Below are 244,623 nucleotides of genomic sequence, written 5' to 3'. Positions count from 1 at the left end.
AACGTGTCTATACTAAAAGTTTTGAGTATTTATTGTTCAATAATGAGAGATTACTGAGACAGGTTTATAACTAAAAGCAGAATTATTAGTGCAGAATATGAAGGCATGATAAATGAGGACTCCTTAAATCGAACAGAAATTTATATAAGATTATCGCAAAAGTGTTTTTGGGCAAGATTTATTATGGTACAAATTAACAAGTTAAAAAACAATTAAGATTAAAAAATATATTATTGTTTGAATAAGTATATATTAATATGATTATTGTTTTCGATCGATAATACTCGATATATGGAGTACGGTGAGTCATATTACATCAATTAAGAGTGATGATAATAGGTCTATTGTCCATGCTACATCAACAAATTATTTAAGTAGAATACTCCCTCGGTAAAGACAGTGCTGTCAGACTGAATGAGATAAGGAGTATTGTATAATCCTTAGACCAAAATAGATAACTCAAATCAATTTCATATAATTAGATCGATAATTAAGATATTAGATTATGTGACATTATTTAATTAGATAAGATATATTATAGATATTATTGGATTCTAATTATAGTTATTGATAAATAGAAAAGAAGTTTATTTTTAAATAGAATTGTTTAGGAGATAATTCAGTTCTCTTTGCAAATTAATATTTTAGTTTCCACGATGCAGATAAGATTTATTATTCTAAACAACAATGAAAATATACATATCTTAATATTGTTAAATCTAATTTTATTTGATTTTAATACTGACATAAAAATTTTTCAGCTGATTGTATAATTACAGATTTTATGCTAACATAAGATTAATCATATAAAATTCATAATATCGATAAAAGATAAAATGAAATATTATCATTTAAAATATCATAAAAAATCAGAATTATAACTAAAATATCATTAAAATTTTATTTAAAACATCATAAAAAGGTTTGTGGACATTGAAATTAAAATATATAAATTAAGTATAATTTATGGTACAAAAGAGACAGATGAATATATACAAAGATTAAACCAAATACTCTTAATTTGACCCCATTTTTGCCTCGTACAAAGTTCGACAAACGAAAAGAATTCATATGACTAATCTCGGACGTTACAACTTGTCATGGCTTCTCAATAACCGTAGGGTTTAAAATATTTTTCAGAATATTTTTTAAAGCTTAAATTTGTAGCAAAATTATAATTGACTAGAGTTTGACTGAGCCCATTCTTAATCAAGTTTGATTTGATATGAACCTATGGTAAATAAATTATACATCAAAATCAATACCTTATATGAATGTTTCAACCAAACACGTTTAACCTTCTATCAAAGAGAAAAAAAGAGCATAAACTTAACAAACAAAAATTAATTGGTGAATTACTTTTAAAATTTTTTGGTAGAGCATCTCTACTTTAAATTTTTTTTAAATAATCTCCTTGATCATGGAAAAATATCATTTTATCACTTTTTTCGTTAAACTCATCGTTGCCTCTATCGTCCCACCACTACTCACGTTCATTACCTAAGAGCCCGTGGTTGCTCGTAATATTTTTCCACTTGCAATCTTGATATGAGAGTTGGTCGCTCCTATGTTCTTATAGTTCATATTCAAGCGTTGGTTACCTCTTTTCGCCATCTACAATATCGTTCCTCTTAGTTTAAAACTATTGTGAAAGGATTAGTTATCTAGGATGAGCATTATCGTTGTAGGTGGGTTGAGTAAAGACGAAATGAAGATATAGAATTGTTATTTAAAAAAAATATATTATTTTGAAAATTTTCAAAGTATGAATGTATTAGAAAATTTTAAAAATAATTTTTTTAATGAATTCACCTAAAATTAATTATGAAAATTCTATTTATAATAAAATAACATCGAAGCCTTGAATTGACAAAAAAAAAAAGGGTAATATTGGAGGAATTTTTAGGAAAATCACCTCAGTTAAATTGCAGTCTAATTTAAGCTTGACTTTTGCTGCCTCATTTACGACTTGTCTCTCTCATGTACCTAACGAGTTTTGAGTCAGCAACAGGAGCAGGTCCCACGCTGGCCCCAGACTTTGCCACGATTCATGATCTGGTACGTGAACGAGTGCTTGTGCCGAAGAAAAACAATACTTTTACGACTCTGTCGGTTACGCGCTCACTTTTCCTACCATCAGGGATGAGGAGCATTATGTGGGGCCTATCGGTGGACCCACTGCTCTATGCAGTTAAACAAAAGGTGAAAATAGAGTTCATTTTCGAAGTGTAACGAGTATTTTGCGTTTCGAAGCCTATACCGTCCCCAAGTTTCCTGCCCGGAAACCCTTGCTCTCTTTGAGACGACGCTCACGTGTGGGCTCCGCTTTGTGTGGGCGCCACGGTTGAGGTCCTGTGAGAGGGCAATGCACGAGGTAAAATTTCTCGTGATAGGACCTTGGGGCCGTATTTTTCCATCATATTTTGTTTGTGTATCCCCGTAACAACCGGTACACTGGTCTCCTCATTCCCCTACCCCTCTCTCTCTCTCTCTCTCTCTCTCTGCTTCCGTCTCTCTTCCTCCTCTTCGCGGCCTCTTCGCTTGCCCCGCGCCCTGGTTAAAGAAACCCTAAACCTAGAACCAATTGATCCATCCTGTGGTATTTTGCTTAATCTATCGGATCCCTTCCCTCTCGGAGCTGGATCCGATAACACCTCCCGATCGTTCCTCCGGGAGGTAACTCGCTGTACTTGTTGTTTTCCTGATCCTGGATGTGTGTTGTGGTACTGATTGGCGCTGAGGACTCGCCTCGTTCGATTTGCGTGTTATGGTGGTGGGTTGGGTCGGATCTCCGAATGTTTAATCGTTGTGATTGCGTCTCTATTTCTTTCCGATGTGGAGGGTGATTGATTCAGTCTCGGACGAATTGATTTGTCTGTTTGTAGTTTCGTTTTCGTAATCCATCGCGTAGTTTGCCATCTGAGTCTTATTACGTTGGTATCGGTACATTTGAGTAAAGCTTGGGCTGTCTACATAGTTTGTTATCTGCATTCCCTGCTTACTTGTTTTGGCACTTGGACGCGTAGTTGGGATTCTTTTGTGGTGGCTGACCAATGGCCATGTCAGTATATAGGTGACCAGAAACCACTTTGGCAAAGAGAGTGTCTTCATGCTAGAATGTTTTGTTATTCTGATGGTTGCATCGTGCTCCTATGGATAGCAGAAAAATAACTTTAAACTCATACGGATTCTGAGCATTGTATGTTTCGGGAGATCAACCAGTAAAAACAGACACCATTTACCTAGCTTTAATTTATAACTGTGGAAGAATGCTTTTTTAATGCATTTGGATTGCTAAACATTGTGTCATTTAACGGGTCAAATTGTAAAAAAATGTAGACACTGCTTTACCTAGTTTTAATTTCCAACTGTCTCTTTTTTGCATGAGAGACTGCTTTGATGAGTTATATATACTGAGCACGAGCATTCAAGCAGATGATAAAAAATTGCATAGTTTAAGCTGATTTACTCCAAGAACGTTCAGAAGTAATTTTTTTAATTTCCACATTGATATTTGTATTTTAAGAGTTTAATATTATCATTTCTTGATTTTTGTTACTTTCTGAATTGATCTTTAGCGATCTGTCTGTCACATACCTCAGCAATTGAAACTAGAGATTTATATTCCGAGAAGATTCTTTTCTTTATTGATCTAGAAGTATAGTATTCATTTTAATGGGATTCCGGACCGAGAGAAGGTAAGCTTCTGAAAAAGTTTCCTGAATCCATATGGTGATCAAGCATATGATGGTGGCTTGTCGCCTTGATATTGGTCACAGTAAGCAGTTTGTGAGGGTAGACAAATCCTGTAGATTGTTACAGGGGGGAAAACAAGAGATTATCTTTTCTATAATCTATAGAGCCTCTCATTAATACAGTCTAGCTTATAAATTTGTCTTATGTATTTGTCCATCGTAAAATTTATTCTTAAGACTATCAATTGATCATTCTTATGTATTAATCCTTCATAAGATTTATTCTTAGACTATCAATTGATTACCATATGATGCTTCTTCTCACTGGATACAGCAATGACTTTAGTACTTAAACAGACGAATTCATAAAGGTTTTGTTCATTCTACATTCTACATAGTGAACATGCAATGGTGATTTTGTGCTAGTCTATATCATGTAGAAAGAATAAAAAGTTTGGGTCATGCACTGTTCTGGTAAGTAAAGTAGTAAAAATCATTATAAAGTTCGATATTTTTAATCTGGGATATATTTTGATGTAATCAGACAGCTTATGCTCCTATGCTTATAGGATCCATCATGATTTCTTACAACTTGAAAATAAAAAAAAATGGTATGCTGGTTATTCTTCTCTTTCAATTGTACAAAGTTTTTGTAAATTACAAATACTGCGAGAACATCGCCAGTTCTAAGTTTCTTCCAGAAATTCGGGTGATAGATATGCAAGGTTTTGGGCACTATCCAGAATGCAAATTGGGTTGCTCCAATCTCTAGTCAGCAACTAATTGCACTTTGGGAAAGTACATGCTAGCTTCATTTCTGCATCTGCAGTTATTTTCACCCTCTTTTTTCCATGTTTTACACATTCATTCTCTGTTGATGGCATGTAATTAAAACCTAAAAATACATAGACCCTTTGTTCGGGTAAAACAAAATGCTAGGTTTTAAGACAAAAGACTTGTTGATATTCTTGTTATTGGAATCAGGGACCAGGCATAGCGTTGTTACAGGTAAAACATTTGGTATTGACAATAATGTGTAATTTATTTGATCTGCTGTTGAACTTGTTTTAAGGAAACATAAAATATTGATCTGCACATAACAGAAGCAGTTTCGATTGGATATGGTAGACCAGGCCAACAAAATGCTAATCAGGTTGTTCCTTGAAACAGAAAATCTTGAAGTCTGTATTTAGTTTCTTCATGACTCCATGTAAATTCTTGGATTTAATAGTCCTATGTACAAAATAACAATGTTTTGTGTCCTAAATTTTCTTCGTGTAAAAGGGTTTGTCAAAACAACTCACAAGTTTGCAATCTCTGATGGAATTATGTCTAAATTTTGTCATATCTAACAGACTAATAAAAGTTATACATACAATACGGTACCCCCTTATAGCAATTGTCATTATTACAGAAATAATTATCTTTGTTGAATTCTGTTCAGTATATCATGTAAAGATCATGAACTACCCTGGGAGACCTCGTTAAAAAAGTTAAGTTCATACTGCAGTGCTGGTATTGATGATGATCAGAATGGACTTGAATATAACCTAATATGACTTCTACTGTGAAGATGAAATTCTATGATTGACCAATGCTTAAGAAATTTTCCATGTGCTGTAATATCTCTTCCTTTTTTTTCCCCATCAAATTTGTTCTATGACCTCAGATTATGCTGTCAAACAAATTTGCCCCTTTGATATTATGCAGGCGTAATTGTTTTTATCATTTAAGACATTATATTGCACTAGGGTGCAGTTGTGATGTTCATTTTTGATGCATGTCATTGGAGGCTACTGTTCCTAGGGTTCCTTTACTTTTTACAGCTTGGACCTTTATCGACAATCATTGCTCTCTTGATATGACATGCTGGTCAGATGCTTGCCTTTGATGAAGTCTAGGCCTTTTACTGCATCAATATTTCTTCCTGATGAGGTATTTGAGTTACGTTTTTTCTTACTATTGTGCAGGTTTTTGCCATCTTCTGCAATGGTGCACCAAATTAACCTATTTGTTGATGTATGGTTATGATTGGATCTTCACAATGCAGTTGGTATCTAATGATTGTCAAGAAATATCAGATACTGAGCCCATTCTTCCAAAGCTGACTGCTGCAGGCAGTTCCCAGGAGTTGACATCTTCAAGTGAAATTAGACCTGTGCTCAGCGATTGTGATCAAAATGTTGATGATGATATTGACGATGAGCGTCGCAATCTGGTCAATCAAGATCCTCCACAATGCCGGATTTGCCTTGATATCGGAGGTCTCTACTAATCATAATCGGTACACTAAGATTCACAAGGAAGTTATATTGTTATGGAGCATGTAAATTTGACAGAATTACTGATACAAATCTAGGATATAGTAGCATAAATATAAAAATATGTTAAATTGACTGTGTTATGCTGCATAATAGTATTAATTCATTTTTTTATTGACGATATCTTAGATTTTCCTACAGGTGACGACTTGATTGCACCTTGCTATTGCAGGGGTACACAGAAGTATGTGCATCGGTCCTGTCTTGATAACTGGAGATCAACTAAGGTACAACTATATAAGTTGATATCAAATTTTCACTCAAATTTTAGCCATATTCAGTTTACCTAATGATCAATTACTGTTGGGTAAATTATTTTTCTACGGGCAAAACTGTGCAATACTTTATTTTCAACTTGTTGGTTGTTTTCATATTCTTTCCTCTTTGATAAAGGCAAGTTTATCACCTATCTGCTTTCTTCTAACAGGAGGGCTTTGCATTTGCACACTGTACAGAGTGCAGGGCAGTTTTCTTATTGCGAGCAAATGTGCCTCCGGATCGCTGGTGGCTTAGATTGAAGTTTCAGCTCCTTGTAGCTAGGGACCATGTCCTTATATTTGTTATTGTGCAATTGGTAAAATGTACATCTTTTTTTCTTTCAATAGATTTGCCCAACAAAATTGAATGTCTTTTAGAACTTACATGTCTTTTACTGTCTTTAGTCTCGATTGATCTTACCATCTGCTAGAAAGTTGCATTTTGGATCTAGGAATGGCAAATGATTATACAATGTCTGCTTGCTGCTATATTTTTCTCTAAACATTGCTATCCAAAATTATTTAAATATGGATACGGTTATGTGGCTAGTTCCATTGAATTCTGATATCCAAATACTGGATATATCTGAAGTATTTAAATGTGTTATTTCATATTTGATTCTTTTTTATATATTGTATCCTCTTTTTTCCCTTTTCTTTTCACATTTGTTTTTTATTTTTTATTTTCCTATGGAATGTAGTTTATTGTTTTCAGTAAGTGCTTTAATTATTTGTTTGTCATATGTCCAATTTATGTAATTTGCATATATATCCACCTTAAATCTGATCTAAATTTGTGTCAGTCATCAGGCATCTGAGTATCATCTATTCTATTTCATATATGGTTACATATTTTAGTGCTCTTTCAATATCAATATCTGATCTTTCCACTGATTAAAAATATATATCGATATGGTCTTTCCCAAGGTTTGCGATTTTGAATTGTACCGCCCGTGAACCAGTAGCGGGCAGTCCGCTCGATATAGTGGCCTGGCTGTGGCGAGGCTGAGGGAGAAGCGTCGAAGAAGGAAGAAGAAGGAGTGGACGTTCGAAGAAGAGGGAGAATCGGGAGAACCTCGGCTTGAACTTGTTTCCACGCCCTTTCTTGATCCGGATCCGGCGTTGCCCTCCCTCGTCGATCCCGATCTAGGAGGTAACAACGAGGAGAGTTGTAAAGAGGAGGATCTGGAGGCGTGGGGATCAGCGAAGGTGGTGGCTAGAGCAACGGAAGAGGCGGTCTCCTTCATCGCCTCGTCTATGACTTTGCGGCCTTCTTCTTCGTCGAAGGCCGGAGATGTCTACGGCCTTCGATGAAGAATGATATATATATATGTATATGTATATATACATACAAATATACATATACATATATATATAGGCATATCGCTCGGTACAACGTATCGTACCGTACCGAGCAAAGCTCGATACACTAGTACGGTACGAAATTTCAAACCTTGGTCTTTCCAACATCTCTTCTGCATCTGATCCATTTTGGCCCTATTGATAGTTATCTAATTTAAACTTCTTGAATAGTTATCTATTTTACCATATCCATTTTAGCCGTACTGGAAATGTCAGCTGTCTTTCACCCCAGGTACTGGCAACTATCACTGTTATTATCAGAAGCCTTCTTAATATATATGAATTAAAATGAAAAGTAGAATGTTTTAATCTGCATGAATAAGGCTTCATAACATTCGCAGCCCCTGCTCAATATATCAACAACTGTAAAGTTTTCATAAAAGAACACACATTGTTGGTTCTTAACCTTTAAGAAATATGAAGAATCATGAGTTTTCTTGTCCACAATCTTTGGGGACTAAGATGATGATCTTGATCTTTTAGTTCCTAAAGTAGAATTAAATTTGGTTGTAGAATTGACTTTTCAAGTAGTAGCTGAAATTTCTACTTAAAAGTCATGTGTGCCTCAGCCTTGAGCACATACTACTAGATCCACTTGAGTACTCTCAACATGATTATTCCATGTAAAACAATGCTTACAACTTCTAGTGCCATAGAAAGAAACAGGATTTGTTCTTTCTAACCAAGCAAAATACAGCATGTCCTTTCTGTATTTTGGTCATTTTGATCTTGTTTTGGTTCAACAGTGCAAATGCCACATGTGCTAGATGAATTTATTTAAGAACTACAAGAGTTGCAGTGTGATTTTTTAGTCTGTTGAAATAGAACTCTTATTTGTAGACTGTTGTAGCTTGTGGATAATGTCCATTCCTATTGCCTGCAGTCAGAAAATAAATCTTTGCAAATGGTTTTTAGGTGATGCAGTTCTAGTAAGAATCAAATAGGGTCTAAATGGTCTTTAAGATATTTCAGATTGTTTGGTTAAAATATCTTCTGAGTTCAGATTCCAATATAAAGCTAGCTTTTTATAGAAAGGTTTCTCTTGCACTAGCACAGAAAACTAGTTAATTTATCATGATGCATCATAGTTTTCCCTTTGGGTATTATCTTTTTTCTGTGATCATCACTGAAATTGTTCATCAATACATGTTAACTTTAGAAGCTGAAGCATAACTATATAAATGGTGTGGCCTTTCCATACAAGTATAAATCATTTGCACTCTTTAAGAAATTGCTGAAGTTTTATCGTGTTTTTGGTTTCATGAATTTTCTTGAAATGCATTTGACAGGTTGTGGCTTTCTTGGGTATGCTGGTCTACAGATTCTACGGTGAAGAACTGAGAGAAATGTTTGGTTATGAAGAACATCCTTATGGATTCTATACAATGGCCAGTAAGTTCCCTTTTGCCAACTCTGTTTAATTTCTTGGCTTCATGATAACTCTTGTACAGGCATTATGCAGATTTCAAGTTTAATGTCATGGAAGTCGTCATTGTGTTAGTGGACACAAAAACCTTGGCCCACTTGAATCTGTATCTATTGACAAGTTCTGATTTAGGCTCTTATGCTGTTAATGGACGCCAAGGTGTTTTCTGAATTAACTCATCTGGGTGTTGGTTATTGAGCTTTGATTCTAAGTTGCACGGATGATCTGATAAGAAATTGTTTTACCAGCTACTAGCTTAATGTTAATTCTCAAAGAGGTAGTACAGAATTATCATTGTCAAACCACTAGCTAGTAACATTACAGTGGAATTATCAAACAAGCTTAGATTAGGAGTGAACGTCCACACCAACCTATGAGCTAGTAACTTTACAGTGGATCCTGCCAATATGGCACAAACATTTAAATTTTAAGCCATTGTTAACATTGTTAAACCACTCAAGTTCATCAGTTATATATGCAAATGAATTTATTATTCTGTTATATCTTTATTCAAGATTGTTGGTATCATAATCTTACATGGTCATATCCTTAAGGACTTTTGTGGGGCCCACTAAATGCATAACATACCTGTGGGAAATATGAGGTTCTCAAATAATTGCAAGCCGTCATGCTTTTTATGATCCTGGTGCCTTTTCCTTCCATTGTGTTGGAGACTCATTGTGATCTGTAATTGGTCCAGTAGCAACCCACTGATCACATTATCTAATCACTTCTCTTGAAACATGGTGCAACTTCCCCAACAACCATTATGGAGTGGGACTTCCCTAACATGGTCTTACCTGGTGCTCAGTCAGTAGTTTTATAGCATGCAAAATCAAATGCACATGTCAATTCTTTCTTCCCTTGTATGGAGGCATAATGACCTTCCCACTTGATCTCTGGCATGCTCAACATAACTTTTCATGGAATACAGAATTCTCTAGATTCCAGTGAGTGGCAATTAGATACCCTGCTGCCACACTATTGTTTGTATGCTTGTTGATCTGACTCCCCTTTTCTGATTAAGAAACCATAATATGGAAACGTGTCAGCTCACATGGAAGAGCTTATAGAACTGCTTTAGCACCACTTTGCCATGACCCAAGGGACCTACTGGTGTGGTGCTAATATGCTTTAGACCAAACTACTTATAGCATATCACTCGAGAATTGAGATTATGTATACCAAATTTATTATTTTCCATATAATATGCCACCGTTATGATATGGGAGGTTGGCTTTGAAGCTAATGTCTATTGAGTTGTAGAGCATCTATGTTTCAGTCGTGTTTTAATCTGATGCAACCAGATTAATCCTCTAGATATGATAATATATAGAGAAAATTTCATTTTATTTAAATTAAGAACCAAAACATTCTCAACGGTTGATCAAGCATGCTTAGAGCTGGATAGGCTTGTTAAACACAGTCCAACGATCAATCCATTAACATCTCCCTCGAAAAACATACTGATATTTTATTTTTGTATTTTTCTTCTGGGTCATCTTTTATTTCTGTATTTCAAGAAAACATTTCTGGAGGGTCTAATGCAGTCCCTAGTTTCTTTGCTTGATGTAGAGATTTGTGAACAACTTAGGTGCCTTATGTTTTGCTGATGCATTGCTTCATGATTCAGTATTGGCCGTTATTCTGGTGGGCTTGCTATATGGTTTCTTCATTGCTATAATCTGTGGACAGAGAATTAATGAGCGGCATTATCATGTTCTTGCAAAGCAGGAGCTGACAAAGGTTAGTAATGATGTGTACTTCCTAGATTCCAGGTACCTATCTAGTTCCTTTTCTGTTTTATTTTAGATGTTTCCTGCAGCTGTGGAAGTGCTATAGATTCAGTTTAATACTCCCATTCATATTTCTACTTCAAATGGATTATCCCAGACTTGTAGTCCTAGTTAAAATGATTTATTTCACTGTAGATTTCACTAAATATAATCCATTCATACTGAAACCACAAGCTGCAGCTTTAGGTGTGTTTTGTGATTTGAATTTTGTTTTCTTGTAGGGCTTGTTTATGCTTGAATATATACTCTGTCCCTTGGGAACCAAAGTAGTGTTTTTATTGGGCCCATAAAGAGATGACAACTGGGTTATAGCTTTGTGAGTTGCACAAGACTAAAGTATATTGCATTTGCAAAAATTAAATGCGTGATGGGAAGATATAATTGTCCCATTCTGTGTGTTACCCCTTCATCTTTTATAAGAACCATTTCATTCATCTGCGCAAAGGCATGTTCAGAATTAAGCCTCCTTGCGAACTATCCGACCTAGGATTTTATTTTCTTTTAACTATTTAACTATTAATAGCTTTTGGTCTTTATTCAAGTTCACAAAGATTTAAATTGATACCATCTAACTAGTCTAATTGCAGGAGTACGTGGTTGAAAATCGAGATGAAAATAAAAACTTGCCAGAGCTTGATCCTAGTCATGTTACAGAGTTGAGAATGCTGGGTCTTTATTGAGCTGATGTAGATTTGCAATGATCTGGTTATCTGGTAAGAAGACATGAACTCGCAAAGCTATATTTTTGCTTCATCATATAGAGACTATTAATAAATTTTGTTTCCAGCATTTTCATGTCAATATGCTGTATTTCTCTAAGCATTTGGTATTAATTCTTTTAATTACCTTGTAGGCAAGGTCAGATACCAGCCCTTTCCCCATTTTGGTTTACTTTTTGTTCATGTGTATTAAATTTATTCCAAGAAACAACATTTGAATCAGTTATGTTTCTTGGGTCTTGGACCTTAAAGCTGTATTTTGTTAATCATGATTTAGATTTTAAGCTGCTTCTTTCATTGTTACTGAGGTTCTTATATGATACTGCTATTATTAAAATTTTAGCTACATCATTGTCACTGAGGTTCTTATATGATACTGGTATTACTGAAATTTTAGCTACATCTTTCCCAGGTTATGGAATGATGCTTCCTTGTTTAGTTGACCATGTGATACCAGAAGAAACAAGCATGGATTATACCTGAACTAGAGCTGGAGATTTTTGCTTCATTGTACCATCTTCAGTGGGCATCTGGAGTTCGCTTTACACCTCCCTGAAATTGAAGGCAAATTTAAGAATTCTTTTGCTTTATCTTCGTGCAAATGTTTAGAGATGTGTCGTATACTATTCTTTATGTACACTAGTTAAACTTCTGCACGCCACTGCTTGTTCCATCCATCATGTAACCCAGAACACTTCTATTCTATGATTTCTTCTATTTGGTTATGTACCTGAATATACCTTCAAGGGTACAATTGTAATCCCTGACATGGTCAATTTTACCGATGGAAGAATAGGCTTGTTCAACATAAATCGTTTTTTTGTCGGTGTTTATAGCCTATGCTATGATGCAACTAAACATGCAGAATTTGGTTTTGGTTGGGATTCTCTTCTGTCATATTACCTGATGTCATGTTGATGAGTCTTCTTAATGACCCGGTGGTTTGATGAAAATTGATGCGTATGTTTTAACTGTTCTTTCAGTTTAAATATAATAAACTAAATTTTGTTGACATTTAATGTGACACTAGAACAAGTTTTAGTGCAGCCAGAAATGCAACAACGGTCTTTGTGATCTTCCTGACATTTAGTTTGTTGCTTGATGATTAGGATTTTTCAAAGAAACTTCATTCAGGAATTATGAAGATCATACGATTTGATAAGTGGTTGACATTTTGATAGAACTTCTAATATCTTTGGCATAAATCACCCTGCAGAAAAAAGCCAATTCAAGAAACAAAGAGTACATCCAGGATGAGTGCATGGTTATTGGCAGCCACTGGCTTCTCACCTTGCAATGCTGAAAGTGCATCATGAGTCCAGGTTAAAAGCTCATCAACTGAATCCTGGATTTCATACCTTGACTTGGTGTGCCTTGTCCCTTTGTTGGATGATTTAGGGATGTTATGGCCTCATGATATGGATGAACGCACAACGGACAATCCTCCCCACCCACATTGATGCCTAAGTGAGGGGAAGGGAGGAGATGAAGGGGGACCAATCATCATAACCTTTGTCCTCATCAAGGAGGAGGGGTTTAAACCTTCAGTTTGGAGAAAAGTAATCTCATTTCAGTCATCTACTGCTCTTCTCTTAGGCTATTCAGTATAAATTTTAACCTCTCCTCTTCAATCACATCCCATTCTCATGTCCTTCTGTTCCAAATGAGGAGCTTTCTCTGTCACAACTTTCTGCCGCAGTACATTGAATTCAACCCTGGTCTCTTTGAGCACAGTCCAAGCTCATGGTGTCCTTTTGTGTTTGAAGAGCTATCGTCTGTTCTGACCGCTACTGCTGAATTCAGCTCTGTTCTCAATGAGCCGCTTCATTCTTCTGGAACGCCAATCCTGACCTTATCACCTTCCACGCCACTAGACTTGAACTCTTGAGGTCCGTGGTGTGGACACATCGCACCATGTCGTTCTAATGTCCATTTTGGATTATGTTTTGGCATGGTTCCAAAGGGACGATCCACTATCTATTTACTATGAAGCTTCCCCAAACCAAACAAAATCTTATCTGATCATCTTTTTTCTGTGGCCATGAGCTCTGTGTTGTCCTAATTGTCATCAAACAAAGTGGATAAACTATCAAGTGTTTCATTTTGGAAACTGCATTTTAGAAACGTGGCTGAGACATTAGTATAGTTATTTTATGATGGAATGTGAAGATGAACATATCATCATAATCAGTTGTGTGCTCAACGGAATTAAAATTATGCAAATGTGTCACTGAACAATGTAGAATTTTTACATGGTTTGATCCCCTATTCTTCAGTTGCCAAAGTTCTATATTTTGGGTTGGATGAGTGTGGCACTCAACCATTATAGGAAGTTCAGAGCTGGTCAGGGAGGTGGAGAACTGAGCTTGATTGCTTTTATAGGAGCTAAGACCCAGTTAGGAGCTGAGCTCTCCTGCTGGGGACTGAAATCTAACATTTGTAGGACTGTCTTCCTGTAAATGTCAATTTGAAAAGCACAAGCTGGACTGAACAAGGGACTGTTTGCAGATGAATCAGCATCTCTAGGTTCTCTACATCTGCAAAATTAAGTAAATCTTATACCATTTTGTCCAAAGTTGGTGTCCAATTTTTCTAATGTGATGACTATAGAAGCACGGAAATTTGATACTATTTCAGGTATCGGTCTCTTATAACCATTATTTGAATTAACTGCATATACTCCTGTTCTTCACAAATCTAGCAAGTTATCTCTGGTTGTTATGCTCATTGACTCTCTTTACTGTTAAGTATGTCTTTATGTACTGTCCTACTTTCATTTTACTAGGAAACCAGTTGATTCATTGTTTCTGAATCTGAATGATATATTCTTTACTTTCTTGTTGACTAAACTATGAGTGATGGCTTTTTTCCTAGACTTGGAATGTCAGGTCTGATATGATGTAGCTTTCTTCTCGTTACCTTTTCACTTGGAAATCACTTAACTCATTGTCTGAATGTAGATGACATGGACTGTATGTATCCATTCTCATAGAGTAATCTCTGAGGGGACGAGTGACTTTTGCCAATGACTGGATTGATAAGTTGATTATGGCATTTGGCCACGCAGGTGAGTCCACACAATGTTCATGGACTTCATAATCTTCCAACTTATCAAGTGTTTTAGTTGCTTTTGACATCTAGACAACCAGTATCTTTATCTCTGAAGCTAAATGATGTGGCATAAATATTAAATTTCTTATAGATTAAGAGTCTAAAGTGATGGCTTTCTCTAATGGCTGAAGTGATCAGTTACTTGTTGCATTTGAATTCCCCAGCTGTGGAACACATTGGAAAGGCCCCCCTCTTGTCATGTATAATATTTTAACTATGGCAGAATTTAAATGAACACCTGTTCTGTGACCACTGGTGACACAGCAAAGTTATTTTACTCTCCTGTAACCCTGATATCATGTGGCCAGATAGATTTGTCTAAAGAGAACTGTGTGTGTCAGTAGAATCTCATTCATTGGCATTAGCCTTTGTCAGACCATCTCCACTTACAAGTGTGAAGTTTTTAGGTTTCAAGTGTCTTGACTGATGATTGATAGTTACAGAGAGGTGTTTTCAGCTAATTAATTACTTCTCATGTCTGTTCATGGAAACAATATTGATTTTGGATCCATTCCTTGGGGGAATAATGCATGACAAGATGATTACTACATATGCTTCATGGTCTATGATGTTCATACATACAACAGTGATTTAAACAATAACATTGTTTTTAATTTCGAATTAAGGTGTAATAATTTGTGCAATTGTTTCTTGTATCCAAATGTTTTTTGTCACAGTGTTTCCTTTGCATAGCATCCATCTAGATCTTACAACTGGTACTAAAAGCCTTTCCCTCGGAACATTTAGCATTAAATAGCAGTAAATGCTATTTAATGTGAAGAGATAAGGAACTAAGTGTCTAATAAAATGTCAGAAGCACATGTAATGTGCATCCAGAACAGAACCACACAGGATCAGTAGACAAACTTGATCAGCAAATTAGAATTCAAGGACAAGAACATGCAGAAGAGAAGGGAAAACAAAGTCACCACCAAGCTACAGAGTTCACCAGTCTGCTTCCATGGAGTTCTTAGATTTGTTCCGCATCGACAACGAATCTGCTGCTAAAATTGCCATCAAATCTAGATTTTAGTTGGCTAGCAACAAGTAGCAGACAGCTAGAGAGGTAAAGAATCGAAGAGCATGGAGATAGTTAACTAAAACCTTGCACTTCCGAACCTTGAGCAGCGGATGAAACAGGTGCTCCCTCTCTCGATATCTCTCTCTCTGTCTCTATTGATGGAGATGAGAGGACACTTGATCGTCGAAATCCTTTGCATTGCCATTAGAGTCTTCTGTAAACCTCCCCAACCTGAAGTGCTTCAGCTCCACTCCATCTGCCGCCCCATCGATGGCCAACTCCGCCAGGGTCCTCCCCACCACCGGTCCCATCTTGAACCCATGTCCTGAAAACCCTCCGGCCACCACCACGTCCTTGCCGAGCTCGCCGCCGAGGAAGTCGATCACGAAGTCCTCGTCAGGGGTCATGGAGTACATGCATGACTGGATGATCACAGGCTTGTCGGTCTCGACCTTGCCCGGAAGCATCTGCTCGATCCAGGAGCCGACGGTGTCCACCAGCATGCCGGAGTTCGATGTCCAGTCCCTCCTGTCGGGGTCGCACGGACGGCCGCCGTGCAGCCCGATCTTTATCAGTCCCGGGAACTCCATCGACGGCGTCCCGTAGACGTAGATTTCGCCGTAGCTGGCGAAGGTGGGGAACCCTCCCTCCGGCGTCATCTCGTGCTCGTGCCCTTCCTTGATCTTCCAGTAGCAGATGGTGGTGTGGAGAGGTTGGATGGGCAAGACATGGCCGCTGACTGCTTTCACCAGCTTGCTCGACCAAGGTCCCACCGTGACCACGCACTTCTTCCCCAGGAAGCTGTCGCCGGTGGCGGTGGACACCCGTACGCCTCTGTCTTCCTCGTCCTTCTTGATCCCTGTCACCTCCATGTGATCCTTTAGAACAGCCCCTCGTCGTATGGCCAGGGCCTGAAACATGGCCACCGCCTTGGTCGGCTTGATGACACCTCCGGCGTCGCTTCGGACCCCGATCCACCCCTCGGGCAGCCGGAACGTGCCGGAGAACATCTCGTCGACCGCGGCTCGATCGAGAAGGCGCACGTTGACCGAGCTCTGCCGCTCGCAGCTGGCGATAGCAGACCGGAGGCTCCTGTTATCGGCAGGGCCCATATCGAAGTGGGGGGTCCTGGTGAGCACCCGGTAGCCCGCCTCCGACTGCGCCGCCTCCCACAAGCGGTGCGCCTCGAGGACCATCGGCGGGTAGTACTCCTCCGGGTAGGTGGCGCGGATGGTGCGCGACTCGCCATGCGAGGAGCCCAGCTGGTGGAGGAAGTCGAACTGTTCCAGGAGCAGCACGCTGCAGCCGCGCTTGGCCGCCTCGTAGGCCGCGCAGCTTCCCATGATCCCCGCGCCGACGACGACGACATCGAACTGATCACCGCAGGATTCCATGGCCGCTGCCTCCTCTCTGCACACCTCTCTCTCAGCAGCAGCAGGGTGGTTTCCACTGGTATTTGAGCAGTAGATGCGTTGAAGCAGAAGGTGTTTGATATGAAGATTCTGCTTTCATCAGAACAGAGGAACATTGTAATCCCCGATGATTTTATCTCTTTTAATGTAAATTAATATCACCAAATAAATAATATATTATTCTATTTAAATTATTAATTTCTTTATTAAGGAAATAATTAAAATTAATTCCTTAATCATATGAATAAGTTAGGAATTTTGCTCACCAATGAAACTATTAATTGATTTATTTCCTAATGAATGATATGAATTTTAGAAAGTAAATAATTTAAATTTATTTTATGTGTGAATCATAAAAAAATAATATTATAAATCTATTTTTGTGTGTGAAATAAGATAAAAATAAAATAAAATTATTACTTACCTTTAATGGTAGGATTGAGAAGAAGATATCTCGAGGATCCTTTATTTTTTTTGTAATTTTTATTTATATTTTAAAATATTTGATATTAGATTTATTATAATTTATATGATGCACAATAATATTTTAAATTTATAAATTTATAATTAATAAATTATGATCATTGAATTATGATGTTAGAATTATTAATTAACTTAATAATAATTCTAATTCATTTAATTAGATATATTTATATTTAAAAATTTATGTGTAAATTTTTATGATTTAATTAGCTTTAAATTTGAAATCATGAATCTAAATTAGTTTGTTTATAAAAAATGAATTTGAGATTAATTATTATTTTTATAATTTTAAAAATATTTTTAAAGTAATAAAATCTAATTTAATAAGAATGATCAAATTGGGTCTAACATAAGTTCGATTGATCAGATCAGCTCATGTGGGTAGGCATCACCTAGCCTACGTGGTTAAGTATGATTCAACTCTATGGCTTAGCTTATGTGGTCAAATACGTTTCAACCCATGTGGCTAGATATAGTTCAATCAATGTGACCAAGTATATTATAGCTTAGATGGTTAAGTATAATTCAGCCCATGTAGTTACGCATGACCCAGCCTATGTGACTAGGTACAGCTCAGCTTATATGGGTAAGCATGACCTACCCTATGTGGTTAGATATGATTTAACTTACGTGATTAGGCGTGACCCAACCTATGTACTTAGTTATAATCTAACCCATATTGTTAGGTATGACTCAACTCGTATGAATAAATATGACCTAACTCATATGACCAAGTACGACTCAACCAAGCATGACCCAATGCACGTAGTTGCACATGATTAAAATTGTAATCAAGCATGACCCAACATATGTGATTAGGTATAACTCAACCAACGAACCAAGAGTGGCCCAATTCAATAGTAATGCTTAATTAAATTCATGAGTAAGGCTCAATCCAACTCATGAAGCTAGGCCGACATAGCTATGCAAGTAGCACTAGACATATTATCATCCCTCTATCTAGTCTAGTGTACCTTAACCTAACATATTACCTAAGACATGTGTGGCACATGTGATACGTTTAAGACTCAAGGTAGATCGATTTGATTTGGACTAGCATTATATAATATAATCTAATTTTTTCTTCATTAATTGGTTTGAGTTTGTTAGTTGACTAAATCAGATAGGTTTAATCAATTCAAGATGGCTCTAGGTGATTCCTGACCAACTTGAACGGTTCAAGCCCACTTGACATAATTGAAATCAATTAAATTTAAATTAGACTAGTTTAAGATGATTCCAGGTCGATTCTATAACGATTTGAGATTAGTTTCATTATGTTATAATTGAATTGAAATTGGTTTAAGTCAATTAAATTATTTTAATTATGATTCATGGAAGACTATTAAAAGATTAATGCCTATCTTTATGATATGATAAACTAATATTTTATATAAAGATATTACTTAAAAATAATTATTGATTTTCTTATATTTTTAGATTAAATTGATAATATTGATGTGATCATTACCATATAGTATATCGTAGTTTATGTGACTATACTAAGTGGTTATTGGAAATATAATTTATGAAAAGAACTATGAGCTATCATAGTACTACCAGACCACTAATGGATATAAGTTAGTAGTTCATATATCAAACGATTATACGGTTTCTCCATCCGTTATTGAAGGAATTCATCCCATAAAATATGTTTTTTCATCTGTTGTTGGAAAAGTACATCATCAGATGTGATGTATGTCTTTGTTATTTAATTATTATCTATATGATTGAGATGTGCTGATGTGTTATTTTATTTATTACATAAGAATTAACTTTATTTTTTAATATATGGATTGATATGTTATTATTTTATATTAAATTATTAATATTTATATATGTTTCATGAGTATTAAATATTAATTTATTTTTTTTTATGATTATTGATATATTTTTATCTTATATTTTTTTTAGAGTAATCTATTATTTTGTAATAAATCTGAACCATGTGGATAAGACTTTTTCTATCCTATTAAGAAGATATAATTTTTTAATTAAAATATCGTAAAGATAAAGATTTGAATTCAAAGATAACAAAGATCTTTTATAAATTAAGAACTACGAATGATAGTTTTTTTTATTTTTTTATTAAATCTAGCACGTGATAAACACTCTACTTCATCCAAACAAGAGATTCCGTATGCTGTAAGGGATTTGTTTAGCAATGTCTAAAGCTGGACTTGTTATTATCCAAGTCTCTTTTGGGCCACCTCTGCTGGCAGGCTAATCTAGAAAGCAAGGTGGTGTGAGGTGTTGTCCGTCGTCATCTTTGTTCACCATAAAGCAGTTCTATATCTTGTCTATTACTTGGGATTCTCTGCATGGTAAAGGTGGGCAGCGGTTTCTAAGCAGGAGAACAGGAGATTGCTCTAAAGATGATGATTCCTGGTGGTTCTTGGAATCTGATACACGTGCTTGGACCAACAATGGGTTGTAAAGCTTACAGATCTAATATTCTTGCATGAATACTCTTCAAAACAGAGATTAAAGAAGAAAGGAAAGAAGTCTCTGACCTGATTGAGTCTCTGTGGATCCCCGAGAACCAGTTACTTCGGTGGTTCCACCACTGACTGCACACGAGAGAGAGCGAGAGAGATGTTAATACAAGGCATGTGAAGATAGAATCCAACAAAACCAGAACATATAAGCAGCAGCAGGAGGAGGAGAAAGGAGGAGGAGGATACCAAACAGTGAAGAGCAATCCAAATAAGACGTATAGGTGTTAGGAAACATCCACAGGAAAGCAATGACGGAGTGCATCATCCATCGGTGGGGATAGGAGAAGGCTAAGTTGACGACAAGAGGGTTGACGCCATGACCAAGACTGTAACTCTACCGTTGCTGCACCGCATACAGACTCCGGAGCATACGCTTGTCTTGTAGTTTTGATAGGTCTGGGACTCGTCTTAGTAGCAGTAAATGAAATTAAATTGGCATGTGGAGGAGAATGAGCTTCGCAGATGGTAAACAGTCAACGTTGACTGACCAACTGATGAAAGCTACAAGAACAAGAACAAGATTCTGGCACGACATGGTTTACTTGACTTGGCACTTTGGAAAAATCAACAAGGTTTACAATTTGGAGCACCTGGACACTGATCGGATTGATACAGTACTATTTCGTATCAGCATACTAACATGCTAAAGAGGGTTATTGACAGTAATCATACCTGAATGACTCGGATTGATGCTTCGAACTGCAAGTTAACAATAATACACCCGACTGATCGACGGATCATGCGATAAATTGATGATGTGCAAAGATTTCAGACCAAGTTCTCTGGTTCCTCTGACTAACAGTCTGTCTTCTCACATCATAATGTTGATGGTGGTAACTTGATATTATCTGAAGCAACCCAGTTTGACGGTCACAAAACTTCCAAGTCTCCTTCCACAATGAGAATATCTTCCTAGAAGAAGCATCACAATATATGCCTTCAAAGAACAGTGTCCAAACTCCAAGCAAAAACCTAATGTATATGCCTCCAAATAAGTACATTAAACGAGAACAGCATAGCAGAACATATTTCGGTGAGAAGCAACAATCAACATGCAAATAGGATGCATCATTTTGGCATTTGGAGAAACTGAAGACTATAGTTCAGGATGATTCTTGGGCAGTAGAGGATAATGAAGGGTCGCTGGACTGTAGTCTGCACTCCCTTGCTCTTCGTCATATTTGGGCATGGTGCCCAACAAACTGACCTTGGTTTTTTATTTCTTTGCTCTACAAATCATATGCATCAAATGAATCGATAAGTTTTCTTATTTCAATCAGCTGAACTGGAGGAAAAAACATACTAACTAACCCATAGCTTTCTCCTCACTGTCACTGCCTGATGCAGAACAGACTAGCTCCTTCGTAACTTCTGTTATAGAATTTGGTCTTCCGTGGATGGGGATGGAGAAGGGGCAGAAACATGGCGTCTGTTAAGGGAGATAAAGGGCCAACTTTAGAACACACAAGAGACTAGCACATATAGCAACTTCTAAATGTCGGTGTGTCCAGTTTAGCAAATTCTTTCTTGGCTCAATCAAATAAAGTTATCGAGGGAGAGAGATAACATATAATTGAAGAATATATGATATGAGTCCGATAATTGTAGCAATATGAAGAAAACATGTATGCTGGGGCATGCTTTGGATCCTGTCGTATCTATGAGAGGAAATGGCAAAATGCCACCAAAACTAACCAAGTCTTCTTTCTGTGATACTCCGAGACCTCTTTCACATATTTTATCTCGACCGGCGGATAAGTTGTTGGGCAGTGCAAAGGAGCAGAAATCATGGTGCTAAAATTAGGATCCCACTCAAATTGAGTACGGCATCCCAGCTTAGTTCCAATCTATTAACTTAGCATGTGGTCGAAAGTTCTTTACTTGTCGGCAGTGCAACCGAAATATTGTTGTTTAGATATATGTTCTCTCAGCCTAAGAAGACTCACTCTGTTACAGCTTGAGATAATGAGGTCAAATTAAATAATTCATCTATTAGCATGTCTCTCAAGGAATAAACAAAATGCTTTCCATTTCAGAGGCAACTTTGTTTGGAAGTAATTACACTGGGAGGAGCCCTTAGTGTATAGTGGATCATGGAGAGTTTACTGAATTTGATGCATCTCTCCAATTATTTTGTTGGCAGCATCAATATCAATGTGAGTGGCAGAGGGCAATACAGGAATTGTCAGAGAAAATGCCTTCAGCCATTCTGGTCTTTTGCCGTTTAAGAATGGTCTTTTCTAATGTCAAGCTTGTTTACAAAATATCAGAAATGGATAGCATTTTTAAGTTGTGTTCAAAAGGAATACACAGAAATCAAATCCCAGCAAGCATGTTAGTTGTCAAATAAATATTTGATTTTAGAACACCTCTGAAAAGAAGAAAGGCTAACTAACTTGATGGATACGGGTCAAAAAATGGTCAAAGAAAGAGATGAGAACATAAAACCAACAAAGAGTTCTCCTCATCTCTATATTTAATGTAGTAACTTATTCACTTTTCATTCTTGCACCAACTTACTGAGATAGACCTATCAAGAATGATGAAAGGAAAAGTTTTTACATATTGCAGTATGTTGGGTAGATTGATGCACATATAAGTGGTTGAACACTAACCTTAGGATGAAGTAGGAAGCTTCCATCCTTCTTTATTTTAAGAATCTTCTCACCAAATTATTCGTACAGCCAATATCAATTATCCACTATGATTAAGGAAGATTGTAAAACATCATGCACATCAGTAACCCAAAGATTCCGAACAAGAAATCAACCTACAAAATCAGATCGAAATGTAAGAAATGCAATATCGATATATTTCATCAGATTTGTAAATGTAGTAACCAAATCTCTAGTGGTTTTAAAAGGTAATGAAAATGTGTATCAATTATCTTTTGCTCAAGAATGGAGGCAATCACTGAGTTTCTCAGTGCAGAAATTGTCTACTAACCTAAAGCCAACTTCTTTCGACATTTTTTGTCCCCATATTTAAATAAAATTACCTTTATCAGATTTAACTTACAACTTATATATCAAGTGCAAACATAGAATCTCAGACACTAATTGATGCAAGTGCATTGATGGTGTACCTTGGCAACTATGACTTTTCCTTCCACATTTCACAATCAAGATTAAATTGGACATGGATATGCTGAAGGTGATTATTTTAAAGAATAACTGAAGGTGATCATTTTAAAGTCTAAAATGAATATATCCAAATTTTAAATCTTTCTCTCCAACTAATTTTCTTAAGAATAACACAATTAAACTGAAGAACTTTGTGTTGACAATTGCTATCCAAAACTAAGCACGAAAAACATGTTGATCCTTAGCGACCTAGGAGATGATAGTTCAAGTCATGGAAACATCTAACATTAAAGTTGCTCCTTTGCGACCTGAGAGACAAGTCGCAAAGGATATTTTTATTTTCTAAATATTTAAAGCATAGAGTCTTAAAAACAAGGTTCAAATCATGGAAACAACTTAAATATTTAAAGGTAAGGTTGTCAAGACCTCGCATTGGATATATTCATTTTTTAAAATGAATATATATAAAAAAAAGACAACTTTTTATTTTTAAAAAATCTAGCGTTAAATACCCATGTAACTAAGCGATCTGAAAAATCAAAGAGGAAAAAGATATTTTCTGAATTGCTAAAGCTAGATAAAGAGGAGGGATTTAGATAAATTTAGTTGCATAAGGGATGAAGATAAAAATATACTTGTTAACGATACCGAGATTAATTAAAAATTGAGAAATTATTTTTTTCTAAATTATCTATTGAACATTGTACATAACTTAGCTTCTAAACTAGTGCAAATATAGTAAAAGAAACATGGTAAGAATATTGGTCATGATGATATCCTAATTAAGAATAAAAGAGATGTCCAAAGTTGTTATAATTATAGAGAAATCAAGAAAATGCTTCATACAATAAAACTTTGGAAAAAAAATGATCGAAGATTAGAATAAGAAGCCAAATAAGTAATTCCAAGAATCAATTTTGGTTTTGTGCTTAGTAGACCAACCATAAAGGCTATTTATTTATTAAGGCTATAAATTGAAAAGAATACAAAGAAAAAGAAAGATTTTCATATAGTTTTTAGTGACTTATAAAGCATCTATAATAGAGTCCCAAGAGAATTACTACCGACTATATTGATACCATAAAATATACGTATGATCATATAATCACTAGTGCTAAAACTACAAGTAGTGTGTCTAATGTGTTTCCTATCATATTGCATCAAGGTTTTTGTTCAAGTCTTACAATTTTTTATATTGATAAGGGATAAACATACTAGTCATATATCTGATAGGCCTTATGGTGTATGCTTCTTGTAGATAATGTTATTTAAATTGATGAAAATCTAAATGAGATTATGTTTAACCTTGAGTTAAGGAACCAAAGGTTTAAATAAAGTAGGACTAAGATTGAATACATAAGATGTAATTTTAGGAGTACTAGAAAAATTAATTGAGGATGTAGTTAAAACGGAAAAACAAAAAATTCCATCAAGTAAAACTGTAGAAGTGTATATATCTTGACTCGATTACTCAAAATGTCAGAGAGACTGAGAAAGATTTTGTCCATACTCCATAGAGTAAAAGCTGGTTGGTTACAGTTGAGAAGAACATTAAGAGTTTTGTGTCATCCATGAATGTCCTCTAGATTTAAAAATTTGTAAGACAACTGTTAGATCAGCCATGCTTTATGGATTTGCGTACATAGTAGCTAAAAAGCAACAGCTTTAAAAGGTGTGCTGCCAAGATGAGAATATTAAGGCAACATTTAATTTTTTATTGCTTAGAATAAGATGTTTTTTCATTTGTAAATAGTTCAACATAACTCCAATAAAAGAAAAAACGAGGAATAATTATTTAAAATGATATAGATATGTTTAAAGGAGATATTTAGATAATCGATGTGAATATTAATTGAGGTGAGACAATTAGTATTAGTGGGGTGAAGAGAGATAAAAGACAATAGCTTAGTAGTGGTAAAAGATACATGTAGCCGAACCAGACATCAGGACATAACAACTTATTTTTGTTGTTGAGCTTCCTGCTAGTCATAGGTGCCCAGCAAGCCAATCACGTGAGTGATGGCACGTGTGACTTGATACAGAATCTTTTTGCTTATTATATTTTGGCGTATATCACTTTATAACTATTGCATAAATGCATATATATTGTGATGTCCTTGGATTTGTGCAATGGGAATCGGATCGTGATGAGATCACGATAATGAGATCGATTCACCTTTAAACACATATCCTAAATAATCCCGGTCATAGGTTACTCGAGAGGGACATCGTGATAACCGGATAGACTGGTGTGTTGTATACCCGTCCATATGATGGATGCAGCTGGTCTCATAGCTGCTCGTGTAGGGACACTAGGGATACAGTACAGGTGCTCATTGGAGAATGAGTTCACTGATTGATCCGCTTACGGAATGCTGGATGGTTGATGATGCCTTATTGTCAGACAGCGATTCCGTAGTCCTAGTGGTGTATCTGGTCCTTAGACTTGAGACACCAAGGATGTCCTGTATGAGTGCTCCACTCTTTGATACCAGACTTATAGGTTTGGCTGTCCCCAAATCTAGTACAGCTGGTCATTGGGAGTGGTAGTCGACCTTACGAGGGCTATTGAGTGTCAATAGAGGATCATCCACTCTCGGCATAATGAGAGGAATATCCCATGTGTTCTTGCTCAGACAAATCCCTGGCCAGGGTCATTCGGGTTGAGAGAGAAAGAGTTCTCCGGGAGAATCCGATTAGAGCGAGACTCGAGTAGAAACTGTATGGGTCTGACAGCACCATGCTCGATATACGGTCTCTGGGATATTAGATGGATGAGGGACTATAGGTACATGGTAACTGAGGACAGACAGGTCCAATGGATTGGATTCCCCTGTATCGTCTGGGGACTACGGCGTAGTGGCCTAGTACTTCCGTAGTCGATGAGTCGAGTGAATTATTACAGAGATAATAATTCACTGAGTTAGAAGGAGTTCTGACAGGTATGACTCACGGCCAGCTCGATATTGGGCCTAGAGGGTCACACACATATGGTAGGCATTGCGATGAGTAGAGGTTCGGATATGAGATATCCGACGGAGCCCTTGTCTTATTGGATGCAGATCCAATACCCACTAGGGAAAGGACCCATTAGGGTTTTGACACGGGATCTCTATAAATAGGAGGGATTCACAGCCTCATAGGCTAGAGTCTTTGCTTGCCCTTCCTATTCTCCTCTCCCTCTCCACCTCAGAGTAGGCCTGGAGTTTTGAGGAGCGTCGTCGCAACCCTGCTGTGTGGATCACCGCTAGAGAGGAGGACGCTTGACCTCCTTCACCCTCTCCTAAGGATCTGCAAGGAAACAGGGATATACGATCTCCCTAGGTAACACAATCTCTATACGCAGTTTTGTGTTTTTTGCGGATTTTGCGCACCAATCTTCGCACGACGATGAACATCTTTTTGGGAATCGGGGATTTTTGTTTTCTTGTTCTTCCGCTGCGTATATGATGTCGCCCCCTATGATTTCCCAACAGTGGTATCAGAGCCAGGTTGTTCGTGCGAATGATTGGTTTTGAACTGCGTGTGTTGTGTTTAGGAAGAATATTGACGTCAAAATCGTTGACGCAAAAGCGAGGAAGGGCAGCAACAGTTGCTGCCCTCGATCTGCATACCTGCAGCCACCTGCAGCGGCAGCCGCAGCTGCAGCCGCAGCCAGGCAGCACAGCGCCGGCGCATGCGCAAGCGCTGTGCCTGCAGCAGCCGGCCGGCGGTCTGCTTGCAGCAGGCTTGCTGCTGGCGGGGCTGGCAACCCACGGGCAGAGGCGCCGCAGGGCAGCGGCGCCTGCCGCCGAAAGGAAGCGGCGCCTGCCGCCGCTGCTCCCGCGGGCGAAACCCCCCACAGGGGTGGCCGCCCGGCGGTACAGCACCGTCTGCGGAGGCAGCGGCGCCCGAAGGGGGCGCCCACCCGCAGCGGCATCGCCGCCAGCGGGCGTGCCGCCTGCAGGCGAGGGCAGTGCCCTCGCCCCGCCGCACAGGCCGCCGCCGGCAGGGTGGCGGCGGCGGCAGCAGCAGCAGCAAAAAGGGCAAAGGGTATTAGGGTTTTCTGGGCAAAAGACAGTTTTGCCCCTCGGAATTTGAGAAATTCCAGTTTCTGTCTTTTGTCCAAATTACGAAAATACCCTTAGGAATTGAGAAATTCCCTATATATCCCTGATTTCAGAAAATATTAATTAATTAAAAGGTTTAGTTGATTATTATTTTTATTATTATCTAGTAGTCCTACATGATGATGATTATTTATACATGTGATGTATGATGTGTGGACGGATGATCATGGACCGTGTGATGTGTGTACTTGTGATTATTATTATTGAGGTCTGCGAACCTCCATTATATTTCTCGTTTATTGTCGGGCCTGCGTGCCTATGATTAAGTTGTAATCACATGAGGAGGCGCAGCGGGAGCGTGGATGCCATAGCGGGACCCACGAGACGGACGATCGTGATGCATGGAGATGCATCAAGATGTCGACGGAACCGACGAGGACGAGATGGACGATCACAAGGCATGGAGATGCACTGTTGCACACATAGATCTTGATGTGAGTGATTAGGCCTACTGGCTCGGGCCTAATCATATTAGGTTGTGGTCCATGATCATCTGGTGTGATTGCTTATACACATACTAGATATGTATATATATTTGCATGCGATGTAGATATATATTAAATATGCATATGTGTGACATGTCATATTAGGAGACCAAATCATAGAAACATCTCTCGATAATATTAAGTCGGTAAACGTGAGGCAATTAGATTGACCCACGTGGCCTTCCATCGTTATGAGTAGGAACCGAATCCCGGTGTAGGTTGAGTTGGTCGAGTCCCTCGAGACTCACCTATATCGCGATTCGCTATCTTGCTTACGACATAGAGATGTCACCGGTGACCTGAGGGCATGATATGCTTGGTCGAGTCCCTCGAGGGTATATCATCAAATCAGACTCATCTTGTAACGAAGGTGTTGACTTAACCGAGCATCATGGTTGGTCGAGTCCCTCGAGGCCATGGTGATTCGGAGGCCGAACAGGACGGGAATCACAAGGAGTTGTGATCGGCAAGAGTTGTCTACCTTTTAGGCTTAGTGTGATTGGTCGAGTCCCTCGAGGTTACACTAAGACGCTGATTGGATCCTGATCCCCACTAGAAGTCTGCCGGAGACTTCCGTTTCACGTGCTGAGGGTGTCGCGTGACTCGTTAGTAAAATAGTGGGAGCATATTAAGATAGAAGTCCATATCTTGATAGTTTATTTCTTGCAAAATCTGCATGTTATTCATTTTTGCTACATCTTTATTTTCAGAAAATGTCGTTTTCAAATCCCTTACGTGGCATACTTGATGTCAACCGCCTCACTGGTCCAAATTATACAGATTGGCTCCGTAACTTGAGAATTGTTCTCACAGCGGAGAAAATCGTGTACGTCCTTGATACAGTGATGCCTACGCCCGAAGAAGGGGCAAGCGAGGATGAGATCGCTCGCTACGTGAAGTACATTGATGACTCCACTCTTGCTCAGTGCTATATGTTGGGCTCTATGACTCCAGAGTTACAGAGACAACATGAAAAGATGGATGCCAGATCCATTCTCCTACATGTCCGTAAATTGTTTGAGGAACAGGGAAGGACTCAACGATATGAGATATCCAAGAGCCTTTTCCGCGCTAGGATGACTGAGGGGACACCGGTTCAGAACCATGTCCTAAAGATGATTGAGTGGATAGAGAAACTCACAGGTCTAGGAATGGTCCTAGAGGATAACTTGTGTGTGGACATTGTGCTTCAGTCCCTACCAGATTCCTTTTCACAGTTCATAATGAATTTTAATATGAACAAGCTTGAGGTGACTCTCCCAGAGCTCCTCAATATGTTGAGGGAGGCAGAGAGTATTATTAAGAAAGAGAAGCCAGTTCTCTACACTGGTGAGACCAGAAAGAAAAGGAAAACAGAAAGGTCCCTTAAGAAGGGAAAGGGCAAGGGCAAACAAGGTAAAGCAAAGGTTGCTAAGAAAGACCCAACAAAGGACAAAGGCCAGTGCTTCCACTGTGGTAAAGATGGGCACTGGAAGAGAAACTGCAAAGAGTACCTTGCAGAAAGGGCGAAACAAAAGCTTGATGAAGCTTCAGGTACATTCATGATCAGTCTCCATTTGTCAGACTCTTATGATAACACATGGGTATTAGATACCGGTAGTGCTTATCATATATGTAATTCGTTGCAGGTTCTGGCAAAGCCTAGGAGATTAGAGAGAGGCGAGATGGACCTCAAGATGGGTAATGGAGCAAAAGTTGCTGTATTAGCTGTTGGCGAGGTCGCCCTACATCTGCCTAGTGGAGCTTTTATTGCATTAGATGCATGTTATTTTGTTCCTTCTATTATCAAAAACATTATCTCCATTTCATGTTTAACAGTTAGTGGATATAAATTTGTTTTTGAGAACAATGGTTGTTCGATATTATTAGATGATAAGATCATCACGAAAGGAACATTGCATAATGGTTTATTTATGTTAGACACCACTCCACATATCATGAATATAAATGTGTCCAAAAGGAAACGAGATGAGTTGAACAGTGCATACCTGTGGCATTGTAGGCTAGGTCACATCCATGAAAGAAGGATTCAAAAGTTGCTAAATGATGGATATCTAGATCCATTCGACTATGTGTCATATGCAACTTGTGAGCCTTGCATTCGTGGAAAACTGACCAACTCTCCATTTAGTGGAACTGGAGAGAGAGCCACTGAGTTGTTGGAACTCATACATAGTGATGTATGTGGACCCATGTCAACTCATGCCATTGGAGGTTACTCCTACTTCATTACATTTACTGATGATTTCTCAAGGTATGGATATGTGTACTTAATGAAGTACAAGTCCGAGGCCTTTGAGAAATTCAGAGAGTATAAGAATGAGGTGGAGAACCAGACTGGAAAGAGTATCAAAACTCTTCGATCAGATCGAGGAGGTGAGTACTTAAGTACAGAGTTTACTCACTTCCTCAAGGACCATGGGATATTATCCCAATGGACACCTCCTTATACACCTCAGCTCAATGGTGTCTCTGAAAGGAGAAATCGTACATTATTAGATATGGTACGGTCCATGATGAGTTTCGCTGACCTACCCATCTCATTCTGGGGATATGCCCTAGAAACCGCAGCTTACCTTCTGAACAGAGTTCCAACTAAGTCGGTGGTGTCTACACCATATGAGATATGGAAAGGGAAGAAGCCTGATCTTAAAGTAGTTAAGATTTGGGGCTGCTCTGCCCATGTTAAAAGACACAACCCCGATAAGTTAGAATCAAGGACAGGGCGATGTAAATTTGTGGGATACCCCAAGGAAACTTGTGGGTATTACTTCTATCATCTCGAGGACCAAAAGATCTTTGTAGCTAAGAGAGCAGTGTTCCTTGAGAAGGAACACATTCTTGACGGAGACAGTGGGAGAATGATAGAATTGAGCGAGGTTGGAGAACCAAGCTCAAGCACCACTTTACAGCCCGAGTCTGTTCAGGTATCTAATACACAAGTTTCAACTTTACGCAGGTCTGATAGAGTATCCCATCCTCCTGAGAGATATGTGGGACATATTAGAGCAGAGGATGTAGAGGATATTGATCCTCAGACCTACGAGGAGGCTATTATGAGTATAGACTCCGGGAAGTGGAAAGAAGCCATGAATTCTGAGATGGATTCTATGTACTCCAATAAGGTTTGGAACCTAGTTGATGCACCCGAAGGTATTGTACCCATCGGTTGCAAGTGGATCTTTAAGAAAAAGATCGGAGTAGATGGAAAGGTAGAGACCTATAAAGCAAGGCTAGTGGCTAAGGGGTATCGTCAAAGGCAAGGTGTTGACTACGACGAAACTTTCTCACCCGTAGCAATGCTAAAATCCATCAGAATTCTATTGGCTATTGCAGCACACTATGATTATGAGATCTGGCAGATGGATGTGAAAACCGCATTCCTCAACGGGAACCTGGAGGAGGAGGTGTATATGATGCAACCTGAGGGATTCGTGTCCAAGAACTGCCCAGATAAGGTGTGTAGGTTGCTTAGATCCATTTATGGACTAAAGCAAGCTTCCCGAAGTTGGAACATAAGATTTGATGAGGCAATCAGATCTTATGACTTCGTTAAGAACGAAGATGAGCCTTGTGTATACAGAAAGGTAAGTGGGAGCGCTATTAGCTTTTTGGTGTTATATGTGGATGACATCCTCATCATTGGGAATGACATAGGAATGCTATCCACAATAAAGGCTTGGTTATCTAGACACTTCTCCATGAAGGACTTAGGAGAAGCATCTTATATCTTGGGGATTAGAATCTATAGAGATAGATCCAAAAGGATGCTTGGCTTGTCCCAGTCCAGGTACATAGAAACTATTGTCAAAAGGTTTGGCATGGAAAATTCCAAAAGAGGTCTCATACCGATGAGACATGGGATATCGCTTTCTACGAGTATGTCCCCAAAGACTCCAGAAGAAAGGGCGAACATGGATATGATACCTTATGCCTCAGCAATAGGGTCTATCATGTATGCCATGCTATGTACTAGGCCTGATATAGCGCATGCTCTGAGTGTCACGAGCAGGGATCAGGCGGATCCAGGCTTGGAGCACTGGAAAGCAGTAAAGTGTATCCTTAAGTACTTGAGAAGGACTAAGGATCTTTTACTAGTATATGGAGGTAATAGCCTTAAGGTTGAAGGCTACACTGACTCAAGTTTTCAGTCTGATGTCGATGATAGCAAGTCGAATTCAGGGTATGTGTACACCTTGAATGGAGGAGCAGTGTGCTGGAAGAGTTCCAAGCAAGATACCACTGCTGACTCGACCACAGAGGCGGAGTACATTGCTGCATCAGATGCAGCAAAGGAGGGAGTCTGGTTGAAGAAGTTCATCACAGATTTGGGAGTCGTGCCGGATAGTGAGGAGCCGATTTCCCTATATTGCGACAACAACGGGGCAATTGCTCAAGCGAAGGAACCTAGGTCTCATCAGAAATCTAAGCATGTTCTGAGGAGGTTCCACCTTATCAGAGAGATCGTGACCCGAGGAGATGTAGTAGTGGAAAGAGTTCCATCCGAAGATAACATTGCAGATCCACTGACAAAGCCGTTGTCTCAGATTGTCTATGAGCGTCACAGGAGTCTGATGGGGATCAGACACATAAGTGATTGGCTTTAGGTCAAGTGGGAGATTGCTAGTCATAGGTGCCCAGCAAGCCAATCACGTGAGTGATGGCACGTGTGACTTGATACAGAATCTTTTTGCTTATTATATTTTGGCGTATATCACTTTATAACTATTGCATAAATGCATATATATTGTGATGTCCTTGGATTTGTGCAATGGGAATCGGATCGTGATGAGATCACGATAATGAGATCGATTCACCTTTAAACACATATCCTAAATAATCCCGGTCATAGGTTACTCGAGAGGGACATCGTGATAACCGGATAGACTGGTGTGTTGTATACCCGTCCATATGATGGATGCAGCTGGTCTCATAGCTGCTCGTGTAGGGACACTAGGGATACAGTACAGGTGCTCATTGGAGAATGAGTTCACTGATTGATCCGCTTACGGAATGCTGGATGGTTGATGATGCCTTATTGTCAGACAGCGATTCCGTAGTCCTAGTGGTGTATCTGGTCCTTAGACTTGAGACACCAAGGATGTCCTGTATGAGTGCTCCACTCTTTGATACCAGACTTATAGGTTTGGCTGTCCCCAAATCTAGTACAGCTGGTCATTGGGAGTGGTAGTCGACCTTACGAGGGCTATTGAGTGTCAATAGAGGATCATCCACTCTCGGCATAATGAGAGGAATATCCCATGTGTTCTTGCTCAGACAAATCCCTGGCCAGGGTCATTCGGGTTGAGAGAGAAAGAGTTCTCCGGGAGAATCCGATTAGAGCGAGACTCGAGTAGAAACTGTATGGGTCTGACAGCACCATGCTCGATATACGGTCTCTGGGATATTAGATGGATGAGGGACTATAGGTACATGGTAACTGAGGACAGACAGGTCCAATGGATTGGATTCCCCTGTATCGTCTGGGGACTACGGCGTAGTGGCCTAGTACTTCCGTAGTCGATGAGTCGAGTGAATTATTACAGAGATAATAATTCACTGAGTTAGAAGGAGTTCTGACAGGTATGACTCACGGCCAGCTCGATATTGGGCCTAGAGGGTCACACACATATGGTAGGCATTGCGATGAGTAGAGGTTCGGATATGAGATATCCGACGGAGCCCTTGTCTTATTGGATGCAGATCCAATACCCACTAGGGAAAGGACCCATTAGGGTTTTGACACGGGATCTCTATAAATAGGAGGGATTCACAGCCTCATAGGCTAGAGTCTTTGCTTGCCCTTCCTATTCTCCTCTCCCTCTCCACCTCAGAGTAGGCCTGGAGTTTTGAGGAGCGTCGTCGCAACCCTGCTGTGTGGATCACCGCTAGAGAGGAGGACGCTTGACCTCCTTCACCCTCTCCTAAGGATCTGCAAGGAAACAGGGATATACGATCTCCCTAGGTAACACAATCTCTATACGCAGTTTTGTGTTTTTTGCGGATTTTGCGCACCAATCTTCGCACGACGATGAACATCTTTTTGGGAATCGGGGATTTTTGTTTTCTTGTTCTTCCGCTGCGTATATGATGTCGCCCCCTATGATTTCCCAACAGTGGTATCAGAGCCAGGTTGTTCGTGCGAATGATTGGTTTTGAACTGCGTGTGTTGTGTTTAGGAAGAATATTGACGTCAAAATCGTTGACGCAAAAGCGAGGAAGGGCAGCAACAGTTGCTGCCCTCGATCTGCATACCTGCAGCCACCTGCAGCGGCAGCCGCAGCTGCAGCCGCAGCCAGGCAGCACAGCGCCGGCGCATGCGCAAGCGCTGTGCCTGCAGCAGCCGGCCGGCGGTCTGCTTGCAGCAGGCTTGCTGCTGGCGGGGCTGGCAACCCACGGGCAGAGGCGCCGCAGGGCAGCGGCGCCTGCCGCCGAAAGGAAGCGGCGCCTGCCGCCGCTGCTCCCGCGGGCGAAACCCCCCACAGGGGTGGCCGCCCGGCGGTACAGCACCGTTTGCGGAGGCAGCGGCGCCCGAAGGGGGCGCCCACCCGCAGCGGCATCGCCGCCAGCGGGCGTGCCGCCTGCAGGCGAGGGCAGTGCCCTCGCCCCGCCGCACAGGCCGCCGCCGGCAGGGTGGCGGCGGCGGCAGCAGCAGCAGCAAAAAGGGCAAAGGGTATTAGGGTTTTCTGGGCAAAAGACAGTTTTGCCCCTCGGAATTTGAGAAATTCCAGTTTCTGTCTTTTGTCCAAATTACGAAAATACCCTTAGGAATTGAGAAATTCCCTATATATCCCTGATTTCAGAAAATATTAATTAATTAAAAGGTTTAGTTGATTATTATTTTTATTATTATCTAGTAGTCCTACATGATGATGATTATTTATACATGTGATGTATGATGTGTGGACGGATGATCATGGACCGTGTGATGTGTGTACTTGTGATTATTATTATTGAGGTCTGCGAACCTCCATTATATTTCTCGTTTATTGTCGGGCCTGCGTGCCTATGATTAAGTTGTAATCACATGAGGAGGCGCAGCGGGAGCGTGGATGCCATAGCGGGACCCACGAGACGGACGATCGTGATGCATGGAGATGCATCAAGATGTCGACGGAACCGACGAGGACGAGATGGACGATCACAAGGCATGGAGATGCACTGTTGCACACATAGATCTTGATGTGAGTGATTAGGCCTACTGGCTCGGGCCTAATCATATTAGGTTGTGGTCCATGATCATCTGGTGTGATTGCTTATACACATACTAGATATGTATATATATTTGCATGCGATGTAGATATATATTAAATATGCATATGTGTGACATGTCATATTAGGAGACCAAATCATAGAAACATCTCTCGATAATATTAAGTCGGTAAACGTGAGGCAATTAGATTGACCCACGTGGCCTTCCATCGTTATGAGTAGGAACCGAATCCCGGTGTAGGTTGAGTTGGTCGAGTCCCTCGAGACTCACCTATATCGCGATTCGCTATCTTGCTTACGACATAGAGATGTCACCGGTGACCTGAGGGCATGATATGCTTGGTCGAGTCCCTCGAGGGTATATCATCAAATCAGACTCATCTTGTAACGAAGGTGTTGACTTAACCGAGCATCATGGTTGGTCGAGTCCCTCGAGGCCATGGTGATTCGGAGGCCGAACAGGACGGGAATCACAAGGAGTTGTGATCGGCAAGAGTTGTCTACCTTTTAGGCTTAGTGTGATTGGTCGAGTCCCTCGAGGTTACACTAAAACGCTGATTGGATCCTGATCCCCACTAGAAGTCTGCCGGAGACTTTCGTTTCACGTGCTGAGGGTGTCGCGTGACTCGTTAGTAAAATAGTGGGAGCATATTAAGATAGAAGTCCATATCTTGATAGTTTATTTCTTGCAAAATCTGCATGTTATTCATTTTTGCTACATCTTTATTTTCAGAAAATGTCGTTTTCAAATCCCTTACGTGGCATACTTGATGTCAACCGCCTCACTGGTCCAAATTATACAGATTGGCTCCGTAACTTGAGAATTGTTCTCACAGCGGAGAAAATCGTGTACGTCCTTGATACAGTGATGCCTACGCCCGAAGAAGGGGCAAGCGAGGATGAGATCGCTCGCTACGTGAAGTACATTGATGACTCCACTCTTGCTCAGTGCTATATGTTGGGCTCTATGACTCCAGAGTTACAGAGACAACATGAAAAGATGGATGCCAGATCCATTCTCCTACATGTCCGTAAATTGTTTGAGGAACAGGGAAGGACTCAACGATATGAGATATCCAAGAGCCTTTTCCGCGCTAGGATGACTGAGGGGACACCGGTTCAGAACCATGTCCTAAAGATGATTGAGTGGATAGAGAAACTCACAGGTCTAGGAATGGTCCTAGAGGATAACTTGTGTGTGGACATTGTGCTTCAGTCCCTACCAGATTCCTTTTCACAGTTCATAATGAATTTTAATATGAACAAGCTTGAGGTGACTCTCCCAGAGCTCCTCAATATGTTGAGGGAGGCAGAGAGTATTATTAAGAAAGAGAAGCCAGTTCTCTACACTGGTGAGACCAGAAAGAAAAGGAAAACAGAAAGGTCCCTTAAGAAGGGAAAGGGCAAGGGCAAACAAGGTAAAGCAAAGGTTGCTAAGAAAGACCCAACAAAGGACAAAGGCCAGTGCTTCCACTGTGGTAAAGATGGGCACTGGAAGAGAAACTGCAAAGAGTACCTTGCAGAAAGGGCGAAACAAAAGCTTGATGAAGCTTCAGGTACATTCATGATCAGTCTCCATTTGTCAGACTCTTATGATAACACATGGGTATTAGATACCGGTAGTGCTTATCATATATGTAATTCGTTGCAGGTTCTGGCAAAGCCTAGGAGATTAGAGAGAGGCGAGATGGACCTCAAGATGGGTAATGGAGCAAAAGTTGCTGTATTAGCTGTTGGCGAGGTCGCCCTACATCTGCCTAGTGGAGCTTTTATTGCATTAGATGCATGTTATTTTGTTCCTTCTATTATCAAAAACATTATCTCCATTTCATGTTTAACAGTTAGTGGATATAAATTTGTTTTTGAGAACAATGGTTGTTCGATATTATTAGATGATAAGATCATCACGAAAGGAACATTGCATAATGGTTTATTTATGTTAGACACCACTCCACATATCATGAATATAAATGTGTCCAAAAGGAAACGAGATGAGTTGAACAGTGCATACCTGTGGCATTGTAGGCTAGGTCACATCCATGAAAGAAGGATTCAAAAGTTGCTAAATGATGGATATCTAGATCCATTCGACTATGTGTCATATGCAACTTGTGAGCCTTGCATTCGTGGAAAACTGACCAACTCTCCATTTAGTGGAACTGGAGAGAGAGCCACTGAGTTGTTGGAACTCATACATAGTGATGTATGTGGACCCATGTCAACTCATGCCATTGGAGGTTACTCCTACTTCATTACATTTACTGATGATTTCTCAAGGTATGGATATGTGTACTTAATGAAGTACAAGTCCGAGGCCTTTGAGAAATTCAGAGAGTATAAGAATGAGGTGGAGAACCAGACTGGAAAGAGTATCAAAACTCTTCGATCAGATCGAGGAGGTGAGTACTTAAGTACAGAGTTTACTCACTTCCTCAAGGACCATGGGATATTATCCCAATGGACACCTCCTTATACACCTCAGCTCAATGGTGTCTCTGAAAGGAGAAATCGTACATTATTAGATATGGTACGGTCCATGATGAGTTTCGCTGACCTACCCATCTCATTCTGGGGATATGCCCTAGAAACCGCAGCTTACCTTCTGAACAGAGTTCCAACTAAGTCGGTGGTGTCTACACCATATGAGATATGGAAAGGGAAGAAGCCTGATCTTAAAGTAGTTAAGATTTGGGGCTGCTCTGCCCATGTTAAAAGACACAACCCCGATAAGTTAGAATCAAGGACAGGGCGATGTAAATTTGTGGGATACCCCAAGGAAACTTGTGGGTATTACTTCTATCATCTCGAGGACCAAAAGATCTTTGTAGCTAAGAGAGCAGTGTTCCTTGAGAAGGAACACATTCTTGACGGAGACAGTGGGAGAATGATAGAATTGAGCGAGGTTGGAGAACCAAGCTCAAGCACCACTTTACAGCCCGAGTCTGTTCAGGTATCTAATACACAAGTTTCAACTTTACGCAGGTCTGATAGAGTATCCCATCCTCCTGAGAGATATGTGGGACATATTAGAGCAGAGGATGTAGAGGATATTGATCCTCAGACCTACGAGGAGGCTATTATGAGTATAGACTCCGGGAAGTGGAAAGAAGCCATGAATTCTGAGATGGATTCTATGTACTCCAATAAGGTTTGGAACCTAGTTGATGCACCCGAAGGTATTGTACCCATCGGTTGCAAGTGGATCTTTAAGAAAAAGATCGGAGTAGATGGAAAGGTAGAGACCTATAAAGCAAGGCTAGTGGCTAAGGGGTATCGTCAAAGGCAAGGTGTTGACTACGACGAAACTTTCTCACCCGTAGCAATGCTAAAATCCATCAGAATTCTATTGGCTATTGCAGCACACTATGATTATGAGATCTGGCAGATGGATGTGAAAACCGCATTCCTCAACGGGAACCTGGAGGAGGAGGTGTATATGATGCAACCTGAGGGATTCGTGTCCAAGAACTGCCCAGATAAGGTGTGTAGGTTGCTTAGATCCATTTATGGACTAAAGCAAGCTTCCCGAAGTTGGAACATAAGATTTGATGAGGCAATCAGATCTTATGACTTCGTTAAGAACGAAGATGAGCCTTGTGTATACAGAAAGGTAAGTGGGAGCGCTATTAGCTTTTTGGTGTTATATGTGGATGACATCCTCATCATTGGGAATGACATAGGAATGCTATCCACAATAAAGGCTTGGTTATCTAGACACTTCTCCATGAAGGACTTAGGAGAAGCATCTTATATCTTGGGGATTAGAATCTATAGAGATAGATCCAAAAGGATGCTTGGCTTGTCCCAGTCCAGGTACATAGAAACTATTGTCAAAAGGTTTGGCATGGAAAATTCCAAAAGAGGTCTCATACCGATGAGACATGGGATATCGCTTTCTACGAGTATGTCCCCAAAGACTCCAGAAGAAAGGGCGAACATGGATATGATACCTTATGCCTCAGCAATAGGGTCTATCATGTATGCCATGCTATGTACTAGGCCTGATATAGCGCATGCTCTGAGTGTCACGAGCAGGGATCAGGCGGATCCAGGCTTGGAGCACTGGAAAGCAGTAAAGTGTATCCTTAAGTACTTGAGAAGGACTAAGGATCTTTTACTAGTATATGGAGGTAATAGCCTTAAGGTTGAAGGCTACACTGACTCAAGTTTTCAGTCTGATGTCGATGATAGCAAGTCGAATTCAGGGTATGTGTACACCTTGAATGGAGGAGCAGTGTGCTGGAAGAGTTCCAAGCAAGATACCACTGCTGACTCGACCACAGAGGCGGAGTACATTGCTGCATCAGATGCAGCAAAGGAGGGAGTCTGGTTGAAGAAGTTCATCACAGATTTGGGAGTCGTGCCGGATAGTGAGGAGCCGATTTCCCTATATTGCGACAACAACGGGGCAATTGCTCAAGCGAAGGAACCTAGGTCTCATCAGAAATCTAAGCATGTTCTGAGGAGGTTCCACCTTATCAGAGAGATCGTGACCCGAGGAGATGTAGTAGTGGAAAGAGTTCCATCCGAAGATAACATTGCAGATCCACTGACAAAGCCGTTGTCTCAGATTGTCTATGAGCGTCACAGGAGTCTGATGGGGATCAGACACATAAGTGATTGGCTTTAGGTCAAGTGGGAGATTGCTAGTCATAGGTGCCCAGCAAGCCAATCACGTGAGTGATGGCACGTGTGACTTGATACAGAATCTTTTTGCTTATTATATTTTGGCGTATATCACTTTATAACTATTGCATAAATGCATATATATTGTGATGTCCTTGGATTTGTGCAATGGGAATCGGATCGTGATGAGATCACGATAATGAGATCGATTCACCTTTAAACACATATCCTAAATAATCCCGGTCATAGGTTACTCGAGAGGGACATCGTGATAACCGGATAGACTGGTGTGTTGTATACCCGTCCATATGATGGATGCAGCTGGTCTCATAGCTGCTCGTGTAGGGACACTAGGGATACAGTACAGGTGCTCATTGGAGAATGAGTTCACTGATTGATCCGCTTACGGAATGCTGGATGGTTGATGATGCCTTATTGTCAGACAGCGATTCCGTAGTCCTAGTGGTGTATCTGGTCCTTAGACTTGAGACACCAAGGATGTCCTGTATGAGTGCTCCACTCTTTGATACCAGACTTATAGGTTTGGCTGTCCCCAAATCTAGTACAGCTGGTCATTGGGAGTGGTAGTCGACCTTACGAGGGCTATTGAGTGTCAATAGAGGATCATCCACTCTCGGCATAATGAGAGGAATATCCCATGTGTTCTTGCTCAGACAAATCCCTGGCCAGGGTCATTCGGGTTGAGAGAGAAAGAGTTCTCCGGGAGAATCCGATTAGAGCGAGACTCGAGTAGAAACTGTATGGGTCTGACAGCACCATGCTCGATATACGGTCTCTGGGATATTAGATGGATGAGGGACTATAGGTACATGGTAACTGAGGACAGACAGGTCCAATGGATTGGATTCCCCTGTATCGTCTGGGGACTACGGCGTAGTGGCCTAGTACTTCCGTAGTCGATGAGTCGAGTGAATTATTACAGAGATAATAATTCACTGAGTTAGAAGGAGTTCTGACAGGTATGACTCACGGCCAGCTCGATATTGGGCCTAGAGGGTCACACACATATGGTAGGCATTGCGATGAGTAGAGGTTCGGATATGAGATATCCGACGGAGCCCTTGTCTTATTGGATGCAGATCCAATACCCACTAGGGAAAGGACCCATTAGGGTTTTGACACGGGATCTCTATAAATAGGAGGGATTCACAGCCTCATAGGCTAGAGTCTTTGCTTGCCCTTCCTATTCTCCTCTCCCTCTCCACCTCAGAGTAGGCCTGGAGTTTTGAGGAGCGTCGTCGCAACCCTGCTGTGTGGATCACCGCTAGAGAGGAGGACGCTTGACCTCCTTCACCCTCTCCTAAGGATCTGCAAGGAAACAGGGATATACGATCTCCCTAGGTAACACAATCTCTATACGCAGTTTTGTGTTTTTTGCGGATTTTGCGCACCAATCTTCGCACGACGATGAACATCTTTTTGGGAATCGGGGATTTTTGTTTTCTTGTTCTTCCGCTGCGCATATGATGTCGCCCCCTATGATTTCCCAACACTTCCATCTAGGTGCTCTTGGAAACAACTTCCATTGTGCTCATCCAATTTATCACTATGAAGGTAAAATTAGTTGCTTGCCCTATAGTAACTTGCTTGAAAGTTTTTCAATCTCTACTTACTATTCCATGAGGGTAGCAGAATATGAAACAGATTTGTCAAACTTTAGATTACAAACTTAGTTTGGTGCCATGTCACAATTCACGTCATTTGGAAAGATTACAAGGAATGAAATACAATGAAAAGAGAACAAGAAAAGCTCCCATCATCATATCTTCTTTAAAATAATTTGCTTGAAAGTTAGAAAAACTCTACCTGCTATTCCATAAGAATAGCAAAAATATGAAACGAATTTGTCAACCTTTAGATTTCAACTCAATTTGGTGACATGTCACAATTTACATAGAATTGGAAAGATCGCAAGGAATGAAATACAATTAAAGAGGCAAGAGAAGCTTAAATGGTCAAATGTTCAATAAATACTGGACATCTCCCACCAAATGATCACCACAAGTGATAAGCATAAAAGGAATCGGAACCTCAAAAATACAGAAAAGTGTTCCAGATATGTAGGACAAAATAATTATAAATCAAATACAAAATTAAAACAGATCAACAAATTGATAATTCAAACTCTGCAGAAAATTTAGCAATCGGTAATACACTGATTGGAACTTGTAAACTTACAGATGATGATTGTATAAGATACAGAAAAAATTTCCTGCAGAATTTCCTTTAAGTCTTCCATGATGTCACTTATATAAAAGCTTGACACCTCAGATGGTGATGCTGTGAAGGAGATGCCTCATCAGGAATGCTAACCTACAATAATGGGCCAAACAAGAAGAGTTTCTTCCTTTGGACAAGCTCACATTTATTATTTGTTAATGTTTGAGGTGTTCCGTAGCAGGAACTTAACAGAATTCTTCTCTGTGGATACTAAAAGAAACCCACAAAGTGTATCTTTTAGCTGAGGATCTTGAATCTGCCCATTGAAATCCAAAATAGACCAGTCCTTAAAAGTTAAGCCCGTCCAAGTGCTATGATTTCTGCAAGCCAGATTCTTCGGATTTTTTCCTATTCCTCAAACGAGTCAATGCATATTTTTTCAAGAAGCAAGGACCAATCGCCCCCAAGTTGCTGTGGATTTAGCTCCATTGCTACCCTAAAATCCTTCAAATGTAACATATGTGTGCCTATCAAAGGTCCAACACTACCTTGCCTTTGGATGTTACTTCTTGCCCAAACACCATTAATGGGCTTTGCATAAGGCAGAAGACTGGGAACTGCCCGTTTTGTTGATACATGCTCTGTTCCTGCTCCTACTAGATCAACGCATGATTTAATCAACCTCTTCAAATAAGCATCTAACCCATTGTTCAGCAAGTTGGCACAGTCCATTGTTACTCCTTCTAAGCCCTGTGCTTGAGCCATTTTATCCATTCGTTTCTTCAATACCTCAGTATGGTACAGTTCGCTACAATCATAATTCCTGCAAAAGCCATCGTTGATACTGGTACCAGCAGAGAGAAGTGTCCTTCTTGCCTTGCCAATGCTCGTCAAAGAGAAAGGAATTCCAAGTGGAGCCCGAAGCGGATGTCTATGGGAGTCTAAACTACCCTTACAGTCCACATCCTCCACATGTTCTAGGAGAACTGCTTCAGAAAGAACCTTGTTATGTACAGAGCCCTGGTCATGCAGTGATGGTTCCTCGATCCTTGTTCTCTTTGTTGGCAGCTTGCAAGGTCCATCCTGCTGTCGCTGCAATGGTCTCTTCAAATTACATGAGTTCATGACACCATTCTCACGGAAACCAACCTCCACCTTCCCATTTGGTCGAAGAGGACCAGGGTGGTCATAGATACTGTGATTATCAATACCACTCTTAAACTTGCACGGTGACCGTGGCAAGATATCCCCATTGGACCAATTTCCTGACTGTGTCCGGGCTTGTGAAAAATCAAGTCCATCATCTACTTGAGGAGATGTCTTTGACATAATAACAGTTGACGTTTGTGCAAATTTGCCATAATTGACTGGAGGAGCCTTTTCTTGACAGGCATTTTGAAGGATCGACCGGATCAGCTGATTGTGCAAGGGAAGATTCTCATGACCGAGTGTCAAAATGCAAAGCTTGTTGAACTCACGGTTGCTTAGCTTCTGTGACAGTAAACCATTCAGATAGCTGAAGTAGTTATTTGCTCGCTCATGGCCCAGCCGCTTTGCTATCTGTGATTTTAAGTCACTAAGGTGGGTACGGGAATGCTTCGTCACCGGTGGCTGTGGCTGCAACATCGGTGGTGGCAGCGATGGTTGCCGCTGCAGCATCGGTGGCGGCGGCAACTCTCAACAAACAGTAGCCATATAAATCACCATGAAAGCAAACGATTATAAGAGCTTCCTCCACTCCTATTATATCTCTGGGTTTTAGCCAATATCAGCGTTTGCACCTTCTCTTACAGAGAGAGCAAGCTATGCACGATTCCCCCCTCAGAGACACCAATGCAGGCAGAAATCTTATCTTCCACAGAAGAACCCCACAAGCAACACAAGATCAGGAATCTGTGCCCACAGAGATGGAAACCTGAAACCGGAATTTTCTCACACAGAGATCGAAAACCCTAAAATCCGAGAAACAACCAGAATCAAGTCCCATTTAGCAGCGGCCAGCTCGGGAAGCTCTCATTGCAACCCGGAACCGCACCAAAGAAGCAGGCGACGATCTGCTCCCCGGTCCGCGATCGGAGAACCCACAATTAAGCGAAGTGGGCCTCAATTGCCTCCGCGGGCGGATCAAGGCGAGAGAAGCAGAGAAAGACGGATAACACGAATAGGAAAGAGAACCCAATCCTGGGGGGGAACGAGAACGCATGCAGAAGAAGAGGGGAGGGGGGATTCGAGATGACCTCACCGCAAACTCGCAGCAGCCGGATCCACCGCCTCGATTCTACTCCGAGGCGCCTTCGCCGGCGGCGAGCGGAGCTCCGATTGTTCTCTCCCTCGGTTGTTTGAGCGCTTCTTCTCTTTGCTTCGCGCTTCCCCCTCTTCTTCTTCTTCCTCCTCCTCCTCCACCCCTTCTCTCTCCACTTCGCGCTGAGTCGGGATTAGATCGAGCAGAAACAGTCGTCTTTTCGTTCTCTGACTCACCTCTCTCTCTCTCTCGCAGCTCTTTTTTTCTTCACCTTTTTTAATTGATTTTTAATATATATTTGGACTAAAACACGCGTATTATTTGGTTTATTAGATTTTAGGACAGTACTAATTACCGTTACTCTCGGAACGCGCGTATATACTCGGCTTTGATTGGGAATACTGTGGGCTCCAGTGAAAATATGGGTGGTGGGTGCGTGGGTAAGAACAACTATTGATTCGTCTTGTGGGCTGAGTTACGATTAGTGTAAGAAGCAATGTTGTAGGATTGGGCGTGAGCTCGATTGAGTTGCGTTGGACTCGTTACCAGTGAGTTGCAGTGACATGGAGGTGGTGCTTTTGGCGGTGGGATGATCTACGTTTCGGATTGGAGAGCAACCGTAGGCGTTTGACCTTGAAAGCCAAAACAAAGTCAACGGAGAGCCGGGAGCTTCTTGTCGGAGACGAAGTCAACGCCTCGTCGTGTGCTGCATGAGTTGAGAAGCAAAAGAAGGTGCAATAGGTTTGACTTCACGAGTCACGAGTCACAAGTCAATGAATGTTTGATTTCTTGATTTCATTGAAATTAAATTGCAACGAAACAAAAGATCCAAATAAAAGTCACATAAAAAATCTTAGCAAAAATAGCTTTAAAGAGCATATCAATATATGTCTTGCATTCTTTGTGCATATTCTTCTTTTGAAGTCACCTTCGGTATATAATGTTAATATTTAAGAATGTACATATATATCAAAACTAGAAATAATGACGAATATAATATTCACAAATTAAAACATAAATTCCATTATGAACTAATTCATCTACTATATGCTCATCTAGTCCTATAAACTAACTCAAATTTTGAATCACTTCTAATTTACGACTACAGCCGATATCACATTAAAACTGTTAAACTTATAGCATGTTCTTGATCTGTCGGAATTGCAAAATTTCAGGCATGGACCTTGGGATGAAGTTGCTATTTCATGTTAAGTGATCAAAGACCAGTTTATTTACCAGAAAAATGGTTCACATGCCCTAAAATTCATACTCATGCAGATAGAAAAATGTTTGCTATGTAGAAACTTGCACAACTTCCACTATTGAAGGGTTGCATGATTTGAGTAAAAAGTATCCCTTACAGATCATGTGTCGAGGCTTACGAGCATGTGGTTGATCGATCACTCTAAAGTGAGAGAGTGAGGCTGCTTTATTAGTTTGGACTAATCAATTAGCTGAACAGCTGCAATTGAAGCTATTTTTTCTCTTAATTTCTGCGTTAGAGCTACGCGGACTGTCATTACCCCAGCTGCAGGTCCACTTAATCGAACTTTTACGATGAAGTCATTAATTTGAACAAGCTCCAGCAAGCCACCGCCAGTGCCAGCAAGATATGGTCTTATCTCTGCAAGAACCTGAAAGATCAAATGGAATTGCATCAGTTTTTCATCAGGTAATTGGTGTCTTTACTTAATTCTTTTAATCATGGAAGACAATTAGCTCACTGGAGCCACAGTAAAAATCTTCAAAAGTTCTGAGTGACTTCCAGTTGCTGTCAAATTGTCGGTTTCTACTAGGGACAGCTAGATATTAACTATAAACTTGATAATCATTTTTGAGAATTGAACTGCAAAATTTGTCAAAGTGGAGGTAGAAATCACTGAAGTTTAAGAATAGGAACATATCCATCATCCTATTCATTATTGATTAATTTATTGTAACCAATATTCCTCAAGGTCCCGTAGATAAACCACATCAAGCCAAATTGTCCATTGGACCTAGGTTTTACCAAATCGTGCCAGAGAATTTTAGTAGCACACTTGCCCCAGTTATAAATTCTATATCGACGTACTCTGTTACATACCAATCAATGAATTTCTCATGCGCTATCATGGCCCAAGAAGCGTGTGCTGAACGAAGTAAGAAAATGTGCAACTGTGGTTTCAACATCACTAACTACACTACTTATTGTTTCTAAAAGGTCATATTTCCATTTGAACAATTCATGCAAAGCTAGAACCTGAAGTTACAATAGGTCATGGACAAATATGTTGAGCATAATATTTTCAAGATAATATACTTGGTGAAGGATTGAATCTGCAGTGATGACAGCCAAAATGTTCAAGCAGTATTATGGATTGAACATCCATAGATTATCAAGAAGGCAATCTCAATGAGCTTTGCAACACACGATCCATCAATTATTGACTGTTCTCAGAAGTCATCAAGTTGTTTTACTGAAGTGTGACAATGCTGCTGTCTTCATTTCAGATGTTTCAGGATCCACTAATGCAATGCCCTTTTCAGTAGTTATTTGGATAATTAAGGTCATTATATATCTCATGGAAATTAGATTAACTGAGATATCATACATAATGATATCTTAAAAGCTTAACATGTTGAGGTGTGTATTATTTACACTACAGGAAGCTAAGAACAAGATTAAGTTTGGTTATGAATTCAGAGAGGAAAACTGTCGGTAAAAAAAAAAAGAGAGAAAAGGAACACTGTTACTCTTGAGTTGTTTGGTAGATGTGTCTCAACAAATAAATGCACTCATTATTATCTCCTCGGATGAAAATGGCAAGTTTATTGATAAATCAGACATCACATATATCCACTGATACTGTAAAAAAGATGTTTCTTGTTAACTTGCCTATGCATTTAAATAATTCTGAAGCATCAAACTTTTTGATACAGTAAAGATAGAAAGCATCGTAGATACCGTATAATCTATACATTGAGGAGTGAATGGGTGATCGTATTAGCAAGTAGAATCCGTTAAAATGTATCAACCTTGCAGGAAAAAAATGGTGAGTGCCATATTCTAAGGCATTAGGCCAGAAGGATCATGTTACCTTCTCAACATTCTCCTCATTGAGCTCTAGTCCAGTCTCAGTATCTAGGATCTGCTCGACTGCTTCAATCTCTGGGATTTTATCCCTCAGCCGTGTCTCTATCCCCATCTTCAATGTCATCGTTGAGCTTGGGCATGAACCGCATGCCCCTTGCAGCTTCAACACCACGACAAGGCCATCGATCTCATGCAGGGCCACATTCCCTCCATCGGCCATTAAACTCGGCCTCACCTCATCCAAAACCAGCTCGACGTTCTCCTCGGTCAATGGCAGAACACAGACTGGCTTAACTACCACATGATGTCAAGAGCCACCACTAAGCCATATCCGCAAACAACATATGTGCATCATGCTCAAATTACAACGTTACCTGCTCGGCGTCTCCTTCCACGAACCGAAACCAATCGGAAGGAACGGCGTGAATCCAGTTGTCCTCTGCAGAAGGAACTCTGTCTTGATGACAGCAATGGCGAATTCAGAGAAAGATTACTGACAAGCGTATTTCTGCTTTCGTTCAAGTACAAGTAGAAGCCTGGAAGAAAGCACTTTACGACATAAAGGGAATTGCAGCTATATGAGATCAGTACCTTACAGAAGGATAACTGGGAAGTTGATAGGAGTTCAGATGAGGAGGTGAATGGTCTGACTGCTGCTGCAGCCTTTGCTACTGAGCCAAAGCCTTGAGGATGGGCATAGAGCATCCCCATCTAAATCTTCTAATTACTACTTCTTCCACTTCCACTTCCTCTTCCTCCTCCTCTTCCTCCTCTTCTGATCACTGTTTGGGAGTACCCATGGCAGACGGTTTGGAGAGGGTGAGGTGGGGTTTCTCAGAACTCTCCGGTAGATCTCAAAATCTAGCTTGCTTTTGTGGATAGAATGCCTCTTCTGACCGGGGGACTGGATATGGCCACGTAAACCTGCTCACGGTTGTACCAACATGCATGTTTCCTTTTCTTGCTGGATTCCCACCATCCTTTTATACACTTCGTTGTCAAACAATAATTTTGATTTATTTTTATTTTATATTTAAAATATATAAAAATAAAAAAAAAATTATATTGAATATATTTTTTTATAAAATTTATATATATGAAAAATTAAATAAGTGCATGACATTAAATAAATTAAAAATTTTAAGTTAGTTTTTGAGAACTAAATGTTGATTAGAAATCAATCAAAATCTTTTTCCGACTGTAATCTCTGTTAAATATTAACTCATCTAATTATATGAGTATCGAATATTATAAAATTATATTTATAATATTCTAAATAAATACCTTTTTGATGGTTAAGTTAATCTCAAGGGTTTAAATAATTCAAAATAAATTCTCAAGTTATATAGTTATGTAGTGAACTTCTAAAGTTGTTACTCTCGCGATTGATATAGGAGCAATTGTGTATTGCTTTCAAGATTAATTATGATCGTGATATTATAGTTCACTGAATTCAGAACATAATAATAATACGATCCATTTGACTATAAGTCATCGTGATATCATCTTCAATAATGTTGGCTACATATTGGTTATATATACCCATGATATCATATATGTGTTGAATAGGTAGCTCTAAGATATATTGTATGGTATTAAGGCATCGGTCACGTAATGTTAAAGTATCTGCTAGTCTCTGTTCTCACATAAAGTGTAAAAAAGAGAATTAATTTGAGAAAATTATAGATAAAATCCCACCTCTCAATCTCTCCTCTTTTCTTTGTATCATTTATCAGAAAAATGTACAAAATTTCTTCTAAGATTGTAGCTAGTTTGTGCATTGATAGGTAAAGGACAATGCATTGATGATGCATGAATGAATGTTGCAACCAGATCATAAAATCCATTGTTGATATTATAGTGCAGAAATGGAGCCCATCATTTTAGGATAATTAGATTTCGGTGAAGGTTTAACATATAATAGACTGAAGCAACAGTAAACTAAGCCATTACAGACTAACACAGCACCTTAAATTATGATCTAAAAGCATGACAGATATGAAGATTTCCCATGCAAAACTAGCAAACATTTCACATCCAAATGCTCTAATTGTGTACTGGTGGATGGCGGCGCGGCCTGTTATGGGAGTCCCTGTTCAGCATCTTGAAGATTTCAGTAGTGGCCTCTCGGAGGTTTTGTTTCCGAGTGCTCTGAAATGAATCATGTGGCCAAGTGGGAGCAGAAAGCTTTGATCCTGCTGAAGAACCCAAGCTTGCATGGCCAGATGAGGCCTCGAATGCTTTGGGTTTGCCCTGTGAATCACTTGCTTCATTTTTGCAGTTGGGGGTGACATCGATGCTGGTTTCCTGAGACATACAGAAGGCAACAAGCTATGAGCTTCTTATGAGAACAATGAAACGACAAACCCAATGGTTTGTGTTGGTGAGACATTGAAATTTCTGCAAACTAATCACCAATCTGAACAGGTTCAGCAAGGCATGAACATGTACCTCTGTGATTGATGATTCGAGTGATTCACTCGAGGAGGTCTTTGCATTCCCTGCACAGAGAAAAAACAAGTGTTCAAGTGGAATAATGTCTACTTTTCCGCAAGGTCAATCATGCTGGCTGTCTCAGATTGAAACCTATGTTTTGAATCACGCAGAACATGTAGAGTAATCTCATATGGAATTTGTAGATCCATTAAACATCAGACATGCAGCATACAAACTGTGTCTCCCTCTTATCACTTAACAGCTATAGATGATAGAGATTTAAATGGCTTAAAAGCCTTTGCCTCAGTTGTTCTTTGGAGGGTGTTTCCTTGGTGCACTGTAATCAGAACTGAAAGGCACAAGACCAGCATAGTGAACCCTAACAGGGCGAGATCGATGTTTCAAGCCACACCCTGATCTCATGATCCCATCTCCTCCATTCCCACATTGACTAACGAGGTGATCTACACCTGTGTTTGCTGTGCTTCTTGCTGCCTTCACCTCCTCCACCACCATCATTCTTCCTCTGAGCCATTTCTTTCTACTGGTACCAACAATAGTTGTGGTTTCGCCACCAAGTTCCTGGTAACATTGTCAACTCTTAAAGCAGCTCCATAAAGAAAAAGAATGCTCGTTACAAGGTGCAAATGGTGTCTACCTCATAACTCTTGCCATAAGCTGCAATATCTGCAATGGAGGAATTGAGTGTCGAAAGATGAGCGCTACTACAGGCATATATATATATATATATATATATATATATGTCTAAACCACAGAGAGGATAAGTATCAACCTCTTCGAGCAAGGGCAGCATAGTCCTCCAAAGCAATCAGAGACAGCAAAAGCACAATGGCAGCTCTTGTAGACCTCAAGTGCACCATGACTTTTTCCAGACCAGAATATCTGTCATGCAAACAGAAAGGGAGGAGAAAACAATTCACAGGTTAGGCTTTATAAGTAAGGATTATACTTAACTGATAGGTCAAAGATAGGGTTCCAACATGTCCATTGCAGTCACTTGTGAGATGGCCTCTTGCTTTTATTCATCTCGTTTACTGGTGTACTTGGAAGGACTCAAAGCTTGTTCTTGTGATCAGAGAAGAAAAGACAGAGGTGCTCGAATCTTTAGAGTCGAGTAGGGTGGAAGACACAGGTGTTTGGTGTCTGTCTGCCGCCATGCATGCATCGACGCAGGTAATCAAGCTTTGGCAGCAGTGGTTTTGCCAACCAAACAAACCCAAGGATCTTGGTGTACTAATTTATGCCATGATAAGATCCTGGTCCCAAAATGAGCACCAATCCAGATCATGGTCCAACGCTTTCCTTTTTCCTAAAGCTTTTGCTGCTGATCTCCTTCGAGTGTGACTGGAGGTGTTGAGATTCTTTCGACAGTAGTGGAAGACAGTCTTAAGCTTCTGCACCAAGGTTTGAGAGGGAAGAAGACAGAGGCATGGATATTTCTTATTACGATTTATAAGCATCAAATCTTGAAAGAATTCTTGAGATTAGAGATATGTATGCTCTCCACATCCAGTTAGGGATCATCTTAAATATGTGAAACAAGTTCCCTAAATATGTTACAGTGTCAGTGAGGAGTGGGAGTTTTCTGTGCTGGTCGCAGCCCATAGGATTAATGAAGTTTAGAATGCATCTAAGCAGATCTACAGGAAGTTTTCTTGGAGTGAGTTGTAGACTGAAAGGCCATTTGGGAGTCACCAGTCTCATGCTACCTTCGATGAAGTTGTTGTTCTTGATTTCATCACTCCACGGCAAAGGTCTGTTGACCAAACTATGTGATCCTCATGTATGTGTGCCATGGATGCATGCATGGACACTGCTGTGTCCCTTCTGCTCGGAGAAGAAGTTTGAAGGTGCAGAAAGTGGGCAAGTGACTGCAGCACCCACGATGGCAAGATCAGAAATCGATCACAGGGTTCGTGGGTTCACCATCAGACAGGCTGCTACGAAGAAAGAGGGGGGAGATGGAGGTGGCCTGAAACACGAGGTCGCGCCACCCATCGAACTCGACCTTCTTTATCGGGGGCGGTCATCGATGGTGGGTGAGAGAAGTCTCAGTGGAGGGCATGTGGCGGTACGTTCTACCAAGGAAGAGGGACCGCCATTGTTTCTTGGTGCAGGAGCTGCAGCACGGTTCTCCACAGCGGTCCGTACAAGTCCTGATGCGACTTGGGAGGAAATAGATCGGGGACTGGAGCATGCTTGGGCTGCACTTTCTTTCACCTCTAGCTTCCATGGTGATGTGCTTGCTCGTTTCTTGTTCCTTGTTTGAACCATCATATCTCACTGCCCACAGAACTCTGAAACAGAACAGGCTACCGAAAGCAGTGACTTCTACCGCTGGAGGGGTTGGGAATGATGATAATGTGATGAGGTCTAAGATTTTATATGCATGATTATGTTTCGATCACTGCATAGATGAGCACAAAGCTGAGGACCCAAAATAATGCACAAGGATGAACACAAACAATATTTGTCAATCAAGACTCAGCCAAACCCAAATTACAAAACAAATACTTAAATTTGCAAATCCAAGTCTCAAGTAGGCATATCATGAAGAGATGCAGATTGTAGTTTCTTTATATCATGAAGTAATGCAGATTGCAGTTTGTTTTCCAACAAAGAAACATATTTATCAAGCATCGATATTCGATACAACAGCCTCAAACTCAGTAACCTGCTGGTCTATCTTCTCAATTTGCTGGGCGTACTCAAGAGTCTTAAACCGGATGCAACATCTCCGTAGCCATCGTATTCCTCAGCTACTCTCTGGTTCATTGTCTCCAGAAGCAAGAGTTGATTATTTGTACCCTGAAACAGGAAAATCCCCATCACAATGAGAGAAGAACAAAAGAGAAAAACTCAGATGGCAAGCATTAAGCAGAAATAGGGCACTGGGATGGCTTCGGCTTGCATCACTTAGCACATAGATCTACGTAAGCATATAATTCTAATACTATCAGTAAAGTAATTAGATATATGTTGATTAATTACACTGAAATAATCATCATAGTACAACAACAGCAAACAATTACATCCTAACTATTTAGGATCAGTTATTGAGATTTGTGTAAAGTTAAGAACATTCAAAGTATTCTTGTTTAAACTTTTTCAGGTCTCCATCTATCTTTCCTCGCATTGCTAATCTTAAGAAACTCATTTTGTCTACCTACAAAAGCTATATATTTTCTTTGAACATGCTCATACAATTTTAGTTGATTCCTTTCTGTATTATCCTATATTGAAGCTACACATAATTGTTCATAAGGGAACATGATTTATAAATGAAATCAAATTCATCATGAGTCAGGTGTGCAAGTTTTTTCCTTTTTTCGGTGGATAAAAGAAATGCACAAATTCAAGATGTCTAGCATGTCATCTCACTTTGCAAATGCATGCCTCTTAGGGTGCATCATTAACAAAATGCTGCTATGTGTACTACACGAACATGAGAATAGCACTTATGCAAACTGTAATGAAAAGTATAATAACATTTACTTTCTTTCAAAAGTCTGCTGCATGTTTCTTATATATCATAATACAGTAAGCATCTTACAGGCACTTCCTATGTATGTATACCCTAATGAAATATAGCTGGAAAAGAACCTATTTCTCCAGCACCAAACAATTATCTATCAGGATATTCTTCAAGAATTTCCCATTCTAAGCCTGCTGGTTAAGGAATCAGTCCGGAACAGATGTGTAACCAAAAAAGATGAAATATTTCTCCATACTTGGCATTCCAATATCGTTAATGTTAGAACCATATTTCAAGTACATACATGAGCAGTACCTTCTTGGTCAATTCTGCATTGCTGTGAAAAGATAGGGGTTTTTCCCTCATAAAAAGGCATCAATTAACCTAACATGATTGTCATACCACTTGATGCTACCCGGGCATCACGGGCACAGATAAGTGCCAATATTGACAAAAGCATTTTACTCATCGATTCTTTTGCATTCACAAATGCAATGGACAACATACTTGAATCATGTCTTTAGATCTAATAGCTACAAAGAAGTGGAGCCTTAAAAGTCCTTCAAATCCTAACTATTCGTGTCTAAATTAATCCTGTCCCAGAAATCAACTCCACAAAGGGTCATTTCCTCCTCCGAATCCTGTTTTGTCGAGTTAGTGGACAAAACTTTTGATGCACTACATTGTGTTTATTGCCAATACCAAAATGATCTCATATGATGTTTCCTATGTTATTCCCAGGAAGTGTTACCTCCATCTTGCACTCAATGCAGTCAGTCTCTCTTCTGTAATCTTTAAAAGTATGCTCTACATGAATGGAAGATAGAAATGAAACTAGGACATTTATGCACATGAATTCGCAACAGTCGAACACAACAACACGCAGAACATCCTTCTGTCAGGGTAAACCAGATTCCCAAACTACTAAATCGCAAGGAAAATTCAAAATTTATGGAAGTAACACACAACAATCCGACGATTTAGGATAAAATTGATTCAAAACAGGCTGATTCTGTAACCAGACAAACACATGTGACGTCGTGGAAAGGAATCGAATAGACTACTAAGCAGGGGACCTGAAGCTCGCTCTTGATCATGGTGGAGACGTTAATGAAGACATCCTCTAACGACTGTGCGAGTTCGTCTCTCCCCGTCTTCCCCTTCTCCTCCGCCATCGCCTCCTCCGATCGGTCGTCTCCGAAATCCCCTTTTACGTCCTCCCGAGTCGGAAGAGATCCCACGTGGACCCTTGCTGGCGTTAAAAAGATATCTATTATTAATATTTTAGTAATAGTAATAAAAAATACAAAAAATATTATTATAAATTAGAGGTTTTCAAATATAAGCTTGGATATTTTAATGGAGTGCATAACCCTCCAAGTAAGTCGATATTAAGTGTATATATAACCTTATATTTAGAGAAATAAATATATAAGGTTTGGCAAAAAAAAATTTAAAAACCTAAGTTTTTATTTTTTTTTTCCCGCACGGAGTGCCTCTTTTTATTGTAATCTATTAGAGTATTTTTTATTTTTTAAAAGATAAAATTATTTTTTACCTACGTTTATACGATTCTTTCACGTAAAGCCTAACCTCGCATATATAAAGCCAACATGGGATGACGCGAGAGGGCGAGATATGGCTTTCGTTTTATCGTCGTTCGTGAAGCTCGTAGTCCCCACTTTATCCCCTCCTGCTATCTTATCCCTTTTCTCCTTGTCATTTGTGCTTGAAAGTGAGATGAGAAAGATAGTTAACACAAAGGACAATAGCAACTTAGGGCATACATAGAGAATCCTTGTAGATGAACATGACGATAATAAAGGCGATGAGATTTTATATGAGTCATTGTTACCTCCAAGATGAAGATAAGATCTAAAGGTAGTCACGGTGGAATGACAAGATGAAGTCAATCACAACGGGACGAAGACGATGATAGACGAGATAAATGTCAAGGGTTAACTCATATTTAAAAAAAAAAGTGCTATACGATTTTTTTTATTTACCTTATAATTTATGTAAAAACTAATTAATTATTAAGAAAATATTTTTGTTTGATTTACTACATCGATCTTGGTCAACCATTTGGTCAACCCAAGCGACTTGGCTGACTGCAACCATGGAACAGGCCAAAAGTCAACCGCGATAGTCATAAAAGAGAAGAAAGCATGTACGCCACTGCCGATGACCTTCGTTACCTTCCATCCCCACCTTCTCTCCAAGCGCTCCTCGCTCTCTCCAAGGTCTCTCCTCAAATGCCTCGCCTACGTCGCTTCCTTCTCCACCACTCCCCTCGGTCCACGTCCCCTCGCCAAGATGACCTTCTACCATGTATTCCAGCAATGCTCCAAGCACCACGATGGCGACACCGGCGGCCAAGCCCATGCCCGAATGCTCGTCTCCGGCTTTGTCCCCACCACCTTCGTCGCCAACTGCTTGATCTACATGTACATCACATGCTCCAACTTGGACTACGCTCATCAGGTGTTCGTCCGTATGCCCCAAAGGGATACCGTCTCTTGGAACGCCATGATCGCCGGATACGCGCGGAATGGGTCGGTGGATGTCGCCAAGTCCCTATTCGATAGAATGCCCGAACGAGATGTGATCTCGTGGAATTCGCTGATGTCCGGGTGCTTGCAAAATGGGGGGTTATACGAGCCCATAAATCTCTTCATCCAGATGCTGTGGAATGGGATCGATCCGGATCGAACTACGTTCGCCGTCATTCTCAAATCCTGCGCTGCATTGGAGGAACTCAACATGGGAATCCAGATTCATGGCGCGGTCGTTAAGATGGGTTTGCATTTTGATGTGGTTACCGGGAGTGCTCTTGTGGACATGTATGCCAAGTGCAAAAGCCTGGACGAGTCAATTTGCTTGTTCAGTGAAATGCCAGAGAGGAACTGGGTTTCTTGGAGTGCTGTGATTGCAGGTTGTGTTCAGAATGAACATTATGCCACGGGGTTCGAAATGTTCATAGAGATGCAACGAGCTGGTGTTGGGCAGAGTCAGTCAGCTTACGCAAGTGTTTTCAGATCCTGTGCTGCATTATCCTCTGTGAAATTAGGCAGACAGTTTCATGGGCATGCTTTCAAGAACAATTATAGTTCTGATGTCATTGTTGGAACTGCCATTATGGATATGTATGCAAAAGGTGATAGTTTGGATGATGCTAGGAGAGTGTTTCAATGGCTGCCAACCCGCTCCCTGCAATCTTGGAATGCCATTATCGTTGGATTTGTGCGCAATGATCAAGGGCATGAGGCCATCGAGCTATTTAAACTCATGAATCACTCTGGTGTTGGCTTTGATGAGATCAGCTTATCTGCTGTTCCGAGTGCCTGTGCAGAGGTCAAAGGGTATCTGCAGGGTCTGCAAGTTCATTGCTTGGCTCTAAAGTCTGGAGTTATTTCTGATGTCTGTGTTGCAAATGCAGTTTTGGATATGTATGGAAAATGTAAAGCTCTGGAAGAAGCTTGTGATATTTTTAAGGAGATGGATTGGAGAGATTCAGTATCTTGGAATGCAGTTATTACAGCATTCGAGCAGAATGGACAATATGAAGAGACATTGTTGCACTTTCATCAGATGTTGCATTGTGGCTTGGAACCTGATGAGTTCACTTACGGAAGTGTTCTCAAAGCTTGTGCAGGACTGCAATCTTTGGATTGTGGAGTTAAAGTTCATAATAAGATGATCAAATCTGGGCTTAGTTTGGATTCTTTTGTGGGAAGTGCTCTTGTTGACATGTACTGTAAATGTGGAATGATGGGAGAATCACAGAAACTCCATGACAGAATAGATAAGCAGACATTGGTATCTGCAAATGCAATAATATCGGGGTTCTCACTCCAGAAACAAAGTGAGGAAGCACAGAGCTTCTTCTCCCAGATGCTAGATAACGGCCTAGAGCCTGATAATTTTACTTATGCAACTGTTCTCGATACTTGTGCAGATCTAGCTACAATTGAACTAGGGAAGCAAATCCATGCTCAGATAATGAAGCTAGATTTAGACAAGGATGTCTTCATATCGAGCACCCTTGTTGACATGTATGCCAAGTGTGGAAACATGAATGACTCTCTGCTGACATTTGAAAAGATGCTTAATCGCGATTTAGTATCATGGAATGCCATGATATGTGGATATGCTTATCATGGACTTGGACTAGATGCACTGAGAATGTTTGAGAGGATGCAACTAGAAAAGGTCAGACCAAACCATACAACATTTGTAGCGGTTCTTCGGGCCTGTGGGCATGTTGGTTTGTTTGATGAGGGCATGTCCTACTTTCATCTGATGACCAATCACTACAAGTTGGAGCCACAATTAGAGCACTATTCTTGCATGGTGGATATAGTAGGCCGCTCGAAAGGGATCATTGAAGCCTTGGAGCTCATTGATAAAATGCCATTTGAAGCTGATGCTGTTATATGGAGAACTCTTCTGAGTGTGTGCAAGATTCAAGGGAATGTGGAGGTCGCAGAAGTTGCGGCAAATAGCCTACTGGTGTTGGATCCTGAGGATTCATCCTCTTGTGTTCTTCTATCAAACATATATGCGGATGCTGGAAGATGGGGAGAGGTGTCAAAGATGAGAAGGTTAATGAGGCAGAGTAAGCTTAAAAAGGAACCTGGTTGCAGCTGGATAGAGATAAAGAATGAATTGCACACTTTTCTTGTGGGAGACAAGGCTCATCCTAGATGCAGTGAGATATATGAAAGGTTGGATGAACTAGTTGCTGAGATGAAGTGGGTAGAGTGTCCACCTAACCTGGATTCATTTATTGAGGATGAGGAAGAGGATCAGCAAGAACATCTTGCAATGGGTAATGGATGAGCCACTCAAACGAGAACGATGTATTAAGCTTTTTTGCACCAAAAAGGAAATAGATGCTCTAAATTATTCTTTCTTAAGCAACAGCCTAAAAATGGGTTAGGAAGTGTATACCAATTGGTCATATGTTTCTTTGAATGGTTGACAGGCCATCAGTCCCTGGTTAAGATGGGTCACTCAAATAAAGGGGGTCAAATCAAAGATGACAGACTTGAGGTTTAATGTTTTTGTCTCCAAGTTCTCAAGTTCCTTTTGAGCTCCAACTGACATCTTTACCAATCTACTTGCCTAGAGAGTTGCAACATCGTGAACTTCTGATTCTGTTTTGAAGGTATAATTTGAACTCTTTTCTTCCCTATTCAGCTGGTTTCGTGTTAAAATTTTGTTCTAAAGTTACTTGCAAAATTCAGAGAATCATTCGCAATGGTATGAGAAACAAGCATGGTGATGGTTCCTGTCGTACGGAAATTCAGCTGATGAATGAATCTCATGCTGTTGTATCTGATACCATCTTTGTTTGATGGTTCAATGCTTTTGCCAGGTCAAGGGATACTTCCAGAGTTTCCTAATGCATTGCTTGACTTTTGAAATTAGTCTCGGATATTTCGTCTGTCCTGGATCGAGTTTGAATGAAAACAGATAGCTGTGGTACGGGATCTGCATGTTTTCTAATGGCCCTGGAGGAGGGATTGTTGCATCCTTATCAGAAGCATTGTGGCATGAAACCATGTGATCGGCTCGAAGCACTCTTGAGATGCCATGTTGAGTTAGCTCAGTCAGGATTTAGATGCTGGCAGCAGTGATGATACTGTATTATGTGCGTGTAATTTGATAGAAACATTTGAACTTTCGGAAATAGAATTCTAGTTTTAAATCTTCAATTTAGCTTTGTATGCAAGCTATACTGTCCCTTTTTTAATCATCATTTCTTCAATGCTTAATGATGTTGAAGCATCGACCTACTCCACTCTTGAATGTTTGATTGTTACTGTCTGATTGTATTGTTCGAGTAGGAAATCTTAAGAACTTTACTCACCAAGATGATGACTAATGTTTCCACTGTAATTGAACAACAATACAGGGTTGCTTGTTAATGCCAAAACAGTAGAATAGAACAGAAACTTCATTCAACGATCATATCTCATATCATTCTTGTTGAGTGCTCAAAAGAAAAGCATACCAAAATCACATTTACAGACAGTTACCACAAAGACTAAAAGAGGGATTTGTATTAAAACTACCACCTCAGATATAGGCTGTTGATAAATACAACAAAGCTTTCCACATAAACGCAGCTTACAGTAGAATACAAAGTCTAATTCACAAACCAATCTGTTGTCTTTTAGGGTGAGTATTTTGTTATGAGCTTGTCAACATGAATGATAATATCGTCAATGTTCGGCCGCGCTGCAGGTTGGGGCTGTAACATCCACACCACGAACTGGTGGAGACTCTCAGGATAAGGAGGGTTCAGCCCAGATGGCCATTTTACCTGTGCATTCATGACAGCTAACTGTAAGCTCCCTCCTGATTCGCCGAGCACGTACTCAAAAGGTGATGTGCCGTACCTGCCAAGAACCAAACAGATGATAACAGGTGAGCTATTGTAATTAATAATACCATAATAAGGAAAAATTGTAATAATAGTTCACTTGTAATGAAGGTTTTTCCATGCCTGTAGTGACAACATTTGGTTTTTTTTTTTTTTAATGTCTCAAACATGCCATAATATAATTAATAATTCAGTAATTCTTTAAGGTCGGTGTTCTATAAGTGGTAAAAAGTAAGAAAAAAGCTAGAACTGAAGAAAATATCATTTCAACTGTGTAAAATTAGATTCAAGCAACATATCCATTGATCATTGTCATCTTTGCTAGAATTAAACTGAGACTCGAATTGGCCTTATCAACCACATACATCGATAGTCCTATTGGTCAATGCAATATTATTTTTGTGATTTGCTGTTGATCTTCTCAAGTAAATGACATTATTCGGTCAATTTGTATAGAGAAAAGTCTGAAGTTTGAAGCACAACAAAATAAGTCATGTAAATCGCATCATAAAAAGAAAATGGTATGTAACACGAGCAAAGGAGCAGCAGAACATAATAATCAACAAGAGAATTGCATAGAGTCCAAACACAAAAAAGGTACATGAAATTCTCACATTATCGCATATAGGGTACATCCGAGAGACCAGATATCTGTCCTCTCATCGATATCAACATGGCTTGGACAGTCCCACAATTCAGGAGCTCGAAAAGGTGCAGAACAGTGCTCACTAGCCCATTCCTATGAATAAATACATCAAATAAGTGAAAATATGTTAAGACTGCATCAGCTTGTTGAACAGCAGCATTTTTCCTGTTAATCAAGTCAATTTAATAGAAGCAGGAAGTAGATGATGTGACTGTCAAAAGGGGTTGGTAAATACCTAAAGTATATTGAAGCTATATTACCAAAATTTCGGGTAAAACTCAGTCAGAGAACTACCATGGCATCAAAACATAAGAACTTGTGATTTTGAAACTGTATTATTTACAATACTTCATTTTTTTTTTTGGATATTTCAGTGACAGTTTCAACTTTCAAGTTAGCTCTTCAAGCAAAAATGATAAATCCCTGTAAAAGAATCACCTTGAAATAAGTCTAGTGTCTTGTGATCTTGCTGATTTGTAACTTTTGAGGATATCATGATTAGAACAATGATAACATATACAATATTTACAACCAAAATCCTTCTCTAAAATTGATTCATACCTGCAACTGTAATGCCTCTGACCTTGAACAAATTTCTTTTCTTGCTGGACGTGCACTACCAAAATCCATTAAAATAGCAAGAGGAGGCTGTCCCTTCCTGTGAGTAATGAGAACATTACCAGGTTTCACATCATTATGAGCATATGGAGGATCAAAACTGTGCATGTGCTTCAGACCACCACAAACCTGTATGTAAACAGAAGGCAACATGTTAGTCTAGTACCTGTATATGACTAGATTGGTAAATTACTATAAAAATACATACTGACAGGTGAAGAACTGGAGAATAGGAAAACAATGCAGACAAGTTCAAGTGACAGCAAACTTAGGACCCAAACATAAAGCTTCATGTAAACCCAGATCAGTATTCCACTGGAATACAAACTACAAAGTCGTACTTTTGCAAAGACAAATCAAATAATATGTCTTCCCATCAATCTCTTGTGTATATTTGCAAAAATGACACTCTTCACTGCTTCTAGCAGCTTAAAGTATCTTCAGACAGACTAAGTGATTACAATTTTATGCAGTAGATACTGCAATAATTTGACAGGAATAACACTCGGCAATCTTTCTCCACTTAACACATAATTAGGATGAAAAAAAATGCTACATTAATGTAGAAATATTAAGTATCCATTTTTTCTCATCCAACCACAGTATCAGGATCAGGTGGGTTTGGAAACACTAGATATTTAGTTACAGTGATGCAACTAGATTATAAGTAGAAAGCACAAAGTTTAGAGAAAACTTCCAAAGATTGCAAGCCAACCTATCCACTTTAACAACCACTGAATGCTTTTGCACAATATATAAGAAATACAAAAATTTGAAAAGCAGCTTTTAGAAAAAGTTAGGTAGTGTTGGCGGATGAAAATAACTTGAATCTCAATCAGAGCAACACAGCATCTAAGACAAGTTATTTTCAGAGACCACTTCCTTCCAAGCTGATGATTATATTTTAATAGTTTCCAACTATTAAAAATATAATTAGTTAATTATAACTCTTATATCTTATGGAAACATGTTCACCATGATGAAACCTTTGTTTTTTTGAGAGGCAACCGGTAGTTAATTATAACTCTTATATCTTATGGAAACATGTTCACCATGATGAAACCTTTGGTTTTTTGAGAGGCAACCGGTGCAATGGACAAAATATAATTTCATGAGCTAGTTAATAAATTTCCATTAGTTTCTGTTTCAGTTTTGTATTAATATTCGATGGCTCTCCATAAGAACATGATGTTTAACATTTGAAAACTTACATTACGTCTTATTATCAAAGTTAAATAATTCTGAAGCACAATAAAGTCCTATTTTTCACTGTCACAACTCCTAGCATAAATACAGAAGAAACAGCAGCCCTTGTTTGTGTATTGGATCAACAGAAGGAACTGGAATAATTGAACCCACTATAGACCAAATCATAGTAGAAGTAATATGAACAAAAATAGCACATCTAAGTACTTTAGAGTCCACCAAGCAAAGAATATTTGATCAAAATAGCAAGTATTATTCAATTGAAATCAATTCTTGTAAAAAGATAGCTTCCATGAGTAAGACAAATTCAGAATCAAATAATAAATATACAAGAGGAAGAGAGGAAGATGAATGTACCTGTCTGAAAATATGAAGAACAGTAATTGTTGTAAAGCTTTCCTTTTTCAATTGCATAGCTTCGGCTATGTCAAGTAAAGTACCATCTAGGTGAACTGGGAACAGTAAGTAGGCTTCATGCTTAAGTAATCCATCTTGCATCCCCTACACACAAATTAGTGAACTATTACAACTTATCAAGTTGAAGACATATCCCATCGCACAGTTTGAGATGCAAGTAAATGCCCGGAGAGTATCTAAAGTGGTAAAATTTTCTCCCCGAACCAGTAGCACAAACCAGGCCATGAAAAATATATATAAGATTGCATGCGACAATTTCAGCTTCGAAAACAAGTTATAATTTCAAGTGTTAAAACATTTGGCAAAATGTCTCTGTTGAGATAACCGAGTTGGTTAGTGCAATGTTGCACAAGTGATAGTCTCAGATTTGACTCCTCGTGTAAGCATCACGTACACCATTTGATGTAAGAGAAATTTCTTTCAAATTTTTTTTAACTTTTGAAAATTACCTTGCCTATCAGGAAAGTAAATAATTTTGATATTAACTATGTTGATGCTCTTATGATGAAGGATTTAAATTATCATCCAACACTAGTTTTAACAATTGTTCAGATCAGGGTAATACAGGTATACCAAGCGGTATATGGACCTACACCACCCCCGTATCACCAGAAAAAAATAAAAATTCAATTCGAAATTGTACTGGCCTATATGATCCAATAACTGTCGTTTATTGGATCAATAAATACTAGTCAGTATGTACCAAGCTGACCAGTATTTGAAATCTCATATAAACCTTGCTTCTAAAGGATTACTTCATAATAACCACAAACTAATCATTTCTTATATGATCCTTAATCAATTCTTTAATTAAAAATTATTTAATGATTGTATGTACGATGTAGTTAAACTATATATAGAATCAATTACCTTCACTGGAGACTCGTCAATTTACAGTCAATAGTCAAGTAAAACCAGTTATAGGGCGGGCCTTGGTACAATGGTAAGGTTACTCTTTTGTGACTTGGGAGATCAAGATTCGAGTCCCAAAAATAACCTCTTTAAATATTTAAAGGTAAGGCTACCTTTGTTGACCCTCTCTAGGCCCTACAACGGCAGGAGCCTCGTGCATGGAGTATGCCATTTAGTCAAGCAAAACCATGTTGCAAAGAAAGATTGGATGATGATGACAATGCTAATCATCTTTTCTTTACACTGTAATGTTTCTCGATAACTGTGGTTAACAACCGTGCAGGCAGTGATATCAAACTTTAGTGCACTTGCAACAGGTGTTTTCTCGTAAACAATCTAAAATAATGCTAGGATTCAGTCATGCCATTAATAAGATATGTCCCTTCGCTGAAAATATTTGGTTTAGATGTCAACAATCATCACAACTTTAAGGACTCCATTCAGTATTACATGCTTAACAAAGGCCCAACAAACAAGAAAGAAGCTTGCTTTTATTACATACAGAATGGAGGCCATGATATGAATACGGAAATGGTCATATAAACGTAGAGCTTTCTGGTCTGAGTCATTGTTATTTAACTTTATACATTGAGCAAGCATGTGTGTAAGAAAAATTGACAGAACAAAATATACAAACTCTGCAAAATGATTGTCATGATGGATGTTTCATGGTAATTCAGTGTTATCCTATATAAATATTCTCAATAGCTACTAATCAAGCAACTATCTCATGCCTGAATTACACCGATACAAAATGGATCTTACAACAAGCATTAAATTAATCAATTATGAATTCACCAAGCATATGAAGTCTTGATATATTCCATATAATCACAGTTCTAGTTAATGCAATATGTAGTACATGAGTTCACACCCACAGTCAGAAGGTCGAGACTCAACGAACAATCTATCAACTCAGAAAGTATTGCTTCAATACAAAAGCAATACAAATTGTCCCTAATACCAAGCCAATATAGAGATCTAGCTAAAATGATTAGTAAGCATATTGGCTTCCTAGCGCCAAAATAACACCAAGTACTTTAAACAAGAAAGTTCAGAGTACCTTAACGGGAATGATTGCATGATCGAGGAGGGGAAGCAGATTAGGGTGACTGAAGAGCGACGAGACACGGATCTCCAGCCTAACCAACTCCAACTGCTCTTCTGTTTGAATGATGATTTTCTTCATGGCATACGTTCCATCATCTAAAGATATGTACAGAGTCATATTAAACTGGTCGACAAAAGCACTATTGAACCAACATTAGAATCCGAAATGAACCATTATTCCTTCATGATTTCACCCGATCAATAAATTCGATAAAAAAAGCCCTTTTGCTCTTCGCAAATCGTTATAGATCCAAAACGAACGATTTTGCTAGGCAAATACAACGAATCTGAATGCCAATTGCACCGACTCATAGTCGAGATTTTGGTGGAGAACAAGCAAAGAGCAAGCCGAGCGAAACTAGGGAGCGCGAGACCTGAGATGTGGGAGGGATTGATGGACTTCTTGCGGGCGAGGCCATCGGCGACTACCTCTTTGACGAGGAAGACGAAGGCGAACCCGCCCTCGCCGAGCTGCCTCACTATCCGGAAGCGGTTCTCGTTGATCCAGACGTCTCCGCCCCCGCTGACGGCGTCATAAAAGGCGTTGAGCCCCGATAACGAGCATCCCATGGTCCCTTCTCTCTTCCTCCCTTCCTCTCTGCTCTCCTCTTGTGAAGCTTGTGTGGGTCTACTGTTATCAATGGAGGGGAAGCATCTCTTTGTAGTTTCTTTTACCTCAGTCATAAATCTTGGAATTAACATGGAAAATGATATGATTTGTGGAAGTAGATCATTGTCGTCAATCTTTTCCTGACCTCAGTCACAAATCTCAAAGCAGTTACGCCCCACTGTCCTTGATAATATTTTCGTCAACTCAATATACGGCAGTGATGCAAAGGTGCGTGTAATGACAAGATGATCTGCTTTGAGATCCGCGCTGTGACCCGTGAGAGAGGAGTTGTGCCCCTTTGTGGTCCTGAGATCGAAGGCGGCGTTGCAAGCTCCAGCGATCGAAGAGACTGTGAGAGAGGAAGGAAGGGGATGAGAAGCACGGTGGGGGACGTGGCCTACAAGGCATTGACGGCAGCGCTGGGCGCCGCCACTCTCTACCTGGGGGCAACCTTCTCCGTCAACCTCTACCGTGGCATCTCTTGGCACTCCGCTCAATCCGCCGTATGGTTTTCTCTTCCATTTTCTTCTGCTTTCTCTTCTTTTATCTTTTTCTTTCGATCCCGTTCGCTGAATTCTTTGCCTAACTTGATCACGATAGTCTGGAAACTGATTGGGGAACGAACGATCTTAGGGTTCAGATAACTGAGGCGAGATCGAGCCATGGCCTTTTTAGTTGATTTGGGCAAGGAAAGCCTGCAAATTTTTGTAACAGAAACAAAAATGTGTGGGGCAGGAAAACCCTAAATCTTAGTGCCTAAGGCTGCTATGAACTTGGTGGAGTGGCATGCTACAGACTGATTGTTTGGATTCCTCCATTTTTGAATTGATGGATAAGATACCTTGAAAGTGAATATGTTTTCTATTCTTTTTGGGCTATCAGAAGTGTATGGTGTCCGCAGAATTCTTAAGGGCCTCATATTACGTAATATGATAGTCATCCACCATATTGGTATAAATGAACAATTGGTCATATTGTAACATCTAGCTGTAACTGCTAAATTCATGTCAGTGATTCTTCATCATTATTTGTTATCGATATATGGTTTGATGATTATTTTGTATGTGGATCTTGGTGATTGATCCACAAACTATCTTAAAGGCATCTCCAACTCATCTTATAAGTTTCTTATTTGTGGTTTGCAATTTTCATCTATAATCAGGAGACTTGTTTTGTTTTGCAAAGAATACCATTTTTGAAATAGAAAGATGTTCTTTTCTTGCTTGAGAATAAAGCATATATCAGTTTTTTAATATTTATGTTGCAATTGTCAAGGATGATTGTCATTAGTTTTAAAACTGTGGCTAGTGCTAAAGTGATGTGGACGATAGATTCAAATAGTGGGAAAAGCAGCATATAGCTCTGTTTAAATAACAAAGGCATAATTCATTTCAATCATAAATAAGGAAAACTTTGCTTAGGTTAGGATACAAGTGTAAGTGCCTTTGAGCTTATTTTGCATTTTGGACCCTTTTTTGCAATCTACAATAGTTTGGATGTGTTCCCTATTAAGATTTATTGGTGAGATATAGCTACATGATTTGAGCCCCCTGATGTGGCGCAAATTGGTGAAGGCAGTTCCACATCACACTCATGCTACTCTTGGTTTGTGAAGAAATTATTTGGGGATTGTTGGAAAGTTTTAGATGCTTTCTAAATCTTCTGCATTTTCCTGTAACTGGTTTTAAGAAATCCTAATAAATCTTGGTTTCAAATAATTCATTCGTTGCAAAATCTTAAGATTTCAGTCCTCACATGTGTAGTAAGAGACCAATCTTTCAGAATTGCTAAACATTTTGTGATGTATTAAAGTTCTTGTGCTCTTTGAGTCTAGGTTTGGAGAAATTTCTTCAATCGTTTTTGTTTTAGATCCTGCACATGGAGCTACTTTCTTCAGAGAAATAACATGATATGCCTGGATTTTATTGAAATATTTTTTCGGTTTTTGATGTTTATTCCTTAAATTGGATTAGTGGCAGGATTTGGTTAGATAATAAGAAAGAAGAATTTTAGTTGATTTGGAATCAAATTCTTGATTGAGTTTTTTGAACTTTGGAAGATTAGGGTTATGGATCTATAGTAGGGGTGGATCTCTAAATGCATCTGTGAACTAACATAAGCTAAGTGAAGCGGCCAACAAGTTGAAAATTCTGGTCTTTGTTGGACATTGAACATGAAAAACTTTCAATGAGTGATGAAGTGTTTACTTATTTTGATATCAATGGTGCAGTTATAGGAAATTATTTTATTTCTTTTATTGGTAACATTTTACCTTTGTTATCTTGGTATGCCATAAAGTTCAGTAAAAAATTTTGATTTTTCCCTACTCTGGTTATTTGTTAGGATGGCGTGAGTGTTTTGTTTCTTCATTGTAAAGTTGTGCGTCAGCATTGCGCATGTAGGCAATATGAGTATAATTCATGGGTTCTTTCCTCTCATACTGTTCTGTTTATCTTTTTCGTGCCTTATAACTATGTTCATTGCTGCATCAATCCGCTGAACTTTTCTCATGTATGTTTTCTGATATGCTGTAGATCACATAGTACCTAACTGATAATTTTTACAGAAGTTGGAGAAGGAAAAATCTGAAGAATGAATCAGATCCGTCTTGTATATTTTGAATATTTTGAAAGGTATGGGCGTCAGATGTGACTGGCTATCCCGAGTTGAGGTGATGTTTACATGAGGCAAACTTGCAGCATGTTGTACTTCAGGAATAAGGATCGGTGATTTGTGCTTGGATTTGGTTTTGTAATTCTTATCTTAATTTCTAGTTAGAAGAACTTGAAACAAAAGTGAGGAATTTGATCCAAAAGGGGAAGCATAAGCCTTTACATGGAAAAACCAAGAGCCCTTTCCCTGGGGATAATTGCATGTTCTCTTGGCTGGCAGATGTCCTTGTAACTAGATAAGAACAAGAGATCCTGTCAGCCACAGCATTCAAATGATTCATTGAGAAGCCATGGTATATTTCTTTCTTTCTTTCTTTCTTTCATTTGCTTTTACTTTTTTTGTTCTTCTCTGTTTCTTAAACCCAACAAAAAAAGAAAACCTGGACCACATGAGGTACTAACAATGATAAATTTAAAAATATCCCTTTTTCTCTGTCAATTGGCAGATCCCTCTAAAATTTTCTGTCACCCTTTCTTGAATGAATATTGTCGAAGGTGTGCAGAACTCATCACAAGTTAGTAAGCTTCAAGTGAGTTTTCTTTTGGGTTTTTTGTTCACTGTTTTTGACCTGCATTCCCTTTCATTAGTAAGTTGATTATTTATTTATTACCTGGTCAATTTATGCATGATCTTATTCTTGAAAATACTATTTTTAGCACTGTTATATATATATGTATGTATGTATGTATGTATGTATGTATATATTATTAAGCTAATGCTAACAAATGAATTTTATTTCTTGTTTAACGATATGTTGATAATACATCATTTGTTGGATTCCTATGGTTTTTGCTGCCTTACTGTGTTAAGAAGATTTGTTGATGCTGATAGGTAGTAAAAGATGATCCTGTGCTTAGTTTAAATTTCTATTCAAAGTATAGTTTTTGGCAAAAAGGAATTCATGATCCTTCCCATGTCACCAAGGAAAAAAATCTATACGAGAATACAGCAAACAAGCCATGGAATATGGTAGCTGGCATCACGAGAGAGAGAGAGAAGTAAAGGACAAGGGTGAATTGGCAAGGGGACACTACTCTCACAATATGGTGTGCTGACAGAGAGTTTAAAGATGACCAACCTGAGGGCCCCATTCAGATTCTCACATTCATTGGCAACTCAACAAAGTTACACTTACTGTCACCGCCAACCCATCCTCCTCCCCTTATTTTGGCCAGTTTAAATGTGCCATGTGCCGTCCAACTGCAAAAACCCTCGATGGCACAAGAAACCATCTGCAACATAAGTACTCCTCATCCTAGTTTCTTCTTTTACTATAAACCCCAACAAAGGGGATGGGTTAACCGAGTTGGAGTGACTGAAAACTTTTGATTCAGAAAAAGTACTTGTTTGGATGGATAGGAGGAGGAGATGCTTTACGCTAATGGAAGAACAATAAGACACACCCCCACTTGGCCAATCCTATTGCCACACAGTCTACATAAGCATGCAGATATTGTTCTCTAGTACATGAGACGCAGTGGCTATGACTGAGTGACATCTAAGCCTTGGCAATATAATTATTATCAAGGCAGAGGACCATCAAGAAGAGCAGTCTTTGGGAAAGGTGGATTTCCATAGTGTTGTTCCTCCATTCTCTGGAGGATTAATTTATAAGCCTCGCAGTCAAATGATCACCCAATTGTCAAAAAAGGTTCCTCAGATGCAGAGTCATCGGGAGGAGTGCCTGTCAACTTGGACATGCCCCTCGAAACAACAGTTGCTGATGCCAATCACAGCCAGCATCTCTTTTGTCATGGGATTTCAAACTTGTGCTGTCTTCTCCGACTCCGTCGGGGATGATGGCTGCTGAATGAGAAGCGAGCTTCCAGCTTATCCAGCATGACTTCTGGCGAGTAGATTTGGAAGGGTGTTGTAGTCTATCCATCATGCACAACAACTAGGAAGGAGGAAGAAGAAGAAGAAGAAGAAGAAGAAGCAGTGCGAAGGAAGACAGAGCAGAAAAGCGTGAGAGAATTAGATGCCTTCAGCCATCACAAAAAGAAAATGTTCGTTCCTTGAGAGAGGAGAGAGAGAGTCTTTTGGGGTTCGTCGGAGGGGGAATACAAGGCAAAAAACCAGCCCACCAACTACGGGCGGAAGTGGGGCAGCCAAATAAAGCGTTTATTCCAAATGACCAAACCGCCCTTTGGTTTCCGACGGATTAGAAAACAAACTAATTAATACAATATATTTAAATCTCCATTTGATATGATAATTATATTTTAAATAAACTTATATAGTATTTCGATCGATCATTGCGAAACATTTATCAAACTATTAAGCACTATAATAGTTGTTAAGATGATCGAATATTTTAGGAGGTGTTGAGTTGACGATTGATATAAGCATAATATTTAATCAACATGTTGAGTTGATCAAGTGTCTAATAAGACGATGTGATATGGTTGGATTATATATATATATATATATATGTGTGTGTGTCTGATAAGTTTATGTTATCGATGGATGAATGAATGAATGAATATTTAAATTATATTAGCATAATTAAATAAAATATTTTATTAACATGATTTAAGATAGATGATGACTTCGCTAACAGTTCAAAGTGGCGAGGAGGTAAAATTATGTGGCAGTTTCGATATATTTGGCGTAAGTAGGCAGTGGCAGTTCCGTCATGCCGGTAGTTTTCTTGACCGTATATTTGGAAATCAAATAAATAAATAAATCGATAAATAGAAAAAAGGGGTTTGGGCGTGACAGAGAGCCTTCTCACTCCTCTGTCTGTCTCTCTCTCTCCCTTCGCTTTCACTCTCTCTCGCTCTTGTGGCATCTCCCTCCCTCTCTCTTACTTGTGTCTCTTCGTCTTCTCGCTTGCTCTGTCTCTCTCTTACTGGTGCTGGCGATAGTGGTGGTGGTGGTGGTGGTGGTGGTAGTTGTGGCGGTGGAGGAATGGAGAACATAAGCCACCCTCCAATGGAGCAACTCCAGGATTTGGAGTACTGCATCGACTCCAATCCTCCTTGGGGTAAGAGATTTCTGTTAACGGCTGCCGTTGTTCTCTTTTCCGGTTCTCATTTTTATTACACTTCAAGCCATTTGCTTCTCCTTTCTTGTTCGAGTGATGGTTGGTCTTGGCTGTTGTCATGTTCTTGATGAATCATTAAGCACATTAAACTGCTTTTTCTCCCCCCTTTTGTTGCTTTGCTTTCTGGTGCTTGCGGTATGGAGAACGAGTTGAAGGGGGAAAACCCATTTTTCTTGGGCCCTACGGTAGAATGAGGGGAAAAGGTGGTCAATTTGAATATTTTAATGAGTTTGACGAGTGTTAGTTGGTTTTCTTTGCAATTCTTGCTTAAAAATGCGATTTTGATAGGCTTGGTGCGATCTATGGTCGGTTGTCGGCCTCCTGAACGAGGTGTCGGATGTTTTTGTCTTTTCTCTATGTGGGGATGGCCAGTGGCGCCCATGTTCGGTGGTTTCACTATTATTCAGGAAGTAAATCTTCAATGGATCTCAAATTTTGTTCTCGTTCCCGCTTCTTCATTTGCCTCACATGGCGAAAGAACAAGTTTGTCCCGTATGTACTCGTGTATTCTGCTACTGGTCTGCTTCCATTATGCTTGCTTCTTGATCAAGAAGGGCATTCTGAAAGACAGACACGCTGGAGGCTTTTTACGAGATTCTTTTGTTTTAAAATGCTAGCATTTTTGCTTGATCCATGGTGGTTCAGATTTTGGATTAAATGAGCCACTCATTCTAATTTTTTGTCTTAAAACTCTCCCTATGCGATATCATGTTTTCTGCATCTGTGAAGATATTTTTCTCGTAAACTTATGTCATCATTAAACCTACCGTATAGGTGATTCTTACCTGTAGAAACCAATGTGGGTTGGTGCATCAACTCTGGTTTTGTAATCATTGGATTCACAATAGGGCACCGGATAAGAGAGCTGCTTCTGAGTGCCTTTAGATTTTTCTTTCATTAAATGTTGGACTTCTTTCCAGACATTGATTGTTGTTTGCTTCTTTTACAAAACGTTGCTATTTAATGGCTATTCACTTGACACATTGCAACAAACTATGTTCTCTGGAAAATAATGGAATTCCAATGCTTTTAGTCAATCATATGGGCAACAAAATCAACATACTTGTGATGCAAATTTCGACCTTATTTGTTCTCTCCCTCTGCTTCCATTTCCTGTAGAGAGAAGTTGTACAATTTTTTGTCTTGTTTGCATCATATGATAAGTATGCCATTTTTCATTTTTAGCTGTAGTAAGCTATGTATCTTTCTCTATATGAACTAAAGTTCCAAGAGATGGGAGATTATGCCTTAACAAGAAATGTCTGGAAGCAAACCTTTCTTCTGAAAATAATCGCAGTTTTAAAACTTTCCATCATCTGAGAGAAAACTCAGGTGAGAGAATCAGGGATGAAACATTCGATAAATTTTTCTTGGTCCTTAGCATTTTCGAATGATTCTATTTCGATCTTAAAACTAATATGATTGTGAAATTTTTTACTAGAAACGTAAGTTTAGACTGAATAAATATCAGTGTACTAGCAAATGACAGAAGTTTCTTAATTTTGAAATATTTTTCAAAGGATCAGAGGGATGATTGGTTCTTCTTTTTATTACATGTGCTGCAACTTTGGGTCTAAAACTACATATTTTAGTAACTAGCAGCTTTTAAGCTAGACAGTCCCACATTTTTTTTCTCTAACCTTGGCAGAACTTGCTCCAGGATGAACAATTATCTGAAGTCTAAGCAACCTTCTTATCCAGGTTTACTCGAGTAACAATGTTAAAAGATGAAGATTTTCTTAGGTCTCTTATATGCTTGATGATTATTTTGAGAATTCACGATCACACTATTACCAAGGAGTAGTCGAATGAGGAGCCGGCCATATCTCGATTATTTAACTTTATTTTATCGATAAGAAAGAATTTTGATTCTTTTTTGTTTTGCTAAGATATTCAGAAAGCTTGGTCAGTCGTCTCTAGGTTGAAATTATCCTTGTAGTAAGTTAGTGGATTTAAGATTGAACATTAAAGCATGTGCTATTAGGATCGCTTGTTCAAAGATAAAGGATACTAAGATCTTCTTACGATCTTGGAACAGTCCTCAGCCCAGCGAGACGTAAATAATGACTCTTCACATCACCTAGTGTGTGGGCTACTATATCATGCCTAATATTCTTGAGTTGCCCTTCTAAACTTTTAATCGTACTTTGATATTAGTTGGTTGGAATGTTCTTAGTAGTTGTTTATTCACCTGCTATTATTGTATATCTTGTCAGCTTATCCGCCTGAGTGCTAAGATCAGAAAATTTATTGTTATGCAAAGATGTGCTGAAAATTTCTGGCATGCTCAGTATTTATTGTTGCCATTGTGACGGTGCTTTATAGATAAAGTTGGTGTTCTATACTCTGTGGCCATATGAAGGTGTTACATAGGCTGCCAGAATATTATGCACCAGAAGCTGAGTGATTATTCTCATATTCTCTCCTGGTGAATACTGGATATACTCACCACTAAGCAGTCAGTAAGTAGCTCTTGTGTCCTGTCAATCACAAGACTGAACCATCTGTTTTATGGTTTTGAGGGAGGGTGGGGTGTGGGGGGGGTTGTTGTGGTACTGAGGGAGGGTGGGGTTGTTTTGAGAGGGGGGGGGGGGGGGGGGGGCGTTGTTGTGGTACTGAGTTAAGTTGTATGCTCATATTCATGATGATCTAATTGTTAATTTGTTGTTTTGCTCTGTGTTGCCTTCATAATATCAGCTTATTTTTGGTTTGGGCTAGGAGCTACTTGATCTGTAATAATGACCTGAAACTTGTAAGATCTACAGAGCTTGTTGTAGTGCATAAACCACTAGGAGAAGCAACTGAAAATGAGATGAGAGGAGGCAAATATCCAATACCATCATTTGGCATTTGTGTGAAAACCATAAGCTCTTGTTTATTACTTCTACTCTTCTTTGGCCTCAGGAATAGTGATTGATGAACCATAATCTTAGGGTTATATTACCATCATGTATGATAACTTTGCCTACAATTATTCCATTAATAAATTTAAGAACTGTTATTTTGAAATGTGAACCAATGCATGTGTAATTCAGCTTGCATGTGAATTGCAAAAATTTGCTGTTCCTTCTTTTCCAGTATATGCCTGCTGTATATATTATTTGCATTTTTGCCTGTTTCCTTCCTGCAGTTGAAACTATCTTGTTGGCTTTTCAAAATTACATTCTAATGCTGGGCACCAGTGTGATGATTCCTTCACTGCTTGTTCCACTGATGGGTGGGACTGATGTAAGTTAAAATTCATTTCAGCTATACAATTGTAATGGACCTTTTTATACAATTTTTTCCTGATTGGTGCCTTTTTATGACATGTTTTCTGTATCCAACCTAGGCTGACAAGGTTCGTGTTATACAAACATTATTGTTTGTATCTGGAATCAACACACTCTTGCAAGCATTGTTTGGAACACGTTTGCCCACGGTTGTGGGTGGTTCTTTCGCGTATGTGATACCTATCCTTTATATTATACGTGACTCGTCTTTGCAGAGAATTCCTGATCAACATGAAGTGAGTTCCTATGTTCTCTATTAAGGGCTTTCCAGAGACTGGTTCTTTTCTTCACCATTTATACATCAATGACCTAGTTAAGCTTAGATGCAGTTTGCCAAATTTTCAACTTGCAGAGGTTTTTGCAAACCATGCGAGCTATTCAAGGAGCACTAATTATTGCATCCAGTTTGCAAATAATACTTGGTTACAGTCAGCTTTGGGGAATTTTTACAAGGTAATCTATATAACCTTGCTTGAAGATATCACCATCGTGCTATTTGCATAAGTCATTTTACATTGTGTTATCTTTACAGGTTTTTCAGTCCCCTAGGGATGGCACCTGTAATTGGATTGGTTGGCTTGGGACTATTTGAAAGAGGTTTTCCTGCTGTATGTCAGTAGCTCTTTAGTGTTCAATCCTCTACGATAAGGGTGGCAGTCGTTGTTGGAAAAGAGAAATAAGACAACTTACATTTTTGAATGATTTATTTTTTGTTCTTTAGGTAGGAAACTGCGTGGAAATAGGCATACCAATGCTTTTGATGCTCATTGGACTATCTCAGGTAGTTTGTTTTTCTGCAAAAATAAGTTTCCTCCCTTCTTTTGGCTTCTCATTTTGATCATAATGATGAAATTTGTTGGTTTGCAGTATTTGAAGCACTACAGGCCATTCAGGGATTTTCCCATCTTTGAACGCTTTCCAGTACTCATCTGTGTTACAGTCATTTGGATATATTCTCTTATCCTAACAGCAGGTGGTGCATATAACCATAGGCCTACTAAAACTCAAGACAGCTGCCGCACTGACAGGGCCAATCTAATATCATCTGCTCCTTGGTAAAGTCTTAAATCACATTTTTTTCCCTTTTAATTTTGCTGTTGAAGTTTGTGCTCTTTCTTAATATTAATGCTTACAGGTTCAAATTCCCATATCCTTTGCAATGGGGTGCGCCGACTTTTGATGCTGGCCATTCAGTATCCATGATGGCTGCTGTATGGGTTTCTGTCATAGAGGTAACAGTTGATAATGTTTATATTTCCTATAATGGCTTTTAAATTTCTTTTGCTCAAATCTGCAGTCAACCGGTGCTTATAAGGCAGCATCACGCCTGGCTATTGCAACTCCTCCACCTGCTTATGTATTGAGCCGAGGGATTGGCTGGCAGGTCTGCTAGTAAACTTTGTCTACTTAGATAACATCTAGTGTTGTGAACTTTTGGAGATTGTTGCATTTTGATTGTCTCAGATCGACTTAAATTATAACATTAGTATTTGTCCAATCATTTGGTCTTTATTTTTGGGAGATGAATGGACAACAAACTCGAATCTATAACTGCTCAGACATCTAAGCATGGACGCATATAGGTGAAGTTGTTACATTCATCTATACATACTGGGTGATATTTTCATCGTATGTTTATATGCTTTAAGCTTACAGGTTGCTTTTGATCTTGACCATAGACAAATTTTATGGCAATTGTTAAGCGAATGATGGTTGATCTAGAAAGTCTATACCACGTGTGGGGTTACAAGTCAACGGTTAACTTTGCAATTGTTGAAAGGACCCAAAGTCTTCAGAGTGTGATGTGTCATAATGTAACCCTAAATTTTGACAAATTCCATTAATTTTATAGAAGAGAGGGAGGAATATGATTATAAACATCAAATTTACGTGTGCTCCATTGAAGGATAACACTTTGGCAACTCTATAAATAAGGACTTGAACTAGCCAACCCTTTTTTGTTAAGTATAAGATAAGTGGCTTTGAACATAAAAGAGGTATAATACAAGGCATATTGCAATCAGGCAATCAAGCATTTTCTAACATAAACCACTAATACATGTAATTCTATGGATAGCAAGTGGTTCCATGATTGTATAATTTTTTTAGTCACCATAGTACAATCAATGCTTTGGAGTAATGAGCCTTGAGGATGCTTGGAACTAGTAAGATTTCTTCTGTGTTCTGTTTAGCCTGTTTTGTTTTATATTATGTTGATCAAGTGGGGGACTGATACAGTGTGATCAACAAAAAAAAAGTGCATGTTTTCATAAGAGCAATCCATATAAGAGAGAATAATGAAAGGCAAATGTTCAGAATGATGAAAAGGTAAGGGTCAAATTTGATCCTACAAGTTCAACTGGAAATTGTCGAAGTAGTAAGACAATTTCTAGAATTGCACTGAGTTGGTCATGGAAGCATAAGAGAAACAAGAACAAAAGAAAAGGAAAAAAATTGTAAGCTTCCTTTTGCTTTCCACTACATGCAGGTCAATTCCAAGTTTTCATAAAGTTAATTGTCCAGCCAATCTTTCTATACAACTTTACTTCAATTATGGATTGATTTTTGTGGTCATTACATGGTAGTTTAAAATAGATAGAGTAGCTAAACTGTGTTTGAGTCATGTAAAGACTCCTATCTCAGCTTAGAAGTTTGTTCATCACACTTTCGTTTCTTATGGTAATTATTTTCTTAAGAGTCCTTGAATGTTTATGTTCTTTTTCTAAACTAGTCCTTGCCATATGGAGACATAAGTGCACTTACTGTGACAAGGATGTCAATCATGCTACATAGTAAGGATTTTATTTCAAATGAGACCGCCCGCTACCAAGCGGTATCAGCCTGGCTACGGCGAGGGAAGAAGAAGCGCCGAGGGAGAAGAGGAAGAATCGGGAGAACCTCAATGCTTTCCGATCCGGCGCCACCCTCCCTCGACGGTCCCGATCCAGAAGGTAACAGAGAGGCGACTGCTCGGCTTCTTCTACGTCGCATTCTTCGCTGAAGGCCAGAGGCGTCTGCGGCCTTCGACACCCTCGCCGAACACCTAACGCGACGAGGAGAAGAAAAGGAGATGACGTTGTTGAGGCAGCGTACGCCTCCTTTTCTTATATATATATATATATATATATATATATATATATATATACCGAGCAGTACACCCTAGTGTATTGCTTAGTATGCTTGTACCGTATAGTACCGTACCGAGCAAAGCTCGAAACGTTAGTACGATACAAAATTACAAACCTTGCTACATAGTATGTTAAATAGTAAGTTCCATAGAAACCAGAAACACCCCCTATCAGTGAGCTTTTAGGCAGTTCTTCAGTTATTTCTTAAATGGAGTTTTGTCTGTATCAGCACTTCCTTTCTTCATAGATGAAAAATGTGATCGTCTTGAGTTTAAGCTTTGTAGCTAAATGCTTCATCATTCATGCTTCACCCCAGGGGATTGGTGTGCTGCTGGATGGTCTGTTTGGAACTGGAACAGGCTCCACTGTCTCTGTGTAAGCTTTCCTATTTCCATGGCAAAGTTCTGCTGGCCTTAATAGGGAAAATGCCTTAGATATATGTAGATACATGCCAAATATTCATTAAAATCATATATTTCTTTCATCTATGAACACCATGTATCTCCCCTGCTTCCTGATTTTGGGAGGGTCCATATCATGGGTCTGGTGTTATGTCTATGAAGGGGATCTATGTTGTACATATCGCACAGAGTTGCAGCATGTACATTATTTGATTTTAGATAACAATGGCAATGATGATGACACTAGTTTGTGTAAAATTTTAGGGAGAATGTTGGTCTTCTTGGACTTACTCGAGTTGGCAGCCGCAGGGTGGTTCAGATTTCAGCTGGGTTCATGATTTTCTTTTCCACCTTAGGTATGATTTCTTTATTAATAATTCATTATATTGGCGGTTATGTTCTTTAACTTGCAATCAGTATCATGATCTGTTGCTTCAGGGAAATTTGGAGCCGTCTTTGCATCAATTCCATTTCCTATATTTGCAGCATTGTACTGTGTCCTTTTTGGCCTTGTTGGTATGTATTTCATTTTTGGGGTACATTTTATTCTTGCTGTTAATGTTTCTAATTTTATCTTTTTGAAATTTGCAGCTTCTGTTGGAATATCATTCCTTCAGTTTACAAACATGAACTCTATGAGAAACCTCATCATCACTGGTCTCTCACTTTTCCTTGGAATATCCGTTCCACAATATTTCAATGATACTCTGGTTTCTTCTGGCCATGCACCTGTAAATACACGTGCAGGATGGGTTAGTTATGTTTAACTGCCTTTTGGATTCTCTAAAGAATTTACTGAGTCGCAAGATAAATTACGATGGGTGCTGAATCAGACTGAAACTCATATTGACAAAGAAGTGGCAATGTGCAAAAAATAGTTTGATCATTAATTATGGCTCTTTTTAGTGTACCTATTAAAAATTTAACCAAAAACCTAAGCATGAATATGTCTTAAATACAAAGAATTTGGACACAGTTATTATAACTCAAAATAATACAAAAAATCACCAAGATCATTATAAAAAGTTCAAAACATTATCTTGGATTATGAGTGCCTTATGTTCCTTTATATTTCATTCAGAGTTAAATGGAATTTATATTGATCCTGTTACAAACCATCGAGCTCATAATGCATGAGATTTTGTTGTGATCGGAAATGCATTATTTTATTATTTTGCTTAAACTATCATGCATGTAAGCAGATATCCTTGTATGTAAGGCTTGCACTTGGTTCATAGTTCCTCAAGATGTTTGTTCAACCGAAAAGATTTACATTACATTTTGCTATTTAGATGTTTGCTTTTGCTGAAATTGTAAAATTTTCCTGCCTGCAGTTCAATGGGTTCTTAAATACCATATTTCTGTCACCCCCCACTGTCGGATTGATTGTCAGCGTATTTCTGGACAACACATTGGAAGTCGAGAAGTCTAAGAAGGATAGGGGTATGCCGTGGTGGGTGAAATTTAGAACGTTCAGAGGCGACAACAGGAACGAGGAGTTCTACACGCTTCCTTTCAATCTCAACAGATTCTTTCCACCTACCTAGCAAAGGCTCAGATTTATTTGGAAACACTGAGCTGCTTCATTTGGACAATGATGCTCGCTGGCATATCCTTCATCAATTCAGGCAGTTAATGATCCTGCAATTTTGAAGTCAAAAGGGTTCGGCCCAGTATCCGAGCATGTTTTGGTCGGATCCCCCATTAGTTGGCACCTTGCTGCTGCACTTTTGATGCTGCTTATGCTGCTAGCATCCTCTTGTATTTTGTTACATATCTCTCGTAATCTGGCAACTGGTTCATGTTTGTCTTGTAGTTTTTGGCCTAATAAGACAGACACTACTGTTTCATACATTTAATTGTTCTTCATTCATCCATCACTGTGACATGCTTATGCCTGGTTGATGGAACCTCCTCTGCTTTCTTGTTCTGAAAACCACCTTAGTATCTGAAATAGCAAATAGGGAAATGCATCATTTTGGTAGGAACTTTATCTTCTCCATATCCTGTGATCAGTGCACACGAGTTTATTTATTACTTGTGCAGATGTACTACCATAGATGATGCTTATCATAGGCTTCTAAATTAGGTTTTTTGTTCCTGGATTGTGTTATGGATAGTCCGTGGCATTATGAATTGAATGAAGGGAAAATAAAGAGGAGGAAATGGTAATTGAGGAGAATAGGATGCCATGGCAGAGGCCAAAAGTGAAGGAGAGGAAATAAAGCTTTGACCATTTTGCCTTTTGTCTTTTTAATGTTCCAAAACAAAGGTAGAAATATGATATGTGTGGTCAACCACAGAGGATCATGCAAACATAAGTGATGTTTCTTCTACAAATCTGCTTGCCTTTGTCGATGAAGCAGAAGGCTTAGAAAGCCTAAATTTCCATTGCAACGAGAAGAAAGTTGAGAGAAAGTGGCCTTCCCAATCAAAGAGAGTAGAGAGACGGTGTTGATCTCCAAAACATCCTTCCTTTTGCACCTTCTATCTTTCCTTTTGATTCTACACTCCCCAAAGTCTTTCCCCGATGAAGCTCATATATCTTCTTGTCACAGAGCTTTTGCTCCTACTACATCATCATCAGCAGCAGCAGCATCCGCATCAGCATCTCCACCTTCGTCATCGTCATCGTCATCTCGGTCATCACCATCAAGGTCCGCCAAGTTGCCTCCACCCGATTCCAGGAGCCCCTTCCCCTCCGCTCCCAAGCTCTGGTTCTCCTCCGCCGCCGCCGCGTTTGCCGCCGAGTCGGCACCTTTCCGCCTCCGCGTTTGATGCGGTGGATGACGTGCCGGTTCGGCGATGCGTCCCACCGCGCCGAGAAGCTCTTGTAGCACCCAAAGCACCCGCATTCCGGTTCAGGAGGTTGCGCCCGCCGCTGCCATAGAGCAAGTACTCCAGGACCTCCTGCTCCTCCTTGGTCAGCGCCGCCGGGCGGGCTAACACCGCCCTGGCGGTGGGCCCGGGTGGACTTTCCTCCCTTTCCTGTTTGCCGAGCTTCTTCATCACTTCGCCAGCCAAAAAAGCATAAAGATCACCTTTTTATGCTGTGTGTGTCAAAGAAAGCCAAAGAGGAGAGAGAGAGAGAGAGAGAGAGAGCCATGGATATGCCTGCCTACAAGTATAGTTGGTAAAGAGTCGTCTGCTTGATCAAGCATTTAGTAGTAACCATATAAGACAGCCCAGGCTGCAGAGTACAGTTATTTGATGAGGAAACAGTAGGAGAAATTACATTTTCCATGAACTAATTATTGTAGGCTTCTCAAAGAATTCACGATCAGTCACTGAAGTACACATTGACGATGGTTGGATGTCTCTATCATGTCTGTGCCAGTATGGTAATGACGAACGGTGCATAAGAAGGGAGGAGCTCACACGAACTCAGCCAGGCTTGTCCTCAGCGTCTGGTTGGCGCACAGACGGTTCAATCTCTCGGAGGGATGGATGGAATCCCAGAAGGCGTACTTGTCTGCGTCTTCGCAGGTGAAGGGGTTCCATTGGTTGCAGAGATAGCTGGCCTCTATCTTCCCCGTGCCGCAGCATCCTCTGCTCGCAACCTCGAATCCTGAGCACACCCACCTCATCATCGTCGCAGAGAGGAGCAGAAACTAAAGCTTGGCTTCCCCAAACTCACCGTATGAGGACGGGTTCTGCACGACGTGGAGCAACAGATCATAGAAAGGAGCAAGTCTCAGCTTCAGCCCCGGCAACGCCGCGCACAGCCTCGTCGTGAGTGCCTGCAGCTTAGCGTTGAAGTCCCTGGCCACCGTGTTGTACTCCTCCATGCACTCGCCCGGGTTCATGAGGTTGGAGGTCCTTTCCGACGGCAAGCACCCGAAGGGGGTGAGACCGGTGAAGGACACCTTGCGAGCCCCCAGGCGGTGGAGCTCCGTGAGGAAGTCGGCGGCGTGGCGGATGAGGAAGTCCTCGTACTCTTCCACCGTGAATTGCTCGCTCCGCTCCGTCACCTCCGAGTAGTAGTTCTCGATGAAGTCGTTGGTGCCGATGCTGACGATGTACACGGCCTCGTTAATGATGTAATTGGCCTTCGTCTTCCCCAGGTACGCTTCCAGTTTCTGCTGGTACTCCTTGAAGAACTCCATCTCTTGCCGTAGGGGGATGACAGACTGCACATTATCAAGAACGGAAGACCACACCATTAACAAACACTTCATTATAGCTAGCGTAGAACATCCAACTAAATCCGACAACCTAATCGAACGAGTCTGGGGGCAATGACTGGACTCATCATGCCAAATACCTACGAAAGCAGCTGCCATCCTAAAGTGACAGTAATGTCTTCCGAGAAATAGGCAAGTAATGTATCTTTAGCGAACTAAAGAGGCAACTGAGAATGGCACTTCAAAGGAGTAGGAATCCTTAGATACTCGATCCTTATCTAGAAAGGGTTTTAGCTGTCACCATTGCCACTTGTCCTCCTTGCCTGCTCCATAAACGTACATGCATCAGCCTCGTACTTGAACCTTTCACGTTTCCGAGAGAGGAAGGGGACAACTCTACTGGGGTTCTGATCCAAAGCTACACCAACTCTCATTCCTATACTCCCTCTGGTACATGAAATAGATGCAATAAGCTAAAGATGCATGCAAAGCGGGACTTACGAGCACGTCGGAGGTGGCGGCGTCGAGCCCCGTGGCCGCCGACGCAAAGCACACGCCAGTGGCGAAGTCCCTGATGCCGTAGGCCGGGTCGAGATAGGCCGGCACGATCGACGGTAGGCCGAGTGCCTCTGAGATGAAGTCGGTGGCGAGACGGCCGTTGCAGAAGCGACCGGTGGCGCGGCCGCCGGGGAAGTCCCGGCCGTAGGGCGGGAAGTTGGCCCTGGCGATGGTGGGGATGAAGTTGTTGTTGCCGGCGTCGACGGTCGAGTCGCCGAAGACGATCACCGCTGGAACGCGAGAAGGAGCGGCGAGGGAAGGGAAGAGTACGAGGAAGAGAAGGAGGCGTTCGTGGAGGACGAACGCCATCGCCGTCGGGTGCACTCAGCTTCGCTGTTCGGGGAACGAGGAAGCTCTGATACTTAATATAAGTGGAGGTCTCTCAGAGACAGTGTTTTGTTACATTACAGCCCTCTCAGACTGTCATCATAGGAAGAGATTTAAGCTACCCATATCAACCAACCGTATCACAATTATTGCGTCTAATGTGATACAGCCAAGAGGGAAACCGTTAGGTGGGAATAATATTGAGCGAAGCGGACAGATGACGATTTGATATGACTCGTCAGATGCCACGTCTTCCACTTACGTTATGGGGGTCATAAGATTGGGGATCGAACGGCCAACTGTCTTTGAGCGCTCTTAAAGAGCGCTGCGTTGAATGCCAACTGCTACCCTCCTCACAACGTCGTTGTCTCGGCTGGACCACAATACCTTACGCAAGCTGACGGTACATCATTGTTTCGGTTAATGAATACTACCACTATACATACGTACATAAGCAGGACGAAAGCGCATCGAGAATCGTGCGTCGCGTGATCTTGACCGTGTGCGGGTCACGGATGGAGCTGTATCAACTCTTTAGCTTGGCATAGATGCGCTTACTTGAACACATGCGAACTGAAGTCCTTTGACAACAAGGATTACTGTCCTTCCTTTACGTAACTGCTTCTTTGTCTAAGGAGGGACTGATATAATGAGAGGCTGTTATTGTGTTGCACTTTGAGATGTGGGGTTCCAGTAGACATCGAATAGAACTGAGTAAGAATAATATTTGTGACTTAATATATGAAACGTGAATAAAATTTTATGTCATGATTGAAATCAAATAACATTAGATTGGATTTACGATACGTACTTTTCTATGTTATCTGAAAAAGATCTCTATGTAATATGCAAAGACACTATCCCTCGAATCCGAGTATCATAGTGATATCGATCTACAAAGAGAACTAGACACTCATTCTCCTCTTTTTCTATCTTTTTATATGACTATTATTATTGATGGTTCAAGAAGATTAAAAAGAGAAATTATAAAATTTGAACTGTATCATGTATGACACATATTATTTAGTCCCTAGAGATTCTGTCTATTTATAGACGAGAGCAAAAGATTTATGATAAATTATTATAAGAGTTCCTTTAGTCAAGAGTATCCTCTAAGCGAACTTACTATAATATAAAAAATTTTTATTAGTCAATCATCATAATTTAATTAATTTAATTATATATTTTATCAGATCATGTAATCTAACTAATTTAACTGTACATGATTAATTAAACTAATTTAAATTATAAAGGATCATGATTACAATTTAACAGTACATGCAATCATGTGATGTACGTCCACGCACTGCGAGTACTGTAGTCGATGCCAGGTATGGTGGGGTTGCTCTTTGAGAGTTTGCACGCCGAAAGCAATCAACAGCGTCGGTGTATTTTCCTTGTTGTTCCATCCAAAATGTTTCTCATTCACATCGAAAGGAAAGAAATGACATCGGTAGTGTCTGCGATTGGGAACTTTGGATTAGCTGCATAGAACAACATGGCAATCCATGCTGTATCAAAGTTATAAGTTTACTTTGTTACTGACCTTCATCAGATTCACGTTGAATTTATTAATTTATATAAAAAATTACAGAATGATGCAACTCTTTAACCTATCGATCATCTTTATTAGCCTTTCATGCCTTAAATATAAATGAAATATGGAAAGTTATAAAATTCATGGGTTTTGGTAATAGTTGTTGATTCTCGGTTTTTGATGATGAAACCGATGTAATTTTTATTACTGCACTAGTTCACCCCCTTCTTAGTACCGACTGATTCATAACAATAATTTTTTGGAGGTGTTATTGCAATATGTTTGTGGTTAATTGGGAAAGCAAGGAACAAAGCTTGCTCTGATGAGATTTCCCTTTATCTTTTTATTATTATTTTCTATAAATCGATTGCTTGTGTGACGAACCTTTTTTTTATTGAGAATTATTTTTTTCTAAATATATTGAAGGCTCAATTGAGGTATATATCAAAAGAATTAGATAGGTGAAGCCAAGCCTCGACTAGACTAAACTTAATACTGATGGTTTTAGACAGGAATCGACAAAGGAGGGAGGCACCGATTTCCTTCTTCGTTCGAGCACTACTATATCATATATTATTGTCGGATGGTCATTTCGCATTTTACTACGAGGCTAAGGCGATTCTGGATAAACTAATAATTGCCATTCAAAAAGAAATATCCAAAATTCTTTGATGCAAATCTATTGGTTGATATCTTCAACAAGATAATCAAATCTCCTTGACAGATTCTAAGTCTTTATAGAGACATCTCCACCTGTTCCAAGTCTTGTATTAAGTATACGCATGCTGCATACATCGAGTGAAACAAACCTACACATTGGGTATGTGCATAGGTGTAGCATTATATGGCAAAGGGATTGACCGTATGATTTTGACATCCTATTTTTATTCGATTAGCAAAACTTTATTAGGTAATGGAGTGAGAATTAATCCTTCATAAGTTTGTCCGTAGTGGCTATCTAAGTATCTGAGAGTGCACAGACAACACATTCATAAATGATGGATGTTGCATTCGTCCTCAGAGCCACCGATCCATGATCGCAGCAGCTACATGAAGCACAACAATCATTTGTATACGTACAAGGTGGTGTTCATGAGGCGATCAGCAATGATACGGTACATCCTCTCCGTCGGGTGGAAGGCATCCCAGAACACGTACTTGTTGTCGTCTGTGCAGGTGAAGGGGCTCCTCCTGCTGCACATGTAGCCCATCTCGAACAATCCCGTCGCGCAGCAACCCGACACCGCGTTCTCAAATCCTGCCCATCTCAAGTAGAAGAAGAAGACAGAGTTCAAAGAGAAGAAGGAAAGAGTTGATCTCTAGCCGAAGGTGGTGTCGACGAACTCACCGTATGATGTGGGGTCGGTGACGACGTCCATGAACGGGTCGTACAGATTGCTGTAGGCTAATTTGACGTCAGGCAGCTTTTGGCTAAGCTCGGCCATCATAGTCTGGAGTTTGGCGTTGAAATCCGAGGCCACCTGGTTGTGCTCCTTGTTGCAGGAGTCCAGATTCTCCACCCTCTCCAATGGCAAGCACCCCATGGGAGGAAGGCCGGCGATGTTCACCTTGCGAGCGCCGAGATGGTAAAGGGCGTCCACGAAGCCTCGAGCGATGCTGATGAGGTAATCCTCGTACTTGTCCACGGTGTACTCCGACGACCGCCCGGAGAAGGCGTAGTAGTTCTCGAGGAAGTCGTTCGTTCCCAAGCTAATGATGTACAGAGCCTGGCTTATCGTTTGCTGCGCGGTGGCTTCCCCCTGGAAGCTCTTCAGCCTCTCTTGGTAGTTCTTGAAGTAGTCCAATTGCTTCCACAGTGGCAGGACGGACTGCCATGAGCCATCGAGCTCGAGTCATCAACTATCGTCTTCCGTCATGACCTAATCACAGAGCAAAAAGATCGGCTGAGGCTGGAGACTTACGAGCACGTCCGAGGTCACATTGTCGTAGCCGGTCGCGGCGGAGGCGAAGCAGACGCCCGCGGCGAAATCCTTCATCTCGAACGACGGATCAAGGTAAGCGGGGACGGTGTCGGGGAGGCCGAAGTCCTGCGATATGAAGTCGGTGGCGAGGCGGCCGTTGGAGAAGCGGCCGGTGGCCACCCCGCCGTTGAAGTCGCGACCATAGGGCTGGAAGTTGCTCCTGGCGACGGTCGGGAGGTAGTCGTTGTTGCCGGTGTCGACGGAGGAGTCACCGAACACGACGAGCGCCGGGACTTTGGCAGCGACGCCAGGCGCGTGCAGCAGCAGCAGCAGCAGCGGTTGCACCAAGAGGAGAAGGCAGTGCATCCAGGGCGTTGCCATCTTTTGCGCTGTGGCACTGCAAGTCTCGGCTTTGATGAGCATAAATAGAGCAACGAAATTGTGCCATGGAATGATGCAGATCTCGGCCTTCTTCTTCACTGGTAGGCCAACCACAAGGTGGTTTCCAACCACCAATGAGGTGGGTGAACCAATCTGAAATGGAGGCCACTGGGACAGTCTTTAAATGCACTTACATGATTCATTAAAGGATTCATACCCATATGGTCCTTGTATATACGAGAGGTACAACATAGTTAACTTTGTAGAAAGTCGGCTAAAAGGCATGCACACCCGGGGATGGGTCTTAAGTGCACCGCAAAGGTGGATTTGTCCCTTCATTCTAAGTCGATCGTTGCCTTATCTAAGGTCCAACATCATCTACATCTTTAAAATAAGGTTAGTAGTTGAAGAGTACAGAGCAGTTTACGTGGGCTACAACAATGACTGAGGTAGAAAAGAGGCGAAAAGTCAAGTCAAACACAGGTTCTAGGGTGACGATGGAGAGACCGGATGATGGCCAATCTAAAATTACGTATGTCCTGTAAACCAACGCATTTTAAATGGCATGTCCAGTTGTTTTGGGTGCTTCATACTAAAGGCAGTATGTGGTTCAAAGTTGCAAGAAGAGGTGGTGTTGATGAGGAGAGAGAGAGAGAGAGAGAGGAACATATCAGGCAAATGAGCGCTCATGATTTACATGCACAGTCGAGAAAATAAATCACAGAAGTTGGATAAAGGTTAATATACATGAGATCGATAACTGTTTCATCCCAAATGTTTATCTATTTAGTGATGGGTTACATAGAATATATGCTATCTAATTCTTTGAATTCCTAACAATTTGTGATTAGTCATCTTTTTAATCTCCATATTATACATAAATTTTCTCTTATTTAGTAGATCTCAATCATGGAATGTGTGTTATAACTCTTATCTTTAGAAAGAGAGAGAGAGTCTTGAGGAACCTAAGAAGCGGTCAGAGAGGCACTGCAGCCACCCGTTTCCTCGAATGGCCGAAACCGTCGTCGGTCTACTTCCCTCCCTCTCTCCTTAAATGGCTTCGTCCCCTCCCTTCCCTTTCACGGCCTTTCTTCTTCTTGTTGTCAACCGGCGACCACCCGCGACGACAACGATGGCCTCCCTCCGGGCGATGGCTATCCTCGCAATACTTGCATGCATGCTGCTGATGAGATCGGCCGCGGGCGACGTCGTGGCGGTGGGGGCGGACGGACTCACCATCAAGAGCACAGACTTCCACGTACCAGTGAGCCAAGCAACGGCAAGGCCCGCCGACCCCTTAGCTTCCAACCACGATGCGAACGCGGATGAGGGCGGCCCGGATATGTTCCATGTATTCGACCAGGAGCTGATCGTGTTGGGTCACTGAGAAATAATAACAATGTATCTGGATGCCTCCTTATTCACCCTGTTCTTCTCGATCTATTGCACTGATTTAATATCAACAACGATTTGAGTTCAAGAACAGGTCAATTCCTACAGCTTAGTCGTCGTGTGTGCCATGATTGCAAACATGGGATTCTAAACCTTTATCCCTTAACTCGCTTTCACGCCAAGGTGGTGCATCAGCTTTTGGTGTAGGAGAGAGCGAGGAGGAACTCGAGGAGTCCCACCTTTTGCCTGACACACTCAGCCTCTCCACCAAGTATCTTGGACTGTTGAAGACGAACCAGTTAATGATGATGCGCGGTCGAAAGGGGGAAGGAGCAGCGAGGTTGAGCAGCCCAACGGCGGGTGTCCCCGCGTGTTGTCGGTGTCATGACAGAACCACTTTGACGCCGTTGTCCTCTGTCGTGAGCCTAAGAAAAGAATGAGAGACGATAACTCACTCTGTGTACTACGCGGTGGTACTCCTCCCTCTACGTTGGAAGAAGAGTTGAACGAATGGAGCACGTCGAGTGTTGCAGGCGGGCATGCATGCGCAAGAAAGATACATCAAGCGTGCACACATCTTCCTGCGTTGAATTGGGTGAACTCGCATCATTCCCCTCGCACTTCCTTCTTAAGAATCCCGAGACACCTCCCTCACTATTTCATGCGCTCTCCCCTCTCCCTCCATATTGCTTCACAACCTTCTGTCGTCTCCTTCCATGGTTGAGCCCTCTTGATTCACAGGCCTCTCCTACCTCCTCCAGCTGCAGCTGAGCCCAATCGTGGCATGTATCTTCTGCTTTCTTCATTGGTTGTGATCGCAGTCAGTAGTGTTGGTGACTCGGTGGATGAAGGAAGTGGTATTGGTGAGGTTGAATCTGATGATTGGATTTACTTATGATACGATGGTAAACCCTTCTCAGATTGAGCCGCGCCAATATCACTGTCTTCTATTAATACCGCACTGGTGCATCGGTCCATCCGCAGTCAATACCAAACTGATTGCTTCATCTGCCTACATCTACTCTTATCTATCATTTAAGCTTTTTGCTGGTAATACCGCTTAATAGGGATAGGATTTCATTTCTTCTATGGCAAAGTTCAAATCTAGCATGTTTTTATCTAATGATGTCATCCAAAACATGTTTGCGTATCTGACATAGATCAGCGCTAAAATACGACTTTTAAGTTATCTCCCATATGTGTGATTCAATTCTTTTTATCCCATAGAGATGTGGCACTATTCTTCGTTGATCACGTGTGGCTCAATCACCATCACCTTTTTTAATTTATTTATTAAGATATATATATATATATCAGATTCTCAATTCAAAACTTCAGCTAATTTATAATTATTGTTAATATACTACTGCATGATGAAGACAGTAGATGACCATCGCAGAATGCGGCAGGTCGCGAACTCGCTTAACTGCTATCAACACACAACTTTTCCCTTTTGAACGAGTAAAATGAAATCAAAATGACAAAACTGCTCTTTTTTTTTGTGTTTTTAACATTGTGGTCTTTCTCCTATACAATTTCTTTTTCCACTAGCAAGGCAACCAAATTTAGGAAGGAGTTGGAGCAGGGCAAAGGAAAGGTTTCAACTACAAAGAAGGGAGCCGCCTTCTCTCCTACGAAGATGTTCTTCGATTCGTTTGCTCACTAATAATCCTCGGCGACCAAAACGTCTCCTACTCGAGATCTGTCACTCCGATGGGGTTCACGGCGGCGGCGTTGCGGGCCCTCTCCGATGGCGGCTGCACGCCGCACATCATGCGGCTCTGCTGCAGTCCCGCCATGTAGCTCCTCACCTCGTTGCGGATCATCTCTTGCATGATCGCCAGGAATTCGGCGCTAAAAGGAGAAGGCGCTGGCCGACGCCCCTCCTCGGCGGAAGTGGCTGCAGAGGAAAAGCCCGGTATCATCTGCTGCGGATCTGCAGCAGCAACAGAGCGCGACAGCTGGCTCTGGTGACTGGGTTTGAAGATGGCATGGACCTTGCGATCCTTGGAGGTGGACATCTGACATGATCCAGGAAGGGAGAGGGTGAGGGAAGTAGCTGGATCGTCGTCGTTGTTGGGAAACGTAGGGGCTACGGCAGCACTGATTGTCTCGCTCTGAGTCTGTTGGAGGATCGGAGAGGAGCATGGCACGATGCGGCCAGTTGTCGGAACCGGCTGATAGATGTGCGGCGGCGGCATCACCGGATAGCTATGGTGACTGGAATCACTGACAGCGGACCCGGACGGGCTTCCGGGGCTGAAGCAAATCCCTGATCCTCGCGACAACAGGATCAGGCCGTCGCTGCTTGCCCTCTTCAGCGGTCTCGTCGCTTCCGCCTCGTCCTCCATATCCGCTGCCTTGACCGACATGATCGCGTCGTAGTGGTGCTGCAGCCCGTCTTCTCCGGCGCAGGGGCGGCTGTGCTTGCGCTTGAGTGTAGAGTTCCAGTGGTTCTTGATGGCGTTGTCGGTGCGCCCGGAGAGGAGGCGGGCGATGGTGGCCCACTTGTTGCCGAAGCGGCGGTGGGCGCGGACGATGATCTCGTCCTCCTCATCCGTAAAGGGTCGGTGCTCCACCTGGGGCGAGAGCTGGTTGCACCATCGCAGCCGGCACGACTTGCCGGAGCGCCCCGGAATGGACTTGCTGATGATAGACCAGTTCCTGGGCCCATGCCGCTGCACCAGCCTCTGCAGCGACTCGTCCTCCGCCGGGCTCCACGGCCCCTTGATCCTATCAGCCTCCTTGCTCCTGCTTCCCCCCGTCGTCGTCGTCGTCGTCGCCGCCATCGGATCCAATCTCCCCCAACTCAAAAACTCCAACCGATCGATCCAAACCCCCAAGCGATTCCAACGAAAATCCCGGAGGGATATCAATACAAAGAAAAATAGGGAAGGATAGGCCACCGTCGGAAATAAACAAATATTTCGACCGTTATTTTGCTACGTTAGAGCAAATGTTCAAACCCAGAGGAAGAAGAGGCTGATGAAAGAAGCGAGAGTTATGGCAGTAGCAGCACGAAGAAGACAGACGGGATTTTATAGAGGATCGACGGTAACCGGGTTAAGGTATCGCTTGGCTTGCTGGGCGAGCTCGTCCGGTTCCCACAGGTTTCGTTTGCATACAGCTGGCGGTGGCCACGCATCTCCGTTATCTGGTCGACGGCACCACCTTTGTCTGCTCGACGACACTACCAACCGTGTGCCTTGTCAGCGGCTTGCCGCGTGGGGCCCGTACGATCTCCAATCGCATAACGGGTGCGGACAATGATGCCTCGTTGCGATTCCCACCATGTTTCAGACGGTAATTGTACACCCATCGAATCAGAATCGTAACGCCCTCAAACGCCATCTTGTTCATAGCGCCTTCCTTCCGTGACACTGCCGTTGTGAGTTCTGCCTGCGTGTATCACTCGACCCTTTCCGTTTCTACTCAGTACGCAGTAACACCGTCGATGGATGATGTTACTGTTGTGAATTATATCTTCCGATGGGAAGATATGGTATCCGTTCAGGCCAGCCTGTCAAGCTGTCAGATGCAGCCTTTAACTGCCCCCCACCCTCTCCTTTTCTTCTCCTGTACACACTCGAAAGCTCTCCAAACTGCCAAAAAACCGACTGCCATTTTTCTATCTCTAGATTTGACTGCACACCGACACCCCTCCCTCCCTCCCTCCCTCTTCCTTTCTAAACCACCTGTTACCGACCTTCCTCGCTCCTTCCTTACGCCTTTATTATATCTACGTACGTCTGTTATTTTATATAATGAACACGGTGTCCCCCCACTTAAAAAGTAATTTAGTAATAATTCTCCATCTAGAAGAATTAGCAAGGGGAGATACATGTTGGAAGTAAGCCTATCAATACTTGATTATTATACGAACGAGCACGGCAGCGTCGGTTGCTATCTGTCGTAGTTCATTAATGGATATTGGATTGCGATGGCATTTCCCGTGACTCGTACGTCGTGTACCCCCCCTCACAGCTGGCGATTTGGCCCGCCCGACCTCCCCGGCTGTGAAGCAGTGCAAAGAACCAACTACGTTCGCCTCCGCATCACACGGCCCACATGCATCTATTTCTCTTCCTTTCTACCAGTTCAAATTAATTCGACTGGGTCGGTTCGAGGAGACAACCGGGGAAACGTGACCATGAGAGAGATTGAAAGAGGGCGGTGGGGGTGGGAAAACGCCCGTCACGAACGCGTGTGAACGGAAATAGATATTTGAGGACCGGGAAAAGAGAACAACGGGCACGGTTGGGGCAGCACGTGCACCTGCAACCCACTTGTGGAGCGTGGCGCACGTGTGAGGGTGGGCCACCACGCATCGTTTGGGCACTTCAAAAAAGCGGTCATGTGGTGGGAGGGAAGCAGTTAGGTGGACCATGCTCCCCGTCTCGGGCACCACCATCCTTTTCTTATCGTTTTTTACTACACATTACGTAGCATCGTCATCTGAAGTCAAAATCTACCTACGCTGTTTCGTTTGCTTCTGAGCTGTCACGGTGGCCTGCCCCGATTAGAGCTGCAGCGAGATCCCAAAGCTTGCTTTTCCAAGACATCGCCACTGGTCCCCCTGACAGTGCCATCCTCGTGTCCACCACTTCCACATTATTGAATTCAGATGGACTATAATATAGCTTCTTGGCTGGCAGGCGAAAGAACTACGAAGGTGCAGCTTAGATTCCCTCCCACAAGCCCCCCCCCCCCCCATCTTTCCACTTGGGTTATCCGTGCCTAATACAACGCACCATGTTAGCGGAAACTTGACGTTCGGCGCCCGCGGCAGGCCATCCCCGTCACGTGGGGCTCACGAGGCTCGCCATCATGTACTTGTCCGTGCTCTTGGTTGGTTCTCCACGTGGGCCCCGTCAATCCCCACGTTCCCGAAGCGCCAACAGCAGTTCGTTCTCTGGCGTCCCACGTGGTCTGCGTGCTTCGGGATTCCGCCCCGGTGAGATCCCAAACCGGCGTACGAGTGAGGATGATGGTGATGACGCGGCGGATGACGTGATGGCCGTGTCTCGACGGCCTTGCCGTGGTTTCTTCAAACAACGAGCACCATTGCATCTTTGCCTTCGTTGCTTGAAAGATTTGTATTCCTAAAGGATGCCCGAAAGGTGTTCGACAGGCGCGCTGATGGAGTGGCAACTTACGTCCTCTCATTTTTCGCTTTGTGCCTCACGCACCCGTCACGCCCACCGCCCTCATCACCTTTTGCTTACTGATGCTTTTGGCCCCATCTTTATCAGTCCGGCGTACGTTTGTTGGTGGCGTGGAGGGGATGAAACGGGCACCACGCAGCGCTTTGTGTGGGTGCGGGAAAAGGCATTAGAGTGGTTGTGGGGGGTTGTCGGAGCTCGACAACAGACTAGCGTGGGTTGGAGCGGCCAATTCCTTGATGTGAGGACGGCCAAGTATGGTGTTTATGCACGGAGGTGGATGTGCAGATGAATTGTTTGTAGGAATGCGGGGGAACGTGGTGGGTATACACGGCCGCCCTCTGCGTTCTGTAGGCAAACATGCCTTCACATGTAAATGTAAAGAGAGCACATCGATCGATGTCGGCAGGGGAACACCCTGCTTCTTCCGCAAACCAGCTCATCTCATTAATGCTCCTCGCGCCAAGTCACCGTCACACAAGAATGTCCACATCCGAGTCATTCTGCCACTTGCCATTTATCGACAATAAATGGCACCATTTATTGTCGGTTTACCGAATAAAAAAAAAATGAGCTAATTATTAATCTATTTAAATTACCAGATTGGAATTCTCAGCCCAGCTCATCTTGGTTCCGTCCAACCCGAACCATTAGTCATTAAAACCCGACCCGGGCCGGCCGTTTTGGCCCAACTACTACTTATATGGGTTTTGGTCCAATTCAATAAACCGTCTTGCCCCAGTTGGTTATTCCTTCTCTCGCTCGCTGTCGAGTTCTTGGGGGAGGAAACTCCAACTAGATCTTGAAGAGGAGGAGAGAGCCGAAGGGAGTCGATCCATCGGATGAAGCGAGGACGTTACCCACCGCCATCGAAGGGTTCCTCCGCCGAAGCTGAAGGTTTCCCTCGTATTTTGCCTTTTTCCTTTCTTCTCGGATTAATCTTGGATTTCGATTATGATGAATCTTGAAATTCTTGAGCAAGCTAATAGATCTTTACGGATTAGATCTTGTTCGTGTATAGATAATACCCTAATAGGTTTGCCCTGCACATTCATGTTGATTTAGTTCTTGGATGTCACGGCTTTGTAGCTCCTGGCGACGCTTGTGAGTGGAAGCTTTTGTTCTCTTCTCCTCTGGATCTCTAATGGAGAGGGTCGATCTCCGGTGTTCCTCAGTACCTCCATGGAAACTTCAAGATTCTCTTGTTTTTCCCCTGTTCTTTTCTTTTCTTTTCCTTCCGCAGGTGTATCTCCCATTGATTTTTGATCGATGACTATGGAGATGAATCTTAGACATCTAGTCATGCTCCTCTTCTTTTCTTTTCTTTTCTTTCCTCTCCGCAGGTTGATCTCCTAGTGATTTTTGATCGATGCCAATGGAGATGAATCTTAGACTTCTTATCATTCCTCTCTTCTTTTCTTTTCTTTTCTTGCCCCTCCGCAGGTCGATCTCCTATGGATTTTTGATCGATGTCCATGGAGATGAATCTTGGACTTCTTGTGGATGCAACCAGACCTTTACTGATTAGATCTAGAATTCTTGGTAGAAGCTGAAATCGAGTCATTCAGGCCCTCTTATTTTCTTTTCTTTTCCCTACCTTCCGCTGGTGGATCTCCTATTGATTTTTCATCGATGTCCATGGAGATAATTCTTAGACCTTGTCATTCCCCTCTTTTCTTTTCTTGACCCGCCGCAGGTGGATCTCTTGTTGATTTTTTATCGATGTCTACGGAGATGAATCTTAGACTTCTTGTCATGCTCTTCGTTTCTTTTCTCTCGCCTCCGCTTTCGATCTCCTACGGATTTTTGATCGATGTCCATGGATTTGATTCTAGAATTCTTGTTAGTGGCTGAAATCGAGTCATTCAGGCCCTGGTTGGCTTTCTTCGGTGGCACCAAGGTCTGTCAGTGTCTTGGCTTTCCAAAACTCTATTATAATCTTGTTTATACCCCTACCTTCAACTAGTGAGGGTCCCTATCCTCATCTGACTTCTTTATGTCAGAAAGGAATCTTGCCAGCATATGGGAGGCCATGCTCCTATGGTCGCTTGACTGTGATAAAGAAGCCCTTCCTATTTCTTGATTGAAGGAAAACCGGATTTTGATTTCTTTCTATAAGTGATCTCTTAAAGTATACCTAAAAAAAAAAAGAAAACTTGTGAACTCCCCAAGAAAAAAAAAAAAGGAATTTCAATTGGCAAATCTAATTTTCTTCCATCAATATATTTTTGCTAGGGCTTACAAATAAGATGCTTTGCTTTTCTTGCTCTTGTCTGCAATCAAAGTGCTGCCTTCTTTGTCTGTGCTTTCTCAAGTTAGTAAAATATTCTTGCATTAAATCATTGGTTTGTGATTCTGCCTTCGATGTTAATCAGGTTAGTTAAGTCTTCTATGCTGAAATTATCAATACAGACTCCATTGTAGATGAATTATGCAACTTGAAAAAATTGAAGTGCACATCTTGAATTAAATAATAGATTGACACTCAACTAAGTAGTTATATTTTAAGATTTAGTTTGTTATCTTCTATTATGTATGCAATGAATAGCAAATTCTATATCTTATAGCAATAGTATTTAAAATGTGTGCTGAAATTTGGATGATTAAACTAAATATAATTTTGTCTTATCAATTAAATCTTTGGATTATTAATATGACGTATGTGCTGTTGGCAAAGCATCAATTTTATGCATTCCTGACTGTTGTTGTATAACCAATTATTAGATCATGTACCTGTGGTGATTATTTTGGAATTGATACAGGTTTCTGTCCAATAGTTACATGTGTCAGGACTGATCGAACTGTACATCAAACTGATATCTTTATTTTACTTGTGACATGCAAAATTATAAAGTGTGAAGGTTATCTGGTAGTACAGCTATAATTTTCAGTTACAGCTTATCACATTTTACCTTATCTAGCTTTTCCTCTCTCTTTTTTCCCCGTTTTTCTTTCTTTTGACTGCCTGCATATGTCTCCATATGCTTGCATGTTGTGCATAAAGAAAACCCAACCTGTCATGTCCAACTCCATGAATTCCTTGACCATTAGAGATGTGAAGTAACAGATTAGCTCCTCTGAGAGTTTTGGAGTGGTAATTTTTCGTTAGATTTTCTGTTTTGTGCTTGTAGCACAAATGGTGAAGGGTGGGATGAGGCCTTCAATCTCCAATCCCATTAAGCTCTTCAGCTCTTTGGAGAACCCTGATATGAATTTTTGGTTCAAGTGATATTATGATGACAAAATGTGTTTCTGAAGTCATATTAGGTTTTTTGTGTCATTAGCATAATAGAGACTATGATGATAGAGAAGGAAGGAGTGTGAGGGGACGGAACAAGAGGGACAACGACTAGGGGAAGGAGTCAGTGTGAGAAGGAATGAGATCCTTCTCTCCCCGTCATTTGCCTTCCCTCCCCCTACCCTCATTGAGAACTTCAATCAAATTCACATCCATAAAACCTGTATAGTTTATACAATTAGAACTTCAACCATTTATCTCAAGTTCATATCATCATAAATTAAACTTAATATTTCAAAATTCTAAACGAGAGAGATCTTTTAACACTTTTACATAATAAGGTTTGCCCATAATTTTGAATAGCTCTCCACAAGTTGACCTGAAAGATGTATATAGCAACGGAGTGAGTTAAAAGGCTCAGCAAGTGATCAAACATATCCAGAATGAAAAAAGATAGTTTCAAACAAACTAGGTATCATAATGCAAGATATAATACAAATAAAGCACAGAGTGTTTTCAAAACATATCAATAGCATATCAAAGAACATATTAACGACATATGAACTATTTCGAAGCATATCAAAGAACAAATACTAAACAAAAGTTCATACATCATATTTACAATCACATACAGGTGTAGTGGGATTACCGACAAAGCATCGCAGGCTCTAAGCATAATCCTTTTACCATTTCACCAAACACCAGAGTACAAAGGGCATTATGAATAATAAATTGGCACATGTAGTACAACGAAACGTACATGTGCCCTTTACAAATGCATTCAAATTTAAAAGAAAATAAAAACATGCAAAACAAGAACATCCAAGAATTCAAAGCAATAACATAAAGCTAATTTGAAGAAAGAATATTAGATGAAATCAATTTTTAATTTATTTAAAATTATGCTCCGATTTATTTGAAAATATATTATAAAGAGATTTCAATCTACTTTCAGATAAAATAAGTTTTATATAAATCAAAGTTTCCAACAGAAAGTTATAAATAATTCGATAACCAAAGATCAGATCAAAATCTCTATTTTGCAGAATTCGGATCGATTTCAATAGAAAACTGGGTAGATATTTGGACTTCAAATCTTTCGATCTAGGTATAAAAAAAGGATATATTGAGTCTGGTTTCTAATGAAATAAGTTTTGAACAAATCAGAGTTTCCTATAGGGACTTATAGCAGATGGAGTCAGCATGGCTTGGTTCAGTCTAATAAGGATCTGATAAGGATCCCTCACACCATAGAAGATGGAGTCAGCATGGCTTGGTTCAGTCTCGAATGTATAGGATTGTCCACGTTGGCATTCAGTTGATGATGATCGTGCTTTGGTGAGGTCAGGCTTAGGCTCTAGCTTCGAAGTCGGGAAACTCCCTTTGGCTGACCGCCGCCTTTCTGTCAACGAACCCTGCACACAGGTCAGGGTCGAGAAGGCGGCTCTCGATTTCGACCCCTCCGAAGATCTTGTTAGAATTGAGTGAAAAATCAGCCACCTCGATTTTTATCCTTCCCTCGGGGGACCAACCGTACCTATAATATTTATGATTGTCGACGTCATACTTGGTCGGCGTCGTCCCGACCTTCACAAAACGACGTTGTACTCGACTGACATCGTCCCGGCCTTCGCGGAATGATGCTGTACTTGGTCAGCGCCGATCCGATCTTTATGGGACGACGTTGTACTCGGTCGGCGCCATCCCGACTCCTACGGGATGGCATGATACTCGGTCTGCACCTTCCGACCTTTACGGAATCGACGTTGACCGAGGGGTGCAATCTGACGTGATGACCCTAATGCTGATGTGGCCATGAATAGCAAAATAATCCTTGTTTACCAAAATATGCCCTATCAGTATCGAAAGGTCAGAAGCTATGATCCTTGTTTTATATAATCTATAAGGTTAATTAAAACAGAAGTTTGGACAGACAAATTTACTCAAAATCCTTTAAATAAGCTATCAAAAGAAAGGTTTACGAGTCTATATTCATATCAAACTAGTTTTATTGAAATTGAAAATTTATGCAGGGATTTATAGCTACAACAAAGTAGAAGGGTCATAATCTCAAAAGTTTTCAAATTCAAATCGTTACGTCTAAACAAGAGATGTACCAAATACAAGATTAGAACAATTCAAAGTTTTCATATTCAAGGCAAAAGCAAAGATAAAATCGTAGTAGAGAAAGGTTTAGGACACTTGCAGGAGCAAAGATCGAAACACTTTCAATATGAAAGATCAGAACACTTGCAATAGGAAAGATCAGAACACTTGTCTTTCAAAGATTTTGATCCGAAGAAGGTACAAGCCCTATCTTCTTTCATTTTCTGCACCTATCTTCTTTTTCCTCCGTCTCCTCTCCCTGTTTCATTTTCAGCACCTATCCTCTCCGCAGCCACCTTCCCCTCTTCCTCTTCTTCCCTCTCCTCTCTCTTCTTCCTTTTCTTCTCTTCTTTCCCAACTGCCGCAATCGCAAACGCAACCACCTTCTTTCCTTTCTCTTCTTCTTTCTCAGTCGCAACCACAGCTCCCCTTCCTCTCTTCTTCCTCTCCTTCTCTTCCAGCTGCCATTGCTGCAGCCGCAGCCTCTTCTTTCCCTTCTCTTCTTCTCCTCTTCTTTCCTTCTCCTCCCCGACGCACAACGCCTCCTCTTCTCTGTTTCCTCCTACGGGATACAAAGGTGTTGCAGCCACCTTCTTCTTCTTCCAGTCTCCTCCCCACATATCCTCTCCTATGTTTCCTCTTGCGGGAAACAGAGGTGCTACAACCCTAGCTGCAGACACCTCTCTCTCCTCTCCGTCTACCCTGGGCTGCAGCACCTCTCTCTCCTCTCCCTCTTCCCACTCTTCTTCTTCTTTTCTTCTTTTCTCCTCTTCTTCCCTTCTTCTCCTCCCTGACACCGGACACCTCCTCCTCTGTTTTCTCTTGCAGGAAACAGAGATGCGCACAAGGAAACAGAGAGGTGATGGGATAAAATCATAATTTTTAATTTTTTTTATATAATTTAACAGTTTAATCATTAAAATTTTTATAAATAAATTTCAGAAGTGAGGAATATTATACCTGTCCCCCTCCCCTCTCTCACCCTTTCCCCTTGCCTCCCCCGCCACTGCCGAATCCCCTCGTCCCCCTCACCTCCCCTCGAAATGTCAGCCAAAAAATACTAGTTAGGTTTTGACATAGAAGAAAAGTGGAAATGCTATTCTTCCATATGTCAGTGATTTATGAAACCAAAACATGCAAAAGAGGAAAGACAAGTACTACCCTAGAGCTGTCTATAAAACACCTAGAACAAAGTCACCAGAGACTTTTCTAAGGCGACGGGATAACTAAAAATTAATCTGGTGGTGTCCTAGGGATTAACCCCAACGTACAATTCTATTAAGCTGCTACTATTCTATTGAGCTGTTCTATTGAGTGGATAGCAGCATACAGTAATGCTGCTATTCTATTGAGCTAATATTTTTCCTCGAGTAATATATACAAAAGCTGAGTGTTGAGCAAATATTTTTCCTCAAGTAATATTCTATTAGTTGAGTGTTGAGCAAAAACAGTCAACATAATAATCAACACTATTGAACAATGTCATCGAAATACATGAGTGCTTGACTTGAATATATTCTTTTGTCTATTTTGATAATCATTAGGACAAAAAACAAATTGTGCTACATGTTAACAAACTCCAATTGTCTTTAAGTCTAATTTTTCCGGGCATTCAAAAGATATACAGTTCTCCCTTCTTTACACTTGTCCAAACTTATAGGGTCAGAAACTAGGCAATAACTAAGTACAATCATTGCGAATGCATAATGTCTTTCTGTACAAAAAAGTTATCTAATAGAACTTAGCAAGTTGGAGAGCAGCCTCCATTCAACCAGTTTAAAATGTAAAAATCCTGTGCCTTATTTTGTTTTCACTGTTATTCACCAAGTAGATGAATTCTCTAGCATCACATAGAACCTAAATGCCGTTACTTATACCAATCAATGGTGTTCCTACATGCATTGAGGCAAACAAAACATATCAAGCCATACTTTCTACACCCGCTTATGGCTTACGTATCTCAGAGGTGAGGCTATGCGAGAGGCAACATGGAACCCTTGTTGACTATCTAGGTAAATAAGGTAGAATGATACAAGCTTCTGCCAGTAAATAATTTTCCTCAATCCAGTACAGACAAATAAAGTATCACAACTTTTAGGCAACAATGAGCCAAATATAGTATGTTAGGACAAAAAACAAATGATAATTAATTACAGAGCAGTTACATAAGCATAAAATATGTTTTTTTGAATATTTCATAGAAGTTGCCATTTTGGCAATTAACTTACAAAAAAAAATTATATATAGGTCTCACAAGCAGGATAGGAAATTTATGTGCAAAGACATTGTCTACCAGTTGAAGGCTTCACACAAAAAATAGTAAGTTAAATGCATATACAGCATGGACAAATTACAGCAGTTATATAATCATATAATATGGGTTCAGTTAAAGATATCAACGTAATTGTATATTTCATAGAATTTGTCCTTTTGGATGTCTCACAAGTGGGATGGAAAATTTATATGCAGAAGACAATTGTCTACATTCCACCAGTTGAAGCCTCAAGAATCAAAATCAAGACACTCCTATTACAATCAGTACCAACCGTCCGCTGGTTCATTCAAAGTCATGCAAAATCTTAAATGACAAAGTTATCAGTGTATATAATAGTTCTTACTTTGTTTTTCTTAAAATTAATTCAATGTTGCAAAGCATTTTCTACGTTTTCAGTTTTCTGGCTTTTGTATTTTAAAGACTTAGAGAAATGGCATACACTTGGAAGAAGAAGGTAAACATTTTTATAAAGACAAATTTCTCATGCAGGGTGGCATAACCAAGAGCTAGAATTAAACTACCAAGTCACAATAAAATAATTAACTCTATGATTTTATCCAAAACGACCAAAGTCAATAGATCCAAAACATCCTGTATCAATGTGGTCTAAAAGATTCTGGACTTCCATTATTCCATAATATTTTCCTTGAACAAGAGACCGACTGTGCACAAATCAAGTGAGCATATTTTTTTATATCCATCATTATAGGCCTAATTGAGGGTATCTATACATCAACATGTCAATGAACAAATCATATAATGTGATAAAAATTAGATGCAAAACAAGAAATGTGTTATAGACTTGTATTCCAATCTCGATCATCGAAGTCCTTATACTATACACTATACAAAATTTATAAACCTTAAAATAAGGTAAAAGGGAGGGATTAATGATCGTGACCACCATGTGTATATGCATGTGCATATGTACACAGACATCAAGAAACCAAACATAGACTTCTGGAAAAGACACAATAGCAATTAGAATTTGAGGATCCCTTCTGATCATCAAGCTCAAGATTCTTGCAAGTACAAATCCTACGTTGAAGCAAACATGTGTTTGCCAAGAATTTTCCTTGAGTCATCCATTAAAACGTGGGGGTTAGAAAGATCAAGATTACCATAGGACAAAGACGACTGACATCGTGAACGACCCAAATAAACTGAAATCAAGTAAGAACGAGAAAAGGACATAACACACCACCGCTGGTTACCCTACCTTTCACGAAGATGCTACCCAAGACCTCAAAACCAGATTACCAGAGGGAAAAGAAATAGTGAACAATATCTGACCTCTTGACATGTCAATCGTCTTTTCAAAAGACTGACTACGCACAAAACATTTGAGCATATTTTTAAATCCATCATGATAGCCCTAACTGTGATTATTAACACATACACATGCCAATGAACCGATCATATAATGTGATAAGAATTAGATGCAAATCAAGAAATGTATTATAGACTTGTGTTCCAAACTTGAAGATCTGAGTTCTTTTACCATACACTATACAAAATTTATCAACCTTAAAATAGGGTAAAAGGGAAGATCAATGATCGTCATGCATGTACACACACACATCAAGAAACCAAACATGAGTTATGGCAAAGACACAACAGCAATTATAGTTTGAGGACCCCTTTGAGCATCAAGATCAAGATTCTTGCAAGTACAAACCCTACAAGAAATTTTCCTTAAGGCGTCCACTAAAACGTGGGGGCTAGAAAGATCAAGACTACCAGAGGACAAAGACGATTGACATCGCGAAGGACCAAAGAAGCGAAATCAAATACTGCCTTCGGATGCATCATGTCGCAAAAAAGAACGTTAGCCTTAACCAAAGAACGAGAAAAGAACAGAACAAACCACCGCAGTTACCGTACCGCCTAGAAGACTCTACCCATAACCAGATTCCCAGAGGCAGAAGAAATATGGAACAAGATCCGATCTCTTGAGATGCAATCGTCTTTTCAAAAGACTGACTACGCACAAAACATTTGAGCATATTTTTAAATCCATCATGATAACCCTAACTGTGATTATTAACACATACACATGCCAATGAACCGATCATATAATGTGATAAGAATTAGATGCAAAACAAGAAATGTATTATAGACTTCAATTCCAAACTTGAAGATCGAAATTCTTTTGCCGTGATCATTTATCGTGATGCATGTACATATACACACATCAAGAAACCAAACACGACTTATGGCAAAGACACAACAGCAATTAGAGTTTGAGGATCCCTTCTGAGCATCAAGATCAAGATTCTTGCAAGTACAAACCCTACAAGAAATTTTCCTTAAGGCGTCCATTAAAACATGGGGGCTAGAAAGATCAAGACTACCAGAAGCCAGACGATTGACATCGCGAAAGACCAAACAAACGAAATCAAAGACCGCCTTCGGATGCATCATGTCGCAAGAAAGAACATTAGCCTTAACCAAAGAACGAGAAAAGGACAGAACAAACCACCGTAGTTACCCTACCGGCCAAGAAGACTATACCCAAGAACTGATAACCAGATTACCGGAGGCAGAAGAAATATGTAACAAGATCCAACCTCTTGAGATTATCGCCAGCGGCGGCACCCAGAGATTAGGTTTGGGGTGAAATACGACAGGGCGGAGGACGTCGACGGCTCCGAGTGAGGAGAGATGATGGAGAGCTAAAAGAACAGGGAGGGAACGGTTTGGGTATCGCGAAGCTTCGAGATGATATATATACAACTTGAATGCGATCGAGCCGACGCTCTTCTGTTTCTTGGGCTCGTGGATCTATCGGTCGTTAACCATGCCACGTGTTCTTTAATAATAATAATAATAATAATAATGATTCTGCTACACGGCATGGTCGAGTCATCCTTGCAACGGAGATAGCGCTACATGGTTAACATCATCATCATCATAAGATGTTGACCAGGTCAAACCACCACGCCTTCCACACAAAGCGAGGGCGAGAGCTTATAGGATGGCGGATGCTTAACAGAGGACAAGTGCCTTTCCAAGAGAAGAGAGAGGGAAAGACGGGGAGAAATTTAAGCTCGTCCATTACCTTTTCTTTTCCTCACACATCCCAACAAATAAATTCGTTGATGTGTTCTAATGCACGAGTAGGATCGTTGTTCTAACATCCTCTCTGTTTTCCTGGAGGTGGTGGGTTTCCTGGGAGCCAGGAAACCTTGCCTCCATTTTGGGTGGGCACCAAAAGAATCTTCGAGTCCCAAGGTTGGTTTTCTGGATTATTTATTACCGATGCCATATCTGCATGAACAAAGCAAGTTTCGTCCTACAGCGATCTTGTTGTATGAGTTGCAGGACTTCGTCTCTGGAACTGGAGGAATGAAGCTGAATGTGCTTCTGTTTATCGTGCTTCTCCATGGAGCTGCAGCAGCTGTGGTTTCTCCCACGAAATGGCAGACCTTGAGCGGTACGATCATGGCTTCCTTCCATCTCAGGGTCGTAATAGGCCATACTAAGAGGCTGCAAGGTGTAAAGAATGTTTTCTTCTTCCTGTCCATGTCGCAGGTAATGCTCCTGCAGTCATAGCACGCGGTGGCTTCTCCGGACTCTTCCCCGAGTCAAGCCAATTTGCGTACCAGTTTGCACAGTCAACAAGCTTGAAGAACGTCGTTTTGTACTGTGATCTCCAATTAACCAAAGATGGGGCTGGCATCTGCCACTCGGATCTGAGACTCGATAATTCCACAACCATCTCAGCTGTCTTCCCAAAAGGAAGAACTACTTATTCTGTGAATGGGCGGCCTGTTCAAGGATGGTTCTCAATTGATTTCACCTCGGATCAACTATATAACAACGTCACATGTGAGTACACCGGTTCTTCAAGTGCAGCACTGCACCATCTATTCATCTGACTGAATCATCTAACGTTTCTTCTCCACTCTTGCTTTGAAGTGATCCAAAGTATCTTTTCTCGACCAAGCGTGTTCGATGGCAACCTGCCGGTGTCCATGGTGGAAGATGTAGCGGGGCTTCACCCTTACCAGCTTTGGGTAAACGTGCAGGTACATGATCTCGATGAACAGCATTTCTGGTTCTTCATCAGCTACTTGTGCGTTACCGACATTAACTCCTTTCCAATCTGCTGCATGCAGTACAACACCTTCTTCAAGGAACATGACTTGGACGCAGTGGACTACATTAGATCAGTATCAAGGGAAACGATCATGGATTACATCTCTTCTCCAGAAATAGGGTTCCTGAAGAGTCTGAGCGGATTGCCGGGGAGACACAAGACGAAGCTCATCTTCCGGTTCATGGAAGTGGATGATGTCGAGCCCTCCACGAAGAAAACATACCAAGCTCTCCTAAACGATCTTGTCACCATCAAGTCATTTGCCTCTGGGATTCTTGTGCCCAAAAGCTACATATGGCCTGTCAACAAAGACCAGTATCTGGAGGCTCACACTTCTTTGGTCACAGATGCTCATGGTGTGGGTTTGGAAGTCTACGCTTATGACTTCGCCAATGATGCCCCTGCGAGCTACAACTACAGCTATGATCCCACCGTGGAGTACCTGCAGTTTATTAGCAACTCCAACTTCTCTGTCGATGGCGTGCTTACCGACTTCCCTTCCACGGCCTCAGAAGCCGTAGGTAACCAATATCCTCCTCGTCCGTCGATGGCTTCTCCGTCGATGTAGACTGCTTACTATCTCTGTCTCGTTTGCATGCTGCAGCTTGCTTGGCACATAACGAGAATAAACCTATCCCTACCGAAGGTAAACGTAGTTAATTATAAGGCAATTTACGATCACAGAATTCTAGTCATTTACTTGTTTTGATCTTGATGCAGCAGGGAGACCACTAATCATAACACACAATGGTGCGAGTGGAATGTTTGCTGGATGCACTGATGTGGCGTATCAACGAGCAGTGGAAGATGGAGCTGATGTTCTTGACTGTTCGATTCAGATGTCAAAGGATGGTGTTGCCTTTTGCTTGGATTCGGCAGATCTTATGGGCGACACAACCGCAGCTGCTGCGTTCATGCCGCGAGCGGCAATGGTTCCCGAGATACAGCAAAACAATGGAATCTTCTCCTTTGATCTCACATGGAGCGAGATCCAAAGCTTGAAGCGTAAGCAACCTTACTCTGTTCGCCATTGGAAATCTAATTCCGAGAATGTTGATCCCATGGTTTTGGTTATCTTCCTGTAGCGGCATTGACGAGCCCCATGTCTCAGTCCGGCTTGGCAAGAAATCCTGCAGCGAAAAGTGAGGGCAAGTTCACGACGCTGGCTGACTTCTTGCAGTTTGCGAAGAAGAGCACCGTCTCTGGAATCTTGATCAACATAGAGGTGGTCATCTTTTTGGAATACTGCACAGATCTGGTTTGTTCGAGTCATCCATGCACTCATCGTCATCTTGATCCTGCAGAACGCAGCTTACCTTGCTTCGAAGAAAGGACTTGGGGTGGTAGACGCAGTCTCCACCGCGTTGAGGAATGCCAGTTACGACAAGCAAGTGTACATCCAGTCCGACGACACCGCGGTCCTCTCTGCATTCAAGAAGAATTCTGGATACCAGCGAGTGCTCCACGTCAAGGAGACGATAAGCGACGCTCCAAAGCCAACAGTGGAGGAGATCAAGCAGTTCGCTGACGCGGTCAACCTTCCTAGATCGTCCATCGTCGCCGCCTCGGGCTTCTTCGTCTCCGCCTTCACCAACGTGGTTGACCAGATGCACGCAGCTAACATATCGGTTTACGTCTCGGTGCTGAGGAACGAGTTCTTGACCATAGCGTTTGATTACTTCTCCGACCCGATGGTGGAGCTTGCTACGTACGTTGCAGGTGTCGGAGTTGACGGCGTCGTGACCGAGTTCCCAGCCACGGCAGCTGCATACCTCAGTGAGTATCTTCTTTTACTTCGATTTAGCTGACAAGGAGAAATCTTGCTGCTGTCTTGGCAATCTAAGATTTGGTGCTTGGGATATGCCCTTTTGATGTTGCAGAGAGCCCATGCTCTGACTTGAATGCCAACCTACCGTACTCGATCTTACCAGCAGAGCCCGGTACTTTGCTGTCGCTGGCATCACCAGACGCGGCGCCTCCGGCGGAAGCCCCTGCGCCAGTTCTCGAGGTCGCTGACGTTGTGGATCCGCCGCTTCCCCCGGTGGCAGATCTCGTCGAGAAGGCGCCGGTCACTTCACCGACGACTCAACATCCTCCGAGTAGCCAGCCTGCAAATGTTACCAATGCTGCTCTCTGTCTCTTGATGGCGATGCTTAGCTTCTTTGCTCTGAGCGGTCACTGATGCGGTGCTCTAGTCAGTATACTGTACCTTGAGAAAGCTTGTTGACATTGGAAAGAGTTCCATCCTCTTTATGTCTTCTTTTGCTCTTTCCTCTGTTGCATGGATGACTTTGAGCAGCTGTTCTTCCCTTGACTACGGATCTTAAACGAAAAGAAAGAGCAAAGAAATCTAATTCGAGTCCTTAAAGTTTGTCATATATCTCTGTAAAAAAGAATGGGAATTGAGCTTCTCTTTTCGCGGTGAAGCAAGATGGTGGTGTATCTGCATTTGGCAGTAACTATGCAGACTCGAATCTGGGAAACATGGAAGAACTCTGAGTTCTACTTCGCTGCCTAATCGATACAAAGCAGTGCAGAGTGACCACAATCTAATCATTTAGTCACAACCAAAACGGAAGGCTGGTCGTCAACTCACACTAAGGAAAACAAGAAGAACGACTCATATATTGAACACATCAAAGAGGAACAAATCAGTGTGTGTTGCAGTCGAAAGGTCAATGGCATCACGGATTCCATTTGCTATGATTCGACAGCAGAACGTTGGCAGACTGTGGATGCGGAAGCGGAGAGATGTTGTCCAGCACTTGGACTGCCTCCTTCATGGAGGGCCGCCTCTGAGGTGCCATGGCACAGCAAGCGAACCCCAGCTTGATGCAGCACAGCAGAGCCTCCTCCTTGCCTTCCACCTCCCCTCTTATCGCCGCGTCGGCCATCCTCAGAAGCCTGTTCTTCTCCTCCACCACAAGCCCTGCGTTCCAGTGAGAGAGCTCCACCTCCGAGAACACTCTTCCGGCAACCAGCTCCAGCAACACCATCCCGAACGAGTAAACGTCCCACTTGGCGCTGGGCTTCAGGTTCTTCAGGGACTCCGGCGCCTGATACGGCGGAGGAGCGAGTGCCGAGGAGGAGGAGCCGCCTGGGGCGGAAGGACTAGCTCCGGCGACCGAGGACAGATCCGGCAAGCTGATCGAAGAGTGCATCGACCGCTTACTCCCGAATTGCCGGGCCGACGCGCCCGCGCCCAACATCACCCTGTCCAGGCCGAAATCTCCGATCTTTGGCTCCATGTCTGAATCCAATAAAATGTTGCTCGGTTTGAGATTGCCATGCGAGCACTTCTTCTCGTGGATGTAGGCGAGGCCTCTCGCCACGCCTCTCGCTATTCCGAGTCGTGCCTCCCAGCTCAGATGCAACGGCGACGAGCCGAGCTTCTCTGTAAACACTCGGGCAAGTACACAGGACTCAACCCACCGATTCATGGAGCAAACTTCATCGTAGAAAAGAGACGGCAAAAGAAGACAGAGACATACTGCTGAGAGAGATGTTGGCGAGGCTACCGTTGGGGGCATAGTCGTGGATGAGAAGCTTCTCGTCGGCGCCCCAGGAGAATCCCCGGAGGCGGAGGAGGTTCGGGTGGCGGAATTTGGCAATGCTGCGGACCTGAGCACCAAAATCCTTTAACTTGCCGATGACGCTGCCCTCCCCAATGCGGCGGACGGCCAAGGCGGTGCCGTCGGCGAGCACCGCCTTGTAGACGATGCTGGACGCACTGGCGCCGAGTATATAAGCCGAGGCTTTGAGCAATGTCTCGATTTCCAGCTCTGTCTCGCCGTCGACCATGACAAGAGTAGCCCCCTGTAGTTTCTGCTGCGAGTGGGATCTACCGTCCTCACCGTCCTTTTCTCTCTTTGGCGCTTCTTCTACTTCTCCCTCCGTCTCGGAGGATCCCGAAGTCTCCGATGTCTCCTCGGTGTCACCTCCGTCGCCGCCGCCTTTCTTTCTCAAACAGCAAGACAACAGCCCTATGGTTTTGGATTCAGGGGATGCCGTTGTTGCTGTTGGCGGCGGCTCATTCTTCAGCCCTACTCCTCCAACTTCTTTCTGCTGCCGCTGCTCTTGCGTCTTCTTCTTCTTCTTCACATGGTATAGATACAAGAACACTACGAAAAGGATCCCAACGCCGGCCAAATCCCCGACCGTGATCGCGATCACAGCCAACGGCCGGAGGGTCCCTCGCCCTGCCGAGCTTTGCCCGCCACCGGCCGGCGAGGTCCCGTCCGTGTTCTTGGGTATCGCCGCGAAGGCTGGGGGAGACTTGCCCTTCTGCGGAGCCGCGATGGAAGAATTAGGATGGTCGGAGACGGTGGAGGGAATGGAGGGGATGGCGCACGGGTTTCTGAGCGGCCTCCCGCACAGACTCGGGTTCCCGACGAACGCCATCGGCTTCTCCGCGGCGAAAGCGCCGCCATGCGGGATCTCTCCGGTGAGATTGTTGAACGACAGATCCACCGTGGCGTTGGCCGGAATCGTCGCCCCCAGCTCCAGCGGGATTGCGCCGGTGAGGCGGTTGTATGACAGGTTCAAGTACCGGAGCCTCGGCCCACCGAGATCCGTCGGCAAGGAGCCATTGACGAGGTTGGAGCTGAGATCCAAGTACTGGAGCCGCTCGAACCCGCCGCCGGGAAGTTGTCCGTACAGGTAGTTATTGGCGAGGGACACAACCGTGAGGTTCGGCAGCCGAGAAAGGTTCGCCGGCAACCTGCCGATCAATGCGTTGTCGGAGAGGTTGAGCACCTGCAAACTGCTGCTCATGCGCCCGTCGAGCTCCGGGAGCTTTCCGGAGATGGCGTTGTTGGCCAGCGAGAGCACGCGAAGCTCGGAAGCGTTAAAGAGGGAGGGAGGGAGGGTGCCGTTGAGCATGTTGCCGGAGAGGTCGAGGTGGCGAAGGTGTTCGAGGAGGCCGAGCTCGGGGGGGACGGAGCCCAAGAGCCGAGAGTTGGGCAGGACCAAGCTGATCACTCTGGAAGCCGTGGGGACCTGAACATTGCCACCGCCTCCAGTATTAGCAGCAGGAGGAGGAGGAGGAGTCCAGGTGATAGCAGCTGCGTCCGGGAAGCCCATGCACACGACTCCATTCCACGAGCACGGCGTGGCGTCGTAGTAGTTCCAGTCGCGGAGCACAGCGAGGGGGTCGCTGAGGATGGAGGACTTGAACTTGAGCAGCAGCACTCCATCTTGGCCGAGGGCCAGCACTGGGCTTACCAGGACAAGAAGCGTCAGCAGCGGAGGAAGAGATCTAGTAGTAGCCTGCCATTTGCTCTGCAGCCTACTCCCTTGTGAGCTCATGTTGGTGATGCTTTGGAGCAACTCATGTCTCAGTGGCTGCTACAAGAAGAAGAAGAAGAAGAGGGATGTGATGTGAACGAACCCCTGGAACATATGTCTGCAGGGGGAGGGTGGCCTCAAAAAACCTTGAGCTATAAGCCAAGAGAGGAAGAAAAAGACTGGACTGGAGCTTCAGCTGGGAACAATGCATGTGACTCTGAGGTGAGATAGGTCATGGGGAAGAGAGCAAACAAAAGGAGGGGCTTGGATTAGCCCGTTGGAAGCTATAAAATAAGACCACAGCTCATCAAGAGGGCATCCACTGCCTGAAGCAGCCTCAAAGCTTTAACCTGGAACCAAGTCACAGACACAGAAAGAATAGTCAAAACAACCTCCCTCCCAGGCAACACCGCAGGGAAAAAAAGAAAAGCCAGAGAGAGAGGGAGGGAAAGGGCTGTAGGGGGAATCTTGCTGTTGGAAAGAAGACATGGGAGAGGGGATTGACCTGCGGGATATGGGCGGCAAACCTAGTGAGCCGATGAAGGTGGATCCAAGGAAAACAAGGACAAGAGGGAGGAGGAAGGATGTAATGTCTTCTGGTGTTCTGCCTCTCACTCGCCGCATGAGATCAGCGTCAACTGTGGAGGATTTGCTCACGTTCTCGAAGGACTAGTGTGCTTGTTTGGGCCTCTTCCACTTCCCATGTCATCTCTTGCGGAAAGAGATCGAAGAGGGAGGGATGAAGGGACCATGCATTTACTACGATGGTTAAGTGTTGGGAATCTTTATGGGAGAAGTAGCACCGTCAGGTGTTGGGTGCAGGGAAGGTAGGCTTAGCCTATGATGCTTAATTTGTATAGAGCTTTTGATGCATGAGAGTATTATTCAATACAAAGGGACAGTGTTGGGAGGTGCGAATGGTTGGAGGCAGCACAACTTTTCATGGCCTTGCTGTTTGTGGCTGATGCATCCCGGCCTCAACTGTTGTAGGTTATAATGTCTCAGAGGGTTTACATTGATTTGATTTCACTCAGATTCTTACGTATGATCAATTGGAGGCAAGTGAATTTTGTCTTCCTACAATTGTAGATGGACTGAGGTTGTGACCTTTTCACCCTTCTTTCCCCCCCAAAACAGGCAAATCTTTCTGGGTTATATCTCCTTTGCAGAATCTGTGTAATAAAACCACTCTCTCTCTCTCTCTCTCTCGCCAATACATATGCCCTTTTGCCACCAAGATTTGGGTAACCAAGTTGATGCTATGATTGGGAAAATTCCATGTCTTTGGTTTGATGGCATTCCTGCGTCACTGTCATTGCATGCAACTCAATTTTGATCGAGGTTGGGACTTTCTGGAGTCTATTATTCTCCATAGATTTGGTTTGTCTTCTATAGACAATTATTACACCTCTTTCCATTTCATTTTGGTGATAGCACGGCAATCCATCTCTCTCCTCCTCTTTCTCTTTCTTGTGTAGCAGGAAAGTGACACAGGAAAAGGACCTATTGAGCTATCGATCTGTAGGTAGTATTGGCACGTGAATGAACAGATTACTTCAACCGTCTTCTGGAAGAGAACATTCACTTCATCTGTAACTTCAGATCCCAACACTATTTGAGCTAAAACAGGGATGGAAGAAGAGAAAGTAACTAGGAGATGAAGAAGAAGGAGGACTCCACACACTGATTCCAAGAAGAGAGATCCTTGATTTGGTTTGCTGGATTCGATTGGTGAACGTGAAAACTTGACTCGACTGCACATAATAGTAAAGCTATTAAGAGATGTACCTGCAAATCTGCTATACACATCATGTGAAATGAATCCAGGCAAGTTAAATTGCCTTGTACTCGTAGTGCCTGTGCTCCTTTTCACTTTTTAGCCTTTTGCATGTATCTATTCTCTGTTTGGCTCAATCGAGTTTGTATAACAGGGATGTTTCCAAGAGAATAAGACAAGCAATCTTTTCATTTCTGCTTTCCACCCATCTCGGGCACGAACAGCAACAACATCAAATCATTGTTCCCCGCCGCTAAGCATCTACCAAAGAAACTAGTTTGGGTTTACCAAGTGGCAAGTGGGAGTAGATCAGATCTCACAAGCACTGTTAATTCTACATTATTTATCTCCAGATCGAGCATGAAAAAGAACCGCTCAGAAAGGGACAAGAATGGACACAGACTCCCCCACAGGGCTCGAACGCACTCGAGTCATTTACCTCATCGTCTTCCCAAACACAGCCAAAAGTGACAGACTAGTGTCCTTCGGCTGCGTGAATCTACCGGATAGAGATACCACCAAGGCAAAACCTTCCGAAACAAAGGATAAAAGCCCCGTCCTCGACGGCTTTTTCCGGTCGGACTCTTCCGGCTTCGGCGCCCGATGCTGCTGCGGCTCTGCACTCGTTTGTCCTCCGACACAGCGTGAATGCAAGAGCCATGAGCTAAACAAAAGGAAGACGACTGGGGTTCTGGAACAAGTGGTTGCGATGAACCACTGAGAGGAGGAGAAGAAGTAGGGATGGGACTTCGTGGTTGCAATCCACTTGCAAACAAAACGCTATGACCCAAAGAGCCTTCATGGCTTCAAATAAAACTGAAGAGTAAGATAGGCACTTAATGCATTCCAAATTTCAAACTCAAAGACAAAAGTAAAAAAAAAAAAAAACGAAGCATATGAATCACCAAAAACTAGTGTCAACTTTATCCGCAGGTACGCAGCTGAATCACCAAACAAGGAGAGAAACATAACTGTGAAATCATCTACCGTGAAGCCACCACTTGATTTGGAGGTGCACGAAGAAGAAATGAATCGCAAGACTAGCACCATTAATCTCCCAATCAGTAAGGTGGAGGATAAGAACCCGGGTAAGGCCCTGCAAAAAGAGTTCCAGGTAATTACATTGTGCTCAGGAATCTCCTCAATCGATGCTCCTCTTTTGAGACTTACCTGGTGGATAGTAAGGTTGTGCCGGCGACGGGGGGTACTGCTGCATGTAGGGCTGCGGCGGATAGGAAGGAGGAGGATACGATTGGGGTGCGTAGAATTGTTGCGGTGGTGGAGTTGGATATACACTAGTCTGATACGGTGCTGGCGCAGGTGGGGGATACGAAGCATATGAGGCAGCTCCAGGATAAGCTCCAGCTGCGTAAGGAGAAGCATAAGGAGGGGCATATGCCGCGATCACCGGCGGCGGCGACATGTAAGGTGGGGCGGACGGAGCACAATGTGCGGGGGACTTGTGCTGCTCATCGATGCAACAAATGGAAGTTACTTGTGTTCTCTAGTGGGAATTTACAGGCAGTAATCGAACTGAACTTACTAATGCATTTTGGAAGTGCATGATGAGCTTCACCTCTCCTGCAAATCTGCAAAAACAATACGATGGGAAGCTCTGACCTACTTGAAAAGAAGAAAGCTCTAACCTAATAGCAGAGTAGCAACAATTGAGAGAACAGTCTTTACTTGAAATTCTTGGTTTGTAGTGGCCAACAAGTGTCATCATAACCCTGGGAGAGGACCTTGTGCAATTGAACCCTGGGCACAAGAAGGATCGAGTTCCATGTTTCAGTATCTTGATTCGCAGAGATCATAGCCAATCTAGCTGAACTATGAGCCAGGTTGTAAATAGGGAAAACCAATTGATGTCATCGTTCTAAATGGTGAAACCCTAATTTGATTAGCAAAGAACAAGCTACGGATCACGATCGGTAATAGGAGCAGAACAAATTGAGCATGTTTACCGAGTAAGCCCTAATTTGATTAACAGAAAGAGGGAGAGAGAGCGCGAGGAATCGACCAAATACCAAGTAAGAAAAGGATGAAGGGAGAGGACAAGATGGGAACCTGGCGCTGCCGATGAAGTCGTCGGCGGTGAAGGTGTTGCTGTTCCACACAGCCACGTTGATCTCACGGAGCCCCTCGATGAGAGGTAACTGAAACTTCTCCTGGAACGTGGGGGTCTTGCCGCCATCTGGGAACCCAAATCCAGCTTTTGTTAAGCGCCTTCCGATCTTCAGATCAAGAAAACATTAGGGTAATGAATCAAAGAACAAACCTGTGCAGGTGCGAGTGCGGAACTTGGAATTGGCGTATTCAAGGCAGACGTAAGGATCTTGGCGGGAGAACAGCTCGGTGTCCCTCAATTTGGTGCACCCAACCACTGCCCCACCCAGAGCAGCAGCAACAACAACAACAAAATCGAATAGAGAGAATGATCATTACACATATCGTCAAGAAGGATTAACGAAAACGAGGAAGGAAGAAAGGTTCAGGCGGAGTTACCGGTGACCTCAAGGATGTGGCCTTGGATTCCAGAGACGGACGACATTGAGATCGGAGGCGAGAAGAGATGGAGAAGGTGGGAGATTATTAACGGGAGAAACGGTAATAAGGGAGAAGCGACGACCCCAAAGTCAAGTCAACGCGTATTAAGAGGAGGAGGGGAAACAATGTGGGAAATCGATGGGATGAACGCGAAGAAAGGTCGTGACGACGTCAAACTGCACGAAAAGTCTTGGAACTTCTCTATGTTATTTCTTCTAGAAAGTTCATTCTGTCCAAAGTCCACACAATTGGGAAGGGGAGAAGTTTATTTTTCCTAAAATATCCTTAAAAGATTAAATTGTTTTCTTCCTTTAATGAATTAATTATATAGTAATGGAATCCGAATTGAAAAGATTGAAATCCAGTCACGCAATTCGATGTTATAGAAAGAACATAAATACACTCTTCAACGCGGAAACAAATAGACCAAGTAAAGATTTGGAGAAACGAAGTTGATGCTGTCTCTGTGCCTAGTAATAACAAACATGTAGGAAGACGAAGAGCATCAAAACATATGGTGTCTTCTGAATGATAAATGTAGCTGCTGTTCAACAGGTAAAACAAAATGCAAGAGACCAGAAGACCCATCCGAATCTGTAAGCCTCACACATTGACATGTAACACAGCACTCAACATCAGGTTCTTCCAACTCGGTTGAACTATAGAAAGCTCCTAGCATAATATAGATCACAATGATTAGACCATTTTGACCTCTTCGTTCTAACTAGGGTTTCAACTTGGGATTCTTTCGAGCTTAACATACAAACATGCAGTTCAATCGCTCGGAAGAGTCGCATCATCGGTGGAGACTGCTTTTTTCCCAGTGTAACGCTGAAATAGGAGATCAGACGATTAATCAGGATACTTATTTAAGCGAACGATATCTCAGCTGTGTTTAGAAGCATTAAAATACCTGCTTTCCGAAGGTGAATGGAACATATTTGTATTTAATCATATGAAGAATCTGTCTCTTCATCGTGACTGTGAACAGCACTAACCAGTAGAAGAGCAGAATAGGCCAAAATACAGGCACATCAAATGCGCTGAAGAACGTCAATACGAAAGCAATGCAAAACGCTTTTGTAATGGAATGCCTGCACTGAAAGAATGTTACCAATGGACACTAAAAAGAACTGCATTTACATCTTTCAGAACAAGAACATGAGAGAAACCGACAAGAAAGAGCAAAAGAATGAAAGAAAAGACAACTACTAGTTCACAACCAGTCTAGACAAATAATCTAACTTCTCAGCAATATGATCATATTAGAAAAAATATATTCAACTACTACTTCAAAACAGTGTCACTATGATGAGTATCATGCACCATACTCATGCTTTTCTGCCATGATAACACAACTAAACCTGCAAGGTACTGGATGTGCAATTGTTCCATCCTTTGGAAAGGAACACTAGCTGCAGTTATGTGGGTCTGAATCATGGTTTGCCTATGACAATTGTAACTTGCTGTACCATTTCTGTGCCCACCACGCACATACTACTCATGGGCACGACATGATGCCACATCATGATGTGTTTGTAATGTCAAAATGTTATTAGCAGTAGAGCATGTTGAAATACAAATTGTCACACTTGTTCTAGGTAAGCGATGGTACTAGGTTTATGACAAGTAGAAAGGAAGTGACTATCTATAGAAATAGAAAAAGCACTAAGGTATTGATATCACTAAAATTTGGTTGGATGAGGGATTTCAGAGTGGGACCTGAAATGAGTATTTTTCCATCATCAGAATAGATCATGATCAACGAATAGGTTCGTAAACCATGGGTGAAAACAAATATACACTTGGATGGTAGCATATACACTCAGGCAGAAGTCAAGAGGCTCAGAGCAACTATCAATGTATAGAATTACTTGATCATTTTCCGAGTAAATTATCAAATTGTGTTTTTAGAATTTCATACCATCTTATAGGATGATGAACTTGGAACAGTCTTAAATACTCGTCAAACATATTAAAGCATGTAAATAAATTTAGAATAAATCACAAAACAGGGAATGCAAATATTATTACAGACATAGTTCAAGCAATATCTAAATATACTGCATTGATATATTAATTACAAAGGGAAATTTTCACTTTCCTCACCAGTGGTTTAGCAATTTAACACTGGCCTCTGTTTTCTTTCCTACCTAGGAGTTGATCTATTTGGAAGGCCTAGCCCATGGTCTAATGTTCATGGCGACAGAATGGTGCTAACTAACATGTTGTGTGGTACCGAGTAACAAACATCAAGGCAGTCAAGTTGATCTGTCATCCGCATGGAATCATGTAAGCTGACATGCCAATCCTATAGTGCCAGGTGACAAACATAAAGTTGACGTGTCATCCAAGTGTTGCCAAGTGCATCATATATGGACCAACTTGGACCCTACTAGATGCTGCATTTATTATCTTTATACGAGATGGCATCTGCATGACACGAGGAAACCATGTCAGCATACTGTAAATGTCATATCACTGCCAACACCTCATAGTTTTGATGCCTATAAAAGGTTGAATTTACAGGTGCCAAAGACCCTGAGGATCTGATAGTCCAAATCTGAATTTGACCTGATTTCAAGTTAGGGATTCTTGAACAGGATTTATTAAGCTATTTATCGAGTATGGAATCTCAACCTGTTAATGGTAACTATTGGACTCTGCATTTGGAGTAAATCCATAAAACAATTGTCTTTGATAAAGATCAAAGTATTGTTTTTCTATAAAAATGCCTATATGAGATTTTCTGAGATGTTTGACTGATAAATGGTACAGACTGCAGATGAGCAATGCACTTTGATCAGTTTGGTTCCTTTATTGCTAACCTTTGGTTGTATATTGGATTTTGGAGAAAGCAAAACCAAATAACATTTATTGTATATGGAAAACAGGTCAAATCTAAGCTGCCAAATATGGTATCCAATAGTTATAGTTTCTGCAATCAAGATTTGATTTAGATCCTCTTATGGGAGGGATTCAGATTCAGGATTGGAACTTGTGAGCCATTATTGGATAGATTTGGATCTTAGCCTGGTGCAACTTAATAGCACTCCTTTGTTATAACTACTGATCCATTTTCACTTTGTCTCATTGTTAAAGGATGGTCCCAAAGTACAAAGCCCCCACCAATGCAATTGGGAAGAGACAATATACACAGTCTTATGTTGTTTTTATGTCTTAAGTCTTGATCGCATAGCACAAGAAAAAAAAAACAACCGTAACATTACCTAGGTCCTCATGCTTCATATAATTATCAGTATTACCTTAAATAAAGAATTCTAGAGTCAATGTTTCTAGCAATCGTCGCAAGTGATCAAGTGCTCTCTGTTCATTTAGACAAAAAGTTCAATCTAATTGGTTAATCAGCTCCTAGTCAACCAACACATGAATTATGCGGATAAATGACTGTGCTGTTCAATTAAGCATTATTGCTACTCAACAATAACACTAGTGCTCAGGCAGGCAACTTGTTGAAAGGCTTTGAGATGAATTTTCAGTTAACAATTAAAGTCAATTCTTGCATGTTTTTTTGTCTTTTGTCAAAACCAATCCACCATCGGTCAAATAGGTAAAGGTTATACCTATGTGAAAACACCTTGACCTAGAGGAAGACACGCCCTATGTGAAAAAGATAACCGATGTCACAATTGATCGGGCCATTCCGGAGTTGCCAAAGAACATTTGCTGCGAAAAGAAAAAAAACAAAAAGGAAACACCAACATCTATGGTTGATTGTCCCAATCCTTGTAGAATCTCTTATCACAAAGTTTTCTTCAACTCTTATGTATGTACCATATGCATGCTTCAGAAATTTCAACTCCATTGCAAAACTTTGGTAGGCTAAAATCAAATAACTTTCTTGAATCAATACTGGGGATCAAGCCAAGAGCTCGTATCAACCAATTATAGCCTTCTACTTTCTTAGCATAGGATTTTACTTGATCTAACATATTTGATCTGAATCTAACAGGTCGACACACGAAAAAAAGGATTGCGAGATCAAATAGGATAAAAAATAAGAGGAGCAAGAAAGAATGGTGCACGGCACTGACCAAAACTTGAACTCGGGCAGGCGGCGAACGAAAGGGCGGAACTCGTCAGAGGAGCGGGTGGGAAGGGAGGGACCGGGGCCGGCGACGAGGTCCTGGATCTCGGGATCGACCTGTGGGGAGAGGAAGGCGATGAAGAGGTTGAGGACGTAGATGCCGAGGGCGTACGAGACGATATAGAAACCCTGGACAATCCAGACGCGAGCGGCGTAGACGAGAGCCAGCACCGCCAGCCCGGCCCACCTCCGAAGTACGTGCGGCGTGGCCTTGTCGAGCAGGTGCTGGTACCGCCGGGAGGCGGCGGCGCTCCACGCCGACAGCAGCGACGTCCCTCCACCTCGCCCGCTGTCGCCGCTCGAAGAATCCATCGTCGCGGCCGCCCGACTCTTTCGCCCGTATCGCTCGCCCACCGGAAGTCTTTTCTTTTTCTTTTCCTAACCCCTCCTTCGGTGGTATAAATAAATAACAGAAGCGAAGGAAGCTGATGTTTCGATGCCAGGTGTTCGATACTCCTATTCTCGAGATATATATATATATATATATATATATGTGTGTGTCTATATGTATATGTATATATATATGTATGTATGTATATATATATACATATATATATTTATTTATTTATTTATAAAGGACTCTCTTTGGATAAGGCGGTAAAAACTAGAAGGAAGAAAACACCTCTCTGTGTGCCTAAAAATCCAATATTGGCTTTGTATACGTACAATTACGGCATACCTCTTGGGAAACACTACCCGTCAGCTGATTGGGAAACACTAGTCATAGTTGTAGAATCATCCCACAATGATCTCTGAGTGCCAAGTCCTTAATATTTCTATCTCAGACCATATTAGCGACATGTTTACCCCATGGCCGTATCCTCACGTATGAGAGATAAAGATGAAGCAAATAAGGAGCACACCATCACTGACAAAGGACCATCGACCAGCCCACGCGATAAAGCCAAATTATGAACATATTGCGTTTCGGAATATCTCATGCAGGTGAAACCTTATTTAAAATGTTTGACCAATCAATCTTGCACTCAAGAACCAAAATGAAAGTGGCAATATATGATCTCCAAACATTTCAATCCTAACATCTCCAGACTGAAACTATATATTCGGTCTAGCTCGTCATTCTTCTTTATTTTTGACTAGACGACATATGATTAGCTCAATCTAACACCTGCATGAAGTACTGCTTGCATATCAGCCCAATTTTCAAACAGGAATAACTCAACTTTCAAAATCTTTTACAGGAGAATAAAGTATGGAACACTTGCAATCGTTTTCATAAAAATGCAAACTCCGGAATAAACGACAGTAGGATCTCTGTAATCAACCTGCCTAGTAGCTTCGTCCCCAATATGTCCATTTCTTGGCTGGCTTTCCTGAGGCAAAGCATAGAGTTCCTGCACAAAGTTGTGAATGATAAATCTCATGTCGGGCATCATCATCAAAGACAACAAAAAAAAAGATCAAGGTAATGGTCCAAGGTAGATACTGTGATTAAAAATAAACTAAAAGAATGAGATGGCACAAGCTTACACACACACTCAAAATCTAGTTTCTAAATCCACAATGTACAACCAATGTTAAAAGATCAAAACAATACTAAAAAAATGAGATGACACAAACTTACACTTGAAATAGCAAATTAAACATGAATATTGATGCATGAAACTAAATTGCTTGTCTGCTATCTTATTTTTCCTAATTCAATACCCCATACATCTTTCAAAACAAAGATTCTAATAAAGAACTCTTCTTTCATGAAGGAAAGCATGATCTGCAAGAGCTGGACATATAAGTGAATAAGTTCTAACAGATCTTTAATTCATTAGATGGACAAGCAACAGAGCTAAAAAGAATGATCAACAATCTAGATATGAGTCTCCCTTTATCCACGAACATCAAAATTAATACTTATCCAGATTCACAAACCTCATCTCTTAGTTCTTTTATATGATGGAAAAGGATTAAGTTGTTAAATATCTCAAACCCTTGTTTAGATGTATAAATACCAACCAGGCATTGAAAAGAAATGACCTTGAATACACATGCATGGATTGGTCAACAAGGACCTATGTCAGGTGCTGGTGACCCAAGCATGATTTAAATAATCCAGCCACTGTTATGAATTTTATTGGATTTGGTTAAGGACATTTTTAAATTTTGGATATGGAGCATGAGGATTTTGATAACTTAAACTGTAAGAGTCAGGATACATTTTGACGGCAAGGAAATAATACAATGAGTCTTAGGACTGGTTTGTAACAATCATGAAATTCAATCAACCATAATCTTATTTCATTCATGGTATCTATATCTTGTTTTTGTACACCAGATGTTTCATGATAATGTCATTAATAATATTATATTTTGCATGATATGTGATTACATGGAAAATGATGATAGTGATACAAACTTTTTGGTGGCAGATGAGTCAATATTGATAGCATGATTCTCTTTGAGGATTAACAAGTAGTCAGAGGTGGTGGTAACCAAATGTTCTCTTGTGAGGATAAGATTTTTTTTCTCAAACAAAAAGTCAAAACTATATTACTGAAGCAACCTAATACAAGCTCCACCTTGCTCCTTGGAGCACAAAAAACTATCCAACTCATTGGCCAAGAAGACAGCCCAAAAATGAAAGGATTTTGAAGACAGCCCAAAATGTGCTAACCAATCAGCACTCCTATTCCACTCAAAAATATGACAATTTGCAAGTTTTGAAACCTCCAAATTAAGCTCCAGATATTTCTGATCAGGTAAGAATACGATATGGCCACTCTCTATCAACTATGAGAAAGTGCATCAACTAGAAGTTCTAACTTATACACCAATGTTGGATGGTGAATGCATGGGTGATGTGGTGTTCAATAAGATGTGTGATCCATCCTAATGTATGTTATGACACTGTTGGATGTGCCTTTATAATAATATTGCATGCATGTGTGTTGGATGATTTACATATTTACCTATTGATAATCATGATAGGTAATCATGCATGTCGATTGATGAACAATGAACCATATATTGCTTTGCTATGATTCATGCATGATCCTTTACGACTGATATACTTCACATTAAATAATCATTTCTTTGGATTTTTTTTTGGGGGTTTTGTTCAGATTATTCCAGTTTTTCATATCATGACATGGTATGACAGGAAGGTCTTTTCAAGGTATGACTTTGTGCTTAATGTATAGTTAGATAGCTTGATCAATTTATGTACTAAACGAATGAGTACCTTCTGGAAGCCTTGGCTGATCAAATGGGGTGCATAGAGACTTTGCAGCTCCTAGTTCACCCTTTGTTCGAGCTTTTACATCCTTCTCAACTTCCTGTAGGCATAGAATACGAGACAAAATAAAACAGAAACTCTTCTTATTTCCTTTGTTAAAAATATAATAATTAAAAAGAAGCATATACATGTAACCATAAAATTAGAAACTTTCAAATCACAACTTGCCACCTTCCAGTCTTAACAAGTAATCTTTAAAGGCCTTAACCCTTATAATAATTATCATCCAGAAACATGTAATTTAACATCACTAAAACACAATATTGACAAAAGTACCATCATTGACGGCAAAAAACAGATGATAACAGCTACTAAAACAGTATAGTGGCTACATCAGCAAAAAAAGGAGGTTTACATAGTGAATACAAATGAATATATTTTGTTGCCTTTTACTTCTGTATGCATTTGGTCACTTATGTCCCACAACAGCACCATTGGCCATCATCATATTTGCACAACTACACAACTTATATAATGACCATGAATGGCATACAACATGTGAAATCAAGGTTCGCCGTACTGTACCGTACCGTACCGGCATTTCGACTCGGGCTTGGTACGGTATGGTACCGATGTACCAAGCGATATATCGGCGTACCGAGCAGTACACTCTGGTGTACCGAATAATTTTATACTTTCATACTGTAGCACTGTAGCGGTATCAAACGGTCCGCGTACCAGTAATCTGTCGGACCGGTACATACCGCCTGGTACGGGCGGTACGCTTCGATATGGCAGACCTTGTGTGAAATATCATCCAATGAACTTAATGATAAGGATGTACCTCTTCATCGCACCAGGGAGCAAGGATCATTTTTTTGTCATTAAGAGCAGCTATGAACTCATCCCAGGTATTGACAATCTTTATGCATGCATCTCTCTTCTGTTTTGCTGCATTAAACAAGCATTCCTGGATACTTGAGAGTATCTCTTTCACTTTTTCCACCAGATTGCCCATTGGTATGTCTGATTTTGCACCATTGTCACGCCTAACAACCCGCACCTGTAAGTTGTATATAAGATTTCTATCCCATCATATAAGAAACAAAAAGGACATGCATACGATAAAATGCTAAACAAGATACGAGAAACACTCAAGCAAACTAGCTTAAGTTCTCATAAGCAAACCATATGCAGCTCAAATGTAAGCTTGCAAAAAAAAAGTGAACTGCTAGCGCCTTTCAGTAGCAAAATGCAACCTGCTATATTTGTGCAGCTCATAAAATAGAATTGTAACCATGACAATGTAACAAGACATGACATGTATTATGCTAGCGAAAATAGGATGTCAAAGAACAACTCCCTGGGTTCGAGTATATGCTGATTCGATACCACAATGCAGTTGCATGCTTTACAAGTTTAAGTCTTCTCTAATAAAGGAGATGTTTAGGCTGAGAAGTCTCTTGTTGAGCCATGCAGTGCGAAAGCCAATTATTTAATATTATAACCATGCCTTGTTAAACATGTTTAGGCTGGCACAGAACATACCATGCTGCCACTGTTTCAAACCTTAAGCAGAACAAAATATCTCAATCCACTGGTTGGATTCCTGATTTTTTTTAATTATTGAATTCCAATAAAAAAGTTATCCTTGCCAGTCCTATGGTAGTCCACACATGGATTTCTGACAAACAAAGATATCAAAATCTAGCTTTTACCTTCATACAACTCCAACAGTAACTTTGTATATTGGCACCGTACTTTAAACAGTAACTTTGTCTAGCTTTTACAATCATATGGACAATGATTGTCTATTGATCATGTTGTTAGGTACAGTAATCTAATCGGTAATACAAGATGTTTTCCACAATAATGGCACCAAAGTGATAAAAGGTATCGAACAACATAATGCTCCGTTTTGAATCTCTAGAAAATGACAACTTTCTTGGCACCATTTTAGATAATCCAACAAATTCCAGAAGATGAAAAGAACAGTTATCCTGAGAGCAATCATCCATGACAAACACATCAACCAAGATTAGGATGAAGACACTAATCATGCTAAGCAGCAACTGTCTAATATAAAGATGAAGATACCCAACAGCCTTGCATCGGCTCTGACCATCAATTCCAGAGACAATCAGACTGTTGAGGATTGGATCCATACAGTAATTGGAGAAGATATTGATTGTAAAATTAAAATTATTGCTGCATCAAAACATAAAAACAAAACAATAACAAAGACACATGAAGGCAGAAATATTAGTTCTGTGTGACTTTCCCTATGACCCATTGCATAGGGTGGAAGCACTAGCAAATGATATCCACAAGGAAGAACTTTGGTGCTTGAATGAATTTGCAATTGAAGTGAACAAAAGGAAATCTTGATCAGTAAAGTCATACTGATTGACCCAGATATTTCAACTCCTTGTTTACCTGGTTATTTGCCAAATCCTTGGGTCCAATTTCAATTCTCAAAGGAACACCTTTCATTTCCCAGTGTGAATACTTCCAGCCAGGAGAGTAGTTATCTCTTAAATCTGCTTCAGCTCTAAAGCCTGCTTCACGGAGTGCCTGAACTGTTGATGAGCAGGCACTAAAGATTGCATCAGTATTTGCATCCTTGAAAGGGACAGGGATGACGATCACTTGGACTGATGCCACTTTAGGTGGTAATACTAAGCCTTTATCATCTCCATGAACCATCACCATAACACCAATCTGCAGAAAAGCTAAAGATCAGATAACACACATTTGCTTCCTAACTATGTTACATATTGTCAGAAATTATTCCACTAGGAAACTATTAAATGGAGTTGGTGCTAATCAAGCTTAATCATGCCCTCATCATTAATGCATACACACATTAAAGAGACAAACCAAGTTTTAAATAATATCAACATAATTAAATGAACAACCATTAGTTAGCCATGGACACCTATCCATTAGAATCTTGTTCTAGCAACAGATTGTTATGTTAAAAATATCCAAGTCTGTCGAATGATTGCTCAAAAAAAGAATGATTATACAAAGAGAGTGGCAATAGAAAAAACTTTTTTGCAAAACGAAAACACTGTTAAAATTATTCTTTTACAATATAATTTACCATAGAGCAGCCTAAGATACAAATGATCGATTTTTCAAATCAACTGTTATGAATTGTTAAACCATAACTGTCTTCTCAAGCCAACTGTTATAAATTGTAAAACAACTATCTTCTTTTCTATTTGAACAGTTTTTACAATTACCTGGATCATGGAATAGTGACGTACAAGATTATGATACCAGTGCACGTAGAAGATATAACATTTCTCTTGGTTCAGAAATTATGGCCTTGAAGAAGATATAACATCTTTGAGCGATGTTAATTGAACCCCCTGTACTATATACCACAATTTTTAAAATATTTTAGCCTTGCTTGTCATTAGTTTTATGTTTACAGTTTAAAAGTGTTTTGCACTTTCCAACCAAGCACACACACGCACACCCACACACACCCCCCCCCCCCGTACAAGATTATGATACCAGTGCACGTAGAAGATATAACATTTCTCTTGGTTCAGAAATTATGGCCTTGAAGAAGATATAACATCTTTGAGCGATGTTAATTGAACCCCCTGTACTATATACCACAATTTTTAAAATATTTTAGCCTTGCTTGTCATTAGTTTTATGTTTACAGTTTAAAAGTGTTTTGCACTTTCCAACCAAGCACACACACGCACACCCACACACACCCCCCCCCCCTCCCCTGATTTACTCCCTGTAGAGATGCAATTTGAGCAGGCAAAAAACATAATTAAATAAACTTAATAAGCTTTAATTTGTATGATGCTTTCAGTTGTTTGGTGCTTTGTTATTTTGACATTTCCTGAGTGAATTTTGGAGGAATCATGTACTAGTTTCACAACGACAAAACTAAACAATATTTAGCACTCCATGTTCAGCAATCTGAATCACAGACCAGTGGCAATTCGGGATGTAGAGGTACCAGAACACCAGAGCGACTACCCTGAATCATGTTTTAACGAACACTATTTTTTCTTGTCAAGAAAATTATATTCCATACAATGATCAACAATGATCATAGACTGTTTCCAACTGAATCAAACAGCGAACAACGGTCTTCTATACAATTTCAGATAAATCAAATTCTATTCAAGGATGATTCTACTATCTCAAAGAGCTCCAAAGGAAAGTGTAAAAAAGTTAGCTGTCACTCAAAGATAAAATATCCTAATGCCATAACAGCTGTTATAAAATTACATATCCCAAAACAGTGAATGCATCTAAAGAACATCCTAAAATATGTTTATCATCAGCATAACAACAAATCCTTTAATTAATGGCAGCACAAAAAATTACCGTGCGAGTGCTGTATGCCCAAGAATTCTGCCAGACCATAGCTTTTTCACCTTTATCATTCTCAAAATTTATCTGGAACATCTTTGCAAAATTTTGTCCAAGGCAATGGGAGGTAGCACCTTGTATTCCACGACCTGTGTTAGGAATAAAAGCCTGGCAAACAGTAGGGTAATTTTCAAACACTAGAAAAAACAAACCAATGCATCATAGTAGATAATAGATATAATGATTTACTGCAAAATCAGCTACATATGATGCAGCAAAAGATTCTTCAATTGAACTAAATTAAGTACCTCAACACTTGTGGTATAGTAACCACCAGCAAACTTTTCTAGCTCACTTTTTCTACCCTTAACAACAGGAATTGCAAGGAACTCTTCATATATTTTCCTGTATAGTTCCAAGATTTCAAGAACCTGAAATGACAATATGAAGCATTTAAAAAAAACTGGCTTAGCAACAAGCTGATCACATTTGAATATTGCATTTTCCACATGTAAAGTCACTTTCCCTTAAAGTTCATATTTTGCAGAGATCAAAGTGCAAGGATCATCCAAATTGCAGTAGCATCACAAATCCGTTTTCCAAAAGAACACCAAGAACCCAGTTCTCATAGAATGCTTTCAGATAATGAGTACATAATAAATTTTAAAAAAGACATATATATCTTCTCAAATATAAATAAAAATCCTGACAGCTACCTGAATACTCTAGTGACATAAAGAATAGGTTAAATTCTCAAAAATCAAGATCCAAACTACCACTAAGCCAGTACCAACCTTATGACCAATGCAACCAAAAAATGACCAAAACCATGAAGAGAAAGACTATATAACTTTAGTAGCATCTATATTGGGATTAATATTTCCAAGTGTCTGTGCTTCATAGCTTACTATTTATCTTGGATGCCATCCAATCAACTTTAGTGGAGTTTACTATTTAATTATCATCTACAGACACTTTGAAATTCATAAAATAAGTACATCAATATCAGCTATCCAAAAATAATTTCTGGGTGAGCACCTTCATTGTTTATTCTGACCAGCTAGTTTTTGTATAAGAATCTAATAAAAACTTTCCAAAAATAGAATTCTCAAGTACCTCTTGATCTGCTTCAGCTTGTGTTGCAAAAGCTGTGTGCCCTTCTTGCCAAAGAAACTCCCGACTCCTGCAGATAAGAAATAAAATAAGACAGAAGTCCAACAAGAACATGTATTTTAAAAATTTGCATGAAAGAAACAAATCAGAAAATATGCATGCAATTGACTGATAAGTAATGAGTATATGACTTCTTCTCACATCAGTTAAGAAAAAAGAAACAAGATCAACAGAACAGCAACAAACACAGACAACAAAGATAAGCAGCTTTATGTAACACGCTTCACCATACCATGTTATCGAGATAACATAGATAATTCAATTTCATGCATAGACCCACCATTTGCTTCTGTATTCTCCAGTTTTCAAGTTAATAGTTGAAGGAAAAAAAGGAGGAAATTATAGTAGAAGGAAAAGACATCCACAAAGTATCTGAAGAGAAAAATGCAAGTTGTTGAGAACTAGAGATAACAAGCCTCACATTAATCTTACTGTCAAACCAAAACAACTGCAACAAAAAGTAGCTAATTTGTGATTAATCTTATAATAGAAAAATAATATAGCAGCTAATTTGTGGGCAATCCTATAGTCAAACACTGTGGTAATAAGCATTAAAAAAAGCCAACTTCGATACCCTACAAGAAAGTACTTGTTAACACAATAAAAACTATCAAACTAAAGCCATTGCCCTTGGCAGTTCTAATCATCCCAAAAAAGACACCATAAAAACTAAACTGCAGCAGAATCATGCTAATGAAATTTTAGTAAACAATGATCCAATAGAAGGAAAATAATCCACAAATCTATTTTTCAACATTCATAAATAAAATGTCAGAGGAACCTGATAAAGGGAGTAGGATGGCTAAACTCCCATCTAACGACATTGCACCATTGGTTAAGCTTCAATGGCAAGTCACGATGCCCCCTAATCCATTTAGAAAAATATGGGTACATGACAGTTTCACTTGTGGGACGAATTGCAATAGGAACTTCCAACTCGGACTGACCAGACTTAGTAACCCAAGCAACCTTCAAGAAGTAAGCCAAAGGACACATTATTGTATGCGACATTGAAAACTTGCACACTAATAAACTTACGAATTAGAATTGAAAAGAGCAACTCCTACTGAGCAGTAAATGAGAATTCAAGAATAGCAGCAACTACAACAGTTTTTATAACATTAACTAAATCATCTCTAGAATTTTGTCATCAACTATCTGGAGTACAACTTTGAAACCAAATCTGAACTAGATGTGTCAAGAAAGAATTGCTCATCTCTGCATGAAAGGAAAATTCAGCAGAATCTAGTTCACCTTAACAAAACTCAAATCTCACCTCAGGAGCAAAGCCCTCAATATGATCCTTCTCCCTCTGTAGGACACTCTCAGTAACAAATAGAGGAAAATACGCATTCTTGATATTCATCTTTTTTATTTCAGCATCAAAGAATGTCTGCATGTACAAAAAGTTCAGCAATCAACAGATGGTCCAGAGGAAATCCCAAGAGATAAGAAACAAGGCAATGTAATCTTAAACATCAAGATAGTTAAAAACTTCACATAATTTATAAATCATCAACATACATGGGACCCAAAAATATCAAACGCAGCACTGATGTTTTTATTATTTGAAACCACAATTTGAGGGTTTGATTAAAGAACCAGGTTGTTAACAAAATATGGAAAAACACAGCAATCTCTTCTGACATGAATTTAAATCCATTACTTGTAAAACTTCCCAAATTGTCATCGTCCATGGTCTTAGGATGTAGCAGCCAGATATGTCGTAGTACTCGATCATTTCACTATTAACAACAACCTGAAAAAGGAATGCAAAATTAAATGCTTTAACGTCAACAGAATGAGAACCACCGGTAAGTTGATCGTGCGCACCTCGGAGTACCATTCACCAAAGTTCTCATTTTTCTTGTAGGTCAAACCAAGTCCAGTTTCTTTCTTCACTTCCTTCTTCCTCGCTGATAAGAAGATTACAATTGACACCTGTGACACCTTATGCAACAATGAACGAAAGCATTTTAAACATCATTTACGGCAGTAATACGTACCGCCTTTGGTGTTGGCATTAGCGGTCGCCATGAATCTGGACAAGTAGCTGCTCGACTTAGTGACCCCTGAAAAGAAGAACAATTGTTCATAACAATTCGGAATGGCATCCAAATGGAAAAGGAACACAAAAGTAAGCGTCTCAGTGGTGCAGGAAGGAGAACCGAGAGAGACCGCTTCGAAGCGGTCCGCTACGCGCAGGAAAGAGAGCCGAGAGCAGCGCCTTCCCAAATCGCTCCACCTCGCCCGCGACTGCGACCAGACAACCCTAATTCCCAATCAAAGGCGGCTACCAAATACATCCTGCAACAGAATGGACGACGTAAATGGGCCGGGCTCATCTGATCGGGCTCATGAGTTGGTGACATGCACCCATCACTTCAATTGTTTACGCGAGGTTTGGATCCAACTAGACAAACAAATCTACCGAATCTAATTCTTAAAGTCGACATCACCAAATGCAACCTGTTCTTGTAAGAAGGTCCTCACTATTCAAACCGATTGAGCTCTCCTGATCATTTCCATCGAATCTCACCACGAACGAAGATCGATGGGCCAAATCGAAGCCGAGAGATCCGTCGATCGAGAAACCTCGGAAAGTGACCTAACTTATCATGATCCCGATCCGGTGCAACATGACGTGAAAATTGTATTTAAAATCCTGTTGGGTGTGGGAGAAACGTCGTAGATCGACGGTCGAATGTAAACAACAGATGTGCGTATCGAATCGACTACCTGCTTGCTGAGATTTGAGATGCGCTGCAAGTTCATTATTGTTTGCTACATAACTACTCTACCACGTGGATGTATCGGACTCTCTCACACCTTCCTGTTTGATGATTGGACTCTAGTTGGGACCCGCATAGTCTAGCATCGGAAACCTTGGGTGAGTCTCGAATTGAGTTTTCTTATTATTAATTTTCATTTATCTTCTCTAATTCGTTGGATACAATTTTTAACCTTTCTTTTCTTAAATTAGCCAACTTTTATAATTGTTGACCTTTGGTCAACTGGGACCCACAACACCCACTTTTCCTATGCCGCGATGGGAGCTTCTATCTCACTCTACTCAACACACTGCTGTTGGCATCGTTCATGCCGACTGAAGTTTTTGAAGCTTATGATCTGTTGTTATCCTCGGAAGAAAGGTGATACCTTAAACTTGAAGCATACTACACATGATGATTCTCTGCTGCGCTGGGGAGGCCTCAGAAAGAGCTACAAGAGCATCATGACCTTAACCTTGAATATTGGTAGTGTCCTCACCCTGACATCTGATCTCGTTCTCTTGGTTCCTCCTCTGATTTCCTATAAATCCATTAGGCTAGCACTACTTCAATGGAGCACAGAACCATGGACTGGCACTCATGGCTATCCAAATCGTGCCTCGAGCCATCCCTTGTTTACGACTATGGGCTTCTGTTCATGAACAACGAGCTCGAGGAGGACGATATAGCACACTTGGACCACGACTTCCTACAGAGCATGGGCGTCTCCATCGCAAAGCACCGGCTGGAGATCCTCAAACTCGCTAAGAACAGTAGGAGGGCGTCTCCTCTTCCCGTCGCCAAGCTTGCCACGGTCATCAGGAAGTCCAAGACTCGCCTCGCGAAGTACATCCGCACCTTGGCTCGTTCTGACGGTCCGGCGATCTTGGTCGTGCCGAAGACTGCGTGCGGCGACTGCTGGAGAGGGGCCACGTCGAGGAGGAAGACGAAGCTGGTGATCCTGAAGCAGGGCAGGCTGATGATCACTGATCGCGGCATGAGAATCGCAGATCTTCCTTCTCGATCTCACAGCGGTACCCCGATGGGCCGCAGTCGTCGTGAGAACAGCAATGCTGCCGCTGCTGATGGGTGCTGGGAGACTGCAGATGGAGCCACGAGGTGGGATTCTATGTTCCAAAACTTGAAGCCCACATAAGGCTTCAAGTGTCTTTTAGCTGGAAGTGTCAAAGACGTGTGCCGTGATGCACACGCAGTCAAAAGTGTGTGAGTGTTTTGGTATGGATGATGGAGTTCGAGCCGCAGTCGAACTCATCCTTTTCGGACCTTGAGACTTGAGAGTAACCGTGTCTTCTTCCCCATCGCAGAGTCGTTGATCACTACTATATTTTTTGCTTAACACGTCAAGCAACAGCAAATTCTTTCTTCCCCTGTATTCCTATAGATGATATGTTAACATCATGAAGCAGGGCAAGGTTGCAATCATGTCTTCAAAATATATATCGTCAATAGTCAACACAGCCACAAAGACACGAATTGAAGTAAGGTTGCAAGATGACATCCTAATTGCCTTTCTTTGTTCAACAAAACCCATAAAAGAAGAACAGAGGAGAAGGACATGCCAACTGCCATGGCATATAATTCGGGGTGTGCTTGATGAAATCATGCTTCTGAAAGAATGAAGAGGTAGGTGCAAAGTGGAATGATTGCTCAAGCTTTCTAAAATGAATCATCTCCATTCATGCACATGGACTCTAAGATAGACATGGACAAGGACGCATTAGACGAGAAGAGAAGTATCTAACTCCAAGCAGAAACATCGTTCACCCCTATTCATGTCACGCAAAAGGACAGCAGTGACCAATTAGAGCTTGCCTGAGTCTTCTGTGAGGCAAAGCAACCCATTGTTAAGAACTACAACAGTTTGGCTATTAAATGAAAGCTTAAGCAAGAGGTTTTGGATGCTTTAGACTATGATGATTAGGTGGGTTCTTAGGTGGTACATCAATTCATTGATTAAGATCCTCGTGCCTTCTCAAGATTACTGTCCTTTTCAACAAGAGAATCTCTTTTACAATGTGCTGTAGTTATATCAAAAGAGAGAAGCCAATCTCTTCCAAAGCAGTGTGAATATGTTTCCATGTCTCTGAATCCATCCAAATGGAAATCTCAGTAGCTCCTCCACTTCACCTATTTCATGCAAGTCTAAGGTTGTAAGGATGCGAAGAATCTTCTCTTCCGAAGCTTAGAAGACAAAGCAACATATGTTGAGTAGTTATCGGTGGCAGCGAGTTCTGGTAAGAGGAGTTCCGAGATCTGTGATCGCTCTCATTTTCTCTTCACTGTTCCTTTTGCCGCCACTGGCCCAAAGCAAACTCTGACAAGTACCTGGTAGAATCCATGCATAGGCTGCTCGGTGCATTCCCCGAGACACCGCCGGGGGTCAACGTAAGCAGGCCGCACGTCGTCATGAACGGCGGCGGCAATGCCGGTTACGACGCCGGCATGGTTATCGTCATCGTGGCACTCCTCTGCGCTCTAATACTCGTGCTCGGGCTGAACTCCATGGTGCGGTGCGCGCTCCGGTGCGGGCGGCGGCTGGCCTTGGAGACCCCCGAGCAGGCCGCTGCGAGGCTCGCTGTGACCGGGCTCAACAAGCAGTCGCTCCGCCGCCTCCCAGAGGTGGTGTACGGGTTGGGAGCTGACATCTCGGCCACCGATTGCCCGATATGCCTGGGGGAGTTCGCCGACGGCGAGAAGGTCCGGGTGCTGCCCATGTGCCGCCATGTGTTCCACGTCGAGTGCATCGACAAGTGGCTTGCTTCGCACTCTTCCTGCCCAACTTGCCGGCGGTTGTTGCTCGATCATGGCACCGGAAATGGAGCCGAGGAGGAGAACCGATCCCGCCGGTCGGCTCGTGCAGTGGTGGTGGTGGATATGGTGGGCTAACGCCAGCCTAAAGCAGGCCCTTGGTTCGCTGATCTATGGACTCCCAGTCCAATTTGTTCATGTAAACTATTTCTGATAATTATTTTATATATTTTGGGTTATAAATTTTTAGGTTAAATAGATATAATTTAAAATGATAAAATTTAAATTAATTTATTATGATTCGATATGATGGGATAAATGATCAGATAATTAATTTGTTGAGTCTGATTCACTGAGTTAAAATGGTTAAATTAATAATAATAATAATAGACACCGATGAAGCAGTCAATAGTCATTTCAGTAGATCTCTCCGTGAACTCGTAAAGTCGTGTTGGGCGATCTCCACGTAAACCCTGACCTTCCGAAGCATAAAAGCGCGACGTGTCGACACCACACTCTTCTCTCCGCCCTTTATAACCCTCACGTCCATCGCATTACTCTCACCTCATTCCCATTTGGACTAGCAGGGAAGAAAGGCTGAAGAGGAATAAGCCCTTGGAAATGGCGGTCGCTGTGGGAGACCGGGCGGTGGTGGCCCTTCTGACGCTGCTGCTGCTCTTCTCGGTGCCGGCGAGCGGATATCAAGAAAGAGGAACAGAGAGAGAAGAGGCAGAGAAAGTTAGAGAGTGCGGAGAAGACGCTACTGGTCGAGGTCGCTTCATACTGGGGAGGACGAGGAGGGTTGTGAGGACTGAGGCCGGCCAAGTTAGGGTCGTGTCCGGTGATCGGTGGAAGGGTCATCCAAGCACCATGCACATCGGTTTCCTGCGCCTGGAGCCCAACAGCCTCTTCCTTCCCCAATACGTCGATGCCAATCTCGTCCAATTCGTACGTGAAGGTAAGCCTCTCTCTGCAGTCGTGAACTGGTAATACGTTTACTCGTGGAATGATTTTGTGATCATGTATATGAAGGTGAGGTGGAGGCTGGGTGGATTCACAAGGACGAGTTGGTGCAGAGAAAGCTCAAGAGAGGGGACATCAACGTGATCCCTGCCGGATCACCCTTCTACATCGCGAACACTAACTCAGAGAGGTCACACATGGTTTGTGGCATCGACACTTCCCAGAGTTTGACATACAATTCGCAACAAGTGAGTGGCCTTCTTCTTCAACTATTCTTGTTCTGATACCATGGATCCAAGAGTTTCATGCTTAGTTGATGTCTACTTGGTAGTCGTTCTTCATCGGCGGTGGAACAAATCCAACCTCAGTGCTTGCTGGATTCGATGTCAACACACTCGCAAATGCATTCAACGTAACACAATTCATTTGTACATGATATAAGATTCAATTTTAGACGAGTCGAATCTCTTCAAATTACATTTGAGTTCTTGGATCCTCACAGATCACCTCTGATCAACTGCGTCCAATGATGCGGAGACAAAGTGGTGGTCCGATCGTTCACTTCAGTGGTCAGCAAGAGGAAGATTTGGATCCCAACAACGATGACGAGGAGGCAGCCACTACATGGACACGGAAGAACCTCCTCGACTATTTATTTGGCAGGAGTGGTCGCGAGAAAGCAAGATCGACTGAATCCCACCACGCCCCGTACGCGTTCAACCTTTACAACAACGAGCCGAGCTTTCAGAATAGCTATGGGTGGAGTACCGCCATTGACGAGCATGACTATTCCCTTCTCAGTAGCTGCGGCGTTGGCGTCTATCTGGTCAATCTCACTGCGGTCAGTAGTCGCACTTGTTAATCTGTGAACACTTGAACTACGGAAGTTGGACAGATCGTTTCCTTTAGTCAACTGCGGTCGAATTTATATGATCTATTGCAGGGATCGATGATGGCGCCACACTTCAACCCAGTGGCCACCGAGTACGGCGTCATACTGAGCGGCTCCGGTAGCATCGAGGTGGTCTACCCGAATGGTTCGACCGCAATGAACGCCGAGGTGTCGGAGGGCGACGTGTTCTGGATCCCGCGCTACCACCCTTTCTGCCAGGTCGCGTCCCGCGGAGGGCCGATGGAGTTCTTTGGCTTCACAACATCCTCCAAGAGAAATCATCCGCAGTTCCTCGCCGGTGCGAGCTCAGTGCTTCGGAGCATGAGTGGGCCGGAGCTGGCGACAGCCTTCGGGGTGAGTGAGGAGCAGCTGGGGAGGCTTGTCAAGGCCCAGAGGGAGTCCGTTATTCTTCCTGCTTCGAACAACTGGGACGGCGGCCGAGAGACCGCGGACGAAAGGAAGAAGGAGAAGATGGTGGAGGAGTTGCTGGTGATCAAGAGAGGCTTCCTTGCATGAGCTCTTGTTTCACTATTGGCTTTCTGAATTCATAAGATTTCTATTGTCTTTTTGCTTGTAATCGTCTCTTTTGGTTTCTTCATAAGTAGAGACAGTTCGTTTCCTCATTGATATACTTAATTGGCTTACTTTTCTCAAGAATCAAAGTAGCACGAGGAAGAAGATGATGCCATGATAGACATATATGATTACCAAGCATATTCATTCTACAATCCATAGAGCATCTTAAACTTGTGATACAGAGAACGGACTGCCACACTATATATTGGCTGATTACAAGTTAGAATTGCACAGATTTTTAAGGATCCTTCATCGAATATTGTACCACCCATCATCATCGTCCAGGAACAAGTCCAAGTCCCAGGGTTCTGTGGCCACCATATCCGACCCGAGCATCTCACAGTCTTGTGCTTGATCGCTGATCCACAAGCCTTCATCCTGAGCCTCGATTGCAGCGTAGGCTAAGGGAGAAAGGTGATTCTCCTGAAGCTTCGAGGTGCATCTGGAACCACTGGCATTAACAGAGGGTTCCTTTGGAGCAGATTCCATTACAGAAGGGAAGGCGACATTGATGGTTTTGCAGGTATGTGGCGCTCTGTACTCGACGCTGAACCTGGGAGGATCGCCATAGCTATCCTCTTGTTGTACCGTCTTCTTTGCTAAACATCCTTGCTTGTCCCTGAAAACGCACCTGTAGTAGTTCCTGTGTTCATAGAAGCATGCATTACAACTAGAATTAATGTACTGGGAAAACCTTAATTGCTGAAGGGAGTTTACTGGTGAAGATGATTACTTTGGATACTTGGCGTTCTTGATAGTTTTGTGCCCGTACTTCCTCCACTGATGGCCGTCGTCAAAGGGGGAAGTTGTAGCTATCGACCACGTTTCTGGCTTTCTCCTGCAACAAGTTTAATCCGATGGAAAGTTTAATACGATGATCAATTACTTCAAAGAGAAGTTCAAACTGCAAGATGAAGAATTGAATTACCAGCTTCTCTTCAAACTCTTCCTCGTATCGTTGACATATATGTCTCTTTGGGAGTCCTCAGAGGCATCGGACGATCCACAGACACAGGACTGAAGCCTTGAGAGCGCCAAGGAGGTGAACTTTCGTATCTCCTCAAGCATATCCCCTCCATTGGAAGGATGCAACTGCAGAAGAACAACATGTAGTTGGCTCAGCAACTCTTGCGCCCTATTGATGTCTTGGATCGCCATGCGATGATTACAAGCCGAAGGCACTGCAGATTCATGACGTGGTGCAGTCTTCTTCTCCTCCATCTTCCCTATCACACGAACGGTTGCTTATCCCCCCTTCCCCCCTCTATATAACGAAGGGTGCATCACACGCAGGCCATGCAAATAAGGGAATGCGTGCATGTCAGCGACCTCATATGAACTCAAACCACGGTCATCTGTGCGAGCTGAGACTGCTCATCCAGAGTGGCCCGGATCGAGCCGAAATTGACGTCAAGCACATTCTTTAGACCTTACAAATCAGTTCACACGGTGTGACTCATTCCATTTATGAGGGCGGAAGATGTTCAGATAGATACACGGAACTGTGGACTAAGGTGCATCCATCTTTCCCTCGGTTTATATACCGTCCTTGCTGTTCTCACCCGGTCCACAACAATAGCATCTTTGATCTAAGTCAACGATGTAGACGCTTCTCTATCATCTTGCAGTCAAAGACTCGCAAAAGACCATTTCTCAGCAGGAGGTAGGCGGCCAAATATTATCACAGTGTGTGTAGGCCACAGAGAGAGAGAGAGAGCGAGAGCGAGATGTCCTTTTCCATGCAATGGATTGCTAGCACGTGGACTCGGCTTTCATGCAAAGCAGAGACGTCGTCAAAGAGGAGATGAAGGAAGAATTATTGGCTATATTCTCTTTTTTTGTACCGTTTTCTTTTTCCTATCATTCTTCTCAGCTCCTCAGAGAAAAGTCAAACACAGGCAGGTTGACGTGAGGGAAGGTTCATTCTTCTCCACACCAAGCAATGGCATCCAACAAAGATGACACACTCACTGTCACAGCAACAAACACAGCTATCGATTATAAAGCAGTGTCGATGCAGAAGGAAAATGAATTAGGACATAGCCCTATATCATTCATCACTAACAGCTAAAGTCAACTACTTTAACTAAAGTTGGAATACGACCACTCCTTTAATACGAAACATGAACATTGCTTGTTCTTTAACGCTTTGACTCAACTTTTTTCTAGAAAAGGGAAAAATATCATTTGATTACTATGGAGAGATTACATTCCAAAAAAGGTACCAGCCGGAAGTGAAGTCAAAGTTCCGAAACAAGAGAACTCACATGTGGAATTAATTTGAATTGCCATCAAGATCACATGTCGAACTTGAATTGAACTTAAATATGTGTTAGAACTGTTTTTACAATTGATGAAGAAACATATTTATTGATCATAATTATAACTTTGAGCATACTACTCGGAATGAGTTGATATCAACCTGTTCAAAGAGTACATTCCAAGTATTAATTTTTTAGAGGCTTAGATTATGCTAAATATGCTATCACCTATTAAATCTCTGATCAAATTGGATCACAAACTATGCATGATTACAATGAAAATGGTTCATGAAGCCTCTTAAGCTAATGTTATGTGCGAAGATTTTGGATATTATATGCATAGATGTTAGATTATGCGATCCTATTTAATTAGATAAGATTTATTAGATCAGATTTTGATTACTGTTATCGATCAAACCTTTGCCTCGTCTATAAATAAATAAGACCTTTAATGGACTATACACATAATAATTAGTACGTACATATACAGATAAAAGAGATTGGATATGTAAAATGATTAAAAGATTATCACGAAATAGGGCGAATGTAGTTCTTCTTGTACATCGATATCATTGTAGCTTACGGATCTGATAATGGTACACTCGCAGATCAGATAGAAGTTTTCTGAATAACATCGAAAGGTATGTATCGTAAATTTAGATATATTATTATTTGATTTCATATTTTGATATTAATTTTTTTCATATAACAATAATAATATATTATAATTTTTATACTCGTAATAGATTCATATATATACAACACGTGTGTGATCAAAAAAATCTTCAAAAACATTTAAGTGAGTATGATTTTGGAACCAGAGAATGAGTTATTGTCCAACGGTACACATATAGCATTTAGGTTTGGATCTTGTAATTTGGTACGTCTAATAGAGCATTATAGAATAATTTTTGTACATAAAAATTATGCAGTCAAAATCTTGTTGATTCAACAAGCCAACATAGCTTCATTAAAATATCCATAGAGAAATTAAACCTTATTCTGCAACACAGCTGACATAAATATAATTTCTCTAACAAAATTTCCTGTCTCAATTTTTCTAAGCATTGTATAATGCAGTACAAATTCCAACATAAAATTTATTAGGCAACTTAGAACAGCTCAAGATAAAAGATGATTACGACTTGATGAGAACTACTCACCAACATAACATGGCATTCGTTATTCTCATTCTGTCTGTCCTTTTTTTTCCTCGCCCATCACATATCAAAGAGATTTGATTTTCGATATACCGATATATTTTTTTTAGATATTCTAATGGTGAATATTTTCGTTTTGTAGGATATGCTCGACTAATATCACGAGTCTATTATTATTAATTTCAACCTAAGTAATTATATTATTGAGGTTCATCGTGACAAATGATATTATTATTGATTTAGTATTACCAAGATATTTAAGTAAAAAATAACCATTTATAAATTGTATTATAAAGTATATCAAACATGAAGTCACGATTGCACTATGTCTCGTATCGATCATACTAACATTTATTTCTAAAAATATATTAGGTCTTCGATAGAAACATCAAGTACTTGAATTAGATTATCAAGACTTAATGAGTCTATTACCATTAGTTTGAGTTTAAACATTTTGGATCAATAAATTCAGATGTAATAAATTAATTATCTTATCAAATCATGACAAACAATAGTCAAAACATCCTAATATTGAATGTGACAAATGATCCAAAGATAGATTACTACAAAGTGACCATTTACGTGTATCATATTAAATTGTTAGTAATGACTCGGAGTCACCACATGCTGCTCGACAGGCCCTCCTTTGGGTTCGCCAGCATGTATTCATGATGGGATCGCCCGAGTCGAGTTAGTAATGACTCGGAGTAACCACATGCTGCTCAAGCGGTTCTCCTTGGGTTCTCCGACGCGACTGCCGGTCGCTCTCTTCCAGCCTCCACGTACCTCGCCGACCTCCGACTCCACCGCGGTTGGTTTCCACGAGCGGGAGCAGAGCCACATCTCCTTCCTGGAGTCATGCTCCACCCTGCGGGACCTGAGTCAGGTCCATGCTCGGATCGTCCGGACCGGCTTCGAGCAGCATGTCTTCGTCGTGGGCAGGCTCATCTCCTTCTGCTCCGGCTCGGAACAGAGGGGATGCATGGACTACGCGTCCGCCGTCTTCCGGCAGCTCAACTGGCCGGATGGGTTCCTCTGGAACACCATGATCAGAGGGTTCGGGAGGGCCAACAGACCCGCGGAGGCGTTCCTTTTCTACCGAAGGATGATAGAGGAGGGGAAGAACGCCGATAACTTCACGTTCTCTTTCCTACTCAATATCTGCGGCCAGTTGTCGGCGGTCGAGTTGGGCAAGCAGGTCCACTGCTGCGTGCTCAAGGTCGGCGTGGATTCTCATGTCTTCGTCTGCAACAGTCTCATCCACACGTACGCTCTCTTCGACGACATGGTCGCCGCGCGGCAGGTGTTCGAAGAATCGTCCGAGAGAGATCTGGTGTCATGGAACAGTCTCATCGCCGGGTACGTGCACTGCGGCCTGCACCTCGAGGCGCTGAAGATGTTCCTGAGAATGCTGAGGACCAGCTTCCTCGGGCCGGACAAGGCCACGTTGGTGGTAATCCTGTCCGCATGTTCGAGGCTGGGAGCGTTGGACTTCGGCAGATGGGTGCATTCCATCGTCGGCAGTTCCACCCATGGTTGCCGTCTCAGAGTCACCAACTCTCTAATCGATATGTATGCAAAGTGCGGAGCGATCGACAGAGCCGTCGAGCTATTCGACGATATGACGGAGAGAGACACGGTCTCGTGGAACTCCTTGATTCTGGGACTAGCCATGCACGGGCGGGCGGCCGAAGCGATATCACTCTTCGAAAGGATGCGTCGGTGCGAACTCGAAGAGCCAAACGACATTACATTCCTGGGAGTCCTCTGCGCCTGCAGCCATGGAGGTTTAGTAGAAGAAGGTCGGCGGTACTTCGACAAAATGACGAGGGACTACAACATCTCTCCCAGCATAAGGCACTACGGATGCCTGGTGGACGTTCTTGGGCGATCAGGACAGGTGAGGGAAGCTTTCCATGTGATCAGGAACATGCCGATGGAGTGCAATGCTGTGGTTTGGAGGACGCTGCTGGGCGCATGCCGAGTCCACGGGGACCTCGAATTGGGTCAGCGTGTGCAGGAGCTCCTCGAGGAGCTGGAACCCTATCATAGCAGCGATTACCTGCTCCTGTCTCACATGTACGCCAAGGCCGGCCATTGGAATGATGTCTTTCAGGTCAGAGAAGCCATGAGAGAGAGACGAGTTCAGAAGCCAGAACCCGGCAACAGCTCCGTCGACGTTCTTCCTAATGAAATATATCTCGGTCAACAAGTTATATATCATTGACTGCGTCGTCAGTCAAAGAAAGCGAGTCAAAGACGAGAACGGAAGTGAAGACCACCGGTTCTTCTCCGTGTTCTGATCGGTTCATCGCTCTTCTTGGTTTCTACCCTACCTGAATTGGTTGTCTGGAAGAGGGGATTGAGAGGGGTTTCGTCTCTTGCCAACACAGATCGGATAAGAAGTAGATCTGTCGGATTCATCCGTCGGATGGCCATGACGACGAGGTCCGATCCCCAATTAGCTTTCTTCCTCGCCCTCGTCCTCTCGTGTCTCGTCTCCTGCAACTCCCAGCAACAGTACGAGAACAACAGGCAGCTCGACTGCACCACCAACGACTCCTCCACTCTGGGCTACACCTGCAACGGCGTCCGCTCCTGCTCCTCCTACCTCACTTTCCGATCCCAGATCGCCTACCAGTCGCCGGTACCGATCGCATACCTATTAGGCGCCGACGCCGGCAACATCTCCCGCATCAACGGCGTCGCTACCGAGTTCGCCAACGTCCCCAACGACCAACTCGTCCTCGTGCCGGTCCCCTGCTCCTGCTCCGGCGGCTACTACCAGCACAACGTCTCCTACACCTTGACCTCCAGGGACACCTACTTCATAGTGGCCAACGATACCTACCAGGGCCTCTCCACCTGCCAGGCCCTCATAGCGCAGAACCCTTACGGCAGCCTCAACCTCACCGCCGGCCTCCGGGTGGATGTTCCCCTCCGCTGCGCCTGCCCCACCGCCGAACAAACCAGCAGCGGCATCAAGTACTTGCTCACATACCTCATCACCTGGGGCGATGACGTCCCCACCATCGCTGACCGCTTCCACGCCGACTACCAGGCGGTGCTGCACGCGAACAATCTCTCCCCCTCCTCCACCATCTATCCTTTCACGACTCTCTTGGTGCCCCTCGAAACCGAGCCCACCAAAGACGAAGTCGCAAGCTCACCCTCGGCGCCTCCTCCGCCCCAGCCAGCCGACACGCCGCCCAACGACGGGAGCGGGAGCAGTTCCTCTGGCCACAAATGGGTCTTCGTTGGGGTCGGAATCGGAGTTGGCCTTCTGGCTTTGTGCTGCGCCGGAGGCCTGATCTGGCTCCTGTGCTACAGGCAGCGGCGGCGGCGCCGCATCCCTGTTCCTGATGTCCCCGTTCCGTTCAAGACTGCAGAGTCTTCGGCGAATTACTCCGAGCTGTCCGACAAGAGGTCGGGGCCTCCCACTTCAGTCTCCGCCCAAAGTGTTCGGAGTGCTATCGAGTCGCTGACGGTCTACGAATTCCGAGCGCTCGAGGCCGCCACAGCGGCCTTCGGCGAAGACCACAGGATCATGGGATCCGTTTACAGAGGAGTCATCAACGGGGACGCCGCCGCCATCAAGAGACTCAAAGGCGACGCCTCGAATGAGATCAACATCCTGAAGCAGATCAACCACTCCAACGTGATCCGCCTGTCGGGCTTCTGCCTTCACGACGGCAACACCTACCTTGTCTACGAGTTCGCCGAAAAAGGCTCCCTGGGAGACTGGCTTCATCACCACAACAAGAACGATAGCTCGAGCTGCCTTGGCTGGAAGGAGAGGGTTCAGATCGCTCACGACGTTGCTCATGGGCTCAACTACCTGCACGACTACGCCAGCCCACCGTACGTCCACCAGAACTTGAAGAGCAGCAACATCCTGCTCGACGGGGAGCTCAGAGCCAAGCTCGCCAACTTCGGCCTTGCGAGACCGATGGAGGACGGGGAAAGGCCTCACCTGACGCGACACGTCGTGGGTACGCAGGGGTACATGGCGCCGGAGTATCTGGAGCACGGCCTCGTCACTCCTAAGCTGGATGTGTTCGCTTTCGGGGTGGTGCTGCTGGAGCTGCTGTCGGGGAAGGAAGCTACGTTCACGGAGGAGGGTGAGAAGCAAGACATGCTGCTGTGGGCGTGCGTGGGATCGGTGATAAGCGGAGAGGATGCGCGTGGCAGGCTGATGGCTTTCCTCGACCCGTGCCTGGGACGCCAGTATCCTCTCGAGTTGGCTCATGCCATGGCGGAACTGGCGATGCTGTGTGTGGCACGCGATCCGGGGTCGCGCCCAAGCATGACAGAGGTGCTTGTGTCCCTCTCGGCGATTCACGATTCCACCTTGGATTGGGATTCGTCGGACCTTGCAGATTCCAGTTCCATGATCCATGGAAGATAGGCTTCCGGTTCTCCCTTGTGTTCGAGGAAGATTCCACACGAGTGGACAGACGTTTATAGGTTGATGTCATTTCAAGATGGAATAAATGTCGCAGGGTCGATTTCTCACCCTTCTTTCTGTTTGCGATAATGCGTGAATCTTTAAAGTAGAGATGTCTTTGTAGAAATATTTAATTTTTGATTCTCTACGTTTCTGTAGTCTGTGATTAGCAGGTTGTTGATCAACTTTGCACATCAAATTGTTGGAAATAAACTTAAGTTTTATATTTATTTTACCCTTCTTTTATGTTTGTCCCTATAGTTCAAGATTTTTACTTCGCTTCGTCTCTTATGAACAAAAGTTAGCGGGTATGATAACATGATTGAATTCAATAATGAAATGTCCCCAAATGATAATGTGATTGAATTTGACTATCAAATATCTCCTAATGATAACATGATCAAATTCGATCATGAATCATCCTGATTTGATTAAATCTGATCACAAACCATCCCCTAAATGATGATGTATTTGAATTCGACCATGGAATATCTGATAATGACAATGTGATCGACTCTAGCCGTGAAGCATCACACGATGATGACGTGACCAAACAAAAACGTAAAGCATCATTCGATCATGATACGATCAACTTAGATCACGAAGCATCACTCGAAGATGATGTGACCTAATTTAGCCATAAAATGTGTCTCAATCATGATACGTCCGACTCGAGCATAAAATGTGTCTCAATCATGATACGTCCGACTCGAGCATGTGACCTAATTCAGTTGGATTCGAATGATGACAAGGCCATCAATCGAATCCAACTGAATGAATCAATGCAAACGAATCAAGCCACACAAGCAACAATGATGCAAATAAAGTGGATCTTACACTACTAAACAACTTTAAGTCAACACCTTCAGGGGTGCAATGGATGACATAGTCGAATAATCTACCCAACCAAGGCATCAAGTCCCTCCCCATCCTTTCTATGTGTGATGAAATACAGATGATGCGGGGCTTTGATATGTAGACAATCCGTTACACATCATAGTCATCTAATCAATGGAATGATAACTTAATACCAATAGGAGGGGTGGTGACTCGAGACCGACAAGATGGTCTCTTCGATTGGAATGACAACTGGTGGCCCCCATTCTCTACAACTAAAATCCCCGACAATTCAACCTATAATAATCGAAATAATCATTCCAAAGATTCATCTTTACCTCAACTCAACAATCATCCTGACATGCTACATAATGCCCATCGAGTGTATCCTTGATGGGATCTAAGAAAATCCCAACTATGATAATTTTTAGAACCATCCAAATCCTCCACTAATTTGGGGAGTGGGCCCAAGTTTGGATCCAAAACTCTTACCACATGTCAAACAATCACAATCTGGCTTATCACTCAAAATTGGCAAAAGATCTATTAATACCTTCCACGAGTTAGTATAACAACGATAATTTACCCGTTACATCTTAAAACATAGAATACAACACTGCTACAGTATATGCCCTCCAGCACTGCAGCTGCAGAACATAATAGCGGCTGACGCTCAAGATTAAGCTAGCCAAATTCTAGCTCTACTATCATCTATATCTCTAACCAAAGAGGCGTTTTTTCTTGACATTTTGGACACCAGTATCAGTTTCTGGAGAGTCCTCAACAATAGATTCTTCCTGTATCACCAATCCCCGATTTCTAGTCAGCTTTCGGATAGGTGTTGCAGGCGCAGCTGACTCAACACCACCAACCTCCGAGCCAGAAGTATTTGCACGTATCCTGTGTGGCATCAACTCTTCTCCAACATCTACATTATCTATCATCAACTGCCAAAAGACACAACAATATCATATCAACCATATATATCCATAGCCGACTATATAGGCATCTCAATCTAGTATATGTAACACAAACATGGTTAATCATGATAATGAACCATTCATAAAGTCGTAATTGCCTCCCAGATATCGGGGCAATTAGTAGACTAAATGAAAGGGTGACACATCTTCAATTCAAGATATCTTTGGTTACATGAATAATCTCAAAACTGACATATCAAGCATTAGGCAAATCAAGAAGACAAAATGGTAATAAACACATGTGATGGTTTCTTCTCCCATGGCTCTCTAAAAAATCCCAGTTAGTTTCCCCAAAATTGATAATTAATATCATGTTCACAACTTGATCCGTAACAACTAGATTTGGATAGAGAAAAAGGATACTAGAATGTCAAAGCAAAACCGAAAAAAAGGAAAAAGTAAACAACCAGTTATGCAGTTCATACTCCATACCTTCCAGTCCTTGAAGTCGAATCTGAAAACAAAATGACTGTATGAGACATCACCCGAAGCCACAGCGGTGGCCGCAGGAGCATTTCTTGGAGCTGGTAACAAAATTAGAAGCATATCAGAAGTTCCATAAGGGGCTAACAAAGGTCAAATGAAATACTGAGCATTCCAAGATGAAAACTTACAGACAATATGGTGCCTGCTATCATTCACTATGATTTCTGCTCTTCCATCTTTTACCAGAAATGATAGGGCGAATATATTCTCTACTGTCTGTGCAAAAGATTCTCTATCCAGAACCAGATTTTCCAACTTCACACTTCTCTTTCTTCGTAAGATATCAAACATGGTTGACATATTCTTGTCTGTGTCAGTTTTCACTTCAGTTCCAGCATCAGCAAGCTGTATATCACCAGAAAACAATACATATATATATATATATATACTCCAATAATGTAATGTATTAGCCTGTACTTATAAACAACAGCTACTAGGAGTACATTATTCAGCCAATCTTGCTGTACATTAATGGAAGCTTTTGAACTTCAATAATTAACATTAAATACAATAACCATGCATAATTATTCCAGATAACAGATAAGACCTTAGAGTGGACTTTACATATCAGACAATCATGTCTCCTTCACAATTGTTGAGGTACAACAATAATAAATCTTGCAAGGGTCTCTTATTGGCATAATACAGCATTGCATGCATCTCCCCGAAACAGAGGACAAAATAATAGGGGAAAACAAGTGCATATAACATGATAATAATCTGCACATTTTGCAACCGAAGCAGCAGAAGCAATACCAAGAGTCACTAAACAGCTAGTAAGATACAATTTGGTTTTCACCAAAACTAGTCCAAATAATATTATGGTATTGAGAGCAGTCACAAAAAAATTTTAACATTGTTTAGAACAACTTTCCAGTCAAAGTGACAGGCATACCATCCTTGAAGAGTTAAATAAACAAGCTCAGAGGCACTAACCTCTTCAGGATGAGTGCTTTCAGTTGGTCTTGTTCGTTTTCTCTGAGCAACAACCTTCCGCTGCTTCAATTCAGTATTCATGGGACCGATCCTGGCATTATGAAAAACGAATGATAAGAATGACAAGCACAAAGGTGCATGTACCTAATTATTGCAACAGACACTTTGAAGTCAACTTAGATTTATCATGAAAAAACCTATCACCATCTACTGAATCAGACACTCAACAGAAGATCTATGAGAACTATTACATTGTATGGTATCCAGGTGCACTTCTGAAAACATGGGAGACAGCATGACCAACATCTGACCAATGGAGATTGTTCGAAGTACTCCCCAAGTCTGATCCACCATTTTGTTCACCGAAGTTCCTCAGGAGGGTGGTAACAAAATCTGAAGGGGTCACACCTTCATTTGTTTGAGATTTAACTGATGTTACCAGGGTGCAGGCAATGTCTAAAAGAGCCTCTGCATCTGCTACTTGCTCCCTGGGCTTCTGAACTGTGATCATAAGATGAAATTTTGTAAAACAGAAGCAGAATGATGAACCATTTGAGAAAGGTAGATAGATAAAAACTTCAAGTCCATTCAGCACAATCACCTAAAATTTACCATGCAATTGATTACATAGAGACTAGAGAGTTCATCAGTTACCAAAGTAATGATATCTATGACTAATCAATGCTTCTCTACGCTAGACCATGAATAGTACATGAGGTAAACATACATGGTACCTTAAGCAGCAAGAAAAACTTATACATATACCTACAGAAAGTAGGAAAAGGAGGAAGGGAACATTATAAAAGATAAACAGAAAAGGTTCGATAACTTTGATACTCATATCAGACAGAATTGTCAAGTTAGAGTTAAATCCCATGAACAAATATAGCATTTGCAAACAACTTTACATAAGCAGATAATCATATAATATGCGTTAGTCATCCTGCTGTTCAACCAAAAGATATTACAATGCATCGGCCAGACCATTCCTTGCAAGTATATCTCCTGATTGCAAACAAAAAAAAAAAAACCCTCTTTTCTATAGCAGCGCTATCCTAATGAGGGTTTCCTCATGTTTCAAAGAGAAGGAAATTAATATACGTTTTGCAATGGCGACACTGAAGAATAGAAGCAGAAGGGAAAAGTCATGACGCATGATTTAGGCAAGTGCTACGATCTGGCATACATACCAAGTTCGTGCAAGCTCTCAACCTCCGTGATAATTGAGTTGAATTTGTCGGAATCAACTTTCGTAATATCTTCCCTCTTATCTGAGACCCATTTCAGTAAAAAGAAAGAAACCTAATCAGCCTGGGAAGTATCAGAGGGAGAGGACACAATTTAATCGAATACCAACCGCTGATCATGTTCTTCACGGCCAGATACCGGGATCGAAGAACCCGACGATGCGCTGTCCCTTGACGATTTGACGACGCGGCTCCGGCATCGTTGCCCTGCCCGTTCTCCCCTCCTCCTCCGCCCCTACCTTCCGGAAGTCGCTGCTTCGTTGCCCTCACCATAGTGTGCGCAGTCAGGAAATCCAATCTCACAGTGCAACCCGGACACCTCCAACGATTCCTGGCCAATTATCGATCTATCGCCGTCCGACAGGGTTTAGGGAAAACTTCCGAGCGAATAGAATTACCGATCGAGAAACCAGCCAGCATTACCATGAACGGCAGGTAGGAGAGGGAAGAAGCAGCGGCCAGCGCAAGGGTTTTGGGGGAGCGAGAGAGATGGAATTGTAAGAGATAAGAGCGGCAGGCCAATTTCGGAGTTCCAATCCCGACCGCGCTCTTTCCCTTCCCGTCAAAATTAGGAGAAGGCCGCTCTTTGGTTTCTTCTCTTTTTCATTATATATATATATATATATATATATATATAATATTTATATTTATATTTTTTGGGAGAAAAAAATAGCCTCTATCCTATTTTATTTTCCAAAAACCATCCCTCATTTCCCGATAAAAGCCCCAAATAATATATATATATATATATATATATATATATATATATATATGAGATTTATTAGCGTGATACTGTCGACACTCATTTGATGATACTTGAGTTTGACGCAAAGTGATATCCTTGATGGAACAAAAACCATCGTCATACCTCAAAATGATCATGGGGATGGTGGAACGAACCTTCTTCACCTATCATCGTAATACCACAATAATGTTTTCTTAGACAGATATAAAATATGTCCAGTAATCTACTCTCTTTCTCATCATAATATGTAGGTGATGCAATGAGAATGATGAAATGAACCTTCTTCGCCTATCATCGTAACATCACAATAATGTTTTATTAGGCAGATATAAAATATGTCCAATAATCTACTCTTTTTCCAATCATAATGTGTATTAATAAAATATGTCCTCTCTCTTGTGATCTAGCAACTTTGTCATGGTGCGACTATTAAATCTTGTAGCTTGCACTTTTTGGTTTTGTTTCTGTGATCCATGGTGTTCCAGATAAGGTTGTGATAGTAGCAGAAGAACATTTGGTAAGCAATTACAACTTTGCTGGGTAAGAGGAAATCGGTGTCAGTTATGAATGAGTTGAGCATGATGTCATCTAGTTCAAAGAGGCGCAATGAATGATGTCATGAGACCCAATAATGGCAACGTTCAACACAAAGTGATATCCTCGAAGGAACACAAACCATCGTCACACCTCAAAAGGGTCATGCAACGAACCTTCTTCGTATATCTGTTCTGTTAATTTCCATCAACGTAACACCACAATAATGTTTTCTTAGGCAGATATAAAATGTGTCCAGTAATCTACTCTTTTTCTCATCATAATGTGTATTAATAAAACCACAGTTCTCTGTCGTACATCTGTTCTGTTAATTTCCATCACAGACAACAATAATCAAAGAAAATATACCTAATAACACCGTATCCTAAGGTTTCAGTGATCAAATCCAAGAATAAAAATTGCTCTAATGTGAATAAATAAAATAGAAAGTTTCATTTCATACAGAGCTTCAGGCCAGTATCAGGGGAACACTTCGCTTGAGATCTGTGGGCGAAATGACATTTTATTCCGAAAACCATCTTGTGATCAAAATTATGCAGCATGAGCCATGGCATCAGGTGCCTCTCCAAGCCTGCATTTAGGAGATAATTTAGGCACAAGCTTTAAACAAAGGAGACAAAGTCCAATCACATAGAAACCATAAGAGGTGATAGTATCCTTTGAGTATCCTCATTTTTCTTGTATGATTCATTAACCATTGCCGGCAACTAGGTTCTTCTGACAAAAACGAAACCACCAACAAACATTTTTCATATACCAATATTTTGTACAAAAAGTTCCAACTACTAAAGAACTTTCATCCTGCACAAACATGTCAGATAAGAATGGACGAAGCCGGCTAACATTTTCCAATCATGCATTACAACCTGTTGCAGGTGTATAAATCTTTGCAGTTCTTACCAAACCTAAATCTGTAGCTTAAAAACAGCAATAAGGACACATCTGTAATTCTAATATCCTTAATTTCTTGCTTGAAGAAGTAAGCAAGCCAGAACAAAAAAGCTTGACAACAGAATAGTTCCGGGTGAATGCCAATGTGTTCAAAGACAGACTTGAAATGCAAAGCAAAGCTAAATTGATGACCACAATTAAGAGTTACAGATTTAACCACACCATTTTACCTAATAAAATAAATACTGCTTGATCACATTTAATTCTTAAATATTGCATGGATAAGAATATGATTTCCCACATGTGAATCTAACTTAACCTGCCTTAATCAGGCTAATGATGTTTGTTCCAGAGTTTGTTAATGCTAAGTATGATGGAATTCATTCTTGGAATATTGAGTATCACCACAAAACTTGTTGGTCTTGGAGGTTTTTCTAAAAGCCATGGAACATCTGCATCCTGCTTTCTCTTATATCATTGGTGATGGTACTTGTAACTTGTAAGTTCCATCAATATCAGGACAGATAATTGGCTTTTTGACACCCACATTTCTCTGAATCCTACTTCTGTAAATATTATGTTCGTTCAGGACTACACCTTATCCAATATGATTCAAAATAGGAAATGGACTTGCGCAAGACTAATCTGAAGTTTAGTACCATCTTACCCAGATCTATCTTTAGAATTGATTTATCACTTTGTCCCTATGAGAATAAGTGGATTTGGAAACCAAGTCCAAAGGGCAATATCAACCAACTAATCTAAAGTTTAGTACTATCCTATCCAGATCTATCTTTGGAATTGATTAATCTCATCGTCCATATGAGAATAAGTAGACTTGGAAACCTAATTCCAAAGGGCAATATCAACCAACTAAGCTGAAGTTTAGTACTATCTTATCCAGATCTATCTTTGGAATTGATTTATCTCATTGTCTATATAAGAATAAGTGGATTTGGAAATCTAATTCCAAAGGGCAATATCAACCAATGCTGCTCATTCCCGTCTATTCAACACCATGCTAATGACAGGACGAGAAATAAGGACTGGTGGATACTTTGGAAGATCCTTGTAGTTCTTTGTTCCTTGTGTTCTTCACTTTTGCTAGAGACCCTCACATAAACAGTTACCTACCACTGAATATATTGTTAGTCCCTGTCTCACTGTACCTAAGAAATGAAGTTTATGTGGGCATAAGTAGGATGGGGTTAATCATATTTTCTTCACTGTCATTTTGTTAAAATAATCTGGACCCTCCATAAGAGGAACTTGGATGTTACTCCTTGCTTTTCTGAGCATTGACATGTTGGGAAATAGCTCAAGAAAGGAAATGATCATCATAATGCTCAGTTGATCTTAACAGCCTTGATTGCATCGGTGGTTGATTCGGAAGGCCCATAATGAGGCTGCTTTCCATGGACCCTCCATAATTGCATGTCATGATTGCATACAGTTTGCGCTGGCTTCAAAAGAATTGAAGGGAGCAAAACCCTTAAAAACACCACAAAGATCTCATGTGGGAGCTCCTCATGAATCAATCCTATTAAAGAATGCAAAAACTAAAAACAATTATCTTATCTCATGTTCACTATGTTGCTCCAGTTCAGTTTATAAGTGATTGTCCTCATCACATCATTTATCATGCAATATTTGCTTATGGCCCCTTCGGAGCAACTGAAACTCAGTTGATGCTCTGTAGATGCAACTTCAAAAATACAGTTGAAAACATTTAAATGCTTCTTCTAAGAAATAAAATAACTTCAAATATTAAAATTGTAAAAAAAAAAATTAATGAATTTCAACATATTTAAAACCCAGCTTACAGTAAGAAGATTTAGTATTGTAAAACAAAAATTCAACACAACGCCTACCTCTGGATGCCTTCTCCGACCTCCATTCTGAGGAAATTGCCAATTTTTACACAGGAACCAACTTCTTTTGATAAATCATTCAGCAGTGACTGCAGACAAAACCATCAAAACCAATGTGAAATTTCACACAGAGAAAAGTACCCTCGCAAAGTTAATATTAAAGCCTGAACTGATTTAGGGTTCCAAAATAAGGTGAATGACTACAGACGGAAGCCTCAATTAAATCAACGGTAAGCAATATCTGCAAATACTATATATGAAAAAGATCCCAAACAGAACCACCCAATAAAAGATGTCTAAAGTCTGAACCCTTAATTACCTTCACTTTGACACTATCATTCATAACAAACTTCTGTTCCAATAAGACTACTTCTTCATAGTATTTCCTCATACGACCTTCCACCATCTTTTCAACGGCCATCTGAGATTTTCCTGAACTTTCTGCCTGATATGAAAAAGAGAAAAAAACAACTTAACTGGCTGATAGAAAATTTGGAACATAGCAACATAGTTTTTCATCTACACACAACAAGAGAATATACCTTAAAAATGAAAACTTAATCCAAAATATATTACTGCTTATAAACACTACAGAGATTTCACAAGGCACTAGGAACATAGATAACAATGAACAAGCAACAGCAGAATGCTTCTTGTGTGGCCATTATGGTATATTCTTTTTGCGAAAAATTGTTAGGCCAACGAAAGGAAGCGACTTGCACAAAGGCACTAGCACTATGATTATTATACCTAGTATGCTTGTAACTAAGTATATGCTTGGCTTCATTTATAACTTCGGGGCCCAGTCTTGACACAATAATAAGACTGAGATGATGCAGCCTTGGTAAATTAGTTCAAATCATGAAAGCAACCTCCCAAACCCCTCACGAAGGGTCCCACTGCACATTTACAACCTCCCCATACCTAGTGACAGATTTTTTTTCTTTGTTGTTGAAACGGTAAATTCTTTTTCTCAGAATAGCAATCATATATAAATTCTTTTTCTCAAAATATGGATATTCTCACAAATTAATTTCCAATCAAGTAAAATTAAAGTTGTTCACACACATATTATTCACACAAATGAATGTTGATATAAAGAGACCACAGAATTGGCAAATTGATAAAATGTAATCAGAAGAATCAAACAATCTGATTATAGAATTGTCAACAGTATCCAGGACCAACAACAAGGGAACACTCTACAAAGAGTACGGATCATAGCTAAAAGAAGTTTTATCTCCACACAAGTGGCTCTTGTCCCAATATCATAGTCTGAATAAGAAACACATGGATGGAGTTCAGAATATTTGATTCTACAATTATGGATAATTACCTACCTGTGCCTTAAGTATGTCACGCTCACTCTCTAAAGCCTCAGAAGGAACAAGTTCTTTAGACAAGAACAAAGGCTTCGATGCCACTATGTGCATTGCCAATGACGAACCAACCCCACGAAGAGCATCAAGTGAAGCATTGCCATCTTCTATCTCCAGTGTCAACAATCCAGCAATGCGGCCCAATCCTGGAAGAGAAACAAATAGCTACATCATGATAAACCATGTTAACTATGATAATGTTCACCTCCCAAGCTGCTATGAAATTTGATCTAGCTTTAAGCATGACTAAAAGATCAAAACTGTCCATCATAAAAAAATTAAGTCCAAACATAAGTAGCACAATATAGATACTGAAGCATGATATCAACACTAATCAACAAACATGACTTGCTGGTAAAATACTATATTTAACTGTCAACCATCAAATTTAATTTTTGAAATGAGTCAACACACTTAAAGACTAAAATCAGTACCTTAATAAGTATACCTTAAAACCTAAATTATCATTGCAGGAGTGTAGAGTCCAGTGATTTAAAAAGCGCTATGCGTCAAAAGGCGCTAAGGTCCAAAAACGCCCGAGGCGCTAGGCGCTCGCCCGAGCGAAGCGATGCGCTAAAATATAAAAATATATAATATAATTATTTAAAATTTTAAATAAAAATATGCTATTAAATTAAGAAAATTAATAATATTAAAATCAAAATAATATATTATTAATCTAATAAATATAAATACTATTATTAGTATACCGTTAACAGTATACTGCATACTGTTAACAGTATACAGAAGGAAAAGAAAGAAGAGGAGTGTAAGGGGGTGTTGACTGAGAAAAGAGGAAGCGACAGCGGGAGTGTAAGGAGGCAGCGCAGCGGGAGTGTAAGGAAGCAGCGACAGCGGGAGCGGAAGTGTAAGGAGGCAACGACAGCGGCAGCGGCGAGCAGCGATCAGCGGGAGCAGGAGCGGCGACAGCGGCAGCGGCAACGAGCAGGGTTAGGGTTGGGCAACGACAGTTGATATCGGTTTTAGTTGGTTCGATTGAACCAACTAACCACCGGAGACTAAACCAGACCTAAAATCCTAGTTCGGTCGCCTGGTTTAACCCAGGCGCTCGCCCGAAGCGCCCGGCGCCTGGGCTCGGGCGAGCGCCCAGGCGGCCCCTCTTTGAAGCGCGCCACCTGGAAGTGAAGCGAGACGCCTCTTTGAAGCGCGCCTAGGCGAGCGCCTCTTTGAAGCGCGCCTAAGCGAGCGCCCGAGTGCCTTTTTAAATCACTGGTAGAGTCTAACAAAACTTTAAAGATAATCATGTCAATCTGAAGGTAGCTAATCCAAAATACATCTAGCATTAATAGCATCAACCATCAACAATAAGAATACAACATTTAGGTATATTCAGACAGTAATTTCTAAAAATAGTTATTACAATATATGAGAGCCTCTATTTTCTTCAAAATATGAGTTTCCGGGATCAAAAACTATAATAACAGAACTGGGTTGCAAAAATATATAGCTGAGGGCATTTTCTTCTCTTTTTTCAAGAGGATCCCATCATCATTCTCTGTTAGAGATGTGAGGAGGTAGATATTGAATCTCACAAGTGTATGTGAGTTAGACAGACAAACCTTTCCATCCACTGTTGAGTCTATCAGCAGTATGTCAGATGATATGCAACCTAGATGGCTCTTTCATTGATACAAATGGAAGGAGCAACAAATGAAACGACTCTTAGCAAAAAGATATGCACAATATGTGTATTAGGCAAACTCAGTGAACGAGGCTCCCTCAAATCTGTAAAGGGTCAATATAAACAGCCTTACCTATGGTCACCCTTATTAAAAAGACCAGTACTCCGAAAATTGTAAATCATGCAAACAACTACATATTATAAAAATAGTAAATAGTGAGTCAATCATGAGATCATATATAGTGCCTTTGTTGTGTTATAATGCATATTGGTTGCACTTCCTAACTCCAATTCAAAAGAACATTATTTATTGCCAACCACGTATGCAGGTGAATCATACATCTTCCTAAATCCAATAAAGCTTGTTCAAAAATGTTAAAATAGTCTACTATTGGCTTACCTGGTTGGGGACATGTGTGTAGGTAAGATAAGACAGCACCATGTGAAGATGTGGACAATGCATAACCTCTTCTAATCTTCACATTCTCCCCAACCATGGCAGCAACTTCTGTAACTGCATTTTGCACTGTAGTTTCTCCAGAAATTTTTGGATGATCCAAATTAATCTTCATGTTCTATAATACAGTAACTTTCGTCATTAATTAAGCATCCAAAAAGAGAATACCAAATACCAATTACAAAAGAATCATGATATAAAATACATTTCTTCACTAGAATCTTCTGTTCAAACTGTCTCATATTGGTTCTCATAGATGTATTATGTTGGATTAGGTAAACAATAATATAATATACAATCAGGGCAAGTTCCATAATTGTTGCTTAGTATGGAAACAAGAACACAGCTGTGTGGCAAAAAGAGAGAAGCAGACTAGGTATCATCATCAGGAATTATTCTTGAGGTCAATTGATTGGCCACTTCCTCACTATTGTGACTGACAAACCATAGGAGCCAGAATAAAAAATAGTGTCAAATAAACATTAATCAGGAAAGCAAAAAGTGCTAAAGCAGGAAAAAAGAATTGCTCTAGCAAAATCAATGCATTAACTAGAAACAGTCTCCACACTGGCAAAAAAGACCTTGGAGATACCGTCAATATTTGATTTATCTTCAGTTTCTTTGTGAAGGATAACCGTTCATGAATAAAGCCCTTTCTGATTACGCTCGTTTTTGTTATGCACATGACAAAGATGGCCCATGCATATAAATTTCTTCCTTCTGTAAAGCTAAGCCTTTTCTTCTATATATAAGACTCATACTTAATGAGCCAGAACCGGACAAATATCTGATCACCATCAGCCTCTCTCTTCCTTTTTTCTTTCCCTAATTTTACTTCCCTTCACTCTCTTTTTTCTGTATCTCTTGCATTGGTTTGGTAGTACTATAAGGTTCACACAAACTTCATAACACATGGAAATTATATGGTTATCTGGGAAAACACTCAACTCGAACAGAAGCTGGTTTCATGGTTACATACAACTTGCATGCTTGATATTAGAAGGGGAAATGAAGAAGGAAAAAAGAGCATTTATATTATTTGTCTACCTATATTTGCCATTAATTACAGTCACATATGACCTTTGGCATTCCTAGAACTTGTTTTATTAAATAATACAGAAAAAAATACTATACTATTCAAGCTGCTGGCGAGGTGGAACAAGCATTTAAAAAAGATTTAAAAAAACAAATGGCCTATCAAACAAGATTCAGAAAAGTTGGATTTCCAAATCGGATCCTCATGAACAGGCAAAATTTGCAGAAAGAATCATATGTCATGTAGCATCCTTCTCTTTTTCGTAAGACAACTTTAGCATCTCGTCTAGCCTTTTCATATTGTAGTTGTACTAGTAAATTCAATTATTTTTCTGCTTGTCATGATAAAGAGCATTTATATCTGCTTCAAAGTGCCAGATGTTATAAGTTCTCAAGGTAGCTATGTGTGTCTGGAATGGTATCCCAGCTTTCTTGGTCAATTATAAATCTTACTGTCACAAACTAAGATCAACATCAGAATAAGTGCATTTGTACATGTGTACCTCCAAGTATTCAGGTCCAAATATAAAAGCTTCTTGAGTTTGCACCATTGAACTTTCAGCTGATAAAGCTATCTTTGCCAAAGACGAAGCCTGAAATAGGAAGAAAAAGTTTGTACTGGTCACCAGAAATCAATGGCCATACAACAAAAAATTAAATAATCTTGGAAAAAAGTTGTAACTGGGGCATATTACATGAATCATACAGCAAATACATTCTGCCTCAAGGGATTCAAACTTTCTAAGTAGCAAAAGTAAAGTGACACTGGATACATATTTTATAGACTTAAATAAATATTTTGTTGCCAGTTTCTACATGTTTGATAGATGGATTTTATGCTCTTCTTTGCTGTTGTATTCTGGTGATGTAGGCCAATCCTTCTCAAGTTGTCTCATTAACGCAATACAGAGATGTGATCCTCACCCAGTAGTTGAGGTCCTGCGCTTTAGTATGTACTGACTAATTGATAATGATACATGGAATGGGAAAGACAAGTTCCAGAAAAATCATTGGCAATGATCTAGGTGTTCATCATTACACCTTCTAACTTTTCATAAGTGCACAACAAGCAATTGGGTTTAAGAATTTCAGGAAATCTTTTCTTTAAGGCAACAAAATGAAGTTTCAATGTCCTCATGCAATCGGATTTTTGAGGCTTCAAGCATATGAATATGGTAAGCATGGAGGGAGATCCTTATGTTGGCAAGGTTCCCGTAAGTTCTCATCACCTTAGTTGTTTTAATCAGTAGACAATCACATTTGCAACAGCTCCTTTCACTCTATATAAATAGGAGACATATGTAACCAAGGGTTCAGATCTCGGTCCGATACCGACACTGGTCCTCAGGATGACCAGAATGGTACAGGTAGGCTTGGGCAGATCATGTATTAGTACACCCCCATGCCGACCACTCTAAGGATCTGGATAGGGAGGAGACAAAATATGGGGGTTACCAAATGATAGGCAACTGTCAATAGCTGTCATATCCTGATATAAACAGGAAAGAATTTAAAAACATCTGATACCAATATCAACTTATTGCACGATAATCCCAGTACAGTGAGTTACCAAGTAATAAGCTCCATTTCAGATTGGACCAAATGAAATTGCCCAATCCAGATATTTAAATACTTATTTGTACTAATCAATATGACCAGGACTTTAACCTTGTATGTGATTATATTAATACATCAATGAAAAAGACAAGAAAGTTAACATTTTGAAAATTTTAATCACTGTGTTTCAGAGTAATATCAGTAAAACAAGCCTTTGGGATAATTAGGAGAATATTGAATCCCTTAATTAAAGGGATATGCAATATAATATTGGTTAGAAAAGAGAGAATTTGATTCAACAAGAGGAAAGTTAAATTTTGCAAATGGAAGGAAGATCAAGCACCATAGCATGACAAAAAAAGAAAAAAAAAAAAGAATGAGGTTTGAGAAGGAAAGCATTTCATTTGAGGAAATCCAACTGTTAATTTCTAGTGGAGAAATGATATTTAAATCAGGGTTCGCCATTTCGGATACCGGACCCATCTTAGAGATTTGTCGGATCGGTACATACCGGTGTACCAATACACAGTATGTTGAGGTGTGCTGATGGGGACTCTAGCGATCCGCATCTCGATTTCGGACCAGCCTGTGTTCGTACCATACCAACTCAAGCAGTACAACAGACGGTAATTTAAATAACTTCCGGCGGTCAATGTCGAGGTGCAAAATGTTGCTTTTATACTACCATGTCCTCGGGTATGAAATCAACTAATTTTTATCTGTCTTGAATGTTACCAGGCATAACTGCTGTCTGATACTAGTCTAAATTACTGAATTTTGTGTATTAAATACCTTAAATGCATCCATCTAAAAGACTTTAATGTAAAATAGAAGAAAGGAAACATGCATTCCTAGAGGAAAGATGTTTGTCTACTAGGAAACAAAACTTAGAGAGGAATATTCTCATGGACTAACCTCATCTAAATGGAGCTACTGAATTAGCTGAAAATTTAGGGAGAGAACTCCAAATATCTTGATCTTGCAAGATAAAGAGTTTAAGAAATTGTAACATCATTTTGTAAACAGTTTATGACATGCTTAAAACTGAGATTTAGGAACATTGTCCTGTCTAGCATCTCTAGTTTACAGTCATCCCACTCCTTGGCTAAATCATAAAACTCCACATGGTCAATATCATGACAGCATTGTGGAGGGCTAGTACAAAATCTAGTGATTTCACCAAAGTTGAATGAATACTAACCAGGTATTGAAATACATCATTTCTTGCTACAAAGTCTGTCTCACAGTTGAGTTCAACTACAACAGCTTTTTTCTCAGTCTGTGCCACTGAAAGTAAACCCTCGGCAGCAGTTCTTGAGGATTTCTTTGCAGCAAGAACCACCCCTCTCTTTCTAAGGTCCTTCTGTGCAGCCTCTGTGTTATCAAGCAAAGCAATTATGTAAAGATAATGACCAGAAAAACATTAAATAAAATGGATATTAGACAGTGTAATATGGCAACAAACCTAGATCCCAGTTACAAGAAACAAGAGAAAGTTTGACATCCTTAATAGGTGCACTTGTTCTTTCCCTCAACTGTTTGATGAGATTAATCTGCTCAGTAGCTGACACTTCGGTGCTAAACCTTCTCAAAAGCACTTGTCTTGAGGCATTCAAGTTTACCAACCCTCTTGGCTTAACTGCTGGCTCCCCTATATATGCCCGAAAAAAATAACCCTTTCTGGGCTGCCTACCGACACTCAATTCGCTGAGTATTAACCGTGTGAGACTCTTTGCACTTCTACAGCATGCCATTCTGAAAACCCAACAATATCCTATAAGAACATAAGTCAATGAACAATAGGTTATAAATGTGGAAAAAATTTAAATATATCCAACCAAGGCGTCTTCTTGGTACTTCAGTAGAATCAAGTCATCATGAAGCATGAACATTTTACAAAATATACTAGAAACCACACATGTAAGAACAATATGCAATAATTTGAAATCAGCAAGTAAATAAAACTCGGAAAAACATAGATTCAATCTTTTTTTTTGTCACAAAAAAAAAAAACACCTGTGCAACTGAAAAGCAAAGAGAAGAACTAACACGCTTTAAATTTCCAACTGTTGTTTGGAGAACAATGAGTAGCCCCATCTTTTAGGATGTACATTAAGGAATCGGACAAACTAAGCAATTTATTAGATCACAAGAGAGAGGACGCTGTGAGGATAATACAAAGCAAATAAATTTGTCTAAAATCATGAAGTTCTTCCTATTGTGACAAATTAAATGCTAACTAAGAAGGAAAACTAGCGATTTCCATAAAAATATCCATAAACCATCGGAAAAATTTAGCAAAGGATTGAAGCACAAAAAAGCGAAGAGGGATTAACCAGAAAAGCAGGAGAAGGAGAATAACTGCAACGGATTCAACGAGAAATCGCACGACAGATGAAGAAGACAGAGAAGCATACCTACCGATTCTGCAGGACTAATAATTCCGGTTTGAGGAGGGAGAAAGAGCCGACTCCAATATACTTGGGAGGGTTTGGCTCGAGGGTTTTAGTAGCCAAGATCCATTGATCGGAAGATCTGAACCGTTGAGTAGTTGGAAACACGACGACATCACAGCCGTCAGATCACAAATGATTCCCAGAGCCCAAAGGTCCAACGAGGACCGTGAGAGGGTCGGATCGGGTTGCGATTCGGATCAGACGAATGATCCATATCCATGATCCGTTGATAGCGAGATCTGAACCGTTGAGCAGGTGGAGATATGATCCGAAAGCTCCAACAGCGGCTGTAAGAGGATCGGATCCGGATCCGGATCCGGAAAGGGATAGGCGGATCGGGTCGTCATTCGGATCATACATCGATATCTGAGCCAATGATAGCAATCTTTGCCATTCCTTTGGCATATCAACCTCTGAAATGCCAAATGCGTTCACAAAATACAGATGATGAGAAGAGAAAGCCGACGCTGACATACTCATCGATGACAACGACGATGACGTGCGTATCTTAACATGAAGGGATCGGTACATAACAACAAACATCTGGTGATTGCGTGTTGCAGTGCCGAATGGAGAAGTGGCATTGATCCAACCCTCCGACGAATATGCCCGCAGTGCCCTGTCCCTTTGGACAACTCACATGGCCACAATGGGTTGACATTTACTGTTAAGATGGGGCAATTTCGTGGTTTAATATTTCCGATGACTTCCCGAGTCAACGCCGCCGGGGAGCGAGTCAACGCAGGTATTTACTCCACCCGAACCCGATACAAAAGCCATTTAATATGCCCGCTTTTATTGACTTGACCCCGAAATGTTTTCGTTTATATATCCCCGATGGGCATACCAATAAAACAACCCTGCTTTACGATTGGATGAACGACATCATTTTACGTCATTCTACCCAATACGATTCCGGTGCGTTTTTGGGTCTGTTGTGATTGTGTGCGAGATACCCTTTTTTCGTTTCAGACAATAAAAATGGACATTAATAAGAGTCTTAACGACTGTCGCTCGGAGGCTTACCGGTGAAGGAATTGCGTTCGGCTGTTGTTGGTTCCCCCTACGAGGCTTAGTGGTGGAGGTATAGCGTTCTGCTGTTGGTCGATTGAAGTTCTTCGATTGACGCGGCTCACATCTTCCTGGCTGGTGGATAAAATCGCCTCTCCCGAAGCCCTTTTTTTGGTGAGTTTTGTCTTCGGCTTCGTTTCGTGAGTTGCAATTATTGGGCTGAGAACATGATTTCTCACTGTTTTGGGTTTTAGTAGTTTCTTGTCTTTCACATCCTTGAGTAGTCTTACAATTCGATCGAAGATTAAATCTTGCTAGGGAATGGTGTGAGAATCCGACTTTATTTTCGCAGTGCGCAATGTCGTCTTTTTCTTTACTGGTTATTGTTGTCGTTGTCGTTCTAAAAGTTAGTGGATGATGAAAAAATTTCGATTTTCGGGATATTTTCAACGATTGATTTGTCAGTTTGATGCTGTGGATTACCGAGCTGAAGTAAGGTTCAGTCGATCAAATTTTACTCGGCACAAGATGATGCGGTTGCCTTCATTTTGATACACGCCGATCGAACTTAGTTCTTGGGTTATGTTTGAATTTTCGCTGTCTGTTTCTTTTTTCGGTTGACTAAAATATTATTTCAGGTTCGATTGTAAGGCAAAATCGTGTATGAATCTCTTCCAGTGTTTCGCTAGAAGCTTTACATACATTTACCAATAAGCAGATGTAAGTACTTGTAGGTCATGAGTCAATCATTCGGCCTATTAAATTTGATTTTCTTCCTTCTCTCAATTTATTGCTCCTTGTCTGATGTATTATTTAATTTAGTGAGTTTGATTCTCTTGATGAATTCTTGATAGAATGATTTGTCATTCTATGATGCTTCCCTAGCTAACTACTTGCTTTCATTAATGCCAATCCCATGATTATCCATTACTATCTCTGTCGGATGGTTTTTTAGAACCTGGAATCTGGATGACTAACCTTACCAGCATATATTAAATGCTTTGCTTTTCCAATCGCATTTTTTCTATTTCCTCGTAGCTTGGGGGTGTTATTCTGAGGTGGAATCAAGGTTTTTTTTCGCATTAAATGCTAGTGGCTAGTTTTGTATACTGATGTGCAGACTAATGCAGAATTTTCTTAACTTAGTCATTCAATGTTCTTTCAATTCAACACAGTACTGAAAAAGGTTGCTGTTAGATTTTGTCATCCAGTTTCATGAATGAACATATGTGCCCTACTTTTCCGTGGCAATGAATTTTTCGGATGGAATTATGAATTATGGTTTTCACTACTACCTTCTAGAAAAATAAGCCAAACTCTTGTTTCTTTGGCACACGTTTTGGTTGGTTTGGAAATAATTTAAAATTTTGCTCTTTTGTGCCAGATCAGCATTTGAAGGAGGTATCCATACTTAGAAATCTATAGCATCTGAAAATTTTTTAAAGGATAACTTAGAGATTTAGTGTCTGAAGGTTTCCAAGAGTGGGAACTATTACAATGGGAGGGGGAGAGTCCAAACATCACAGTTCTTATCGCGACTCTTATGATTATGGCCATTCTTCTTCAAGCTATGCTCCAAGGTTCTCTCCAGCTGCTTCAAATTATGTGCAGCCTGAAACAGTAAACAGATTGCAAAGAAAGTATTCAAGGATCAATGATGACTACCAAACACTCAGTCAAGTATGCTAGTCAATGCAGAAGTCATCTTTTTTTTTTTCTTTTTTTCCAGTTCTCCTGTTTGTAAATGTTCAAGTAAATAGCATAAGTTAGCAATGTGATCTTCTCTAATTATCTTGAATGATAAAACTTGCTATTTTGTAAGTTGTCTCTTTGGTTTCTTCAGTTTTGGTAGACATTTGAAACTAATTGCCACTTCTAGAAAACGGTTGTGATGGATGTACATATCAAGGAACATCATAGAATGATGAAGAAAGAAGTGGCGGTCACAGTTTACATATAAAGAAAAGGGTAGCAGCAAAAGTTTATCAAAATTCACCTAGCAAAATTTTATATCCAATATGTTCAACTTATGCAATCTAATTTATCACACTCGTTCTTCCTTAGAAAAAAAAGTTTCCCCATAATAAATGATGCTTAGGATTAAATATATTATGTTCTTCCATTAGCAATTAGAGATACTATATTGTTTCATAGTAATTGTTACACCTATCGAAGAATTCTAGTGTTATTTTCACTTTTGATGGATCAGATGTGATACAATTTTAATGCTTGTTACCTTTCAGCTTGTCATCCGGACCTATCAAGTTGCTCTTGGTCACACTTTTACTTTTCTATGAGATTTTCATTGATAATAACTGTGCGGCTCAAATGATTTTCCAATGACTGCCACATTCCTTTCACCATTGCCGAATATGTATTCCTGGTTCCTAAGACATGAATCGTAGGTATTCTCATTTCTGTTATATGCTTCTGTTTGACCTGACCCTTTACATATCAACCATTCATCACATATGGCCGTAGTGCTTTTTATTAGCTTCTCCAAGACTCCAAATTGGAATGCATTCCAAGGTACCTCTTGAGTTGACCAATTAACTGAAAACTTAATAGCTGTTTCTTAATAGCTTTTTCCTCATAACAATATGTAGGCTTTGCTATGACTTTTGATTTTTTGTTTTTGTTTTCAGAAACAGCAATGCTACTTCAAAATTTGATCTTCATAGTTCATTAATCAACACTAAATCATACAGCAAATGGCATTCATTAGTGTATATCTCTTGAACACTATGTACACAATCTTTCTTAGAGATTGATGCTTTGCTAATAGGTAGAAACCTTTTGAGGTTATTTTAAGAAATCAAGTTACAGAGAATAGACCACCACCATGAAGACAATGTAATGCTTTCTTCACAGTGTATTTCTTTTGCTCAAATTTGGACCAACTTGCCTTTTGTATATATATGTACACACACACACATATGTGTGTGTGTGTGTGTCCTTTAAATATTAAAAGGCCTTTTTTCTTGTTCAGTGACACTTTATATGTTCCTATTACTCAAGTAGCTGCTGCAATTTAGCACCTTGCATATCTATTGATAGAGTGCATTCACATCAATTTAAATGTTCACTGCTACTGTTTGTCTTCTTTGCTTGTTATAGTACATCAATGATAAAACAAATTTTCTCTTTACTTCTGTGCAAGTTTGAACTATATTATATTTAGATCATGAAAGTAATAATTCATCTGTTAATATAAGTAACTATCTAATTTTTTTTTTCTCATTTGTTTTATCACTGTGATCTCAGTTCATTCTGCAATTACTTCTCAGTTTTATAGTAAATCTTAGGTGTAAGATCAAGTGATCCATATTAGTTATGTGAGTAATCTGAGAATGGTACATTTGTGATTTTGTTTAGGTTACTGAGGCACTTGCAGAAGCAGGTCTTGAATCATCAAATCTTATCGTGGGAATTGATTTTACAAAGAGCAATGAATGGACAGGTTCGGACACACAAATCCCACCTTTCACCTTTTTCTTAGTACATGCTTGAGATACATAGCTGGCTATTAATTTACAAATAAAATCAATCACAGTGTTTTTCTTCTCAGACAATAAAAATACAACTTGAGTTTCTTCTTATTAGTTCCACTTTGAGATATTCATAATGCAAATTTTGTCCACTATGAGATATTGATCATAAAATTCTTAAATGTCACCCTTGTCCCCTAAGATTGTTAACATGCTTTATGTTGAGAGAACGATAACCTCTGTAGCTTTGCTGATTCTAGGTACTTACCAACTATTTCATTGTGCAGACTTTCTATTTTTGAGTTCTGTCCTTTTATGTTTAATTTGAGCCACATTTATCATTAAACATAATGATTTTCATTTACTCCTTGAATTTACTGATTGTATTGTTTTGTGCTTGTTGTTAGGTAAAGTTTCTTTCAACCGCCATTGCCTACATGACATTGGGAATACTCCAAACCCCTATGAACAGGCAATATCTATTATTGGAAGGACACTTTCTGCTTTTGATGAAGATAATCTTATTCCTTGCTTTGGGTTTGGTGACGGTCAGTGATTTATATGCTGGTTATAGATATTCATTTAGTTACATCATTTGACATGTCGTACTATGTTGTTCTGCAGTAACTAAATTTAGCTGTCAAGCCTGATGCTAAATCTAAACTCTTCTAGTCTTGGAAATGACCAAGGAATTCTAAGATAGAAACATATTATTGTTTTTATTGTGCAGCATCCACTCATGACCAGGAAGTATTCAGCTTTTATCCAGATAACCGACCATGTAATGGCTTTGAAGAAGCACTTGAACGTTACAGAGAACTAGTTCCAAATCTTCGGCTAGCTGGTCAGTATGACTCTTAATCTTTTCTCAGATCTGGAGCAGTTCTCTATGATTCCCAGTGGAACCAACACGACATATTTCATTCAGGGCCAACGTCCTTTGCACCAATTATTGAAACAGCCATAGGCATTGTCGATAACACCCATGGGCAGTACCATGTTCTACTTATTATTGCTGATGGGCAGGTTAGCTAATGCTTTTAGATAAGTTTTCTCTGTATATATTCTTCTTGTATACTGCTACATCCAGAGTGCATGTTGTTTACTCTCTGATGCATCATTCGTTTTCATTTTTGGTAGGACTTGATGCCTAGTTTTCAAATGATTTTAGTGTCACACGATAACAGTTCCCTTTTGTTTGTTGCATAGGTGACACGAAGCGTAGACACACAATATGGACAATTAAGTCCACAGGAGAGAGATACACTCGGTGCCATAGTCAAAGCAAGGTAATTATCAGATACGTGACTGTGAAGATATTCCTTTTCCTTATTTAGATGCTTTTCTGACATTATTTTCTTTGCTTTTAGTGACTATCCCTTGTCAATAGTTCTTGTTGGAGTTGGAGATGGTCCATGGGATATGATGCATGAGTTTGATGACAATATACCCTCCCGAGCATTTGATAATTTCCAGGTTCCAAGATACACCTAACAAAAGTTTCATTTGAATTCAAAGTAATTGCAGGGTGAAGCATAAATTCATTTTTTCCTATGCAGTTTGTGAATTTTACTGAGATAATGTCTAGAAACATCCCTGCCAGTAGAAAGGAGACAGAGTTTGCACTTGCTGCACTGATGGAAATTCCCTCACAGTATCAAGCAACAATAGACCTTCAACTTCTGGGGTTTGTGGATAATTTTTTTTTCAAAATTCTGTTAATGATGTACAAATGTTTTATTGGCATGGCACTCTGCTGTTGCATCATGCAGTCAACGAAGGGGAGTTCCTGATAGGGTTTGTCTTCCTCCACCAACCAGGAACCCTTACTCACGGTCAAGTAGCTTTGAGCAAGGTCCTGGAATCACCAGAAGCTACCCACCTGCCACCTCTGAAAGTTCTATGGAGGATAAGCTGGTATCAATAATTTTGATTATTTCAAATTTGATTACGCTTTGCTGTGATGAAGATCCCAGATCCAAGAAAATGAAATTTAAAATTCAGTCCTCTTGAAACTTGCTATTTACTTCTTCTGAGACTCATGTTTGTTGTTTTAAATAAAAATTTAAATAAATGCTGGGACTTTTTGCTTTTAACTCCTTTGTCATGCATTATTACAAACAACTCTCTCGCACACTTTCTCTTCTTCACCACTATTTTTATCAGGACCTAGACAATTGCTTTAGTTGTCCAAAAAAGTATTCTAAACTTCATAAAGAAATTGCTTAAATTGCTTTAACAAAATTTTTACTGATGTGGTGACTTATGACACCTGTTTGGTAAAACGTGGCACCCTTGTGGGCGATACGGACTTGATTTCGTGTTCCTTTGATAGCTTAGCAAACATGTCGGTGCCAAGTCAGGGACACCAACACCAAATGGGCATGAGAGAACCCATAAAAAGTGTGAGAAATTTGTGCTTGCACGCGGCCTGTATGATATTGACATAGCATTTGCACAATGTCTACATGACACTTGGAAGTTGGAAACAAGGCATCACATATGATAATATGTAGTTGCTGACTTGCTACTTTAGGATCACATCAGCACCGAATCCATAGAAGTACCTTTATTACAGAAATCAAAGAGTTCATAAAAAGTGATAAGTACAATACATATTTGATTGTTTGTTCCTGGTGTCAGATGGTCAAAATTAAGGGGAAATTTTCTGGTACAGAATGCAAATAGTGATACAAGAGGAATATACCTGAAAGGTGTCATATGAAAAAAAAAAACCTGTAGAATGTTGTGAAGAAGTCATTATTGGCAGAAAAACACAATAACTGGATGCATTTGCTTACAAGTATATTATTAACTTAACATTCTAGATGCTGATAGAACAATGTTACTCTTTCTAACAGACCTTAAAAATAATCTGAATATGGTGTTTACGGTTGTTAAAATCCTAAATGATTTTTTACTTGGTTTGCAGATCTGTCCAATTTGCCTATGGAAATCAAAGGATTTTGCATTTGGGTGCGGACATCAGGTAAGTCAAAAGCTCTTGTTGCTATTTTAATCAATTGGCTGATCGAGCAGTGACCGAGTCTTCTTCTTTCTCAGACTTGTTTCGACTGTGGGAAAGATTTGCAGCGTTGCCCCATATGCCAAAGCCATATTACAACTAAGATAAGGCTCTACTAATGCCTGAACTTTAGATGCATAGTGAGCTACTAATGCTTGAAGTTTGATTATTGTAAGGAGCTTGTAGGACATTATTTGCATCTGAAAGCAAATGCTGCTCTACTTGAACACAATTTGTCTGTATGATTGTGTGTAGATATCTACTTGTGTGGGATATCATCAATGTTGGTGGATCATGTTCAAGATGTTTAATCTCTCTACCTACGCTGCATATGTAAACTTGACAGCTGCTAATTCTATCCATACACATTCAAATAGTGTTCCTGAGTTATATTGAATTATATTGCTTAAAGGACATTTTATTTTTGTTTAAACAATTTGAGATGCATATTGTCTCCCGTTTTTACGGCAGACGCGGTCGGTTGCCAATCATGCTAGAAGCCTCAAGGGCAGCATTTTGTTGAGAAGGAAATGACCCTCAGATCTTTCTGGGTTAATAGTCTTTGTTTGATAAGAGAGGCAATTTTTGTACTCATATAAATAGGTAATATATTTTGGTTTTTTTGGAGAACAAAAAACCAAAAGTGGATTGAGTAATTTATGCAAACCCACAGAATCTTAAAGCCTATGATTAAGTCTTTCTTTATTGGAGTTCTGAGTGTGTGGATATGTTATGCAGATGACTTCTTGGCAAGAGAAGGATGCAGGTGCTGTTTGGTTCATCATCAAGCTATAGATGTTTCTGTGAAGGCCCACAACATCAAAAACAATTAATGCTCACAGGCACAAACAATTGATACAAGAGAGACTGTCACCCACTTTGACAAATCAAGCAAATTAATGATCAGAATCGAACAAATCAGTTAATGAATATTACAGAGACAATAGCATGCACTCATCCACACAATTGAGATAAACATGTATGGTGGTCTTTGGTATAAGAGTTATGTGTTCATCCTCACAGAGCAAAGTCTTGAAATTTCGATGAGGTACCACAGAACCTCCAGAAGAAAAAACAAAAGAACAAGTTGCTTGAACATTACAACACATTCAAAATTCTTACATAACTTAATATCCACAAGGCCATGATCCATAAGCCACAAAAATTTGTGCAACCAACAGGACTACCACTGTCACTAATTCCAACAAGAAAGCGGCAGTCACCAATGGAGGGATCAAGAAAGGTAACCATCCCGAGCCCATCGAAGTTACAACTTCTGGCGTCCTGCTTCTGTAACTGATAGTAACTGTTAAAGGCATAAGAGATGTTCCCCTTCTCCCCAATTGCGTTGCATGATCCTCCGTAGAATAGAGTGGTGCAATCAGCGACATTGCATGCTACCTTCATATGATTTGCTACAGCGCTAGGATCCAGGGATGGGTTTGCAATACACCATCTTGGTGGAAGATATGGAACATCCTTAGCATTCTTCAATGCAGCATTACCCAGGCCAAGGTTCAATGGGTACTTGGCCTGGCCATCAAAAGAGAAAATTCCCCAGTGGCGTTCGAAGCTTCCAGGAAGTATGCTCTTTTGATCTTCATCAAGAAGGCTGAAGAGATATATATCTGCTGGAGGAACCCCGGGCCTCAAGGGTGTCCCTTTGTTGCTCAAAACATGATTGACTAGCCCTTGAACAAAGGCCCTTGCAGCACTTAAATTTGCACTTGGTGTTCCATCAGAAGGCCAACCCACCTCACCAACGGCTATGGGCATTTGTCCATAACCAATCTTGCTGAGAGCAGCCACGAGAGTGTCAAAATTGCCATCAAAAGCATTGTAATACACATTTTGGCCATCGACAACAGGGTGAGAAGAACCCCCAAAGAAGGCATAATCTTGTGGGAAATCTGAACTCTGGTAGAGACTAAGGAAAGGGTAAATGTTGACCACAAAAGGGGACCCATTTGTATTAAGAAAAGAGACTAGTTGGGTTATTATCTGAGTTAGCTCAGGTCGAAAAGTCCCTTGAGAAGGAACTGACACTGATTGATAAGCATCAGCATTGCAAGGGACCACTAGTTTTATATAGCTTGCCAGATTTGCTTTGACCAACGATTGTTGAAGGTTGAGCATGGCCGGAAGAACTAGAGATTGATATTGTCCTTGATAGGTTGTGAGGAAGGGCTCATTTCCAACGGCAATATATCTGCATAAAGGAGACAATGAAATAGTTCCCAAGTTTAAGTTCAACATAACATAAGAAAATTCCTTCAAAGCTGACTCCTGGGAAAAATGAACTTTATCATGTATTAGAGAACTTACACAGATGGTAATTAAGAAATGAAGTTACAGTATTTACTTTATGGCCTACGAGTAGACGATAGATTTAGCATTCTAGGGCACAAGATCAGGTTACTACCATGAGAATTATCGATCCAACAGATACTTGGAGTCATCACAACAAAAGTATCCAGACACCATTGGAGCCATCTTCGTATGGGATAACAACATTGAGATGACACTTCTTCAAGTGAACCCTCTCCCACCATATTGTAGCTCCAACGACAGATTCTGGGCTATTGTCATAATATAATCGCTTATTGCTAACAGTGTAGCCTAAATCAATTCCAAACACATTACAAAGTTTGCACCATACAAGTTGCCACACCTATAGGTTAATATAGTCAGTGTAAATAATGTCGAAACACTTTCTTTAGACCCCTTTTGAGGCTAATCCATGTCATGATGGAGAGATAATTAATTCACTTAGTGGCCTACTACAAATAATACAGACTTTAGAATTTCTAGACAATAAGAACCTGCTTTTTCTAAGCTGTTATGCCAGTAGGTAATTTTGGTCCCGCAACTTCAATTTTAGCAAATTCTGTGGAGCATGTGAAGATGACACCTTTAATGCCTCAAAGTAGTACATGATACGGGGAACACTATCAATGAAATTGTAGTTTCTAGTATCAATTAAAAAAAAAAGCTTGTTAAAGAAATTTCCAAGAAAGATTAAGCATGTTTTACTAACATTTCTTTATTATACTAAGTTTATACATACGAAAAAATCAGTTAGAATATAGGAACATAATGACGAATGGTGAAGCAAGGGATAAAACAAAAGACTTGGCCCAAAATTTCTTTTTGCTGCAGTAACAAAAAAAGATAAACAAAATGCCATTCTGCACTAATGAACAACAGCTATTGTGAAACCAACTTGTTCAGCTCAGCTGAAATTAACAATTATTCAGTACCTACATGATTTCTCTTCATTGCACCAGTATTGTTCGATTACAAGAAAAATGTCACACCTTTGTTTCGGTTGATCAGTTAGAGCTAGGCGTGTTTTTAATTCCACTCTCATCAGAACACAATGTTGCTTCACACTGGCCTTTCTGTAGAACATTTTTAAGAGAACAAGATACAGAGACAGATCTCTCGAGAAAATCTTGTGACGGTATGCATGTCTGGTTCAGGTTAAGCTACAACACATTTCTAGAAAGTATCTATTGATCGAATGTATGCAGTGTTCAAATTAAACAGTCTTGGAGTTTAATCCTTTTCAGCATCAGAAGCTATTACTCACAATACGAAAGCTATTGTGATATATGTCTTGTTCGTCACTGGTTGCAAGTTGCTTTGCCATAGAAATGCAACTAAAATGCATGTCTCAGAATGCAATATTTTTGGAAGTTCATATGCGTTTGCATGATGATATATGTCATACTGATCTTGATTTTACTTAAATTTTGGACTTTTGAAGTCCTCGATCCTTAAATCACTTACTATCCTGCAAAGAAACATGTCAAATTTTCCGCAAATTCCAAAGAATCATCCTCATTACAGACGACATGCGAGAGATCTAGGAACCAAAGCATAAGAAACTTATGTTCGAATCAGGAAACCGAAGAAACACGAACCAATCTTCAAAATGTCCCACCGTAGGCCACGAATCACGCACCTGATGTCGGCACCACCTTTGTCCATGAATCTCGACACATTCCGGCTGACCCATTGATCGCAGGCAGCAGGCGAAGATCCCAACACACCCAACAACTCATTGGGGATCCCGACCATCACCTCAATGCCGCTTCCCATGAGCGCGCGGAGGATGTCGGGGTCAGCTTCGAAGAGCTTCACCTTCCCAACCCTGTTCTCTTTCAGAAGATCCACAACAACGGGAGGCGGCAGCTTGTGGGAAGATCGCGTCCCCCAGTTGATACCAATCGCTGAATCAACGAAAAGGAGAGATCTTTGAAGCAAAAAACACAAGACAAGCGCCTTTACCAGATTGGGGGCTGCCATTTCTTCCAGCGATCGAATCTTGATAGAGATTTCAAATGTCTCATCAGGGTTTGGAGCTCATTCTGTGGATTTGGCGGTTGGTGTGTGTGTGGGAGAGAGAGAGAAACGAGGGGCCAACGGATACGAAGGGAGGGCACAGTGAAGTAAAAGGGATGCTATACAAGTAATCGGAGCGCAGAAACTCTTAGAATTCCAGCGGTGAAGTAAAAGGTGTCAACTATCTTTTCGAAGTTTCCAGGTGTCCGTAGTTCTAGGGGAAGACGAAGCTGTTTCTTGGAGATGGGTTGAATTGGATATTATTTGGTGCAACAATTTGAGGCTTTTTGAATCGCTGTGTAGTAGTGGAGAAGAATGGGATTCTATACAAGTAACCGTAGCTAGGAAATATTAGAATTCCAGTGTCTAAGTTAAAGTCGTCAACTATCTTTTCGAAATTTCCAGGTGTCCGTGGTTCCAGGGGAAGACGAAGCTGTTTCTTGGAGTTAGGATTGACTTGGATATGATATGTGGCAATAATTTGAGGCTTCTCGAATAAGACAGAGTCTCTGAAGGAGCTCAATTTCCAAGAGACAGAAAAAGAAAACAAAAAATAAAAAGAATAATTCACAAAATACGTCGAAAAAAGATAAGGCGATTGCAACAATGATTTGATTTGGGTAGACTGAGTCTACTATGTCAATTATGGTCTTATTAATATGAACGCGTGGAATAGAATAGTCAACTCAGCAACCTGAATCCGAGAGATCTGATGCTGACATGCTCGCAGCCGCCGTGAAGCTCACACCCATCCCGAGTCGACAAAGGGGCACGGTGACTTATCGAGCCTACGACGTGGGCCAATGAGCGACTGCCAGGTCAATCATTTCATTGGTCCCTGTCTCGGTCGAGACACGTCGAACGCGTCGTTCCTCGTCAATGCGATTGGGGCGCCTCCCATTGTGGACATAAACCCAGTGTTTTGTGATGACTCCGACGGACTTGTGAAGTGGATGACTGACTCGATCAAAGTTGGACCGCCGATCTCTGTCCGTTAAAATGGAAGACTTGCTGTCGAAGGGAAGACTTGGACTTGGAGACTGCTCATCCATAATCGTGTGGATACAGCGTCTTCCTTGCGTTCTTCCATTATAAGGCCCGGAGTCCTTCCAAGCCCTCAACTCATCTCTCCCAGAGAACACACCGTGTCGGCAGGAAGGTTCAAACCAATTCACAAAGCTCACCAGTTTCTTCTCCCTCCGTCAACATGGTGAAGGTGAGCAGCAGAACATGAACTCTCTCTCTCTCTCTCTCTCTCTCTCTCTCTCTCTCTTCTAAGGTCGTGTTTGTCTTCTGCAGCAAGAGATGGTGATGAAGCTGACCATGGAAGATGCCAAGAAGCGTTCCAAAGCTCTCAAGATTGCTGTGGGATTGCCTGGTAATGAACAACACAGAGTCTTATTAGTTCTCTTTAGCATCTGCCAGTCTTTGCACTGCTAGTAAAGCAATTTATCTTCCTTTCGATCTCCATCGTTACTCGAAGGCCTTCTTCTCACCTTCTAAACGCACAAAAGGTGACGCCGCCATCATCGTCGTCATCATCATCATCGCCGCCCCACCATCTTCTTACTGACTTCGTCGGTCATTAATATTCTAAGGCTTGGGTTTCGTCGTTGGCAGGTGTGATATCCGCAAAACTGGATGAAGACAAGATCGTCGTGGTCGGCGACGGGGTTGACTCGATCGTTCTGACCACCATGCTCAGAAAAAAGATGGGCCACGTCGAGCTCGTTAAAGTCGGGTCAGCTGAAGAGAAAAAAGAAGAGAAGAAAGAGGAGAAGAAGGAAGATGGCTGGGTGTGCCCTCCGACTTGGACTCCTCACTTCAATCTTATGCCGCCTGTGTATGAGATCCGCGAGCCCAACCACGACCCTTGCAGAATAATGTAGAGATCATCTGTATCGTCGAAGATCACCATGGAAGGATGGTGATAAGGTCTTGAAATGGGGACGGTGGGCTATGGTAGTAGATTTGGTGTGTCGTGTGTTGCATCACAACCATTCTATTCTTATTGTATGATAGCAGATTGCAGTTTTGGCTGAGCAATGTGCAAGAATCCATGAAAGGGACTTCTCACAGTACAGTACAGTACTTTGCACACACATGAAAACAAATATTTGACGTCAAAAATACTTCACTTGTACGCACCAAAAACTGGAAATGAGAACAAATTCTTCAGTGTAAAGAAAAAAAAAATCATGAACAAATCAAATCAATCTTTCATTAGAAAAATAATAAGATTAAATAGATGATATCAATATCAATATAAATTTATTGATTTCATTCATAATGAATATATGTTTGTTTCCTGAAACACTTTATGAAATACACTACTATCGATCTATTTATTATCTGATCAAACCAAACCAATAGTTGTTCTATTCATTCTTTCTTGGTTTGGCCTCTTGTCATTCAATGATGTCATAAAATAGCTTCCAAATAAAATAATTGATTGTTCTTAATTTGAACATGATGTGAATTCTCCATTTGATTCACACATGAACAATCCAAAGAACCTTTCTTTAATATCATTTTGTTTGGAAAAGATTGATCTGAAATCTTGGATATGTGAAAGCGAGAACCACCAGTGTGTCCCACCACTTGGCAAACCACCCAACACCCATCGTATATGATTGATGAATGAGGATGGAGGGACAACAAAGGCTTCAATAGTCTCGACGCTATGATTGCACAAGGAAGCGACTGCGTCATCGTCTCTCCGTCACCGGACGTGATCGACACAAACTCTTCAGGAAAGCGAAGCTTATCAGAATTCATTAGTTGTTTGGTTGTCAGTCTTACACGATTACTGCTTCTAAGCCAAAATTTTTGGGTCACTCAAAATTGTTGTTTGTGAGAGGTAAGCATCAAAGCGATGTGACTCGGTCGTCCGAGTGCCAAAGTAAAACTCTTCCACCGGAGATGGCCACTCCTGATATAATTAATAATAAAAAATTATACTTATATCATAGGCAATCAACAAAGATTATATTTGTATAACATAGTAAAATATGAGAGCCCGATGAATATGATAATAATATGATGTGACGTAAGTATACCTAGTGAACAAGATACCGAAAATCATTATGTGTATGGTTTCTACTCAAATCATGACAATGATATGATGTTCTCTGAGCAAACCTAATCAATATGATATAAAAACCCAGGGTTATACCATTACACCATAGATCCTATAAAAGAAAGGTATCATGATGTTAGATATGCTTTTGACATAAATATAATGGTTTCACTATCAGGAGGTGAAGTTAGAAACCATAATCAATTCAGACACACTCACATGTATCAAATTTTTAGGTGGGATAGGTACCATATGATAAGTTAACTTTAGATAAAAGATTTAATTCGAAAGGCATATATATATATATATATATATAATTTATTATCTATTGATGCATAAAAAAAATTTAGATAGACACATCTAATCATTGAAGCAAAGTATATGACTCGTAGACTTATTGACTCCACATATACCCTCGATCGGTACATAATCTTTAATTATTCATTGACTCCACATATGTCATGGAATACGATTAATCTATCTGTATAGGTTAAAATTTCTAATTCTTTTAATATTTTATAAAATTATATTTTGTTATTATAGAGAATATTTTGTCAATCAATCACTATTTGATATAAAGCGAGGAAGTCAAGACTTGCTCCATTTGTCAATTCAAGTACATATAAGTCGAGATGGTTATAAGTTGTCTTCTCTTTCAAAATAGATGATTATAGATTAACTCCTTCAAAAAATATTCATGAGATATTTTCTCGCGTTCTATTTGATATAAAAAAACTATTGTTAATATGATAATCAAAGCTAAATTATTTTTTTAAATAATTATTAATTATTATCTTAGACTAATTCAAGTGTTGAAAGGTTCAGATCGAGAAACTTACACCTAAACTCAGTCTCTGGTCATCTTTAGAGCATATGAGTATATTTACCTCAAACATCAGGGACTTCTAGAGACATCTTACGATACCTATCTTATTTTTCCTAATAATATAGATATTTTTTCTAACAATGCTGTATATATTATATTTTAATATTATATTATAGTATTTTTAATAATACAAAGAAAAATATAATAACGAAGTATAAAAAATATTATATTATATATATATTATATTATAAATATTTGTATATTATTTAAAAAAAATACTAAATATTATAACTGGATCGATTCCTCAAATCGATCACGAGGATAGACGAGCAATGATATTTTAAGTATTAAAAATATCGTTAAAGAATTCTGAGAGTAGGCAGCATTTTCTGAAAAAAAAATCTATTTTTTTCGAAAATTCGACCATAATAATATGTAGATAAGATCCATTTACTTTTTATAAATAAAAAAATAAAAAATATAATTATTTCATGCACAAAAAATTCTCGGTAATTTGCGGCTATATATATATATATATATAAGGCCTTGTGTTTTTGCGCCTCCCACCCCTTCCCTCTCTTCACCCAGCAGCTGCAGAAACCCTAAACCCAAAATAGTGCAATAAACTTACCCTAAGCATCTATCTCCATCCAAATCCGCCATGGACGACAGCCTCTATGACGAATTCGGCAACTACATCGGCCCGGAGATCGAGTCCGACGTCGGCTCCGACGCCTCCGACGACGACGCCTCCACCGGAGACAAGTCCCCTGCCGGATCCGCCCCATCTGACGATGGAGATGCCGGCGCGGCCTCCCCTGGCGCTGCGGCCAACGGCTGGATCACCAGCGCCGGCGGACCTGACGACATGGACGTCGACGCTGCCGCCTCACAGATCGTCCTCGCCGAGGACAAGAAGTACTATCCCACCGCCGAGGAGGTCTACGGAGAGGGCGTCGAGACGCTGGTGATGGACGAGGACGAGCAGCCTTTGGAGCAGCCCATCATCAAACCCGTCCGCACCCTTAAGTTCGAGGTCGGCGTCAAGGACTCCTCCACCTACGTTTCCACCGAGTTCCTGTTGGGCCTCGCCTCCAACCCTTCGTTGGTCCGGAATGTGGCGCTCGTGGGGCACCTCCAGCACGGGAAGACGCTGTTCATGGACATGCTGGTGGAGCAGACGCACGAGATCTCCACGTTTGATGTGCAGAACGAGCGGCATATAAGGTATACCGACACTAGGATCGATGAGCAGGAGCGGAGAATCTCGATCAAGGCAGTGCCCATGTCACTTGTGCTCGAGGATAGCAATGCCAAGTCGTATCTCTGCAACATAATGGACACGCCAGGCCATGTCAATTTCTCAGACGAAATGACAGCTGCACTTCGCCTCGCCGATGGAGCTGTGTTGGTTGTGGATGCTGCAGAAGGTGTTATGGTAATCGCACTGTTATTCTCTATCCCATTAGTTTCCTTGCCTCTTCTTGTTTCAGAGTTTATGTTCACCAATCAAGTGAATATATCATTATAGTTCAACTTAGTTCAAGGATTAATTAATGGGAAGCATAACTGAAGATTTGGAAAAATTATCTTCTTAGTACAACAAAAGAGACTTCTTCCTGCACTGTTAAGTCTAATCTATGCAAATCATTCTTTGGAACATTTGAAATCTTTCTCGAGCACCCTCACCCGTTTGATGCTTCAAATAGTCAAATCCTGTAATGGTTCAGATACCAGACGCTTCATGTGCAATGCTATAACTAGGCTCATCTCGTTAATTATGAGTTGAATTTATAATTAATGTTTCTTTCCTGTTGGAGAGTTTTTTCCCCTTATTGAGATAAAGCTTTTTTCCTTCCCTTGGTCAAGATATAAGCTAAAAACAGCTGTGATCTGACTCTATATTGTTTATCTGTACTTACATTTGTGATTATTTTGTATATCAGACAGATAAAGTTATCCTGCTTAGCTCAAGAATTAGCTGACAAGGAAAGCGTAAAAAGAATTAGCTGTTGGAGTTTATGGATTGTTTAGTTCAGTGAATACATGTCATGTTTTTTTTTCTCTCGTGGATTTCCTGTTAATAGCATAATAATAATTTTTCAAGTCATTGTATAAAAAAGCCAATCATTTATCTTCTCGATCACAGTGAGGTCAGATCAAACATATGAAATATGGAACATTTAATGCATTGTTACTATGAAGGACAAGGAGTCGTCTTTAGGGATATCTTGGCAGTTTTATAGAAGTTCCAGGTTCTTTTATTCTCGAGTTTTGAACATTTTCGCTTGCATTTCTGTTATTTCACTTAGTCTGAAATTCAAATCAGTAAGTACTCAACATAGTTATTCTTATACCACATAGGAGAGAGGTGCTAGGTGCTAATTTACTTGGTTAACCATTGGCCTCTAAACATTCCTGTGTCTCAATGCTTGATTTTTTGAGATTGACTAATAGTGTCTCATAATAAGTGAAGCTGTTGCAAAGCATGCTAATCAAGCAAGATCTGTGGCCATAATGCTGTAGCACTATTTATTTTATTCCTCAGTTGGGTTCTTAATAATTGTAAACAAGTAAGCATGTTAATGAAGCAATAACTCCGTCAAAAAGCCATATCACTGCATTTATTTCTTTAATAGGGTGTTTTGTATCTAAAAGAAGTATATAATGCTGTATTGTTGCTTTTCAAGGACATCTTTTCAAGATTATTTTGATCCTGAATGATGCTTCTTTTTCTGCCTATTGTTGATTGAGCAGGTTAACACTGAGAGGGCTATAAGACACGCAATCCAAGAGAGGTTGCCCATAGTGGTTGTAATGAATAAGGTGAACCTTCATTTCGTATCTGTAACCTTAATTGGTCTTCTGTTTTTCCTCGCATTTCTTTAATCTCTGTATCCAACCTTATTTTTTATCTAAATTTACTGAGATAGGTTGATCGACTTATTACGGAGCTAAAACTCCCTCCCACTGATGCATATTTTAAGTTGAGGCACACATTGGAAGCTATCAATGACTTGATCTCATCTTGCTCTACTACTGTTGGAGGCACCCAAATGGTTGATCCTGTGGCTGGAAATGTTTGTTTTGCCAGTGCAAATGCTGGTTGGTCTTTCACACTGCAGTCCTTTGCTAAGCTATATCTTAAGCTTCATGGCATACCATTTGACTCTGTGAAGTTTGCATCACGCTTATGGGGGGATATGTACTATCACCCTGACCAAAGAGTATTTAAGAAGAAACCTCCTATGGCTGGAGGAGAGAGATCATTTGTACAGTTTATTCTTGAACCATTGTACAAAATCTACAGCCAGGTAATTGGAGAACATAAGAAGAGTGTTGAGGCAACCCTTGCAGAACTTGGAGTCACACTGAGTAATGCAGCTTACAAGTTGAATGTGAAGCCTTTACTGAGATTGGCTTGCAGCTCGGTCTTTGGATTTGCAACTGGCTTCACTGATATGCTTGTCCAGCACATTCCCTCAGCTCGGGATGCTGCAACAAAGAAGGTGGAGCACATATATACAGGGCCTCAAGACTCTTATATTGCTGAGGCTATGAAAAACTGTGATCCATATGGTCCCCTTATGATTAATATTACAAAACTTTATCCTAAGTCTGATTGTAGCGTGTTTGATGCCTTTGGTCGGGTCTATAGTGGTACTATACAGACTGGTCAAACCTTGCGTGTACTTGGCGAAGGATATTCACCTGAAGATGAAGAAGATATGACAGTTAAAGAAGTCACCAAGTTGTGGGTTTATCAGGCTCGGTATCGTATTCCCATCAGTAAAGCCCCTGCTGGCTCTTGGGTTCTAATCGAAGGTGTTGATGCGTCAATCATGAAGACAGCAACATTATGCCCTTTATATATGGATGAAGATGTTTATATATTTAGGCCCCTTCGCTTCAACACATTATCAGTTGTGAAGACCGCAACCGAGCCATTGAATCCAAGCGAGCTTCCCAAGATGGTGGAGGGCCTTAGGAAAATTAGTAAGAGTTATCCATTAGCTATTACTAAGGTTGAGGAGTCCGGAGAACACACTATCCTGGGGACAGGTGAGATATATCTTGATTCAATAATGAAGGACCTGAGGGAACTTTACTCTGAAGTTGAAGTTAAGGTTTGTTAATGAGGTCCATGGACCATCAATTTATTTTGCAAACAATGCACCTGGGCTTGTATAAGTCTACTAAATCCAACGTGTGGGTGTTGTAGGTGGCAGATCCTGTTGTCACTTTTTGCGAGACAGTGGTTGAAACTTCATCAATGAAGTGTTTTGCTGAAACACCAAACAAAAGGAACAAAATTACTATGGTGGGTTCCTACTGTCTAAATGAGTCTTCATTTCTTTACATACATCAGTTCTCATTGGCAATAATAAGTGGTTCATTGTTGCATGACTATGAATCTGAGCTTTTCTTTGTCATGTATAGGTTGCAGAGCCACTGGAGAAGGGTTTGGCAGAAGATATTGAGAATGGTGTTGTTAGTATTGATGCACGGCAAAGAGATATTAGTGATTTCTTCCAGAAACGCTATGACTGGGATTTGCTTTCAGCGAGGTCTATCTGGGCATTTGGTCCAGACAAGCAGGTAAGTAAAAGCTTTAATAATGTGTTAATGGATTTGCCTATCTGAATGCACGATTTGAAATACTGCCCAGACCGATATGCACTGGGCAGAGTTTATTGGTCTGATGCTGAACGGGCATGCGGACCAGGGTCTTTTGCCTGGTCTGGTTCGCTTTAGGGTTTTATTAAAAACTTTTTGTTAATACCTCTTTTCTATTTTTCTCAATCTCCGTCAGATGCACCTTGATTGGCTGGCTGACCCGTCCAGTCCTTTTTACCTCTCCTCATCATTGTCCTCCTTACCTTTTTTTCCTCCTCTTGGTCCTCTCTTCTCTCCTCTCCTCCGCCTCCTCTGGGATGTGTTGACCGGTATGTGTACCATATGTCAGTCGGTATGCTGGTGCATATCAGACCTGTATCATATCTTATACAATTTGTTTGTCGGTTTTGTTTCTTGTAAAGAGCAAGAACTTCTTATCTGTTTTGTTCGATCACCTAAACATTTTAAATTAAACATCTGTGTTTATATATATTCTCTGTTTGTGACATATGCAGGGGCCTAATATCTTATTAGATGACACTCTTCCTAGTGAAGTTGACAAAAATCTGTTGAATGCTGTCAGAGACTCCATCGTTCAAGGGTAAAGGCAGTCCTCTACTAATTAGCAATAATACATTTGCATGTAATCTTTTTTGTTTATTATATGAACTTTTCTGGTCCGTAGTTTCCAATGGGGTGCGCGAGAAGGTCCTCTCTGTGATGAGCCTATCCGGAATGTGAAATTCAAAATCCTGAATGCATCCATAGCTCCAGAGCCGTTGCACCGAGGTGGTGGTCAGATTATCCCCACTGCAAGGCGGGTGGTATATTCAGCTTTCCTGATGGCGAATCCTCGGCTTATGGAGCCCGTTTACTATGTTGAGGTAGTACTACTACCCTGTGTTAGTTTTTGCGAAATGATATCTATGTTAGCTCATTTGAACTTTTCTTAATTATGATATTGGTGTTTTTCATGTCTTTTCAGATCCAAACACCGATAGATTGTGTTTCTGCTATTTACACGGTGCTGTCACGAAGGCGAGGACATGTAACACAAGATGTGCCGAAGCCTGGCACTCCCGTATATATTGTAAAGGTTAGAGTTCCTAACACCTTTTTAAAAATGTGCTTAAGCTTCCGCCATGTTTTGCTTGCTTGGGCTTTGGCACCTATGAGTCTGATTTTGGTGATTGCTTCACTGATTGTCTTTGTACTTGCAAAAAAAAAAAATAATAGGCCTTTTTGCCTGTGATCGAGTCATTTGGATTTGAGACGGACTTAAGATACCATACTCAAGGGCAAGCTTTCTGTCTCTCTGTTTTTGATCACTGGGCTATAGTTCCTGGTGATCCATTGGACAAGAACATAGTTCTCCGTCCCCTTGAACCGGCACCAATACAACACCTTGCACGTGAATTCATGGTCAAGACACGGCGTCGAAAGGTTTGCATACTTGGTTCCCAGGTTTTTGCTGCCTATTTTGTTATGTTTGGTTGGGGTGTGTAACGAGCAAAAACGTTGTTATTTCAGGGTATGAGTGAAGATGTAAGCATTAACAAATTCTTCGATGAGGCTATGGTGGTGGAGCTTGCCCAGCAGGCTGCCGATGTTCATCTGCAGATTATGTAACGCCACAGAGCAAGGGAAGAGTCAACCTTCTTTTTAATGCTTGGAGCCGATAATATTCTTCTTTTGGTGTGCCCTTGAGAAGCCCCTGCATATGAGGCACCGGTGGGCATCGAGATGATGTACTTTTGGTTTATCAGCCTCTGCTTCTGAAAGCCATCGTGCAAGCCTGAACCAAACTGTGTTGTTGTTTCTTCCTCCCGTAGTGGTTTAAGCCCTTCCCATCCCTTAGTACACATACTTCAGCTGTGGCGCACTTTTATTTATGTGTATGATGCGCACTAGTTTCTATTTCGAAAACTGTTGTATAAATCTAGTTAGACGCTGGCAGGGCGAAACTGCACGCTGGCTTTGATCTCCCGTTTCTGGACTCATGGATGAGGTTAAGATTAAATACCTTTCACTCTAAATTGGTAACAAGAAACCATTTGATCTCCCGCAGACTTTGCAATCCAGGAAAATAAACATGATCTCCCATCCCTACCATCCTGGTGGCACCATCAAGGAAATAAAGTGGAGGAACACAAGTATCAGATCATCCTAGAAAGAAGTCCTAGGAAATCCACCAAACTCCCAACTTGGATAACATTCTCCTGAATGATGTACACGAGAAAAGAAGCATGCGGCAGACTGTGCAAGCAAGCCCATACGGAAAAGCCTTTATTTCCCAAGGTTGAAGTAAAGAACCTACGTGTCATCGACTTGAGAGTGAAAGACAAAGCTGGGAAACGTCGTCGTGATGTCCCTGTTTCAAGAAATGCAACTTTGAGTTTTTTTACATCATCACTAGAGAATATTCAACTACTTGGAATCTTAGATACCTCAGATATTGGAGAGTCATATTCTTTAAGAGAGAGGGATGCCGCAGGACAAGACTGCGCCATTCTTCCTTGTCTATTTTCCCATCATGCTTAGTATCAGCTTCCTCGAAAGTCTGCATAGAAATAAATGAGAAAATTTCTTGAGGGACATACTCTCTCAAAATAGACGCAGCAGCATGAAACATGAACTGAAAGAGCAACGATAATTATGAATGCCAAACAGTTGATAGTGACTAACTGTTGTTTTTTGTTTCAGAAAATTGCTAACATAAAACACATCCCGCTCAGATTCATCAACAAAAAAAAAAAAAAAACTCGAATGCCAAAAATATTCACATGGCCAAAGAAGCTACAATAAAAAGGAAAATGGGACACAATGAAAAAGGTTATAAATAACAACACCTAAAACACTTGGCCAGTTGGCCTGCGTCTTAAGGTATAGAAGCTGCAGAAAAAACAATTCAGAAAATCTAAATAATTGGTGATTGAAGAACTTATTTCCATCCCACCAACTCATCTTTCCAATTTTCAAATGCTCTAACTGAAACTGTGCTGCTAATTGTTTGTTAGCCATCAGGCTTGTAATAGCGGAAAAGTTGATGGCAAATTTAGTATCTACCAGTAATAAGTTAATAAAATTAGTATGAAGGATGCCTATAGCATATTAGATAGTAGCAGCCATCAAGAAACATGAGCAAAAACGAAATATAGCAAAGATTTAAGTGGAACAAATCTAGCAGGTAAAGGCCATGTGCAAAATTAACTATTTGATTGTCAACCTTATCAATGATACTTTCTATGACATCATCTGAAAGATTCATTCCAGATTCAGCAAGTGTCGCCACTACCATCTGCTTCACCTGGACCAAATAAAATGCAAACAGAAATTCATCAAAGTTAATATCATAAGCAGTTGTAACAAGAAATGAAGATATCAACTCCATATTGACAATGGAAAATATGTTGCCATCTAAGCTAGCACAACTTGTGATAGAAATCATCTTTGTGCTTGGGGAAATGTTGCAACCAGTGAGGTTATAACCATGGTGCGACAATTGCTGGTTGAAAACTTGAATTTGAGATCAACTGAACACATTCTCAATTTAATCGAGTTCATTTATAATTTTAAATAATTTTAGTATATTTAAGGGAGGTTTTGTAAAAATCATAAGTTTTTAGAAATTGGATACAAAACTTTATATATCTCTATTCCAATATTTTTTAAAAAATAAAATCAAAGTAGATTTCATATTAAAAACACTATATATAAAATTTATCTTCTTTCATTTTTCTCAATTAGTCCCGCTTTTCTAAACTTTTCTTTATAATATATTGAAACTGAAACTGTCCATGCTTGACAAAAACCAAAAAATGTTTGATGCTAATTATTCGCCATATTAATAAAAGTGTAAACTTCCAATCATGGGTAAAGCCAAGAATAAGAATTACACATGTACATGCAATAAAAACAACTATTCACATTTATTGTTACCTCTTGCCTTTCAATAAAACCTTGTTGCTTGAGATCATATAGTTTGAAAGAAACTGTAATAAGAAATGAAATATGATGTGAGATGCATATTTCAATCACGAACCTACCATGGTGATATGTTCGAGTGTAATTAAAAAAAAGACTAATAAAAAATGAGATATCATTGGAGTTGCATATATCAATCACGAACCTTCATTGGTCAAAAATTAATATGCAATAAGCAATATATATTATGTGAGTTGCATATTTCGATATCGGGAACAAGATTAGAAGTAGACAAATGTCATAAAACAGACTAGAACCTATGTTGGCCAAAATTAAATTTGTTAAGTTCACATGAAATCAATATGGGATTAGACCAAGATCATCTATTAATAAATTGCATATGCAATTGACATTAACAAGTCCTTTTTTAAAAAATATATATGTTAAAGAAAGAGAAGCTGCAATAATTAATGCTGCTCTTTATGTTTCAAGCATTCATGATTTCCTCCTTTAGAAAATGTATAGAAAATCTACATTAGTGGAAAAAGAAAAAAAAAACTTAAGTAGCAATGATTCAATGGCAGATCAGAAAGAAAAGCTCAGAAGTATTACTTCACAAAGGTGCCGAAGGATCTAAGTTGACCAAATGTTTTTAAGAAATAGCTGTATCAAAAATAGTATAGAATCTCAAGTAACACATATCTTAAAGAGTCAAATGAATCATCGGATGGAAGTTAATTTGACAAATAGTGGCCGTAATAATTATACCTGGCAGGCCTGTATATTTACATTCCTTCACATGTTGGATTTTAGAAATTGTTGTGTATTATCTGCATATTCACTCTTCCACACACACACAAACACTCGTGTGTGTGTGTGTGTGTGTATAAAACAACCAAAAGCATATTAAGGGATATATATGATAATAACATATTACAAGGCAAGGACTGTTGTACCACCGAAATGGTACGATACATACAGGTCCAAGCATGGGTCGATACACAGACCACCCCCATTTAGAGCAGTCCGATTAAAATAAATAATAATAATAATAATAATGGTGGGGTCCTATCCAACCCAGCATTATATATAATAAAAAAAGGGCTCGCGAACACAAGCCCTCTTCTCACGTATGATGCTGCTACCGCTTCATCACTGTAGTTGCTTCCTAAGGTATGCTGCCGCTGCTACTTCGCTTCTTCTTCCTCCACCACCATTTCCTCTTCTTTCTTCTTCCTCCTTTGTTCCTCCACTGCCCCTTCCTCTTCTCCCTCCTTTAATTCCACACCGGAACACCGACATATACTGGCATACTATGTGTTAGTACACCGGTACTGACTGTTATGTACCAATCAGACAGATTGCCGAGATGGGTCCGCTACCCAAAACGGCAAACCTTGTTACAAGGTATATTAAGTGTACAAAACATATATGCAAATAATATTTAGATAACTTCCTGCTGGAATGCAGACATAGATGTATATGGGTGTATAAACATTTCACATGCAACATGTAAGAACAAAATTATAAATCATGTGTCTGCAAACATAGGCTTTCACGATGTTTCCAATAAACACTATAATTGATACAATAATAAAAAACAATAATGGAAAGACAACAGATCAATCTGGCCTTCTGTGATCAATAATAACATCCTACAAGATCGTAGAAGACAAGCAGACATCTTGGCTTACAATCAATTTTGTCATCAATAGGAGCATTTGGATGGAACACAGACAAAGCACGTGCAAACTCTTCAAATCCTAGAATTCCGTTGTGGTTTGTGTCAAATAAATCAAACACCTGCAACATTGGTGAAATTCAATTTTTTTCACAGTTCATAAACCATCATATTTATTTCTAAAATGTAACCACCAATTTGCTGCCAAGAGACTGGACCTTAAGAAGACCCCACATAACCAAGGGATTTAACAATATTTTTGTTCACTGATTGACCAAAAACTAGTCATTCGATGGTTTCAAAACATTTCTTTTCTAATGGAATAGTTGGAATCAACAACTCCCAGTTTCTGAAAAAAGGAACAATGTATCCATGAATCATGAGATTGTTGACCTAACTACAAACACATAAATCACCCATCTTTTTCCCCCTCTTCTTTGTCCTACAAACATGAAGTTGCTTTATAAAATTCAGAAAACAACCTGCAAACAAAAAAAAAGAAAGACAAAAGTTGCAAACAACACCAAATGCTTAAATTTCCAAAAAGAAAAAAAAAGATTCTCTCCACAAAGTCTAGAGCTTTCCCCCAAAGCAATGAATGATATCTGTGCATGAGACCAATATTCAAGAAAAGATAGTATGTGACTTTCTTTCCTTCTAATATAGAGCAAGTTCTCACAGCTGATATGTGTAAACACAGTTATGTGCCAATTATGGCATCAAAAAGGTAATAATGTAAATCAAATCAAGACACACATGTAAGAATGAAAAAAAAGGGAAAAGGTTGCGACAAAAATACCCGATCAGCAAATAAGCTCTCCTTCTTTTTAGTCTTAAATAGTGCCAACTGGAATTCTTCCTGCATGATGGTGAAAGAAGTATACTAACAACACTGGATTTATCTTGAAGATATGAGATCTTATAAACTGAAACTGGAAATTAACTATAAAACCACACAAAGCTACAATGCAAAATTTAAAATTAACCAAATAGATGAACATTTGATTTCATTCTGTATTGGATCATTCCTAACATAGTGGTTGGCAAAAGAAATAGGATGCCTTTGCCAATTAAGAAGAGTGGATGACTCAATTTGTCTCAACTATTCATAGGGAGTGACACTACAGATCTAACAAAAGATATGAATTGGATAGACATTTAGGAGTTATCAAACATAATGTTGAATTTATTAAATAAAAACAATTAGTGTGCCTTACCTTGTTGATCAACCCATCATCAATCACAGCACTACTGATCTTTTTGAATAGCTCATATAATGCTTCTATTTCACTTACACTAACTGCAGAGTGATCAAGTGGAACTTCAGCTGGGAATGATGAATAATAAATACAACAGGAAAAAAATACCACCTATATTTAAAATCCATTCAAGTCTGACCCACAAGCAACAGTGATAATACAGGATAGAGAGGTACGAGGTAGTAGCAAACATGGGCAACTCACAGTCAATTGTCAACTTACACACTGTTTCCCTGGCTAACCGTTCTGGATCGATGAGGCTTTTTGACTGACTGTACCAGTCAAGATCACAGCACTTCCCTAGTATAGCAACAAAATGCTTGAGCCATTCTAAGCACTGCAACATGATATTTCCCGCTTGTTATCACACTCCATACCTGCATTTTGGTGGTGTGAATATGAATTATATAGTTTTATGCTGCCTTAAGCAAAGTGGAAGTGCCAAGTACATCTTCAATAGAACAACCTTTTCCACATTTTATGTTGTCCTTTGGCTCAAACTCACATGCAACGTACCAAAGACAACACAAAGTGTAATCCAATAATTAATCTGAGGAAAAAAAGAAATTTAGTTAGCAGGTAAACTTGCATTAAAAAAATGCTAGTCTAACAAGCTACAGGAAGTATGTAATATCAGGGGAGCAAAGCAAAATAAACGGACACATTTATATTGGCTACGTTTGACGATTTGAGAGGCAGATTCCTAAAATAATGAGAAGCAGGCAATAGAAAAGCAACAAGAGATGAACCTTTAGAATGAGCTAGAGTCTAGAGCATGTTCTAATGAAACTAAACGGACATCGAAACACCGATTAATCAACATCACACGCTGATCATTGACATGCTACCACTAAGAAAAAGATGATAATCAAATCTGACCTTCATAGGAACTCCGAATATAACCTTCGCTGTGATCCCTATAAAAATAATCTACATTTCCTTATTTTCCTCCATCAAATTCCCAAAGAAAATATCTTCTATTTCAAATTCATGGCAAAAAATAAATAGATATACCATTAAATTTCATCTCGTCATACTCCTATTAACAATTTAATCTACTCCAAAATATCATCGGCTTTCTGCAAAATCACGAGATTTTCAAGCTAATAAGGGCATCCCCGTCAAAGTTATAATCAAACCTAACACAACGAAACCGAAAACACACATAAAAAGAAATCAACGAACCCTACAGGAACAGGAACCCCTGTAATCCTCTATGTTATCGAAGATCCACGGATCCGAAAAGGCGAAACAAAGAAAAAGTTACCGGATCCCAAGCCGACTGTATCGATCGTCCTCTTCGCAACTCCAATCAATCGAGACAAACCGGGGTTCCAATTGATTTCCGAGCACAAGCGGAACCAGAAGAACTGACACCGAACAATCGCAAGTAATCAGTAGAAGGCGAGGTGAAGAGAGCGAGCGAAGTTACCGGGATCGATCAGGGCATGAGAGACGATGCCATAGTAGATTCGAGAAGCAAGAAGGAGCCTCCAAAAACATCGGGTGCGTGTCTCGCCCGATATAATAATATTATTATTTCGCATTTTTATTATTTTTATCCGACGATTTTTTGGGCGAGAAAAGCTTTTATTTGCTTCATCCATTTTATGACCGGTAGGCAATATTAAATTATTCCAAAAATATTCGAAATAGGATTATTGTATTTGACATTGCTATGTCGGATTCAGACCCAAACCCGTTTTACAAGAACCCGGTTCATCGGAAGCTGTTGGTTTTGGGATAAGCGGTCTCCATCTGTTTGTTCCCTCCGACAAGAGCGGCGTATGGGGCCCCCACGCGATTGTTAGTAGTTCTTATCGCAGTGTTGGATGAATAGCTGAATGCTGAAGAGGGTTTAATAGGTTTATGCTTCTGTTTCGTTTGAGCAAGCATGCAACTATATGATGTACTTCATATTAATATCTTCGAATGTCAGAAAGATATCTCTTGATATCCTTCTTTGCTCTGGTGGATCTATAGGCGGGCTTGTCTTCAAGTCTATTTACGTGATGGTGATACCATTTCATCCTTGATTGGCCTTTTTATGTTACTGAGAGAATGCTCCTTGCATTTGCTTTAGATTAGGGTTCTCGTGCTTCAGGAAACCATACCGGGAAAACCCAGGGGCGGCGCGTTTGACTCCGGCAGCCACGTGGGCGCCTACGGCATGAGCCACGCAACCATCCAGGTTTTGCCTTTACGTCGGTCGCCCGTGCATAGATTTCCAACCCCAGCTTGCACCGCCGCGTCGGAGTTCGCGTTGGCCACCGAAGGGGGAGGAGCGCGCGCCATGGGAGGCGCTCCCACGGGGGAGAAGAGGGAGGGGAAGGCGGAGGATAGGGTGAAAGTGGTTAAGCTACGCACCCGGTACGAGTCCGGCACTGTCGTGGTTATGGAAAGTGGACCGAAGGCCCGAGGAGGAGAAAGAGATGATGGTGACGGTGTGCTTGTCCATGCCGACGATGGCTCCGAGGACGCCGGTGTACGGAGCCCCGGCATGACCCAGCAGGCGGACCGCTTCCGCTGTGTATGCAAGCTTCCGGACGCAGAGTCGCTGTCGGAGCATAGTGCATGTGTCGCCTTTTAATTCTATTATATGGTTGCAGTGTATAATGCGTGTAAGGGTGTATGGTACATGTAGGTTGGAACGTTTGTGGTTTACAAGACATTTCCATGTCTTGTGTAGTGGCAGTGGCAGTGGCACTGTCATAAAACTAGCAGTCACGTGGAGTAGGTTGGATTAGTTTGTATCGCAAGAATTGCCACCTGTTTTCCTTTCATCTTGGACCGTATTATATATCACAATGAGAGAGAGAGAGAGAGAGAGAGAGAGGCCTCAACAGTGTGTTATGTATTTAGTTATACTCTCACAACGAATTCAGACCTGGCAATAAAATCTAGATTCAGAAAAGCCTACCGCTCCTAATAAATAACTTTGCACTATGAAGATAAAAGCTAATGTGAATTATTGCTCTTCTCAGCTAAGGCATGTACAGTTGAACAGTATCAAGCATCTTGGTACATTCTATTATTGGTTTTCTCTGAATCTTCCGTGTATAATTAATGCCTGATGACAATTACAATGTAATATTCATCAATTAATGCCCCAGTGGGCATGATGTGTACAACTAATCCTTTAACATTCATATTGATTTTATCCAACATCATCTAAATGTATCCAGGACCAGACCAGTCATCAGAGCATCTTCTCGAATTTGTCGAGCATTTTTACTCTTTGCATGGATCTGAGTAATAAAGCCAGGAAAACACCTGCATGTTCAGAAATGGGCACTGAATCAAAACAAATTTTATGAAGATAAACCTTCTTGAACGGTGAATTCACGAAATAAATAAGGCAGTGGAGCATATTAGGTAGTCAAGTCGAAGGCTTTTTTACTCAAAATTCATTCATCTGAGTAGGTAAGCTAAACTCATTCATCTGCTACTGATGCTATGATAAATAAACATGTGGAGGTTGAGTGATGAGTCAGCTTCTTAGATATGATCTAGGCCTGGTTGGTAAAGACTGCTGAATACAGGGATGGTGGAGAAGGGTTGTCCAGAAGAGGAGTATAGGAACTGGATGGACAAGTGGGTAGGATCACTGAAGTGGACTGGTATAACATGTTGGAATGGGAGAGAAAGAACTAGAGTTCAAACAAAGGAGGAAACAGCATCATACAACCACTACGGATATCATCGTGCATATTTTTGTTCATGTATCCAGGTCTGCTAGCTGCATCAAATATGCATGTGACTTGAAAAAAAAGTCTAAGCTCCAAATGCAAGATAACTTGCATCCATGGAGATTCTAATATAGTTTAAAATGACATATTTCATATTTTGAATACAGGTTCAATTAAACAATATTATTTTATTAACAAGTTAATCAACCACTTACCAGCACCAATAAATGATCCATTTGCGATTGTTTGGTTTCCCTGACTGCTCAATGTGACGCCAACATTCAGCAAAGTTCCACTTAAAGCTGTATACATGGTAGCCATCTGCAACACTGAGGCTTTTCTTGCAGCTCTTTCAGACTGGAGGAATGACAATATCATGATTAACACACGAGTGTCACATGTAACAGCTAAAAGAATATATGAAGGCAAGTTTGTAATTTAGTGGGAAAAAAGAACATTGACATTACTATAAAAATGCCATTAAAAGCCACATCAGCAAAGTACCAAAGGTAGCAATCATAACATGTAAACTTCCTGGCATGCAAGTTAACGAGTAAACAAGCCACAGAGGTGATTTACATGCGTTCAAAGCAGAAGTAACAGTTAATTCTGTTAGTTCTTTTTCCACATCATTATTGTGATTACTTTTAGAAGGAAATTAAGGTACAATGTGGCTACTGTTAACATTATGTTCCAGCAAATAGTTCCTTCTTTTGCCTACACACATTCAGATTCAAGAATATATAAAGACTACACAAGAATAGTCTAACAATCTGGTCCTTTTCAGTGAATCATGTTTTTGCCATTCTTCAAAGAGCAGGGACATAAACTGGGTTAATCTGGGGAGGCAAATGTCACAAGTCTCCAGAATGCAAATGCCACAAGTTATTGCGCAAACAACTCTATGACTGCTGCGCCCATTGTTTCATGCTCATGTTTTGAGCTAAAAAAAACATGCATTCCTAACATTCTCTGTTAAAATAGGATAAATTTCAACTCAATAATTTACTAGTACTGTATAATGATACCTCAAGTACTCTGACGCGAAGTTTTAAATCTCCCGACTCAAGTTGTTTCATGAACTCTTCTATTCTCTGTATTCTGTATGGCATTGATATTGTATAATCTCTAGCCTGCATTTAGTGAGATAAATTAGACTGACTTCAGAAAATCCTGCATAGCTTTCACAACTGAACTACATTAGGAACTGAAACATATGGTTAATGGTTCGAAATGGCATAATTCTTCAAAGGGACACCAGAACTAAACTAAATATGAAACTGTGGTAGTAAATCTAAATGATAACTTCTTTCAGAAAAACAAACCATTTGCATGGTTATCAGGATCAAAACAGAAGAAACTGAATATAGTAACAAAGAAATCCCATCACACAAACAAAATTCAGCAATATTCAATAAGATCATTCAAAATAAAGAACAACATGCTGAAATCCATACATCATTAGCTTGTTTTCTTATCTCCTGAACTAGCTGTGACCCACCACGTTGCTTCTGTTTTATGTCGAGTAATTCCTGAAGTTTCAAAACAATAATACAGCACAGGTATGAGAATAAGGTTTAACAGGTGTGAGCTTAGCACATAGAAAGGGAAATTTAAACAAGAGAAAAAGAATATAAGTGAAGAAATGGAAAGATTCAAAAGGAAATTAAGTAAATTCAGGAATGATGAAGACAGCATTGAGCAAATAAGAGAGCAGGAAACATGCAAAATAAGAAAAAGTAAGGAACTAACGAAGCCAAGGTATAATAGTTCCTACAGAGATAAGTGCCCTGACTTCATAAAAAATTTCAAATGAGGAAGTTGATGTATATGGAGAGTGCCACAGAGATTCTTGTAAAGCTTGCGGCAAACTCTGGGTTGAGCTAAATCGATACTCGAGACTGTGAAATGTGAAAGTTGGTTATATTTCTACCTGAGCATATGGTGCAGCAATCTTCACAAAGGAAAAGTCTGGATCCAATGTATATCCTATACCTGCAAAAACATGATTCAAGTAAGAAGATAAAAGAGTATACATGTCTGTCATCAAGGTATATCCAAAGTACTAGATGATTATAGAATACAGGCAAAATGAAGAAAAAGCAATAAGACATTTCTGAAAATCAAGATGATTAATGTTTCATTCCTTATTCAAACTTCAAACTTCCAATAAGGCATTTCAACAACCTGATGTATTATAAGCACAACCACACCATTAATTTTTCAGCTTGAAAAATAATAGCAAATGTAAAACCAATTAATATCAGCCTTCAACTAAAAGCAGCCACAAACTTAAGCAACATGAGTTGCTACAGAAGAAAAAGCACTCGAATTTTCAGAAATATGTTTCCTGAAATTCTTAACCAAATGTTAGCTGAAAGATACTAACATCTTTGCTTGTTTAACATTGATAAGAATGTAGAGTGTAAGAGAATGATAAAAAGATGATAAGTAATTTTGTTTTCTATTTTGCATTAGAAGATCATTTTTTGGCAGATAATCATCTCATGTTATGAACCGGATCAAGTAAGCTCCAGTATCTGGTGTTTATTTCTTATTTCATCCAAAAAATTATCTCACCTTCATGTAACTCAGTTTGCAATTAATACAACTATATGACAAAGGAACAGTAAATCGATTTAAGATGTCACAATATCATAAGAATTATGAGAACGGCAGATGAAAAGCAATAGAGGCGATGAAAATTGTTGGTATGGGCCCAAATTTGCACCTTCAAGAGTTGAGAATGCTCTTAGGACAAAGGTAAAGGTGGAAGGAAAGCGGAACGGCTGATCAGTTGCTATTGCAAACAAATCCTACAAAATCAATCAATATTATATTATTATCGCAGCAATAAATTTAAAACTTCTTAATAAGTTGCTTATCAAAGAATACACACCTCGCCGATTGCAGCCAAAGTCTGCTGCTGACTGGGTGTCTGGCTCAGAAGATTATCCAAGAAAAATTGTATAGATCTCCTTACCTAAGTAATCACGAAAATTACTAGCATTTAAATGCAATGTCAATAATTGAACTGCATAATAAGGAGTTGATTAAGAATTTAATGCTTATAATAGAGGGAAAATATAGCAAGTTTTACTAACTGGTGACAAGTCTCCTGTTGGTTGGAGTGCTTCAAGGTCAATCAGACTTTTCATAACCTGTATAAAGATCTTGTTAGATGGAAGAACATTACTAAGTAAAAGACTAACAAATCAAAATCTGTTGATATTAGAAGCACTTATTTTATGAGATTAAGTTAAAAGTACTAGTCAATATCTGCAGATATTACAGTTAAATTTTATTGAAAATGTATATATGAAGTCTTTATTGAAGATTGCCACCCAAAATTATTTTCTTGGTGGACATTCAAACATGCAACCAAAGTTTTCAATTTCATACTATACAGCCCGGTACGGTTGGTATGTACTAGTCCGCCAGTCTATCGGCATATGGACCACCTGCTACCGGGCGGTACCAAATTTTTGGTACCATATCGGGTGATACAAGGCTGTACCATCAACCGTTACCAACATGTATCTGGCGATACCAGTCGAAACCGACCATTACAGACTTATATTGGTTTTCAAACGATCAATTTGACCATTGGAGGCATCCTAAAGGTTTTTAAACCCATTCCCCCCCCCCCCCCCCCCCCCCCCCTTTCAATCTATTTCACTCTCAAACTCTAACTCTCTCAAACTCATTTTTACTTACAACCTCTTTCTTATTCTCACATTTTTACTCTCCAAAACTCAACAAAGCAATGATTAGTGGATTGTATCGAATTTAGGAGTCTAATTTTCACTCACACTGTTTCACCAATACATGCCTGAGGAGCCGCCTCGGACACATGTGATTCACGACGATCAACCTACAACCATCACCACATTGATGCACGAATGACATACTTTGTAACAATATACTATATCTTGGGATCAATTTCAGGATTGAGTCCGACAAGCATATCATATTGATATACAGATATATAGGATCAAGGACTCCGATCCACCACTTGTGGAGGTTCGTCATTCATTTTGGTGGTAGAATAAGGTATATCTACATATGTGATTACTTAATTCATTTGAATCTTAAAGTTTAAGTTATATATAAAATAATCTAACAATTCAAATATTTTTTCTGTAGATAATTCAATATTAACGGAAGGACGATCCAAAACAAATTAAAATTACGAACCATGCACAAGGCTACTCCTCAAAACCCGAAAAAAATATGTGGCATTATTCTTACCCAATTTACATTAGTTTTGCTAAAACTATAACCTAACCATTTTTTTTTAGGTATTTTTGGAGGGTTTTATGCCTATTTTAGGTATACCGCTTGATACATTGGTATGTACTGTACCGAGCAAGGCTCGGTACATCACTACGGTATGAAATTAACATCCTTGCATGCAACTATGACCACGAATTTGTATCTACATTAATTCAGTTATCTGGAGAGTATATACTTATCATACCTATCAAACTCACAATTTTCCATATTCTCTCGAGCACAAACTTATAAAATATAAATATCATTAAATTTTAAACTTGGTGGTAAAAAATGATCAGAAATGCATAATCCTTAGAACTTCTCATAAATGGTATCATTTCTTCTCCAATGTGATCTGTTATTTGACTTAAACTAATCAAGGGAAAACTGCAGGTGTACCACAGACAGGTCTTATCTCCTATACCCTTCAGCAGTTGAGATTATCTTGAAGAAGATACAAGAGCAGATGTGCCAGATTCCATCACCAAACCTGTAGAATTATATTGTAGCAGGCTAGCAGCATAAATGACTCCTTTGCTTTCTGATATACCCTTGCCAAACCTAAGTTATCTAAAGCTTTCCTATCTATCAACAGTGGGAAAAAAAATTGACCTTATCCGAATTTTTTTGATCATTCTGTCCATGTTTGCAACTTAACCAATCACCTAACCAGATTCAAACCAAAGTTGAGTGAAACACCATATAATAGAAGCAGATTGCAGGGTAAGATTGAAGGTATCTTGGATATATAGTGGTTTATATGGGGTACCATCTCATAGAAGTAGGTTATGTGGGATAAAAAATTGTAACGTTGTAATGCAGATAAAATAGTGCACTGCCAAACAACTTTTAAAGTTTAAACTTTAAACAACAGTTTCTTATAAAAGGCAAATTTGACAACTCATTAAAGTTAAAATTGAGCATCTAAAGTTATTACATGGAATGGAACACAAAAAGGAAATTGTGCCATGTGAGAACAAGACACGAAAACAGCCCACATGATGACATTAGCATCTAAAGTTATTACATGGAATAGAACACAAAAAGGAAATTGTGCCATGTGAGAACAAGACACGAAAACAGCCCACATGATGACATTGTGTATCATCATATAGCAAGCATAATATCATTGCCTTAAAGTAGCATATACCTTGTTTGCATCCTTTTCATAGACCGCATAAAACAATTCAAGCAATCTCTCTCTTGTAAAAGATTTTATTTCACCCATCATTCCAAAGTCATAGTAGATAAGTGACCCATCCTTGTCAATAGCAAGATTGCCAGGATGGGGGTCCGCATGAAAGAAGCCAGTCCTCAAAATCTTGAATCAGCAAAAGAGAGCAGCATGTTAACAGAAGAAATAACAGTATTTCAGTTCAATTGCACAATAGAATCATCTGGACTCGTAATTAACCATGTAAAATATAATTCCTATAAAATACCATGTCTCAGAATGCTTAGGAACAATTATGACAAGTAAACAGTACAGGCATAGTTGTCAGTGTAAATCTGATTGGCTTTATCACTTGCTGCTCCAAGACCAGCAATCTATACTAGGAACCAGGACAGAGTTGACATCTAAGTGAATGTTTCAGGTTAAAAAAAAAGACATATCTGGCTATTAAGTTAACTCAGAAGAGCACAAGCATCATAACTAGGAAGAAGCCCAAATAAGGGTGGAATTTTTTTTCCTAAAGACCTTTAAGTAATCAATGTGTTAAAATAAAAGCTTGAGATACAAATACCATGCAGAAAACATGTGGAAGTGAAAAAAAAAAAGACGGGTGATAAGTGTGATTCGCAGAATATACCAAAACCAAAAGTTTCTACCTGAATCAAGTATGATTCTATTGCACGTGAAGCAGTCAGAGATCTGTTGTAGCCCAATGCATCTATTTGATCCAAGTTATTTATTTTTGTACCTACTCAAACAGAAACAGTAAAATAACATATTTAGGTTTAAAATAAAAATCAAAGCCACTCAAGCTTGACACCACAAATTGTCTGTTATATTATGACATCCATGTTTACATCTCAAGTATGCTAGTAAGTGCATCCACACCTGCTTCTAATTGTCTGATATTTAAAAGAATCAGAGAAAAAACTTACCCGGAACATACTCCAAAGTCAAGACTTTCATACTGGTATAATCCCAATGGATAAGCTACAATTTCAAAGACACATGTGCATTGAGGCAAGGACCCATAGAAAGGTTTGTCAGCTAAATGCAAAGGTTTAGCAGTCAACGAGACATACAGGCACTCTGACCCACTTTATGTTTCTAAAATCCCGACGAAATCTATCAGCATTCTTTCCTTCATTGATATAGTCAATTTCTTGGTACAAGATCCTGAAATTATGGGATTGCAGACCTCAGGTGATCAAGGTAATCAAAACATAGTTGGAAATAAGTTAGTCTCACTCTAAGAAAAAACAGCAGTGGCAAATTCAAAAGCATTCCGAAGCTTAAAGGATGTGAAAGTTCGTCAAATAAAGTGACAAAACTATGCTTTAGGATTTAACAATATGAAATGAAAGTTATGTTTCATGCATGAACTTTTCTCTTTGACATACATATAACACCTGCCAAATCTCAAATAGGCAAAACCAGAATAACTCAAATCAAGAAGATGGTTACAGGACTTTAGCTGAACACCAAAGTCAGAACTCAAAAGACTAGCTATTCAAAACATGCATTATTCCCTTCATGAACTTCAAGCCAGCAAAATAGCAAGACAAACACAAACAAATTAAAATTAGGCATTAGTTGCATTACAAACTGCAGAAGGGTCGACTTGGTGGTGTGATGATCAGTGACCTTAGCTATTGCAGATATTCTAGCTAATGAACATCCTTTACAGAATTTAGAGTAAGGCATCCACTCAAAGTAACTATATTGATCTTTACACACATCTTTTTTAAGCATCAGTTGGGAGATGACAGCTTCTTCTTGTTCTCATTGTTGTTCTAGCAAATGAATATAAACAAGCTCAAAACAACAAGCAAGAATAAGCATGTATGTGTGTTTATATATATATATATATATATATATATATATATATATATATATATATAATCTTTTAAATATAAATATATATTTATTAATTTATATATATATATATATAAACGAGGCGACGTCGCCGAATTATATATATATATATATGGAACAGAATCCTCTGGATATATAAAAAGATGCCTTTGTACCAACTAATGTTTCACTGTATAGTTTCAGGTCTAGTGGGTCCATGCTAGGAGCAAAGATGGGGAAAAAAAAGCAAAATAATGATTTGTCCCTATTTTTTTCATTCCCTAAGATTCGATATTAACCATGTCTAAGGAGGTTAATGGCATATCTCAATGTCCTACCACTAGTAGGACAATATCCCTACTATACAACACAAAGCAAAAAAGAACCCAAAATATCAGTATGAATTGGATTGAAGCCAATGAATGGATATACTATTGTTAAATGTAAGACAAATGAGAACCAGTGAATTTAATTACTTACTTTGAGCATTCATCATATATACCGACCCAATCTCTTGTAGGACCTCCAAATGTCTCACTTCTTTGAAAATATTCAGCAACCAGCTTCAGATTTCCTGACAACAAACAGTAGATTTAAGTGATTAAAATTGCAGTCAATATATTCCTAACTAAACTACACGATACATCATGGTACTAGGGTGCTTCTATGCAACACATTACTTCATATTGGATCAACATGCACTAAAAACATGAAATAGCTCGCACACTAAAAAACCAGTCTTCCTTTTAGTAACTCTTTTCTGAGAATGAGCAAGATTTCTGTTAAATCCATAAAAGTCAAACTATAGTGTAAGTTTTCTCACCACAAGATATAATTATAGTATATGTCAAAGTAAAATCAAAATTAATTACCAAAGATAACTTGCCTCAACTCAAAGCCAAATGCATTCAGTTTATATTCTTTAATTAGTAGGCAAAGAAAAAAAAAAGACGAAGTGCTTATTCTCAGAACATTGATGCCAAAAAAGGATTTGATTGTCTACAATCTACATATTAACTTTATGTAAAAATAATAAACAATAATTATGGAAAACAATAATTAACTTTCTATCATTTGCCTTTCTGACTTTGTCTATTTGAAAAGGCACTTAAGCATCCATCCCATTTTATTACCAAAATGTCCCATAACTGAACCTGTTTTAACTTTCAAGAAACTTCATAATGACCTCGCAAATGCACAGATATTTACAATATTTATATGACAATGATTTTAAAAAAACTCAAAATGATGAACTAATGCCCATAATCAACAACTAATGCTTGTAACTAGGACAGAGGGCCCAAGTAATCTCTTTTGAGCTAATGTTCTGTGATGATACTTAAAATTAATTGTGATGGTCACAAAGATAGAGCTAGAGTTGTCTGGTGCCAGAAGAAATAAATCCTACAGATAAAGCACTATAACAACGGGTAGGACAGTTGCCTACTGCAAATAATGAATATATGACAGAAGGATAGACAGACATTATAAAATATAAAAGTAGTCCATAAGAACAATTACCTTCAAACACACTAGTATAATCAAGTACCTAGTTACATTATCATTACAACAGGCAGTAATTTAGATCGCTTACTTAAATCAATGTCAAAAAGCTTCTTTAACCCTGGCCTTTGAATCTTTACAGCAACTCGCTCACCACTATGAAGGATAGCTCGATGTACCTAAAGAAAATAAAGGAAGTCAAATCAGATATATAAAGGATCCAAGTGTGGTGCTTGCTTCAAACATATACAAAATATAACACATCAATGATCGATATCAATAGCCTTGATAACCAGCGAGAAGACCGTACATAGTGAAATAATATGATGACAATAATATAAGATCAGTCTATACAGGTTTCAATTTGGTGACATTTAAAGTTGCAACATTTTCAACTTTGGATAAATTGCATAAGTAAAATAGAATATGTTTGAACAAGCAACCATGCTTTACATGGACACACTATATAGATATATATCTTAACAGCTATAAGAAAAGCTAGAAAAGGATAGAACCATCTACTGCACAGAAATGCCATGTGTCTGCCAATTAGTTCTGCATAGAAGTTGAAGGTATTTTAATCAAGTTAATATGACATAGATGAACCAAGGCACTGAGTACACAAAACAAAAAGGAACAAAAAGCACAAAGAGAGAAACAACATTCTGAAACACGATTCTTGTTAATGTACTAAGTACTAACTATTCTTGTTCACAGTTTTGAACAGCTAGTATGCCTACATGCAAAATGAATAATTAATACTAATTAAAGCAAACACCTGACCAAGACTAGCAGCAGCTATTGGCCTGTCTTCAAATTCCTTGAACAATACTTCAATGGGACAACCCAACTCACTCTTAATGAATGCTTTTGCTTTTTCAGGTGAAAATGCAGGTACTTTATCCTGCATAAACACACAAATCTTCAAGGTCTGGATGTAGGAGAAATAAATCTGCATGAACTATAAAGATTCCTTCACATTAAAAAATGGTACCGCTGCATATCACAAAATAAATAACCTTCAAAAAGCAATTAGTATGAAAAGCAGTCTTTGAACCATCAAGCAAGAAGACTCACTTGCAAATAATTTTCAGAAAGAATTGAATTAAATTACTTGCCAAAAGAAGGAAGAGGAGAAAAAAACAGTAAACTCACACAAATAAAAAAACGGAAGTCAAATTAAGCACTCACACAAATAAAAAAACAGAAGTCAAACTAAGCACATTTGGTGTATATGTAGAACATACATATACAACTTCACAAACCATGCAAAAACCAACTGGTATACGGTGATGCAAAGTCATAAAAGTCAACAAGCACATTTAGAAAAGATTCATCAAAGATAAAGGAAGAGACCATCCATTCAGTACCTGCAGCTTGGCAAGTTCATCTACGAACTCCCTCGGGAACAAATCTGATCTTGTTGAAGATAACTGTCCTAGTTTGATAAAAGTTGGTCCAAGTTGAAGTACATGTTCTCTCAACCATGACGCAGTTTTCTTCCTTCTGATTTTCTACACAGTAGAAAGCATCACTCATAAATACATATTTATATATATGCAGAAACTAGAACTTTCAAATACAAGCAACCAAATCATAACCACAAGCAAAAAGAAACCATGCAACCTTGGCATTAAAATATTATTAAACAATTAAGAGAACATCCTTGAAGGACCTTTAGAAAGCAACATTTGACATGTTAAAGGAGGGATATAATAATCTTTCAGTCAATAGAATAAAAATTATATTGAATTTGATTCTTCTTTTTTTATCAGAACAATATGACTTGGGAATATTGCTTCAATTTAAATTGATCTATGCAATTGATAAACAGATATGCAAAGCAGGACTGAACTTGAAAAGAATTTTGAGACTTTCAGACTGCATCACTTTCATTAAGTCTTTATATGAGCATCTATTTGAGTTCAATAGTTCTCACCTGCTTGTCCTCTGTGAATCCGTCAACATATGCCCATTTTGCATTGTCAAAGAGGACCCTCAAGCGTAAAGAAAGCACAAAGGACCAGATGTCTACAGTCCTTTGCCAGGAATTGTAATTTTCTTTGGCCCAACTGAAACCTTCATCTGAAGGTAAGACTTTTAACTCATCTGTGAAGGGGATTTCTTTAGGTTCCATCTTCTTTGTAGTTTTAACCAGACCTGATGTGTTTCCCCTCTTAATCAGACTAGCACCACGAGCTGCAGTCTTAGAACCATTCACCGACAATGATTTTTTATGGGAAGATTCCCTATGTGTCACCAAATCCTTCGTTGGAATCATTTTAGTAGCCCTTCCATTGGTGCCATACCTATCAGATTCAATCTGCCGCACCTCTGCTAGGATCCATGGAAGTCTCTTTGTTGGTAAGGATTCATTTACCGCTTTTCCATACTTTGCAAGTTTCAAATTGGATAATGATCCTGAAAAACTGAAATATTCTGGTGCTTGCCGCTGATCTGTGGGTTCCAAGTGTCGATGATAGCAACTATTTAAAGCCAGTACAGTTGCCATCAAAGAACAAAATTGTTCAAGGGCCCTGCACGGAGGTCAAGACTAAACTCGATAAATATGGTGTGAACTTTTATAGTTAACATTTCTACAAAAAGTCAATTTCAAAGTTAATGTCTAACAGAACGGAAAACAACCAAGAGCATGCAAAGAAGTCATAATGGTTAAAATAAAAACAGAAGACAAATCGCTGTTCCCAACTATTGGATTAATTGCATGGATCCTTTCCCCTTGTTGAGAAATATTTGAGGTAGTATCTTCTTTTTATTGATTCTGAAAGAATCATATTTGTAACTGCATTCTGAGAACCTGTGATTGATTTCTAAATGAAGAGCTTAATTCCCATAGCCAATAAATCACAAAAGTATCTTGCAGGCCATGCCTTTCTCTTCCCATTTCTTTTCTTTTTTTCTCTTTTTTAATCACCAAATAAAAAGATTATGCCAAGTTGAAATGAGGTCAACACCTTCTATAAGGCACAGGGTAATCAAGCTAGTTATAGCAACTAAATGAAAAGAAAAAAAATCATCCAACAGCCAGAAATAAGCTTCGTGCAGCATCGATGCAACCAGTGACATAGGCGAGGAAAAATGAGCTTTAACTAACATATATAGCTGACACTCAAAACCCCGATCCTTCCCTGCCGAGCAACCTGCATAACAAGTACAATCGCGCCAACCAAAAGAAAAACACGATCTATCCCTTCCGAAACCATCCATCCCCCATCCGAAACCCTCGTGCCCCACTCATCGATAATCATAAAAACTCACATCGAGAATCAAAGAAACAAGCCAGGAAGAATAACAGAATCAGAGGGAGAGAGACCCTCAAAGACCAATCACCTGCAAATCCAGAGGGCCAAATCGGCCGATTCTCGCCCCCAAAGACCGGAGCAAAAGCAAATTTAGACTCCGGGACCCGCGAGACTCGTGCGCAAGGAGAAGAGTGACGAGAGGATGGAATTGAATATGTCGCATGAGAGGCTCGAGAAGCGTGAGAGACTCGATCAGTGGTGGGCTAAAGGACAAAAGGAACAGGAAGAAAAGGAAGGTGAAGTTGAGGTCGAACGATCACCGCGCGGCCGCTTGGTTGTTGCTTCGACCGCGCGCCTCTACTCTTTCCAGGAAAAATGAGCAATACGTTTGGCATATAAACTTCTCGTGCAGATATTTATATTCCCGAGTCCGAGTTTGTGCTCATCATAAGTTTCTTTTGTAATTTTCTTTAAAATAGATCAATTTTTAATTAAAAGAAATGGGCTAAATTAAGAGAGATATGACTAAGATTCCTATGAAATATGACTGATACGAACAAACAGCACTCGACTTGTCTAATAGAGAAAGATGTGAACAAAAAATTTCTAAGAACTCAAATAATTGAAGTGATTTCCTTCGCAAAATTAACAATAATCCAAATAGTTGTACCTAATCAAATGTCAATATGTAGCTAAATAGTTGCGCTCCGCCACCCAATTTCGAAGAGAAATATAGTCCATAATATATAGATATATCGATGTGTGGAAGATATTTAACTGAATGAATTATGATTAGTTATATGTTCTCGTGTTTTTTAGGTGATTAACGTGAATAATCAAACAATATGTTGATTGGTTTTTCCCAATATAATTTTTGATAGTGGACTATTATCCATCCAATTTTGTCATTCCTCGGTAATATATATTTGTTTATATTTAAATATTTTTTTATAAAAAAGTAGAGAACATAAATAAAATTAAATTAATATAAATAAGCATTTTATGTATCAAATAGAATGCCCACTGCATGCTTCGGTAATATTCCAATCAATACATAATCAATGGTAAGTGGGTAATATACCACTATCACATAGTGTTAGTCAATATTTTTTCAAAAATATTATTTTGATTGTAGTGTACTCAAGAATTCATACCGTTCGAAATCTCATTTAGACATCGATTAGCTTACTTGATAAAGATTTTTATTATTGTAATATTATAATTTGTATAAAAAATATCAAACTAATATTTTAAATAATAAAATGTATTAAATAAAATTAAATTTTCATATTTTTTATTTATTTATTTATAAATAAAATTTTGGATGATTTTTCTAAAAATATACATATATTGGATATTTTCCAATTGATACCCTTTCTTTTGCTTTTTCTCCAACAGTACCCAAAATTAAAAAAAAAATATAAAAAATACCCTTCAATTTTTTTTGGTCAAAATTTTCTGCCCATTTTTTAAAAATCAGCTTTAGATGACTTTAGTATTTTTATTAAAATTTTATAATATTTTTATTTGACTCATTTATAATATTTTCAAATAAGTTTTACAATATTTTTAATAGTTGTTAAAATAACTATAACAAGAAAAAAAAAAACTGTAATAAATAAAAAATTTAAGAGACAGCTTGAGTATTATTTAAATTAAAAATAAAAAGAAAATAAAGGATACAAATATGAGTATTTTATAGATAAATCGTCCTAAACACTTTTAACTTAAATATCATTCCATTCCACTGCGGTAGTCAATTAGCCAATAACCGGGCCACGGCCCGGTTCGTAAGAGCTTCCCTGCGTGTACTTTTTCTTCGTCTCCGCTGGCCTTTATTTTACCTCGATGTTTTATATCCATTTTTCTCGTCCTTTTTCCTAGAGGGAGCTCCCATCTCTCTCGCGTCCGTCGCATCCGAATCGCTGCCTGCCTACGCGAGAGGGGCGATCGATCTTTATCATTCGACGTCTTTCTGGTACGATCCCTCGTTTGGATCTCTCGATCACCCTTTCCGTATCCGTCGCTAGAGATCCGTTCGATGCTTTGCCATGACAAGGTGTCTAGGAAATCTTGATTAGGGAGCTGCCGGATCTAGAAACCTGCTCTTGTTAACGAACTGACCAGTAAACTGCCTTGTTGGCTTTGCGTTGATGCTTCGAAGTGCTCGTGGATACCTAAATGCTCAAATTGTTCGTTGCTGATGGACGATCTTGGTTTCGTGGCTTGATGAGAGAGATTTTTTATTGTGATTATCTGTACATATGATAAATTTCGAGTCAAGAGGGTCTGCTAGAGAAATGAATGCGTCATTTTTGTTTGGATAGGCGTGGAGATAACAAAAAAAAAAAAAAACGAAGTCAGTTTGTTCCAGTCAAAGTAGCTTAATTTTATTTTTTTTCTTTTATGCTTCTGAAGTTTTGATTAATAATGCTAAGGTCACGGTAATATAAGCTTTTAACAGCACAGAACGGCAGCTATGAGATTGGATCCTTGCAGATGCAATTATGAGATCAAATACACTCACAAGTATATCTAACGCAATCTGCATCCAAAGGCAGATTATTATCATGGATCCTCATACAGTAGGTCTAGTTCACCCAGATGGTATCCTACCATTGGGATATATTTTGTTTACAGTGGAATTGTTCTGGTTTATAGTTTACCAAGATGAATTGTTATACCATATATGCATTTTATTAGTTAAATGTAGGTTCGGCAATCTTGATTGCTAGGTATCATTTTCTAATGAATACTAAGCAGAGAGCTAGTCTTCAGACTTCAGGTGGGGCTGGGTAGTTTAAATTGGAAATTATTGGGTTGAGGTCTTGTTGTTTGAGGTGACATCAACAAATACTGCATGTTGCTAACGTGGATCATGTACATATTCCATGAGAAGAGCACAGGAAAAATTGTGTTATATCTATCAGCCATATGGTCCTCTCATAGTCCAAAATAAAAAATCATCGATTCCATGTGTAGAGCACAGACAAGTTAATGGTAGACTGGAGATATATTTGCATCTGGATAGAAAATCCTTTACACGCTTCTTATTGGATCAATCAACTACATGAAGTGTGGTCGCATCACTTCTGTGAATGACTTATCTTTCTCTTTCCCTTGCACATTGTTTGTAAAGGAAAAGAGAATGACAGATCTGAAGCAAGTCACTTTTCCAAACAAAAAAGAAAAATTATTCTAGTTTATTGTTTCGAATGATCACACAGCATTACCATATCTTTCTATGAATTTGTAACTAGGAGTGTGGATAGTGAAGTTGTTACAGAGGATAAGTAAAATTAGGCAACATGTTTAAGCTGAAGTTACAGCTGACAGTAGATGTTACAGTGGCTCTTTTTGCATGAGCTGAAGTTACAGCTGACAGTAGATGTTGCTGCATGACATGAAAATAAGGGTTTCAACAGATTACTTTGTTGTACACCTTAATAGGTCTTGATGGATCCCATAAATTTAAGGTATCCGTTAGATTGTTTGTTCTTTTCTGATCATGTTTTAAACTGGTTATATCTGATAATTTTGCAAATCACAGGGATTAATATGTGTTCATATCCTTGCATTAGCCCTTGACGTTCTTTATTAATTTAAGAGTCATAATTGTTAGCGAATGAATGCAGGAGAAGCATTCAGCGAACAATATTTTAGTTGGTTGTGCAAAGGCTTCTTTCAGGGGTCACCCTTAACTGCTCGATGTATGCCCACAGATGTAGTACACAGGCAATTTCGGCTAGTTTGTGCCAACGTATTAGTCTATCTCTCCAAGTTGTACATCCTTGTAATTATTTATTATTTTTGGTTTTGGAAGTTACAGGGAATTTAATATATTCTGATGGCTATGATTGATGAGCCACTGTACCCAATAGCTGTGCTGATAGATGAGTTAAAGAATGAAGATGTTCAGCTGCGGCTAAACTCCATCCGGAAACTTTCCACTATTGCACGAGCACTTGGCGAGGAGAGAACCAGAAAAGAATTAATTCCATTTCTTAGTGAAAACAATGATGATGATGATGAAGTTCTTCTTGCAATGGCAGAAGAGTTGGGCGTGTTTATTCCATATGTTGGTGGTGTCGAATATGCTCATGTTTTGCTTCCACCTTTGGAGATTTTGTGTAGTGTAGAGGAAACCTGTGTTAGGGACAAGGCTGTTGAGTCACTGTGTCGTATTGGAGCACAAATGAGAGAAAGCAGCTTGGTAGACTGGTTTGTTCCTATGGTAAAGGTAAGATATAAATGTAGCATCTAAGGAACTGTTTATTTCCTTACAATATTTGATCAGAACCTGTTAATTATATCTTCTTTGTATTCAACTATTTGTTCTGAGTGTTGTATCATAATCTTCTGTTGGCATATTCTTAGTATTCATGAAAAATATCATGCAGAGAAAGACATTTTCATAATATGCCTAGTAAAGATCTTCATTCTGTCTTCTTCTATTAGGATCCCATGGGATCATGAAAGTTGGAGAGAAACTTAATCCTAGTGCAATAGACATATTATAGTTGCATCTTTTCCCTTTGATACAGGTAGCAGAATGAGGAAATTCACAAGTTGAGTTCTTGCCAGAATTTACAAATCCATTAACAGCTACCTTAGATGCTAAATTTTGTTAAGAGCTACATTAAAATAATTTATTTTACAAGTGGACATCTATTCTAGTGTGCAACCATTATATCCCATTCTTCTGAATAATGTTTGCATGTGCTTAGAAACACAAACTTGATATGCATGCAGAAGAGACACACATAAATATGTGAAGCCTTTTGTGCCACCATGCAATAGTCAAGCTGTCTAAACATATCCACCAGATTTTCTGATCGCATGCTAATGACAGCTCCTGGTGCTATTGGCTTGTTTACTTTATCAATGTAGAAACCTATATTTCCTTATGCATATCGTTCCAGTATTTTTTTTTAGTTTCCTGTTTGGTTTCTGATACTGTGCCTTCTACTTGCAGAGACTAGCAGCTGGTGAGTGGTTTACTTCCAGGGTCTCCTCATGCGGTCTCTTTCATATTGCTTATCCAAGTGCACCAGATCAGTTGAAGGCTGAACTAAGGTCCATGTACAGCCAGTTCTGCAAAGATGACATGCCTATGGTGAGACGAGCTGCTGCATTAAATTTAGGAAAATTTGCTGCTACAATAGAACCAAACCAATTGAAGACAGACATCTTGTCACTGTTTGAGGATCTAACACGAGATGGTAATCTTTTTTTACCATTATATTCTATGTTAAAGGGGTGTACCCGGTGCACCAGCCTTCCGCCAATGTGAATTCTGGAGAGGGTCAATATACACAGTTTTACTTTTAAATATATAAAGAGATTGTTTCTATGACTCGAACCCTAGTATCCCAGCAAATGAGCAACCTTACCATTGTACCAACGTATTCTATGCTATTGTTATACTTCTTCCATGTGATCCGTTTCTTGTTTCCTTAGTTTCTATACTGAAGGATCCATTTTCGACTGTTTATTCGAACTTGGCTTGATTAGATTATGTGAATTGGCCACTTTGTTATTTATACTTCTCCAGAAGGACAGTTGCTTTGTCATTTGGGCAGTATAATTGAATATTGTCTTTCGTATGTAAATTCAGATTTTTGTATTTTTTTATACAGTATATTCTTTTCTAAGTTTGTCATATCCCTTTTTCTTTCATAACTATCATCCCACTTGATTTTTCTATTAATAAGCTACTCCCATGAATTTGAATGATTCAGATCAAGATTCTGTACGCCTGTTGGCTGTTGAGGGTTGTGCAGCACTTGGAAAATTGCTGGAATCCCATGACTGTGTCGCACATATTCTTCCAGTCATTGTCAATTTCTCTCAGGTATGCTTGGCACATGTCATTCTTGTAATAGAAACTTTTGATGTTTCATTTAATTTCTCATCAAAGTACACAGACACTTACAGAAGAAAACCTTTAACTTTTCTGTTTTCTAATATGAAAAATGCAATTTTATAATAGTCTTTTTTTTTCATTTGTAATGGATATCAGAATTTTGCTGACAGATATCCTACTGCTAATAGTTTTGATGCATTGGTTTGTGATCTGTCTGCTTAAATTTCTTGAACAGGATAAATCATGGCGTGTCCGCTATATGGTTGCAAATCAATTTTATGAGCTTTGTGAGGCTGTTGGCCCTGAAGCTACCAGGTTATACTTTTGTTATATTTGTATGAATTCTATGTTTCTTGATATGGAATTTGTTGTTGGCTCTCAAGGTTAGAATGATGTCAAAGTAACTAAAATCTGTGGTTTTCCCTATATTGCATTTCTCACTGACATTGAACTTTTTGGAGACATTCTGTTATCTCACTGGCTTTCCCTTCCCTTAATCAAGGACTGATTTGGTACCAGCATATGTTCGTCTTCTTCGTGATAATGAGGCTGAAGTGCGCATAGCAGCTGCTGGGAAGGTGACAAAGTTTTGCCATATTTCAAGCCCACAACTTGCAGTTCAGCATATTCTTCCTTGTGTAAAGGTGTGCTTTATGGATCTGCTGCCTGACTGAAAACTGCATTGAATTTCTTATCTTTCTTTCTTCTGTTGTTTCTTTTCTCACGTGAACTCTACTTTAAACAATGTGATGTATCCAGGACTTGTCATCAGATTCTTCACAGCATGTTCGCTCAGCTTTAGCTTCAGTGATCATGGGGATGGCACCTATCTTAGGAAAGGTATGACCATAATGCAAGCATGGATGGCATACAAACTATAAGGAGGATGATTGAATCTCATAACCTCTTGCAGATCTTAGTAGATCATGATGCTTTTGAGTTACTCTTGTACCAGTCACAAGCATGCAAAATTGTTTTGTAGAACTTGATTTTCCGTAGGTGTGAGTCTTGGTGTCATGATAAAGCTGCTTCCTTTGCAATTTAGGTGATTAAGTTTCAAATCACAAAAATAATCTATTTGCTTGCAAGGGTAATGCTATGTGCATTATCCCTTCCTAGATCCTGTGTTGGTTGCAGACTTCTGTACTAGGGCTAACTTTTTTAGCTTGATTTTCCATATGTTTTTCAATTATCCAGTTTTTGTTGTACCAGCTATAATTGGTCAACACAATAATTTGTAAAGTTTTCCTTCTTCGTTATGCTACATTTTTCTTTATGGCTTAATTAGTGATTTCTTGCTTTACTTTGTTCATTTGTATCACTTTTGCTGCTATGTTTGTCCCTGTTGCTACAGTGTATGAGGGGAATGCAAATGCATAGCATGATTATTATTACCATAAATAATCATAACCAATAGAAAAATGCTTGCTTCAGGAGTTATTGTGAATTCCTATGCTGGTAAATTAAAGTAGATTCCCATCTGTTATTATATTTGTTAAGATGTCCTGTATTATATTCATTATTATTTCTATGTTATTATATATATATATATATATAAAGTGTTTTAAATTTTGTACAATTCTTGTTAATGCTCTTCTGGTAGGTTTATGTCATTATTTGTTTTTTGATCATGGAGAGTTATAAACTAACAGTTATTTTTCATCTGTTGGTAGTGCACAATTGCACATGCTGTGGTGTAATATTAGGTATACTGTTTTTTTGGGGGTTAGTGTTAGTCATCTCAGTGTTGTTCATGGAGTAAAGGTAGACCTATTATTTGATATGTTTTCAGACCTTTCACTTTTATTGAAGTTAACAGCTAAAATATCCACAAAACAATCTTTTAGTAGCTTCTTTCTAGTTACTTTTTCTACATTATAGTTCAAGGCTTCAAGCATCTTATTATGCTCGAGTTATCCTATGTCCACATGAAATGAACTGCTTGCATCAAGATACTTGCAAGTCAGTATATTTGAAGGCATAAAATGATAAGGTTTTATTTGTAAGCTATAAGATGTGTTTAAATACTGGTATGCGTTATTAGAGTACTATGTCTGATATTTTATGTTCTGTAACATGTCAAATGGTACGGCTTTAGGTTCTTCCTCACCCTTATTATGGCTTATTGGCAAGCTTACCAGAGTTTCCTTTTTTTCCCGTAGGATGCAACTATAGAACAACTTCTTCCAATTTTTCTTTCCCTCCTGAAAGATGAGTTTCCAGATGTTCGACTCAATATAATTAGCAAACTTGATCAAGTAAATCAGGTATGGTTTTCTTTGTGATGTAAATGCAATTACATCCTCATCCTGCTGTTCTACTTATTATTCATGCAATTTCATATGCTTGGCATACCTACTCATGCCTAAACATATTTCTTTACTAAACGTGGTACACTAGTGCATTTTTCTGATATGTTGTTTGTTAATATCTACTGCAAGTCCCTTATTATGGTATTGGCATGAAAAACTCTACAGAGTCTTTGTTATCATCAACTTAATTTATCTTATTTGCAGTCTATTTTGTGCTTTTGTTTTAATGTTGATATGCAACAGAATAACTTCAAATGTGATTTTAGTTGTATTTTTCTTAGACCTGAGAAATCTATTTGGTATCTTGATGTATATTTAGTTGGTAAAGGTCTGCATACATGATTAAATGATTGTAATGAAATTGATTTTTCCTACTTCACTGACCTAACCAGATTTAATATGCACCAGAGTACCTTGTTATGGTGTGCACACACACACACACACCAGAGTACCTTGTTATGGTGCGCACACACACACACACACACACATACATATAATGCCTGTTCATGGATCATGGATGGAATAGTCAAGTGAATGTCAATTAAATTCAACATCTACCACCTACATATCTGTACTAGGTTACTTCAATTTTGGAATGAAATATTTTAGACCAAGTTGCTATGATATATATAATAACTAACCATTTACTATGATAAAAGAATCAGATATTACTGTTATGAGGAAAGTAAGTATGTTGATATCAGAATCCATATGTCAGTACTTCCAGCACGGTTTGTCACGGACTTAGTTGGAATTGCCTAAGTCGTGAGGCACCCTTGCGATCAAGACGCGAACCTAGCTTGAGTTGCCTAAGTCATGATGCACCCTTGCATCAACTTCTCGAACTTAGCTGGGATTGCTTAAGTCTCGAAGAGTCATTGGGACATATGCGTCCGCAAAGGGTCAGCCTAGCTGCAACCTCGTACAGGTCCCGAAGGACCTGTAAAACAGAAAGTTGATTAGATTGAAAACGAGCGACGGACAAGTCCCGACGTCTCGCAAAGAGGGAAGCTTTACAAGCAATTCAGCAAGCACCTTGCGTGCACAGGAGAAAAGAGAGGAAGGAGGAAAACAAGGACTTTAGAAGGTAGAACGAATAGTTGCAAGTCCACAAACAACTGCTCACTGGGTGTCGGGTGCGAAGGCAAGTTCCCGTCAAGAAAACGTGCGATCTTGTGAAGATTGTTCAACGCCTGACAATATACCGAAGCCCCATCTAGCCCTGTGCCACCCGGGGGGTTCCAAGGTACTGAGATGGTTGACATTTCGCGGGCTGCAGCGGGCTGTAGAAAACAGCTCGCGACACGCGAAAATAGAGCCATTTTGGGGCTTTTTGGCCCAGCGCGGTGAGCGGTCGCACTGTGCACTGCAACTTGTACGAACATGTATTTTTACAAACAAAAACACACAAAACCAAGGCAAAACAGGCTGCCATGTCTCTGTTCAAGCATGCAAAAGCGATGAACGATTCATTGAACGAAGTTGTTGTGAGTGTGCGACGACCGTTCGTGACAGGTCGACAAGACGCATGTTGATACCTTTCTGGCATGGTATGTCTTGAACCATACTGACACATGTACGATAATCCTTTGAAAAGAGTAAAGGTAGGTGTAAGAATATGAAAATTTTATTCAATTGTGGGAAGGTGTTTGTTCCTGTTGTCAGAAAAGGTATTTGGCATGAAATAAGGCATTGAATTTTCACTTATTTTGAGATGTTGGTATTATTTCTCCTTTAATGAATTTTTGTTGCTATATGTAACTAACAAATGTTTTAATTCTGAACTTCTACTGATGCTATGTAGCATGCATTTTGTATCATGAGTTGTGTCAACCAGATATAATCTGTATGTGGTGTCCTTGTAGTAACTAGTTGGTTTTCTGATTGTCCTAGAATTTGGGTTCAAACTGGTTGCAGGTTATTGGAATTGATTTGCTGTCACAGTCACTCTTACCTGCCATCGTAGAGCTTGCAGAGGATAGACATTGGCGAGTTCGACTTGCCATAATTGAATATATCCCTTTACTGGCAAGTCAACTAGGTGTTGGCTTTTTCGATGATAAACTTGGTTCCCTTTGCATGCAATGGTTGGAAGATAAGGTATTCAAGTTCTATTTTGATCACTTACGACAGTCAGTTATATTGCTTCTTGCAAACTCTTTCTACCTACGGTTATTGCATGGATATACTTGATCTTTAGGTCTTTAAATATGATATATCATTCTAACTTATTTCTAAGAAAGTGCTGGTTAGAAAGGTATCATTATCAATTGGTTAAAATAAACTTTTAAGCATACTGCAGGTCTTCTCCATCAGGGATGCAGCTGCGAATAACTTGAAACTTCTTGCAGAAGAGTTCGGTCCTGATTGGGCAATGCAGCACATAATTCCACAGGTTTGCTTCTGATTGTTAAGTCTTGATATACAAGGATTGCATGTGCCAGCCACCTGTGTCGGCTGGCATGGTATTTATGACACTTGGACAGTGAGCTGATAAAATGCTCATGGTGACTGGCACACCTCTTTCCAGTCCATGATCATGGACTGATATATTGCCTGAACATGCTGGAAACCTGAAAACCTATGCTGTATAAATATTGCTCCTCTTTGATGATCTTTGTATCCACAATCATTCCCCTCACTCATCCAAGTGTCATATATGCATCATTCCATTATTATGATTTTGCAAAAGGAAAAATTGGAATGTTGTCAACATATTTGTGAATTATTGAGTGGGATTCACTGGTTTCCACTGGCAAGTAATGCTCTACCCTGCAAAGGACAAATAATTTGCAAGCGTTCTTCTTTAACAAATGCAACATAGAATTTTGAATATATAAAAGACTAAATAGTGACTAGAGACAAATTTTCTTGCATTGTACTGCACTTGATTCGTACCACTTAGCAGAAATGAGCTTATTGTATAAAACACCACCAAAAAGGTTTTACAAATTGATTCATAGTTCCAGTCTCCTCCCATTTTTTTATAATCAATCTTTGCTTTTCCAAAACCTTATTCTCTTTTGAGCTGTGCTTGACTATGCATTTACCAGAATGTCACGGCACTAGTTTTTGATTCTGTGTCCTGAGACTTGATCTTTATCCAAGCTCAAATTTTATGAGCTTGCATGGGACAGGTCAGAGGTAATTTAGCTTTTTCATTGGTCAATTTTATAGGAACTTACATTTTGCTCTATCCATGGGAGTTCCTGTAACATGGGAGATGAGCAATTAAGATTATGTTTAAACCAACCTAAAGCAGACCTTTTGTTTTAATTTAGATTTTGAAATCTGCAACACATTTTTATTATTATGTCATAGCAAACTTCAAAGCTGTCTCTAATTCCAAAGTCATTAGTCTGATATTGAGAAATCAGAATCGCTGCATTCTAAAAGTTGTCATTCAGAAAATGTAACTCGAGAAGTGGAACGATGCTAGAGGAATAAGCATGAACATTTTTGTGAAGGAGGGATGTCACAGGGTCTGAAATAAAGGAAATCTGTGATCTGAAAAGTAAGCATGGTTATTTTCTTTGCAGGTGCTAGAGAAGATCAATAATCCACATTACTTGTATCGTATGACCATTCTACAAGCAATATCTCTGATAGCCCCTGTCATGGGTGCTGATATCACATGTCAAAAGCTTTTGCCTGTAGTGATTGCCTTCTCGAAGGACAGGTAAATTCAACTTTTTTTTTTCGGTCCATTTATCATGTACAGCCATCTAAATTTTTTTTGGAAAATTCTGATCAACAGGGTACCCAACATCAAATTCAATGTTGCAAAGGTTTTACAGTTGCTTATACCCATAGTTGACCAATCTGTGAGTAGTAGCTTCACACGGCTTTGTTATTCCATGCCAATCTTCGATCCTTCTGGTGCATTGCGATTTCACTTGACTCTGCTCAAAATCCTATTGCAGGTGGTGGAGAAAACAATTCGGCCGTGTCTGGTTGAGCTCGGTGAGGATCCAGATGTGGATGTAAGATATTTTGCAGGCCAAGCACTACAAGCTTGTGATCAAGTTATGATGTCCAGCTAGGAAGGCAGTCTATTAATCCAATCTGTGTCAGCTAATGCTTCCAGGGAGACCAAATCCTTTTCAGCCACCTCATACACCTCGCAATCCCATGCTTTTCTAGGTTATATATAGTTCAATTGTGAGCATAGGAATTTTAATATTATTTTCTTTGCGGTTGTCTAAGCTGTATTTCTTATAGATGGAGATTTATTTGTTGCCTTTTTGTGTATCTTTCTAAAATGTTTCTAATTTCCTGTTGAAAACTAATAATCCAACGGGGCCATATTTGAAGATTTTGATGTCATCTCATCCTTCATATCATACATTCAAGATTACCTAAGATGGTATGATCATCCAAATATGCTTCTATATTTGTGGCCCAGCGAGGCTTCATACGCCTTAGTTCAGCTTGTGCGACTATCTACAAATGCTCTACTTGTTCGAACTGTATGTCGTGTGATACTTGACAGGAAATATTCTATGATAAATGACAGGAAATTGTAATGAACTCAAGAAAATTAAACTTGGGGTCTTGTTTGCAGCAAATATGTGATCTAAAGAAATATTAATATAAAACTGGGCCCCATTGGAGGTGGAAGTGCTGACGTAAGAAGCGCGACGAAAACAGCCTTCCTTATGAACTCTGCTTTCAGCTACCGCTCCAGTAGTGGACAACGAGGACTATATGAATCGTATAAATATGTTCTTAATTTGCTCACGTCGCCCGCCGTCGGGGGTTTCTCTTCAGAGGACGACGGCGTCGGTTCACGATTTGGTAATTAAAGTCGCATGTAGAACCTACCCGGAGCATTGAATCCATGCTTCGTCTTGCGTGTCTGCCATCGAGTAGGAGGCACGTCGTCGACGTCGATGCCGGTCTTCGGAAGCAGCATGGGGATTTTGTTTGGCTGGACGCAAGCGTCTGATTGATCCTCGATGGCCTCTGAGGGCATTTAGTTTGTCCTGTGGATTACTCCAACTCTTAAGGGCATTTAGTTTGTCCTGTGTAGCTTCTTCATCCACACCACCGTGGTTATAACTCATGGCCTCCCTCCTCCGCAACGCCACTCTCTCTCTCTCTCTCAGAGTTCCCATCCCACCGCTGGAATTATAGTAGCATTTCACAATGCAGCGAGCTCTTCCTCTCGTCGCCGCTTCACTGCTGATGTTGGCCGCAGCCACAGCGCCGGTGGCGCAAGGTCACAACATAACCAAGATCCTGGCGGAGCACCTTGAGTTCTCCACGTTCAACCACTACCTCACAGTCACCCACCTGGCCGCTGAGATCAACCGCCGGCTCACCATCACCGTGCTGGTCGTCGGGAACTCCGGCATGGCCGACTTACTCGCCAGGCACCTCTCCCTCCTCACCCTCCGCAACGTCCTCTCCCTCCATATCCTCACCGACTACTACGGCGCCAAGAAGCTCCATCAGCTCACCGGCGGTTCCACCCTGGCCTCCTCCGTCTTTCAGTCCTCCGGCCACGCCCCCGGCACCACCGGCTACATCAACATCACCGACCACCGCGCCGGAAAGGTCACCCTCAGTGCTGAGGACGACGGCGGCGCCCCGCCTGTTGACTTCGTCAAGTCCGTGAAGGAGATGCCCTACAACATTTCCGTGCTGCAGGTGAGCACCATCCTTTGCTCTCCCGAGGCAGAGGCCCCCGTGGCGGCGCCCGCCCCCGTTAACCTCACCGAGCTCATGAGTAAGAAGGGCTGCAAGGCCTTCGACGACCTGCTCCTCGCTCGCCCGGACATCCTCCAGACCTTCCAGGACAACCTCGACAGCGGGCTCACCGTCTTCTGCCCCGTTGACGACGCCGTCAAGGCCTTCGCCCCCATGTACAAGAACCTCACCGCTGACGGCAAGGCTTCCCTCCTCCTCTACCACGGCGTGCCCGTGTACTACTCCCCCCAGCTCCTCAAGTCCAACAACGGCGTCGTCAACACCCTCGCCACCGACGGCTCCAACAAGAACTTCAACTACACCGTGCAGAACGACGGCACGGACGTCACGCTCGAGACCCGCGTCGTCACCGCCACCATCACCTCCACCCTCATCGACCAGGACCCTGACGCCGTCTACGCCGTCGACAAGGTCCTCGAGCCCCGTGAACTGTTCAAGGTCGCAGAGGTCGTCGACGCCCCTGCCCCAGCCCCCGCCGGCTCCAACAAGTCCAAGCACGCGTCGCCGCCAGCCCCAGCCGGCCCCGACGAGGCGCCCGCTGACCATGCTACGTCCGCAAACTCAGCCTTCAGGACCACCGCTGTCGGCCGGTGGCTCGAGCCCACCGCCGCTGCTCTCGCGGCGTCCTTCCTAGTCGTCGTCTAATTAGCTACCCCGTTTCTCTCCCTTTTTTTCCCCCTATTTTCTAATTTCCATTATTAATTTTTTCTTCTTTTTTCTCTTCTGATGTTTTAGTTTAATGCTTTGGGATGGATGAATAATTAAGGAGGAGAGATTATATATATATATATATATATATATATATATATATATAATACGGAGTCTCTCTCTTCCCTCGATGGGTTTGTGGCGTCCGCATATGCAAAGCCAGACATCTATTTTCGCGGGGACTTATACCGAAGTCAACTTGCAAGGATGGAGGAGTGCTTTTGTACCCACTGTGTCAAGCATTTGATCGAACACCCTGAGGACTAGATAAAAGAAGCAACAGTGTCGGTTCACATATTGTGTGCGTCTGTGTATATAAAGAGGGAGACGGCAAGACAACCGTTTTGCTGCTGCTGCTGCTGCTGCTCGCCCCGCCCCGCCCCGCCCCGCCCCTATTACTTTGACGATCTCTGTCACTGGCGACTCGGAGTCGCATCTGCAAAACGAGTCATTGGTCTTGTGGTTACCATGACCTTATTGCATGAAACCATCCGCCTAGTGATGTCGTGGAGATCGGCTGGCGACCGGAGCTGATCCACGTCTAGAGTTTGAGCACTACGTGCTCGATGAAATGCCCCGGTGCGGGTACATTACACGTCTCCCCTTCCATCTCAATTAAAATCTCCTTGAAATCTCCTGGCGAGACAATGTGGATTGGAGCGAGCAGGAGACCGTTCGCCTAGTGCGTCTTCGAAAGTGGAGAACCAGTGGAGCTGTTCCACATCTAGAATTTGAGCACCAGGTGCTCGATGAAATGCACCGGTTGCCGGCGCATTACACGACTCCCCTTCCATCTCAATTAACATCTCCGCGAAATCTCCTGCAATGTGGATCGGAGCGGGCAGGAGAGGTGCAGCCTGTTTGCTCCGCAGAATCAATGTTTCTCCGAGCCAGCCTGCCATGCTCCATGGTATCCTACAGCTGATTCCTCTTCCCTTTTGCTTTTGGTACTTGTTGGTTTTGTGTCGTTATGTTGATTCGATAATTCTGATGCAAGTGCTGAACTGATTCAATTTGATTTGATTCTGGCTACAATTTTGTTGATTGGCTAAAATCTCACAATTATTCAATTATTGTGAATAATTCAATCATTCAATTGAATTATTCACAATAATTCAATTTGATTCAATAATTAAGGAGGATGAATAATTAAGGAATTGATTCTGATGCAATTATTCAATTTGATTCAATAATTCTGGCTACAATTTTGTTGATTGGCTAAAATCTCACAATGCTTATTCGTTACCTGTGCAACAGGAATGTCTACTGCAACAAGGAGAAATTGCGCGGCAAATTTCATGCTTGAAGAACTTGAAGATGTTGGTGAGAGTATGAGCCAAGCAAAGAGCTCGGTGATGTCTCTTGCAAAGAGCTTAGCTTGCCTCCCTGACGAATTCCTTGCCTCCAAAGAGAAGAGGCCATTGACTCGGATGGAGCACAAGCGCCATATCGAACTTGGCATTAAGAAGAGGGTGAAAGCACAGTACTCCAATGGAAAATATCACGGGCTAATGAGTAAAGTCGTTGCTAATGCTGACACCCTCCATGACTCCTATGATATGATTAGACTCAACTCTAATATCATGTTGACATCGAAGAAGGATGATATTTGTTTCAGCTCTTTAGCAGAACAGCTAGCAAGTGGGGAGTTTGAAGTGCAATCAAACGCTTTGTCGATCGCAGCAAAGACTAAGTGTAAAGATTGCTTGGTCCTTCCTAAGCTGAAGCTGAGAATTGTGCAAGAGGCAATAAGATTGGTGCTAGAGGTGGTTTACAGACCACATTTCTCCAAAATATCCCATGGTTGTCGCAGTGGAAGAGGGCAGATATCAGCTTTGAATTACGTCGGCAAAGAAATCGGTGTACGTGATTGGTGGTTTAGATTGTTCATCAATAAGGAGGCTGATCAGAGAGTTCTCTCTAAGCTTATGTCTGAAATGAACGACAAGATCGAGGATTCCGAGCTATTGAGTTTCATCCAGAGCATGTTCGATGCTAGAGTGCTGAATCTCGTTTTCGGAAGCTTCCCCAAGGGCCATGGTCTTCCTCAGGAGGGAGTTCTCTCACCTATTCTGATGAACATATATCTGGACAACTTCGATCATGAAGTGTTTGGGATATGCATGAGATACGAGGGGCTTGGTACAGAAACTGGTGACAGGAAAGATGCCCAAAGCTCAAAACTGCGCAGTTGGATACGAAAACAAATTAAAGAGAGCGACGATAAAAGTGTTGACCGAGTGAATGATGGTGCAGGGACAAGAATTTCTGCTTGCAGATACATGGATGAAATCTTTGTTGCAGTTTCAGGTTCGAAAGATACTGCAATGAAAATAAAGGCTGAGATTGTGAGTTATCTAAAGAACACACTTAATTTAGATGTAGAAGATCGGATGGATCTTTCAGCAATTAGAGAGAATTCTCGCGGGATTCAGTTTGTTGGGACAGTGGTCAGGCTGACCACTCCAGCAAGTGCTGAACTGAGGGCAGTTCACAAATTGAAGGACAAGGTCAGGCTTTTTGCTTCTCAGAAGCAGGAAATCTGGGACGCTATGACACTTCGAATCGGTAAGAAGTGGCTGGCATATGGTTTGAGGAGGATCAAAGAATCGGAGATCGAGCAGCTTGGTCTTAGCACTCCATTGCTGGATCACATCTCCCAATTTCGTAAGGATGGCATGAAAACAGATCATTGGTTCAAGTCCTTGCTCAAGATCTGGATGCAGGATGTGAATGCAAATATTGAATCTAGCGAGGAGGTACTTCTTTCCAAGTACATTGCAGAACCGGCATTGCCACAAGATCTGCGCGATGCATTTTACGATTTCCAGAAGCAAGCCAACGAATATGTTTCATCAGAGACGGCTGCCATTGTTGAGCTGTTGCACCGTCCTTGCTCACACCCTAAACCTTCCACTCAGGGAGCAGTCACCAGATTGGAAGCTCCCATGAACTCCATAAAGAGAAGTCTTCATCGATACGGTCTGATCAACCTCGAAGGCTTCCCAAGGCATGTATGCATGCTCATGTTACAAGATGATGAACTAATCATAAGCTGGTTCGCAGGTCTAGTTCGGCGGTGGCTGAAATGGTATTCCAAGCTCGATAATTTCGGAGATATTAAGCTCTTGATGGTGGAATGTGTCAGAAAATCTTGCATTCGGACTCTGGCAGCAAAGCACCGGATGCATGAAGTTTTGGTCGAGAAGAAGTTCGAGTTGGAGCAGCATGGGATCCCGTTGACAGAAGACATGGATACCGATAACACAGTGATGGAATCTGACGACGATGAATCTTTGATGTTTGGGATCTCTGGTAGCGGATTGTGTCTTCTATCATTGTCCAGAGTGAAAGTCCCAGCTCGGGTGTTCAATTGCTTTGTTATGGGATGCACCATGGCATCTCCGAGTATGTACACCCTTCATGTCAAGGAGAGGCAAAGGTTTCCGGGATGGAGGACTGGATTCGCAACATCAATTCATCCTAGTTTGCATGGAAGACGTATTGGCTTGTGCAGTCAGCACGTCAAAGATTTGTATTTAGGAAATATATCACTTCAAAATGTTGAGTTTGGTGCTCTGAGTAGGTAGAAGCCCTCTGGATTTCGGATTTTCGGAATTCTTAGGGTTGTTTGCTCAAAGATGTTCGAGTTGATCAGCAAAGTACAACACCAACCAGTAGCACGACACAGGATGGGACCCATCAGGTTAGACCAGTTCGGATTGTTATTGTTATCCTCATCAGCATGTTAATCTTTCCATCTCTACTATTGACAAAGAAGCTCTACCCATAGCAAGAAATCCTTAGCCAAGGCTCATCCTTTGGCATCAAGCCTCTAAACCCCTTTGTCATCATCAAATTTATATATGAGTCATCTCAACAATCTCAACGAGGATGACAAATCCAGTGACAGTATATTTACGGACTCAAAATTACAAGGACCTGTCCATGCAACAGTATACTCGATTGCAGGAACACCAGCATCTATGGAAATGCAGGATATACTCTATCGCAGGACAAAATAAATATCCCTGTTCTGGAAAGAAGGAAGACTAAAGGGGCAAGAATGTGAAATTTCCATCTAAGTGGGTAGAACAGATGGAAGGGAAAATGGGGTCACTGACCACTGGGACATTAGATAAAATTGACTGCTCACTGCATGAGAGATTTCAATCTGTGGATTAGATCATTTGACTGTCAACTAATTCGTAAAACTCAAAAAACTTAAATATGGACATCTTATATGGAGACCAATCCAAAGAAAAGAATTCTCCACAGTTTTACCCCTTCTTTTCTTGGCCAACAAAAAATCCAGTAGGGCCAACGAAAATCAAGTCTAGCAAAAAAGCAAGTATAAGGCCTTCAGCTTGTTCGTGTTTCATGAAAATAAACAGACAAATCAAATTTTGAAACAGAGAATCTGGAATTGATCCCACATAATCAACAAAGGAAGTCAATGAACCATTCTTTCAAGTCAAAAAAATCCTTCAGCCAAACAATGGAAAGTTGAGCAAAAACTCATGCCAAGAACCAAATAGCGAGAACAATATTAAACCTGGAGTCCTCCACAAAAGAGCAGCAGCATTTTAATTTCTTTCTCAAAGAGAAGCTTTCTCAAGCTCAAATTATTAGCAAAGGAATATATAAGAAAAGAAAACATTTTAAGCATTGTAATCCATATTGACGATGAAAAAGATGATAACAGCTCCAATTAGTTGAAGTTTTAGTTCTGTCTGACCTTCAGCATTGCAGATCAGCAACCATTCAGCAGATTGTACTTCTAGGAAGTAAGAATCCCAACCACCCAATTGCTTCAGAAGCGTATTGGGGTATGTAGCTCCTCATTACGTCTAGGAGAATGGGCTGTACAACTATGCGAGAAGCAGCATCATTGGCGAAGAGTATCAAGCATGAAGAAGCATCTAAATCAAGAACGAAGATATTCTCAAATCGTCGAAGATGGTGTGAGCGAGCGAAGAACAAAACGACGTGATGTGGAGGAGAACCACAAAAGCAACGAATGCCGAAGACGGGCAAGTCACTAAAGCAGGATCACGCCTCCTCGACACACAAAAGAAAAGAATACATAGAGCTTAGTTGCAATTCACCATCCTAGTAGCATCAATGTCTATTTCATAACCAAATACCATTAGTTCTTGGTGTTTTATGAAAGACAGGTATATGTTAAATAAAGTTCAAAGAGACTTATCCAAATTCAAGTTGTCGAGTGTTGATCAAATAGAAGACATTTCATTTCGACATTAGCCCAAGGAGCAACCGCTCACAAAGAGAGGCATATGACCACGTACAGTCCTCAGCTCCTGCTACGCCTGTATCTGAAATAAAAAAGAGAGAGCAACAATCAACTAGAAGACACAATAACTGTCACTAAAAAAGAATGGGCCAGCAAGGACTCTCACCCATATAAAATTTGGGGGGTACACAAATTTACTCCTATAAGTTTATTTCTTTAAAGAAATTGTTGTTTTCCCAGCTCAAATTTTGGTCACCCAAGTTGCAATTGTGAAATTTTACCGGAGCACTAAAGACTCACCCTCTAAAACCTTACAACTGCTATGTATTCAAAAGTACTTGTCTCAATCTACAAGAAGGTTTTGCAGCTTACCCATTAGTATGTGGTGATTCAGAACGACGATTGTCATTAGAAGGTGACCTGCTATAACTGCGCCTACGAGGTGACGGACTGCGCTGTCTTGGAGAACGGCCACGAGGACTATGACTTCTGTAGAAAGCAATTAACCAAATAAATCATAAAGTCTACCAGCTTCATTATACAATAAAATAATAATCAGTTGATACAAATCAGCTTTGATAATTGAAATTTGAAAGTTAACATGTCAATGATAAAAGGGCATTTATCATTTTGATCCCAGGTAAAATCTTTTACCAGTAGTCAATAGCAAAAATGGTTAACTGTAGTAACAACAAGAACACATATGAGGGATAAAATATTTTTCCTTTTAATAACGCCATAGTCATAACTGGCATAAAGCCACAATTCAGAAATCAATATTTGGAACTTATACAAACAAGATAATCCTAGATTTTTCAATACAAATCTTTTAAATATTAATGACTTTCAAAACTTTCTCGTTAATATAGGTAAATTACCAAAAGGTTTTTAATTGGAGCAGTGGACATCATAAATTATCCTGCAATAAGGCATTTCAATATCTTAGAAATTGACCTAGCTGTCCAAAAGATGATCATCCCTTCAATATATACAAAGAAGCAACAAAATCTAGCAAGGGTAAAAAAATCAAAACATGTAAAAACAGATATATCTGTAACCTCTGCAAAAAATTGTTATTTGAAAATATTGAGTTATCAAGATGATAAAAATCAATCGATACATAAAAATGCACAAACCTATAAAATAAGTGTTTGATAAGCACATCTAGGGAATTTCTTCATACTTGCATTAGATCATGAAAAGAAGATGATGTTAGTTGAATGGAAAAGGTCACGACCACTGTAGGATGTTATATAGCTAATAAAATCATGGTGAAAAGACAGGAACATTCAATTCGATGGCGTTAGATGAAATAACTTTATTATAGTGGACATGATTTGCCTAGTGATGCTTGAACTAGGACCCATTAATCAAGTAAAATTGCAGACATATATCCTCAAGTTCATTCATTTTTTAATCAAAAATTTTGATAGTATCACACTCAGATACCAGAGAGATCTTTTCCATGCTTTCCATTAGTAGTCTGGCAAGTTATCACCTTTCCATTATGAAGAAACACTTAGCATGCTTATTCAATCTTTAAATATCTTTTTCTTTTGAAATTCAATTCTTTTTTTACCAAAGTATGCTTCTGTAGGTATAAAACATACAAGTTTTCAAGAAACTACGGTAATTAAATTCCAAGGTATTCATTTGCTGAAATTTTACAACATTGCAGTTTTTCTTTGGAGTATATTTTATCTTCCCAAACATAAACTCAAACTTTTCAAATCCCATAATTTCAAGTGCCTCATGCACTTGAATGCCATTTTTTAGTATTCTGAGGTATATAAATAGTATTTAGGAATTTATCATTCCTATATTTGTCTATAATCAGTAGCTTGGAAGTCGATGAAAACCCATGAACCCAACCAGGTGACTGCTTGACAACTTCAATTACCTTCGACCATAGCTTGGACTTCGGCGATATCTGGGACTTCTACTTCTGCTTCGGCTCCGGCGCCTTCCACTTCCTAATCCTCCGGGACCAATTCGCAAACGGCATTCACGAGCAAAATGACCAGGCTCTCCACATTCATAACACTTCATATCTGAACCTCCATGACGGTCACGACCACGGCTGCTGCTAGAGTTATGGGACAACTCAACTCTCCATCCATGCTTGCCTAAAAGGAGATGGCAGAGCAAAGTTTGTTGAAAGGCATGGAAGCTAGATATGATTCAGTTTTTTAGAAATCATATGTATATTAAGATATTGAAATCAGAAATAGAAATAGCATAACATTTATTCAATTAGATAAAGTAGCATACTTCATTGAAAATACTTATTTATTTAATTATTAAGATAAAAGAGGAAACTTTCAAAGAAATGTTGTTCATAACTTCTACTAGACAAAAGAGGAAGATAAGAGTTAGTGGTTGGTAAAGTGAGAAAAGTACAAAAAAGATTAGAGGACTGCTGCAGTTAAGGAACTACACCATAACAAATTTGATGAGTTGGAAATGCAAGGGTTGGTACTGAAAGGGACAACACCAGAGGGAAGTCAGTAAAGCTCAGGCCTTCACTCTATGGAAATCTTCAGGTTCAGACATAGCCTCAGACTGGTGGCAGCCTAACTCAGACTGGTCCACATCCATCCCTCATATCAGATTAAAAACTAGTTTGCATGTGATGCCAAATGAGAATATTTGATCCCATTTCTTTTCCAGTAATCTTAGGTTACAAAGAAAACATTTTTCTAACATAATTTTCAATCATGACCCAAACTTAATATACTTTGCAAACATAAGAGAGCCCAATCTCATCTTACAGACAAAATACAAAATCCTTCAACAGTTCAGCTGTTCTTAGACTATATAGTATACATGATCCAGCAACAAACAACAAAATCTGTTGTTCCTCTCTCTTTTTTTGAATTTTTAACCTCCAAATTCAAAGTTGAGAAGTAAAATGCAATATAATAGACCGAAAGTGCTAGCTAGCTTAAGTAGTAAAAACTGAATCATTTACCTAATCATTTACCTTTTGTCAAAACAACAACAACAACAAGTTGAGAAGTCAAATGCAATATAATAGACCGAAAGTGCTAGCTAGCTTAAGTAGTAAAAACTGAATCATTTACCTTTTGTCAAAACAACAACAACAACAACAACAACAACAACAATAATAATAATAATAATAATAATAGGCCCAGTTCTAAAGATGCCAGCTTAATTGACAAGATTCTCCAAAAAGGTTTTGGTAAGTGTGGCATGTCATATACACTGCTTCATTAGTCTATAATGAATAATACTTCATGACGTGATGTAATCCTTGCAAGAGAAGGAACATCATAAAACCTCAAAAATAATTTCAAGTAAATGGACCATACACATGATCCTTCACAGTTCACATCCTAAAGTGAGCAATTACAAAAATAAGCAAAAATTAACATAAGTGAGTCAGAGTAGTCTCTGGGAATTATATGTAGAATGTAGTATATAATTAACAACAAAAATCAAAATGTTTTAAGTACCTACATATAGATTGTAGCAGATATCAACTGATGTGAAACAGTTGCATGTGGCAGGAAGAGAAACAATAGAATTAAAATCTAACAAACAATACATGATATCTACAATTGCTGGTACAACTTATAAGAAATGCAAGATAGAAAAACTATTAAGATGAAAAGGAGAACAAAATACATAAGTAACATAGATGATTACACAGGTACATAACTCATCATCCGATACCAAAGTATACAACCTGCTTCAATTTAATATTAAAATAAATAAATTATCTCATAAATAACTTGAAATGGAAAAGAATTAAAAACAATGGTACATACCATCCAGATCACGAATTGCATCCTGAGCATCTCTCCGATCATCAAAATCAATGAAAGCAAAGCCCGGAGGTTTTCTAGCAACCCACACGCTGCACCCAAAAAAAAGTTTTTTTTTTTTTTTTGCTTAAAAGGTTATTTTACTATTCCTTGCTTTCATGTCAGATGCAGTGACAATGAAAAAAATATTTAACAATTTCTTAGAGAATGTAATTAATAACCAGCAAGCTTTTTGCAAGAAGGATACAGATGTTACACAGATGGAGCAGTAGCAAGCAACAGACAACTTCATGCAGATCATGCACCTAAACAGTTCCAAGAGATTCGCCCAAGCTTCACACTATCATATCCATTAAAACATCTTAATCCAATGATATAAAGATGAAGGCTCCCCTCCCATTGAAAAAATGACTTTCCTTTTTTTGGGAACAAGTGCCTTAGCATTAACCTTACAGTAATAGCTGACTTGACTTCAAATTACCTGACCAAAGAAGATCAGCCGCTCAGAAAATTTCTAACTTTGCTTTTTCATTCTGCACTCTTATAGCTATTGTATAATTTACATACAACAGAAAGTCCAGTTCTCCACATGCATGCCTAAGGTTTCAATGACCTTTTTTCTTCAACAACATCTAGAAACACTGACTACTCACATAACTTTCTTTCTCTTCTGGTAATTGTCTAACAACAGTAGATTCTGAAACTAAAACAAAGGCCAAAAAGGTTGTGAATTCTGAAGTCCTTTTCTTTTAATTGGACGAATTGCAATTGATCATGGCATGAAGTTTTCGCCCTCACCTAATACTCTAAAACCAACCAAACGTGGAGTGCAATTGTTAAGTTTCTGCATTTAGAAACACTACAGAAAAATGATGTACACAACCAAAGAGCTCCGCAGCACATTTTACATCAAAACATAGGTTCCTTGTTATGTCTTAATATGGACTGCGCAAGGAAAATAGCCTAAACAAAGAAAAAGAAACCCAACAATCAGATAAATAACATCATAATATCAAGAAAGAATGTTAGAAATTTTACCTTCGCAGAACCCCAAATACTCGAAACTCATCTTCAAGTTCCCGGGCAGTAGTTCGGGGGTCCAAATTGCCAACATAGAGACGAGCCATCACGGATCCCCAATCTGCAATTATCTATAGTCATTCATTGATCGCTTCAGCAACAAGGTTGGGAATTTTCATGTGCCAAAAATCACAAGCCATTTCCACTTCGACTATCTTCAAATCTTACGAAAAAAGTGACAGGATCATGAAACCCAAGACAAATTTACTTCCGAAACAACTGAGTACTCAGAATCCAAGATTCAAAGAAATCATTTCCCTCTTTAAACCCGAATTCGTAAGCAACTTCTTAAAAACACAAATAGGAACTTAAATGGCCCGACAAATCTCGCGAGACGAACGTTTTCTCAAGGGAAAGGCGGACGCCAGAAAGGATTAGTGAGAAATCGCACCTTTCTCAGTCCGAAGTCGAATAAAGATTAGGGTTTCGAAGCGATGCAAGAAGAAGACGAGTAGATCCGAACACAAGTGAGGCCAGTCAATGGCAAGAGGGACGGATCGGTCCTTACCGTCAACCTGGATCGAGGAACTTGGAGGATCGGCTTCGGGCTTCGGACTTCGGGCTTCGAGGGTTTTGCAGAATTAAAAATAGGTGCGTTCCAGGAGATGGGTATACGTACTGGAGGGACCCGGTGCTCGATCTAGAGCGTCCATCTAGTATGGCCCACCAATCGTGGGTTCTTTTGGTGGCAAGTATGTTGCCGGTGCTCGTTCTGGACCGTCGAAATGAACAACATGATGTACCGATGGTTGATCTCGACGAGGTAAATGGTGTGGGTGATGGATTTGCATAATCTGGAACCTGAGTTGTCACTTCTTCTGTGGTGCCATGTGTCGCGTGTGGGGTCAAATATGCATGATCTGGAACGTGAGTTGTCACTTTTCCGCCCCTTTGTTACGTACATTCGATAATAACTAAGGTATCAAAACAAAAGGAATACTTCTTGTTTTATAGATGCATCATGCAAATAATTATATTAGGATTTCGATTTTTTTTTTTAATCTTGAATGAATACATTATATATAAAAGAGATGTGATATTTATCCTAGACAAATGCATGCATTATACATAAATATAATATTTTTATCATATATGATATTTTAAGGAATTACGGTATTCCTATATAATTTTATCATTTCGAAATTCATGAGATCCAAAAAAATATTTTTGAGGGTAAAAAAAATTAGCAGACTTACGAACTCTTGGTTTCCATAATCCTCAACTAATGTCGGATTAAATGATTTAATTAGTGCTCCCTCTCGTAGGAGAGCCAATGGCTCATTCTTGAGGTGCATGGCTTAGGCGTTGTTTTGCTTGATTGAGGTGTAAGCCTTGGGCTCTCCTTCTAGTACTAAAAATATTATGATTTTTTATGTCGTGGCTGGGGCACAATTTGATTCAGTCCCGATACTATAAGGTCATTTGCATGGTTACTTTGAAGAAAAGCTTCGTATAAAAGGGATGAAGAATCGAGGTCATTGTCTCTTAAGGTGTTTTCTGACAGATGTACGACGGGCTTATAGTCCTAAGTCCCAACATAATAGGTCAACATCGGAGAGAAGAGTTCTGGCTTGATCTTTCTGAAGCTTAAGTCAATTTTTGTGAATAATGAATCATGTCTTCTAACATGGGTGATTTTTATACCTTTGATAGGGAGTCGGCTCTCTCGCTTATCGATGTCTATTGATATTTCAAGCTTATGTGTTCTGAAACCATCCTCTCGACCTCATGACTTACGAGATTGCATATATGCCGTTTTGGAGCCGAGCTATGTCACTTCTGGAGCCGGTCATGGCTGCCATCTAAATGATACTAGAATATTCTCTATCGAGCATCAAAGACACATTGATCACATTCAATGTATTAGATATTTTTTTATTTTCATGAGCACATCATAAGTAAAAAAGATATATTAATAGTATAAGATGTTTTAAATATTTATTTATCTTAGACACACTTCGAATGTCTTTTGTCATAGGTGGACTGTCACTTGTAAACATGACATATTTGTTGCACTGATCATAAAATCATGCGCAAAAGAAGACACACTTTGAATGTCACTTGTAAACAGGACATATTTGTTGCATTGATCATTTAAATTATCTTTTTACATGAATGTCTTTTTGTCATGAATAGATGTATCACACAAAAAGACACATTGGTCATGTGAGGTGGAGACCTTACAAATAATCGTGTTGTTTAATAAAAGTGATTAAATTATATAATGGTAATTAGGATTACAAATATAAAGAAAATGACTTGGGTTCAAGTAAAAAAGAAAAAGTCCACAAATAATCCTCTTAACTTTGGAACTTTGAATGATCAGAATAAAATAGGCTTGAATCTGTTGGATAAAGCCAAAGATTGCGAGAATCTCTCGGTTTAGTTTGCGACAATGTTAGTCCCATCTTCTCTGTCATCTTCTTGAATGCTGAAGGTTCAGCTAAAGAGTCACACCAGTGGCCAAGCTATGCAGCTTCTGTGCGCCCGCAGATATGGAGGTCACACTAACATTTCTCACAGGAATCTTGGTTTGAGGAGGAGATGCATTGATGCATCTCTACCCTATGATCTTTAGTTGTGGTTGGACAAGAGTCCAAATGGCAGGTGATACTGAAAGGAGACAAACGATTGAGAAAATGCATTTAGCTCCCGAGGAAGAAATAAGAGGGGGAGGAGTGTGTCTGCAAGCTCCTGCTAGGCTACAGCACGGCACTATGCATGAACCGATTAGAATGTTGTCCCATAGAATTAACAGAGATGGTGATGTGATGTCTAAAATTTTCCTAAATGGTGACCAAACAGAGCATCCGAATCAATGGGAAGAAACAGAAACAAGAAACAAGGAGTGAAAGAAACCAAAACAACATTCCACAGAGCAAAAGGGAGGTAAGGAGAGAATGAGAGAGTTGTAGGAGTGGTAGAAGACAAGCATACCAAGCCAACCAGCCTGCTGTCCCAACACCCTTCTTTCTCTTCTCTCACCACACACCTGAAACACTGTTGCATTCAAATGGCTGGGCAATGTAGAGCAGGAGATGAACAAGCTTCCAAAGAAACAACAATAGTAGATAGTATCTACAATGTAGCACAGGAGGCAAAGATTAGGGAAGGAAAAGAAGTGATTGAGCCGACGACGCCAATATCGCGCACTGCACACCCACAAAAACCCTTAAGGCAAGAAAACCTTCACCAGCTTCTCTGTATCTTCATCTGCGTCTGCATCTGCAGTGTCCTGACCTTCCACCAACTCCCAAACACATCTTAGTTTTTGGTTGCTGTAGCAACTGCAGCTTCCTTCTTTTCCACTGCAGCTCCTTTCTTTCTTGCTTCTTCTCCTCCTGTGGAAGCAGGAGGCAACATCTCTTCCTGCATAGCACTCTGCACCCCCCTCTATCTTCATCACTCTTCTCTTGCTCCCTGTGCCGGAAAGTAAGATATTAAGGAACACTAACTGCATTTATTTTCCTTCTCCTCTCTCTCTCTCTCTCTCTCTATTTTCCACAACCCTTCATTGAATCTACTCCGTTCACCTCTCACCAACTCTCCAAGTAGCCAATAAATACACTCCCTGTACAGAATACCTACTACAGGGTTTTGAATGACCTTAATGGCCTTACCCAATTTGTAGGTGACAGGGACAGATGAGAAAGGCGAAGAGGCATCTGTCGACCACATACAGAAGGGCAGTCTGGGAACGCAAGAACCACGGCAACGTTCTGCCCCCCGGGTTTTACGTACCCAAGACACACTCCTGTGGGAAGCTGCGGCAGGCCAAACCCACCGAGAAGGGAGAAGACACATAAATTACCTCTTAGGATACATCTTTCTGTCTCTAGTCTTGTATTTAATCCGACCAGCAAGCTGGGAGCAGCAAGCGAGAACATTTAGGGAGCAAGATGATACAGCCATCGTGAGGCCAAAACATTCCAACATTATCCGAGACTGAAAGGTCATTTGTTGCTATATCAGTGCTCATTTCTCTTGTATGAATTGGACAACGACATGGGCTGAAGCGGCAGCAGTCTGCTGGCTCTCCCATGTGCCAGAAACCAACAAGAGCATGAGTATATTTCTTGGACCACCGATGTGTTTACTATGATCACCTCGCCGGAGTTATTTCCGTGGGTTAACAGCTGTGTTAAGGTATAATCTTATCACTCGGATCATGCGTTAGCATTCGTTTTTGTTGGTCAAACCACACAGAGAGAATCCTCTATGACCTACTCCACTTTGGTGGATTTGTAAAGGTTATGATGATGAGGGTATTGTCTCAATCATGCAGGCTTGCAGTCGTCTCAACAACAACGCAAAGTAATTGTGATCATGACAAGTAGACACAACCAGCTGCACTGTTTCCCAGGAGGAGAGAAAAGAGAAAAAAGGAGGGAGAGAGAGAGAGAGATGAGAGGTTGGAGAACATGGCACGCACACCACAAGGACCACATCAGGATCAGCCATGGGAATGTCAGCAGGAGAAAAGAAAAGCTCAGCTCACCATTGTGCAAGTGAACATCTTGGATCGTCTTCACGCACTGAGAAGAGGACTCCTTTGGTGACAGAACAAGAAGAAACTGTTGTTGGTGGTGAAACGAGGAGGTGGTGTGCGAAGTGAACATCTTTCTAAGAAGAAATGGATCGTCGTCGCGCACTGAGAAGCGGACTCCTTTGGTGAAAGAACAGAAGGAACTGTTGCTGATGCCGAAACGAGGAGGTGGTACGCAGGAAGCTGTGCATCGAGACGAGCTATTAACACGCATCCATGCCGTTGTCATCTTGCTCGTGTAGAGAGAGAGAGAGAGAGAGAGAGAGAGAGAGAGAGGGTTTTGTCTCTCTGACTCAAAAGTGGACTAGTCGCTCGAGAATCGAGGAAGAGTCCTTTCTGTGGTGGAGTTATCGTCGCTGGCTGGAGACAGGCACGACGGCACTTGCTGTTCTGTCAATGCCTTAATCCATGAACAGATGCATCACTGTAGATAAGTACAAGTTTATGATTCATACACTTCACTACCAGACGCAAGAACATTCTTCTTGTTTCTTCTAAACAGGTGAAGTACCATTCAACGATGTGCAAACAGATGAAATCTCAACCAGTGAACTGAAGATTGTTAGATAAATTGATACTGAAGAAGAATCTCGTAATAGTTCAAACAAGCAGTCTGTGGAAGAATGCTGGGGTTCTTCCGACTACTTTGAGATCAGAAGAGCAAGCAGCTGCCACAGTGATAGCCTGCAAGAAGATGTGCAGGTCCGTCACGGTTTCCACATGAGACTCTTACTTCCTTTCCATGCATGCCATCTATAGGTAGTATTCTCTTCTTGAAGGCAGGTCACCCTGAAGCGATTCCCTTCGTGTCTCCACCGTCTTCATCTTTCAGCTCAAAGTAGGACTGTAATAGAAATTCCACAGCCAAATGAGAGGGAGCAGAGCCACCTTCTGAAGCACAACTTTAACTAAATCTCAATCGATAATTCAATCACATAAATATATAATTTATTTTTTTTTTAAAAAAAAAATATTTGTAATTATATTGTAAAATATTCTTCTTCGTTAAATTTATCACAAAAATATATAATATAATTTTAAATCAAAAACTTCTACTTTTCATCCTATAATCAATTAAAATATATAAATTTTTCTATTTAATCTCGGTCTTCACGTAACGAATATATGAATCTCTGGTGCAGTAACATTAAAAATCCTATACATATATATCAATAAAAACTCATATTAATCTTAATATCATCGAGATCCACAATATCATTATTCAAATCATAATTAAAAATAAAATAAAATAAAATAATTATTACTTAGATGTGGGCCAAGGGAATCTCATGCACTTGGAGATGAGCTTTTCATTCCTACTACCTACAGTACCTGAAAGTCGTGGTCTTTTCTAAGATTTTTTTATCTTGGACTTATTTATTGGGAACCACAATAAATAAGATACTTGACAAGGTTATCTTCTTGTTCTTTGTACTGTTTCTATGCCACAAATTTCATTAAAGATCATTTATTGATTCCCGAGTTCATCACATGAGACGCCATGCAAACTCATGGATGGATGGGGTGAGAAAAATAATATATAGTTTATTAAAATACTCGCGCATGTAGCACGAGGATAAGACTAAAATATATATATTTCGAATTCTCATATTACATTTAGAATTTAAACACTATGAAGCTCCTACTCATCTTTGTCTATTGGCAAAATATTAAATTGTTATTATTATTTATCGTGTGAAAATATCATAATTACAATTGAGGTTGTTTTAAAAAAAATATATAAATAGATTATTTTTTTATTTTTGAAAAAAATTAAATTCATAACATATATTTTTATTATAGTAAGAATTTTAAGAATAGTTTATATAATTTATAATTTAAATTTTAAACTATATATATATATATATATATATATATATCGGACAGTAGCTGATGACGCCTCCTATAAAGGGAGAAACTCCTCGGCCGGTTGCCAAACCCCGGAGAACAGAGCAATGGAGAGGGTGGAAAGGCGAAGGGTACCTTCTCTGCCTTCTCTCCTCGGCCCTTTCTTCTTTCTTCTGGTATTGGCCTCCTCTTTGGAGGCTAGCGTGTTCGAGCAGCAAGCGAGGGAACGGGTGCTTCGCTTGCCCGGGCAATCCTTCAACGTTAGCTTCGCCCACTACTCCGGCTACGTGACCGTCAACGAAGAGGCCGGCAGGGCTTTCTTCTACTGGTTCTTTGAGGCCACCGAGGAACCCGCATCCAAGCCCCTCGTACTTTGGCTCAATGGAGGTGAGGCCTTGAGAATCTTTCTTGTTCGAGTTCTGTTTCGATGGGTCTCGGTCAAAGATCCAATTTTTTTTTGAGATCGTCATGAAAGTTCACATTTTTCTTATGAAGCTGACACTGTCCTGTGTTCGTTGTTGTATATACAAGATTGAATATTTGCAAATATTTTAATATTTTCATGGATCAGTTTTAGTCTTGGTTGGTTGGCTTGGATTTGAAGTTTCATCAAAATTGGAATTTTCTGTTCTCTGAATTGGTTCTTGCTGTGTTCTCAATGCTATTGAGATAATCTTGGACTCGCATGAACCCTCTATTTCATTCCCGGTGGCGTTGAGGAGAAAGTGAGAAGAGTTATGACGGCATAGACATTAATGTTCATGTTTTGTTCATCGGAGACTGGGCTTTAAGAGAATCTTCATGTTTTTTTCTAATATTTCCTAATAAGATGAAAGACCAGAGTTTATCCGGATCATTTTTCATATATATTCCCTGATTGAAGAAAAAGTTACACTTGATGGATGAAGCTGATAAATTCGGATCTGTTGAGCAGAATTTGCTAGTTATGGAAGTGCAAAGACTGTGGTTGACTTTGGATCCTCAAAAAACTTTGTTGTAGGACCCGGTTGCTCTTCTATTGGATTAGGGTTGGCTGAGGAAGTGGGGCCTTTTCACGTCAATGCAGATGGGAAAAGTCTCTATCTGAATCCGTATTCTTGGAATCAAGGTAAGCAAAAAAATAAATTTTTTTTTTTGCTCTCTATTATGTTCTTGTTAGTGTGTAGTCATGTGGAAGATGGGCTTTACTATATTTGTTACCCAGATGGATAAAGATATGCAGATTCTGCTATTCATTCATTTGATATCTTGATATATATCTCTCCACCTATGCATTCAAATTCCACATACATTCATGTTTCTAATCTATTTCAAGCAATCTAATGAAGTAACTGTCATTTTGTCTCATCATACAGAAGTCCTTTATGATGATCCTTATATACAGTAAAGCGAGAGTCTGTTTTTAATCTGTACTACATACTCGTTCGATCCAGATTGAACAATTAATTTCACTTCGTGTTCGAAATTATCTACTAAATTGCACCATGTGTTGGTAGGTTCAGGAATATTGAGCATGATATCTCAGTGAGTTATTTGATATCTCTAAATATTTTGCAGTGGCAAATATACTGTTTCTGGATTCTCCTGTTGGTGCCGGCTTTGCCTATTCAAACAATTCTCAAGATGTATTGACCAACGGAGACAAAAGAACTGGTGTCACTGTCTTTTTTCTTTTCTTCTTTTTTTTTTTCCTTATTTTGCTTTTGCTTTGATATCATCTGGGAATCTTAGAATGGTTCTCTTGCCTTTTACTTGCAGCAAAAGATAATTTGACATTTTTGAAGAGGTGGTTCAAACGTTTTCCCCAATACAAGGGACGAGATTTTTATATAACTGGAGAAAGTTATGCAGGTTCAAAGAACTACAAAAACTTCTTTATTTGCCAATTTCATTGAATATGCTAAATTTATTTTATACTTAATATATCTCTTGTTCTTTTTACAGGGCATTATGTGCCGCAATTGGCTCAAGCTATTGTTAAGTCCCAAAAATTAACAGGAGCGAAATCAATTAACCTCAAGGGATATATGGTATGATCATTGGATATATGATGTAATGTCTGTGTTTCTCTATGAACATGTGGTGACTAGAGGGCCTAATTCATTTATTTATTTATAAATTAGAGAATAGCATTGACTTGTGAGAGAATGTGCAGGTGGGAAATGCTCTGACTGATGATTTTAATGACTATCATGGAGTTTTCCAATACATGTGGACGACTGGCTTAATTTCAGATCAAACATACAAGCTGCTAAACATTTTCTGTGACTCCCAGTCATTTGAACATCCGTTGTCTGAATGCCAAAAGATTCTTGACATTGCTAGCAACGAACTTGGGAATATTGACCCATACAGTATCTTTACTCCTTCCTGTACTGGAAGCTTCACGCTCTCAAAAAATAAATTACTGAAAAGATTGCATGTAAGTGTTTGAATTTTATAATCAAGTGGAAGAAAGACCTATTTTTTTATGATTATTTTACTGGAAGCTTCATGTACCTTTTCTCTATGATTATTTTATGTTTTATAGGACTATTAGAATGTTGAAGAAAGACATTAAAATGATGGATGAATTGTAGAAGCCCTTAGGATTGTGTTTGCATTTGCTATAGAACTTTATGATTGACTTACCAGTTGCTCTATTTTGACAGTCTGCTGGAAGAATAGGCAAAAAGTATGATCCGTGCACTGAGAAACATTCTATGGTTTATTTTAATTTGCCCGAGGTCCAAAAAGTACTCCATGTTAATCCAGCATTTGCTCCTTCTAAGTGGGTAACTTGCAGGTAATTTTTGCATGAAAACAATATTTCCACAATTCCATACTCATGCACTCAATGTAGTTGTGTATTGTTTTAAATTTTGCCTCTTCTGTCATGCAGTGATTTTGTGGATAAGAACTACAAGGATTCTTCAAGGTCAGTGCTGCCTATTTACCGTGAGCTTATAAGCCATGGGCTTCGCATCTGGATGTTCAGGTGATTCTTATATTCAGATGTGACTGTAGGCATTTTGAATATTGTTTGTTTTAGTAAAATACTTCTGCCTGTCTAAATGCTTCATAATCAGTTAGGCCTTACGAGCTTGCATATTAGAATTCATTCTACGCACATACTTTTTCTAGTTAAGTACATGCATTAGAGACCTCATTATACATTTAAGATTCTAATCGAAGCAACTGTATTTTCAAGAAGTTCTTTGACCCCAATTTTGCAGATTTTCCTTTTTTTGCCTTTCTTGTAGCCTGCCGAACATGTTGTGTGGTATACGCTAAGATCTGTACCAAAAGTATATTCATTCTCAGGCTGCTTGGATTCTTCATTGGATAAGCCTTTTTCCACAGTACTTTGCATGAGGTTTTTTATTATCAGGTTCACCTATAATTAACACTGGTTGCAGGATCAATTGTAGTGACAATCCTAATAATTCTTAAAGCAGATAGTAAATCATGTCTTTGTGACATTGACATTGCTTTTGTTTCTTCAGTGGAGACACAGACGCCGTTATTCCAGTTGCATCAACACGGTATAATATTGATGCACTTAAGCTTCCTACAGTGACCCCATGGCATGCTTGGTATGATGATGGTCAGGTATGTAATATTCATACAACATTCTAGTGGCTAGTAACTCATGCCTGTTTACCAAAGATACTATGGAATGATAGAGAAAGGTCATGGAAACACTCAAATAATACATTTGATAATGGTGGAATCTTATTTTGTTATTGAACTTGGATGTACAATGGACTATTGAGTTGATAAGATTGGATTAGCCGCATTCTATGATCACTTGATCAATATCAACTTTGTGCCTGACCAAAGTAGGGACAATTTTTTGGGTGGTCTAAGTTTAGTTTCCAATGCACATACCCAGTTCAGTATGTAGTTACCTGTACTATTTGATCCAAGATCTAAGCTCCTTGTCTACCCTTATGGTCGAAGCCTCATCACCCATTTACACTTTGTCCCCTCAATTGGTGAAAGAATATAGATGGTCCTCATTGATTGATTGTTCCAGATCAGCTATTTAATCATTATATGTTGGTACACCGGCATCGATCAGATTTGGACCCGTAAAGTCCCTGCCATGGACCGATCCAGGTCCAGTCCTGAAATTACATCCATTGATTTAAGACTGATGTTAGAAATGGGAAGGGTCTAAAACTTCTAGGTTGCTATTTCCATGGAGCTCACATGGTCCTGAGCCTCAGATGAGAATTACTCACATAATTTTCTATTAGAAAAGAATTCCCCCTTCTATCTATTCTGTTTAGGTATCTATTACGCTCAAAATCTAGTAAAAATTTAACCAAGACTTTTATCATCGAAGATCTATCATAAGATCCTGCCTTAAGTGTTTGTTGTTCTCTTGGTTCTGCATGTAGATCAACAGAGCTAAACTCGCCTTAATCCACAAAGGAGGGTTGGTGCAATAATATTCTTTCTTGACATTTTTATGGTGTCTTAACAACAACATGTAGAATCCAAAGGGCACACTGTTCAAGGTCTAATTTGCCACAATAGAGCGCATATAGTTACCTACAGCCCTTCTCAAGCATCTCATTTTACCTCCGAGGACCAGAATTTCGAAGATAAACATTCATGTGCAGGCAAAGATTCACCTAGCTGGTTTTTTATATGCTATTACAAGTCTAATCGAGTCATCGACAAGCACAGTCTGCTTTTATATCGAAGAATAAAACGAGGATTTGAGATCTAATTACGCATGTAGTTTGGGCATTTCCAAATAGGAAGCCACCTTGTTCTCATCTGACAGCAAAGATTATAGTCCATGACTCCATACTAAAATTTACATGCTGCTCTCTTGGGGGTGATTTTTAACTCCCATCTCTGTCTGCACCCTCTTCAATTGCATTGTCAGCGAACAATTTCTCCTGTGCCAAGCAGGTCGGTGGATGGACTCAAGTATACAAAGGTCTCACATTTGTGACTGTGAGGGGAGCTGGCCATGAGATTTCCCTGCTTCGACCAAAATCAGCATTAGTTCTTATCAAGGCATTCCTGTCTGGGAATCCAATGCCTACTACCCTCCCCGAGCTTGATGATTCCTGAGCTCACCATACAACTTGGCTGCCATCATGGAAGATGCTCCGGTTTCAGCTAAACCAGCACGAGAGCGACAAGGAAAGAAGAATTAATTTACCTATGAATCTCGTGTTATTTGGTAACATACCGAATTATTCTGCCAGTTATTCGGAAGATTGTGCGAGCAAAATAAAGGTTTTTATCATTCTTGATCTTGCAGTGTTTGATGTGAATGTGTTTCACTTGCCATGATGTGTGTCAATGATCAGCCAACAATGTTCTTTGTTCTGAATTCATCAGAGTGTTTATTGCTTGTGTGTTCATCAGAAAACTGGTCAGTTCAACTGGTCTAGTTTTGTTGAAATCATACCAAAATAGCCATGCTTTAGATGGAACATTCAATTGTCCATTCATCAGCATTATCCTTAACATTCATCAATAGCACAGTTTCCTTTCTCTTCCAGTTTGCAAGAACATTTTGGTCCGAGTTGAAGAATCGACGCACATCAATCACAAAAACCATAAGCAATCCACTGAAATACAGCAGTAGGATTTTTGTTCTGTTCTCAAAAGGAAAAGATTAACTAAATGCTTATACATATGTTTTTATTTATTGCAATTTTTTTCCTCATGCTTCAAAAGTGATATTTTTATTTTATATTTTTAAAAAGAAAAAAAATATCAGGGTTATCAATTAATTTTGATGATGAGAAATAATTAATAATAATGAAAAAATATATATATATAATGGTGGTATAATTTTTATTTTCGATCAATTGGGAGTCAAATAGAATAACACATTAGTACGACGTAAAAGAAAATTATTCCATCATTAAATCACTCAATATTCTATAATTGATTATATTTATTTCTTAAGTATGTTTCTTTCAAAGTAATTGAGCTAGATATAAACAATCAAATTTTTTATCGATATTTTTTATTCATAATAAATTATAGAATATTGAGTGATTTAAACAGTCAATTTTCAATCGTTACCATCTAAGGGTTGAGACAGTCAAATTGACCGTTTAAACCATTAGAAAGGGTTTTAAAACCCTTTCCTCTCCCCTCGTTCAACCTATTTCACTCTCTCAATCTCTTCAACTCTCTCAAACTCTTTTTCATACATATCTCTCTCATTCTAATATTTTTATTATCTTAAACTCAAGAAAGCTATAATTTATGAATTAGGTCTATTGAGAAGACTAATTTGGAAGGATCAAGAGAAAGAACATTCTAATCAAGAGGTATGCATTCTCTTTCTAGATTTTTATTGATTTATGACATGATTAAACCTATTCTATGTAGTTAATTACTTAATATCTAATATATTATTTGATTTTTTTATGATAGAATAGTGTTAATTAAAGAGTAATTAATACTTTTAATATTATGATTAGTATGTTTAATGTTTTTTTAATTAAATACTTAATTAGACAAATCTTTATATTTCATGCGTTGATTTATGTGTTTATCGATATAATAGGTGTAATTAGGTTTTAGTTAAAAATTTAATATTATGATTAATAGTTTTAATAATCATTTAATTAAAATTTAATCAATATTGAGTCAATTCAATATCATTAATGCCTATTAGAGTATTTAACATATTTATAACGATGAAAGAGAATTAATTATATATTAATTAACTATGTTAGTATTATGATTAGTTTATTTAATTATGATAATATTAAAAATTGACCCTAAGGTCAATTAAACATCTTTAATGTAGTATTTGACATATTAATAATGATGAAAGAGAAATAATTAGTGGATAATTAACTATGTTAATATTATAATTAGTACATTTAATGATTATTTTATCATAATTTAATATCCATTAATTAAATATATGTATTAAACACTTTTTAGGATATTTGATATATTTATAGTGATAAAATAAAATTAATTAAAATTTAATTAATTTAATATTATTATAATTAGTATTTTTAATGAAAAAATATAATATTAAGTTAATTCTACGTATTTAATGTCGAATAGGTTGATTGGCATATTTATAGGAACAAAGTAGGGTTCATTTTGTATAATTGCCTCAAAAGAACAAACATATAATTATCCATCGCAATGCATTTATTGTAACTACATCGACAATAGTTGAAGAATCACCCAAGTGAAGATGCATTTTGCCGACGGGTATCCCGACATTGTAAAATACAAGAAGGTTTTGATGGAGGCCCGTAAATATTTTCAAGACAAATTACAATAAGAAATAAAATAAAAAATAAAAAAGAAGAAAAGAGCAAAAAAAGAATACCATAGGACTATGCATAAGTCCATTTATGATGAATATAAGAGTCATGAAGAAATCAATTGGGATTTCAAAGCTAGTATTCATGCATCACTAGAGCATCAGTACATGTACGAGAAAGCAATGAGATATTGATGACCTGATTCACAATGGGAGCATGATGGTGGTAGTGAGCATATACCACGAGGAATCCAAAGGTTCCAACATAAGACAACTAATTGTTCCTCCTCAATTAAGTTAAATTAGTGGCAAGAGTTAGGGTGAAAATCAATGGTTTTATGAGTGGACTTAGCAGGGGAGGTCAACATCATATATTATTGATATTGATTTGTAAACCTATTTTCTATAAATAACTAAGCATATACAGATTGATGATGCTTATACAAAAGCAAAAAAAGGATATTGGGAAGATAATTACAAAATAATTCAACTTGTATATGATTATAGCAAACACAAACTTAGATTTATATTATTAAAGTATGATCTCGTCTATTCAAAAAGTCTTGCACGAGGATTCAACCTTTAACACCAGATCCATAATGTATATTTAGATGAGGAAATGGTAGAATTGAATGATTGGATCAAATCATTCAAGAGATAGTAAGACAAATACAGGGTAACATTGATGTGTGATAGTTGAACAGAGCTAACAAGAATATTATCATCGATTTTCTTATTTATTACAATAGATGAGTGACTTTTCATAAGTCAGTTAATACTTATGATAGGATTCAATATGTAAATTATATTAAAAAACTAATGAATACCGTAATAGAAGAGATTAGACTATGGTACATTATCTAGACAATCACCAACAATGGAGTCAATTTCAAGAAGGTCAATTTACAATTAATGAAAAAAAAAATTTTAAACTCTATGCAACTTGGATTTAATACTAAAGGATATTTGTGAGCTACTACTAGTTAATAAGTGCGTAGCTCAAGCCCAATCGATCATAAAGTTTATATATAATCATCGTTAAGTCAACTGTTTAATACAAAAATATATAAATAGTGAGATACTCGGACTTAAAAGTTACTTGATTTACTACAAATTTCATTATCTTAAAATCAATATAGCAAAAGAGGTAGGGCCTCAAGGCAATGGTCACATCACAAGAATTGTCCGATTCCAAGTATATGAGATCGAGTGATGAAAAAAGATAAAAAAAACTATTCTTTCTTCTAGATTTTGAGATATCATAAAAAAAAAATCATAACAGGAGTAGAACCACTTTATATTGTCCTTCGTAAAATTGATATAGACAAGTATTCCCAAATGTCTTATCTTAGACGTATGCTAGTTACAGAAAGAGAGAAGGTTAAGAAAGCATTTAAAAATGCTTTTAAGACCGAGTCATACTTATTGATCATCGATTGCAGGACTAAAGTTCATATGGACCAAGATATTAATGATGTAGATAAATTCATATATTAGTATAATTTAATTCATATTTTTAATATTTAATAAATTCTTACTATTATCTAATTTTTAAATTATTAATATATTTAATTCATAATTTTTAATATTTATCTTATAATGTATTATTTAAATATGATCATTTAATTTCAATGTAGTATTGGATTGCGATCAAATTTATTATCAATATTAAGAAATATTATATATTGACTCTTATCAAACATTACCGATGTTGTCGATACTATTATAGAGGGTTGATTATTTTAAAAAATAATTGGTTCATTCTTCGGTATTGTAATTGTATCGTGTCATGATAGTATGAATCATATTGAGAAAAAGTAATACACATGTTAATTATAAACTATATTTAATATTAATTATTTGTTATACTAATAAAGTCCTATTTATATAATTTTTACAACCGAATGGTGGCTATAATTTAGATGAAATGCATAAGTTTTAAGAAAGATTACTATTCATCTGCTTTTGTAGACGACTATATATAGTAGTTGTAAATATAATTGATTGATGTTCATATTAATTAACATGAAGGTCCACAATAGACTATCGCATAGATAGTTGTAGAAATTGGTATTTGTCCACTATAATATGCGAATAAGGTTGCGAAAAGTCGAACTAGACAAGGAGCTAGAGGAAACGAAGATTGATTCCATTGACTTCCAATTCTACAATGAAGATTTAAAGCCGATGTTAGAGTGAGTCGAAGCAACGGAGAACTAAAAGGACCATTTACTTAATGAGGTGGGAGATCATCAACGTCCTTCGCATTTTATCATCAAGATAATAGAAGAAGAGGAAGCACATTCCTAGTAGGATGAATATTCCCCTTTGTTAGAACCTAGCAGAAGGAGTTGGATAATATTGAGTTAGGCTACTCAAGTAACTAGAGACACCTAATAATTATAGTCCTCTACCCAGCTTGCAAAAGCAAAAGCAAAAGCAAAGGGGAAGATAGTAGCATCAGCTACACTATTGCAAAGAATCGAGTCGGACAATAAAATACATTCTTAATCATATTCAATATCCTACTCAGTCCAAATAGATGGTAGTAATGTAGACAATAGTGTCCTAATTGATAATGGCAGCAACGTTGGGGAGTCGATGATCCCGTTTATATAATTTAAGGATGGTTTATGGACCGATAAGTAATATTTTATACATGCCACCAAAGATTTGGATTATGGAACTCGACAAAGTACTAATTAAATTAATACATATAATAAGAAGGGGAAGACAATGGATGATTTTGAGCGGATGCGACAGAGCCTATATGACGTAGACAGAGCAAAGTTCATCGTATTCATAATCATCGTTTTATAGAAAATCTTATAACCAATAACAATACAAACTTCTCCGAGCAATAGTACAATGATCGATTTTATGATATGAAGCAGTAGATCAGTGGCGAAAGTAGAAGTTTTGATATTATTCTTCATGGTTCACATCAATACATGCCACAATCATACTTGCCTCAAGAACTACCTTAGACACATGTGATCCATGATGATTGTGACTATCACCATATTGATACAACAATAGCAGACAATGTATTAACATACTATATCGTACGATCAATTTTAAGATTGGATCCGATAAATATTTCAAATTGATATATAAATATAAAGGATTGAGGACCCTAATTTATCATCCGTGGAGTCCTATCATTCTTTTTGATGGTAGAACTAAGTATATCCATCGATCGATTAGTTAATTCATTTGAACATTAAAGTTTAAGTTATTTTAAAAAAAATCTAATAATTTAAATCATTTATTTGTCGATAATTTAATATTAATGAA

At 39.9% G+C, this 244,623-nt stretch overlaps 33 protein-coding genes, 3 long non-coding RNA genes and 1 pseudogene across 69 annotated transcripts; 18 read left to right on the top strand and 19 right to left on the bottom strand.

The window, feature by feature from the left end:
- The first annotated feature begins 2,452 nt into the window (after window positions 1–2,452).
- LOC135635721 (uncharacterized) lies at window positions 2,453–12,388 on the top strand. 2 transcript variants are annotated; one of them, XM_065147005.1, is made up of 9 exons: window positions 2,453–2,676; window positions 5,522–5,630; window positions 5,746–5,959; window positions 6,158–6,243; window positions 6,444–6,590; window positions 8,925–9,027; window positions 10,695–10,807; window positions 11,445–11,570; window positions 11,989–12,388. In XM_065147005.1, the coding sequence occupies exons 2-8, from the start codon at window positions 5,562–5,564 to the stop codon at window positions 11,535–11,537; spliced, it is 825 nt and encodes a 274-aa protein (XP_065003077.1). In that variant the 5' UTR covers window positions 2,453–2,676; window positions 5,522–5,561; the 3' UTR covers window positions 11,538–11,570; window positions 11,989–12,388. The 2 variants fall into 2 exon arrangements, with proteins under 2 accessions (XP_065003077.1, XP_065003078.1); XM_065147006.1 differs by lacking the exon at window positions 5,522–5,630 and having other exon boundaries at window positions 5,666–5,959.
- A 3,083-nt stretch (window positions 12,389–15,471) lies between these two features.
- Window positions 15,472–44,319, bottom strand: LOC103981023 (probable sarcosine oxidase). 8 transcript variants are annotated; one of them, XR_010495721.1, is made up of 7 exons: window positions 41,816–42,210; window positions 22,717–22,871; window positions 21,413–21,530; window positions 20,774–21,330; window positions 20,117–20,173; window positions 15,792–17,210; window positions 15,472–15,691 (listed from the first exon to the last, which is right to left on the bottom strand). XR_010495721.1 is itself a non-coding variant. In XM_009397593.3 (6 exons), exon 6 carries the CDS (start codon window positions 17,100–17,102, stop codon window positions 15,861–15,863), a length of 1,242 nt encoding a protein of 413 aa, XP_009395868.2. In that variant the 5' UTR covers window positions 17,103–17,210; window positions 20,117–20,173; window positions 20,774–21,330; window positions 21,413–21,530; window positions 22,717–22,871; window positions 41,816–42,210; the 3' UTR covers window positions 15,472–15,860. The 8 variants fall into 8 exon arrangements, 2 of the variants coding, with proteins under 2 accessions (XP_009395868.2, XP_009395869.2); XR_010495720.1 differs by having other exon boundaries at window positions 15,472–15,688; XR_010495722.1 differs by having other exon boundaries at window positions 15,807–17,210.
- Window positions 44,320–45,318: 999 nt separating this feature from the next.
- On the bottom strand, window positions 45,319–48,016 carry LOC135582775 (nifU-like protein 3, chloroplastic). 2 transcript variants are annotated; one of them, XM_065146323.1, is made up of 4 exons: window positions 47,704–48,016; window positions 47,487–47,565; window positions 47,117–47,397; window positions 45,319–45,673 (listed from the first exon to the last, which is right to left on the bottom strand). In XM_065146323.1, the coding sequence occupies exons 1-4, from the start codon at window positions 47,821–47,823 to the stop codon at window positions 45,482–45,484; spliced, it is 672 nt and encodes a 223-aa protein (XP_065002395.1). In that variant the 5' UTR covers window positions 47,824–48,016; the 3' UTR covers window positions 45,319–45,481. The 2 variants fall into 2 exon arrangements, with proteins under 2 accessions (XP_065002395.1, XP_065002394.1); XM_065146322.1 differs by having other exon boundaries at window positions 47,117–47,406; window positions 47,704–48,003.
- A 975-nt stretch (window positions 48,017–48,991) lies between these two features.
- Window positions 48,992–50,534, bottom strand: LOC103981020 (uncharacterized). Its single transcript, XM_009397588.3, has 5 exons — window positions 50,342–50,534; window positions 50,207–50,235; window positions 50,019–50,130; window positions 49,564–49,613; window positions 48,992–49,419 (listed from the first exon to the last, which is right to left on the bottom strand). The coding sequence occupies exons 1-5, from the start codon at window positions 50,427–50,429 to the stop codon at window positions 49,159–49,161; spliced, it is 540 nt and encodes a 179-aa protein (XP_009395863.3). The 5' UTR covers window positions 50,430–50,534; the 3' UTR covers window positions 48,992–49,158.
- Window positions 50,535–52,120: 1,586 nt separating this feature from the next.
- Window positions 52,121–54,277, bottom strand: LOC135635319 (uncharacterized). Its single transcript, XR_010495597.1, has 2 exons — window positions 54,121–54,277; window positions 52,121–52,377 (listed from the first exon to the last, which is right to left on the bottom strand). It is a non-coding gene; the product is annotated as an uncharacterized LOC135635319 (long non-coding RNA).
- Window positions 54,278–55,202: 925 nt separating this feature from the next.
- Window positions 55,203–58,827, top strand: LOC103981018 (pentatricopeptide repeat-containing protein At3g02330, mitochondrial). Of its 2 annotated transcripts, none has more exons than XM_009397587.3 (2): window positions 55,203–58,214; window positions 58,425–58,827. In XM_009397587.3, exon 1 carries the CDS (start codon window positions 55,229–55,231, stop codon window positions 57,884–57,886), a length of 2,658 nt encoding a protein of 885 aa, XP_009395862.3. In that variant the 5' UTR covers window positions 55,203–55,228; the 3' UTR covers window positions 57,887–58,214; window positions 58,425–58,827. The 2 variants fall into 2 exon arrangements, with proteins under 2 accessions (XP_009395862.3, XP_018681103.2); XM_018825558.2 differs by having other exon boundaries at window positions 58,294–58,827.
- Window positions 58,828–59,005: 178 nt separating this feature from the next.
- LOC135634937 (uncharacterized) lies at window positions 59,006–64,989 on the bottom strand. Its single transcript, XM_065145693.1, has 6 exons — window positions 64,719–64,989; window positions 64,298–64,440; window positions 62,263–62,406; window positions 60,643–60,828; window positions 60,050–60,174; window positions 59,006–59,451 (listed from the first exon to the last, which is right to left on the bottom strand). The coding sequence occupies exons 1-6, from the start codon at window positions 64,912–64,914 to the stop codon at window positions 59,226–59,228; spliced, it is 1,020 nt and encodes a 339-aa protein (XP_065001765.1). The 5' UTR covers window positions 64,915–64,989; the 3' UTR covers window positions 59,006–59,225.
- A 5,472-nt stretch (window positions 64,990–70,461) lies between these two features.
- On the top strand, window positions 70,462–79,347 carry LOC135634634 (nucleobase-ascorbate transporter 1-like). The gene is made up of 14 exons (XM_065145080.1): window positions 70,462–70,613; window positions 73,804–73,901; window positions 74,005–74,181; window positions 74,298–74,398; window positions 74,478–74,553; window positions 74,667–74,726; window positions 74,813–75,000; window positions 75,081–75,177; window positions 75,243–75,329; window positions 77,390–77,448; window positions 77,739–77,830; window positions 77,913–77,990; window positions 78,066–78,226; window positions 78,809–79,347. The coding sequence occupies exons 1-14, from the start codon at window positions 70,538–70,540 to the stop codon at window positions 79,019–79,021; spliced, it is 1,563 nt and encodes a 520-aa protein (XP_065001152.1). The 5' UTR covers window positions 70,462–70,537; the 3' UTR covers window positions 79,022–79,347.
- Window positions 79,348–80,604: 1,257 nt separating this feature from the next.
- On the bottom strand, window positions 80,605–82,568 carry LOC135634635 (GDSL esterase/lipase At2g42990-like). Of its 2 annotated transcripts, none has more exons than XM_065145081.1 (3): window positions 82,100–82,565; window positions 81,112–81,604; window positions 80,605–81,042 (listed from the first exon to the last, which is right to left on the bottom strand). In XM_065145081.1, exons 1-3 carry the CDS (start codon window positions 82,463–82,465, stop codon window positions 80,849–80,851), a joined length of 1,053 nt encoding a protein of 350 aa, XP_065001153.1. In that variant the 5' UTR covers window positions 82,466–82,565; the 3' UTR covers window positions 80,605–80,848. The 2 variants fall into 2 exon arrangements, with proteins under 2 accessions (XP_065001153.1, XP_065001154.1); XM_065145082.1 differs by having other exon boundaries at window positions 80,850–81,023; window positions 82,100–82,568.
- Window positions 82,569–84,885: 2,317 nt separating this feature from the next.
- Window positions 84,886–86,386, bottom strand: LOC135634788 (GDSL esterase/lipase At2g04570-like). The gene is made up of 3 exons (XM_065145384.1): window positions 85,943–86,386; window positions 85,369–85,849; window positions 84,886–85,278 (listed from the first exon to the last, which is right to left on the bottom strand). The coding sequence occupies exons 1-3, from the start codon at window positions 86,363–86,365 to the stop codon at window positions 85,085–85,087; spliced, it is 1,098 nt and encodes a 365-aa protein (XP_065001456.1). The 5' UTR covers window positions 86,366–86,386; the 3' UTR covers window positions 84,886–85,084.
- A 2,796-nt stretch (window positions 86,387–89,182) lies between these two features.
- LOC103981010 (transcription factor MYB44) lies at window positions 89,183–90,739 on the bottom strand. The gene has a single exon (XM_009397581.3). The coding sequence runs from the start codon at window positions 90,502–90,504 to the stop codon at window positions 89,407–89,409; it is 1,098 nt and encodes a 365-aa protein (XP_009395856.2). The 5' UTR covers window positions 90,505–90,739; the 3' UTR covers window positions 89,183–89,406.
- A 2,851-nt stretch (window positions 90,740–93,590) lies between these two features.
- On the top strand, window positions 93,591–100,883 carry LOC108952515 (uncharacterized). Its single transcript, XR_001977523.2, has 2 exons — window positions 93,591–93,774; window positions 100,691–100,883. It is a non-coding gene; the product is annotated as an uncharacterized LOC108952515 (long non-coding RNA).
- Window positions 96,311–103,188, bottom strand: LOC135634639 (uncharacterized). Its single transcript, XR_010495415.1, has 2 exons — window positions 103,067–103,188; window positions 96,311–96,494 (listed from the first exon to the last, which is right to left on the bottom strand). It is a non-coding gene; the product is annotated as an uncharacterized LOC135634639 (long non-coding RNA).
- Window positions 103,189–103,522: 334 nt separating this feature from the next.
- On the top strand, window positions 103,523–106,857 carry LOC103981639 (glycerophosphodiester phosphodiesterase GDPDL7-like). Its single transcript, XM_065148519.1, has 10 exons — window positions 103,523–103,730; window positions 103,821–103,932; window positions 104,031–104,327; window positions 104,418–104,527; window positions 104,618–105,119; window positions 105,203–105,244; window positions 105,319–105,603; window positions 105,684–105,823; window positions 105,903–106,374; window positions 106,479–106,857. Exons 2-10 carry the CDS (start codon window positions 103,845–103,847, stop codon window positions 106,778–106,780), a joined length of 2,238 nt encoding a protein of 745 aa, XP_065004591.1. The 5' UTR covers window positions 103,523–103,730; window positions 103,821–103,844; the 3' UTR covers window positions 106,781–106,857.
- A 339-nt stretch (window positions 106,858–107,196) lies between these two features.
- On the bottom strand, window positions 107,197–110,165 carry LOC135636643 (probable LRR receptor-like serine/threonine-protein kinase At4g37250). Its single transcript, XM_065148518.1, has 2 exons — window positions 108,090–110,165; window positions 107,197–107,992 (listed from the first exon to the last, which is right to left on the bottom strand). Exons 1-2 carry the CDS (start codon window positions 109,903–109,905, stop codon window positions 107,283–107,285), a joined length of 2,526 nt encoding a protein of 841 aa, XP_065004590.1. The 5' UTR covers window positions 109,906–110,165; the 3' UTR covers window positions 107,197–107,282.
- A 2,279-nt stretch (window positions 110,166–112,444) lies between these two features.
- On the bottom strand, window positions 112,445–114,326 carry LOC103981008 (uncharacterized). The gene is made up of 7 exons (XM_009397577.3): window positions 114,167–114,326; window positions 113,940–114,044; window positions 113,729–113,855; window positions 113,348–113,419; window positions 113,205–113,250; window positions 112,832–113,126; window positions 112,445–112,757 (listed from the first exon to the last, which is right to left on the bottom strand). Exons 1-7 carry the CDS (start codon window positions 114,210–114,212, stop codon window positions 112,723–112,725), a joined length of 726 nt encoding a protein of 241 aa, XP_009395852.2. The 5' UTR covers window positions 114,213–114,326; the 3' UTR covers window positions 112,445–112,722.
- A 383-nt stretch (window positions 114,327–114,709) lies between these two features.
- LOC108951136 (protein RER1A) lies at window positions 114,710–118,702 on the bottom strand. Its single transcript, XM_009397578.3, has 3 exons — window positions 118,264–118,702; window positions 115,122–115,302; window positions 114,710–115,039 (listed from the first exon to the last, which is right to left on the bottom strand). The coding sequence occupies exons 1-3, from the start codon at window positions 118,626–118,628 to the stop codon at window positions 114,983–114,985; spliced, it is 603 nt and encodes a 200-aa protein (XP_009395853.1). The 5' UTR covers window positions 118,629–118,702; the 3' UTR covers window positions 114,710–114,982.
- A 766-nt stretch (window positions 118,703–119,468) lies between these two features.
- Window positions 119,469–129,361, bottom strand: LOC135637152 (proline--tRNA ligase, cytoplasmic-like). Its single transcript, XM_065149627.1, has 13 exons — window positions 129,208–129,361; window positions 129,036–129,101; window positions 128,863–128,945; window positions 128,696–128,788; window positions 128,306–128,422; window positions 127,811–127,998; window positions 126,973–127,039; window positions 126,165–126,287; window positions 125,872–126,024; window positions 123,943–124,227; window positions 122,351–122,569; window positions 121,513–121,606; window positions 119,469–119,671 (listed from the first exon to the last, which is right to left on the bottom strand). The coding sequence occupies exons 2-13, from the start codon at window positions 129,064–129,066 to the stop codon at window positions 119,607–119,609; spliced, it is 1,518 nt and encodes a 505-aa protein (XP_065005699.1). The 5' UTR covers window positions 129,067–129,101; window positions 129,208–129,361; the 3' UTR covers window positions 119,469–119,606.
- Window positions 129,362–130,040: 679 nt separating this feature from the next.
- On the top strand, window positions 130,041–131,165 carry LOC103981005 (uncharacterized). The gene is made up of 2 exons (XM_018825046.2): window positions 130,041–130,286; window positions 130,357–131,165. The coding sequence occupies exon 2, from the start codon at window positions 130,372–130,374 to the stop codon at window positions 130,954–130,956; it is 585 nt and encodes a 194-aa protein (XP_018680591.2). The 5' UTR covers window positions 130,041–130,286; window positions 130,357–130,371; the 3' UTR covers window positions 130,957–131,165.
- Window positions 131,166–131,897: 732 nt separating this feature from the next.
- LOC103981004 (RING-H2 finger protein ATL74-like) lies at window positions 131,898–132,787 on the top strand. Its single transcript, XM_065146635.1, has 2 exons — window positions 131,898–132,055; window positions 132,154–132,787. Exon 2 carries the CDS (start codon window positions 132,159–132,161, stop codon window positions 132,705–132,707), a length of 549 nt encoding a protein of 182 aa, XP_065002707.1. The 5' UTR covers window positions 131,898–132,055; window positions 132,154–132,158; the 3' UTR covers window positions 132,708–132,787.
- A 338-nt stretch (window positions 132,788–133,125) lies between these two features.
- LOC135637153 (vicilin-like seed storage protein At2g28490) lies at window positions 133,126–135,047 on the top strand. The gene is made up of 5 exons (XM_065149628.1): window positions 133,126–133,527; window positions 133,602–133,780; window positions 133,864–133,944; window positions 134,035–134,373; window positions 134,476–135,047. The coding sequence occupies exons 1-5, from the start codon at window positions 133,191–133,193 to the stop codon at window positions 134,938–134,940; spliced, it is 1,401 nt and encodes a 466-aa protein (XP_065005700.1). The 5' UTR covers window positions 133,126–133,190; the 3' UTR covers window positions 134,941–135,047.
- Window positions 135,048–139,029: 3,982 nt separating this feature from the next.
- On the top strand, window positions 139,030–140,725 carry LOC135634566 (pentatricopeptide repeat-containing protein At2g02980, chloroplastic-like). Its single transcript, XM_065144940.1, has one exon. It carries the CDS (start codon window positions 139,119–139,121, stop codon window positions 140,646–140,648), a length of 1,530 nt encoding a protein of 509 aa, XP_065001012.1. The 5' UTR covers window positions 139,030–139,118; the 3' UTR covers window positions 140,649–140,725.
- Window positions 140,705–143,114, top strand: LOC135634565 (protein LYK5-like). The gene has a single exon (XM_065144939.1). It carries the CDS (start codon window positions 140,853–140,855, stop codon window positions 142,827–142,829), a length of 1,977 nt encoding a protein of 658 aa, XP_065001011.1. The 5' UTR covers window positions 140,705–140,852; the 3' UTR covers window positions 142,830–143,114.
- Window positions 143,115–144,223: 1,109 nt separating this feature from the next.
- Window positions 144,224–147,937, bottom strand: LOC103981002 (non-structural maintenance of chromosomes element 4 homolog A). 2 transcript variants are annotated; one of them, XM_018825044.2, is made up of 8 exons: window positions 147,778–147,937; window positions 147,465–147,701; window positions 147,298–147,378; window positions 146,359–146,608; window positions 146,108–146,198; window positions 145,300–145,516; window positions 145,118–145,209; window positions 144,224–144,652 (listed from the first exon to the last, which is right to left on the bottom strand). In XM_018825044.2, exons 2-8 carry the CDS (start codon window positions 147,625–147,627, stop codon window positions 144,425–144,427), a joined length of 1,122 nt encoding a protein of 373 aa, XP_018680589.2. In that variant the 5' UTR covers window positions 147,628–147,701; window positions 147,778–147,937; the 3' UTR covers window positions 144,224–144,424. The 2 variants fall into 2 exon arrangements, with proteins under 2 accessions (XP_018680589.2, XP_065002985.1); XM_065146913.1 differs by having other exon boundaries at window positions 147,465–147,937.
- Window positions 147,938–148,883: 946 nt separating this feature from the next.
- LOC135582733 (elongation factor Ts, mitochondrial-like) lies at window positions 148,884–159,965 on the bottom strand. Of its 5 annotated transcripts, none has more exons than XM_065146722.1 (9): window positions 159,908–159,965; window positions 158,952–159,260; window positions 158,688–158,860; window positions 156,433–156,522; window positions 154,838–155,012; window positions 152,757–152,941; window positions 151,736–151,861; window positions 151,417–151,505; window positions 148,884–149,225 (listed from the first exon to the last, which is right to left on the bottom strand). In XM_065146722.1, exons 2-9 carry the CDS (start codon window positions 159,238–159,240, stop codon window positions 149,186–149,188), a joined length of 1,167 nt encoding a protein of 388 aa, XP_065002794.1. In that variant the 5' UTR covers window positions 159,241–159,260; window positions 159,908–159,965; the 3' UTR covers window positions 148,884–149,185. The 5 variants fall into 5 exon arrangements, with proteins under 5 accessions (XP_065002794.1, XP_065002792.1, XP_065002795.1 ...); XM_065146720.1 differs by having other exon boundaries at window positions 158,952–159,241; window positions 159,904–159,963; XM_065146723.1 differs by having other exon boundaries at window positions 158,952–159,241; window positions 159,908–159,956.
- A 985-nt stretch (window positions 159,966–160,950) lies between these two features.
- Window positions 160,951–167,842, top strand: LOC135637038 (E3 ubiquitin-protein ligase RGLG1-like). Of its 6 annotated transcripts, none has more exons than XM_065149378.1 (13): window positions 160,951–161,127; window positions 162,338–162,354; window positions 162,426–162,633; window positions 164,329–164,413; window positions 164,849–164,989; window positions 165,172–165,285; window positions 165,370–165,467; window positions 165,651–165,730; window positions 165,812–165,917; window positions 166,001–166,128; window positions 166,214–166,358; window positions 167,374–167,430; window positions 167,505–167,842. In XM_065149378.1, exons 3-13 carry the CDS (start codon window positions 162,451–162,453, stop codon window positions 167,583–167,585), a joined length of 1,218 nt encoding a protein of 405 aa, XP_065005450.1. In that variant the 5' UTR covers window positions 160,951–161,127; window positions 162,338–162,354; window positions 162,426–162,450; the 3' UTR covers window positions 167,586–167,842. The 6 variants fall into 6 exon arrangements, with proteins under 6 accessions (XP_065005450.1, XP_065005453.1, XP_065005452.1 ...); XM_065149381.1 differs by adding an exon at window positions 161,592–161,673 and having other exon boundaries at window positions 162,343–162,633; XM_065149380.1 differs by adding an exon at window positions 161,592–161,673 and having other exon boundaries at window positions 162,338–162,633.
- A 496-nt stretch (window positions 167,843–168,338) lies between these two features.
- On the bottom strand, window positions 168,339–172,706 carry LOC135637037 (glucan endo-1,3-beta-glucosidase 5-like). Its single transcript, XM_065149376.1, has 2 exons — window positions 171,434–172,706; window positions 168,339–169,675 (listed from the first exon to the last, which is right to left on the bottom strand). Exons 1-2 carry the CDS (start codon window positions 171,775–171,777, stop codon window positions 168,565–168,567), a joined length of 1,455 nt encoding a protein of 484 aa, XP_065005448.1. The 5' UTR covers window positions 171,778–172,706; the 3' UTR covers window positions 168,339–168,564.
- A 169-nt stretch (window positions 172,707–172,875) lies between these two features.
- Window positions 172,876–173,855, top strand: LOC135637040 (disease resistance protein Pik-1-like). The gene is made up of 3 exons (XM_065149383.1): window positions 172,876–173,029; window positions 173,113–173,191; window positions 173,434–173,855. Exons 1-3 carry the CDS (start codon window positions 173,021–173,023, stop codon window positions 173,700–173,702), a joined length of 357 nt encoding a protein of 118 aa, XP_065005455.1. The 5' UTR covers window positions 172,876–173,020; the 3' UTR covers window positions 173,703–173,855.
- Window positions 173,856–176,261: 2,406 nt separating this feature from the next.
- LOC135637360 (110 kDa U5 small nuclear ribonucleoprotein component CLO-like) lies at window positions 176,262–182,321 on the top strand. Its single transcript, XM_065150065.1, has 10 exons — window positions 176,262–177,156; window positions 178,476–178,544; window positions 178,652–179,845; window positions 179,941–180,039; window positions 180,159–180,317; window positions 180,851–180,936; window positions 181,021–181,219; window positions 181,321–181,431; window positions 181,572–181,778; window positions 181,866–182,321. Exons 1-10 carry the CDS (start codon window positions 176,380–176,382, stop codon window positions 181,962–181,964), a joined length of 3,000 nt encoding a protein of 999 aa, XP_065006137.1. The 5' UTR covers window positions 176,262–176,379; the 3' UTR covers window positions 181,965–182,321.
- An 18-nt stretch (window positions 182,322–182,339) lies between these two features.
- LOC103980995 (calcineurin B-like protein 3) lies at window positions 182,340–188,724 on the bottom strand. 4 transcript variants are annotated; one of them, XM_009397559.3, is made up of 10 exons: window positions 188,467–188,724; window positions 187,666–187,749; window positions 187,404–187,576; window positions 187,158–187,240; window positions 186,740–186,799; window positions 185,954–186,062; window positions 184,275–184,327; window positions 183,562–183,642; window positions 182,783–182,895; window positions 182,340–182,706 (listed from the first exon to the last, which is right to left on the bottom strand). In XM_009397559.3, the coding sequence occupies exons 3-10, from the start codon at window positions 187,543–187,545 to the stop codon at window positions 182,649–182,651; spliced, it is 699 nt and encodes a 232-aa protein (XP_009395834.1). In that variant the 5' UTR covers window positions 187,546–187,576; window positions 187,666–187,749; window positions 188,467–188,724; the 3' UTR covers window positions 182,340–182,648. The 4 variants fall into 4 exon arrangements, with proteins under 4 accessions (XP_009395834.1, XP_009395836.1, XP_009395835.1 ...); XM_009397561.3 differs by having other exon boundaries at window positions 187,422–187,576; window positions 188,467–188,718; XM_009397560.3 differs by having other exon boundaries at window positions 188,632–188,706.
- LOC135637420 (U4 spliceosomal RNA) lies at window positions 183,782–183,920 on the top strand (annotated as a pseudogene).
- A 1,421-nt stretch (window positions 188,725–190,145) lies between the features above and the next one.
- Window positions 190,146–203,331, bottom strand: LOC103980994 (protein ACTIVITY OF BC1 COMPLEX KINASE 7, chloroplastic). Its single transcript, XM_009397558.3, has 18 exons — window positions 203,046–203,331; window positions 201,634–202,231; window positions 201,065–201,208; window positions 200,473–200,598; window positions 199,786–199,873; window positions 198,672–198,765; window positions 197,420–197,513; window positions 197,273–197,327; window positions 196,994–197,085; window positions 196,314–196,484; window positions 193,993–194,049; window positions 193,788–193,871; window positions 193,620–193,704; window positions 192,822–192,883; window positions 192,346–192,420; window positions 191,917–192,021; window positions 191,104–191,245; window positions 190,146–190,472 (listed from the first exon to the last, which is right to left on the bottom strand). Exons 2-18 carry the CDS (start codon window positions 202,204–202,206, stop codon window positions 190,399–190,401), a joined length of 2,121 nt encoding a protein of 706 aa, XP_009395833.2. The 5' UTR covers window positions 202,207–202,231; window positions 203,046–203,331; the 3' UTR covers window positions 190,146–190,398.
- A 1,404-nt stretch (window positions 203,332–204,735) lies between these two features.
- Window positions 204,736–215,448, top strand: LOC135582713 (serine/threonine-protein phosphatase 2A 65 kDa regulatory subunit A beta isoform-like). 7 transcript variants are annotated; one of them, XM_018825488.2, is made up of 14 exons: window positions 204,736–204,935; window positions 206,593–206,667; window positions 206,787–207,197; window positions 207,933–208,179; window positions 208,699–208,811; window positions 209,059–209,138; window positions 209,326–209,467; window positions 209,583–209,663; window positions 210,986–211,090; window positions 213,053–213,235; window positions 213,438–213,530; window positions 214,675–214,814; window positions 214,893–214,959; window positions 215,059–215,448. In XM_018825488.2, exons 3-14 carry the CDS (start codon window positions 206,805–206,807, stop codon window positions 215,176–215,178), a joined length of 1,764 nt encoding a protein of 587 aa, XP_018681033.2. In that variant the 5' UTR covers window positions 204,736–204,935; window positions 206,593–206,667; window positions 206,787–206,804; the 3' UTR covers window positions 215,179–215,448. The 7 variants fall into 7 exon arrangements, with proteins under 7 accessions (XP_018681033.2, XP_065005222.1, XP_065005224.1 ...); XM_065149150.1 differs by having other exon boundaries at window positions 206,781–207,197; XM_065149152.1 differs by having other exon boundaries at window positions 206,593–206,681; window positions 206,781–207,197.
- A 188-nt stretch (window positions 215,449–215,636) lies between these two features.
- On the top strand, window positions 215,637–217,611 carry LOC108952591 (fasciclin-like arabinogalactan protein 2). The gene has a single exon (XM_018824913.2). It carries the CDS (start codon window positions 216,284–216,286, stop codon window positions 217,490–217,492), a length of 1,209 nt encoding a protein of 402 aa, XP_018680458.2. The 5' UTR covers window positions 215,637–216,283; the 3' UTR covers window positions 217,493–217,611.
- A 93-nt stretch (window positions 217,612–217,704) lies between these two features.
- Window positions 217,705–221,241, top strand: LOC135636569 (nuclear intron maturase 4, mitochondrial-like). The gene is made up of 2 exons (XM_065148339.1): window positions 217,705–218,465; window positions 218,813–221,241. The coding sequence occupies exons 1-2, from the start codon at window positions 218,381–218,383 to the stop codon at window positions 221,143–221,145; spliced, it is 2,418 nt and encodes an 805-aa protein (XP_065004411.1). The 5' UTR covers window positions 217,705–218,380; the 3' UTR covers window positions 221,146–221,241.
- A 1,411-nt stretch (window positions 221,242–222,652) lies between these two features.
- Window positions 222,653–228,329, bottom strand: LOC135582704 (serine/arginine-rich splicing factor RSZ21A-like). Of its 4 annotated transcripts, none has more exons than XM_065148342.1 (6): window positions 228,186–228,329; window positions 227,636–227,738; window positions 226,601–226,689; window positions 224,710–224,935; window positions 223,182–223,298; window positions 222,653–222,891 (listed from the first exon to the last, which is right to left on the bottom strand). In XM_065148342.1, the coding sequence occupies exons 2-6, from the start codon at window positions 227,722–227,724 to the stop codon at window positions 222,870–222,872; spliced, it is 543 nt and encodes a 180-aa protein (XP_065004414.1). In that variant the 5' UTR covers window positions 227,725–227,738; window positions 228,186–228,329; the 3' UTR covers window positions 222,653–222,869. The 4 variants fall into 4 exon arrangements, with proteins under 4 accessions (XP_065004414.1, XP_065004416.1, XP_065004415.1 ...); XM_065148344.1 differs by having other exon boundaries at window positions 227,636–227,748; window positions 228,186–228,283; XM_065148343.1 differs by having other exon boundaries at window positions 227,636–227,748; window positions 228,069–228,245.
- A 5,806-nt stretch (window positions 228,330–234,135) lies between these two features.
- Window positions 234,136–239,329, top strand: LOC135636570 (serine carboxypeptidase II-2-like). The gene is made up of 10 exons (XM_065148340.1): window positions 234,136–234,458; window positions 235,072–235,179; window positions 235,629–235,724; window positions 235,830–235,922; window positions 236,016–236,101; window positions 236,227–236,493; window positions 236,723–236,856; window positions 236,953–237,048; window positions 237,557–237,662; window positions 238,980–239,329. The coding sequence occupies exons 1-10, from the start codon at window positions 234,179–234,181 to the stop codon at window positions 239,142–239,144; spliced, it is 1,431 nt and encodes a 476-aa protein (XP_065004412.1). The 5' UTR covers window positions 234,136–234,178; the 3' UTR covers window positions 239,145–239,329.
- Window positions 239,330–244,623: the final 5,294 nt, after the last annotated feature.

This window comes from Musa acuminata, chromosome BXJ3-4, assembly GCF_036884655.1.
Source record: "Musa acuminata AAA Group cultivar baxijiao chromosome BXJ3-4, Cavendish_Baxijiao_AAA, whole genome shotgun sequence".
In the NCBI taxonomy this organism is placed as follows: domain Eukaryota; kingdom Viridiplantae; phylum Streptophyta; class Magnoliopsida; order Zingiberales; family Musaceae; genus Musa; species Musa acuminata.
The sequence above is the reverse complement of the archived record's forward strand: the minus strand, read 5'-3'. Positions and strand labels throughout refer to the sequence as shown.

Excerpts from the sequence above, each read along its gene's own strand:
- LOC103980995 (XM_009397559.3), bottom strand. The coding sequence starts at position 187,545 with ATGTTGCAGTGCTTAGAATGGCTCAAGCATTTTGTTGCTATACTAGGG. Across the intron at positions 187,241-187,403 it reads GTGTAAGTTGACAATTGACT|TTAGTGTAAGTGAAATAGAA; the intron begins GTGAGTTGCCCA and ends ATCACTCTGCAG. Across the intron at positions 184,328-185,953 it reads TATTGATGACAAAATTGATT|TTTCTTTCAAACTATATGAT; the intron begins GTAAGCCAAGAT and ends TTCTTATTACAG.
- LOC135634788 (XM_065145384.1), bottom strand. The coding sequence starts at position 86,365 with ATGCTCATCAAAGCCGAGACTTGCAGTGCCACAGCGCAAAAGATGGCA. Across the intron at positions 85,850-85,942 it reads ATGTGACCTCGGACGTGCTC|TCCGTCCTGCCACTGTGGAA; the intron begins GTAAGTCTCCAG and ends GGCTCATGGCAG. Across the intron at positions 85,279-85,368 it reads CACCGACCCCACATCATACG|GATTTGAGAACGCGGTGTCG; the intron begins GTGAGTTCGTCG and ends TGAGATGGGCAG.
- LOC135634634 (XM_065145080.1), top strand. The coding sequence starts at position 70,538 with ATGGAGAACATAAGCCACCCTCCAATGGAGCAACTCCAGGATTTGGAG. Across the intron at positions 70,614-73,803 it reads CGACTCCAATCCTCCTTGGG|TTGAAACTATCTTGTTGGCT; the intron begins GTAAGAGATTTC and ends TCCTTCCTGCAG. Across the intron at positions 77,831-77,912 it reads GATTTTCTTTTCCACCTTAG|GGAAATTTGGAGCCGTCTTT; the intron begins GTATGATTTCTT and ends CTGTTGCTTCAG.
- LOC103981639 (XM_065148519.1), top strand. The coding sequence starts at position 103,845 with ATGAAGCTGAATGTGCTTCTGTTTATCGTGCTTCTCCATGGAGCTGCA. Across the intron at positions 104,328-104,417 it reads ACTATATAACAACGTCACAT|TGATCCAAAGTATCTTTTCT; the intron begins GTGAGTACACCG and ends CTTGCTTTGAAG. Across the intron at positions 106,375-106,478 it reads CACGGCAGCTGCATACCTCA|AGAGCCCATGCTCTGACTTG; the intron begins GTGAGTATCTTC and ends TTGATGTTGCAG.
- LOC135637040 (XM_065149383.1), top strand. Across the intron at positions 173,192-173,433 it reads GATTGCTGTGGGATTGCCTG|GTGTGATATCCGCAAAACTG; the intron begins GTAATGAACAAC and ends CGTCGTTGGCAG.
- LOC135637360 (XM_065150065.1), top strand. The coding sequence starts at position 176,380 with ATGGACGACAGCCTCTATGACGAATTCGGCAACTACATCGGCCCGGAG. Across the intron at positions 180,318-180,850 it reads CATTTGGTCCAGACAAGCAG|GGGCCTAATATCTTATTAGA; the intron begins GTAAGTAAAAGC and ends TGACATATGCAG. Across the intron at positions 181,432-181,571 it reads CTCCCGTATATATTGTAAAG|GCCTTTTTGCCTGTGATCGA; the intron begins GTTAGAGTTCCT and ends AAAAAATAATAG.
- LOC135637037 (XM_065149376.1), bottom strand. The coding sequence starts at position 171,777 with ATGGCAGCCCCCAATCTGGTAAAGGCGCTTGTCTTGTGTTTTTTGCTT. Across the intron at positions 169,676-171,433 it reads AAAGGTGGTGCCGACATCAG|ATATATTGCCGTTGGAAATG; the intron begins GTGCGTGATTCG and ends TCCTTTATGCAG.
- LOC135637153 (XM_065149628.1), top strand. The coding sequence starts at position 133,191 with ATGGCGGTCGCTGTGGGAGACCGGGCGGTGGTGGCCCTTCTGACGCTG. Across the intron at positions 133,781-133,863 it reads TGACATACAATTCGCAACAA|TCGTTCTTCATCGGCGGTGG; the intron begins GTGAGTGGCCTT and ends TCTACTTGGTAG. Across the intron at positions 133,945-134,034 it reads CACTCGCAAATGCATTCAAC|ATCACCTCTGATCAACTGCG; the intron begins GTAACACAATTC and ends GGATCCTCACAG.
- LOC135634635 (XM_065145081.1), bottom strand. The coding sequence starts at position 82,465 with ATGGCGTTCGTCCTCCACGAACGCCTCCTTCTCTTCCTCGTACTCTTC. Across the intron at positions 81,605-82,099 it reads CCGCCACCTCCGACGTGCTC|TCTGTCATCCCCCTACGGCA; the intron begins GTAAGTCCCGCT and ends GATAATGTGCAG. Across the intron at positions 81,043-81,111 it reads GCAGAACCCGTCCTCATACG|GATTCGAGGTTGCGAGCAGA; the intron begins GTGAGTTTGGGG and ends GGGTGTGCTCAG.
- LOC103981010 (XM_009397581.3), bottom strand. The coding sequence starts at position 90,504 with ATGGCGGCGACGACGACGACGACGACGGGGGGAAGCAGGAGCAAGGAG.
- LOC135636569 (XM_065148339.1), top strand. The coding sequence starts at position 218,381 with ATGTGGATCGGAGCGGGCAGGAGAGGTGCAGCCTGTTTGCTCCGCAGA. Across the intron at positions 218,466-218,812 it reads CCAGCCTGCCATGCTCCATG|GAATGTCTACTGCAACAAGG; the intron begins GTATCCTACAGC and ends CCTGTGCAACAG.
- LOC103981023 (XM_009397593.3), bottom strand. The coding sequence starts at position 17,102 with ATGGAATCCTGCGGTGATCAGTTCGATGTCGTCGTCGTCGGCGCGGGG.
- LOC135636570 (XM_065148340.1), top strand. The coding sequence starts at position 234,179 with ATGGAGAGGGTGGAAAGGCGAAGGGTACCTTCTCTGCCTTCTCTCCTC. Across the intron at positions 235,923-236,015 it reads AACTGGAGAAAGTTATGCAG|GGCATTATGTGCCGCAATTG; the intron begins GTTCAAAGAACT and ends TTCTTTTTACAG. Across the intron at positions 236,857-236,952 it reads TCTAAGTGGGTAACTTGCAG|TGATTTTGTGGATAAGAACT; the intron begins GTAATTTTTGCA and ends TCTGTCATGCAG.
- LOC135582733 (XM_065146722.1), bottom strand. The coding sequence starts at position 159,240 with ATGGCATGCTGTAGAAGTGCAAAGAGTCTCACACGGTTAATACTCAGC. Across the intron at positions 156,523-158,687 it reads ATGATGTATTTCAATACCTG|GCTTCGTCTTTGGCAAAGAT; the intron begins GTTAGTATTCAT and ends TTCCTATTTCAG. Across the intron at positions 151,862-152,756 it reads GTGACATACTTAAGGCACAG|GCAGAAAGTTCAGGAAAATC; the intron begins GTAGGTAATTAT and ends TTTTCATATCAG.
- LOC103981020 (XM_009397588.3), bottom strand. The coding sequence starts at position 50,429 with ATGGTGCACTTGAGGTCTACAAGAGCTGCCATTGTGCTTTTGCTGTCT. Across the intron at positions 50,236-50,341 it reads TGCTGCCCTTGCTCGAAGAG|ATATTGCAGCTTATGGCAAG; the intron begins GTTGATACTTAT and ends CCTCCATTGCAG. Across the intron at positions 49,614-50,018 it reads AAGAAGCACAGCAAACACAG|GGAATGCAAAGACCTCCTCG; the intron begins GTGTAGATCACC and ends TTCTCTGTGCAG.
- LOC135636643 (XM_065148518.1), bottom strand. The coding sequence starts at position 109,905 with ATGAGCTCACAAGGGAGTAGGCTGCAGAGCAAATGGCAGGCTACTACT. Across the intron at positions 107,993-108,089 it reads CGCCAACATCTCTCTCAGCA|AGAAGCTCGGCTCGTCGCCG; the intron begins GTATGTCTCTGT and ends GAGTGTTTACAG.
- LOC103981018 (XM_009397587.3), top strand. The coding sequence starts at position 55,229 with ATGACCTTCGTTACCTTCCATCCCCACCTTCTCTCCAAGCGCTCCTCG.
- LOC103981008 (XM_009397577.3), bottom strand. The coding sequence starts at position 114,212 with ATGTCGTCCGTCTCTGGAATCCAAGGCCACATCCTTGAGGTCACCG. Across the intron at positions 113,251-113,347 it reads CTACAAACCAAGAATTTCAA|ATTTGCAGGAGAGGTGAAGC; the intron begins GTAAAGACTGTT and ends TTGTTTTTGCAG. Across the intron at positions 112,758-112,831 it reads ACAACCTTACTATCCACCAG|GGCCTTACCCGGGTTCTTAT; the intron begins GTAAGTCTCAAA and ends CTCTTTTTGCAG.
- LOC135637152 (XM_065149627.1), bottom strand. The coding sequence starts at position 129,066 with ATGGCGACCGCTAATGCCAACACCAAAGGCG. Across the intron at positions 127,999-128,305 it reads TTGAGGGCTTTGCTCCTGAG|GTTGCTTGGGTTACTAAGTC; the intron begins GTGAGATTTGAG and ends TACTTCTTGAAG. Across the intron at positions 122,570-123,942 it reads AGGATTTGGCAAATAACCAG|GTGCGGGTTGTTAGGCGTGA; the intron begins GTAAACAAGGAG and ends TACAACTTACAG.
- LOC108951136 (XM_009397578.3), bottom strand. The coding sequence starts at position 118,628 with ATGGATTCTTCGAGCGGCGACAGCGGGCGAGGTGGAGGGACGTCGCTG. Across the intron at positions 115,303-118,263 it reads CTGCCCGAGTTCAAGTTTTG|GCATTCCATTACAAAAGCGT; the intron begins GTCAGTGCCGTG and ends CTTTCAGTGCAG. Across the intron at positions 115,040-115,121 it reads CATTCACCTTCGGAAAGCAG|CGTTACACTGGGAAAAAAGC; the intron begins GTATTTTAATGC and ends CTCCTATTTCAG.
- LOC135634565 (XM_065144939.1), top strand. The coding sequence starts at position 140,853 with ATGGCCATGACGACGAGGTCCGATCCCCAATTAGCTTTCTTCCTCGCC.
- LOC103981005 (XM_018825046.2), top strand. The coding sequence starts at position 130,372 with ATGGAGCACAGAACCATGGACTGGCACTCATGGCTATCCAAATCGTGC.
- LOC135637038 (XM_065149382.1), top strand. The coding sequence starts at position 162,451 with ATGGGAGGGGGAGAGTCCAAACATCACAGTTCTTATCGCGACTCTTAT. Across the intron at positions 165,731-165,811 it reads GGTGCCATAGTCAAAGCAAG|TGACTATCCCTTGTCAATAG; the intron begins GTAATTATCAGA and ends CTTTGCTTTTAG. Across the intron at positions 166,129-166,213 it reads ATAGACCTTCAACTTCTGGG|TCAACGAAGGGGAGTTCCTG; the intron begins GTTTGTGGATAA and ends TGCATCATGCAG.
- LOC108952591 (XM_018824913.2), top strand. The coding sequence starts at position 216,284 with ATGCAGCGAGCTCTTCCTCTCGTCGCCGCTTCACTGCTGATGTTGGCC.
- LOC135634937 (XM_065145693.1), bottom strand. The coding sequence starts at position 64,914 with ATGGGATGCTCGTTATCGGGGCTCAACGCCTTTTATGACGCCGTCAGC. Across the intron at positions 60,829-62,262 it reads TTCTTCATATTTTCAGACAG|GTTTGTGGTGGTCTGAAGCA; the intron begins GTACATTCATCT and ends GTTTACATACAG. Across the intron at positions 60,175-60,642 it reads CAGAGGCATTACAGTTGCAG|GAATGGGCTAGTGAGCACTG; the intron begins GTATGAATCAAT and ends ATTTATTCATAG.
- LOC135582704 (XM_065148342.1), bottom strand. The coding sequence starts at position 227,724 with ATGGCTCGTCTCTATGTTGGCAATTTGGACCCCCGAACTACTGCCCGG. Across the intron at positions 224,936-226,600 it reads TGCAATTCGTGATCTGGATG|GCAAGCATGGATGGAGAGTT; the intron begins GTATGTACCATT and ends ATCTCCTTTTAG. Across the intron at positions 223,299-224,709 it reads AGTCCAAGCTATGGTCGAAG|AAGTCATAGTCCTCGTGGCC; the intron begins GTAATTGAAGTT and ends TGCTTTCTACAG.
- LOC135582713 (XM_065149155.1), top strand. The coding sequence starts at position 206,805 with ATGGCTATGATTGATGAGCCACTGTACCCAATAGCTGTGCTGATAGAT. Across the intron at positions 209,468-209,582 it reads ATATTCTTCCTTGTGTAAAG|GACTTGTCATCAGATTCTTC; the intron begins GTGTGCTTTATG and ends TGATGTATCCAG. Across the intron at positions 214,815-214,892 it reads ATTGCCTTCTCGAAGGACAG|GGTACCCAACATCAAATTCA; the intron begins GTAAATTCAACT and ends TCTGATCAACAG.
- LOC103981004 (XM_065146635.1), top strand. The coding sequence starts at position 132,159 with ATGCATAGGCTGCTCGGTGCATTCCCCGAGACACCGCCGGGGGTCAAC.
- LOC103981002 (XM_065146913.1), bottom strand. The coding sequence starts at position 147,627 with ATGGTGAGGGCAACGAAGCAGCGACTTCCGGAAGGTAGGGGCGGAGGA. Across the intron at positions 146,609-147,297 it reads TGAGAGCTTGCACGAACTTG|TTCAGAAGCCCAGGGAGCAA; the intron begins GTATGTATGCCA and ends TTATGATCACAG. Across the intron at positions 145,517-146,107 it reads AAAGCACTCATCCTGAAGAG|CTTGCTGATGCTGGAACTGA; the intron begins GTTAGTGCCTCT and ends GGTGATATACAG.
- LOC103980994 (XM_009397558.3), bottom strand. The coding sequence starts at position 202,206 with ATGGCAACTGTACTGGCTTTAAATAGTTGCTATCATCGACACTTGGAA. Across the intron at positions 194,050-196,313 it reads ATGAAAAGGATGCAAACAAG|GTTATGAAAAGTCTGATTGA; the intron begins GTATATGCTACT and ends ATCTTTATACAG. Across the intron at positions 192,022-192,345 it reads TAAGAAAACAAGCTAATGAT|GCTAGAGATTATACAATATC; the intron begins GTATGGATTTCA and ends CACTAAATGCAG.
- LOC135634566 (XM_065144940.1), top strand. The coding sequence starts at position 139,119 with ATGACTCGGAGTAACCACATGCTGCTCAAGCGGTTCTCCTTGGGTTCT.
- LOC135635721 (XM_065147005.1), top strand. The coding sequence starts at position 5,562 with ATGCTGGTCAGATGCTTGCCTTTGATGAAGTCTAGGCCTTTTACTGCA. Across the intron at positions 6,244-6,443 it reads ATAACTGGAGATCAACTAAG|GAGGGCTTTGCATTTGCACA; the intron begins GTACAACTATAT and ends TTCTTCTAACAG. Across the intron at positions 6,591-8,924 it reads TATTTGTTATTGTGCAATTG|GTTGTGGCTTTCTTGGGTAT; the intron begins GTAAAATGTACA and ends TGCATTTGACAG.
- LOC135582775 (XM_065146322.1), bottom strand. The coding sequence starts at position 47,823 with ATGGGGATGCTCTATGCCCATCCTCAAGGCTTTGGCTCAGTAGCAAAG. Across the intron at positions 47,407-47,486 it reads TGGAAGGAGACGCCGAGCAG|TTAAGCCAGTCTGTGTTCTG; the intron begins GTAACGTTGTAA and ends ATCATGTGGTAG. Across the intron at positions 45,674-47,116 it reads ATGAGGAGAATGTTGAGAAG|GTTCTTGCAGAGATAAGACC; the intron begins GTAACATGATCC and ends TTGATCTTTCAG.